The sequence below is a fragment of the Ptychodera flava genome, chromosome 18, assembly GCF_041260155.1.
Source record: "Ptychodera flava strain L36383 chromosome 18, AS_Pfla_20210202, whole genome shotgun sequence".
Taxonomy (NCBI): Eukaryota; Metazoa; Hemichordata; class Enteropneusta; family Ptychoderidae; genus Ptychodera; species Ptychodera flava.
The window spans coordinates 17,931,695-18,220,052 of NC_091945.1; the positions used below are offsets into that span (position 1 = coordinate 17,931,695).

General features: G+C 37.1%; 12 protein-coding genes and 1 long non-coding RNA gene across 29 annotated transcripts; 7 read left to right on the plus strand and 6 right to left on the minus strand.

Moving 5' to 3' along the window:
• Nucleotides 1–836: 836 nt before the first annotated feature.
• LOC139117631 (protein lifeguard 1-like) lies at nucleotides 837–49,581 on the minus strand. Its single transcript, XM_070680873.1, has 9 exons — nucleotides 49,402–49,581; nucleotides 45,980–46,113; nucleotides 45,229–45,293; nucleotides 37,338–37,428; nucleotides 36,564–36,601; nucleotides 24,215–24,260; nucleotides 14,907–15,086; nucleotides 14,567–14,718; nucleotides 837–987 (listed from the first exon to the last, which is right to left on the minus strand). Exons 1-9 carry the CDS (start codon nucleotides 49,562–49,564, stop codon nucleotides 837–839), a joined length of 1,020 nt encoding a protein of 339 aa, XP_070536974.1. The 5' UTR covers nucleotides 49,565–49,581.
• Nucleotides 49,582–55,335: 5,754 nt separating this feature from the next.
• LOC139117632 (uncharacterized) lies at nucleotides 55,336–55,968 on the plus strand. The gene has a single exon (XM_070680874.1). It carries the CDS (start codon nucleotides 55,336–55,338, stop codon nucleotides 55,966–55,968), a length of 633 nt encoding a protein of 210 aa, XP_070536975.1.
• A 7,842-nt stretch (nucleotides 55,969–63,810) lies between these two features.
• Nucleotides 63,811–88,856, minus strand: LOC139117050 (protein lifeguard 1-like). The gene is made up of 10 exons (XM_070679870.1): nucleotides 88,739–88,856; nucleotides 78,776–78,934; nucleotides 77,349–77,563; nucleotides 76,611–76,675; nucleotides 75,932–75,985; nucleotides 75,244–75,334; nucleotides 74,600–74,637; nucleotides 73,040–73,085; nucleotides 71,636–71,815; nucleotides 63,811–70,086 (listed from the first exon to the last, which is right to left on the minus strand). Exons 2-10 carry the CDS (start codon nucleotides 78,906–78,908, stop codon nucleotides 69,934–69,936), a joined length of 975 nt encoding a protein of 324 aa, XP_070535971.1. The 5' UTR covers nucleotides 78,909–78,934; nucleotides 88,739–88,856; the 3' UTR covers nucleotides 63,811–69,933.
• Nucleotides 88,857–89,006: 150 nt separating this feature from the next.
• LOC139117051 (uncharacterized) lies at nucleotides 89,007–98,714 on the plus strand. Of its 2 annotated transcripts, XM_070679872.1 has the most exons (5): nucleotides 89,067–89,107; nucleotides 89,571–89,670; nucleotides 90,129–90,267; nucleotides 94,045–94,139; nucleotides 97,681–98,714. In XM_070679872.1, the coding sequence occupies exons 2-5, from the start codon at nucleotides 89,665–89,667 to the stop codon at nucleotides 97,864–97,866; spliced, it is 426 nt and encodes a 141-aa protein (XP_070535973.1). In that variant the 5' UTR covers nucleotides 89,067–89,107; nucleotides 89,571–89,664; the 3' UTR covers nucleotides 97,867–98,714. The 2 variants fall into 2 exon arrangements, with proteins under 2 accessions (XP_070535972.1, XP_070535973.1); XM_070679871.1 differs by lacking the exon at nucleotides 89,571–89,670 and having other exon boundaries at nucleotides 89,007–89,107.
• Nucleotides 98,715–103,913: 5,199 nt separating this feature from the next.
• On the plus strand, nucleotides 103,914–113,375 carry LOC139117055 (uridine phosphorylase 1-like). Of its 3 annotated transcripts, none has more exons than XM_070679883.1 (7): nucleotides 103,914–104,068; nucleotides 105,413–105,521; nucleotides 107,418–107,576; nucleotides 107,830–108,015; nucleotides 108,807–108,945; nucleotides 109,325–109,471; nucleotides 110,761–113,375. In XM_070679883.1, exons 1-7 carry the CDS (start codon nucleotides 104,007–104,009, stop codon nucleotides 110,919–110,921), a joined length of 963 nt encoding a protein of 320 aa, XP_070535984.1. In that variant the 5' UTR covers nucleotides 103,914–104,006; the 3' UTR covers nucleotides 110,922–113,375. The 3 variants fall into 3 exon arrangements, with proteins under 3 accessions (XP_070535984.1, XP_070535986.1, XP_070535985.1); XM_070679885.1 differs by lacking the exon at nucleotides 103,914–104,068 and adding an exon at nucleotides 104,810–104,830; XM_070679884.1 differs by lacking the exon at nucleotides 103,914–104,068 and adding an exon at nucleotides 104,946–105,080.
• Nucleotides 113,376–115,829: 2,454 nt separating this feature from the next.
• LOC139117053 (cyclin-T1-like) lies at nucleotides 115,830–126,769 on the minus strand. Of its 2 annotated transcripts, none has more exons than XM_070679874.1 (11): nucleotides 126,627–126,769; nucleotides 126,221–126,426; nucleotides 125,179–125,260; nucleotides 124,757–124,885; nucleotides 124,150–124,210; nucleotides 123,502–123,564; nucleotides 122,119–122,164; nucleotides 121,364–121,454; nucleotides 120,814–120,886; nucleotides 120,256–120,329; nucleotides 115,830–119,506 (listed from the first exon to the last, which is right to left on the minus strand). In XM_070679874.1, the coding sequence occupies exons 2-11, from the start codon at nucleotides 126,367–126,369 to the stop codon at nucleotides 118,109–118,111; spliced, it is 2,166 nt and encodes a 721-aa protein (XP_070535975.1). In that variant the 5' UTR covers nucleotides 126,370–126,426; nucleotides 126,627–126,769; the 3' UTR covers nucleotides 115,830–118,108. The 2 variants fall into 2 exon arrangements, with proteins under 2 accessions (XP_070535975.1, XP_070535974.1); XM_070679873.1 differs by having other exon boundaries at nucleotides 126,221–126,515; nucleotides 126,627–126,766.
• On the plus strand, nucleotides 126,722–136,323 carry LOC139117054 (KAT8 regulatory NSL complex subunit 2-like). Of its 7 annotated transcripts, none has more exons than XM_070679879.1 (9): nucleotides 126,722–126,817; nucleotides 128,238–128,468; nucleotides 129,608–129,777; nucleotides 129,940–130,054; nucleotides 130,815–130,999; nucleotides 132,575–132,829; nucleotides 133,628–133,788; nucleotides 134,206–134,349; nucleotides 135,999–136,323. In XM_070679879.1, the coding sequence occupies exons 2-9, from the start codon at nucleotides 128,245–128,247 to the stop codon at nucleotides 136,101–136,103; spliced, it is 1,359 nt and encodes a 452-aa protein (XP_070535980.1). In that variant the 5' UTR covers nucleotides 126,722–126,817; nucleotides 128,238–128,244; the 3' UTR covers nucleotides 136,104–136,323. The 7 variants fall into 7 exon arrangements, with proteins under 7 accessions (XP_070535980.1, XP_070535983.1, XP_070535978.1 ...); XM_070679882.1 differs by having other exon boundaries at nucleotides 130,836–130,999; XM_070679877.1 differs by having other exon boundaries at nucleotides 135,996–136,166.
• A 3,552-nt stretch (nucleotides 136,324–139,875) lies between these two features.
• Nucleotides 139,876–161,674, plus strand: LOC139117056 (abl interactor 2-like). Of its 6 annotated transcripts, none has more exons than XR_011548446.1 (6): nucleotides 139,889–140,048; nucleotides 143,331–143,498; nucleotides 144,249–145,089; nucleotides 150,730–150,870; nucleotides 156,880–158,106; nucleotides 158,195–158,450. XR_011548446.1 is itself a non-coding variant. In XM_070679888.1 (6 exons), the coding sequence occupies exons 1-6, from the start codon at nucleotides 139,932–139,934 to the stop codon at nucleotides 159,832–159,834; spliced, it is 1,470 nt and encodes a 489-aa protein (XP_070535989.1). In that variant the 5' UTR covers nucleotides 139,889–139,931; the 3' UTR covers nucleotides 159,835–161,674. The 6 variants fall into 6 exon arrangements, 5 of the variants coding, with proteins under 5 accessions (XP_070535990.1, XP_070535989.1, XP_070535988.1 ...); XM_070679888.1 differs by lacking the exons at nucleotides 156,880–158,106; nucleotides 158,195–158,450 and adding exons at nucleotides 145,599–145,640; nucleotides 159,674–161,674; XM_070679887.1 differs by lacking the exons at nucleotides 156,880–158,106; nucleotides 158,195–158,450 and adding exons at nucleotides 145,828–145,917; nucleotides 159,674–161,674.
• A 1,684-nt stretch (nucleotides 161,675–163,358) lies between these two features.
• LOC139117057 (armadillo repeat-containing protein 8-like) lies at nucleotides 163,359–180,195 on the minus strand. Its single transcript, XM_070679892.1, has 20 exons — nucleotides 180,067–180,195; nucleotides 178,497–178,573; nucleotides 177,971–178,042; nucleotides 177,619–177,761; nucleotides 176,430–176,527; nucleotides 175,764–175,856; nucleotides 175,128–175,208; nucleotides 174,108–174,175; nucleotides 173,417–173,527; nucleotides 172,867–172,927; nucleotides 172,230–172,439; nucleotides 171,449–171,544; nucleotides 170,543–170,707; nucleotides 169,458–169,544; nucleotides 168,866–168,958; nucleotides 168,295–168,444; nucleotides 167,561–167,656; nucleotides 166,813–166,908; nucleotides 166,020–166,186; nucleotides 163,359–165,460 (listed from the first exon to the last, which is right to left on the minus strand). Exons 1-20 carry the CDS (start codon nucleotides 180,088–180,090, stop codon nucleotides 165,430–165,432), a joined length of 2,019 nt encoding a protein of 672 aa, XP_070535993.1. The 5' UTR covers nucleotides 180,091–180,195; the 3' UTR covers nucleotides 163,359–165,429.
• A 217-nt stretch (nucleotides 180,196–180,412) lies between these two features.
• On the plus strand, nucleotides 180,413–190,456 carry LOC139117058 (uncharacterized). 2 transcript variants are annotated; one of them, XM_070679893.1, is made up of 9 exons: nucleotides 180,413–180,475; nucleotides 181,323–181,533; nucleotides 182,300–182,424; nucleotides 182,784–182,950; nucleotides 183,344–183,470; nucleotides 183,970–184,067; nucleotides 184,535–184,654; nucleotides 184,997–185,139; nucleotides 186,868–190,456. In XM_070679893.1, exons 2-9 carry the CDS (start codon nucleotides 181,337–181,339, stop codon nucleotides 187,496–187,498), a joined length of 1,608 nt encoding a protein of 535 aa, XP_070535994.1. In that variant the 5' UTR covers nucleotides 180,413–180,475; nucleotides 181,323–181,336; the 3' UTR covers nucleotides 187,499–190,456. The 2 variants fall into 2 exon arrangements, with proteins under 2 accessions (XP_070535994.1, XP_070535995.1); XM_070679894.1 differs by lacking the exon at nucleotides 180,413–180,475 and adding an exon at nucleotides 180,638–181,031.
• A 4,136-nt stretch (nucleotides 190,457–194,592) lies between these two features.
• On the plus strand, nucleotides 194,593–200,127 carry LOC139117810 (histamine N-methyltransferase-like). Its single transcript, XM_070681060.1, has 5 exons — nucleotides 194,593–194,724; nucleotides 196,997–197,221; nucleotides 198,001–198,176; nucleotides 198,509–198,650; nucleotides 199,130–200,127. Exons 2-5 carry the CDS (start codon nucleotides 197,047–197,049, stop codon nucleotides 199,486–199,488), a joined length of 852 nt encoding a protein of 283 aa, XP_070537161.1. The 5' UTR covers nucleotides 194,593–194,724; nucleotides 196,997–197,046; the 3' UTR covers nucleotides 199,489–200,127.
• Nucleotides 200,128–232,759: 32,632 nt separating this feature from the next.
• Nucleotides 232,760–279,036, minus strand: LOC139117633 (tyrosine-protein kinase receptor-like). The gene is made up of 25 exons (XM_070680875.1): nucleotides 278,928–279,036; nucleotides 271,671–271,801; nucleotides 270,089–270,299; nucleotides 267,514–267,650; nucleotides 256,744–256,866; nucleotides 254,800–254,961; nucleotides 254,346–254,473; nucleotides 253,594–253,763; nucleotides 252,436–252,623; nucleotides 251,111–251,339; nucleotides 250,340–250,487; nucleotides 248,709–248,788; nucleotides 247,272–247,327; nucleotides 246,614–246,709; nucleotides 245,949–246,044; nucleotides 244,413–244,523; nucleotides 243,278–243,453; nucleotides 242,589–242,675; nucleotides 240,695–240,889; nucleotides 239,951–240,141; nucleotides 239,179–239,280; nucleotides 238,481–238,615; nucleotides 237,969–238,059; nucleotides 234,067–237,593; nucleotides 232,760–233,874 (listed from the first exon to the last, which is right to left on the minus strand). Exons 2-24 carry the CDS (start codon nucleotides 271,738–271,740, stop codon nucleotides 237,015–237,017), a joined length of 3,561 nt encoding a protein of 1,186 aa, XP_070536976.1. The 5' UTR covers nucleotides 271,741–271,801; nucleotides 278,928–279,036; the 3' UTR covers nucleotides 232,760–233,874; nucleotides 234,067–237,014.
• LOC139117064 (uncharacterized) lies at nucleotides 247,328–248,702 on the minus strand. Its single transcript, XR_011548448.1, has 3 exons — nucleotides 248,665–248,702; nucleotides 247,882–248,041; nucleotides 247,328–247,452 (listed from the first exon to the last, which is right to left on the minus strand). It is a non-coding gene; the product is annotated as an uncharacterized lncRNA (long non-coding RNA).
• Nucleotides 279,037–288,358: the final 9,322 nt, after the last annotated feature.

Below are 288,358 nucleotides of genomic sequence, written 5' to 3' on the forward strand. Positions count from 1 at the left end.
AATAATTATGGCCATCTTCAGTTTCCTCTAAAGTTTTGAAGTGTTTTTGGCTACAGAGGAACGTGCATATGGTTGTTGGGCGTTTTTCGTCCTATTTTTCTTAGTATAATATCCCAAATTTAGTGTTATTACATATTGGGTTGAGTGTTATTACATATTGGGTTAGTATCACATAGTAGGTTAAGTGTTATTACATTTGGGTTAGTATTACATATTGGGTTAAGTGTTATTAAATATTGGGTAGCATTACATATTGGGTTAAGTGTTATTACATATTGGACATCCCGAAGACTAATTTTTCAATTATGATCCGTAACAGGTGAGTGAATTTCCATGTTTTGAAGGGCAGGAGGGAGATCAACCCTGACTTGATACCGAAAACTATTAAATATCATATTACTATTTTGTAATCATGAATATTAATATGATATTAAAAATACTATTTCTGAGACTATTCACGCTTATAGTTAGCTGGGTCACAGGGCCAGGGCCGTCCGCCGTGTACCTAACCACAGGCGACAGTGCGACCGCGTAGAAAAATCAGATTCATAAAGGAAGCCAGTTTGTTTCGTAAATATTTATGGGAACATATGCCGAACGCTGCCTGCTTGTTGTTCATTTTAAATACATGTAGGTATATTAAAATTGATCCCCGATCTCAATTTATCGATATTTTGGCCTGTACTATTCACCACCCTCAGGTATCTTGAACGAAAATATGTCGTAAAATTTTGAGGAAAGTGAAAGCAGATCGCAACCCCACCCAGTTGATTTCCCCTCAACTGTGCAGAGAAACATTAGCCTGGCTTTTTCCCATTACAAACTAAAGCTCCCCACTACCCTCTCCCCGCTGGAGGAGTTTTGTCTTCTGCTCCGACAGCCGCAATGTCGCAGTTCGGATCCAACGCACTGTGCTTTTCTCCCAAGTTGCCAAATCCAAAAGGGTGAATATTTTGACGGAGGCAAACCTGAACCATATCCCGAAATCTATTGCACAATATTACAAAGAAAAAAAATCAATTTTTCTGTTGACTGCCCAACCTAGCGTCCTTCAGTTCATGGAGGTCGAAGGAGAACCTTTTTACTATTATATATGATAAAAAAAGACTACGACACTATTATTTTATGAGTTTATATGAACCTTCATGTTCTACAGATTTTGTTTCTGGTGAGATGAAAAAATAAATAAACGTTAATAACTCTGGAGGTCGAAGTGTTGAAGATGTAAAAATGTTCAGATCGTCTTTTGTACTCAGCCATAAGACTATGGCAGTCTAGCATGTTTTCCAAAACGCAAAAGTTCTAATGTTTTCTAAAAAAAGGCTATATTTTTACTGGAAATAAGTGTACGTCAAGATGTTAGTCATGCGCAAATCACAATATGTTGTTTATATGCAAATATTAACATTTATATGGCAAATCACAGTCCCTCTACGAGGGACGGTCGACAAGTCAAGCTCAACAATTAAGGTACAACGCACCTCGGGGACAGATATTTGGACTCTAAAACTTTTTCGATTCTTTTCCTATCTATCACTTTTTGGGGTTTATTTTGAAGCCCTTAGAGTAAAAAAAAAATTAACCGTCTTACATTTTTTGAAAATCTAAAAGTTTATTTTTCTCCACAGAGTTAACAAAGGGATGACGACCATTTTGAATAGCGCTGATCGCAAATGACGTCACTGTTCTCTCTCATTAATATGCATAAATAAACATTTGTCCGCATTTTCCGCATAAACGAAGAAAATAAAACCTGCGAGTGTTAGAAAGGCTATCTAGCGTCACACTTATTCGTATGAATTGATGGCTGAGACTACAAGCTGCAACAACAGCCGCGCATACAACGACAAAATTTGTCCGAATTTCAGCATATTTGTCCGAAAGTCGCGCGCGTGCAGCTATTTTTAGTAACAAACCCGGTATCGCGATCAACGCTATTTCAAATATCTGTAAATCTTGGGTAATTTGTTTCTCTTGTGCTAAAATTTGCATGGTGACCCCCGATTTTTATTCTGATTTTGAAATTGAATAGTTCAAAGATTCCTTGAGGAAAATCTGAGCGAAAGTTTAAGTCTTTTACTTTCGAGGTGCATACTACCTTAACGCGCTTACCTTCACACTTACAATCATTGATCTGTTCTTGTTGGATAGTGAGCAAATATTCAATGCTGAACCAAAGTGACATGTGCTTCTACGCTATTCTTTGGTAAAATTGACGCTACCATACTTATGCAGTAACAAATGAAAATAATATTCTCATAAACCGTGTACACTTATTTTTGGCTGGAGAGAAAAAACCAAAAATAAGAACGGTATGATTATCCCGGTCATCTGTTCGTTTTTGTTGTTTAAATTTTGAAATAAAATAGATAAAATAAATAATGTTTCTACAATGGTTTACAGCAGCAAACAAAAAGAGAAAAATAACCCTTGCAATTTTACAAACCTGCAGTTTATTTACTATATTTATTTCAATCTTCCTGATATAGGGTACATATCCGTTAAACAGTAAATATTAATGGTTGGATAGCTAAATAACTGACCTTAAAATGCACGAAGATCGATCAACACATATGAAACGCAAATTGACTGCGAGAGGGACATCTCCCCATTGAGGCCAGTACTATAATTTAGCGAAGTGCCAGGCTTACGCAACCACAGGAAGGCCAAGAAAGACAAACAAATAAACAGATAAATAAACAAACAAACAAAAAATATACAATCATAAAAACAAGCATACAAATACATAACTATATATATATATTTATATATAAATATATTGTATATATTGTGTGTGCGTGTGTAAACATTTTTGTTTATTTGTTTGTATGTTTGTTATTAATTCATTATATTTATATTATTCATGATATTAGATGTTTGTTTGTTTATTTGTTTTTTCCTGGCTTCCCTGTGATGCAACTCATTATTAGTGGTTGACAAGCATTATTTACATGGAATTCATATTTGTGACCGACTGAATGGAATTTCAATCTCACCTATAACAGAGCAGTCCAATAAATTACGGTAATTTCAAAATAATAATAATAACTCAACAAAGAATTGTATATAGAAGCCAGTGCTTAAATATTGCCCTTAAAGGCGCCGTTTTAAGAGTATACTGTCACCTGTAATCTAAATATGCCCATATATGGTCAAAGGGGCGTTCCTTGGTATTCAAAATGTCAATGTGAGGGCGCTGTTTTTAAAAAGCGGCCACCTGCTTAAAATCTGTGATTTGTTAGATTTTCTCTTTCTATGGTAACTGTGGCGTAATCGGAACAGGTGACAGTATACCGTTAGGTACGGTCGTGGTAATTACGAAAAGGTATGAATATATATAACACAATATAACTGGCAAAATACAACATGCATTTACATATACGCGTGCCTTTTGCTGATTTGCATTGGATATTCCTGGCGTTGACAGCTCAGAACGCACCTCGGGGACAGACATTCGGACTCTCAAACTTTTACAATTCTCTTCTGATATACCACATGTGGGGGTTCATTTTAAAGCTCTTAGTGAAAGAAAATTTTTCACCGGCTTAGTTTTTCGAAATTCGAAAACTTATTTTTCTCCATAGAGTTAACACAGGGATGGCGGCCATTTTGAATTTCTAATAACTTGTTTCTCTAGTACCAAAATTTGCACGGTGACCCCTTATTTTTATTCTTGATTTGGAAAGAGAATGATGGAAAGATTCATTGAGGAAAGTTAGAGTAAAAGTTTTAGTATGGCGTGTAATCCATGCCAAAATTAACACCTTACATTTTGAGCCAACCTACATGCAACTCTCACGAAGGTACATGCAACTCTCACGAAACTGCATGCGATTCACAAAGCTACACGCAACTCTCGCGAACGTGCATGCAACTCACGAGGCTACATGCAACTCACGAAGCTACATGCAACTCACGAACTTGCATTTTGAGCCAACCTACATGCAACTCTCACGAAGCTGCATGCGACTCACCAAGCTACATGCAACTCTCACGAACGTGCATGCAACTCACCAAGCTACATGCAACTCTAACGAACGTGCATGCAACTCACCAAGCTACATGCAACTCTCACGAAGCTGCATGCGACTCACCAAGCTACATGCAACTCTCACGAACGTGCATGCAACTCACCAAGCTACATGCAACTCTAACGAACGTGCATGCAACTCACGAACTTGCATGCAACTCACGAAGCTACATGCAACTCGCGAACCTGCATGCAACTCTCACGAAACTCAATGCAACTGGTGAAATACATTCGCTTTGCGCCGCGACTCGTTTGAATCAGACTCCCTAGATTACCTTTGAAGCTCAACTCATTTGATGACTCTGCATTCGTCTTGCTTTTTGAGCTGACCGCATTCGTGTCGGGGGATAATCCATGTTTTTTTTTTTTTTTTTGGGCGGGGGGGCTTGGTTGGGGTGAACCATTTTTGAAAGGAGCCCACAGCATGGTATTTTTTTTTCAGATCCGCCTCAATAGGTTTTTTTAGGCTGCCACTACTGATAATTGCCATACGTACATGATAAAGGTATGTGCCAAAAGCCCCCATAAAAGGGAAACCTAAGTTTAGCGAATTTCATCATTTATCCCTTCTGATAGAACCCTTGAATAAAAAACAGCTCAAATTTGCCACATACTTGCACGCGCTGACAACTATGGCGCGATGAAAAGAGAAGTTGAATACATTTATGCTTGGAATCTAATTGCGAAAGGGCTCATGGTAGCAGCATGCTTGACGTCATCGGCGATACAGACGATTGGAGCTATCAGGGAGAGGAGTACTGTAATTATGCGTCAACAGTTCAGAGCGTACGTAAGACGACTATAGAGAGTTAGGACAGTTATATTTCTGACATCGATTATTACTTTCCCAGACTAAAATCAAACCATACCAATTTCAACCAAGATGTGTAATAGTGGGAAAGCATCTCCACTCATATCTTGGTTGTTTGCGTTTTGTATATGATTCCGTGGAGGGAGCCACTGTACTTGTACAGACCCCGAACTTGATTGGAGACACTAAGTTGAAGTGACCCTGCGATCCTTCAACGCTACATTTCGAAAACAGTTTTCTTCATCAGTAGCTTAATATTAATTTTGGTTCGTGAATGATACGGAATGATTGGCTGATTGTATGTGTTACCATGTAAATCGAACTTGGCCAGATCGAAATGGCTGATATATCGGGAAATATTTATTCGCGATTTAACAAATCTATAATATCGTCTGTTTTTCGAAGTTAGGGTCGAACTTAGGAAATCGGGCTTGCTCAGATCTGTAAAGTGAGGAATGCTCCAATATATATTGGATATTTACCCGCGATTTGAAAAATCTAGTATAGTCTATTGTTGTAGGCCTAGAGAATGTATTTCGCGCAAGACCAGCCAAAACTTCTCATGATGTCCAATCGGTCCTCTGTCCAAGTCCCGATCATCGAGTAAAATGTATTAAATGTAAAGAATGTATTTCGTGCTAGGCCCTCCCAAACTCTCGATGATATATGATATCCGATCGTCCCTATCGACGAAGTTCAAATAGTAATGTGTATGAAAGTTTGGTGTGGACATTTAATGAAAAATGCATTAAATGTAAAAATTGTATTTCGTGCATGAATAAATCTAATAGTGTAAAACATGCAGGATTCTTGACTACCGACCATAGACACTATCAACCGATCGCGAGTGACGTGCAAAACTTTTGACTACACTGTAAACCGGGCGATTCGGATTTGCCGTCGAAAATCTAACATAAAAATGCGCTCAAAATACATGACATTTACCACATACGTAAATTACATGTTGAACTATGACGCTCATTGATTTTATTCCAAAAAATTCCTTTGAGTTATTTTATAAATCATGTAAAACTGAGCACTCTCTGTGACACAAATTCATCAGCCGGGTTCTAGGCAATTCACTGCAAATCCGGAAAGATAGCAGAACTCAGAATGAACTGAGAGGTTGTTCCATATAAGCTTTATCGAAATGGGTACTTTCTAAATCTTTAAATGCTTGCGTTATGGTAGGTGTCAAAATTAACGATCTGATTTCCCTACAAAATGAGAGGCCGCGCTGGTCGCCATGCTAATCAGACGAGACTAGCGATCCTGGCAGGCAGGCTATGACCTCGGCCTGTTCTTAGTTTAATGTTAAAACCATAAAACCAAGAAATCTAGTTGTTGTTGTTATTGTTGTCTGTATTGTTGTTTATGTTTATTAGTCGTGATGTTGTTGTTGACAAATGGAATTCAACTAATATTAATGTTGTGTTGTGGCTGTTTCAAACGCAATGTAGATGCCATTAGAAACGCTACAAGGATACCATCATTCTTTGACACGATGGGGCGATGTATACCAACGTACACTCTCTCCATGTGCATGTGCACAACCCCACAGCCCGTCGTGAAGGAAAAACTTTGAAAAACTACTTAACTTTCTCCTGACATGCATCGCCACGACCCAACGACCTTTTCTTCAAAGAAAAACTTTGAAAAAATATTCTATTTCTCTTGGCATTTATCGCCACGACTCTACGACCGGTCGCGAAGGAAAAACTTGTAAATATATTACTCTATTTTATCCCGACTCGTATTTTATCGATGTCGATACGGTCAATGTACTGTGAAAATATTGTATGACTTGATGATTTAGGCAGGGTACTACCAGGCGCCAAATGTAAAATAATTATTTTACACATTAGAAGAACATATTCATACGAAAAGGGTGTATTTGCATGCATTTATCAATAAAAAACTACTATAGCATAAGTATAAATAAATCAATACAGACATAAGTAAATACATATATGAGTGAAAAAACATACATATATGTGAACCAATTCACACAAGACCTATGAAGACAGACATATACATACATACGTGCATACGTACGTGCATACATACATACATACGTACGTTCATACATACATACATACATACATACATACATACATACATACATACATACATACATACATACATACATACATTCATACATACATACATACATGCACTCACGCACGCACGCACATACATACATACATACATACATACATACATACATACATACATACATACATACATACACAAGCCCATATGCACTCATGCACGCACGCACCGCACATACATACATACATAGCCCATATGCACTCATGGACGCATGCACGCACATACACACAAACCCACACACTCATATACATACATACATACATACATACATACATACATACATACATACATACATACATACATACATACATACATACATACATACATATACATACATACATACATACATACATACATACATATACACACATACAGGATCGAAAAGTTTACATGAGGGGAACGAAGTACGCATGCGTATATCCACTCGCACACACACACACACTGCTACTCGGAAAAGTTTACATGAGGGGGAACGAAATACGCATGCGTATATCTACTCGCACACACACACACACACACACACACACTGCTCTGAAAAGTTTACATGAGGGGGAACGAAATACGCATGCGTATATCTACTCGCGCACACACACACACTGATCCACGCCGCCCTGGAAGATATCCTATAATGCATTGCTGTAAGCCCAACGCCTAAACCGGATATAGGCTCATTTGGCGTCAAGACACCAAGGCGAGCGGACCGGCCTCGCTCATCCAATCTTGCCGCATATGGCAAGCAATTGCGATAATGACGAATGCTTTATTTCCAAAAATCAGTAAATGACATGCTTTATCCATCCGTACTTCAGTGAGACACGTTCCCCAGTCAGTAAATGACAATGGGGCCGGGGTACCCCAGGCCTCCCACAAGTATCAGAGTGTTCACAGCCCCGTGGATAGCTGTGATATCGCAGCGGTACTCGTGGCGAACGCGATCGAGTCATTGGGGTCATCGCCACAGGGACTGTGGCGATGACCCCAAACCAATGACCCGAGCGCGTTCGACACGCCACAAGTACCGCTGCGATATCACAGCTACCCCGTGGATTGTTGTAGCGAAGCCAGCAGTTTTTCTCACAGAAACAAGTTGCATAATGTACTCAGTAAAACGTTGTCAGGTACATGTAACATGAAAACTGACTGAGGTCGAAGTGACTAAGGCACCGGGATTGATTTGACCACAAACAACGACAAGAGGGTGTGAATTACTTGGGTCGAAACGGACAGGGGTCGAGGTGACCTGCTGCCCCGGTCCTCAACTGCAGGCCTGACGGCCTGGCTATGTTTACATAAGGCGTCCACATTTTAGAAAATCACTAAAAGTAGGCAGAAAGAAAGCCCCCATTACGTGAAAACGCTAGGGGTCGATAGGGGTCGGATGACAGTTTGACACATTTCGTACCATTACTGTGAATTGCTTTGAAGCATTGGCATTAGACGAACTAGACATATTGTCTAAATCGAGGTGTTGCCAACACTGTCAGGTGCAATTAAAAGCTAAGCGGTAACATGAGTCGATCATAAAAAATCAACTCTGCAAAAGTTGAAACATTGTTTAGCAGGAGGTCAGACGTAGTCTAAACAAAACCACCACATATGTCTAAAGCACTGTCCAAGTCTTATCACTTGCTTTCAGGTGTAGTTGTTTTGACTACATCTGACCTGCTGCAAGACAATGTTTCAACTTTGGCAGAGTTGATTTCTCTGTGGTCGACTGGAATTACTGCTCAGCTGATAATTACACCTGACAGTGTTGGCAACACCTCGATTTAGACTATGTGTCTAGTTCGTCTAAGGGATGGACCATTAGACCTTGGGAGGGGGGGTGGTCACAATGAAATTGTGAAAATTTTTTTTTACTATTGTAAATTTCTGAAATTTTTTTTTTCCAATTGAGATTAGCTGTGCAAATTTTTTTTTTCAGAGTAAATTTTCAGATTTATAATTTTTTTTTCGTTCGTCGCTGTCTGAAGATAAAGAGGGCAAAAATGTGGTGCCAAGCACCACAAGCGGCCACGCAAGCGGTCACTGGGAAGAGGTCAGGAGAGGGGTGTCCTGCTGCTGCTGTTGGAGCTTTTAAAAAATAGAGATTAAAATGGTGTTATTTGGTGGCACTTGGGGAGTATTTTTGCTGGGGGAGGTCAGGAGGGGGTGTCCCCCTCCTGCCGTTGGAGCTTTTGAAAAATAGAGATTAAAATGGTGTTATTTGGTGGCACTTGGGGAATATTTTTGCGGGGGGTGGTCAGGAGGGGGTGTCCCCCTCCTGCCGTTGGAGCTTTTGAAAAATAGAGATTAAAATGGTGTTATTTGGTGGCACTTGGGGAGTATTTTTGCCGGGGGAGGTCAGGAGGGGGTGTCCCCCCGGATCCTGCTGTTGGAGCTTTTGAAAAATAGAGATAAAAATGGTGTTATTTGGTGGCACTTTGGGAACATTTTTTCGGATTACACATCTTCTTCTGAAACATGGTCTTCTTGCTCCTCAGTAGCTTCGTATAGTTTTGAAAATTGACTATTTTGGTTTCCTGGCTTCCCTTTCTACTGGGTGGTGAAATGCCTACATTCACCCCACCAAACATCATGCATATCTCATGATTTACAATTGATTTTGACAAGCTGAGAAGCTAAAATAAGCTAAATAATATAGTGAAATTTGCATATTTGTGTTTTTAGAGCAATTGTTGCCCTTTTTGATCAAAACATCTATTTCTCTGTAGCAGCATGTCCAAATTGATTGGATGTGTATAGATGTGTTGAAATTTCAATATTTGTCTTTTTGGGCAATTTATGCCATTCATGGTCAAAAAATCTGTATTCTCTGAAAGGGCTTGTCCAATTTCTTTGAAATTTGCTACACAAAAACGATTAACCATGCAGATTTATTCAGTATTTGCTATCGAGAAACTTTCAAAGTTCAACCCTTTTATGTGTTTTTGTGTTGGGATTTGCTGGATAGATGGCATTCTACGTAGTGTATTGTTGAATGTTAAAACATGTGTTGCTGTTGTTATTTGAGGCTGTTTTTTGAGAAAAAGAATTGAAAATGCCTTTTCAAAAGCACAATAATACATAATGACTTGATATGTTGTTTTATCATTATTGACGTGTTTCTACTTGTTCACCCATTCTTGCATTCATCATTGTAATAAAATGCTGTGAAAAAAATGAAACTGATGTGGCCTGCATCTGTTTACCTTGATCTTAAAAGGCAAATACAACTTTCTGTCTTGACAACCATACCATAGTTTCAATGTTTTACCTAGTGTACCTGCTTGGTTTGTACGCAGGAAACAAGTAGAAAACAGGCTCTACAATTTCATAATTTTCAAGTGATCAGAATACAAAAGTCCTGAAAAGATAAGATAATTACAACTTCCAGTATCAGGGATACAGTCACTCTAAATGTATAAATTAAAATTAAAAATGTGCCGGGAGGATGTATTAAAAATACAGAAAGTTGCTTGCTGTCGGTAAAATCTAAAAAAAATTCAAAATTTTAAAGACTTTTGCAGATTTTTTTTTTACGCCTTTGTTTTCTTATTTATTTATTTTTTATTTTGCAAACTAGTTTGAAGATTTTTTTTTCCCTAACTTTTTGCTCTGAAAATTTTTTTTTTTTGTTTTTGACCACCCCCTCCCAAGATCTAATGGTCCGTCCCTAATGCCAATGCTCCAAAGCAATTCACAGTAAGAGTCGAATGATACTACATTGACCGGGTTGACCATATGACTTTCATCAAAAAACGTCCGGGGAAAAGTGAATACATTTGATGTTTGACCAAACTTTACAAAGCATCAATTTTTCGATCAAAAAATTCACGCGTAGAACTAATGAAAATTCGTAAAAAAATACCACTGCCTTGTACATCAGGCACTAAAATGTCGTAGGCGTGAAAATGAGTTTATTAGAAAATACACAGTGGCTCTTAATATTAGTTTGAAAATTCCAGTTCTCCGTACTCCGTTGCTGTCTAGTTCCAGTGGGCATACTTGGCATTCCAGACATTCATTCCCTGCTGAGTGGAGCTACGTACGATCCTGAGTAAAGTAAGCAGAGAGTTTAGAGAGCAGAGAGTTTAGCAGTAAAGCTGTTGCTTTAGTTCCAGTAAGCTGTTGCTGTAGTTCCTGTTGAATGCTGTATTTAACCATTAAAGAATATAAGCCGAATGGCAGAGAGCTGTAATACACGACTCCCAGTGTTTTATTGGCCTGGGTTGGGCCGTTAACCCAGCAGAACTTCGCCGGCATGGCAGGTACCATTAAGTCAGAAACCCTTACGGGGCCTCTAAGCAGTGTAGTATTACTCAGGCCGGCTACCACTTTACCACTGTGTAAAGCCCTGTACGAACCCGACTCACGACACAAAGGCAAGAAAGAGAAAAAGTGTCGCACATCTTTGTCATCGTCACTAGCCTTCGACGCCGCGAGGTACGTAGAGTCCGAGTTAGGAGTGAGCTCCCCGGTGTGGCACTTCCGGGCCTGCAGATCGTCGTGTCAGTGTGTGTATCTCAGAGAGAGTAGCAATGTGTGTGTTGTGTTTGTTGTGTGTGTGTGTGTGTGAGTGTGTAAGTGTGTGTGTGCGAGTGGATATACGCATGCGTACTTCGTTCCCCCTCATGTAAACTTTTCAGAGCAGTGTGTGTGTGCGAGTAGATGTACGCATGCGTATTTCGTTCCCCCTCATGTAAACTTTTCCGAGTAGCAGTGTGTGTGTGTGTGTGTGTGAGTATGTGTGTGTGCGACTGGATATACGCATGCGTACTTCGTTCCCCTCATGTAACTTTTCGATCCTGTATGTGTGTATATGTATGTATGTATGTATGTATGTATGTATGTATGTATGTATGTATGTATGTATGTATGTGCGTGCGTGCGTGCGTGAGTGCATGCACGTATGTATGTATGTATGTATGTATGTATGTATGTATGTATGTATGTATGTATGTATTTATGTATGTATGTATGTATGTATGCACGTACGTATGCACGTATGCACGTACGTATGCACGTATGTATGTGCGTGCGTGAGTGCATGTATGTATGTATGTATGTATGTATGTATGTATGAATGTATGTATGTATGTATGTATGTATGTATGTATGTATGTATGTATGTATGTATGTATGTATGTATGCACGTACGTATGTATGTATGTATGCACGTAAGTATGCACGTATGTATGTATGTGTCTGTCTTCATGTCTTGTGTGAATTGGTTCACATATATGTATGTTTTTTCACTCATATATGTATTTACTTATGTCTGTATTGATTTATTTATACTTATGCTATAGTAGTTTATTTTTATTGATAAATGCATGCAAATACACCCTTTTCGTATGAATATGTTCTTCTAATGTGTAAAATAATTATTTTACATTTGGCGCCTGGTAGTGTACAGTACGCAATATACGCAAATTGTCCGAGTTGAAGTATGAAACTTTAAAAAATCAGGTGGTAAACAAAATTATGAAAAGCCTCCGCTGGACAAATAATTGTAAACGACCTCCCAGAAAGTAATTATAAAATCTGAAGCTGTCGGTGATGTTGGAATCTCCAGGAATCACTCATCATAGTGTACATAGGTAACCATCCTTTAAGGCAATCTGCACATTGCAAATGTTCAGTGTTTTTGTAAATTGTTCTCTTACATTAATTCGATTGTAAAGGATATATCCTTGGGCCACTTCCTGTCGACTTTTATGATTTCAATTTGTTTTGTCTACGTCTGACAAGGCGATTGTAAGGACTACGTATTTAGCAGGCTAATACTCGACCCGTAAAACATCGCCAGCTGTACGCATACGCTGTTTGAAGTTGCCCTCATTTTCCTTATTGAATAGTCACGGAAGTGAATAGCGCAGAGAACAAACAGTAGAGAGAAATTTGAAACGGTGCGGAGAATTGTCTCCCAGCAGGGAGATTTGAAACAACCTGCGGAGAAATTTTAAACAGTAGAGAGAAATTTTAAAAGGCACCAAGATTTTCAAACAGCGCGGAGATTTTTACACAGTGCGGAGTTTTCAACAGCGCCGAGATTTTTACACACTGCCGCGAATTATTTTACACAGCGCGGAGATCTTTACACAGCACGGAGAGTTTTCAACAGCGCCGAGATTTTTACACACCGCCACGATTTATTTTACACAGCGGAGATTTTTTAAGAGCACCGAGATTTTACACAGCGCGGAGAATTTCCATGAGCGCAGAGATAAATTCACACAGCACGGAGATTTTTACGCTGCGCAGACAATTGTTGTTTTCGTCCATGGTAATCGAGTCAGTGACACGATGACATCGTACAAACGAGGCAATGCGACGTGCAACTCAAGTTGCTTGTTGCACTGCATATACTATATGTCGGGTCATTTTTTTCAGATCCCCTGGCTCACTGGCAGAACACATCTGAATACGTCATATGACGTTGGTATGACGCGTTGTGACGTCTCATAAGCTTCCGCGTTGTCGGAGCAAAGTTAGTCACTTTAATGATGGGTTGGTTTATTGTAAACCACATTGTGGCACAGTCTACTTGAAGTAAAATGAGAGTTAAATAAAATACGATAGAACCTCATTCACACACGTTAACCGACATAGTGTACTCCAATTCACGTATGGTTTTCTCAACCCAGAAGTGCCTTTATTTAAATCGAAGGCAGCATGCAGCAGACCCTATTTAAAATTGGTTTACCCAACCAAGTCCCCCCTTCACACGGACTTTCCCCCGACACGAATGCGTTCAGCTCAAAAACGAGCTTCAAGCAAAATGAGTTGAGCTTCAAAGGTAATCTAGGGAGTCCGATTCAAATAAGTCGCAGCGCAAAGCGAATGCATTTCAAGAGAGTTGCATGAGGTTCGAGCGAGTTGCATGCAGGTTCGCGAGTTGCATGTAGCTTCGTGAGTGCATGCAAGTTCGTGAGTTGCATGCACGTTCGTTAGAGTTGCATGTAGCTTGGTGAGTTGCATGCACGTTCGTGAGAGTTGCATGTAGCTTGGTGAGTCGCATGCAGCTTCGTGAGAGTTGCATGTAGCTTGGTGAGTCGCATGCAGCTTCGTGAGAGTTGCATGTAGGTTGGCTCAAAATGCAAGTTCGTGAGTTGCATGTAGCTTCGTGAGTTGCATGTAGCCTCGTGAGTTGCATGCACGTTCGCGAGAGTTGCGTGTAGCTTTGTGAATCGCATGCAGTTTCGTGAGAGTTGCATGTACCTTCGTGAGAGTTGTATGTAGGTTGGCTCAAAATGTAAGGTGTTAATTTTGGCATGGATTACACGCCATAGTTTAAGTCTTTCACTTTCGAGGTGCATACTACCTTAACACGCTCCCATTGGACTTTTTAAAATCTCGAGTAGTGCATACAGCTCGGACAAGTAGTTGGCCATCTTTGGATATTGTTGAAAGACATACGTTGCAAACTAACAAGGGTCTTCAAAAATCAGCTCCGATGACGCACAAACTGTTTGCACAAACGTAAAATACAAACACAAACCAGTTGCATGCACAATTTGATGCCAAACGCTGCTTCTTGGTTGCACAACAAGATTACGATGTCAATTACGATGCAACAACAAATTTGTAGCACGGCAGCAATTTGGTGCAAAACTGTATGCTCTATTTACTTTAGGCGCAGTTTACCGCCCAGAAGTGACAGGATTAAAAGGAAGACGTTTATGATGTCAACGTAAAGACTGAGCGCGGCAAAGACGTACTCTTCGGGTGATATTTCATATCGATAGCCACCGATCACAAACTGTGTGTCAACGGCAAGAATCTGTCGAGAAGAGAAATCAGAGATAAGTTGGTGTTACTAACGAATTCTTCAAAACAGGGGTTACAAAAAAAAGGCCTGACCACAAACATTTCTTTTTTTTTTTTGCCTACAAGAGCAGTCTTCCTGCAGGGTCATTGCACTTTTAGCATGGCTGATTTTCAACACGCATGCGCACGCTTGATACTTACGACAACGAACACCAAAGAGCCGATTCCCGCGTAGAAAATGTTACCATCCTCCCAGTTTAAGAAGATGCAGGAGAAACCGAACAAGGTGAGTGACACCAACATGACATAGACCACTCCGATATAAGATGTGAAATCAAATTTGGTTTGGATGGAAAAGATCGTCACGCTCAGGCAAACACCCTGTTGTTCGGAAAAAAAAAAAAACACATTTACGGGCAGTCAAATTTTGGTTGGAAAAATGGCAACGCGCGATGATGATTTTTGTTACTTCAACTATAAAACAAGAGAGTCTGTCACTTAGAGGAGAAGGCTAACTGATTTTTTTCTTCTGATTAAACAATAATACTATGAAAAATTATGGCCGAACAGTCTCTCTCAACAACAGCCTGTCGCCGCTCTACCAACACATGGAAGTAAATCAGTTTGTTTTGTGCAGATTATATTTCCTAAGGCCAAGACAAATAAGAAGTTTGTTTCTCATCCTTGCGCACACCGTCAACCTTTTTTTCTGCTCATGGGGAAATATGAAAAAATTCCCGCAAAAATACGTGACGATAGTGCATAATACAGTGCTGTATAAAACAGACCTGTAAACAAAATAACTGCCACTATTCCATTCAGAACTGTATGTAACTGTTATATTAAGCTGTCAAAACTGTGCATTGCTGAACTAAAAGTCAAACCATAGAACTGTTGCGATGCAAAAATACTAAAGCAACACTGCTGTACATTTATCTCTGCGTTCATTCCTATTAGTCGGGTCGGAATGTAGGGTTCCCATGCACCCCTTGGATGTATTTTTTTAACCTACATTTTTGTAATCCTTAGCGTCTATATTTAATGAATTTTGATGTTCCCAAAATCAAATAGTGTCCCATGGGGTTCATTTGGCGCCATCTTTGCCGCCATCTTGGCCGCCATCTTGGATTTTAACAATGGGGTAGGGGTCACGTATTTACCGCTCGACGGAAACAGAAACAATAAAATACTATAAACGTTACATTTTTAGAAAGCCAAGATCATGGCCTTTTCATTGATATATAACTTAATAGGGATAAATTAATATTCGAACGTCGATTAGACTTTATATCGGCCATTGACCGTAAATCGTAAAATTTGCTAAATTTCACACCCAATAATTAAGTTCCCGTTCCTCCAAACAATTTTTCAAAAGGTATTTATATATTTTTTGGAAGAACTCAGTGCAATAAACAAGAAAAACAACATTAAAAGTATGTGTCTTGAGATTTAGTGGGTGCATGAGCTTGTTTTCTTATTACGCGGTATGCCATATACCCGTGTGTAACATAAGGGATAGGGGTAATGATTCCCTTTCTGTTTCGAACCATGAATGATGAAACCATAAAAATGTTACATTTTTTGAAAGTGCTGCACCAGACCTTTCTAAAAATATATAGATTTATGGGGGAAAATTGCATATTTCAAAGTTACAAAGCTTAAACCTTTCGGTTTGTGTCGATTTTAATTGATTTTTAAAAACGAAATTACAACATATGGGTTAGGGGTAATGTTTCCCTTTCTGCCTCGAACCATGAATTCTGAAACCATATAAATCGTATACTGTTTAAAAGCTCTGAAATAGGCCTTTCCAAACATGTATAGTTTTATTGGGAAAAATCCAATATTTTAAAGTTACAAAGCTTATGCCTTTCAGTTTGTGTCAATTTTAATTGATTTTTTAAGAACGAAATTACAACATATGGGGTAGGGGTAATGTTTCCTTTTCTGCCTCGAACCATGAATTATGAAACAAAATAAGTCGTATACTGTTTGAAAGCTCTGAAATAGGCCTTTCCAAACATGTATAGTTTTATTGGGAAAAGTCCATATTTTAAAGTTACAAAGCTTATGCCTTTCAGTTTGTGTCAATTTTAATTGATTTTTTAAGAACGAAATTACAACATATGGGGTAGGGGTAATGTTTCCCTTTCTGCCACGAACCATGAATTATGAAACCATATAAATGTTATACTGTTTGAAAGCTCTGAACAGGGCCTTTCCAAACATGTATAGTTTTATTGGGAAAAGTCTATATTTTAATGTTACAAAACTTAAGCCTTTCGGTTTGTGTCAATTTTACGTGATTTTTTAAACAAAATTATAATATAAGGGATAGGGGTAATGTTTCCCGTTCTGACTTGTACCATGAATTATGAAACCATATAAATCGTGTACTGTTTTAAAGCTCTGAACAGGGCCTTTCTAAACATGTATAGTTTTATTAGGAAAAGTCTATATTTTAATGTTACAAAACTTATGCCTTTCAGTTTGTGTCAATTTTACGTGATTTTTTAAACAAAATTATAATATAAGGGATAGGGGTAATGTTTCCCGTTCTGCCTTGTACCATGAATTATGAAACCATATAAATCGTATACTGTTTGAAAGCTCTGAAATAGGCCTTTTTGAACATGTATAGTTTCATTGGGAAAAGTCCATATTTCAAAGTTACAAAGCTTATGCCTTTCAGTTTGTGTCAATTTTAAGTGATTTTTAAAGAACGAAATTACAACATATGGGGTAGGGGTAATGTTTCCCTTTCTGCCTCGAACCATGAATTATGAAACCATATAAATGTTATACTGTTTGAAAGCTCTGAAAAGGGCCTTTCCAAACATGTATAGTTTTATTGGGAAAAGTCTATATTTTAATGTTACAAAGCTTAAGCCTTTCAGTTTGTGTCAATTTTACGTGATTTTTTAAACAAAATTATAATATAAGGGATAGGGGTAATGTTTCCCGTTCTGCCTTGTACCATGAATTATGAAACCATATAAATGTTATACTGTTTGAAAGCTCTGAAATAGGCCTTTCCAAACATGTATAGTTTTATTGGGAAAAGTTGCATATTTGAAAGTTACAAAGCTTAAGCCTTTCAGTTTGTGTCAATTTTAAGTGATTTTTTGAACAATATGCACAAAACAGTTAGTCCGTTGGCCAGGTATCGAAATCATCCCCTCTAAGGCATTTTACCCACTATGATTTTCTGTTAGCTAGTATTCTCAGCTGTCATAATCTGCGTATTTTCCATTAACTGATGGTGTGTGAGAGTGTAACGACTTGTTTGTGAAGGGCTGTCACGCCCTCAGTAGTAAAATAATCGCAATCATACCAATCCATAATCCAATAACACTAGGTCAAAATTTGTAAGACAATAGTTGTAAACATAGACACAAAACAGCACAGAACAGACAGTAAATAGACGGTACAAACAAAGTCAAATTCATGAAAGAAAGATATATGGACCTCTGGCCAAAAGACCAAGAAGTGATGTCAGGTGTTTCGAAAATAGTAAGCGCATCCTGCCCCACATGTGGCACCCGCCATATATCAATCTGTAAGTCAGATAGGTAGTGGTCACTAACTAAGGCCCAATGTCACTGATGCCATCAGTGATCATTTGTCGAAGAGAGATATTGTATTTATCTACCAGCTTGCGATACCTGCCAAAAAAGCGTTTGAATGTAGAGACAAGTCTTGCTCTGGTGTAACCTTGATTTAACAGTTTGAAAGAGAGATGGCTATGTCTCTCTACAAAATCACCATATGAACTGCATGCTCTTGCATATCGTATAAGTTGTGAAATGTATACCCCATAAGCAGGTGAGAGTGGAATATTACTGATGAGGTGTGGAAAATTAATTATACTAAAGTTGAAATCATCTCTCTTGTCATATAGCCTAGTAGAAAGGTGACCATTGGAGTCAAATTCAAGTAAAATGTCCAGATATGAAGCAGAAGAGGCCGTTTCTGTAGTTTCTTTAATCTCCAATTCTGGAGGATAAATCATAGCGAGATATTTACTGAATTCAGAGTTATTCAATGAAATAACATCGTCTATGTATCTAAATTCCTCTAGTCAGAAACAAAAACAAAAAAAGTACCATAAACAATACATTCTTAGAAAGCCCAGATATAAGCTTTTTCCTTTTTTGATAATTATTCGACTTTAGACGGCGCCAATATTCCGTATGTACACGGCGGTAAGGAAGGTAAAGTTTATATTCCATCATTACTATCAGGATTAGGATTTTCCCAATCTATAAATAAGCTATTACTTGATTACACCTTGATTCAGCATGACTAATATTTTGCATTTGCCACGCAACCAGCCATGCCCGTCCCTGGGATCGCAAACAATGCCTTTAACCAAGGCCAATGTATTCCTATATACCAGGCCCCTTATGTAAATATTGATAAAATCTGGGGTGTGGTCATTGCATGAACACTGCTTAGAGTAAAAATTAAGTAAGTACCAATAAACCATATATTTTCTGAATCAGCATGAAATTTCCCACTTTTTCATACATAAATTTTGTATTTCCAGGTCACGTGACTGATCACATGACACGTCATGTGACCAGAGTTGGCAAAGAATATGAATATTTGAAGCATCAGGACGTGTTTTGAATCCATAAAATGATGCAAATTTGAATACAGTTGCAATTTTCATGGCATTGTCTTTACATATATGTAATAATAACTACCCTTTACTTTATTTATAGATGTACCTATTTAAGATTTTTCTCACAAAAGGCAGAGTAAATGAACCATAAACATCACCATCTGACATGATTCTGTATTTGAAAATCAACACATTTTATATTTGTAAACACCTGCTTTAAGTCTTCCTTGCAGAAACATGCATCTAAAATTGTTATGATTTATCAAAAAATATTTCACAATATTTAAAAATACATTTTAGGGAACAACATATCACATGAAAAAACACATGACCAGTCATGTGACCAGTCATATTGATAATATGGCTGCTATAAAATTTCACTGGCTTATATTAAAACACTGTATTTCCTCAAGTTTCATTCACGAATATTGCTGTTAATAGAACATATTTACATATAAATCATTTGTTTTCAATAAATAAACATTTCATTTCATTAAAAAAAAAACCATAAACATCTTCGCGATCGTCTGTACTTCTGAAAACTGTAAACAATCAGCGCGACGCTTCAGTGATCAGCCTGACCTTTCAGGGTCGAGGTCATGGGTCACGACATTTGCTTCCGGATTTTAACCATATTCGGACATACGGGGCGCAATCACATTCAGGCCAGATCGGAATACATCAATCTTAGTTGCACTGCGTGCAGGCGCTGAAATTACGGGATTTTTAGCGACAAAAACGAAGCAAATACGCCTATTTAACTGTGCCGGATATTTCCGGCACTCAAGGTATATGGTAATTCAATATGGCGCCGGAAATAACGGCGCCATAGGTAGTCAAGGGGTTAACGAAGCTTTTGAACGCTTTTTGTGAATTGTGTAAGAATGTCCTCTCTGTGGAGTATAATGTGTGAAGCCGTTGTCTAGCTCGCTTGACTCTGATGATTATGTTGACTTATTTTTTCTCAGCTGCCGGTGGCTGATCTAGCTCGAAAGTTAGATCAATCTAGTCTCTCTGATTCGATCATGCTGGTGGGAATGGTATCTTCAAGCATTGACCCTAACACGTCCGTTTGTAGGGTCTTTGCTTCAAAGACGTCAGGGTCTAACATTGGTTAAATGTCGTCCATGATAAGAAACTAATGATAGATTCACTCACAAGGTATTTTAAACATTGAGGTGTCAATGGGAATATAAGCCTTTTAGTCATTTTCTGGGGTTTGTCTCGCCTTCTTATTGCTTAGTGTAGAGAGTGTTTGTTCGCCTTCTGTTTACTACTCAGTTGCGTAATTTGAATGCGTTCTGTGACATTTGGCTTTTCGGGTTTTAGTTCCAGAATTATTTTGCTATTGAATTATAGTACCCAGTCGAAAATGTAATCCTCATTGGGAGTATATAGTGTTCTGCGTTGTAAAATAATTTCGAAAAATTGGTTATGATCTCTTCTGGTGAGGAAGGTAAAGTGTTGTCGATCCATCTTATCTTAGTATGGAGAAGCTATATTGTGGATTAATGGTGATTTGTTTTGAGCGATAAAAGATTCTCTCGTGTTCCTGTGTGGTATTAAAAGTAAAACTATTAATAGTGAGCTCTGATTTGCCCAGACGGTCACGTGACTGTGCATATATTTATGATATACTGTAAAGTTGGCCATTCCTATTTCCAAAGTGGGTTTCTTTCAAATTGTTTTTATTTTTATCACAAGTTTCAATATACTGATATAATATAGCGGTAAACAACCCCTATAAGTTGGGTACTCTACTCGAGCTCGGTTTTGACCATTTCACTCCTTATACACACGACTGAAGTTCGTGCGTATATGTTGTTTACCGGTCGAAACCGTGTGGTATCCTTTCAAAGTGGTGCTTTATTGCTTATATATCTCTCGCGATATGTAATTAAAGAAAATGGATTGATTGTTGCTGCTGTCATATCAACTTAGCATGACGACGATGACAACCAATTTAGTGTTTGTGGGTTTGGAATATATAATTTTTGACATATTATAGCTGTTAACTTTCTTTCCCTAATTTGAGTAATTGAAATGAGTAAAACGTCTTTTATTAACTACCATTTTAAATTTTTAGTGCTATTTAATGCCTATAGAGTATTTTTCTATTTTCCTTTTAACGAATAAATGTCAGTAAAGTAACACAAACTTTTTAGTTTAGGCATTGTCACTGCATAATTTTTGAGTTTACCCCATCAAGCCATATCTTGTTGGAAAAACAACTGCGTTAGTGTTTCAGACATATGATATTTATGTGGCTTCCTTATTCGCTGCGTTTGGTAGGAGAGGAAACATTACCCATACCCCTATCCCTTAAATGTATATTATAGAGGGATGTACGGCATACCATATATTAGGAAAACAATCGACGCACCCCATAAGTCTCAAGAAGATACACTCTTTTAATGTTTTTTACTTCTCTATTGCATTAAGTTCTTTCAAATGATATATAAATACCTTGTAAAAATTGTTTGGATGAACATGGACTTAATTATTGGGTTTGAAATTACGCAAATTTTACAATTTACATTTCATGTCCGATATAAAATCTAATCGATGTTTGAATATCGATTTATCCCCACTTAGTTGTATACCAATGGTAAGGGGATTATCTTGGCTTTCTAAAGAATGAATTGTTTATGGTACTTTTTTGTTTTAATTTCTGACTAGAGGTACGTAAATATGTTACCCCTAACCCATTCCTATTTTACTACTGAGGGCGTGACAGCCCTTCACAAACAAGTCGTTACACTCTCACACACCATCAGTTAAATGGAAAATACGCAGATTATGACAGCTGAGAATACTAGCTAACAGAAAATCATAGTGGGTAAAATGCCTTAGAGGGGATGATTTCGATACCTGGCCAACGGACTAACTGTTTTGTGCATATTGTTCAAAAATCACTTAAAATTGACACAAACTGAAAGGCTTAAGCTTTGTAACTTTCAAATATGCAACTTTCCCAATAAAACTATACATGTTTGGAAAGGCCTATTTCAGAGCTTTCAAACAGTATAATATTTATATGGTTTCATAATTCATGGTACAAGGCAGAACGGGAAACATTACCCCTATCCCTTATATTATAATTTTGTTTAAAAAATCACGTAAAATTGACACAAACTGAAAGGCTTAAGTTTTGTAACATTAAAATATAGACTTTTCCCAATAAAACTATACATGTTTGGAAAGGCCCTGTTCAGAGCTTTCAAACAGTATAACATTTATATGGTTTCATAATTCATGGTTCGAGGCAGAAAGGGAAACATTACCCCTACCCCATATGTTGTAATTTCGTTCTTGAAAAATCACTTAAAATTGACACAAACTGAAAGGCATAAGCTTTGTAACTTTGAAATATGGACTTTTCCCAATGAAACTATACATGTTTGGAAAGGCCCTGTTCAGAGCTTTCAAACAGTATACGATTTATATGGTTTCATAATTCATGGTTCGAGGCAGAAAAGGAAACATTACCCCTACCCCATATGTTGTAATTTCGTTCTTAAAAAATCAATTAAAATTGACACAAACTGAAAGGCATAAGCTTTGTAACTTTAAAATATGGACTTTTCCCAATGAAACTATACATGTTCAGAAAGGCCTATTTCAGAGATCAAACAGTATGCGATTTATATGGTTTCATAATTCATGGTTCGAGGCAGAAAAGGAAACATTACCCCTACCCCATATGTTGTAAGTTCGTTCTTAAAAAATCAATTAAAATCGACACAAACCGAAAGGTTTAAGCTTTGTAACTTTGAAATATGCAATTTTTCCCCATAAATCTATATATTTTTAGAAAGGTCTGATGCAGCACTTTCAAAAAATGTAACATTTATATGGTTTCACCATTCATGGTTCGAAACAGAAAGGGAATCATTACCCCTAGCCCTTATGTTACACACGGATATATGGCATACCGCGTAATAAGAAAACAAGCTCATGCACCCACTAAATCTCAAGACACATACTTTTAATGTTGTTTTTCTTGTTTATTGCACTGAGTTCTTCCAAAAAATATATAAATACCTTATGAAAAATTGTTTGGAGGAACGGGAACTTAATTATTGGGTGTGAAATTTAGCAAATTTTACGATTTACGGTCAATGGCCGATATAAAGTCTAATCGACGTTCGAATATTAATTTATCTCTATTAAGTTATATATTAATGCAAAGGCCATGATCTTGGCTTTCTAAAAATGTAACGTTTATAGTATTTTATTGTTTCTGTTTCCGTCGAGCGGTAAATACGTGACCCCTACCCCATTGTTGAAATCCAAGATGGCGGCCAAGATGGCGGCAAAGATGGCGCCAAATGAACCCCATGGGACACTATTTGATTTTGGGAACATCAAAATTCATTAAATATAGACCCTAAGGATTACAAAAATGTAGGTTACAAAAATACATCCATGGGGTGCATGGGAACCCTACCTTCCGACTAGACTATATGTTTTCATGTTTTTATCATGTTCTCGTTGGTTGAAGAATAAAAAAATCGAGAAGAAAAAAATAACCACGTCACCGCATCGTTTATGCAACATGTCTAGGATGAGATGCAAACTTTTTATTTTTCTCGGCCTAACAAAGATTTCTTAACTAACCTTATCATTTGGGCCAGATTCCGTTAATCTCATCGTCAGATGATTATCGTGATATGTGGAACCTGATATACAGATTGACAGCTCAAAAATCATTCACTGACAAAGGTATTAGACAGGTATTCATAAGAAATGTGTCAATTCCCCTCTTTCTCTCTTGTATCTCTGATAACCCCTCTGAATATTTGTTCTGTTCCATAATTATTTCAACAACACACACCAATAATCCCGGCAGTTTTTGACAAAAAAGTACACTATAACTTACGCCAGAAATTCCAATTGCGATCAGTACGGCTTTCGTTGTGTAGAAACTAAAGAAAAAATGTAAATAATATCACATTGTTTTGGTACGTATGTATGTATTGAAGTATGGCTTGATTTGCTGAAAGCATGCCCCAGTATTATCCTTAAGCGCCGGGAGCCAGGTAAATCACCCGTCTGTCTTGCGATTTTCCCACCTACTTTTTACTATCAAAAATTCTATGACAGGCTTGTCAATTTATTAAAGATTGCCAGTGGTAACGGCGTCACGCAAACGTAAATATCAGATAAGCAATTTCGTGATCCCCTTCCAACATGAGTGTACACATAATTCTAAAACAGGTTGGCCGCGATTTGTCACGGACTTCTACATACACAATACCAGTTTCTAAATATCCATCTTACGGCGGTAATAAGAATGTGTTGCTTCAAGTGATTGGCGGATATTCGCACACTGGCCTTGCCTATCAAATGACGAACATCGTCATCGGGTAGAACTTCGCATGGAAAAGTAGATTTACCTTATGTAGATCATCTTTGCAATAATAGCTGCCAAGATGAGGATGGTGGTGATGATGATGCGGATGGAAATTTTATTTTTAAAGAAAGTTCGATCAAAAGGTGGTGTTGGCTTGAAACAGTTGATTTCTTTTCCTTTATGGGTCGGAAATTTGTTTCATCGGACTTCAGAGGTGATCGGGCAGTGGAGTAACCGATGCAGGATCTCGTATGACGGTATGTACCGCCGACAACGTGACAGACTGATATCATATAACTCGTTATCGTAATTTTGTGAACAGATTGAGCATATCCCTGTATCAATTTGGAAATTTCTCAAATTAAAACTACCAACTTATCAACTATTTGACTATCGTATTGATATTAGGCATCACTTGTGGACTGTAACCATGCTCAAATTCAGTGTTTACAATCACAGTTACGGACGATTCGGTTGGCCCATTGAGTGGCACAGGGTTGTACTCTGCTGGCATTACTGTCCTTGGTCAGTAAATAACATAAATAACAATTGTTCTGTGTGTATGGTCACTGTCTTTTACGACCTCACGACCTTGAATTCAGTTAGTCATGTTTGGAAACTTCTGGAAATGTAATTACCCGTGTAAGGGAGATAAGTTTAGAGCAGTAATTAGCATGTCAATAGCAGTTCTAGATTGTTCACTATTATTCCAGAATGCAAAAAGTCGTGGACTTACAGTTTGGTTGAACTTGTTGGGACTAATCATGATAAGATCATGTTCTCTCTCTCTCTCTCTCAATATAAATGATCATGTTCTCTCTCATATATATATATATATATATATATATATATATATATATATATATATATATATATATATATGTGTGTGTGTGTGTGTGTGTGTGTGTGTGTGTGTGTGTGTGTGTGTGTGTTGTTCTGTAGGTCATTTCCCCCTCACTCATGAGCTGAGTTTGATTAGTCTAGAACATTCTCATGGTCACTGTCTTTTACGACCTCACGACCTTGGATTCAGTTAGTCATGTTTGGAATCTTCTGGAAATGTAATTACCCGTGTAAGGGAGATAAGTTTAGAGCAGTAATTAGCATGTCAATAGCAGTTCTAGATTGTTCTTACTTTCTCTTCTATAACCACTTGAGTATAAATATGGGACCGCCACCGACTTTACATTGTTTACCCTCCTACTTTCGAAGCTAAGGACAACGCTGTGTGCCCTATACATGCATATATTTGGAGTCTGGGTGGCCGACAATGTAAGATACGTCGATTTCTTTGCTTTTATCTTGCCATGGTTTTTCTCCTTTTAGTCGTAGAAAACTGGTAATTTTTTAGTCTCATATCTTTTCAATTTACTCATTTTTATTCCAATTTTCATAATTCTCAGAAAAACACGTCACTTTGTTGGTCCTCATAATTTTGAAACAAAGTGGGCTAAATCTCTCGCGGGGCAGGCCGGCAAAATCCAGGGGGTCACCTTAAATTTGAAAACTATAAAGGGGGGGATCAGGTATTTATCAAACACCACAGAAGGGGGGGTCACTTAATTTTCATAATTGTCCGTCCCATCAAAAAGCAGTTTAAATGTTCAAAATGTTCTTGGAGATTCTGAGGCTTGTCTTGTTGTAAATCGTGCTAACTGCGGGCAATGAACAATTCATATTGCGTACATAATATAGATACAGCAAGCTTTGTCAGGGAAAAAGATTTAACAGTAGACTACTAGTACCATGAAAAGTAAAAATTATACTTTTAGGTGAAATTCCAATAACATAAGTCTTGTCCATGCACTAATTGCACTATTTGAATCAAGTGCATTTGTATCAATTGTCAAACACCTACAAAAGCACAGATTAAGTTAGTTTGGCATTCTGAAAAATTATGAATAGTTTTCTCATAGACTTGGTGAAATTCCTAAATCCAATTTCTTTCACACATATCATCTTTTAACCATCCCAACTTTAAAATGAATTATTAAACATCTATAAATACTCAGATTTACTAGTTTCGTATTAGAAAATAATTATTCACAGTTTCCCCATAGACTACCATGTATAGTGAGTGAATCTAGCTTTCGGTGAAATTCCAAAATCCAATTTCTTGCAGGCACTTTCATTTGTAACCACACTAATCTAATCAAGTACATGAAGATGAATTATCAAATGTCTATAAATACACAGATTTAGCTAGTTTTGTATTGAAAAAAAATGATTCATAGTTTGCTCATAGACTACCATGTAGGCCTGCAGTGAATGTACATTTCGGTGAAATTCCAAAAATCTAATTTCTTGCCCACACATCCATCTGTACCCACCCTTGTCTAATCAGGTACATGAAGATGAATTATCAAATGTCTAAAAATACACAGATTTAGCTAGTTTTGTATTGGAACAATATTATTTATAGTTTCCTCATAGACTACCATGTTCAGTGAATCTACATTTTGGGCAAATTCCAGAATCCGATTTCTTCCACACACATCCACTTGCAACCACCATTGTCTAATCACGTACATTAAAATGAATTATCAAACGTCTAGAAATACACAGATTTAGCTTGTTTTGTATAGGGAAAAATTATTCATAGTTTGTATGGTGGATGAACATTTTCAGTGAAATTCCAAAATCAAATTTCTTGTACACATAATATGCACCTGTAACCATAATATTCTAATCAAGTACTATTCAACGTCTGTATATGCACAACTGTAGCAAGTTTTTCATTGGAAAAAAGCATTCACAGTTTTGTCACAGACTCCCATAGTACTGGATGAACATTTTTTGTGAAACTCAAAAGTCAAATTTTTGTGCACATACCAAATGTAACAACCCTATTCCAATTAAGTACATTTACGTCAATTATCAAATGCGTCTATAAATGCATAGATATAGTTTTGTATTGAAAAAGTATTACATAGTTTTCTCATAGTCTACCATGTCTATTGAATTAACATTATCAACAGCTTATTATCAATGAAATTCAAATATCAAAGTTTTTACAAACCTGCTTGCGCAAAAAACTTGCCATTTACCTGTAATTTCTGTACAGTCCCTTGAGGGGGAATTTCAATTTCAAAATTATAGCAAGTTAGAAGGGGAAATTTTAGCGTTAACACATTGTGAGTTTGTAAGGGGAGTCATTTGAAAAAATCTGAGAATCTATTTTTGAATTCTATCGCCTCCCCCCTCCAGAGGTGTTTGTGTTTGCAGCTTTACTCAAGCAATGGGGGGGGGGGGAGAGGTCATGAAAGTTTTATCATCTTAAAAGGAGGGTCATCATTTTTTTGGTGCAATGGGTAGGGGGTTCACTTATTTTAACTGATGCACGTACACAGGAAGAATTTGCGGCCCACCCCGGCCATAATAACTGAACGCTCCCTACCTGTAGGGTTATCAACCCATATCATTAGATGGCTTTACATACGAGGTTTGGCTACACGTTTTATGCGAACGTGAGCGTGTAGAATCAACGTTGGCGTACACGTTCAGATGTAGTCTGGCAGAGACCTAGTCTGGCAGAGACCCTGCGATTCGCGTTCTTCCCAGTGTCAGTCAGTTGGAACACGCGCGCGCCCTTCAGAGACGCGACGCGAATCCCAGGGTCTGGACGTTCTTGCAAGCGACCGGTCGGATTTCTGCCTGATCCGGGTACTTTATAGAACTCCACACACCCAGGGCCCGTTAATCTTTGCTGATCACTGCGTCTCACGTGACTAGCTAGACGCAGCACGTAGTAAGACGCAGATACCGGCAAACCGCCATTTTGAAATGAGACAGTTTTTGGTCTCCCGGAAGTTGTTGATTGCGCATGCCCGCACATAGTGCATCATTTTTTATCGCGTGCTTTTTAGTCTAGTCTGGTACCTGCCAATATTTCAAAACTTGTAAGAATGTTAATTAAATCCTCGATTAAATTCTAGCCACGTTCACTGTGATAATTTTAGCTTTACTTGCAAGTAAAATTGAACAGCCAATGACAGCGCCCCATGATTCAACCAATCAGATTTCGTAATTCGATACATGGCGGTTTCCCGTTACCTGCCTCTTTGTGCTTGTCACTGAGGCGGGAACCAGCCAACCGTTAATCAAAACAAAAATGACAAGTAGCATAGCAAAGTAAAATGAAAAATGAAAAATAAAAACATACCACGTATAGGCCTGTAGGTCTACCGGCTACTAGTATATATTCTCTCCGCCCAGTTAGATAGGTGTTTGTTTTGAGGTCACTACCCTTATGAATATTCATACCATTGCAAGAACTGACAGTCGCTGTGTCTGGCAGCGCGTGCTCACAGCTGCACAGCGCAGCGTAGCCTTCGAATGCAGGCCCTACGGTGGCCCCTACATGCCATGGAACTCTATTCCCTTTTGAATATAAACTCTAATTTTTCTTGACAATATCTTTAATATTTGTAAGAGATTTTATTTCTCCACCGCAAACTTTTAATTTTGTACGGGCAACTTTATCTTAACATTATCTTAACTTTAACTTCTCGAAAGTAGTTTTAGTTTTAACCATAAACAAAATATGTTTCTCAAAAGTATTTTTTATTTTGTAAAACAAAAGTAAATTTTTTTCAAGATAACAAATTCCCCTACACGTCATGGAAATTTATTACTTTTGAACATAAACTCATATTTCTTGGCAATATATTTAATATTTGTAAGAAATTTTATTTCTCCACAGCAAACTTTTATTTCTGAACGGGGAAACTTTATTTTTGGGGTAAACTGTTTTTAAAAACTTTTAACAAAAAAAACTTTAACTTTTAAAAAATAACTTTAACTTTGAACAAAATATTTGTTTCTCAAAAGCGTTTTTTTATTCGAAAAGAAGTAACAAATTGTTCACAGCAAGAGTTGAAGATTTTTGCTAAGCGCGAACTGAGTTACTTAAGGTAGTGACTCAGGTTTGTTGGTCAATTTTAGCAATTTTGTGATTATTTCATCTTCTGAACCCTTGAAATATGATTTTTCTATTAGAGAAAACTGTGAGGTAACATTATACTAAAAAAGGTCTGAAATTTTAGTGAAAACACGGCCTTCTAACCACTGCGCGAGTTATTATTTTCTTTTTGTTTTAACGGTCCGGATTACTGTCAGCGTTATCGTTATACCTTGAAGGAGATTATGTAAATTTTACGCACTATGTTGCGCATGCGCGCACGTCTTCATAAAGACGCTATTCCAACATGGCAGCTAGCGGTGTAGAAAACGTAAACGGGGGCCAAAGAAGCAAAATGGAAAGCTGATGGACGCGAGCGTTGGGACCGATTTGAAACTTTCTGAACTTAGCTCATACCACAACTGCCATTGAAACATTTGTTGGTACTATGGTAACATGGTTGCACGCGTGATCATGTTGAGCACGCGATTATCCTCCTGCTACTACTACAACTTACAAGCTTGGCGGTACTCTGAGCTTGGGTGAAGGTTTGCCAATGCTCTTCGGCCAAGCTTGATGTCGATAAAGATTAATCCAATCTTGTTTGCAAATCTTGAGATAAGGATTTTGTCCAAAGCTTGGAACAGGGTTATTGCCAAATCTTAAATCAAGCGTACCTGGGATTAAGCTTCAGTGAAGCTTGGCATTTTAACCTTCACCTAAGGACAAACAACGGAGCTGTTACGTATGGCCGGAAAAGGCAGACACGCAGTTTGGTCGATATCGCGTTGTATTCGAGCATGGATGTAAAAATTAGACTGTTGTACCCAAAATGCAGACGCATTATATGTAATAACCCCTTTATCATACATGCATACATATTATTACCATTTCCCTGGCGAGGAAATCGACAGAAATAGGCCTTGTTTATTCATTATTCGCGCTGTACTCATATAGTAAGTTGTTTGCGAAGGAGTGATGGCAACCGTTTCACTTGTTGATATTATTCCGCTTTTGGGATATTTCACTTCACTGGGTGGTTGTGGTAAAATTTCAAATTAAACAATTTAATTATAAAGATGTCAATCCGGGTTTCCATAATTTGAAGGATGTTTATATTTATGTGAAGTACCGCATTAAATGTGAAACATAGGCTGGAGTGTGTAAAGTGAGAAATTTTTCAGCTCTGAAAAATACTCACAGCCCTTCATGAAAGTTACGAGGCCCACCAAAAATCCGGTCAAAATCGACCTCGCGCAGCTCCCGGAGGAAAACCTACAGAAATCTGTACGGCCGCATGTACGAGTGCAACGCGGATGTACATTTAATATTACTTGTGCCAGTCAGTTCATCTTCAAGAATGATCCATGCCCTTCCTTACACGCCCAATATGCTGAATTTACCATCTTAGAAAGGAATTTGTGAGCGGATTAGGAATACTTGAAGTGAGTGCAGTACTTCTTCGTAACTTGTATACTGTGTATACATTTTGTCAATATACGAATAAATCATTTCAAATATACATCGTCTGCTCGTATATTTTTGTCACTGGCTTACCTAAATATGATGACTAAACTTGTTTAAACGACCTACATTTAAGTTTTGTCTTTCTTGGGAGTATCTTTACTAGAAATATGATTTGTGTCAAAAACTTACAAGGAACAGGATCACGAACTTTCTGAGTCGCTATGAATCGTAAAGTGTGGTGTGTGCATCTCTTCGCTGTCGTGTATTTTCAGAAGTGTAGCCGGATTTTCGTGGCTCATTTATGGCTATACTCGATATAATTCAGTACATCGGTATTAAACCTTGTCAACAAGAAACTTGTCATATAGCGGTTCATTCATAAAAGTCGTGATGCAGTCGATCAAGCCGCACTCTTCAGCTGTGCAGACAAAGAGGGACCATGATGATAAGAGGTGTTCCTGTCGAGATGTCGGTCTCAACGCAAAATTTTAACGCGTTCGTGTTTATTGTATCCAAAACCCGCTTACTGGTCTATATTTTATACTTAAAAGCGGGTCATAACTTTCAAATCAATAATTTGCCAAGACTCGGCAGCAAAATCGGCTCCCTAAAGTAAGCAAAAATGCTGAGGTCAAATGCTGGATGGGTCAAGGGACCCAAATGCTATAGTGGAAACGAGGACGATAAAAAGCTTATCCGTAAAGTTCGGCCCAAGGTTTACTGCCCAAGCTCAGAACAATATTTGGAAGCTTGTATAAAGGTTAGTTTGCCCTAAGCTTCAACAAAGGTGTGCAAGGATAAGCTTCAGCTAACCTTGGGCTCACCATTTTTCTGGGCTTCGCCGCCAAGCTTCATGGCTAAGCTTGGACTAAGGTATTGCACAATCGCGAGCTATAGTTCCATACCCGGACTCCATACACACGCGAACGTACAGCACTGTAGATTACACTGCCGCCCCACGAGACTCTATTTAATCTTCACTGGAAAATATCGTTCTAAAACAGCAGCCCATCTTTTGGACTTAGTATTTAAATTGTCAATCCGACACTGTTATGTCGGTTTAGAGCACAGCAACTTACGCGAAACGTCGCTTCACGATGCCCTTCACGATCGGTGCCGGTCTGTTTCTATCTGTGGTCAAGAGAGTGTCGCTGGGTGAGGCGATACGTCGCCGTTTCAATTTTACAATCAGTGAATCTGTCGAGTATCGCCTCAGTCGTTTATTTTATGTCATGAAGAATCGCTTTTACGTGTAACTGAAGTTGATTTTGGTTTCATACCCGGGACCATAATAGTACATGTCACAGTCGAAAGCGAAATAGCCCACGAAAAACCCGGTATCATTCCTGATGGTGAGCAAAAAGACTGCAGCAGATCACATGTGAAAACTACGTAAACAAGTGCGACTTGCCCGTATTCCTTGAACTTCTCAACTACAGAATTTTTTTGAGCATCGAGAGTTGGTCGTCTCATCTCCGGAAAGCAAGCAAGTGACGCCTTGTACTATGGGCACAAAAATCGGCACTAAAATGAACTAGGCAACCATTTCACACTTGGTACGTGCATAAATTACGGGCTGTGAGACCGGAAGCTTGCGAGAAAGCGAGCGCGCGTCGTCGGCAGAACGCAGACCTGTAAACCAGTCCGGCTGTATGATTTTTTTAAACTTTTCTTGTCTTGCAACCAGACTCTAATCGTTACCAAACAGTGTACAGTTAATATAATTATAAGCTAGATACGTATTTGACAAACAGATTATGCCCTGAATTATCTTTCTAGTGTTTATCGTGTAAATAGTACCCACCGCTTACGATGACCAGCCTCACGTTTCTACACACAATTTTCATCATTTTCAGGCGAACTAATGTTTAGGACTTGTCAGAAATTCTCTAACCTGATGCCCAATATTTAACTAGACCCAGATCGAATGATTTTTTTTGAAACGCACAAAAATCCGACTTTTTTCGGCGATTTTGTGTGAAAAATGGGACGTTTACACAAATCGTCGATTTTCTCAGTTCCGATTTTGCTATGTATACGCACTTTCAAATGAGTGTAAGTCGGCGACGCGTGGGCGGATTTCCCCGATTCTTCGCATGCTAACACTTCATGAATAGACCTGAAAAACCGTGTCTTAGATTTTGATAACCCCCCTGAAGTGGCGATAACTTGACAAACGTGAACAAAAGCCGATAATTTATGCGAAAATCCGACAGTTCACACTTCCAAGGCTCACTGTGCAGAAACAAAAGCGAATTTCAAAAATCCAAAACACGGTTTTTCCCCCTGTATATCCAGCTGTCTAGTGCCGTTAACAGATCACTTAGGGGTGCTGCCAATTCTTACTTATACTCTTTTAAGTGAAAAAATTCAAAATCACATGTTTTTGACTTAAGCAAACATACCAATGCATGTTTTGACAACTAAACAAAATTTTTACCTTCTTCAAATATAGACCTATTAGAAAATGTACCACATGTTGGGTGTGAGACCCTGTTTTCTATGTGAAACTTTTGATTGAAAATATGTGTCAACGAAACTGAGTCACTACCTTAAATGACATAACCTTATGTCTTTAGAGCAGAAAACTTAAATTCTTAAAGAAAAGTTTTATTTTTCCAAGAGTAAAATTAATTTCGTTATGGAAAAAAGATTTTCTCAGCGCAGCAAATTGAAATACAGAGAATAAAACTTTTTTTCTCAATGGCGAGAAATTATTTTCTGAAGACAACTAATTCCTTCAAGATATATTTTCTACATATGAGTGTGGTTTAAGAATTTTGTAAAACTGAACTGAGAAAGAACGAAAAAGGAAGGATGAAAAAGTCAAACTTACTTTTCTTCAGAGCGAAATTTATTTCTGAGAGGAGAAATATTTCATGTGAGGGCGCAATTACCTATAATGCATAGCAAACTCTTTCTAGCGAGAGTAAACATATTTTGGGGAAGAGTAAAACATTTTTCCGACGAGCAAAACTTTATTTTAACAGCGGCGGAAGTTAAAGTATCCCACCATGCAACACCCAATTTTGATGACCAAGAGTCTCCGAGACAACCATGACTGACTTCATCGGTGATACAGGCACGCTAGCCCGGCCGTAGCTGCAGTACAGTACCTCGAGGTTTTACCTGGGTGTTTGGGTCGGACGGTTTGCCGTACTGTACTGCAGCTAGCCCGGTCCTACCCCGCCTGCGTACGATGCTGTGTGTTGGGCCGTATAACGCCGGGAACACACAGCATCGTACGCAGGGCTATGGGCACGGGCACGCAAACGAGTCAGTTCAACAGTTGCCACTTGTCTGAGTCCCCGAAGAACGGTTTTGTGTTTGAGTGATTCGTCCTGACTGCAGACGTTATGCAACAGGATGGACCGCATTGGGTTCCTTCATTAGCTCTGCATGGGCTGTGTGTTACCGGCGTTATACGGCCTCCCACCACATAACGCCGGTAACACACAGCCCTGCCATGCATAGCCCTGCGTACAGGTCTGTGTGTTCCGGGCGTATAGACCTGTACGCAGGGCTATGCCATGCAGAGCTAATGAAGAACCCCAATGCGGTCCCATCGCACACCGTCTGCCGTCAGGATGAATCACTCAAACATAAAACCGTTCTTCGGGGACTCAGACAAGTGGTAACTGACCCGCGTGCCTGTAGCCCTGTGTACGATGTACGATGTTGTGAGTTCCCGGCGTTATACGGCCCCAACACACAGCATCGTACGCAGGCAGGGTAGGGCTGGGCTGGCGTGCCCGTATCGCCGATGAAGTCAGTCATGGTTGTCTCGGAGAGCAGATCGTCCATGTAGCCGACACGAACACGAACTGTCTGATACCGGCTACCAACTCGGAGACTCTGGGTCATCAAACTTGGGTGTTGCATGGTGGGATACTTTAACTTCCACCACCGTTAAAATAGTTTTGCTCGTCGGAAAAAATGTTTTACTCTTCCCCAAAATATGTTTACTCTCGCTAGAAAGAGTTTGCTATGCATTATAGGTAATTGCGCCCTCACATGAAATATTTCTCCTCTCAGAAATAAATTTCGCTCTGAAGAAAAGTAAGTTTGACTTTTCATCCTTCCTTTTTCGTTCTTTCTCAGTTCAGTTTTACAAAATTCTTAAACCACACTCTCATGTGTAGAAAATATATCTTGAAGGAATTAGTTTTGTTGTCTTCAGAAAATAATTTCTCTCCATTGAGAAAAAAGTTTTATTCACTATATTTCAATTTGCTGCTCTGAGAAAATCGTTTTTCCATAAAGAAATTAATTTTACTCTTGAAAAATAAAACTTTTCTTTAAGAATTTAAGTTTTCTGCTCAAAAACATAAGGTTATGTCATTTAAGTAACTCAGTTCGCGCTCAGCAAAAATCTTAAACTCTTGCTGTGAACAATTTTTACTTCTTTTCGAAATAAAAAACGTTTTTGAGAAACAAATATTTTGTTCAAAGTTAAAGTTATTTTTTAAAAGTTAAAGTTTTTTTGTTAAAAGTTTTTAAAAACAGTTTACCCCAAAAATAAAGTTTTCCCATTCAGAAATAAAAGTTTGCTGTGGAGAAATAAAATTTCTTACAAATATTAAATATATTGCCAAGAAATATGAGTTTATGTTCAAAAGTAATAAATTTCCATGACGTGTAGGGGAATTTGTTATCTTGAAAAAATTTTACGTTTGTTTTACAAAATAAAAAATACTTTTGAGAAACATATTTTGTTTATGGTTAAAACTTTAATATAAAACTACTTTCGAGAAGTTAAAGTTAAGATAATGTTAAGATAAAGTTGCCCGTACAAAATTAAAAGTTTGCGGTGGAGAAATAAAATCTCTTACAAATATTAAAGATATTGTCAAGAAAAATTAGAGTTTATATTCAAAAGTAGTAGAGTTCCGTGGCGTGTAGGGGCCACCGTAAGGCCCACCGTGGGCGCGCACAAAACAAGGCACAGCGACTGTGGAGAGTCTAGTTCACACGCAAAAATCCGTTTGGCTACGCGGTTTGAGTGGCACGCGCAAGAAATGATTCGGCTCGGCTGGGGTCCCCGTAGTCTGTTTCCGCATCATAATGATAGCTCAATGGTTGCCTGGTATGCAGCGAATCGACGAAGAAATTTCACATAAAAATAACGAAAATACATGAATATCTTTGAGGATGTCACTATCATATATCTAACTAACAATGGGCATGAATGATTCACAGTTTATATCATGTTTTGACACCTAAAGATGAGAATAAATTTACCCGTTTACAGATTACGTAAAACCAGCGCTTGCTGTCTCCACGCGTACGCGACGCCGGCTCCGTGTACGTGGAGAACGTAGGCACAAGTCGAGAACATCATCGCAGAAATTACGTGTTCACCTTCACGTAAAACGTGCAGCCAAACCTGTATCTGGAAGTACTACTTCTATCGAACAACAAAAATTCTGCTTTTCAAACCGTGTGAATAGTCTAAACCTGCACTTTCAAATTGAAATATAGCGAAATTTAAGTGATTTACACACTTACCTTGATATGATACCAGCCATGTAGGACATCACTAACGTCTACAACGCAACAAAATGGTTTAGAAATCTTTGCTTTATTGAAACATGTGATCTCGAGGAGAACTTCAGCGACGCTCCTGAGATAAGTCAACCGTTTGGAGACAAGTAACATACGGTCTGAAAGATGAACGCTTTCGACTTTTCCGTATGAGCATGGGAAATGTTGAACCATGTTCAATTCCGTTTGCGACGACTGGGTTTTGAAATCGTCAATTCGAAATGTCCCAGTGACCGTCTTGGATACTATAAAGTTATAAATTTTCAATGAAAATGAGATACTTTTCCCTTTTTTCTGTCATTGTATGCAAGTGGATTTTGAAAGCGTCAATTCGAACTGTCCAAGTGACCGACTTGGGTTACTATAAAATTATAAATTTTAAATGAAAATGAGATACTTTTTCTCTGTTTTTCTGTCATTGCTTCCAAAATGAATTCATATAAACTGTAGAACTGATAAAAATTGTAAGATTTTGGGCAAGTGTAATGTCATTGTTAATAATGTCGTCGCAAAGAAAGTCAGCGAGTTCAGTGATTTTGTAGCCCATATCTCAGATGCCTGTGTTTCGCAGCAAATTTCGTCTTTTCGTCGTCGAAATTATTGAAATTGATACATGACCCGAGAGATTTTGAATATTGATTGCGTCAAGTCGGATGACGTTCCTTAATTTGGGAACTACTTTATGAAAAGAGAAAATTATACAAAGCAAAATAATTTGCTCGACAGGGATATACTTACAAATAATGCCAACATGATCATATTAGTCGGAAACTTTCGTCTCATTTCTTGACAGCGAGAAAACGCGACTGAGCAAGCAATATACAAGATACTGAAAAAAATGGAATAATTTTTTTATTTGTTATGCTTTCATTTTGTGCATATAATTTATTTCAATGACAATGAATAGCAGAAATGACAGGCCTAGACAGTCATAAAAATGCATATTTTAAACCGACACGCCGCCTGTTCGGTTTGGTTGCTGGTCTTGTTATATTGCCGATATCAGATAATTATCTGTAAAATCAAATCAAAGCTATAGAAATCGAAAACGCTAGGGACAGACAAGACTGTAGTCCGTGGGCTAGAGGGGGTTAACGTGCACCCCCCCACAGGATAACAAACCTGTATTTTTCAGAACCCTTGGGATCCCTAGAATACGAAATGGAATTTTAACAGAAAAAATATAGGGACGCAATAGCTGTTATGGTCATGTTTTGAAGGGTACCGCAAAATAACGATTTTCCAAGCCAAATGCATTTTCGTCAAATCTGTCTTCTTGTAAGTCATGTGCTGAGCTCATTTTTTAACATAACCTCACTTGTTTGGTATCATTAGAAAGGGAATTTATTCCTCTTTAAGATGACATATTGCATTATGCAATATCTGCTACAGTGTTTGTCAAATATAAACAAAACTTACCCCTTACCCCAAAATTTAACATTAGAAATTACAGAAAATCTCAAATTCTACCAATTTTTTAGCTAGGCATAATAAAAAATGCAATGCTTTGTCTGAAATCTGTTTTATTTGATACAGGGACATGTCAGAAATATAAAATAGACTTTTAACAGAAAAAATATTGGGAATCTACAGCTGTAACAGCCATATTTTGAAGGGTACCGCAAAATAATAGTGTTGCAGATTTGCATGCATTTTTGTTAAAACTCTCTTCCTATAAGTTATCTGCTGAGCTTGTTGTTGAATATAACCTGGCTTGTTAGGTATCATTAGAAAGATAATTTACTAATCTTTAGAATGACATATTGTAACATGCAATATCTTCTATAGTTTCCATGATATCTAACCCAAACTTACCCCATACCCCAAAGTTTACATTGAAAATTTCAGTCGTAGCTAAAACCAAATTCTACCATTTTTTTAGCTTGATACAAAAAAATCTGGCCGTTTTTGCTATTAAATCTATTTTATTTGGTACAGGGACATGTCAGAGTTATGAAATAGACTTTTAACAGAAAAAATATTGGGAATCAACATCTGTAACAGTCATATTTTGAAGGGTACCGCAAAATCATAGTGTAGCAGATTTGCATGCATTTTTGTTAAATTTGTCTTCTTATAAGTTATCTGCTGAGCTTGTTGTTGAATATAATCTGGCTTGTTAGGTATTATTAGAAAGATAATTTACCAATCTTTAGAATGACATATTGTAACATGCAATATCTTCTATAGTTTTCATGATATATAACCAAAAGTCACCCCATATCCCAAAGTTTACATTGAAAATTTCAGTCATAGCTAAAACTAAATTCTACCATTTTTTTATCTAGACATATAAAATCTGGCCGTTTTTGCTATTAAATCTGTTTTATTTGGTACAGAGACATGTCAGAATTATGAAATAGACTTTTAACAGAAAAAATATTAGGACTCTACAGCTGTAACAGTCATATTTTAAAGGGTCTCGCAAAATCACAGTATTGCCAACTCGCTTGCTTTTTTGTAAAATCTGTCTTCTTAAAAGTCATCTGCTGAGCTTTATTTTTGACATAACCTGGCTTGTTAGGTATCAATGGAAAGGTAATTTACTAGTCTATAAAAATGACATATTGTAATATGCAATGTCTTGTTTAGGTTTCATGAAATAGGACCAAAGCTTACCCCATATCCAAGGTTTACACAGCAAATTACTGCAAATCTGAAACTCTACCATTTTTTACAATTTATTAACTTTATATACCAAAGGCAATGCTTGTATGCAATCTATGAAATATGTATTTTTGTTAAAAAGTATGTTACAAATATGAAATTAACTTTTAACAGGAATATAATATGATTTTGTAGCCTTTTGGATCATATTTGGAAGGGTACCCAGGTATCAGGGCAAATTTGCCGAAACACATACATTTGCAAATGGCTCCAAATCCAAATGGCTACTAAATTGTATCATCTTAAAAGTTAAAAGTTAATTTTATACTTGTGACATACTTTTGTAAGAAATAAATCAGATTTTAAACAAGAATTGCCTTTTGTATTATGTGCAGCAAAAAATGGTAGAATTTAAGATACGCTGTAATTTGCGATTTGAAGTTTTTGGGTATGGGGTAAAGTTTGACCATATTCCAGGAAAACTATGTATGACATTGTATATTACATATGTCATCTTAAAGAAGAATAAATTTCCCTACTAATGATACCTCACAAGCCAGGTTGTGTCACAAAATAAGTTCAGCAGATGACTTACAAGAAGAAAAATTTAACAAAAAAGGTGCCAACTTGCGGTACTGCGATTTTGCATTTCCCTTCATAATATGGCTGTTACAACTATACAGTCCAAATATTTTTTCTGTTAAAAGTCTATTTCACATATCTGACATGACCCAGTACCATATACAACAGATTTAATACCGAAACAGAGCTACTTTTATCATGTCTAGCTAAAAATTCACGGAATTTGATCACGTTATCTATGACAGTACTTTCAATATAAACCTTGGGGTATGGGGTAAGTTTTGGTCATATTCCATGAAAACTATACAAGATATTACCTGTTACAATATGTCATTGTAAAGACTATTTAATTACTTTTTCAATGATACTAAACAAATCCGGTTATAATCAATAACAAGCTCATTAGACGACTTATAAGGTGACAGATTTTACAAAAACGCATACGAATCAGGAATACTGAGATTTTGCTGTACCCTTCAAAATACAGCTGTTACAGCTATAGAATCCCAATATTTTTTCTGTTAAAAGTTCATTTCATATTTCTGATATGATCAAGTACACAATAAAACAGATTTCATACCAAAAAATTGCCTAATTTTTTATGTCTGCGTAAACGATTGCTTGAATGTGACATTAGCTATGACAGTAGTTTTCGATGTAGATTTTGGGGTATGGGGTAAGTTTTGGTCATATTTCATAAAAAGCTGTACAAGATATTGCATGTTACAATATGTCTTTTTAAAGACTAGTAAATAATCTTACTAATGATACCTAACAACTTACATTATATTCTATAAGAAGCTCAGCAGATGACTTAAAAGACGATAGATTCAACAAAAACGCACGCAAGTCAGGAATACTGAGATTTTGCTGTACCCTTCAAAATCTGACTGTTACAACTACAGAATTCCAATCTTTTTTCTGTTAAAAGTCTATTTTATATTTTTGACATGACCCATTACCGAATGAAATAGATTTCATACAAATAAATGCCGGAATTTATATGTCTAGGTAAAGAAAATGGTAGAATTTGATTTTAGCTATGACTGCAATTTTCAATGTAAATTTTGGGGTATGGGGTAAGTTTTGGTCATATTTCATGAAAACTATAGAAGATATTGCATGTTACGATGTGTCATTCTAAAGATTGTTAAATTATCTTTCTAATTATACCTAACAAGCCAGATTATATTCAACAACAAGCTCAGCAGATAACTTATAAGAAGACAAATTTAACAAAAATGCATACAAATCTGCTACACTATGATTTTGCGGTACCCTTCAAAATATGACTGTTACAGATGTTGATTCCCAATATTTTTTTTGTTAAAAGTCTATTTCATAATTCTGACATGTCTCTGTACCAAATAAAATAGATTTAATAGCAAAAACGGCCAGATTTTTTGTGTCAAGCTAAAAAAATGGTAGAATTTAGTTTTAGCTATAACTGAAATTTTCAATGTAAACTTTGGGGTAAGGGGTAAGTTTGGGTTACATATCATGTAAAACTATAGAAGATATTGCATGTTACAATATGTCATTCTAAAGATTAGTAAATTATCTTTCTAATAATGCCTAACAAGCTAGGTTATATTCCACAACAAGCTCAGCAGATAACTTATAGGAAGAGAGTTTTAACAAAAATGCATGCAAATCTGCAACACTATGATTTTGCGGTACCCTTCAAAATATGGCTGTTACAGCTGTAGATTCCCAATATTTTTTCTGTTAAAAGTCTATTTCATATTTCTGACATGTCCCTGTATCAAATAAAATAGATTTCAGACAAAGCATTGCATTTTTTATTATGCCTAGCTAAAAAATTGGTAGAATTTGAGATTTTCTGTAATTTGTAATGTTAAATTTTGGGGTAAGGGGTAAGTTTTGTTTATATTTGACAAACACTGTAGCAGATATTGCATAATGCAATATGTCATCTTAAAGAGGAATAAATTCCCTTTCTAATGATACCAAACAAGTGAGGTTATGTTAAAAAATGAGCTCAGCACATGACTTACAAGAAGACAGATTTGACGAAAATGCATTTGGCTTGGAAAATCGTTATTTTGCGATACCCTTCAAAACATGACCATAACAGCTATTGCGTCCCTATATTTTTTCTGTTAAAATTCCATTTCGTATTCTAGGGATCCCAAGGGTTCTGAAAAATACAGGTTTGTTATCCTGTGGGAGGGGGTGCACGTAGACCCCCTCTAGCCCACGGACTACTGGTCCCCAGTCGCGTGGCTTTCCTGTTCAAATTTGCTGCTGGACGTGTTATGTTGGTATACGACCATGCGATCACCTTAAAAACAAATCAAAGCTATAGAAATCAAAAGCGCCATAACGACAAACTAAAGACAAATGATTGTTATATATAATGGTGCTAGCTGTAAAAATTGATAATATTTTCAACGTACTTGTGTCATAAATAAATTCACTTGAGCGTCTCCCAAAAGTGTGATGAAATACAAAGTACTTGTCTCCGCGCGGTCTTTATAGACGGACGAAAAAGACGGGAAAATCTATGAAGAGTTACAGTTACATTGATGCTTGCGCTGTAATTGTAATCACACTTACGTTGCCACAACTTGTATTTCCACGTGCTCCTTGACGAACGAATTCACTTGTTCGCTATATAGATAGTAAGAAGATGTTAAATACACAAATAGATGCATTAGTAAACACCTATTGCCTGGTCATGGGCTATAGCGCCCGTCTATTACCCCGAGGGGCCGTGTGTTACCAGAAACACATCGCTATTCCCCGAGGCCGTAGGCCGAGGGTTTCTGGTAACACACGGCCACGAGGGGTAATAGACGAGCGCTATAGCCCGAATAAAGACCAGGCTATAGGTGTTTTATAACACACCACATGCTCATGTTGCATTGTTATATAGTTTTTAATGTGTTTTAATATTTTGCACCGCAACAATCCATTGTGACAAGTTCACTGGGCGATGTTTCCACAGCGGTTTCAGTTGTACATGGTACCACTTTCTTTCAAAATATATTCTAAACATACCTAGCGACATCCTTGGTTGCACTTTAATCTTTTCCGTCGATGAGCTGTTCAAGTTCCTACGCTGTTGGAATGTTGGAAAATGTTGGAAAATCTGTTTTAGAGAATGTGTCGTCACCTATCCCGGACGCACATCACGTTCTAGTCACCCGCAATTGTTGCAAAGATGCAGACGACACTACGGTCACGTGACCAAACACTTTTCCAAATTTGGTCAGGACTATTTCCCTAGGGAAATAGCTTTTCAAAAAATGCCCTCTGACGTCACTGTTGTCGATTCGGTGGGGACTAGACGTATCTGTTTTCTCGTCACGTAACGTATTCTGGCGAAGCGCGACAGGGAATGAGCATGTGGCGTGTTATAAAACTAGATAGATAGATAGATAGATAGATAGATAGATAGATAGATAGATAGATAGACAGACAGACAGACAGACAGACAGACAGACAGATAGATAGATAGATAGATAGATAGACAGACAGACAGACAGATAGATAGATAGATAGATAGATAGATAGATAGATAGATAGATAGATAGATAGATACGACTACACACAATTTGATAATATTTGCTACAAATGTTGATCACACCAAGATATATCAGCAGTGGGAACCATTAAGGGGTTACATGAAAGATAGTTGCTAATTTACATATTTAACGAACTTTCCTAATTAGGGATATAAGTCTGATTTGACTCGATCAAAATTGACCAAACGTGGTATGTATGTTAAAGATACTATTATTTAACATTATTGAAAGTCATTAAGCGTTTTAACTTTAACCGATTCCTAATTTGCATATTTAATGAACTTTGCTAATTAGGGATATATATCTGAATTAACTTGATTGTAGTTGTTGAAACTTGGTAAATACATCAAAGACACTGTGATATAACATTATTGAAAGTCAAAAGACATTTTTACTTCAGCCAATTCCTAATTTGCATATTAAATGGATTTTCATAATTCGGGACATTTATCTGAATTGACTGGATCAAAATTGATGAAACGTGCTATGTACATTAAAGACACTATAATACAATATTATTGAAAGTCATTAAGCATTTTCTCTTCAGCCAATTCCTAATTTGCATATTTAATGAACTTTCCTAATTAGAGATATATATCTGAATTGACTTGACCAAAGTTGACAAAACTTGCTACATATATTGCAGATACCATGATACAACATTATTACTTTTACGCAAGTCAATTCCTAATTTACATATTTAATGAACTTTGCTTATTAGGGATATATACTGGGATTTACTTGATCAAAGTTGGCAAAACATGCTATGTACATTATAGAAATAACGGGCGACGCGCTGACCATTAACGTTTATTTGTGGGCAAGGGCGAGAGGAAAGCCAAAAATTAACGGGCGAGGCTTGCCGAGCCCGTTAATTTGGCTTTCCTCGAGCCTGCGCCCAAAATTAAACGTTAATGGTCAGAGCGGAGTCAGTTATTTCCATTTTATTATCAGTGAACCCAAGAAAATCGTCAAAATTTCCGAAAATTTCAGGAGCGAAGACAACTAGGCCCCAGAAACTGAGCAATACGCGACGCACTGTCACGCGCGCTGTAAAAAATTGGCAAATCCGGAGATGTTTTCAGAAAAAAAGTATCTCAACTTGACCTACAAGTGCTCCATTTTATTTTGTGATTGATTATGATTTATGTTTGAGCTGTAAAGTTACGATACTTTGAGTTGTTAATCTCATTATTCATATTCACGGGCATGTAAACAAACCATTACTGTGTATTTGTGGTCAGTCACGTGGTTCAGCTCGACCAATCAAAATGCGACGGACAGGGCATGGTAATGTAATGATGATTATAACTCGTTAAAACAATATCGAAAGTCATTTCACATTTTCATGTCAGCTAATTTATAATTTGCATATCTAATGAGCTTCCACAGCTCGGCATATATGGCCAACGGTAATTAAACTTGCTATATAAAATGGTGATACAATGACAGCAGTCAAAGATCTTTAATATCTTTATTTCAGTTAATTACATATTTGTATACTTCATGACCTTTTAGAATTCATCGGCGGTGATTATTGTTCATTATGTTGATCATAATACTTTCAATGAAGTTGCAAACATGTGCCAAAGGTTCAAATTTACACATAACTGCAATATATAATGAAACACGTGAGCATTTTCAGTTCATATCTGGTTGATGTAGTTAACAAAGCCAGACATTATGTAAACATGGCGGAGAAATATCAAAACGTCGAGGTAAATCATAATGCGTTCGCCGCCGGGAAGACTCCTTGCTAACAGACTGTGTAAACATCAACGTATATGTTTTCAGGTAATACTCGAGACTTCAACCAAAAAATGTATAAACAACAATTTTAACAAAGTGACTTTCAATATAACTAAGGTATCTATACACCTGATACTTACCAGAATACGAGGAGACAAACAATTCCGAATGTAAACATTAATTGGACCATGAGAATCAGGTACACCTGTTTATGAAACAAAAATCAATTCAATCAGGTGGTTTGTTAAATGAGTTGGCTCTTCTGAAGTTCCAACAACACTTGGAACTTATAAATAGGCAAAAGACACTTGCATCACTTATGACATATTGTATGGAGATTTGATTTACCGTTTTCTGTCTCGCCGATGAAACGAAGTGAAACGGTTGCCATGACAGCACAGAGCAGTCTGTTGCGGGCATAAACAGAAGATATATGACTATCAATCATTTACCAGCACAGTCCAGTACCATGGTATAATTAACTTGCTAATTTTAAATATTTCCATGAAGCTAAGTCTGAAATACGATCCTAGGTTTCTGGACTTCTCTTTATATTTTGTCCACACAGTTTCATGTCTTGTGGGGGGGGGGGTGTGATACCTAATAAATAGAATCTTAGGATAGCAAAATGAAAATGTGTACACTCAAATTATATTTTTGTAATTACGCAAGCTCTGTGAGGGGCAAATCCTGTATATATGTATTTTCTTTTTTGCTCGGGACAGAGTTACCACCTAGATTCCGTTTGTAGCAATATGATCACAGAAAGATGAACATCAACAGGAAGGTATATATATATATATATATATATATATATATATATATATATATATATAGAGAGAGAGAGAGAGAGAGAGAGAGAGAGAGAGAGAGAGAGAGAGAGAGAGATACCTTTCGTATGAATGCCCGTCTGATTCGATCATCCCGGAAGGTAGCTTTTTCAGTAATGTGGTCCTCCTCTATTTGTGGTATGGGTCCTGTTTCACTTGACATTGTTGGCATTACCTCGTCTTTAAAGATGGCGCCTTAAATCAGAAGTGAAAGGAGGGTAAACATCAAGAACATTTGTCACGTGGACGGTCATCAGTGAAAACTATTTTGTATTGTAAAAAAGCATTACAGTCACGGTTATCTAATTAAATTTGAAATTTCAGCTTAGTCATTTATATAAAAGTAATATTCGTCAGATAGGTAGATTTTTATTGTTACAATACAAATCTACCTGTCTACCTATCTGATGTGTATGCGTGACACTCGAGTAATACATACACACACACACACACACACACACATATATATATATATATATATATATATATATATATATATATATATATATATATATATATACAAATCTTCAAGTAATTATTATTATTATAGTCCTGCATCTGTAACCTATGAAGTTTCGTCTTACAGTAAGTTTCGGTATCAGAAGACGCGGAGTTCAATAACTTTGACGCGGAGTACGATAAGGGAGCCTTCAGTAATTACAGGGAGGGGTGGGCCGGGGGAATTGGGGGGAGGGTCACTTTTTAGAAAACAGTTCAAGGGGGAGGGTCACTTTTTATAAACCTATCTTGGGGGAGGGTCACTTTTGACAGAAGCTGATATTATGGCCAAAACTTTGATTGTCTGTGTGATATTTCCTGAATAGGAAATCACCAACAAAATACGCACACACTTATAGACCGCCATGCGTAGTGAATTGACATTTGGTGAGATTCCAAAATCAAATTTCTTACACAACCATAGACTTGTAACCACTCTAGTCTAATCAAGAACAATAATCTTAATAATCAAGCATACATAAATGCACAGATTTATCTAATTTTGTATTGAAAAAAAATTATTCATAGTTTTATCATAGACCCCAATGCATAGTGAATCGACATTTTGGTGAAATTCCAAAATCAAATTTCTTGCGCAACCATGGACTTGTAACCATTCTAGTCTAATCAAGAACAATAATCTTAATAATCAAGCATACATAAATGCACAGATTTATCTAATTTTGTACTGAAAAAAAATTATTCATAGTTTCATCATAGACCCCAATGCATAGTGTATTGAATGACATTTGGTGAAAATTCCAAAATCAAATTTCTTACACAACCATAGACTTGTAACCACTCTAGTCTAATCAAGAAAATTAATATCAGTAATCAAGAGTACACAAATGCAAAGATTTACCTATTTTTGTATTGGAAAAAACTATTAATAATTTCATCATAAACACCATGGATAGCAATTTCTTGTACACAAATGTTCATTTTACTTCCCTATTCAAGCAAAGTACATTTAAATACATAATCAAACATATATAAAATACAGATATAGCATGTTTTGTGGGGGTAAATTGTCAATAATTTGCCTGATAGACTCCCATGTATTATGATTTGATATTTTAGGATGAAGAACTAAATCAGCTACATCTTGCCTTCTTATAGTTGCACAAAATATGGTGACCCTCCCTAAACTGTATGAAATACCATATATCTTCAAAAATTCTTGCGTGATAAATTGTGACTGTCCCTCCAAAAAAACCAGCCCTCCCCTCTGTAATTTGTCCCTAACATAACAATTGAACCAATTGTTATGTAAATTAGCTGATACTGTTTTAGTTATTCCCAGGGAGAATACCGCAGTGGTTGGGGGGAGGGTCAAGTTTTAGAATGTCGAACAAGGGGGAGGGTCACATTTTAGACAGGAGGATTGGGGGGAGGGTCACATTTTACGGTACAGGTGTTCGCGAAATTCCCCCGGCCCACCCCCCCTGTAATTACTGAAGGCTCCCTAACTTCAATTGGACAACTAATTGTACTTAGCGAAACAGCGAAATGGCGAAATGACGAAATCAGGATTTCTTTTTAAATTGCACAATGAAGAAATAAAGATACTACATATAGAGAAATTACCTGCCACCTAGAGTATGCTGTATAATCGATGTTAAACCGAAATACCCGGGTGCACACTGCAATTTGCACGGTGGATTCCAAAACCCATGTGTATGAAGTGCAGGTTGGAAATTGATAGGAAAATCTGCTGAGTTTCATCTGAACAAAGCCAAATTTAGTGAATCTGCACATGTTTTGATTCTCAACATTGAAGTTTAGCACCGAAAGTACGATAAATTCGGCGAAATCGCGTGATCGCGAACCCGGAAGTTTACAGCGGACAAATCCACGTATAACTCGAGGCTTAGGGACAGACCATTAGATTTTGGGAGGAGGTGGTCACGATAGGATTGTGAAAAAAAAAATTGTACAACTGAAAATTTCAAATTTTCTTTTTTTCCAATGAGAATAGATGTGCAAATTATTTTTCTGAGTCTTGCAGATTTATTTTACTCAATTGTGTTCTAAATATTTTGTTTATTTTGCAATGTAGTGTGAAGATATTTCCCCCAAACTTTCTGTTCTGGATTTTTTTTCCGTTTCTGACCACCCCCTCCGAATATCTAAAGGTTTGTCCCTTAGATCTCTTGTACCAAGATAAAAATGTTTTATGTAAGAGTGCACGCTTTGGCAGGAGTATGTGATAAAACGGCGGCCAAACAAATAAACTAAACCTACAATGGCATCATCGCTAAGCAGTGTCTTTTCTTTATACTGCAAAACACATGCCAGTAGGCTAATAAACTTGTTGTGGTCGAAATACTTTTCATGTGACAAAAAATGACTTTGGTCAGTTTAGAAAAAACATATGCCAGCTGTTTGTTCAGTCACTCCAAAATGAATTTGATTCCGAGGCCAATTTCAGCGATGTTCAACATGGCGTTTTACATGATTGTAATGTTGTACTAGTTAGAGTAGGAGACGATTATAAAGCATACTCTAGGTGGCAGGTAATTTCTCTGTGTGTAGTTTCTTTCTGTATACTTCCACACACACACACACACACACACACACATATATATATATGTATATATATATTTTTTTTTTAATTTTTTTTAATTTTATTTTATTTATTCTTTAATTCGAGAGCGATATCTATATATATATATATATATATATATATATATATATATATATATATATATATATATATATATATATATATATATATATATAAGCAGCCTCCTTCCTCCTTATATTCATCGTACCTTCTGTGGACACTTTTGTATTTCGCACATTCATCCTCTTTCAGATTCGCCATGCAGTCAGATATTAAGATTAAGAAAATTGGAAATGTAGCAATGTCGATTTGTGTAACTTTCCATACGAGAATGTAATATCTAAAGCAGTCGTTGGCGACTTTGTCCGTTTCCAGGCTGGGGAGACTAACACACGGACTGGTATGGATTTCTCACTCACCGTACTCGGCTGAAGATGGCGCTGGTTTGGCTGTGCCATCGTGGGAAGTTGTAGCTTGGTGATCTCCGGCCAATGGAGTTTCATCCACTGCAGCCACTGAACATGCTGGGGGCGCTACCTCCTCCTGTTGGCTTGGCAACTTGGAGTAACCCTTGGACGACATCGCGGTGTTCGACCGGTGAGCTTCTGTGGAAACGTTGTTATCATGAGGACAAAAAGCAATGACATTTATATAAAATATGTAAATGATACGTTTACGTACCTGCGTGCGAGTGACTCCGATATGCACTCCACAGAGCATAGTGGTAGGAAGAGTCTCCCCCTACCCCCATTACCTCCATGCAAAAAGCTACTACTTTTCTTGATGGAGACTGGGTAGAGTTTGTTTGCTTGGTCGCGTTGCTTTTGTCATACACATTTAAGGCCATCGTCTGGGCTAATGTCGGTCAAAATGCTCAAAAAATCTAATTCTATTTTTTTCCTTCATTGCCACCCTCGACATGTATACTTTCAAATAAGCTATATCATTCTTCAAAAAATATTAACTAAAATCGAGAAAAATCGCGTTTTTTTCACACTGACCCCTGGTCAAATTTTATTTAGTCTAATTATATATTCAAAACAGGTAAATCGCTATTTTTGGTTGCCTAAAAACTTTGTTGAGTTATGGCATCATGTATGAAGTAGTGACCATTTGCTTGCTTATTGAAGCAGCTTTTTCAGAGGTAAAAATATGGCGTTGTGGAAATTGTGAGTTTGAGACTAATTGCAGTCTTAAAAAGCCAGATCAATGAGTAATCGGGAAGAAATTTGCAACAAATGATTCTGTTTTATATTTTGTGTGGATATTACTGTAAGGCATATGAAGATTTTCATTCAGGTATAGCCATTAAACCAGAAAACAAACCATATTAGACGTTATGGTGTCCATATACATAACAAGTAAAGAATCTCACATGAATTTCATTATCATGCTGATTATAAAATCAATGTTTTTTTGATGATTAACAGTTCATTTTTCACTTAGAAAGCAATTACAATCAGGCTTTTGTAAATAGAATTCTAACTGACAATTTAAACTTGTCCAATACCCTATTTTGAGGTCGTAAACTTTGCATGAAGTATGAGTATCACCTTTATGTTGTAAACATTTCAATCCAATACTCCTAACAATTGTGTTTTGTACTGCATTCGTTTCTTGTGGCAGTAATAACTCTTGAAAGAATGGTTGGAATGCAATGAAAATCAGCCAACATATGTAAAATTAAATACTTTACAAAACAAACTTCAAAAAACAAGGTCATCCAATCATGTCATAGTAGAAACTTGACGGAAAGTTGTGAAATTTATTAATTTTTCAATCTTACCGAGATGACTATGATTTAATTTATATTGACATCTTATACAGTCATAGATTTAGGTTCATATTGTAATACATATACATCTGAATGCTACAGAAAAAATTCGGTTGTTGTATGACTTTTCATTCAATAGATATCTTTGCCACAAATTTCCTCATATTTTTAACCCTGAAATTGTCGCCACGGCAACCGAATATCCGGTTTTCCCCTGCACTGCATTTTACCATCTACTGCAACAAAAAGATGACAAACTCTGAAAAAAAGGTACTACACGGTTAGTGTTTAAAAATAGCCCCTACAATAGCCTTAAACAGCCCCTAAGATATCGCTTCACCTCGCCTAAAAGTTCGCGTAAACATACGAAAACCACTTAAGTTTTGCCAAGGTAAGTCAACTCAATCTGATCCTATACAGGCATTCTATCATTACAATTCTTTGGAAGTAACCCCGGGGGTAAGTTTCCACTCATGTTCAGCAATGCTGATGCACAACACAATAATCCATCGGCATGTGTGTTACATTCTCGAAAAAGATGTACACAGAATTTTGGATTAATTTATAGAGATGTTTTAACCCTTTCGTAGCCATAGTATGGCCTAAAACCTCGGTGAGTGAGGACAAGCTTACAGCTAGCCTGCGAATTGAGGATAACGGACCGTTTATAGTTAACACACACGCACACATGACAAAAGAAACTCATTGCTCTTGATCTTAATCTCCCTCAAACTCAAAAATGTTTTGAAGTGCTGAAATCAGACCACGAAACTACAACACGATTGGAACTGATTTGGAATAATTGGATGGTGAAGTCATGTCGGTTTTATCTGCAAATGTAAGCTCATCGGCTTTTCTTTTTAAGTTACATACTTGTTTTTATGAGTAATTTGTAATATTGCAACATTCAGCTATACGGCACCTAACACTTTTCAGAAATTTGAAATATAAGAAGATCCAATTATCCCACGTTCCAATCATGTTCTACGATTGAAACTGCCCCAAAATCGCGATACCTTAGTGAAAACAGATCGCTGATAGTTTAAAGAGGCAGTCACCAATCCCCGCTTCTCTCATTAGCGCTTGTTGACGTAGAAACTACTACTGACACTGTTAGTGTTATGTCTTCCCTTAGAAGATGTGTTTAGTTAATCAATGTGATTAGAGATAACGATGATAAGAAACCCGTCAAGTTTTTGAAATAGAGATTTCAAAGAGATGATTGCTTTGATAATGTTGTTGATTGTATACGTCCAGAAGAAATACACAGCCCGCCAACCACGCAGAACCAATTTCAATTTGAGCATTTGCTAAAACTCGTACATCGAGGCAAAAGCTGCGTTACATCTCATGCTTATGTACTTATATGAAATACGAGCGCCTGCAAGCGTACCTGGACAAGTCGAACCGGAGCGCCCCAAGGGTCTTTACCAATTTATCATAATTTCACCAGCTTTGAAAACTTGTTCATTTCGAAAAGGATGAGAAAGCGCTTCATCAACATGAAGAAACGTTTAAAAATTTATTATGAGCCTAATTTCTATTTTCTATTTGACTGACCGCAATGTACCACGGATTGGATTGTCACGGAAGACAGTCGTTGGTGAATCCGATACACGACGGTTGTGCTTATCATCTATAAATAGACGTGGACAATCAATTCGTGACAAATCTACAGTGAGATTTCAATAAAGAAATTGAAAACACTTTTGTTGACTTTTCTGTTAAGCCGAAACATATTGCAGATTGAAATACATGTATACCCTGTTTTCTACTTTGAATATCAATGTGACATTTCGAAATATAAAGCATAAAAAGCGCAGCTGCGTGGCAGATAAATCCATGGTACGTTGCGTACTATTTCATTTCAAAACATTGTCGCGAATATTAGTGACCATAGAAACGTGCCCATTTTCATTTGTGTTAGATAACTCTGTGCAGTGTAGTGTACACCTTTCAAAACTGCAAGTGGGAATCGGCACCTGCAACATAATTTGCCGTTTTCCAATTTCCCATTTGAGCTTTGGCGTAGTCTATGCTAAGGAGAGACGGAGCACGAGATGCGTGATATCTAGATTGATATATTTGTAAGCATTTCCGGTGAATATTAAGATTAGGCGAATCATAATAACACGTTATTAGCTTGTTACATTCAATAGAGTTTAGCTTACCAGAAAAATCAACAAAAATCTATTTTCAAATTTTTTTATTGAAATCTCGTTGTTGTAAATAGTTTGGCCGCGATTGTGGGCCCACATTTTCTAGTAAGTCGCGCCACTGTCAGAAAAAGCGCCTCAGCTTTATTGAAACTCATCGTTATCATTTGATGATTTCAGAACAGTCAGTCAGGTACAATATAGCCATAGTTTCAGACTCCTTACAGTAAGTAGCTGTTTATGACAGTCTACCAATCAGATATAGCCTTCTGAGCTGCTATACATCGCCAGTACACGCTCTGGAAGCAATGCTTTGATTGATGCACCTTCCATCATGGTATACGTCACATCATTGCGGATACAGATAACTGAACACATCAACACAATTGTTTATCCCTAGAGACTGTAGAAAGGGACATTAATGACTGCCACCCTCTCCATACTGAAATAACATATACAGTCATTGTGCTAACATAAAGTGAAACAAGGTCGCCTAACATGAGGTGAAACAAGGTCGCCAACGTGAAAAACCGCATGATTGTGTGCTGTCCAGAATCGAGAAAAACAACCCGTAGCTAGCTTTTACAGGACTCTTTTACAGTATACATTGCGCACGGAACAATTTGATCTTTAAAAAGAGACATATCAGAGTCTGATTATTATTAGACATGGAAAACACACAGCACTTATTTGATATGTCACATCAACATAGCAACAGGTAAAACTTACCGTTCGATTCAATTAACGCGAAGCTGGATTCAGAGGTTCTCTGTCGGTTTAATACAATGTATATGGTACTGGACCATGTCATCACGGTCATATGACGCGATTACAAATGTTGGAAATTTTGCATTCCCGGATTAGGGAGCATTCGTTTTTTACGAGGAGGGGGTGCCGGTGGAACTTAACTACAAATGAAATGCAAAAAGCAACCCCCCCCCTCCAAATCCAATTTTTCAAATTTGACCCCCTCCTTAATTCATCAATTGTAAAATGTGACCGCCCGAAACAACATTTTTCTTTAACCCTTTGCACCCTAAGGCCCTGGGGTGAAAAATAGTGACCCTTCAAAACAACGGTGACTTTCCCCCAGATGTCACAGTCTTTATCAATAATATCTTAACTACCATATTATTTCTCATTTGACTTTGACCTGATAAAGAATCCTTTTCGAACTTTACAAATGATCACTTGGGTGAAATTCCGATATCATATTTGTTTTCATATCTGCTCTTTCAAACGTCCTATTCTCATTATGTACAGTTATATCAATTGTCAATCATTAAAAAAGCATTGGAAAGTATTTGAAAAAAATATTCTTATAGTTTCCTCGTAGACTACATTATGTACAGTGAATCGACATTTCAGTGAAATTCCAGAATCAAATTTTCTTCCTTGTTAACAAAGAAACCCTATTTCTGTTCAAGAACATGTTCAAAAATTCAATGCTAGGGTTGACCCCTGCAGAGTTTGAATTCAAAATGGCAAATCTTTAGCAAAAAAATGCCAGGATGTAAAATCTCACAGGGGTTAGGCCATAAAAGTGCATTAAATACAAACTTTTGAAGAATGTATTCACTGTAAAGAGTGACGGTCACACACAACGTACTTTCAACTGAATGTACAAGTATTCCCTTTTCCAGTTTTCGCATGAGAAATTATGAACAAGCAGCAGGTCATGCATAAAAATGATTATATCAAAATAGGGGGGTGGTCACGTGACCTGACACGAAGGCATAGCCAGAGCACTTGGTGTCCTGAAATCTTGTTATTTTTTTCGCATGAACGATTCGGGTTTTGCCTGTCAATGTTTCCGCAAGATATATAAGACCTATCTGAATCATGGGAATTGGAATTGTGGCTTGGAGAGTTGCCATTGGCGTGTTTTTTCACCCTAAAAGTTGGCAAGCCGTTTCAACTGAACGGTACACGCCGCATACCGAGTGGTCCGTGGCAAACGAATTCCTGTACAGGTGTGTATGTTGCTGCATTGTCATTACTTATGTAATGCTGGCTACAAATGGCCTAATTTTCTCCGTGGACATTTTACATGCATGGATGGAAGAAAATGGTAAATTTGACATGAACATTGCTCAAGATTCTTTGGGCACCATTTTCAAAAAATGCGCGTTGGAGGCGTGTGATTTCATCGGAGACGACAACATGCTCAACCGACAACCAACGTGCACAAATATTGTGGGCATGTTTGAAGTGACGGCGAACCCTCATGTTTCCCGTCTGCTTCAAGTGAGTGGAGATATTGAGTTAAATCCAGGCCCAAGAAGGCAGACAACTCTCACAAGTTCGGGAAATATTAGACGGCCGATAGTTGGCAGCGAACCGTCAAGCCCTACCCACGTTGCACAGGACGTAGACGTGGAAGGCAGCCATATGCTAAATATACTGGTTGACATTCAAACGAAATGAAGAACTTACGACGCGACCTCAAAGCTGAGTTAAAAGATGTACGAAAAGAAGTGGCGAATATCAACGATTCTGTGGCTTCCTTGCGGGAAAATCATCGAGACTTGCTTGAAGAAAATAAACAACTACGACAGAGAATAGAGAGACTTGAGGCTGGATGTGACAGGCTACGGGGACAAGGCGGTAGGAACAATTTGATATTTGAAGGCATTTCAGAAAAAACGAATGGAAACGAATCTTGGGAGGAATGCGAGGATAAAGTCAGGAAAATGCTAAAAGACGAGTTGAAGATAGAAGATGCTCACAATGAATCTGTAATTGGCATCGAAAGAGCACACCGCCTACCTAATTCTCAAGCCGGTAACTACCCTCGCGGAATAATTGTGAAATTTCTGTCCTATAAAACGCGGTCTTTGGTCTTACAAAAAGGTAGAACAATGTTGAAGGACTCAAACTTTAAAATAAAAGAGGACTTCTCCCCGTTGGTTCGCGAGAAGCGGCGAAAACTGATCCCTTTCCTGCGGGAAGCCATAGCAGCTGGTAAACGAGCAACTTTAGTTTACGATAAATTGCTGATAGACGGCGAAAGGTTCAAATTCAATGAAGAGACGCATAACATAGTCAAGTTATAGGGATCAGGCCAGGTCCGTACAGCCAACGTACATAAAGATGAACTTAAATCATCACGAAAACCTACACTTTCGATTGTCTCTTGGAACTCAATTCAAACTGTTATCCGAAAGCTCGGGGGAATTCCTGTTGTAGATGCTTTTAAATTGTTTGATTCAGTTATTGTACCTGCTATTTGTTATGGCAGTGAAATCTGGGGTTTTGTTTATTCTGAAAGTATAGAGCAAGTTCAAGTAAAATTTTGTAGATATTTAACAGGTGTCAGTAGCCGTGCCAATAATGAAGCGGTACTTGGTGAGTGTGGAAGATTGCCTTTATGTTGTATTTATTTTAAACGTTGTATTGCATTTTGGTTAAAATTACTTTGCATGGACAACAGTAGATACTCAAAGGCATGTTATAACATGCTAAAGAGCTTAGACGATGCAGGCCGAGAAACTTGGGCAACTCAGATCAGACATTTACTTTTTAGATATGGTTTTGGTATCGCCTGGATTGAGCAACAAATTGGCAATCCAGAATACTTTTTAAATATATTCACACTTAGAATTAAAGATTGTTACCGACAGGAATGGCATCAACAAATCACAGAGTCATCTAGATTAACATTGTATTGTGAATTTAAATCGCTACTAGAACCGGAAAGATATTTAAATATTTTAAGCCAGAAGTACAAATTTGTGTTATCAAATTTTCGTTGTTCTTGCCATAAACTTAATGTCGAGATCGGGCGTCATTTAAAGCTTCCATATCAGGAAAGAATGTGTGTTTATTGTAAAAATGCAAAAGATATAAGAGTTATTGAGACAGAGTTTCATTTTGTATTTATTTGTCCATTGTATGCAGACATCAGAGATGAATATATACCAATGTCACTGAGAATAAATCCATCACAGGACAAGCTGATTAGAATTTTATCTTCCCCAAATCCACAAGTTATTTGTCAATTTTCTAAGTATTTGTGGAATGCCTTTAAACGTCGTGATGAAATAGTTTCAGATTTGACAATTTAGCAGATATCTGTTATGACTCATTGAATATACTGAATTGTTGTTGTATCTTTATTTGTCTACTGGATTATAACCATTCTTCCTTTTCCTCTCTCTGTCTGATTTTGTATATTTATACATTTTTTTTTTGTGTCCGGCTAGAAATTCACTGACCATCGATCATATTTAATGTATTTTGTAAATATTCTGTACGATGGGCCGAGGCCCTGTATTGAAATAAACTGAACTGAACTGAAGATTATATCAAAATATATATTAAAATATATTAAAATGATAATATCGATCTTTGGATAAATAGATCGATAGCATATCAATCAACCCATAATGTAGCCAAGTGAACAATAACGTATCACATCAACAGATGACGTATCAAATCAACCGATAACGTTGCCAAATCAAATAATAACGAAATTTTATAATCGGCCATGTTGAAAACTCTTTTCCAAGTCGTGCCAACTTAGAACGTGTGTCGATAAAGACACTCATATGTGTGTTGTAATACAACGTCAGTATATCAAAATGACAATAAGTCTTTACAATGTAACTCTCATTCTAGGACTGAATTACAGGTAAATCTGGACTCATCGTTCAATTAAATTCCTTAAAATTCCTTTAAATTCCTTATAATTAAAATTCATTAATTTTGCAAGTTACTCCTGTAAGCAAGCCAAAGCAACAGATTTGGAGACAACATATTGTTTTTTCTTTCCTTTTTATCCCTTCTGTCGTGATTCACGTCAAGTCACATCTTATAGGATTACAAAGACATCGCAAAATTATTGAGTAGTCGTACATAGTATAGTGCTGATAGAAAAAAAACCGCTTAGGCCAAGAAAAATGAAAAGTTTGTTTCTCATACTCGCGCGCGTCAATTCAGACCCGCTGCGTCAACCTTTTTTTTCTGCCCATAAGGAAGTAAAATGAAAAAAAATATACGCGACGATAGTGCATAGCACAGTGCTGTATAAAACAAAACTGTATAAAAAATAACTGACCCTAACATTCTATTCAGAACTGTACAAATATGTCACTGTTATATTAAGCTGACACAACTGTGCATTGCTGCACTAAAAGTCAAACCGCAGAACTGTTGCTATACAAAAATACTAAAGCAACACTGCTGTGCATTTATCTCTGCATGCATTCCTATGTCGTTTTTTTGCGCATTCTTGTTGGTTGAACAATAAAAAAAAATTGAGAACAAAAAACTGAATGTATTGGTCACACAATTTGCTTTCAACTGAATGTACAGGTACTCCGTCTTCAAGTTTTCGCATAAGAAATTATGAACAAGCAGCAGGTTCTCTGAAAACATTTTCAATTCATTTTCGTTCATTCCGTAAAAAAATATACATACCGGTAGTTTCAAAAGTGATATATCAGAATCAGCATTGTGTGACACGGACATTCTGTCAAGTGATCATTTGAATACTCCAGTCTCAACATACGATTCTGTATTGAAAGAACTTATTGATAAACATGCCCCTGTGAGGACAAAGCGCATTGTTGCTAGACCACAACTGCCATGGATCGATGATAATATCCGATTAGCTGGACGACTCAAGCGGAGAGCAGAAAGAAAATGGAGACAAAATAAAACCGTGAGAAGTAGAAATTTATTCAAATATTTTAGGGACAGAATGATGATTAAATTAAAAAATGCATGTTTTGATTACTATTCCACCAAAGTCCATGAGAGTAAGGGCGATCAGAAAAAATTGTACAACATCGTACATTCCTTACTAGAGCCAATGTTGGTTCCAATAATCACTTCTACGACCAACTGCTCTTTAAGAAATGGCATATTCTCTGATTCTTGGAAGAGGCAACAGTCATACCATTGATCAGAAAGTCAGATGCTGGGGCAGATTTATCAAACTGTAGGTCAGTCAGTAATCTCACCTTTATTTCCAAATTAGTTGAACGTATCGTGGTCGATGAACTAATCATTCATATGCAGATTGATGCTCCTCTTTCGGATCATCAATCTGCATATAGACCGTTTCATAGCACGGAGACTGTGCTTGTAGAATTATGTCCGTTATCTTTCAATGTATAGGACGTCAACAAGTGGCACTGCTGGTACCAGTCGACCTCAGTGCTGCTTTTGACACCATTGATCATGGTATATTACTTACGATAATGGAGCATAGTTTTGGGTTACAAAAGACTGTACTTAATTGGCTAGCCTCTTATCTAGCCAATAGATCACAAAAAGTGTCAATTTCTGGTACTTTTTCTGAAACTATGAGGCTTAAGTTTTGTGTCCCACAAGGATCGTGTCTCGGGCCCTTGCTTTTCACAGCGTATGCAAGTTCACTGTTCTATACAATCGATAGACACATGGTTACAGCTTTCGGCTATGCTGATGATACTCAGTTACTGGAAATATTCACCTGGACTGATACACCATGTAGATCAAAATAATGCTATGGAATGTATTGAGAAATGTGTTTCTGACATTCATAACTGGATGTTGAACTATAGATTGAAGTTAAATAGCAGCAAAACAGAGGTTATCCTCTTTGGCACTAGGCAACACCTAGTTAAGATAAAATTTGATTATGCCAGGATTGGAAACGAAAATATCAAAATAGTTGATCATGTGAGAAATCTTGGTGGATGGTTAGATTCTCATTTGTCCATGGAATGCCATGTTAATCAAGTGTCAAGAAAAGTGAATCATAATCTACACAACATACGACGTATACGTAAATTCTTGAGTCAAAACGCAACTGAAATGTTAGTTCATTCACTAATAACCTCTCATCTGCATTACGCAAACTCAATTCTGTATGGAATACCTCAGTTTTTATTTGATAAATTACAGCGTTTACAAAACAATGTAAGGCGTGTCATCATGGGTCTAAGGAAATTTGATAATGTGTCACAAGCTATGGTTGAACTTGGCTGCCTGTACAAGCCAGAGTAGAATTTAACATCATTAGTTCACAAGGCCTCACAAGGCAAGTCACCACAGAACATCTCAGATTTGATCGATATTAAAACGTAATTCCACGTGTAATTTAAGAACAAACTGTTAGAATTTATCTGTGCCCAATCTCTCAATAAGATGAATGATAGGGCCCAAGCTTTGGAATTCTCTTCCCGAACAACTGAAAAATTTTAACAACTAAGACCAGATTAAGCGTATGCTAAAGACACATCTTTAAAAAAAACACTACAATTTGTAAGGTTTTTAAAATATTGTAACTTGCTGTGATTTTTTAATTGTCTGGAGAGTTGAATATTTTTTACTTTTTTACTTTTACTGAGTTTTTTTTACGACTTTTATAAATTGGATTTTAACTTGTTGTATTTGTGCAGCGCTTTTGAATATCACTATGATAGAAAAGGCGCTTTAGAAAATAAATAAATGTAAATATAAAACAAAAAAATCGCTCAACGCAGGGTCTTTTGGACTTTCAGTCATAATACTGTCACATAGACTTTTCAAACAGGAAAAAAGTTAAAACTTGATGTAAACGTAAACATTACTAAATCTTTGAACTTAGTATATAAATCTGAACCTTTGACTTATTTCAAGTTTGCTGAAGGCATATTTTGTAAATCAATGATACGTCTATAAGAATAACAAACTTTCAGAAAAGTAAAAAGCTTTTCTCGTCATCTATCACAATCATCGAACGGTATCCATTTTAAAGCTCCATTAACTGTATAACTTTTGGCTATTTTTTCAGTGACGTTGTTTTGTGAATCTACTGCCGTTTCTTGTTCTACTCCTGAAGTGTGATGAAAAACTGGGTCCAGTTTTTAGATAATCAACACAGCAATAAGTTACAGTCAGCATTGTTATTGTTCAAAATTGAATTCAAGTCTGGACTAGAATTCATTTCTCATCAATAGGAATGATTGCGGTCTTCACACATATACAGATTATTTTGCCAAACAGAATATTTGTCATTCTACCATGCTTTGGGAGGAGAACAAAAAAACTATAGCTGATACACAGAACAAACGTATTGAAAAACTGGTCAAAAGCTACAGCTAATGTCCTTTTTATACGATTTTGTTAATTATGTTAAGTTTTCCTGACAGGAGTGGGAAGTTATCCTGTTTCAAAACCTTTTTATGTGATCGCTGTTACTCTGTTTTACAGGATGAAGTTTTCCTATCAGAGAAAATATGTCAACCAGCACGTTGCTTCCCCGTAAAAAACACACACAGATACACACAGAAAAATTCTGTCAATTTTAAAATCAGGCCAGTTTTGGGGAGCCTTCAGTAATTACAGGGGTGGGCCAGGGGAATTTGGGGGAGGGTCGTCATTTTATAGAAAACATAGACTACCATGTTTAATGACTCAACATTTTCAATGAAATCAGAAAATCCAATTTCTTGTACACACATGCACGTTTTACTTCCCACTGTAAGCAAAGTACATATACATTATATTCTCAAACATATATAAATGTACAGACATAGCTTGTTGTGTGGAGAAAAATTGGCGATAGTTTGCCTGATAGACTTCCATGTATTATGATTTGATATTTTTTGGTGAAGCACTATATCAGCCAAATCTTACCGTCTTATAGTTGCGGAAAATATAGTGACACTCCCGCAAATGCATGGCCCTTCAAAAATGCTTGCAAATAAAGTGCAACCCTCCCACGTACGTAGCAATAGCCTCAGCCTTTAATATAATGTTTATTGATTTGTAGTTTTCAAGGTAGCCTTTCTTTCCTTTCTTAAAGATCAAAATCACATTTGCTTTCCCAGGTAAGCTGAGACCTCATCAGAGATTGTTAATTGTTTGATAGCTGGTAAGTAACAGAATTTAAAAATCCGGGAATTAGTTAATCATGTCTAGAAGCTTTAATATTTGAAAACTATTGAAATTCCTTTAACATAGCTTTACATTCCGCAGTACCACATGTAAGATGTCAAGGGGGTCATCTATTTGACCTGCCATTTCCTGGACTTACCTGTACTGGCGTATTGCAAAGTATGTCAACCAAACATCACTTTCCACTCTCCCTGCTGGTGATGTACATTAAAGGCCCAATAGCTGTAACTTTTAGCATTATTTTTGTGATTTTACTTCCAAACTAAAACAAGTTGGTGGGAATGTACTCATTGAGGGGTGTTTATACAAGTAGACTAAACTGTCCACGTGTGCAATTTTGAGCAAGATAAATAATAAACGTTTGCCTAAACAAAAAATGGCGCCCTCATGCAAATGGAGCAAAAACACTGTACGTCATGCGTATATGCATTGGAATCTTCACAGAAACAAAAGAGTAGTCAAATATAATGCATAGTGCTGAAAGTTTTCCACTGGGACATCATATGCTTTGTTTTCTTTGTAATATTTCCAGATTTTAAAAATGGCGGGAAATCAAAATAACGGTTAAAATTCAAATTTAATTGTCCAATTTTTCAGTAGTAAAGGACTATATACTTTCAATTTGTAGAATTTAAAGAAAACCAGAGAAAATAGCAAGCCTTTTTCAAGTCAACAAATTTCAAGAATAACAGGTACAGGGGCTTTAATGGCAATGATCATGGGTAACTAGGGCTCGAATTTAGCGGTAGTCCCGCGTCCACAGACCAAAATCCATGAAATGGTAGACACACGGACTACCAAAGACCGGGACATAAAATTCAGTCAGTGTACTTGGCGTGCCATGTCCGGTTGGTCACTTTGGAACGAGCTAAATTGCAGTCAAATCCAGTTGGACACAGTGACATTCAAGTAAGGCCAGACTATGACTTTGTTATGCAAATTACAAAGACAACCGTGCAGTATACTTTGCAACAAAGTTTGTACTTGAATGGCAGGCACGGGAAATGATGGCCAAAGTAGGATTTCCTTGCAGTTGTTGTGAAAATAAAAAAAATGCTTTAAAACTAGGAAAACTACTAAAACAGTGATCCTTACACACTTCGATATATCGACTTATATTAAGATACTATACATACCGGTACAGTTGTGTGAAAAATAGCTAGGAATTAATTGCAGTTTAAAACAGTGACACATTACAATTTGTCATCATGAATATGCTCAATAAGACCTTAAACTGTTGGTGGTAAACCATTGATAAATTTTGGTCGTTCAACATGACAATGATATTGATGAAATATCGATAGAACCAGAAATTATTACCTTATCCTGTTGAGCTATTAGCAGTTTTTGGCTCCATAGTGAACATTTTCACTCACTGAATACAATAAAATTATTAAGTAAAGTTTATGTCTACTATGAAAGGTAATTGTGTACAGTTACTGTCAAGTCTGCTGCTCCCTGCCATGATCATACACCAACATTACGGAAGGTGGAAAGTTGTGTTCAGTTGGAGCAGTAGACAATACATTGGGTTGGCAAGATCAGAAAAATAGTGGGTCAAATTCTTTCTGATGTGCACATTAGTCTTTGACTTTTTCACATTATCTTGTCATTTAGAACGTTACAGACACCAGTTGCCATCGGCATCCTGTATCGTTGAACAGCAGAAGGGCACAGTCAGCAGTGACCCTTGCCATTAACGTACATCACCGGCAGGGAGAGCAGAAAGTGATGTTTTAAAAATTCCTGGTAACCTATGGAGTCTGAAGTAGGGCCATTCAATAGCTGATTGGCTGTTTTGAAACAACTCAATGATAGTAATGATATTCAGCAAACCAGAAAGTCACAAGCTTCTGAGACATTCCACACTTCCAGGATTAGGGAATGGAACTTGGAAAAGTTTTGTCTCAGTATGCCTAATCCGAGATATTGACTCGGAATGGCTCTTTATCAATGGAGAATATTAATGCACCTTAGATTGTGCACTGGTATACATTATGAACATCGACCACACAAAACTAGCGAACTTGGCAATATGCTATTTTTATTGCTACAGAAGCCTTTCATGTATAATTCTGTCAAGGATTATCTATTGTTTTGCCAACTTGACCCCATCTAGTCAAAATTCCATACAGCTGTTATTTTAGAGCTTCGAAGCAAATCTACATATCAATTACATACGATAAATCAAATTAAAAAAAAATATTCATGTACATAACAAAATATATACAAATTAACAAATTGAGAATCGGTATGAATTAGATTATGTAAAAGCAACATCAGCGACATCCAGCAAACTGTTAGACTGCATTTAGCGGCAGCAGTAGTCGGGAAATGTGAAAAATATCAGTTGGCAAATGTTGTGACCTTACAAAGGATGTTCCAAGCCGAATCTGTGAAGTTTTACGTAATGTTGTTGCAACTCTGCTGCCTGTTGAGGGCGCTCATCGCTTCCCATAATCGTCTGATGCCCCAAAATGGACAGTGAAGAAGACAACACTATCAAAATACGACAGTTAAATAAGAAAATACATCTACTGTGAATTGCACCAAAATCACTTCAGACTTCAAGCAGTACATTAAAATTATGCACAAATTTCTCTGGAACCAAATTGACGATGACTAAGCCACATAAATATGTAAAAAGTAACAGTTTTTGGTAACATGAAACTGTCAAAGTGAAGACGGTAACTTGTTAAGAAAATTGCACAGTGTTAACTTGAACAATGACAGAAAGATTATATTTTCATTGGGCAAATAATACATGCCTTAAGACTTATTCTGCTCAAGGATATTACAACTATCAACTGACATGTGACATGCTGTAAGTATATTCTGCTATTGTGATTTTTCTTTGGAATATCAAAGTCATTCAAGATTTTGGAATCTAAATACCACCAAAATATATCAGCTTTGCCATTAAAATATTTGACAGAAACCACCAGGGTAGGTTGAGTATGAATGGTGTCGTAAATACAGAAAACTCAAAATACACAAAAATACTGCTTTACAAAATTTAACTTATACTATAGACGATGAAGGGTACTAAAACTAAGAAACACTGTGTAGAATAAAGTCATTTAACTTGAGAACTAACTATTGATGCGACGGTTGGAAAACCAGAAATTAGAACCAACTGTGTTGGCAGAGACATCAGAAGGGTGTAGGAAAGAAATGCAATGCTGAGGGCTGGGGCTGAGGGATGGGGATATCATAATGCTGGAATAAACCACAGTGCTAGGCAAGAGTTGCTTGGTCTGGGGGAACTGGGAAACTTGATAGGAAGGAACATCATTCTGGGGTATGGATCAGGACAAAAATTTCAACTCAGCTCTGTATAACTTTCAATGTACGTACATAAAACGTATTCTGAGTATAAATAGGCTTCTGGTTATTTTTCTTTTTGATAAATAACGTTTACAATTTCATAACACAATCACTACAAAGTTTACAGAGTCAAAAAAGATTCTAAGAATTCAAGTGCTAGTAATATATCTACGGTATATGGGTAGTAAGTATTGATGGGGCTCATTAACAAGTGGGCTACTGGTAGAAGTTGAACGTGTGCTGTGTTTGTCAAGTCATAAAAAAAACATGGAATCTGTCATACTACGAAGCAAGATGAAACACAATGCAAAATGAGAAATAACCAGAAAACTAGAGCAAATCCAAGAGTTCTAGAGGGCGCCTTTGCAGGCCCTCTGGAACTAATGACACAGCTTTGATATTTCTGTTCATACAGTTTTGTCAAGGTTCAAAGATCATATTTTGGATAAGAAAATTTTGCCTGGCTTATATCTTCTGTTCATACAGTATGGGCAAGACTCAAAGATAATATTTTGTGTATGAAAGTTTTGCCTGGTTTATGCCAAACACCTCTTGGCATTTTGTGATCTAAACAGTGCTAACAGGTGTACAGCTATGTATGCCTGCATATGTTAAGTTTGACCCTCTCACTCCACTAGTTCCACTGGTCTTCATGAAGAAACCATTTGCGTGTTCTTTTCTTTCTGCACTGAGTTTTGTGAACATTACACGTTCATGATTTCGTGGAAAAATGAAGGACTCTATGAAACCACCAAAAGTCACTACATAATATGTCATATTTCACTACCTTACTTGGATAAATGATCGAAATGCATCCTGATAAAGGACTGGTCATTTGAACAAAGCAAATAAACTACTCCCCTTAAACGTCTACATTAATGATATTGAAATACACCACTGAGCTTTTGTATGCAAAATAACATTTCTCTCAGACAAGACTATATAAAATATTGCAGTGTACACCACTTGAGATGGCAAAAAATACATTAACTGATTAAACCTAGAAAACCTGTGAAATCACCAGTTCCAGATGGCACCCTATCCCTCTGGAGTCAATAAATTTTATGGTAAATAACTTTCTTTTCACAGAAGCGTTCAAAGACAGACAATTTTGCGATAGAATAAGAGATCTGACACATTCTTCACTTCAATATTATTCTTAAAATGACAATGTAACAGGGACAAGGGAATTTGAAAATTTATTATGACAATACAGCTATTGTTCAATGTGATCCTTCGGTCGTCTATCAAAATAATTGGTATCATTTGTAAATACATCAATGACACAAGACAAATTCATTCAATAAGTATGGAGAATCCACTCATATTGTAGAAGCTTAGATGGACTACACACGGCATTTCACCGTAATACCTAATTTGGATGAAATTAGATCTGCTGAACTTATCGCTACCATAGGCACTACTGTCTATGGTCCTGCTAAGTACTGGCAGACAATAACGGCTAGGAGAATCAAATAATAATACTTTGATAATTTTCAGAATCACTGTTGTGGAACTGTGGTGATGCTGCCACCAGCACTTGGTAAGACTGCTATACTATAAACCAACATGCGGCCTTGGCTAATATCATTGGAAACCCTTCTGAAATTTACCCTCTTGTAGGCTTCACAGTGACATGATTTGGTGTAGCAAACAGTGGGACAGATACAGTTTCAATATTATCATGTAAGATGAAGTTCTGAATTCTCTATAGCTGTAACATAGATCGGCACTGCACTCTAAATAATTTATTGTGAAAAGAAATCCATTATTTTTCCCTGACTGAGCAATCTCATCAACGGGTCTTGCTCTTGGCTCACGGCAAAATTAGTTAAGCTCTCGTAAAAATGATCTTCCTTGCTAAAATCCTGAAGCACATAAATTGACACAAACCATCACTTCAATCCATTTGTAAGTACAAAGGTTAGGAAGATGGAAAGGAATTGAAAAATATTATATATATATGACAATTATGTCTCCATTTTTTTTACATGAAAAGTTCTGCGAAAAGTTTTAAATACATTTATTATATTTACAATTACCACCTGATTAAAATTGAAACCATACAAGTTTATTACAATATGGTAGATGTAAAGTATGATAGAAAAGTGACGGAAAATTTGAAAGTCTTCTATTTAATGAGCCAAATTAAATTTTAAAGTATTAATGTTATAAATTCATGTTCTCTTTAATATCATCCACTTGAGAATTACTATTACATGAAGAAATAGGAGATGAACATTTGTGCTTGTTAAGTAATGTGACATATCAATGGAATGTGTGTAATTTTTGTTTGAATAATGCTTTCGTCCCTCTGTGACAGTGCTCAGCTCCTGCAAGCCTTTTGAAAACAACAGGGTTGTACCATGGCATGGGGGTGACAGGGTTATCTCAGCCATGTGGCACGGCTTCTTGTGTTTTGGTATTGATAAGGTAAACAGATCAATGTTGGCCTTATTTTGAGTTAGCTCACACCCAGGGTGTTCAAGTCCATTGCTTTCCAACCATAGGTACATTATCATTTCTTCAAAGATTTACACAAGTCCCGTCACAGATTAATCCGTCAGCAGAAAGTAGATTTTATCCACTATCTACCCTGGGGCTATGTGGCAAGGACACATTTGCAATCAATATAAACACCCTGCCATGCCACAGTTAAGACAAATCTGATCAACCTCTCGCTCTTGTGTGCTACTACATTGAACTGTGGGAAAAAAATTTTGTGCAAACCTATGGAAGGAAAAACAGAGCTAAAATTGCAGGTATCATATCGTGCCAAGTCTTGATTCTGCTGCAAAACCATGCAATACAGAGAAGCTATGTCTAACTGCATACCCTGTGAATACATATGAGGGTTCTCCACAGGGTGATTTTCAGGAACGAGCCACCCCTCTGTTCTTCCAGCAATCTATTCATATGTTAATAAACATACAAAAGCATATATTTTCACAACAAAGGAATATGCTAATTATATTTGTTATGTCAACTGACCATCCCTCTGATTTTCCAATCTGTGGAGAGCACTGCATATAATATAAAGTGACCTTATTCAACTGCTCCTTTGGACAGAGTGTCAAATCACTAGCTGAGGGTTTATCTGAAGAATTGTGGGTCTACTGTGCCTTGTTTCAGTATGTGTTTGTACCTCTCCTTGAGTAGTCCAAAAAATATTAACCAGCATCAACCCAGAATACTTCAGTCTTACTCTAAACCAATTCTTAAACTAAGTAAATAGGAGAGTGTATGTGAAAAAGAAAAACTGAAAATATCCATACTTGCTGTCTGATTATGAGACACAGAACTATAATAAAACTTTTCTATACATACTCCATAAAATAAACAAATAGTGTTATAGTAGAATATAAAATATACACTCTGATTATCTGTTGGCATTTTTAGTAAAATTTTCTAATCTAGAAATACTATGGCATGCATTTTATATACTCTAAACAATGAAATAAACTTAAAAAAAAATAGAGAAAAACACTGGAGCTGCCTTCTGGAAATTCTATCTACAGACTTTCACACCATCTTGTCTAAATCTTTCACCTGCACTAGTGTCTATAAATCGTTAAATGTTCACCATACGCTGTATTATGCAGTAGTAAATGACTTGTGTGTACATAAGAATATGTCTATTTGAACTACTGAAAGATTACAACACAAAAATTCATTTCAAGAAATATCGATACCATAAAGGACAGAAATATTTTTTTAAAAGATATGTTGATAATGAATGGTCAGTAGAAATCTAATGACTTTCCAGAAAACAAAATTGGATATTGAGATGGATAAAAAAGACATTGTTTCTGGTCACCGCAGGCATCATTTCAGAACCTGCGTGTCATGTCTTTTTTTTGGGAATTACATACTCATCAATACAGCAATCTTTAACATCTCTGTTTGCATGTCCAAAAATGCTAATAAGAAAAAGGAAGTATTTATATGCAGCCAGTGATAAAAGACAACTGTTGTATCAATAGTGCCAAATAAAAAGAATAGAAAGAAAGAAAGAAGAAAAAAAGAAAGGAAAAACCCGTTAAGAATAAAAAGAAAGAAAGAAAGAAAGAAAGAAAGAGAGAAAGAAAGAAAGGAAAAACTCTGTGTTGCCGCATCACTTTTGCTGAATGTCAAGGACCAGAAACAACTTTTTTTTTGGCCTAGGACTGAGAAATCAACACTCGAAATGTATCATCAATGCACCACTGAATTAGGTCTGTGTACATACTACAGAAAGTTTAATCATACCCATGATTCAATAGGATTATGAAAATGACCAAAATATTGCCACCAAGGAACAGTATTGGCAAAACAATACAGAATACACTGTATGTACAAGCTGACATACAATTGATATGGGAACTTTGAAAAATATTGTGCTTGATTCATCAGTATCAAATCTGATTTCTCCATTATCAGTGCCTGTGAAACCTCCATTGTGCTGCATTGAATGCCATACTGCAACGTTTTAACATTTCTTTACAGAAATCTGTGAATGGAAATGCACAAAATTTGTGTTTGGCATACACTGCAAATGAACAACACAGGCCTTGTGGGCACATTGAAATATTTGAAGTTGAAAAAGCTGCCTTGGTGAGAAATTTCTATCATTCCCCCCCACCCAACAAAATTTGACTTTTTGAATATCTGGGAAAGTTATGTGAATATCAGCACCAGGATGTCTACGGTAACAAGTGGAAAACTGCCCTGAACATATAAACTTGGTGAATATTTATGAATTATGGGCAAAAGAAAATATTTAATACATTCCTCTGATTTCTTCAGACCACTCTCGTGGCGATTTTGGTGTCTGGCTTACTTCCCTAATTATTTGATCCTCCGCCGACAATTCGCAAGATGAAGAGGAATATGTAGACCACGTCAATGTAGAGGCTGAGAGCGGCAAAGATGTGTTCCTCTGGGCTGATTTCGTAGCGTTTTCCTCCCATGATTAGCTGTGTATCAAATGCCAGGAACTGAGGAGACACAGACACAAGAATTCCCTGGATTAGCATACGGAATGAATGGCATTCTAGGAATGTTGACAGCATGACAGATTCAAGGAATATTTTCAGAGTCGCAAGATGTATTTGTTGTGGTGAAAAAAGGCGGCATCATGTGATGTCATCATGTGATACTTATGATATGTCACATGATTGAAATGTATGCCTCAATAACACATGTAGACACTGTTATTAGATGCTAAAGCAGTTTATTTCTACATGTAAACTGTATTGAAGATCCATTTCAGCCGGTCTATGTGATGTCTAACATTCTATACATGTAGGATTGACCAAATCTCTTTGAACTAGTTCATATTTAATAACATTATGTTTGCATGTATATATGTAGGTACAAATACAAATGTGTGCATACATGTATGTAGAGTGTAGGTATATATGTATGCATGTACGTACCTTGTATGTATATATGTATATATGTATCTATGTATGTATTTATGCATGTATGAATGTATGTATTTATCTGTTTTATTAGTCTTTCATCACAAGTATGACAAACTTCGGTGTTATTATCACATTGTGGTATCTTAGGTTTGTAATGGGTGGTACAAGGGCATCATAACCTCTTATTGTTCATGATAATGTTTCAAAGGCCTGTCTCCCTTCACCTGTTCACTTCTTCCCCCCCTTCCCTGTAATATCACCATCACCATTGATAAACAATGGCTTTGGGCTGAACCATGATGGTGAAAGGGTTATACGTTCCCGTGTCAGTCGACTGGAATCATGCCATTGAAAATAATGAACTAATCTAAACAGTTCAAAGCATTTTCACTCTCCCTTGATTGGTTTGGTATGTGATTATTTGCCATGTTTGGCAGTGGATCTATCCACTATGTGATAGGGGAGTCAGGTCAAAGGAAATTTCCCCAGGGAAAATGTTCCTAGTGTATTGCAACATGCAATTTGAAGTATGAAAGAGGTTAATACTTAGAAGAGTTATCTTGACTTTACTACACTGATGAAAAGTTCTGTTCGATGATGTTCCTAAAGAGGCATGTTTAAAGGGCTAGTAGCTGTAACTTTCAATTTTTTTTCACAGTTTTTGTTTTTATTGCCAAATACAGTTTCTTGTTCTACTTCCCAAAGCATGTTGAGATACACAGTGTTCAGTTTGTCAGCTCAGCCTATACATGTGTAAACTGCATTGTTATTGCTGACAAGGGAATTCTGGTCAGGACTAGAATTCAAATGTAAACAATAACAGTGCATGTTACACATACGGGCGCTGTACTGACAAGCTGAATAGCGGATTTTACAACATGCTTTTGGGAGTAGAGCAAGAACTTGTGATTGACCCTTTTCATAAGTCTAGCGCCCTCCTGTGGCCAATGTGAATTTGAAGTCAAAGCGAGGCCACTATTGATATTATACAAAACAATATTAGTAAAAGTGTGATTATAGTTATTGTTACTGGCCTTTAAAAATTGCAGTTCTTTGAAGGACACTGATCAAAGGAGTACCAACAGGTATACATGACAGGTGATTCTTGTAGTCTACTCACCGCAGCAAACAGCAATGCACCAAGCCCAGCGTAGACTGTCTGTAAGATGTTGTTGTAGGTGAAGATGCAGACAAAACCAAAGAGAAACAAGGCAAGGGAACACATGAAGAGAAGTCCACCGCATGTCGTGAAGTCCCACTTAGTCTGCATTGAGAAAATAGTCACTCCCAGGCAGACTCCCTAAAGTTGTTGAGAATTGGAAGGAAATGTGCATTTTAGTTGCTCTGGCTTGTGAAACACTTCTCTCACTCTGACTGAGGTACAATCAAAAGTGAGTTTCTATGTCCATGGGGGTGGTTGGGGGTGGGGGAATCAAGGCAAGTGAGGAATATATTAAAATTGTCACGGGTTTATGTGCCCGAGAGCAGGTGACAATTTGCCCCACGCCAGGAGGGCAAATTGTCTCCTGCTGCAAGGGCACATAAACCCATGCATTCAGGCAATAATATTTTTATTACATGCCTCTTCACAGTTAATGCTAATGACATTTAGTTACGTACAGGGCATTTTCAAACAATTTTACCATTATTGACCAGCATCAAACAGATTTTAATGAAAATCAAAATAGCAGTGCATGTACGGATATTTTACATGTAGCGTTAAGCGTCTACTTTGACTTCGAAAATGTCAAAGGTCTTCACTGGACTAGGTAACCATGGAAACCGGTCAGAACATCGTTCACCAGCCTGCTAACTCCCCGGATGTTCCTATTCAAATCACTGCACTGATTTGCACTAACATCAAGGCATGTAATGAAAAAATATATTTTTTTATGGTAAGCCCATACACTTGAAAAATTCATCATCATATGAAGGAGACATAAACACAGAGTCTCAGGTAAAAAAACTATGCATTGAAAGCATGGACTTTCAATACAAAAAAATACATGCAAAATGACCAGTCCATCAATGCCTGAACACTAATATCATAGCAAAATGCTTTGGCGATGTGCAGCATCTTGGAAGATTGTAGCTAATTGGTTGACTTGAATATCATTGACATTAATGAATCATTTCCAAAGGACCAATCAGCTACTCAGTAGTCTTGTTTAAGACTCCCTAAGTTGCTGTAAATAATCAAAACCTTCCAATCAAATATATACCTATTGAGCTTTTGCACATCAGCAGAGGAATATTTCCGTTGAAGCATTGTCGTTACTTTTTTTCAGCCATAATAGAAACATCATCTTAAGTTGCTGTTTAGGATTGTTTGTTTTGTACGTGAACATCAAAGAAAACAAATCTGGACAACACTTTCAATGGCTGAAGTTAAAATCGATGAATTTTTAGATATCAACATTTTACAACTTAGAACTGCATGACTGTTCTGTGTCCAGGCATGTTTCATGTATTTGGAGATGATTTCAGATCTGAAGTTGAGAAATCTTTCATAAACAGTACTTACTGCAGCGATCCCCAGAGCAATTAATACGGACTGTGTGTCGTAGAAACTGGAGAAAAGTGAAAACAAAACAGAATACTATCAAAATTTTGCATCAGAGGAACAATAATGCCCATACAGCACAGAAAAAGAAACTGTGCTTTGGATTTTCTTGGCGAGAGAACAGAGCTTGCAAGTTGACATTATTTTATGAACAGATAAATTTCTCTTAATTTCAGACACTGAATGCCAATTGTTACTTGAAGTAAATATGATCACATGGAGATACAAAATATATTGTGTTTCTGATAAACCTATTCACTATGCAATTCAAAGTAACACAAACAAGATCATGGATTAAGCACTATAATTTTTTTTGGCAATTTTAGAAGTACTAACAGATGGTATTGCACGGCAGAAGGTGCCCTAGGGGGTGATACTCTATATAAGAATTCTCACACTTTAAGGTAATATGCACCTCGAAAGTGAAAGACTTAAACTTTTGCTCAAACTTTCCTCAGTGAAACTTTCAACCATTCTCTTACTAAAGCAAGAATAAAAATCAGGGGTCACTGTGCAAACTTTAGTACTAGAGAGACAAATAACTTGCAATTTCTCGATATTTGAAATTCAAAATGGCCGCCATCCCTGTGTTAAATCTATGGGAAAAAATCAAATTTTCGATTTTCGAAAAAACTAAGACGGTGTAAACTTTTCTTTTGCCAAGAGCTTCAAAATGAGCCCCCACAAGTGGTAGGTCAGAAGAAGATTGATAAAATTTGGAGGCTCGAATTTCTGTCCCCCAGGCGCGTTCTACCTTAACAATATTATTTTTGTTCTTCACTTTTGAGGGCTCACTTTGAAACTTATTGAGCAACATGAGTTTTAACTGGCTACATCTTGTGAAAATCAGAAACTTAGTTTTTTCTCATAGAGTAAACAAAAGGATGGGGGCTATTTTGAATTGAATGTCAAATGCCAATAAACATTGGGTGATTTGCTCTTGTTGTACTAAATTTTGCATGATGACCCCAGGTATTTATGATCTAAAGTTTCGTTACGGAAAGTTTGAGCAAAAGGTTGAAGACTTTCACTTTTGAAGCATGTGCTACGTAAAATTGTTTTTATTAGGGTCCGTATAGCTTAGTCTTGCAGATTTCACCTTCTTTGCAGTGTCACTTACGGACAGCAACATGGACGTGACATCAAGAATACATCTTTTTGTTCATTGCTTGTAGACTAAGTGCAGTATGATTCACCGATTGGCAAGACAGACTACAAACTCACTTCGCTCTCTCAATCCTTTCACTGAATATCATCATACAATTGCATTTGAATCTATCACACCCATTTCTTTGTAAAGGACTCCAGCGTAACAACTGAAATCAATGGAACTGGGACAAACCATTGGTGCTTGAAAGGGTAAAGTCTGCTAACACGTACTGGTACATAAGCAACTGTCTACAACATCAAAACAACTATAAAGATCTTATATTTTAAGTAATCAAATCGCACAATTTTTAAAATTGAAAATTCTGTATGGCCTACATGATACACCCTTGGGACAGGTTAAAACACACTTACCTTGATATTGTGCCTGTCATATAGGATAAACACAGTGTCTGCAAAAGAAGAGTGTATATTTTCTTAAATGCAGCACATAAATCAGTATGCAACAGTGATGTGGAGCAACTCTTCAAAGTGACAGGGGGTCCTTATAGGTATACAGTCACCTGTAATCTAAATATGCCCATATATGGTCAAAGGGGCGTTCCTTGGTATTCAAAATGGCCATATGAGGGCGCTGTTTTTAAAAAGCGGCCACCCGCTTAAAATCTGTGATTGGTTAGATTTTCTCTTTCCATAGTGACTGTGGCAAAATTGGAACAGGTGACAGTATACCTTTAAGGTTGTCATAGAAGCTGGAATATTCAAATCTCTTCATGGTCCCTTTATGGTCCATCATTTATCATGCCTCATTTTCATAAAACAATGCAGGCCTTATAATTTTCCCTTCTGTTCAAATGTCTATACATAAAGTCTACTTGTGATGGTGAGACCATAGATATGCTATTACAGTACCTCTAGACCAAGCAGTCTTACTGGTGATTTTCGATCATTTCAAAATTTTCAATTTTTTCCACCATTGCATAAGTTTTGAGACTGCATCTACAATACTTGAAGACTAGCTACTGTAAATGAATGTAAAACAGCGATGTTTTACTTACAAACAGAGAAAGCATAATGATATTGGTTGGATAGTTGCGGCGAACCTTCTCACAGCACACCAGGACAAAGTAGAACACAATAAACAAACCACTACAAAGGAAAACAAAGATACATGTAAGACAAATTTATTCACGGTGGTTCAGTGATTTTTCCCTGCTTTTGGTGAGAAAGTCTTGCTTGCTTGCTTACATCCAATGCTAAATTTGATATCAGCATTGCAAACACAACGGCCGATGCAAAATGTTTATCTGCCGGACTGAAATCCAGCCGGACTGAAATCCAACACAGCATTGCAAACACAACGGCCGATGCAAAATGTTTATCTGCCGGACTGAAATCCAGTTTTGAACAGTTATAACATTGGACAATAGGCCACAGTGACAAGTTGAACATCAGGTATTTTAACACAATTTTGGCAGCAGAAAAAGATATTGTACAGGATGCTCCACAAGGGGATTTTGAGGGACCTGACACCCACTTTTTTTTGGAAGCATTCTAACTACACAAAAGCTTATATATTTTCACAACAAAAGAATATGTAAATTATGAAGTGTTATGTAAATTTGTCACCCCGTCGCTCTTTTTACAAGCAGTCGAGAACACTGTTGATTATTACAGTCAGAATAAAACTAATGCAAAACTACATCAGGGGTTACAGTATAAAGAGCTCAACGGAAGCATACTTACTATGACATCCAATAAATCCAAGAATTGTTGTGAACAAATACCTTTACATCATAACTATGAAAGAGAAAACACAAAAATTGATAATTTCGTTTGGCTAGCAGTATAGCAATTTGCTGAAAGTAGTGATATTATGAAGTTTGCTTTTTTGAATGTTCTTTTACAACGGACTAATATGCTTTGGTTTGACTTGGTCTTTAGCATAAGGAAAGGAACAAAAACAGCATCAGCTTTCAATTGATAAGTGAAGCTTATCCTGTCTTTGGTAGTCAGTATCAAAGAAATTTGCAGTGCAGACTCAATACACATCCTAGACCAACTTTTATTGTCTCTCTTACACATTTCAAAATGCTCAAATACTTCAACTTGTAACTAAGTAACAGGTTTAGTATTAGAGACAGCCCTGGTACTTCCCAAGGGATAAGGACGAAATAAACTTAGTAGCTGGATGTGATTATTTGTTGCTGTTTCGTATTCCTAATAAAGTGCGTATTTGCTATCAATGGTCTCCTCTCTCATCTTTTATCTGTAATTGCAACACCTTGGGCAAACACTGCCGTATTAAAGATGCGTAAAAACACTACCTTGGTCACTCAATATGTGGAACTTTTCATTGGATCATATCAAGTTATCAAGTTTTACTGAAATGTGGCAAAATCGTATGAATGAAAGGTTCATTTACCTGAAGACAAACAGGGCTACAAATGCCATGGTTACAAGAAGCTGTACCATCAAAATCAGGTATACCTGGGAAAAAGATAAAAAAGATCTTGATAATGGCTCTCACATTATGATAATTACTTGAGTATTATGACAATGAATTAAAGTACCCTTTCTTTTTGTTTCATGTTTACATCTTCTAAACCTATTTATTACTGGACATGTATGTTCCTATTTCTGCATAATATGTAATAATTCTTATCAAGGATCTGATGGGTATAATATAGACTACTTTACTCTGTATCAAAAAATGTTCTAACTCTAGACTTGAGCATTGTCACTTAATAACTTGGTTTCGTTTCAACATGTTAAATATGAAACAATGGTAAACATTAATGGCAGTCTAAAATTTTTGTTTTGAAGAGTTACTATCGATGTTTATTGTTAAAATAGATAATGCAGAGGTAGGTCTATCTACCAGATATTGTGAAGAATATGTTTAAGTTTAATTCCCTATGATGTTACAGGTCTCAATGTGGCTGAGCAAAATTCAAATTTGTCTGAAATTTTTCATAAATTTTTAGCCTGAAAAATGGTACTTCTGAAATGTGAATGTCGTGATTGAAACAGAAATAATCAGTTGAGGGATTCAAACATGAAGTGCAGCAATCCACAAAGGTGCAAAATCTGAATAAAATTTGCCGGTGATTTGTAGCAGCAAGTATTATGCTTGTAGAAAACAGTGAGATAGCTTGCTTACTTTTCTGATAAAAACTCTCCTGATTGCTTTGTCTGAGAAGCCTCCGGAGGCTTCAAAGCCACCAGATTCGATGGCGGTATCACTTGCGTCTGCTTGCTCTGCTGTTATAACTACACTCGCTGGTGGAGGATCTGGGTTGGGACCATCGTAGTTTACAGATGATGGAGGCACATACGTACTGTACGATCCAACAGGCTGCGGAGGGTAGGCTGGATCTAGAAAATAAAGGATAAAAGCATAGCACAGATTTTGAAGTTATTGGACTGGAGTTTTTTGTTGGTTGCATCAGCCATGCATTGTTGTGGGTTGCTCTGTGAATCAGACAGAATAAAATGCTGCACACGTTTGAGAGTTACAAGCTACCTCTTGCCTGCGAAAACGACTTAGATTACCCCCTTTACCTGCCAAGTTCATATTTCACCATCAGGTCAAGTTGGTTAAAACTAGCAGAGCAAAATCTGTCCCATATGGTGCGTTTTAACAAAGACTTGAAGATTTGAAGGTCCCTGAAGACAGAGATACTGTAAACATTTTTTTCAGACTAAAGCTGCTATAACATAGTACACCAAGCCAAGTGGGTGAAAATACATATGGTTTAGGCTCAGTACTGCTTGTTACTGACTTGGCAGATGGGGGAAGTGATACTGTCTGACAGGTAAAAGTTTATAACTATCCTGCCAGAAATCTCCTTTCCTTCATATTTTCAGAAGTCGTCTCCTCTTTTCAATTTCATGTTTTGTTGTGGATGTCATATCACATGATGAATCAGTAGGATATGAGGAAACGTAACAAAATTGCTCAAAGGTCCTGTAACACAATTTTGTAATTGAATCAAACTATGTTGTTTAATAGGATTATGAATCCACAGAAATACACAATACACTTGAACACAAATAAACCTTTAAGGTGCATCTGTAGGGAACAATCAATTCTGGCACTGATGTAGTATTTTGAGACTGCTAATGGTATGTGATAAGGTTACTTTTATTGTTCAAAATATGGAACGTTTTGGATGCAACCAAAATTACCTACAATATACCCAATATTGGGTTTAAAGCCCCACTGGTTTTATTTTTTTTGCGTTTTTCTTTTTGTTAGAATAGTTTGAAATCAAAAGCCACTTCTGTCAAAATACCTACTGATGTGTGGCCACAGAATGTTCAAACATTGGTGAATGATGTGTAACTTCAATATCTAAATAAGTTTTGACTTGCAAGTTATATATGGCCATTGTGAGGGAGTGCACACAAACTATGAATAATTGACCAAATCAACGACCATAGATTGAAATAATGACATTTTTCAAAGGCAATATATGGCGTAATAACGGAAGTCAAAAACACTTGTCGAAAGATTAAATGGTAGTTTTTTTGGTACCCAGACTGCAAATAGACAAGCTAATGGGGCTTTAAAGCAAATGTTCTTACCGCCATAGTTAGTATTATAATCTGTTGCATATGGGTCCACTGGTGTAGGCGTGATCGTTGCCTGGGTTCCTTGGGGTGGATAGGCAGGCGACGTAGCCTGTTCATAGCTTGGTGGTGGTGGAGGATTTGCCATCGCTGTAACTTTTGATCCGTTAATTTCTGAGGAGACATAATAAGAAGTATATTATGATTGTACTTGGGCCTCAGCCCAAGTACATTTGTTTTCATTCCGTGGGAAAAAACTCTGTAAGGTATAACCATTCCTGGCTGAGACCACAGAGGGCAAAATGTCTTGGCTTCATCTTTCTTGGCATAATAAATGGCGTAATGATGTTAACTGAATGGAAGTGCGTGCTGCTCTCAGCCAGTCTTGAATAAGTGAGATGTGAATATTAATGCTTCTCTATCTGAGTTTTGCCACAAAATCTTCTGAATATAATCAAAATGTGCATCGAAATGCAACAATTAATGCACCCTCCGTTTCCTAGGCGATGGCACGACCCTTGCTACACCCACTGGACGAGCCAAAGTGGGAGGGGTAATTTCAGTTTGGTCGAACAAGAGGGCTCGAGACCAGAATTTAACATTTAAACTTGAAATATGTTTAATCGCTGACAAGATGTGGACCAGTGTTAATCGAAGTAAAATTGTGAAAAGGAAAGGTTTTATATCCCGGACACAATGAAAAACATTACGACTGGAAACTGTACCCCCAGTTGAGAATAGTAATGCCCACAGCGATGGAGAACACTTATCCTTGAGCTGAGAAAACCAGACCATCATTTCGAAATAGAGCTGCAGATTCGAGAAGCTCGTTCAAAATAGCTAGGTACACCCCATAAGGGGTGGTTTCGAGTTTGAGGGCAAATTTCGCCTCCTTCATTATAGAAATCGTACGTTTGTTTTTCCAGGAGAACACACCATTTGACACAAAATTTACATGTAAAGGGGTCGCCAGTAAGCACGTGGTCAAATCTGGCATAAGAAACAATATGAAATGTTGGGTAAAGCCAGTCCAAAATAAACTGAATTTTCTGTTTTGTAATTATACCACTGCAGTAACATTACCTTTTTTTGACAACATCACACAATGTAATACGTTTTGAAACTGAATACTCCGACGTATTCTGTGTCTCCTTTGCTAAAAAATACGGTATGCCGATTACCATGTAAGGAGATGATGACGTCAAAACAGATTTGTAGTGTGTTTGGTCCTGGATGGTGCACGAAGTTTTGTCAAGGTAGCTTGTGTATTTATTTCCTAAATGGGAGAGATTAGGGTCGATCTAAACGAAGGCCGAAGAATGTTATGATCCTCTAAGCAAGCTGAACTCTAACGCGAAGAATGGTTGGATAATTTGGAGGATGTCTAGAATGATCTCGTCTCATTAAGATTATTTGGCGGTCAGTATTGAATTTCAACTGCGTCACAAGTTTGCAAAATGAGTATTCCGTCGAACGGTCAACGAACGATATTTTAGAAATCTGGAGACATGGCACATCGCATTTTTATTTTAATATTTTATATTTTACAAAAGATGTAAGAAGCAATGATTTTGTTGAAAATTCTGAAAAAAATATAGGAAGATTTGATCGCGAACACATTTTCACTTGGGGTCAACTAGCTCTGCGTACGATGCTGTGTGTTCCGCTACAGCTAATCGCCCCGCTCACCACAGCCCTGCAAAGACCCGTACGCGTACGTAGGGTCGGTGACTTCAAATCCATTTTGGGACTGACGTAAAAAGCCAAATTACTGCCGAAATTCAGCGTTCTTGGGCCCAAGTCGTATCCCAGCCTACCACAGCTACTCGATCACTTCCAAAAATGACAGTCTTTTATTCACTTCTCGTAAATAACCGTCGATGTCGGCAACTCTCTCGCTAGCCCTGCGTACGATGCTGTGTGTTAGCTGTAGCACATAGCATCGTACGCAGGGCTAGGGGTCAACATGGGGTCGCAGCCATGTTGCCTCAAAACTTATTTCTGTCTGCACTCAAAACTCAAAAATGTCGGGTATGAACCTGAAAGATCGATGCAATTTTGTCAAACTTCGGCGAAATTTCAGCATATAGACAAAATTTCATCAAGGTAAGGTAAATTTACTGAAATTTGATCGACAAATAATCCTGAGCTTGAACGTGACAGCTCGCCTTCTCCGGGAAGTCAAGCATCCAGCTGCTCATACACAGTTGCCCATATGGCCACGTTTATGAGATTGTTTTCAAGCGACGGCGGCAGACCGTACGGGGCTCTGGATATGAACCTACCGCCGGTGTAGCTGTAATAACTGTTGCGTTGTTTTTAGTGCCCACGGACGAAGTCCTGGGGAGTTATAGGTTTGGTCATGTCAGTCCGTCCGTCCGTCCGTTCACGCAGATATGCTGGTCAATTTCTTTCAAACTTTGCACAAGAATAGTACCCAACCCCATACAGATGCACGTCGATTTGTTTCACAATGCGATCGAATTTGGCCGTGTTAGAGGACTTTTTAGTTTACACCTCCATAGACTCCCATGTATAAGGCAGTTCTCCATAAACTTTCATGTATAAGGCCAAGAAAAATAAAAATTTAGTTTCTCATCGTATTCATATTGCCTAAAGGATGCAGTGACACAGTTTTTTGTCCCCACGGATAAAGTCCAGGGGGCTTATAGATTGGGTCATATCCGTCCGTGAGTCCATCAGTGAGTCCATCGGTTCACGCAGATATCTCAGACATTTTGCAAAATATCATGTGACTTGGTGACTTTGACCTCAAATATCATGTGACCTTGGTGACCTTTGACCTCAAATATACATTATTGTCCATAACTAAGTAACCACAAGTGCTAAACCTTTCATATATGGTTTGATGGGACACCTTATGACGCCACATATTGTACCTCATTAATTATGTGCATATCTAATTTTGAGCGAGCCAATAGAGCTAGAGGTCTGATTTTTGGTATAGGGATAAGTTAACAATATAATTTGTTTGACAAAACGTCACGTGACCTCAATGACCTTTGACCTCAAATATACATATTTGTCCACAACTCAGTAACCACAAGTGCTACACCCTTCATATTTGGTATGATAGGACACCTTATGACACCATATATTGTACCTCATTAATTATGCACATATCTTATTTTGAGCGAGCCAATAGAGCTAGAGGTCTGATTTTTGGTATATAGGAATAACTTAGCAATACAATTATTATGACAAAATGTGACGTGACCTCAATGACCTTTGACCTCAAATATATATATTTGTCCACAACTCAGTAACCACAAGTGCTACATCCTTCATATTTGGTATGATAAGACACCTAACGACACCACATATTGTACCTTATTAATTATGTGCATATCTAATTTTGAGCGAGCCAATAGAGCTAGAGGTCTGATTTTTGGTATATAGGAATAACTTAGCAATACAATTATTTTGACAAAATGTCATGTGACCTCAATGACCTTTGACCTCAAATATATATATTTGTCCACAACTCAGTAACCACAAGTGCTACACCCTTCATATTTGGTATGATGGGACACCTTATGACACCACATATTGTACCTCATTAATTATTCGCATATCTAATTCTGAGCAAGCCAGTAGAGCTAGATGTCCGATTTTTGGTATATAGGATAACTATAGGGTGGAAATCTAAATATGCCCATCTAAATATTAGACATCTACCATCGAGAAACAAAAGAAATTTGCTGTAATTTGAATATTTAAGGAGTTTAAGCAATTTCACTATAAATAAAGAACCCCTGCCTCAAACTCCACAAAAGTTGCTAGACATATTTTGCCGTTGTCATGCGATTGCTTCGTTTAATAACCAGTAAATCAAATGCCTAATTGACTGGAGGAAATTCAAGACCATATTTGAATAGTAGTATATATTGTCCTCAAAATTACTCTATCTCGGCCCAAGTACTCATTGCCTTCAGCAATACTGCCTTGTTATTATTATTATTATTATAAACTTTATTTCGGACTTATGATTTCTTTCCTTTGAAGAGAGTCTTTGATCAAAGGGCCAGCAGCTGCAACTTTTGATAATTTTTTTACACTACTTTTGTTTTTAATGTCAATTACAGTTTCTTGTTCTACTTCCCACAGCATGTTGAGATACACAGTATTCAGCTGGTGAACTAGGCTTGTACATGTGAAAACTGCTTTGTCATTGATAAGTGAATTCTGGTCTGGACTGCAATTCAAATGTAAACAATAATGGTGTATTTTACCAATATAAAGGCTGTGAGGGAAACTACATAAATTTAAACATGCTTTTGCAAGCCTTACAAGAAACTGCAGTTGACATTAAAAACAAATATAGTAAAATAAAACAATTTCCTGAAGAACACACCTACAACTAACTAAAAGAATTGTCGACGTCAATAATTTATTGCCAAATCAAATCAGTAATTTATTGCATAATCAAATCAGAATGAATTGATTGCCTCATGCAACTAAAAACCCATCATGCATGTCTGTTTACTCAAATGAATAACGGTTGACTGACTCTAGGCTGCTTCAGTACCATACTTCTATGACACTGATGATTCATAAACCAGATTGGCTGCAATTCACTCTGGACGACTAGAATGCAAATCCCTCATGAGCTGGTGTCGTATATGGCAGGTTTCCAATTTACCCAGCATTACTTTTGATTGCTTGAAAACACACGTATAATTATAAAATGTGAAACGGTTGACACTCTGACAACTATTCTTGTCCAATAGTTTACATGTACTTAGCCCATCGTTGGGTGTTCCCTGAAATAGGTCTACATATTTGAAGGATGCTTCTAGCATGCTATGCTTGAGGGAGCTCTTTACATTTGAAACTCAAAAAGGAGGCATGCAACATGTACTCTAAAGGGAGGGATCTCTCAGTAATGATAGAATATTGTCTGTTCTTGGTGTCAGTTGTTTTTGCTTTTGTGGTGGAAGGTAATATCATAATGAAAGTCTTACACTTTGCCCAAGCTTTGCTGGAGGAAACTTGAAAATTCTCTTTCATGTAAACATGTAAATGTTACGATAATACCAGAGCAAATTGCCTCAAACATATGAAAGTCAAAATGACTGTCATTCTCTGCATTTAATCTGCAGATTATAAAAAGTTGACTTTTACAGAACTAAGATGACAAATTCACCTCATAAAACTACAAACCTGAGGAGAATTATTTCAATTGGAAGGGGCCATGTACCCATTTCAAAGATTTCTTCCTTTACTAGGAATAGCGCCACCCTTGTTCACGGTTACAGGTATTTTACTTAACAAGCTGCACAAATGCGACATTACTGATTAAAATGTGGACAAATTTTGTCAGTGTTGTACGGGTGGAGTTTGTTGCAGCTTCTAATCTGAGCTGTTATCATCTCTTTTAGTTTTCATTGTAACATTGGGAGTCGCATACTGAGGTGTATTTTCAATAATTCTTGCACGCGTAGTTTCCAAAGAGGGTAATCTAAAAATTGGGACAAATATCTATTTTCGCATATTATTCATAATAATGAGAGAACAATGACGGCATTGGCAAAAGTCCTATACAGAAAAGAATCTCATACAATTAATTATCTGGTTTTAACTGTCACTCATCTAGCTAGCATACAACCACGGTGTAAAATACAGCAAGATTATGCTTGACACCTGCCATGTCTTGCCAGGTTCTAGTTCACAGTTGACTGATTTTAAGAAGGAACATCCGTTTTTCTTTTACAAAAAAAGCACAAAAGGTACTTCTGCAATATGCTCCTACCAAAGGTCGCAAAATTGCACGTTTTACTGCGTATCAAGCAATTTTAGCTGAGCTCCGCACAAGTTTTACTCTTCCTTAAACCAATTAAAACACACTACAAAGGGATATTCAATCTTGTCACAAATAATGATGTTACAAAGGAAGTCCAGTCCTGAACCATCAATAGTCAGTTTACATGTATGTAGCAGAATCCTCGCAGTGTTTAATTAATTGGAGGAAAATGTGTTGCCGAAATAAATACATTTTAATTAATCAGTCACTGTCACATCAAGATATTCATTCATTTAAAGTAGGTATATTTTGGTGGACGGACAGCATGGTACAAGCCCTAATGATACTATTATTAGCACTGTTGTAAGCTTGTTAGTAAATTTACAAATTTGCACATGCACATGGGGAAATCTGTTGGGAACTCCCAATAGAAAATTACATTATATGTTTGTTTTGAGCTTATGCTCATTCAGCAAAGCGAAGCTAGCTGATCTATATTTCTCTTCAAATCTATATTTTTGTGAATTAACTCCGCAAAAATGTCGCATAAATTCAAAACATGATTTCTTTCATAATTTTGATAAAATTCAAAACATGATTTCTTTCATAATTTCGATAAATTTAGATGAGGGAGAGGGGCGACCAGTCTGCCCTCCTACTCCCATGTTTTCATCCTGTCAAATGTCACTTTAAGCAGGAAATTCCCCTATAAAAGCCGGATTATCGTAAAACTATGCAAATGTAAAAAAGCCAAGCTACTGATCGGACATGCCGTGTTTGGTCCCAGAACTCATAATTTTGCCATGTTTCAGGCGTAGACGCAGATATGTCGTTTTTTTCCGTTGTTGCTAAGCACACTCATGCCAAATTCCATTGTTGCCAGGGAGCCCTGGCATGCATTTCAGAGCAACATTAGACTTACTGGGCAACGGCTGAGGTACTGGTAGGTGGAGCTCTCCACGTTTTTCTTCGATTTTGCCAAGAAAGTTTGAGATCAAGTATTTTATGGGACGTAATTTTAAGAATAATGGGTTTTATTAACCAAAAGTGACCGTGCATGCAGTGTTTCTGCCTTAAATAATGAAAATTTGATCAAAGAAAATTGACACTGCTAACGACAGTTGATTGCATAATTGGGAGAAAGTTGCTTGTAGTATGACCTGCTTTCTGAAGTTAACATTTCCGTCTCGTGACCTTATCTTGAACAGTTTTAATAATTTTCGTACAATTTTATGCCAAGGAATAGATTTTGACAATATCGCTTCTGGAGAGGTCATTTGATTGTACGATAGCCTTTGAAATGCAGACACCTGAAAACCTGAAGTACATTAACTTTCCAGGCGATATCATCATTGACAACTTCGTTCACAATATTCTCATTTAATACCAGTTATTTGTTGGATAAGCATTCAGTTGGAAGTCTTCTGTCGCCTACTTAAGTTATAGTCGTGCAGGATAGTTATAACCGTCACAGTATTTCAAAAACAATAACATGCAAGTTATCCTCTAGCGACAGTCGCTTGTCGACACATGGCGATGGCCGCTTTAGTATACATTAGAAATATAGGAAGTTGGGAAATGGAATAGCCTCTATATGCACATATTGCTGAGTTTGGAGGCGGATTTCCCTCACAGAAAGCCACCGTTTACTTAATAAACCAGCATAGATGGCTTCCAATATGTCTTTGAATTCATGTCCTCTTTAGTCTATCATCGGTAACGATTTTCTTTGCATTTTTTGGTGCGATTTCTGACAGAACCCGCACTTTCAACATGTAAAGTGCACTTTTACAACAGCAGGGGATTTGAATGGCACACTTGAAACAGATTAATTCTTATCTGAATGTCTACAATGTGACCTAGTACCATATAAAAAAGCAAAGCCCCCTTCCTATGAGCTGTATCTTTAGCCATAGCAACGACTATTCACTTTAGCCTCACCTGTACTCATTAGAAAACATGATAGCCATAGAGAACAATGCTGTATACTAAGTGGGCTGAAGTTCATTTAAAGTATAGGGAGTCTATTGGGAGTTCTGGTGTGCATTAAGTTTGTGAGATAAAATCCTATCATTAAACGATGACAGCATGCTGATATTAAGTGGGAAGATTCCGAAAAACAGTTAATATGCAAAAATGTTTTGAGATAGAGAAAAATTCTTTGTTTTATATAACAATATCTGCTACTGATATCTGTTAAAATATCATGCATGTATATCTATTGAAGAGAAAATACACACATTAAAGTGACCTAACAATTGACTGAAAACTTTATGAATAATCATTGACAAGTACTTTTAAAACATATGTTTAATTAATATTGAATTTGCTGGTTTTTAATATGCATGTATATTGATAAATGGTTATTCTTTCAGATCAACACTAAAATGTACTGATGGCCAGTGAGCGTGACGAGTGACAAGACTGAAACATTTAATTTATTGTTGATATTTCATTACACCAATTATTTATCGCTATTAGAGACATTAATGATTATTAAATGTAGTTTTAATGCAATTTTATGAATTTTGATTGAAAATGAACTCGAAGTTCCATCATAAGGTATTTATTGCCTCAAATTGTAAAAGATTTAAAAAACACATATTTTAGTTAGGTAAATTGCATAACCTCATCATTAATTTAATCTGTACTTTTCGAACAATAATTGTTAAAAAAACTGAACAAAGGTATAGCTTTGAAGCTGTGATTCTTATAATTGTTTCCCCTTTCTGGCTCAATATGCAAGTGTGCATTTCAGAAACAATCGGTGACAATCAGTAATTGTTCATTTATGCGTGTTGTAAATTTAAATTTACCACCAGAGATACAAGCAGTGTGCCCTCTAACAAAACAGATTTCATGATACTTCTGAGTCAATTGAAAAATATGTGAAATTTTCTTGAGTCACAATGTATAATTTCCTATTCAACTGAAAATTTTCTTGCGTCACAGAGAATATTCATGAGTCATGGCGCACCAAATAGGCTTAGAGGGCACACTGGATACAAGCTAGGCTTCAGTGAATCGTCTCATTTTTCATCCTTAATTTTCTGCACTTTTATAGAGGAGATACTTTCTCCAGCTCAACGAGTTCAGTATGAGATTCTTGGAGACACGCTGTAATGAGTATCTTCGCTAGTGGGCAACCTTCACACATGCGCTTTGGCTGTTGTTTTACTCAGGGATTTGCAAGGACAACCTGCACCTCCCAGTGCTATTATAAGTTAGCATTGCCATCTCACGGGCTTATCGCCAAAACTGAGGATACTGATGTCTGAGTAAAAAGATAGTGACAAAATCAAAGTTGGAGAAGAAAAATGTAAGGAGCACAATCTGAAAATACAGGAGTGACTGATTTGTAGTTTTTGTAAAAGCACACAAGACAACATTTTGTCTTCATGATTTTTCTGCGACTTAACCAAATGAGATACCAATAGCGTAAGATTTGGTTAATCTGTTTATCTATCAATTCACCTGGTTATCAGTAACATTAGTTCAATTCGTGATGAACTATAGGCAAAGCTTTACAATGTGTACGGCTAGATTCGGTGAAGTTTTTTTAATTTCGATTTTGCACAGTCCCGGGCATGGATTTGGTTGCCATGAAACAACACTATGTTTTGAACTGACAAATGCCTACTTTGTAATTTCGTACAATTTTTAATTCTATTCTTGCCATATCTAAAATATTATTGAGAATTTTCTAAAATGCATGCTTACAGCTTGGTCTTATTTATCTTGGCAGTGTCTACAATTCTGCCAAAATTCATTTCAACAGATGGAAAATTGGCCAACTTTAAAGTTTTAACATATGCACTTAATATTTGTATAGAGGGCGTCACATTTTCTTCATCTAAAAGTAAAACTGTCGCCATGTTCGTTCCTAGACTCAAAAGTGAAAGCGTTGACTGTGGTGTACATCTTTGACCAATGACTTTGACTGCATGGCATGATCCCAGCAAACGAAGACACAAACATTCTACTAGTACAACGCCCATGTTCCTCTTGTCACAAAAAGCGTACCCCGGGAATAAATCGGAGACACTGTAAGCTGTACTAACTACTGGCTGTATTGACTGAAACGATTTGGGTGGGTACTACTGTAACAAACGCGACTGCCGTCTGCTCGTTGATCAACAAGAAATCTAATGGACATGTCATATTGAGCGATCTCAACTCAATAAAATGCAACAGATAAAATATTCAGTACTTACTTCGCTCATTAACTGTTTTCAGTTAAAAATCAGCGATATCGCTGCATCAGCTACGTTACTGCGAAAATAATATGTCGTAACGTGCAATAAAGTGACAGCGATGACGTCACGGTAAGGTCATCGATCGTGTTGCCCTGTCTTCAACCTCGTTCTACATCATAGGCTGTTCAGCAATTTTCTGTGAATGTTGTGTGAACGATAGGAATGATTCTTTCATCAACAAGAAACTGAAAATTATTAAATACCATAAGTTTGATCTTAAAGTGTATTCATATTATTTTTGAAAAAGGAGACAGACACTTTATAGTTGCACTTCTGAACGAGACTTACACATAAAAAGTCAAAGCAATGAAAATGGCCAACGCACAGGTGAGACACTAGTTCATCTCATCACGGTGTGGAGGGACCGTGATCTCATGCATCTTGACACTCTGAGCTGAGGAGTTGCTGGCTTTTGTAAGATCTTTGCAACGTGGTATCAGACAAGCACGTGAATTTCATCCCGGGCAGGTGTACACTTGGAACATCACACGGCACCACCGTAGTTGATAGCACCACAGTCGCTCGAGAGCTATTCAGCTCTGGGACTATTCGCCCCCATAGACGAGTATACATCGCTTCTGTATACTCGTCTATGGGGCGAATAGTCCCAGAGCTGAATAGTTCTCGAGCGACTGTGATAGCACTTTTAGAAATGGGCGCTAAAAGCGCTATCAACTACGGTGGTGCCTGTGGTGGAGACTACCCCTGTACTAGGGGTTCACTCTGAAAAAATATGCTTGTACTTTTACTTGACATGCATTTTCCTCAGTACATCTTTATTCTTTCACAGGCTTTGTAATTATAAGGACCACTAGTTTTGGTCGATAAGCTCTCTGCAGCTGTGAAGAGATTCTAGACAAGTGTTTTGTCTGGTTGGTTTGATCATGGAGGTAGGAAGAGAATGAAAAACTAACATTCAGTACCTAAGTACACTATCCATCCATCCATCCATTCATCCATCTATACATACACATATACATACATACAAACATACATATCTATGCGGATGCATATTTTATATATTGAAATGTCCAGCTCTGACTGTTGAATGCTTTGAAATCTGTTATAACTTTTAAGTGGCGGCATGCATTTACTAACAAGGATGATCCTGGCACCCCTCCCTCCCCTCCACAATTTTAGATTGGCCCAACCATGCCATATTGGGCAAAGCCAAAGTATAACTTAAAATGTCTGACATTTTTATATTTGATAATCTTAATTCAAATTCATGCTGCTGCATACAGTACACTGTGCATGCCTTAAGATTGTCTCAGTCTAGAACTATTAAACTGTTGTGAACTCAGTCGGAACAATGAATGTGTAAAGAGAAGTTGTTATTTAATTACAGGATAATGACCAGCAGCAGAAGCAGAATTCTGCCAAAGTGAAGAAAAAGATCAAGAAATTGAAGTTCCTGGTCTTATTTGTTGGAAATTTATCATATGAGACAACTAAAGAAGAGTTGGAAGAGCATTTCACAAAAACAGGTAGTAATATAAAGTGAATGCCATTTCAGTGCTTTGATTTGATTTGATGAACTACATATTGAGATTTGTGAATTAGGAGTAAAAATCCATTGGAAGCGTGACTGTAGCAAAATATGTGATTTTGAAGTTGAATTTTGTGATGAAAGTAGCATGGCCCTTCTGGTCTGAGTTCCTCTGAATACTGTGAGGAAGAGCAGGAAATTCGATTGGTTCACACATATTGTATTTTGTATCAACCACTGGTAACATATTGGGAGTTGTTACAGTTCAAGTTGGGTTTAGGGTAGAGTCCATTGCTAGAGGCCCCTGGAAAAAAAAAATTTTACTCCTAGTCAGCATGAGGGGAACGCTCCATTAACTTCGACGTACCCGAGTAACCCGAGTTTGTTATCAGAGGATTAATCTCTATGTCAACATATGCGAACAGATTATCTTCTAGTGTTAACAAAACATGAGCACTGCCGGAACTACTTTTTCCACGCCGTGACGGCTCTTGTCCGGCACTCAGGATTTCCAACCAGCGTTAAAAGTGCCGTCCAGCACTTGCTGTTACTTTGAGGTCATCATTTAGTTCATAAAATTGCATGAAGAGTTTACAAAAACGATGGTACTATAGAATCGCTTTCAAATAAAATGCTGTTTAAACAATACTAGCAGTTAATTAACGTACGCTGATTTTGCATACGAAAAGCTATTTTTGTATGAATGTTTATACCCCTATAAAAGAAAGTACGGTAGCGAAAATCAGCACAACAAAACAGGACTTTTACTAAAACGTACTCTTTCAATTTCAGTTCAGACTCATATTGCGGAAGGTGCATGCAATGCAATGAAAGTCACGAGCAAACTTTGGTGTCAACGGATCCAGTCTTTGAATTATCAATGAACACTCCCTTATTTTTCTGGTCAAAGCCAAAGGCTACTTGTCCATCACAACAAGCCTCTCTGTTTGAATCCGCGTGACTATTTTGAGCCGGATGCCGGCCAAATTGACCGGCTACTTCCGTATTTTGGCCGGCTACTTTTCAGCAATGTTTCGCTCTCTAGCCCCGAAATTCTGGTTTTGATAATAATATTTTGATATTTGTTGTCTTGCAAGCCGGAGATAACATTTCAGAAGTGCCTATGTGGCTATATGTAGTCTAGCAATTTACGCGGTGAACTTGTTGCTATCTAGTATCAGCCTGTAGTACCGCGATCTGCGAACGTGTACTGTACTGGGAATCGCTCTCGAGGTCATCCTTGCTTTCCCGACTACAGCCCGAATTATTCCGACGTTCACATCAGGTGCAGCTTACCATTGGACTGACGTTACGCCCACCAATAGCCGGCCATTTCCGAATAAAGCCGACGTTTGTTTCTCTCAAACGCGAAAGAGAAGAAAGTCTCAAACGCGGAAGAGAAAGTCGACGCTTCAGAGCTTTTGTTTTCTGCGTAAGAGTAGGGCCTTGTCTGATGGGTAGGTTTTTGATCAAATGTAAAGCGACCAAAAGTTAGTGAGTCTCATATTTCATACTTTTAAAAACGCCACATCAATCCATCCATAGTCGATCATAGATCGACATCACGTTTTGTGGAGGGGCCGTGGTTAAGCGGAAGGGAAAGCCTACGCGGGAGTCTACGCTTGAAAACTTTGATTTTCTGCGTAAGAGTAGGACTTTGTCTGTTGGTTGCCGGAGGTTTTAGATCAAATCTAAATAAACAAACAATTACTTGGTCTCATTTTTCGTACTTTTGAAACGCTACGTCGATCACAGTGTCAAATTTCAGGTCGACCACAGTCCCTCTATCCACCGGTCTGGAAACGCCTATTGTAAAAGGTGTCAATCACCTAGACCGCACAGCCAAACCGCGATACGAGGGGCAGTCACGTGATAATGCGTAGCTTTGGTTTGTCCTGCATGCCACAGTCTCCCCGATTGTGTGTACGCTTTTTTCGAATTTTCGCTGTTTTTGGCTCTTTTAAGCATTCTCTGCGTCTATCTACGACAAGAAGACAGAAATTATCATATCCTGAAACCGTGTTGTTTTTCATGATCCTTCCCCCATCGTAAATGATGATAGTGTGCGATAATTTCTGGTGTTGATCGCTGCAAGTGTGTTGACGTAGCACAAGCAACGGCTGGAATCACACCGGAAAATTTGTCGTCCCTTTCTCTTGAAATGCTTGTATTCAGTGCCTCCAATTATGTTTTCTGTGTAATATTCTGTGAAATCATGTCTGTTAACTGAGCAGAATAGGAAAGACAACTGCAGAAATGCATGGATAGAGGGACTGTGGGTCGACCGATATTGCATTGTGTGTAAGCTTACTGTGTCACAATCGACTAGTCGACTGCAGGTGTATTGTACACATACGGTGTCGTACAGGTTGACGTTGTGTGTTGTCAATTTGGAATTTTATCAAACATGAACACTGCAATTTAGCTCTCTTTATCAATTATATTAAACATCACCAAACATCAATAGTAAGCTCGCGAATTCGTTTTATGTGAAATTAATACCGTGAATTAAATCACTGAAAATTGTGCCGTCCGCCGACCGCCTCGTTAACTGCCTCTACTATTTCTCCTTTCTTATAATATGTACGAATGGCCATACTGTTTACAGACGGATCCGGCTAGCAATTCATTGACTTAAATTCGCTCTATAGGAGATGTAATGTCACAGGATACGCGCAGCTCTTGGAGTCCTTACTCACTCGTTACGTTGTTTGCAAGTGCAAGAAAAATCTCGCCACGTGGAAAGAACGTTCCATGCTGTTCTGATCACATTTGCAGATATGATCAATGCGCCTTACTGAAGTGAAGCGTCCGAAATAGGAAACTTGAATGAAAATGAACGAAGAACGATATTTTGTTTCACCATATTTCTAAAACTTAGTTTAGAGCCTAAATTAAAGAAGAAACTAGATTACTTGCATTGAAAAAAGGGCAGTTCACTTTTTCCTGTCAACATAGTTCCATGTGCAAGCTTATGTGTGTGCCCGTGGTATTGAGTGAGTCGTTACAGCCCTGACGTTCCTATCATAGCACCAGCTCGATAAGATAATCGCAACAATTGAAAATTAACACCTTGGGATTAAAAGTCTTCTGTTTGTCACCCGAGTTGGCAGGCAGCAACTCGGGTTTCAGGTACCATCAAAGTTAATGGAGCCTTCCCCTAATGGGGTGCATAGATTTATATCCACTAATCTTCATTTGTGCCCAAGAAATCTCTTCAAGCGCATGAAAATTTTGCATATTTTGTGTACTGGTCCAGGGTTCATGCAAAGAAATTTCCAGAAATTCTTGACTCAAAGAATTTACAAAACTTAGATGTTACACTGATGTTCTCTGGTGTAGGTATTTGTACAAAATTAAGATATAGAGTGAGCACAGAGTTGTCATCCAAACAATCACGTGAACTGCCAAAAATATGAAATACTCTTAACAAGGTTCCTGCCATCCCAGGTTAACCCTACGGGGAAATTAAGTTTTCAATTTTCACAAAAATAAGCCAGTAAAACTTTATTTAGTCCATGTGCTTCAAAATGAGCCCCAAAAAAGTGGTAGTTTGAGAGTCTATATATCTGTTTAATTTCCAAGAAAGAATCCTTGTGTTCCAGCTGTATTTACACATAAGGTGTACTTGCACGACTATACTGATGATGCACCGACACTCTATTTTCCCAGTTTTACTCAGGTTATCGTTGTAGTGGCAAATTCTGCATACAGAATCCTGGGCAGAGGTACTATTGATCCGTGGTTTTGTTGCTAATCTCAATTTTTATACCAGGTGGTGTCATCGATGTGCGAATCATAACCAAGAAAGAATCTGGAGAGTCAAGGGGATTTGCGTATGTAGAGTTCAAAGACCAACAAAGTTTAAAGGTGAGATCACGGTTACTTCTTTTTCTTTTCAGTAACCATGGTTATACATCGATATACATCTTAAAGAGCCAGAAACTTTGATCATATTTTTGTTTTTAATGTCAGCTACAGTCTCTTGTTCTACTCCCCAAAGCATGTTGAGATAGCCAGTATTCAGCTTGTCAGCTCAGCTTGTACATGTGTGTACTGCTCTGTTATTGTTGACAAGCTGAATACTGAGATAGCCAGTATTCAGCTTGTCAACTCAGCCTGTACATGTGTAGACTGCTTTGTTATTGTTGACAAGCTGAATACTGAGATACCCAGTATTCAGCTTGTCAACTCAGCCTGTACATGTGTAGACTGTATTGTTATTGTTGACAAGCTGAATACTGAGATACCCAGTATTCAGCTCGTCAGCTCAGCTTGTACATGTGTGTACTGCTCTGTTATTGTTGACAAGTGAATTCTGATCCAGACTAGAATTAAAATGTAAAGTATAACAGTGTATTTTACACAGAGAGAAAGTGTGTTGGCAAACGAGGAGTTGGGGAGTAGAACAAGAGCTTGCAATAGATATGCGAAACAAAAAAGTGGAAAAACATCAGAATTTACAGCTACTTGCCCTTTAAGCATCGCAGTATGTGCTTATAAACAAGTGTGTAGACATTTACATACTGCCATGAATAGTATAATGTTCCTTCAGAAAGACATGTTTAAAGTCTGACTAGTGTAAGTTGTTGTGATATTGAAAGTGTATTTGCTACTTGAATCAAATAAATTCTAAGGTCTGCTCTCACAAACACATTAAAATAGAAAGTATAAGCCCATATCACATAGTGTGCATTGTTATTATTTCTTAAAGATATACAGTCACCTGTAATCTAAATCTGCCCATACATGGTCAAAGGGGCGTTCCTTGTTATTCAAATGCCCATGTGAGGGCGCTCTTTTTAAAAAGTGGCCACCTGCTTAAATCTGTGATTGGTTAGATTTTCTCTTTCCATGGTAACTGAGTATTTATTCCATAAACAAATACATTTTTTCATTCTCCTCTGTACAGCATGTTGAAGTATAAAATGTTAGCCCTGCCAACACAATAAATCATGCTCTACCATATCTGTAATTTGATCCCTGACAAATAAAGCATAGCCCCCGGATTAACAGTCTGTTGGCAACAATACTATTGCACATTACACACATGTAGGCTGTGTTAGAGTTGAACACTTGAGAACCCTAATCCTGCCAGACAATAAAAAGCGACATTTAGGCCAGAGAAAAAAAAATCTTGTTCATCGGATTTTTTGGACCAAGTCCCAGGAGCGGCGAGCGAAATTTTTTTTTTTTTTTTTTTTAGGCCGAAGGTAAACGCGGTTCTCTGGCATTTTTGCACAGATGCAGACAAGGCAAGATAATTGTTTCCCTTTTTACCAGAAATATCTCAGACAAGAAACACTGATACTGGTAACTGAATTCAATACTATATTTCCCAACAATAACATAGGCCATTACATTCACAGTTAGTGTTTGCACAACATATTCTGAGCATTTCAACATTCTCTCAGAATAAACTGAAATGTACAGCAAATCACTGAAATTCAATAATTCAGTATTGTCCTTTAATATTGTCCTGGTGGGACCTAGCATCTGAGTTTTTTTCATTTTACTTTGACCCCATGTTTTGGCCTCTTTACCACTGTATATATATACACATTTTAAACACTGTACTGTGATCGGAGTGAAGTTATATAGTCATCATTCAGATCGTACTTTAACATCGACGCAACCATGTGTTTTGTCATTGCCGTACATTTTTATACTTTCGATGCAATTTTCATTCAATCGGATGCACCGTCCATCTGCTGTCACGATCTTGTTGAACAAATCGCCGAACGTAATAATATCAGGACAAACACTGAATAGCGTCTCTGGAACTAACTGTTGGCCATCATGTCGAATGTTGGCGATCAAATTAATACTCATGATGTGACATGTACTAACCTTTACAAAACGAGCAAATTTCTGGCCAAATCGACCAACTTTGCGTCGTGATTCGCCAAATTCAGACGTCACAACAACGTGTTGGCGGTCAACTTAAGTCCGAACACGTATAGTAAGTCTCATTAAAATCCCGTGCCCGCGAAAACCCTGCACAGTGTAGGGCGCCACCAGCGGCAGTACTAAAATATTTGTAATATTTAAGTAAGAATTTGCCGCGATCACAAAAAAAAAAAAAATTCCAAATATGCCAAAGTAGAAGCGGCGATTCCGATGAACAATTTATTTTTTCTTCCTGGCCTTATCCAAATCTATATACCTATTTTCACCTATCTGTATTTTGTGTATTTTTCTTCATATGATATGTTTTAGCAGGTTTGGTCACCAAAAAAAATTGTATTTACCGTATCTAGATATTCAGGGATTTCAAATATTCAAAATTTTTTTATAATGTAACTGATTGGACCTGTTGTGCCCAGCTGGTTGTAATCAACTAGATCTATTGGTGACATATGTCTTGTTCTACTCCCAAAAGTATGTTGAGATACACAGTATTCAGCTTGTCACTCGGCCTGTACATGTGTAAACTGCATTGTTATTGTTGACAAGCTGAATACTGAGATAGCCAGTATTCAGCTTGTCAACTCAGCCTGTACATGTGTAGACTGCATTGTTATTGTTGACAAGCTGAATACTGAGATACCCAGTATTCGGCTTGTACAACTCGGTTTCTACACGTGCAGACTGCATTGTTATTGTTGACAAGCTGAATACTGAGATACGCAGTATTCAGCTTGTCAACTCGGCCTGTACATGTGTAGACTGCATTGTTATTGTTGACAAGCTGAATACTGAGATACGCAGTATTCAGCTTGTCAACTCAGCCTGTACATGTGTAGACTGCATTGTTATTGTTGACAAGCTGAATACTGAGATACGCAGTATTCAGCTTGTCAACTCAGCCTGTACATGTGTAGACTGCATTGTTATTGTTGACAAGCTGAATACTGAGATACGCAGTATTCGCTTGTCAACTCAGCCTGTACATGTGTAGACTGCATTGTTATTGTTGACAAGCTGAATACTGAGATACCCAGTATTCAGCTTGCCAACTCTGCCTGTACATGTGTAGACTGCATTGTTATTGTTGACAAGCTGAATACTGAGATACCCAGTATTCAGCTTGTCAACTCAGCCTACACATGTGAAAACTGCATTGTTATTGTTTACAAGTGAATTCTGGTCTGGACTAGAATTCTAATGTATCAACAACAGTGCATTTAACATGTACGGATGCTATGTTCACAAGCTGTATAATAGCTGGTGTTTCAATATCCTTTGGGGGAGTACAGCAAGAAATTGCAATTGACATACAAAACACAAATAGTTAAAATAAACAAATCATAAGTTATAGCTGCTGGCCCTTTAACAAGAATTTTAGAGAAGCAAAAGAAACTGTGCTTTGTAAACAGAACAAATATTGTGGAAAAAATACATAAAAAGTTTCAGCTGAATGAGCTAACACTTTCTACTGTTTTGACTCATTTTCTCTTATACCTCACAGAAGGGGCTTGAGCTTCATCACTCCAAATTGTCTGGAAGAAAGATCAACGTTGAATTTACAGCTCCCGGAAGAGGAAAAAGCTCGAAACGAAAACTAGTCATTGACAGGAAAAACAAACACTGGAAAAAACAGAGCATGAAACAAACTTTCAAAAAAGACAAGAAAATGAAAAACAGCTGGAGGTGACATCTTGTTCCAGGTTCCAAGAGTATATATGGATATTTTTTCTACAGAAGTCCACTTTTTAAGCATTTATCTGTATGTGTAATATCAACACTCTTACCTTTGAGTGGTAATACTGATACATGATCAAAACATGATAGAATGGTGAAATAAGTCTACAGTGTACAAGAGCTTTGATAATTTGGAAGGAAAGACTTTTTGACTGAAGTGATTTTGCTATGTAGATCAACCCTTTTCCTGCCAAGTTCATATTTCAAATCAGGTCAAGTTGGTTATAGCTAGTAAAGCAAAACATGTTCCATATGGTGCATTTTAATAAAGACTTGAAGATTTGAAGATCCCTGAAGACAGATATTGTAAACATGATTTTTACAGACGAAAGCTGCTGTAACGTACTAAGCCACGTGGGTGAAAATACGTACGGTTTTGGCACAATAGCGCTTTTTACAGACTTGGCTAAAGGGGAAGTGATACTGTCTGGCAGGTAAAGGGTTAATGGGTACATTTGGACCTTTGCGTCTTTGGAGGGAGTGGTCAAAATGGCTTAAAATGTAGAGATTGAAAATTGTTGTAAAAGTTGATTTTGTCCTGATCTGCTTTAAGTGACTAGAAAGTTACAAATTTGGAAAATTGTAAAATGCATTGCATGATACGTATGCTGAAAAATGCATAATTTGAAAGGCAACTTCAAGAACAAAAGAAACAAAAAATCATCAAAAACAACACATAGTTGGTTTGACCACCCCTTAAGTGAAGAACATAATTTTATTTGACCTCAATGAGGCAAATATTTCAGTCTCCTCCAGATGTTTTGTTTTTAATAATACAAAGTAAAAAAAAATCAACCAGTCGATGAAGTCTGTGCCTGTCAGTTGTGCATTGTATTTATAAAGGGAAACAAAAGTTTGGATTGTTGACAGAATGTATGGAATGTAAGAATGATAACATAAAAATCAGTCGTCTCCCTTTGTACCTCTTGTTATCTCTCAATTAGACAAAAAAGGACAAAGTTTTAGTGATAAGCGTGGTCATGAAACATGAAACGATACCTATGCTAGATAACAATGATGCCTTGTGACTGATAAGAATTGTAAATTTTGGAAAATCCCAGTTATTCTAATCTAAGTTACTAACTGTATGTTAATATTCATAGTTTTGTCTGATTGTTAAATTTTCTAGACAATGGAAAAAGGAAAAATGAGAGAGAGAGATATTTAAAATACAGATCAGCTTTAATCATCTAAGAAATTCAGAAACAAGGTACAGCACTAGTGGATGAGTATTCACCCCAAGCCTTTTTGCTTTTACAAAAAAAATTAGTACCTAATTTAGAAATTGACGAGGTGATGAATTCTAGAAAAAGAGAATTGTGCATATACTTTTCCGAATTTGGCAAAGTGTCCAATCATTGACAGCAGAGAAATGCAGGGACAAAGAAAAGCCCCAAGCAATGTGCATGTCCTCAACCATCTCCCCTCCCTGAACAGATCGATCCATCCCTGCAATAGCTGCAACACTGAAGTACACCCTTGCATTCCAAAATGTTAAATCACCAATGCAAAATGTTTGCAAGTTTTGATGTTTGTTTTTTCACAGAAAGTGAAAGTACAGACTAGCTAACTATAAAAGTATATACCTTATCCTAAACTATAATAATTGTCTCCATGGTAGAGTTTTCAAAGTGTTCTTTCCTCATACTATCAAAAAACACTATAGATACATTTATCTTCACACCCTGTTACATTGTTAAACCCATCCATGAAGTGCAGCTGAACAGTTCCTTACGCATCTTCGCTTGCCAAGGTCTCTTGTCCGGGCAGCTGGATGCTTCCAGATGCTGGATGCTTACTTTATAGTGGGAAGTAACGGACCCGGATGATGTCCCGGACCCGGATGATGTCCCTTACCGATGATGTCTGTTACGTACTAAAATCAGGTCTGATTTCTAGGACATGACCTGTAATTTGATACACTGAGTTGTCATAATTTACAACCAGCTGTGCTGATTCATTAAAGAATGACTTACTAAAAATAGAGTAGTCATGATCGAAGCTCGTGGACAGATGGAAGACTGATGACTGATTCAGGGGACTGACATGTCAGAGGTCAGTCTCTTAATCACTGTGGTTTTGAGAGGTATAGTTTCATCCTGTGAATAGGGATAGTATGGAACGTGAAAGTTCCTTGGCAATAATAATACATCGCATACATGTATTTAAACACCCCCCCCCAAAAAAAAAATCATGTTCCTCTGATTTCTTTGGCAAAGCTACAGAGACAGTGAGTGAAGTTTATCTTTTTAGCTCATATTTAGTATTTATATAAATACCAAAAAGAGCTAATATGGTGAGTCGATGGCGTCTGTATGTCTGTATGTATGTGGGTATGTATGTGTGGATGTATGTCTGTTACACGCAAAGGCGCCAATACCGCCAAAGCTACCATCTCAGTATTTGGTGTACAGGTAGATGCAGGGGTTGAGATGTGACGTTGTTCAAATGAACATGTCAGTGTCAAAAGTATGCAAATGAGGAAAGAAAAGGGGGAAATCCTGCAAATGTGCAGGAGTGGTGGCAGTAACTGAAACAGCCCACACATCTGAGTGAGAGATTTTTTACCTTTAACTTATTTGTATGCAGGGTAGTGTATGTGTAGGAGTGGTGGCAGTAACTGAAACAGCTAATTAGTCATTTCCTGTCATTGTTTATGAACTGTGACATATTAACAGACCTGGTCAAACCATAGACAGTAGAGGGGGGGGGGAAGACTGTGTTATAAGTGTTATGCACACACATAAATGTAGAGATATAGCTTGTTTTTATGGGACAAATGTTAATAGTTTGCCCAATAGACTCCCATGTATTATGATTTGATATTTTTGGACGAAGCACTATATCAGCCACGTTTTGCCTTCCTTGCTGGGGAGGGGGGGGGATTTCAAAATTATAGCAAGTCAGGAGGGGGACTTGAACACATTGCGAGTTGTTAAGGGGGATATTCAAAAAAAAATCTGAAAACTTTTTTGGGAATCTCTCCCCCTGGTGTTTCTGAATGCAGCCTTGACAGAACAAATTCTGTACATTTCCGCATGCTCCAAGAACTGTAAAATGTGCACAACAAAAATGCCCTAAAAGTAAAACAATTGCAGTGTATATTTTTTTGCAATTTAAAAAAAATCCAAATTGGCAAAGATACTAAAGATAGAAGCGGTGACTCTGGCCTAATGGAGCCTTTAGTTTTTGCATGGAGATAGGTAGGTTGGTGGAATTTAAATTGAGTGGAAAGCAAAAATTGACCATTCCCAATTTTTCTCTGTATATGACAACCCCTTCTATAGAGAGATTTTTACAACAAAATACAAAGGTTGAGCCCCACTATATAGATTGTGGTATACAAACAGCAGCCACTATTGTTTTAAATGGCATGTTGGACTCCAGTCCATGCTTTAAACTGTGTCTGTCAGTATTTATGTTGATATCAAATAGCTATCCAATGCGGATAAACCATGCTACTGCATCAGTAAACGTGACACTCAACGTGATTTATCATTAGTCAACTGATTAATTGTAGGCAATGTGTCACGACCAGAAATGTTTATTTACCGTCATACTAGCTCTAACTGTTCAACTTCAAACTGATGATGTGGCTGTATATTCACAGGTCTGTAAACTGCAACAGGGGTATTGATATAGCTTGTATACTGCTGCAGTTTGTATTCCTGTGAAAATTTTAAATCATGTTGAGTTCCATCAGTAAAAAGATTGTTAAACGCAATCATGACAACATTTATAGGTTGTACTCATATCTTATCAATTCAAACTGCCATTATGTGGAGTACATGCAGTTCAACATTTGCATATCAATAGTGTCATAGTGATACCAGAAGTGAATCTTTAGTTTTATGCTAAACCTGGCAATTTTATGATTTGTTTGTTCACATTAAAACCAGTGCTGTCGTGGATAGAACCATGTTTGTATTGAGTGTAGACTGATACCCATATAGAATAAAACCATTCTATTTCTATTGTGTATCCTGTCCACTCAATTTGTTGTCATTGTAATAGCTCAATACAAACCTTGTGTAAAATATCGTCACAACCATCTGTTGTATAAATTTACATCCTCCTGCATAACTGTTTTGGAAACTCACCCCTCCCAATTTCCTGCGTCCCTCTTAAAAAATTAAGGCTCCCTAATATAATGTTATAAAGAATAACAATAATAATAGTAATACAACAACAACAACAACAACGACAACAACTTTACTATACTACTATATCATCTGTAGGTGATACAAATACAAATAATACAAACAATAAAAATAACAAAATTTTAAAAAAATTAGCAATAAAGTTCATAAAATATAAGACCAAAAGAGCAAAACAATACTTGACAAGAAAATAAATTTGACAACATTGTATTACATCACATTGCAATGACTGGACCTCAAAATGTATACTGGTGATCTTTGATTGAGGCTCATATACTAGTATTAGGGAGCGTTCAGTTTTTACGGCTGGGGGGGCCGGCAAAATCTTGTCGCCGGTGTTCAAAAAATATAGACCCCCCCTGCATTTTTCGTGAAAAAAAGATGACCCCCCCCCTTTGTCAGACGAAAAAAATTGATGACCCCCCCCCCCCCCCCCCCCCCCGCTTAAAAATAACTAAAACCCATACGTCAATTTACCCGCATGGTTTGGATTTGAACTCCGGTACGCCGCTCACTTTATTCGTGTAGCAGAGAAGCCAGTGCACAAACTTCTCAGCCACATCCATTGAAACGTCTGTTAATTAGGACGACTGTAAGGCAATTTTAACTTCATTTCAATAGACAAATCATGTCCATGGACATTGTATAAAGTGAACTTTATTGGAGTGGTTCGCCAAAGGCAGCCCTCCGGTTAAGAGGGTCATGGGCCATTACGTAAAGTCAACTTTATTCTAGTGGGCCACCGGTACCACCGGTAAAGAGGGTCGATCATGGCTATTGCATAAAGTAGACTTTACTGGACAGGGCTGCTGAAGGCGCATGGCCATTAAGATTGCCGTGGGGTATTACATAAAGTCAATTTATTAAAGTGGGCCACCGTAGGCGGCCCGCCGGTAAAGAGGGTCGATCATGGCCATTGCATGAAGTAAACCTAATTGGAGTGGGCCGCCAAAGGCGTCTGCCTGTTAAGAGGGTCATGGGTAATACATAATGTATATTTATTGTAGTGGGCCGCCGAAGGCGGCCCGCCGGTAAAGAGGGTCGATCATGGCAATGGCATAAAGTGAACTTTATTGTTGGTATTATGTTTTTGAAAATGTGGTGACCCCCCCTTTCTTACCAGTGAAAAAGCGATGACCCCCCCTTTGCAGATTCCAAAATTTTGATGACCCCCCCCCCTGGATTTTGCCAGCCCCCCCGGCCGTAAAAACTGAACGGTACCTTAGTATGTGGTATTTTAGGAACACCCCAAACGCCTGACTGCAGGTGATGATGGCTTTTCAATAAGTTTCTTTGTTGTTCACGTACTTTGTAATTCGCAGTTTTTCAAAATCTTTTTCTCGCTTGACTGTGACATTGTAGTCTAGCATCTCAGCCTCGTCGTTGACGAAGGCCGAGAATGACGAGGTCGACATTGGCGATCGAAAATAAAATGCGTCTCATTGCATCTTCAACGGACAAAGTCTGCTATTATCAGCTGGTGTCTTTACAGTCTCGTAACTATTAAATTCAATTTCAATGTTGTGATCACTCAGCTATAAAAAAATCGAAGGCCAACGGAAAGTCACAGTTCCTCCTACTCGAATTGGTGATAGCAAAAAACCAAAAACTGGATTCCGATGGCAGTTGCAATCTCACTGACCCGCTGACCCGCGTATGGTACTCCACGGTACGAATCGGCCAACTTGGCACTTCCATTGCGGCAGATCCTCCCTCCCGACGTCACATTGCACTGCTACGTCAAATAGCTAATCGTTGTGTAGCAGTTCTAATTGGTGGAACGGCAGTCAAGTTGGGGGCTGGGTGAGGGTCAATATCTTCTGATTGGCCAGCAGTCGACACGTACCCTGTGATAGATACCGAAAGCTGACAGGGATCGTATTTAGCGTACAGCTTCCAACTGGTTGACATCATCTGAGTAATATCGACAGCGATGGCCGAACTAAATGAACAGAAACGCCGAAAACTGGACAGTAGCAACGGCGACTCTCCAAGGTATCATAAATTATTCACACTAAATGATCTACAGCACGATTATTGTTGTCATTTGTAGTTGTAGCTGCTAGTAGCAGACGTCATTTTACACGTAATTTTATTCGCCGATCATTTACCTCTGAAAAGGCAATTCATTATACGTTAAAAAACTAACGTCTTTGTTACCATGGAGATGAAATTGTCCTTTTGGGCTATGCTATGGGCAAAAAGCCAGTTGCGGTCATCGGCCTCAAATATAGGGTGTTTAATGTCAGAAGTGAAATGATAATACTACTACAGCTGTATAGCTCGAGTTTTTGCCTGGGTATGTACGTAGATCGCACTGGTTCGACCCACACACAGGCTCTTGACCTGTCGCTTCGCGATCGGTACTGATTCTCTCTACTGTGAATCAGTACCGATCGCGAAGCGACGGGCCAAGTGCCTGTAAGACCACAGGCGTTCTGTTGACTGGGTACTTTTGTAAAAGTGTAGTTTGTGCCAAGAGTTTATGCTACCATGGAGGTAGAAGAGATGCTACGTTCCGACGTTCTGTCCTGTAGCCTTATACAGAACGTCGGAACGTAATATAAACTCATAGCACAAACTACACCTTTGCAAACTACCCATGCAGTCAACAGAACGCCTGTGATGTGGACCCAAATACCCAGGCAAAACCTCGAGCGACAGCACAGCAGCTATGGTGACCCTTGCCCGCGCCGCGCTCGGTGACAGCTTGAACACATCTCTTACCAGCACGTGGCTTCTTCGTATGTAAACACAGTGAGTGTTGAGGGTCGAGGAGCCGGAAGCCAAAATGACCGCGAAGCGGATATTGTTCATGCTATCGCGAACACTCATTGCAAACAATATGCAAATTTTAGTGATAGCTATTACAATATTCGAAGCATAAGCAGATGACCTCTGACGCCCTGACGGCGGTTTCCACACAAAGTCTTCGCACGGCCTTGCCACTCAGCTCAGTTCAGTCGACGCCTCACTGAAATTGAAACTTTTGAATTGTTGCCAAGGGGTTTGTTTGAAAATCAATTTTATGTTTATCAAGGTCCTTATATTCTACACCACAAGTCGCAAGAACTGCATTCTCGATCATTCATCATGGAGGCCGAGAGGGAGCTCGAGGGAGACAGTTATTTTGTACCCCATTGCTCGATAGAGGGGTTCCGTGTTCCCCTCCACATATTTGTGAACGGGTTCCATGCCCATACTATCCATAGTGTGTTATATACATGTTATATCTTCCTCGTGAATGGGTGTGTGATGAATTTCGGTACAACATTTGGTTTACTTTTTGAATTTGTAACTCGATAATATTTGATGTATGGTAACTATGATTTCCCACAGGGTGCTGATAAATAACGAAAATCTCAAAGACATGGACAACGATATCCTGTTTCACTTTGGTCTGTCGACCACTGGCAATGACCTACCGAAAATGTTCGGTGATGTGAAGGTAATGTATTGATTCAATAGCGCAGTGGTGGAACAGTACCACAGGTGCTCAGCAAGTACTTCAGGTACAGCTGCTCAGTGTTTACACAATTGCCATAGAAATCAATTCTTCTTTTCTGTTGCAAATAACGGAGCCATGAAGTTCAGCTGTGCCAAGCTCCTGCTGTGCTGGCTATCTGACTGTACAGGATTGAGACAATATTGGTGTGACTCCCCGTAAAAATAAGTACCCATGGTATGGAAGTTTGCCAGACACTTTGAACCAAAACCAAGTTACAACAAACACCTTGTTCCATACCTATTTGCACCAAAACATCTATGTACCAAAACCTCTTCATCCAAAGAGTCGCTTCTCCCCAGAACCATTGCACCCAATTCTGTTTAATTTGCTTCAAACTTGTGTGGTTGTCAACCAGTAAAGCTGAAAATAATCTACCACTGCTCACGAATCTAATTCCTGCAAACAGTCTTGAGAGTGAGCACATTTTTAGAAACAGACGTCTTGCAAGACACATTTGTAACTTCTGTCATACACGTCATGCTTCTACGCTAGCCCTATACAAGATGTGTGGTAGCTGATGGCATTCCCATAGCTGGACACTTTTCTCACACTATTACTTGTAGCACTATGATTGTACATGTACACATGCTGTGACCGGCACATTTTTGTAGTTTCTGGCAAAAGAAAAAAGTTTTCGGTAGTCAAAAGAACATCACACAGTATGAAATGCATCCAAATTACAAACATTATACTGTGACCATTTGTGGTTTTGGGATGAGCTGGTAACTTTTGGCAAAGTGGTTTTGGTACCTTGGTACCTATTATACTTTGGATCCTTTGGGGTGAAGATGTATGGGATAATTAAGTAGTACTATAAAATATGGGTTTTGGTACAAAATATCTTCCGGAAGACTTTGCATGGAGTGTCACCTAGTTTTGGTACGAAGTGTCTGGACCACTGGTATGACCTAGTAATGCATGAACCTTGACTGTGTGTGAGTTGCAGCAATTTTCTGAAGAAAAGGAAAACGTCACAAAATGTGAGCATTGATTGTCATGCAGAGTAGGTTAGACTGTGACAAACGTTTTCAATTATATTACCTTGCGTTGTTCATCGCATTTTAATTGGTCAAGCTGAACTGCGTGCTGACCACAAATACACAGCAATGGTTTGTTTACATGCCATTGAATATGAATAAGATTGTAAACATCATAACTTTACAGCTAAAATGTAAATTGTGATTTATACAAATATCATTATCATTCACAAAATAAACTAGAGCACCTGTGGGCCAAGTTAAGACACTTTTTTCTAAAAATCCCTGGATTTGCAAAATTTTTACAGTGCACAGGACAGTGTGTCGCGTATTGCACTGAGCTTGCATGCAGTGCAGTACGTCACCGTTCAGTGAGTGACATTTGTGCAATACAAGTTCATGGGCCCGTTGTCTTGCGCGTGGGAAATTTTCATAAATTTTGATTTTTTTTTTGGTCCATTGATAATATGAAGGAAATAACAAACTCTACCCTTACCATTAACATTTATTTACGGGCGCGGGCAAGAGGAAAGCCAAAATTAACAGGCTTGGCAAGCCTCGCCTGTTAATTTTTGGCTTTCCTGTCACCCTTGCTTATAAATAAACGTTAATGGTCAGCCCCTTATTTCTATATTGTTGTTGAGTAACAGAGTAAGGTGTGCACTAAATTGTATCGAAGGAAACAACCCCCAAACAAATTCCCCGGCAGCAGAAGAATTCTCTGACTCACACAAAGAAAGTGATCTATAACAAACAGGTATTCAAATATCCTCTTTAAAACCAGCAAAAATTGGAGATAAGGCAATTTATCAATATTGATAACAGCTGATTTTAAATTGTTTTATTTTTTATTGAACAGTTTGTTTGTTGTGGTGGCAGCACTCATAGAATGGAAACCTTTGCCAACTACATGCTACAGGAACTAGGAATGGAACTTCCTACCGGACAGAGCCTTTCCAACATTTGTTCCACAGATCGGTACGTGATGTACAAAGTTGGTCCAGTACTGTCAATCAATGTAAGTCCTGAGTAAATGTACAGGTAATTCGCCTAGAAAGTGAAAGACTTACTTTTGCTCAAACTTTCTTCAATGAAACTTTCAGCCATACTAGCTTTACCAAATCAAGAATAAAATTCAGAGGTTTGCAAACTTTTGTAATAGAGAAACAAATTACCTAACATTTACCGATATTTGAAATTCAATAAATACTGAAAGTGACTGAATAAATTACAGTTTTACAATACTATGTCTGTTTTGTTTTCCTCGATAGCATGGAATAGGAATGCCGTCGATGTCAATCATGTTACATGAAATCATTAAACTGATGCACTATGCTGGCTGTACTGATGTTGTCTTCTTTCGCATCGGTACGTCCGGGGGTCTTGGCATGAAACCTGGTACAGTTGTTATCTCTGAAGAAGCTGTCAACTACAAATTTCAGCCTGTCTTTCAGCTGGTAAGTTACCATCGAAGGACTGTTTTTACCTTCTGTCTTTTTTCAAAGCCACATGAACTTCTAGAACTTTTCATTCCACCTGAATAGTTGCCATGGTTACATGTTCGTTGTGATATGCTCAGTTGATATAACCTCAGCTCTTCTTTTGCTTGAGTTTCCAAACAATAATATTGTATGGAACTAAACTTTATTAATACAAATTGTTTGGTTTATACAGTCACTGCAGGCCTACACAGTAACTGTATGGAAAACATTCAGGTAGTACTTGCCTTAAAATAGCGCTTATCGCAAATGACGTCACTGTTCTCTCTCATTAATATGCATAAATAAACAGTTGTCCGCATTTTCCGCATAAATGACGAAAATAAAACCTCCTAGTGTTAGAAAGGCTATTTAGCGTCACACTTATTTGTATGAATTGATGACTGAGACTACAAGCTGCAACAACAGCCACCCATACAACAACAAAATTTGTCCGAATTTCAGCATATTTGTCCAAAAGACGCGCGCCTGCAGCTATATTTAGTAACAAACCCGAAATCGCGATCAACGCTATTGACAGACTTACAGAACTGAACACTGATAGCAACTCATAGCAAGAAAGAAGTCTTTCCATGCAGTTTTAAATTTGAGCATATAGGGCTGAAATGTTTAAAATCCCAAACAAATACTGTAAAATGTATTAGGCTGGTATGTACAAAGGACCATAGACCCTCGAGAAAAGGGTCTATGAAAGGACCAAGACAATTGAGGTATAGGAATAATCATGTATCTCATATTGTTTACTGCAGCCAATACTCGGTGAGATGAAATCCTGGCCGACAACTCTCAGCAAAGAGGTGGCGGAAGAAGTCCAATCCTGTTGTCTGCCTGGTGATGATTTTGATGCTGTCATCAAGAAAACACTGTCAACTGATGATTTCTATGAAGGTAATGAACTTTGAACTCTCAACTTTGCACCCGTTCTGGGTTTATTCCAGACTGATTCAGTGGCAAAATTATATCATACATTATTGTGTTCACATTGCAAAGGAAGCAAATAAAATGATGGCGTGTCAGATTTTGCCTGTACATGTACATACATACTGGTAAAATGGCTGGATGTCAAAGGTCAAATAGAATCCAGACGACACGCCAACTTTATTGAAGTGTTGGTCATTACTATTGGACTTTTCATCTACTGGTCCAGCAATTCACAACATAATGATATTCCTCAGGTTTTAGAACCAAGTGTGCAGAAACAGTAATAATTATTTTTTGTTGGTTATGAAATTCAAATATTGTCTACCTTTCTATCTTTTGAACATAGGTCAGGGTCGACTTGATGGTGCATTCTGTGAGTTCACTGTGAAAGATAAAATGGATTACCTACAGAGCGCACACGATAATGGAGTTGGAAATGTAGAAATGGAGTCGTCTTGCTTCGCTGCTATGACCAACAGAGCAAATATAAAAGGTAGAGTGAGGGTTGAAAGGAATGGGAAACAAGAAAACACATGAGCAGACAATATTTCAGTGTTTTAAGGAAGATCGCGCCTCGGGGACGGATATTCGGACGCTCAAACTTTTACAATTCTTTTCTGATATACCACTTTTGGGGGTTCATTTTAAAGCTTTTGGTGTAAGTAAATGATTTACTGGCTTAGTTTTCGAAATACGAAACTTTTATTTTTCTCCATAGAGTCACCATGGGATGGCAGCCAATTTGAATTTTAAATATCAGTAAATCTTAGGTTATTTGTTTCTCTAGTACCAAAATTTGCACGGTCACCCCTGATTTTTATTCTTGATATCGAAAAAGACTGACTGGCTAAGGATTCCTTGAGGAAAGTTTGAGCACAAGTTTAAGTCTTTCACTTTCGAGGCACATACAGCCTTAAGGAAGAATGTAGAGTGAGCCTCATTACACTAATTTACAAGCAAATGAGAGAAACTATAAGGTCTTTTAGAAATAAGAGTAGTATGATTTTTTCTCTGATTTTTTTGCAATTGTAATATTCCTAAAATTTACATTGTCACATTGTTTGCTGTGTGAAGAATCTTCAGTGTAGGGATGAACAAGTCTTAGGTCTGTCACCAACAAATTTTGTCCAGTACTAGACTGGCAACCTCTGGCAGATTTGAATGTATGAGACAGAATGTATTTAAAACTACCAAGCTAGGTGGTATGACAACTTCTTTTGTATTATGCAGTCACTGTGATATTGGTACAGAGGACCGCATCACAAAATTGGAAATGATAAGGGGTCACATATTTGGTCAGAGCATGTCTAATTATTTGAGTGTAAAATCAGTAATTACTATAAAATAATGTCAAAGCGAGATTGTAATCATTTTATCAAACGACCAATTATTTGGTAGTATACACCTCGAAAGTGAATGACTTAAACTTTTGCTCAAACTTTCCTCAATGAAACTTTCAACAAGTCTCTTACCAAACCAAGAATAATATCAGGAGTCACCATGCAAAGTTTGGAGCTAGAGAAACAAATTACCTAACATTTTAACTAATTTTTGAAATTCAAAATGGCTACATCTCTGAGACTGTGTTATCTCTTTGGGAATAAAGAAAATGGATGATTTTCACAAAAAATTAGGATGGTGAAAATTTTCTTGCTGCAAGTGCTGTAAAATGAGCACCCACAAGTGGTAGGTCAGAAAAGAATTGTAATAATTTGAAAATCTGAATATTTGTCCCCAATACGCATTTTATCTCAATTAATTTTCGTTTGTTTGCATCAACAGCTGGTGTGGTGTGTGTTACCCTGATTGACAGGCTAGAGGGCGATCAACTCAGTACTCCAGCTAATGTACTTCACCACTGGGAGGAAAGAGCTCAACAGCTTGTTGCAAGGTACATTCTGAAGAAACTTAAACAGCATCAGCAGCAGCAGCAAAGAAAATGAGACATTTCTTTCTCTGATACTGTTGAAATAATTGACAGGAGTGGTAAATGATATATATGAGAGGACTTAGATGAAGACGATTTGCCAGTGTCATGACGTAGGTGCATGAACACTGTGACTCACGACAAAAATGCAAAACTTGGAACAGATAGTGAAATTTTGCAAATCCAGGGCCCAACTTTCCCCAGGGGTGGGGATGGAGGGGATGGGGGTACTAGTATAGACGGACTTGCTATAGCTACTTTTTGTGGCAGAAATTGGTGTTGTGATTATGGAACTGAGCAGTGGGTGAATATTTACATGGAACTTGCTTAATTTTACTTCCTGTTGTGCTACTTGATGTTTGGTCAGTATTGTGATGTTGCATCAACAGATACTTGATACGAAGTGAAAATGTCACATGGTGATTGGGAAACATATTCTCTTTTATTTTGAGACTTGTTTAATAATTAGTGAGGATGGGTAGATTGCTTAATGCAAGACTCTGTTTTATAGCTACTATAGACTATAGTCTATAGAAGCTATTGGGATGGGTATCCGTCCGGCGTCCGTCGTCAGTCTGTATGTATGTATGTATGTATGTATGTATGTATGTCCGTTTGTGAGGCGTCCGTCCACTCAAATTCTTGAGAACCGCTGTACTTACTGATTTGATATTTGTTGTGTAGATGAAAAATATGATTTTGAGAAACTATTTTTTTTAATTTTTAGATATTGTTGAAAATAGGCAAATTAATGCCAAAAAAGGTGTTTTTGGTAAAAAATCTTCTTCTTCATAACCGCTGGTCAGACAGCTTTGTTATTTGGTATACAGGTCCCTAGGGATAACCCAACTTAGATTTGTTCAAATTGTGATGAAATATACAAATGTGTATTTTTAAGGAATTTTTTGTCATTTTTGGTCAAGTTTGACTTACATTGTATGTAATTCTTGTACTGTAGAAACCCTATCAATTCACCCAGAAAAAAAATAATTAATATGATTTTAAATAATTGAATTAATTAGGAAATCATCAAAGCCAAATAATTTTAGTGTGGAATTATCAGAAAGTTCAACTTTTTTTGACAGTTCATAGTGAATTGAGGATTAAAACATGTAAAGGCAACTTTCCTGAATCCCAACTTTGATGTTATCTAAAAGAAATTGTTCATAATAGTTTGTCATGATAGGGTGGTCAAATAAATAGAGATAGAGAAAGTTCTAATTTCCATTTATGGTTGACTTGGTAAGGATAAAATAAGATTACTTTTTGAGGAAAAAATAGAGTGGTCAATTAAAAGAGTGGTCAAAGTGATAGGGTTTTTATGGTAAAGCTAGGCTGTAAGATTCCTCATGTGCTATTTATAGCAATTATGCAATCTGTGTAAACAGTGCAATGAAAGTGTAACATGATTCCTTATAATGCTTTTGATGACCTTGAACTTCTTAAGTTTCAAACATTTGTCTCTTCAGTGTGCTTTCTCTGAGTACGTACAGTCTCAACTTATTCAACAGAACTTACTTACAATGTTAATTTGAAAGTTAAAATGTGCTTGGTTAATAGGATGAAAATACTGATATTACCAAAAGATAACCAGCTCAAGATTCTTTATAACCTGACAGATATGCTGTTTTTTTATGACGTAAATCTTGATTTAAGCAAGTCTTGTTTACTTTGATTAGAATGTAATTAACTCTCGTTTATTTGCTATTATACACTAATATAGTCTGATGAAATATGCAAATCTGTATTTTTACGGAATTTTTTTCCATTTTTGGTCAGGCAATCCTGAAATGAGCTATCAAAGATATCCACCTTCTTCATCAATACATGTGTCACAAAAGGTTATTCTCTACATAACACAGCAGAGCTCTGTTAACAGTTGAATCGCTTGTTTTTTTCAAAACCGCTGGTCAGACAGCTTCAATATTTGGTTTACATGTCCCTAGGATGACCTTAGTGAGATAATTTCATACAGTCAGGAAATACTTAATTTTGTATCCATGTCTATAGTAGCTTCAGGGACTTTGGCCCTATGTTTATACATTCGAAGTGGATTCTTGTAGTATCATAGTTTTATAGAATGCAATTATTTTGGTAAATACTGGACGAGACAAATACTTATTTGAAATATTGTGTTTATGCCTCAGGGGATGAAGCATAAAATATTTAGATTCTGTGTCTACATTATGTTTATCAGAAGAATTCAATTTCTTTTTTAATGAAAGCATCACATCAAGATTTATTTTGACGAAAATTGTTTTTATCGATGCTTACACTTTCTGTACATGCAAGGGTACGTATGCATGAAACAGCCTCAGATACTGCATAAATCTGACATCATCATACCAACTATCAAAATCAGAGAGTTTGATTTTAATAACTGCTGGCAAAACTGCCATTAAAGGAGCAAAGTTTGTCATATCTCAATTTTCTGAAATAAAACTTTTGAAGCTATATTTACTTACCCTTATTTGGATTTTATAGACCTTTTATGATTATGGCATAAGGAGAATTTATCTGCAGACAGTCTACTTATTTGTATTAGAAAAATCTGGTAAGATTTTGAACACTTGCCTTGTAACATTAAACCTTCAGGGAAAATGATACGTTTGAAAGATGAACAATTCCTTACAAGCTGTTTGCCTGGTTCTGTGTATCAGGTCACTCTGTTGCCTATAGATCGATCACTTCCAGTTGTCGGTACATCTATTTATGAACTTTATTGATATGCCCAATCACAATGTCTTGAAAAGTCCCAGTAACAGTGACTTTCGACAGTTTTATCAGTATGACTCTTGTAAGGGGCAGCTATTCAGTTTCTTCTTGTCAAATCATAGACTTTAAAAACGTTTTTAAAGTCTATGGTCAAATGTATTCAAGCATAGACAGAGGGGGATCCATCTACTCCCACCCCCTACAGTCTATGATCTACGATATGTGGCTTTTGAGTGCAATACTGATGACCTTGTCCCTCTTATGAAGGGAGGTCCTGATTCAAACATGTATGTACCGGTAATATTGAGTTTTTCAACTTTTGAAATAAGGCTACTTCTTAGTCCTGAACGGATATTTGTTGCCAAAGGGGTGGTTTTTGATGTGTAAGGGTATTATCAAATGTTGTATAGTCCATTAAAAACTGCAGAATGTTTGGCTAAATGTGGGTTATAGTTGACAATAGCCACAACCAAAGTTCTACCCAACATAAGACGGGTATAACATATGTACAAACTTTTGGCATTATTGCTAAGGGTGTGTAGAATGCATGAGAGTATCCATAGATTACGCCATTTTACAGCAATATATTACAGATCATTTTATAACACACCTCATCTGCGGTCTGTATTCTAATTCGCCAATTGTGCGTTCTTTTTGTGCGGATCTACGTAAACGACGTCATCAGGCATCATTTGATGGAACTGTTGCCTGCCAGGCATCAGTTCCGAAAATGATGCCCGCTGACGTCAAAAACGACATTCACCGCCTGTGTGGGATGGAATGTAAACAAAGATGTTGTCCGCGGCCGATCGAAACAACAGTCGAGAAATTTCTAGGTTTATCCTACTTTCTGAAGAAGAACTGAATGCTCTGGTTTCCAACAATGACTCGAAACGGACAAACACTATAATCAAAGGTGCATTGAACGTTTTGCTGAAATATTGCGATCCTGTTGAAAAACTTTTTCTTACCGAAGCACTCCAGCATATTACATGCGACAAGTTTTGTGTATGGTACGTTCTTATGCATGATTGCGGATGAGGTGTGTTATAAAACACATATTGACTGGCATGAGGGCAACAGCATACGTCTTTAACCCCTCGGGCCTGTCAGTCACCCCCAAAACAGACTGTTTCCCTCGGCCTTCAGCCTCAGGAAAGTCCTTTTTTTGGGGTGACTCACAGTCCCCCGGGGTACAGATGTATGCTGTTGTCCACATGGCAAGTCAATATGTGTATACTGATGAATGTAGTGAGTAATGAAGTTACTAAAATGGAGTTCACTGTACGCCCTTTGTTGTGGGACATATAAAAAAAAGATCTTGTGATAACTGGCAAATCAAAGAACGTAAAAACCTTAAAATAAAAGGGCAATGAAGTGGAATTGTTTGTAAAATATTAAATATTGGATTTTCGTGTCAAAGGTTAACCCTTTGAGCACCAATTTTTGTCACCTGTAGAAAATATACTCCATTTTGTTTTTAAATTTTTGTCAAAATTTTGATAACAAGCTGTAGCCAACAAAATGTGATGTCCATTTGGTACAAAATTATCAAAAAATTACAGAAAAATTCATAAAAATTGGTAAAAATGTTGCACTGAAATTTTGGTGAGAACAATTACAGCACATAGCAGAGAGTAGTCTGTGGTGTTACCTTCAGGAGTAGATGCTTTGTGATGGTGTTAGACTACGAGTGGATGCACTTCGAAGATTTATCCTAATGATACTACACAAAAGAATCCGTTTGAAGAAAGGTGTGTGCGCTTTGCCAAATGTTTACCAGCTCTCCCCAAAAACTGAGTGCCATTGGTGAATGTTCAGTCTTTGGGCCTGAAATTTATGGGGTTGTAAAATTGAAACTGATCCGCATGCCATTTGTTTGGATTTTCAACAATCCACACCCAAAAGAAAGATATGTAACTTGTCCATTGATATGTTACACAGGGAAAAACTGATGATTATGCAGAGAGATGTTTGGCCATTCTTTTCGTTTGTTTCAACAATCGGAAAAATGTCAGTACATGCCGAATGATCAAGCTAGCACTTTAAGAGAGGGTTATTTCAAGCACAAGAATGTCAGAGAAAATCAAATTAGGGGATTCAAAAGCATGTAGAAGATAATTATCATAGCTGCCTGTTTGCAATACAGGAAAATGCACTTGACTAAAATAGTAACATAGGACACGTAAAACGAATGTACACAAGAATGTACTGTTTTTACGGCTTTTATTTATTATCCCATAATATTCTGATCTAGCTCTATGTCTTTGTACAGAACATTGGGAAATATAACTTAATAATGTAGTAAATGCGACTTCGGAAATGCACAGGAAAAAAGTTACTAGTAATATATGCAATATTGCATATTATGTTAGCGCCCTTTTCACTTTTTTAATCTTTTTATCATTTTGATACATATTTCTCATTAAAGCACTGATACGAAAAAAATAACTTTTCTCTTACAAATGGTACTGTCTATTTTTTGTGCATGGGAATGGCTGTATTGTTCTTCCCAAACTCCCACCTGCAACAAACCCATGCATATGCCTGAGATAAGTTTTTCCCTTTTTTTTTAGTTTTTTTTTATTTACACAACACTTTCTTAAAGTTTTCAGACTCTAAAATTTGATGAATACTCCCACTGAATTAATTTACTGTTGAAAGTGTCATAAAAAATAAAAACTTATGGCAACCAAAAATGCCTCTGACTGGAAACTGCTGGTGCACAACCACATACTTGCTGAATCAAAAAAAGTCAGTGAGCATGTGTACACTCTATTCTTACAGAACTATCCACGCTTAATTCGAAAACTTGTGCCATACGAAGTAGTGATAAATGCTACGGAGGCCTCCAAGCTTTAAAACACCTTTTGGCCCACATTGTGAATATCGACCCCCGTGACTTTCCAGCCAAGGTTAAATTCAAAGGTGGATCACTATGGTGGATCATGCCCAGAGGTAACTACAAGTATTTCTGAAAAAAAAAATGAAAGTACAAATCGCCCTTTCTTGAAGTTTGTGGCTGCAAGTATTGATATCTCACTAGCCTAAATATATATTGTAACTTCTCCACTCACAGGCTGTAAATTTGATCACAGAAAGATTGCTGCAAGCATTCCATGCTTTCAGTGTTAGTATTCCTTAGTAAGTTTTGACACTTGCCCGGTGATCAAAAAACTGTTCCAGCCAGCAAAGTGTACAGGATTGCTCCTTACGAAAGTGCTTTGTGAAATGAGAAACTTTCTGCTTGTGCCAGGGATCTCTTGACTGGTCAATTTGTACACTCGGTCATAATACCATGGCTACTGTTACCATGGCTACTGTTAAATACTCGCAGATTCAAGACGGATTATGTTGGCAAAGTTCCACACCGTATTTCTCAATGATTGGAAAAAAATCATGACTGCCGTAGATTGGCAACGGATACCTCTTCTAACACATCACTAACAGATACTTTTTTAAAGTTTTTTTTTATGTTTTAAAGATAACTTGACAGCTTCACATTCCTTATTCACTTGATTTCAAAGTCTGCAAATCTTTTTTGAAAAAAGCCTGCAAACTTGGAAAGAAAAGATTCTGAGATAGAAAGTAGAAAATTTAAATCCTGGTGGCATAGAGGCCAAGCCCTAGGGCCAGTGTCTGCATTGCTGGTGTCAAACTCAAAACATTGTACTACATTGCTAAAACAAACATGAGAACCACAGAGGACAGTAACATAACCCTTTGTTTATATAATTATGATAATAGACCTGGCCACTTACACCTACAGCAGTAAATGTCAACACAATTTTCCAAACAAGTTTACAAACAATAAAAAAATGAAAATGAGAGATATATCTCATAATATCTCTTACGACAAATACTTCTTACAAGTGCAGCTGCTAGAAATTAGCAACTGAAAAAATTGGCTGACACATGAAAAAACAGACCAACCTACATTTTTTTGAGATCTTTTTCAAAACGCTCTACGAGGAAAGTGTATCATTACTTGTAAAATCAAATTATTACTCTACTCAGTTGAGTGAATCTGATGTATTTTTTTTTGTCTACACATTACTTCAGCTGTCAATTGGAATGACACTACACCATACAACAGAAGCACGTCAGCACTACAAAAACTCTGTATAACAAAAACATTTTGAGAGGAACTGGAAGCAGAGAGATAAACCCAGACCCAGGCTGCACATGCTAGTTTTGTACATGTTAGTCAAACCTTGGTGTACATGGAATGCTCTCAGTCAAGTGGCTTATTGAACTGGTTTTTCACATTTAAAGGATTTATTTATATTTAATACGCTACTTTACCCTGTTGATCCAGGGAGTAAGAGGTCTGACAAATCTATGGTATGCTCCGATCTTTCAAGTAATTAAGTAAATGTCACATTGAAATCTGCTGATCCGCAATTTCAGTTTCATATATATATATTTTTTAAAATTGTCTTTCTACACTGGGCCTTGCACTGCCCATTGTTGTTCTTGGATGCCCTCTTATGGCGGCGGAGGAAGTGGCGGCAGAGGTGGAGGGTTCTCGTGCGGTAGAGGTGGCGGTGGCGGGCCTGGAGGTAGAGGTGGTTGAGTGGCATCAACCTCCATAGGCAGTGGAGGCTGACTTGTGAAATACGGCGGCTGGTGCTGGGGGGGCATGTGATGTGAGAAAAACATGCTCAAGTCGCCAGGGTCGGCCCGTCCGCTCTCACTTCCCGAGCTTTCGTTCATGAGTGCTGCACTGAGGGCTTGCTGAAGGATGTCCGTCTCTGCCAGCTGAGTTGGTTCGGGAGGCGGCATTGGTAGACGGAGGAGCGACTGATTACTCGGTAACGTAAGGCCACTTTGTTTGGATGGAGATGACGACACATGACTGCTGCCAGCGGGCACTGCCCTCTTAGCTAGAGATAATTGATAGCCCTCAGGGTTTTTGGTGTGTGGCTGTAAACGTGCAATTCGGCCAGATGGACTGTGGGGGCGCTTTCCAGCCAAAGCACTTGAGCTGTGAGGTTTCTGTGAATGAGGGGCACTCCTTTTCTCTCCAGAGCTGCTGCTGCTGCTGTGATGCTTTTGTTGATGCCGGTGATGATGGTGATGATGATGGTGGTGGTGATGGTCAGGCTTATATTTGTCTCTTTCTTTGCTGGAGGAGTGACCAGTGATGTTTGGCACAGCTGCAGCTGGGTTTACCAGTGGCCTCTCCTTATGCTCGCTCTTACCGAGCCGCTCTTTAGTAATTTTGGTTCCGTTTGGAGTGGGTTCAGAAGGATTTCTTTGATGATGGCTCTTGTAATGCTTGCTGTCTTTGCTGCCAGGCGGCAGGTGTTCGGCGCTGTGAGGCCGGCGCTCAGCTTGACTTCTCTGCATGAGCTCGGCGTGTTGTCTGTGTTGCTGATGTTCAGAGACCCCAACCCTGAGATGTTCACTGCTGGCAGACGTGTGCGGCTCGCTGCCAAGCACTTTAGCACTGTGATGACGAGGCTCTGAGCTACTCTTTTGATGTTCGGCACCATGTTTGACATGCTGGTGTCTGTTCTCACTGTGCTTCCTATCTTTGCCGTGAGCATGGTGCTGTCTGTGTAGATGCTCCCCACTTTTCACTTTATGTTCTTTGTGTTCGAGATGGGCAGTGTTTGGTTCAGTTTTGTCTTTGCCGGCTACATTTTTTCCCCTCTCCTTGTGCTCTTTGTGGGCTAGCTGAGCTTCCAGCTTGGCCTTCAGCTCTTTCTCCAGGTCTGGCTTTCCTTGTCTGTCATGATTACTGAGTTTGGCATTCATTTTTGAAGTTGATGGCTGGGCTGGATCAGTCTTTGTTGCCAAGCTTGCCATGGGAGTTATACCTGGGGAACTCTCAGCTGAAGATGGTTCATTTTTTATTTTCTTTGATGGTTGGATATTACTCTGCAAGAAAGCAACAGGAATAATTAGTACATATTTTCAAACCGGCGTGACTTAACAATCGAGAATCATAATTACATGAAAATCTTTCATGTTGCTCAGCTATGAATACACAGCATCATAGTGACTAGCTATTGTTCGAGGTGGGGTCATCCCAGGGTTATGCCTGCCACAGTAGCAATGCGAGACAGCCCAAATGCTAAATTATCATTTCAATGCAACACCAATGTGTGTGGCTGACCAAACCTCAAAAATAAAAGACGGGTAATTTTGTAAATTGACCCATGTTTGCCTGATCCCATACTGTTAACCGTTCATAAGCTGCTTTTGCTAATGGATTTGATTAAATTTATTACACAGAATAATTTTTACCATTGTTCAAAGTACATAGAGTTTGTGTGGCAAAATGTGGCAGCTTTTGCTGGGAACTTGGGTCAAGAAACCATTGTACAAATGAATCGTCAGGGTTCTCCACAAGGGGGATTTTGAGGGATGGGCCAGTGCGCTGTCTTTGTAGCAATCTATTAATATTTTAATAACTAAATAAAGGAATACATTTGTACTGCAAAAAACGGCAAACTATGCATAAATTGACAACTCCCCTGTTTTTCCAGTCTGTGGAGAACATTTCATTGACGGAGACATGAAGATTACACCGGTATGGACCATATCAACTTCATACACACAGCTCTAAATTATGCTTCTTGGCAAGTGTTAAGGCAACCTTTCACTGCAATGAAATTGCGACCTACCTTACTAATATGTATTTTTCTTTTGAGCCTGCTTGGGCATCTGTCCATGATCTGCACAAATTCTGAGGTCAACGCTACAGGGAAAAGAATGCACATTATAAGCTTCAAGTTTGCAATGGGGTCTTTAGTGGTGTGCCCGCTAAGCCAATATGATGCGCCATGATGCAAATTGCCCATGACGAAAGTGAATTACAATGTAAAAATATAGGGCTGATGCAAAGAATTTTTCACAATTTGCTAAATTGACGCACTATTTTTAGAAAGACACCTTTGTTAGAGTGCACACTGGTCTCTATCAAACTGATGACACTATTACTTTCGTATTTCAGTACATTTATTTAAATTTTGTTAAATTGCAGCAAATAATTTTTGGGGTTGTGAAATTTCACCTCACTTTGCAAAGTAATTCTAAATTTCCAACAACAAGGGGACTTGCCATGGCCACCCTTATACATTGCTTGCCATTTACAACCTTCATTATAGCTGTATTCAGTTGGTGTAAAGGAAGTATACCTTAGTGCTGACCTAAATTTGTTTTTAGAAATCAAGATCACCTACCATCTAATTTGCTCTGGTCAACTGAGTTATCTACATATTCCCACCAGTGCTTGCCATCACTGGATAGAGGAATCTGTGTGAAAAAATAAAAGAATATTCACGTTAAAAAATTCTGCTTGGCTATTTTTCACTTATAACAGACATCAAGAACTCAGATTAATTTTGTTTTAATTATGTGATGGGTTGCTCATGGTAGTGCCAATGGAACAGTTAAATTTGCCGAGGAAGATGCCACACTTTTCAACTCTGATAAAACGTTGGTAGATCAAGGCGAGTTCTATGGGTTACCCTGTGAAAGTATTGTTATGCTGTTCACAGAACTGAACGCGAATCACCATCATGTTTATTGACAAGGAACATTACAGTGTAATTGTTCAGCATTCAGTCAGAGCAACTGTCTAAAAGATACCATGTCTTCAGATATACAAGGACATTTCCTGCAATCTAATCTATGGCAAATGCACCCTAAACCAGTGTACACACAGACATGAGTATAGACTCTGTACACTGGGGACATTCGAGACCGTGTGATGGGACAAGTTTGCCTTACCTCCCAGTTGGACCATTTGCACGCAAGGTGTATACATACACAAGCTACTTGTGTAGGTTTATATTGAAGAGAGAAAGTCGTCAGGTGCAAGCTGAAACACAAATAACAAACAATGTCAATCGCTGTACTGGAAGTGGTACTCTTCAATCACGAAAAAAAATCCATGACTTAATATTGTAATCAGGGTCGGTATCTGGGTCATTCATTTCACTTGAAAAATATATGATCTTCATCCACGTTCTATAAATGAAAATTCAAGAAAACATGGTATCTCCTCCATACATTTCAAAATGTCATCTTTTGTTCAGCAAATGTAAAATTAAAAACAAAAATTGAGTTTTCTTCTCATAAAGTGAAAAAAAGGGGAAAAAAAGGAAATATGATAAAATTTGACACTAAAAGTTTTAAATATTGTTTGTGGCCCCGATGATGGGGAATGTATTGCTGTCGTCTCTTCATTGACCAGACCTGGTCATAATATCGGGACAAGTTTTTTAGTCCCTACTTTGAGACAGAAAGAGTGCTACGTGTACGGTGGTCACAACACTACTTTCACACAAGCGTCTCAGAATACCCTCGGGATGTACTGTTGGCGGGCTGCCAGTGGGGGGCAAAACCAAACATGAAAACCTGTAAGAGGAAAGTGTTTGAAGGTGGTTTGGGGACACTGGTCCGTACCAACAGTATATCCAAGAGGGTTTTCATCAAAAAGAGACTTTTTTTACATAAAAGAGAGGCAAGCAAGGCTGCACCACCTGTTGGTCGCCATGAAATATGCTGTCTGTGCCAGGTCCTTATTGGCTGCACCATGGGACAGACACACAGCAGGCACGATGACACATAGTCCGGGGGAAGAAAAAGGAAAATGATTAGCTAAATTGTACAAAAAAGCTGAAATAGATGAAAATTCAACAATAGCGATAGTGACTCGTTGGCAAATCTGTTACCTATGTAATGAGTGACAAGCAGTCTTCAGAACTTTATGATTATTATTTCTAAGATGAAACAAAAATAGAGAAACTTCAGTTTTTTTGGTTATATACTTGGAAAAGTATGGGCCAAAACAAACAGGTGTGCCAACGAGTTTCAAGCATTTGGTCACATAAACATTTACAACAATTTGAGAGACCACCATTCTCACACATTATAATGAGATCTAGCTTGCTGAACTCGACTGTAATGATTTTTTTGTCTATACTACAACCATCCAATATTTGTATAGTACAACTGTGGACATGTACAAATATGAAATGAAATAAAACTATTGCATGGACTCTCGTAATCTGTTGTAAGTTCATAATATTTCACTACATTTCATTGAAAGGGAATCGTGAGTTACAAGAATCCAGAGTGGTGAACTGAACAAGATCAATCAAATTCCATGACAGCAAATTTCACACAATGTCGTAAGATGACAATGACTGTGACCTTTGATAGGCTTTGAGCAGCTTTGTTGTGTGAACAGAGTTTTCTTGAAGCGAGATGAAATAAACCTCAAATTGCTCGTATTGATGTGTATCAAAGACTTGGTCACTGTTAAGTAACATAACACTTTTAAGATGCACTTCCACAAGCTCTTGGAGACTGGCTATTTCACAGTGGTATTTGGGGTAACTTGACAGTTGACACTGTTTCCATATTTGAGGACAAATGTCCATCAACAGCACCAGTTGTTATTGTATGGCACACAACAAACCAACTAAACAGCACACAAAAGTTACAGCCTAGCCCCTGTAACAAACTCCTGAAAATACTTGCAATTGTCATTTTTGACCCAAGTATAATTTTGTGATTGAAATCGCTTCTGAATTTATAATGCCCTTGACATTGAAATGAAGTATCCGTCATGGAATTTTTTTGAGCTGCTTTCAATTGCATAGTGTATGATGCTTGCAAAACTGGGATTTGGACTGTTCTGTGAGCAAATTGAAAAGTTCATCAAATTTCTGACAGTTTTTGCAAGGCATTCTGTATTTTGATTTGAAGCATATGGGAGCCCAATGAATGGCAGAGTTTGACTTTGTGACAAACAGCATGGTTGGTAAACAATCTGGAGCATGTCAGTGCCTGTCGACAAGAAACAAAAGTGTATTAGAGGGAGGCTGAAAAATGAGACCAGACAGGAAGAATGCACTTACCTCGTATGAGCTGGGTACACTTCACAACATATGTATGGGGGTGGTCTATTGCAACATTGAAACCTAGTGACAGATAAAAAGAAATGACATCAGATAAAGACTTCTACCAAAGTGTCTCAATACAGAAATGAACAAATTGGAGTAACTGATTGCACAGAATGTGTAGCATACTGGCAAATCTTCACTCACTACTCTTCACTAACTACACCATATTGTCTTTTAAAGAATAAATCCGAAAAGCTCCGACTTCTTCCACACAGAACGAAACGCGTACTTCAAAATGAAATTTGAGGATCCAAAATTTCATGCAGTCTTTTGATGCATTATAATGTGCACATGACTGCATGCATAACAGACCAAGAAAGGAAGTATAATCAATATGTACAATATAACACAGATGGGCACTGCCCATTTGTGTACGACTTGGCACTACATATACAAATTTGCTCAACAGTTTGTTTGTAAAATGGATGATTCAGACAGACAACAGGAAACCGAAACTCAACAAATGTCAACTGAAAGGAAACAACATATTTCATGCATACTGGCGGACTCTGAACACCAATCATATTGAAGCTATATTGATTAGAAAGAAATATTGCAGATACGACTTGGCACAGCAAAATAGCATTTGATGGTGTGACTTACCAAGGGTTTGTAAAAGTATACTTTCAAGGATAACAATTTCTTGGGCTTTTTCTAAATATGCCTGTGGAGCATAAAACCCAAATGTTAGTAACTGTTTGTAAATGAACAAAGAAATACATTGTAAAGCCTGTGTATATTTCCCCATGTCTTTTTCTTGGTTGTAGGAACTAAAATGACTTTGTCAAGCTATCATATGGACACCTAGCTGGAAAGTACAAATTTCAAGGTAGCATTTAAATTTGTACAGTTATTATTCATGGTTTTCCTTTTGCACGATTAGTAACTCTGTCCTCATGCTCCCTTGGAAATTCATATTGTTGACTGCATACAGACTTGAATTGTTTCCACGTCTCCTAGAAATGCCCAGGAAAAGAATAGCTCACTTTGAAAATAACATGAAGTATCTTGCACATGTAGTTTGAAAAATACTTTTGCAACTTTCTTATGATTAGATTAAAACACTGCGTCAACACCATGAAAATGGTGAAATAACCGTTGTGGGTTGAATATCTCTATCAAGAGCAAGAGCCAAACATGTTAATACAACAGAGATAATAGCAGAAAGGAAAACACAATGCATTAGATGATGGTAAAAGGTCACACTTACCTCACTTTGAGGATCTAATTGTGGGGCTTCCCTGTTTAGGCATAAATGTGCTACTCTAACTACATGTTCTAATTTTCTGGGCTGTTCCTCTACCTTGGCCGCTAGAAAGAGGGCAGTTGGTGCTATACTCTGCAAACATACAAAGATAATGAACAAGCATTAACAACTCCCGACTGGCTTTCTTACAGAAATAAGAGACAAAATGAGACAAAAGATGCGTCTTGAATATAATGTGTCCAGAATGTATATTGACAAAGACTGCTGTATTTTCACGTCATCATTATCATAAAGATCATCTTCTTTCATTCCTTCATTCAAAAGTGCTAAAAAAAGACAGATTCTGACACCCCCTCCCTGTGGATTTCAGAGAACAGTAGAGACAAAGACTAACGGAAAGATAACCAGGAAACTTTTCTACTTACATTGCGGTGGAACTTTGAAAATGAATGGTGCATGTAGAAGCGATGCATGTACATGATAGCAGTGTTGATGCATAGTTGTGTGCTGAAAAACTCAAAGTCAAGGATAATATCGTGAGGAAACACCAAATAGGTTGTTCAGGAAGTAATCTCTGAAGATATGACCATGAATAAAATTAAGTACAGGACACTTACAAATCCTGACTGAAAGTTGTAACACTGTAATGAATGAGTGAAAAATAGAGGGCTCAAAAAACTTATTTCAATGGTGGGAAAAACAAAACCACTTTAAAATTCCACTACATGAACCATTTTTGAAGGGTTGCCATTTTCTCCAAACATACATAAACAAAAAGAGCTCTCTCGGGGCCTCAGGACATGTGTCATGAGTGGAAACCATACAAAAAGAATGTAACAGTTTTAAAATTTCGATTTCATAAGCGCTAAAAAAGGGTAAAAAACGAGTTTCTGTATGAAATTGACATCAAGTTTGCCTGGATACAAGTACGAAGAAAATTACTGGGGCAGCAAAACAATATTTCTACCAGAAGTGTAACTTTCGATTTTATAGTCCTCCAATTCCGAATCATTGGAAATTTGTGTCTTTGTTCAAACTTGGAATAAACCTATGCACTAAATTTCGTGAATATTCGAAATATATTTAACCATACTTCGGCACTCCCTTTTCGCTGAATGCTGACGAGAGCGTTAATATCTCAGGCCGGCTTAGCAACCATTTCTAGGAATAGAAACGCATAGAGGAAGCGACACATTATCTATGGAGGTCACAGTGCCGCTTTTCAAGGTCACATCTTAGAATACCGCACTTTACGTCTTTAATGGCGTTAGTTAGACTTCCAATCAATCGAAATTGTGTAATAAGTGCCTTAAAGAACACAAAATGATCAACCTTTGGGACTGAGCCAGTGTTACTGTCGAATGTCAAGACATTTCAATGATCTACACCATGCGAGCACACGCGGTTGCATATGCGCCATTTTACCTCCTCCACTTTGGAGGGTTATTTCTCGACATTGAAGGATACACACTCAGACGCTGACCCATGTCTTGGATCAGGTTGGCGGCCTGTTGCCTGTAGGACAGTTCTTTCTCCGGGTCGACTCCATGTCTCCGCGATGGACTGTTCATAAGTTGGTCTTTCGTAAAGTACCATCGTTCAGGGTCGACCGCCATTAGACCCGGTGTGGAGACACACAGACGTAATCGGGGTTCTCGCTAACAACACACATTCTGATTGGCCAAGAACAGAGAATAGTTCAGCAGGGATTTCTGTCGGCGTCGCGTCCAGGGATTGATATACATCAAATTGGCAAAATCATCTGAGGAGAAAGGGTGAAAATTGACAAATTTATGTTGAAAATGACCGAAAATGACCATTAAAGACAAGTATAAATTTTTGAAGAAAATCACTTTAACCAATCAACACTCACGTTACAAAAACACTGCTCTATGCCTGCGAGAATCTTCGAATTCACGTTAACGCTCGTATAATATCGCGTTATTTTGCACAGTCAGCAAAAGTAGTACGTGATATTCCGAGATTTCGTACTGGGCTGGTCTCCCTACGTGAAAGGCAAACCAGAAATTTGCCCAAATTTTAGCGTGACTTGTGTCCATCTTCGTAAGTAACGCTTGTAAATCGATCCAGACAGCAAAAGCCTCTCGTCTACATATAATCTGTCCGTATTCATGCCTTGATCGTGACAGGGCGAACAAATTTTGTGGAGCTGACTCAGCGTGGTAATGGCGACGTTGGCATAATCAGTATTTGCCATCATGTGATCAAACGAGACGTCATCAGCATATTATAGGTCTTGTGGATAAAAGACACACACTCACACACACACTCTACAACGGTGTTGTATACTCGCCACTGATACGGCGTGGTCGTGTCAACTTGTCCTAAGGTCGGTCACTCGTCTTAAAGGTAAATTTATCACCAGGGATCTTTCTTTTGTATATAAATTTGACCACAAGTTCTTTTTCAGTTGTATGAGAGTTGTCGTATCGCGAAATACAACAGTGGTTTTTGTGAGATGGTGGATATTACACAACTCGTCGAGAAATGTTGCTGGCAGGATCATGGAGTCTGGAGATCCAATATTGCATCTATTTGTTTGTTAATGCTGGCTTTTAATGTCCTTCTTCCTTCTGGGTCCATTTGCCTGCAATCTATGAGCATTTTTTGTCATAAACCCCAAAGATAAAACACTTTACAATAATAATTAGAAATTTGCTTGTTATTATTTTGTTTTGATAACATATTATCACATGGTAATGTATGATGTCATGACATTTTGTTGGGTCAGCCACACAAAATAAGTAGTTCATAGTGATAAAATTTTCTGAGAGTTTCCATATTCTCAGAATTTCCGCATTGTGGAAAGAAAGAGACAAAGTGATGTTTCTGTGTTATTTGATCACAACAGAAAATGAAGAAGCATTTATGAAAACTATTTCATACTCCAATAGTCAGTTGAAGGGACAAAGTCAGCCATTTTTTCATGAATTTTGTTTTAAGAGATACTTACATCAACACCGAGAAATCAAGACAAAATTTCAGAATTTTTGTTAACAAAATGTACATCTAATGATTGTAAGTCATGCAGTCATTACGGTCCAAAACCAGTGAATTTATGTGTAATTATGTGCATGAAATGCAACTTCTTGTTCACTGCATTTCGTGGGTTTACTTTTCATTCCGAATGCTTCACAGATGTGCTGAACTTGTTTCCAGTGTGATTGCTATTTTACAATGCAGTGTACAACTCGGCATTCTCAAACTGTAATAATTTTGATTTTTTCCAGTAAAATTGGACTAAAATTGTGTGCAATAATAAGGTTAGTTACAAAATACCACAATGTCTGCCCTAATCATAAACTGTACACTTTGGTTATATCTGTCACAGGCAATACTCCACTGTATGATGTATTTGGACATATTAAAATGCTAGTATTTTGTGAATAACCTTACATTAACTGATGCCTGCTGTGTTAATGTGAAATCGTCATGCCTAAAATGTTTACACATTCATCAACAGAATCACCATGATCCGCACCAAGCAAGGGAGCATCAGTAAAAAGAAGACGGAAAGTCTTTTCTGCAACTACCCCCATCACATTTGCATGCAAAATCGCCTTGAAGGGCTGGATTACTGCATAAGACATATCCTGGAAGACAAAACTGCTCCGTATAAACAATGCAACTTTGTCTCAAGTGCAAATGGCAGAAGATGTCCCAAAGCCGCACCCAAGACTGACAAGAAGGATGGGTGAGTTTCTCCTCCAAACTCAAAATTATTAAATTTTCTCTTTTAAATTTTTAAATCATTTTAAATCGAGGCCAAAGTCAACCTTTAGTGTTCATAAAAAATGTCTGGGAAATGATCATTGTTGTCAAACTCTTAAGGGGAAGTTCACCAAGGATGATTTTTACATATGTTGTGGTCATTTACCCAGGAAAAACTATTTTCACCATTCATAACTCACAAGACTTTTTACAAAAAATGATAAAAATAGTACAGGAAGTTGCCCATGTAATTTGAATCATGGGAAAAAAGCTCCAAGCTTGGAGCTTGCATAATGTGATATGGAAGGGACCATCTCCGGACGGGTATGGCCCCCATATTGTCTACTCACAGTAACACAGTAGTAAACAGCAACACAAAATCTGATAGTGGACAGTTTTTTACAAGTGAATCATCGTTTATGCAAGGATACTCAGTATAAACAAAAGCTATGTAAATACGCACAGCCTGGTTTAAGCATGGGTGAGTGGACAATGCCATACCCATGGGAAAATGGTCCCTTCCATATCGCATGATGCAAGCTCCAAGCTTGGCGCTTTTTTCCCATGATTCAAATTACATGGGCAACTTCCTGTACTATTTTTATCATTTTTTGTAAAAACTCTTGTGAGTTATGAATGGCGAAAATAGCTTTTCCTGGGTAAGTGACCATAAAGCTAGCACATATGTAAAAATCATCCTTGGTGAACTTCCCCTTTAATGGTAAAGGACCTCTTCAAGAGTTTCCATGTAAATGCGTTTTTTTATCATGAGAATATTTTACCCGTTAGCAATACGCAAATACCATAAATGTGAGCTATTAAAATAATGTGCAACTCATTGCAGTAAAACAACATCTTTGCCAACTTGTGCTTATTTTAGCATGGACACTTAATTAATGGTTTGATGACTGCTCATTGTGCATATTAACACTCAACAAAATGTATATCAGAACAGATGTGTCTGCTAGATTCTGTGAAACCCCAGATGAGAAAAAAAACTGTTATGAAATGTGATATTACCATTGAATGCACTATGATAATAACACAAATAATCAGCTTTTAGGTAAAGTTGTCCTTTCACATAATGAAATTCAACCTTATCGAATTTTGAATTTGTTGTAGTTATTGTGCAGATCATACTCGTAAAGCAATCATATGGCGGCAGAAAGCTAGCAGGAAGAAGAAACAGGCAGATAGTCAGGAAAAGATACTTGAACAGTTGGACTACTACAGACCAGGTTCATCCAAACAGCCACCGGAAGTCATTCCCTCACAGGCAGGCCAACTTATTGGTAAGGCCAATGGGTATAGATGGTTTCAGCTTAAAACTTTATAGTATATGCAACACATATGATTTGGATGTGTTACCTAAATTTCATCCATCACTCATAAACCCAAAGAGTTAGAACTCCTACGTATAATTCGCTAGTTACCAATTTTCATTTGCATCGCAGAGTGTGAGAGTGATAGTGACAGTGACAAAGAACCAACCTTGGTTGACCAAGCGTGGAGGGGGGACGGCGACAGTGATGCAGATAGCGTTGACAGTGAATATGAAGATCCACTCAAGTAAGTATATTATTTTGGAGACATGCTTGCTTTAACCCTTTCACCACCATGGTTTGGCCCAAACCCATTGTTATCAATGGCGATTGTGGACCTGTTTACAGGGAATTGGGGGTGAACAGGTTAAAACTTGTGTCTGTACATTGTCATGAATTATATAGATTCCCCAGTCCTTAATAAGGACAGCAATCTGGTAAATGGTACCAGGGTTCCCCCAGTGTATTAAAGCTCACGTTGTAACAGGCAGCAGAAATGGTTCTTTGGTTTCCAAACCACTAAATCTTTGTAACCATTTAAAGTAGGATGTGCCTCAAGGACAGATAGGCAGGCACTCAACTTTTGTAACACTTTGTTTGTCTGCTGCAAGTGGGCTCATTCTGAAGCCTGTGTGCAACTGAAGTTTCTGCCATCTCGTTTTTTGTAAAAATCAGGAAATTCAACTTTCCTCGTATAGCAGTTAACCTACAGATAGCAGCCATTCAGAAGTCTAAAAGTTTATAAATTTTGAATGTTAGTTTCTCTAGTACAAAAATTTGTATGATGACCCCTAATTCATGTTTCAGATCATGAAGGTTAATGGATTAAAGTTTTCTTTGAGGAAAGGTTCGAGCAAAATGTGGCACTTAAGGCCCCACGCCTAAGTTGTCAAATTTGTTTGAATTATCAAAGTGCCCTACTGTGATTATTTAGAGGTACTGCATGGTATAGATTTTGTTGCATTTGTTTTCCACCCTGGACAGTGTCTTACACTCATCTGTGATAGCTATTCTCATTGTATCGACAGACATGCTGGTGTGTACACTGCAGAAGAGGTAGCCCTCATCACCAGGGACAAGCTGATCAGACTACAGTCCCTCTACATAGACCAGTTTAAAAGACTACAACACATCCTCAAGGAGAAGAGAAGGAAGTTTCTGAGTTCTCAAAAGATGGAACAAGAAACTATAGGTATGGTTGTGTTTCATTATAGCCTTGAACATCAGCAAGCTAGGTAGACACTTAACCCTTTGAGTGCCACAGTCGATTTTTGTTCCCTTTATACAATACAATGCCAACAATTTATTTCAGATCTAGACAATTTTTTTTTTCTGATTTTTCACAAATTTTGGTCAAAAAGTGTAGCCCATGAAACTTTGTGTCTATTTGGTCCAAAATCATGGACAAAATTGCAGAAAAATTCATAAAAATTGGTAAAATGTTGCCCTTATATTTTTTTGGGAAAAAATAGTGCTCAAAGGTTTAAAAGACTGCTTGTACATAGTTCCTGTTGAGAGGAGTAAACTGGTCATTGTTTAAAACCCCATGTTTTATTAAAGTGATCTTGTAGGAGGGACACAAGAAATGTGACTATAGCAAACATCTTAATTATTTGGCTTTTTCCACACCTTAGCAAAAACACAGGCTAGTCATAGGTTGTGACATTTGTACTCTTGAGTAACACAGAGCTAAGGCATGGGAATCAATGATCAGATCTGAAATAAAGACTTGTATTGAATGTTTTGAAACCAACTTCCCTCGTGAACGTTAATTGTTAATTGTGAAGCATGTGGCAAGTGTCTCGCAGTATAAGCTGGTAAAATTACATTGGTTAGGAAATTGACCATTGCTGAGTAGCATCTTGACTTATGGCACTGAGACTGAGGTGCTGTTGTTGTGTAAATGCACTACTCTTCCATAAACATTCCAGCAATCATGAGTTCAGCAGTTTGCCATGTAAAATATTACTGATGCTTACGTTTTGTGACTTTTCATTTAAAGGGACAAAGTCGGCCATTTTTCATGAAATATCTTTGATATGAGATACTATATAGTATGACATGTTGGTAGATAATTAATGAATGGGTGACCATGCATATATTTGACCCCCGCTTTAAACATGATACATGAAACCATCGCAAAAATGAATTAATGGTTATAACCATAAATTCATTTTTGCGATGGTTTCAGTTAATTTGTATAAAACCGGGGTCGAATATTTGCATGGTCACCCATTCATTGAGTATCTTTCAACACGTCAAACAATATAAGTAGTATCTCGTATCAAACAAATTCATGAAAAATGGCCGACTTGGTCCCTTTAAGAGGCAACCCAACACATATTTCATATCAATCAGAGACCGTTTCATTTGGAGTCCTGAATTTCTACAAACATTTGGTGAATTAGCATGCCAAGCATGGCATGTAAATTTTGCTCTCCTAACGGGTTGCTCAATTAGTTTGTATACTTCACTTTTTCCCATTTATAAGTACCGTTATATTTGAAAGTAGTTGAATAATTCCGTTCAGTCCTTGAAGTGACACTTACAAGGTTATGGACACATCACTCACAGTTTAAGGTCAAAGCACTAGGAGTACACAGAAAAACATCAAAATTCAAGTGTTTAATATTTTCCATATATCATAATATTGGAAGATCTGATAACATGTTATGCCTGCAAGTTTAAAATATCAACATTAAAGGTACCGGTGGTAAGAGCATATGATAATATTGACTGTTCTGTGGCATTTCAATTGCTTTGGCAGGAAAGGGCTTTGGAAAAGTCACAGATCCCAAAGAAAGGCAGAAACTGAAGAAACTCCAGGCTCTGAAGAGTTACCGAAAACGGCGCGGCAAAGAGGCACTCCTCTATCAGCAGTCCAAAGAGAGACGGATCAGTGCTACACCTGATTACTATTCAGCCCCTCCAAAACTCCCCAAACCTCCCAAATGTATTTATGTGGAAAAGGGAGTACACTGTAACAACAAAGTTATGCCATACACCAAGCACTGCTTCCAACGTATCCTTTCTACTCAACTTAATATGAACAGAATTTTTTTGCATTGCCTTGTAAAATGTCGTAGCTACGTAGTTTCTTTCTCCAAACATCAGAATAATCATAGCTTTCCATACAGATTCTTAACTAGATAAAGAAACACAAGCTTGAAACAATATTTCTGAAAATTTGAAAGAGATTTCTTTTTCTTTGCCAAATGACCAAGCATGTGCAAAGGGTCTACTGGACTGACAAAAATATAAATCCTGTCGTTGTACAAGCTCTAGACTTAATAGTCCCACCAAGCCTGTAGAACTCTTGATGACATCCTTCGTACTGTACAAATCAGTATTTAGTTTGCCTTTCATAGTTTAGTAAATAAAGACAAACATAACCTGGAAAATATTGCACCTTAGTGCATCAGTCTGACTGATGGCCATTAGTTCATTTCCTACAACAGGCTGTGCTGCTTAATGTCTCATGGTCTTCAGGAGCCTTAAACACTGATGGAATCATATTGGAAATACCAGTTATCTACAAGAATCCCTTTCGTGAATGACAAGTGTGGTGTGTAACCCACTGTCTTCAATGGGCAATTAGAAGGTTGAATAAAATGTACAGATCTAGGGTTGAGCAGATTTATACATATGGCAATATTTTGCACGAATTGTTCCTGATTAGCAAGTAGAAACCCAAACTAATAAAAAATGTAGAAGTTTTTAACCATTTTACCACAATGATTTGGCCTAAATTCACATTGAACTTTTGGTGAACAAGTTAAATCAAAGAAGCTGTGAGAATTCCTTGACATATTTTTATCAGATATTTTACATGACCCATATCAGGTGCTGTACCACTGTTGCACTGACGAAGGCGGATGTAGTCAGCCTGTGTTGGCCATAGACACAACTACATGTGCGGCTCACAGAACACTGCCAGAATTCAATAGCAGGTGGCCTCTGCAAATACAAGATTCAACGGAGGTGAAAACTTACAAAGATACCTTGTAGTGTTTTATCTTGTTGGTTTATATGTGGTCTCTTTTCACCCCATCTCACTCAGTACAGTTTCAGTTTATGGATGTTTCCAGGGCACACTTTGTTTCCAAGATGTGTGAAAAGAACAAACAACAGTTGTCTTCAGCATAGTGTCTCATCAGAGCCAATGAGAAAGCATGTCTTATAGCTCAGTCTCATCAGAGCCAATGAGAAAGCATGTCTTATAACTCGGTCTCAGCAAAGCCAATGAGAAAGCATGTCTGACAAGTTGATGTCTGATAAGCTTGTTCCCTTTAGTTAGGTTTCAAGTGCAATGAAAAAGTGTTGAGAGGAGAAAGTTCATAATGTCAATTTATTTTTGCCATATGAGATCCCAGAAGTCTTATGTATTTTCCATTTCAGGAAATTCAGCCAATTGATGTGGAAAGTCCGGATCAAGTAACTCTGGAAGGCCACACAGGAGGGGAAACCGCAGGCACTGCTGTGGTGGATGAAAATGAACCGTCAAAACCTGCAGAGAGTTCAGAAAGTCAAGGCCAAGAAGAGGTAAACTAAAGTAGTGTCTATGCCACATGCTGCGCAGAGGTCGCCGTGTTAAGGAATGGAAAGTTTTTAAATTGAGAAATTACCAATATTAACACTTCATAGTGCTAATGCTGTGTCATTCAACGCAGTAACAATATTATATAGGGCTCAGCCCTTGGTGTCGCGCCAGGGGTTAAGATTGGCAATGTTATTTGTATTGATTCATGATAAAATGTAATTAATTGTTACTTCATAAACGTTTATATGACAACTATGCCCAGTTTCCCTCTGATGAAAGCAGTTCACGTACGTACACGACGTCAAACCCTGCAGCAGAGCAGGTATAGATTTTCTGTAACGTGTAAAAATTTTGGACAAAAATTGGCAATTTTTACAATAATAACAGCCTATTGCGTTAGACAAGGGACGTATTATGCAATCATTATCATTGCTTAGACAAGGGACGTATTATGCAATCATTATCATTGCAATGGTAACCGCACTGCCCACCTTCCACTTGCAAGCTGAAAACACGGTCCCTCGTGCTGAAAACTACAGCGTTCCGTCTAAAAACTGGCAATTTTTGAATCTAATTATTGACACAGGGGGCGCTTTTCTGAAATTAAATCCCAGCATTCTTTGCGTATGCCCCCGTTCATATGCACGACAGTTTTCTCCCTTTATCTACATAAACGATATTTTGTATCGGCGACAAGGTGCATAATAACATTTACTGGCTAATAAAAGAGGTATATTTTATAAATGGCATGTTATATAATGGTAATTTGTTTCGTATTTGTTTATTTACGAGTACTCAAAAAAAAAAACATGGCGGCCCCCATGAAAGAAGGGTACACTTCCGGTTACTCGCATAGTATATTATAAATATGCGCATGCGTAGTCAGTAAGCCGCTGGCGCGACTATTAATATTGTCCACTCCGGATGCCAGTTTATTTCACAGACTCACAACTCCAGTTTGTAATAGAGATGTGATTATTTTTATAAGTTCAAGGCTACCAAATTTCTATGGTTTTAGGTCAGAAGTTTTTTCTCACTATCGTATTGAACCATACAAATTTGGTTTGAATTGTTGACCTTTATTTTTTGAAAACAATTATATGTCAAAATGATAATTTCTGTTGCCTAAAACCAATACTGTATTGGTAACTTTTATTTTTATAAAAGGTTCGATAATTGACAGCTGTACTGGGATCAAACTAATTCTGTGGGTATCAAATGTTTGACAAATGATAAAATTGTATTTATAGAAAGTGTGAATTATTGACTGTTGTTTATGTATGCAAATTTTCATGATAATAACTCATTATTTGTTAAGAGTATTCATGCACCTAAAATCTTGCACTATACAGTTTTGGCAAATACAAATTCTTGAGATAATGTAGAAATGGTAGCTGCACAATCTCAGTTGAAGGAGTCTGAGTCAGTTGTAAAGAACGCCAGTTTGAAGAAAAACCAGTAACATAGTTCCCAAAAAATCTACACGCCAGCTGCATGTAGATATGTTGAAATAGAAAATTGAACATGAATTGCAAAGAAAAATGTGTTATTTATACAAAATCACTTATAGTTTAATCCTGAGTGCTTCCTCCGCCCCCAAACCCCCCTCCCCATTTTTTTAAGAGTTCAATATGTCTTGTATATTCAGCAGGTCAGTACACAAAACGAAGAGACGGCAAACCAACAGCAAAGTGACGACACTCCTCAGAATCTTACCTCAGCAACAAAAATAGAAGAAGAATCAATGCAAACATAGAATTGTTTTTGGAAAGGCTGTCATCTTGGAACCTAAAAGGACTTATGTACGGTGTCAATGGAAAACAATATCAAGAGTTTTATTGTTGATTGTATCAAAAGTGACATGTTGGATGTGACCATGAATTTGAAATGTTATTTTCAAACACTCTTATGTCCTGAAGTGGCATCAACAGTAATGCATTTATAAATTCAGTTTTATGAATAAAATTTTTGAATTTTACCGTGTTTGATTTCCTAGTGCCATGATTTCTTTAGTGTATTTGCAAGTGTGGTGAGAAAGTTAAAGGTATACAGTCACCTGTCATCTAAATATGCCCATATATGGTCAAAGGGGCGTTCCTTGGCATTCAAAATGCCTATGTGAGGGCACTGTTTTTAAAAAGTGGCCACTTTCTTAAAATCTGTGATTGGTTAGATTTTCTCTTTCCATGGTAACCGTGGCAAAATTGGAACAGGTGACAGTATGCCTTTAACCTATTGTTAGAACATTAGTTGCTTATCACCGTTTATGGAATAGATTAATCTCTGTAGCTGTAAGGAGTACAACGCAGACTCGGTATGATTCCATCATTGGCATTTTACCTCAGCAGTCTCCATTTTCATTAATCTGAGCAAAATCTTACTATATACAATCCATGTTGGCATGACCAATGTTGAAAATGGTAAGAAGGTATGGTTGGTAAATCTGCTTGTTGCCACTGTGTGTGTGTGTGTGTGTGTGTGTGCATCCGTGTCTGTCATTCCATGGATTTTGTTCCAGTCATAACTTTAAAATCATCAGTCAGAATGTCATCCAATTCCGTATATTGCATTATCACCTGAAGACAAAGTTGTGATTGGATTCTGATGGATGTGGTTTGCATAATTAACAATTGTTTGCATCATTTACATGTGTGCAATGCACTGTATCTGAAGAGGTGCTGAACTAAATTTGATGTAACTGTGCTGGTACTCAAACTGTTTTATTATAATGATCTTTAAGCTAAAAGTGGTTTGTATGGTGCATAGTCTGCGAGTCATTTGCATATTTAACAAATGATTGTATATAAGGCGATTTATCAAAATTCAAGGCACCGCTGAAATTTCATTTAGTATCACATGCTCTTTATCAGTCTACTTGCATATTTAATGACTTCAATAATCTTGCCGTATATCCAAAGTGAATGCACTGAGTTTGATTGAATTCTCATTTGGTTATTCTCAAGATTTAGATTGGTGTGACTTATCATAATTATTTCTAATTTAAGAAAGTGCTATCATTAGGGTACATGACAGACTGACGGACAGTCCCTTGTGCCTTTCCTTTTCCAGTATGGGTATAGTCTCTTTCACATACAGGGGTGGGCACTCGCGGTCATGCCTGTGGCAGTCCCAGTTCGTGCCTTTGTACTACCATGGAGGTAGTAGAGAAGGAGTCACAACTGAGATAATTACGTTTATTACTATTGTGCACCATTGGTTTAATCCATTTATGTCCATTGTTTAACACCCCTTTCCCGCCATCTGCGTTGCCGACAGTGACTTCGCTGCCGAACCGAGTGAAATGAGCCTGGGTTTGCCAATGCGACTCAGTTTCTCCACAGTGTCATAACACATGCGCAAAGACTGTATTTGCGTAGCTTGGGTCAAGTGCGTCATGATAGTGTAAGAACCGACACGTTTCGTCCACGAAAAGTGAAGTTACAAGGAATTCAAGTTTTTCATTTTCAAAATCTTGGTAATTTTAACGTCGTTTTTTATATACTTACATTCGATCGCAGGAACCTTTCCTTGTTAGAATAAAAGTTCTGATCACGAACTTTTCAATCATGTACTGAGTATGGTGCAGCGGACTGCAGCACTCTACTACCTCCATGGTACTACTATGCTTGCTACCCCCCTGTATGTGTGAGAGACTATACCAATGATAGAAAAGAAAAAGCACAAGGGATGTACTGTCTACAGTCTAGTCACATGGCAAAAATAAATACACTGATCGGACTTCCTCGACAGTACATTGGTTATATTTAGATTTAAGTCATGCTTGCCGGGAAATTTGATGGCCCAGTGTAATATATGACAATGCTCTCTTTTGCATATCTATAAATGCCTTCCTGTAATCAAGTCAAATATTGAAGCTGATTAAAGCACTTTAATTTGAAGACGTACAACATGAATGAATGATGTAGTGTGTTTAACCATAGACCCTCGAGTTTCTCGAGGGTCTATAACTTACATAAGATAATCAAGCTTGTGTGCTATAGTGTATGGCATATTGACAAACTTGTGTGGAAACCTGTTTCAGTGTTCGCGGTGACTTTTTTCTCCTCGCGTACGGCATACGCATTAGTCTGCTAAAATTGCGTAATGGCTGGATTTGAGTGCGTAATTTCACTTCCGCACTCGATTGATGAAAAACTGACTGCAAAATACAATGTTCTGTTGAATGAACCTACACTACATATTCGGATTGTACGATGTAATGTTGAAACGTTACAGCGAAGGGTATACATGCGACCGTCAAAACACATCGGGCAACCCAAAAGTTAGAGTTATGGCAGCTTATCCAGACGGTTTCTGGACGTTTCGGCAGCAAGTCGTTTCGGCAACCGCGACCCAAGACGTTTCGGCACCGCTGAAGGCTACTTGTGGGAACTAGTGCTGGAGCGTAATGTTACAAATCAAAGCATTAAAAAGTATAGTGTCAACTAACATTCACGTACATGCTTTAATCTTTATGAGAACATGGGAAGAGACCGTAAGAAAAAACTTTATATCGTTTTCAAATCTGTGACACAAGTTTATCGATATCAATAGCCGCCGACACGGCAAAATTAAAGTTTGAAAGCGGTGACGAAACAGCACGGCAAAATTCACACAAAATGCACATAAAGTACTGGTCAGAACGCGAAGGTCCCGCTTACGAATATGACGGATCAGTAAATTACTAAATAGTTTGAAAAAAAAATCGATGCCGAAATGTCTTGGGTTGCGGTGCCGAAGTGACTTGGGGTCGGAAATTGAGAGGCCGAAATGACTTGGGCCGAAACGACTTGGTGCCTGAACGACCAGTTACCATCCAGACACTTCTGCAATGTTCAAAATTTATCGGGATTCCGACGAGCTCTACCGATGAATCATTTTTTTCACGGACTCGTAGAGCAAAGTTGAAAGAAAACAGATTTGTCTGCTTCGACGCCATGCTGCATGTGTGCTTGATCAAAATTTGGGAACAGCGAGACGCGATGATCGTGCACGGTTGGCATTTATATAATTTGTCGCAGCATTTCTGTCAATCACTCACTTTCAGAAACTATCGCTCGCCTGAAAATTAGCAACGTAATTCATAGGCTCAGCTGACATGATAACGTGCCTAACGTGTGGACTACGATGCCGATTTTTCAGACAACGCCCAGAGAATCCGAAACTTTCAACACAAAATGAGTGATTGACAGAAATGTGTTGCAACAAATTTCGTCTGGTTGTCGCCTAAGCTCAGTCGTGGGGAGTGCTTTCGGTGTTATTCTTTGCGTATAGAAAACGCATAACGATGAAAAAAATGCGTAGAGAGTCAATTTCAATGCGTAAATACGCACGATTTTTGCGTAAACGCGAACTCTGTGTTTTTTGTCATATTTGCTGATACATGTTTTTAATGAATTCCTTTTTGCACTTTGCTTCTCATTTAATTTTTTCCTCGATTACTAAACTAATCCAAGGCATTAAACGCGACGACCCCCCCCCCCCCCCTCGATATGCCCCCCCCCACCAGTGGAAACAGTGTTGCAAACACTTCCTCCCACAATGCAATTCGTGCACCACTTCCGCAAAGGGATGAAATACAACAATGTCGGCGCTGGATACACTTTTTGACAACGAAATTCCCGGAGGTCGCCAAGCCCTCTTGGACAGCCATGGAAACTTGGAAAAAGTTGCAGAGTACTGCGAACAAAATTATCTCCAGGTAGGTTGGATGGGAATCGTTATCGGAAGGATTCGATCAATCGAAATTTACGGAGCAGGCTGTGACGGTGTAGAATTGTTTACGGGCGGTATGCCAGGCGTACGTACGTACTTCCGTCAATGACCTCAACGAGTTTCCTTGTTGTGTCAAATATAGAATTTTATACTGTTTTAATGGGAGTGTTGTTTGGAACCAATCTTCTAAAATAACCTGTAATATTTCACCAAAGCATAACTTTCCTCAATGACAATGAAATGAACTGGGTTTACTGTTGTGAAGCCCCACCCCATGGCCCCAGTTCCTGTGGTGTGGTAAACGTACAGTGCATATGTCATACGGAGATACGTACCGTAACGCTTTGACGAGGCAACCGTGTTGCGACATATATACCGCACTGCAACATGGAGGTAGACATACACACTATGTGTTACGTCCTCCTCCATTAAATAATATGTAAACTTCGTCCTGCAGTACGTGTAGTACTGCACAGTCTTCAGTACACTCAATGTGACAGTTTTCGGACAGGGTAGTGAATTTCGCCCAAAGTCGTTTCGTAAATGACCAGCAATACGAAATCTTATTACCATACCTTTCGAAACTTTATTGTTGTTATCCTCAAACTCAGTTGACACGACGGGAGTGGTATTGCGGGGTCAAAGTTGCCAAAGTTTTGACCCCATGTTGAAGGCGTAATAATCGGACTGCAATGCCAGAAATCGGACGTCGTGTTTGGAATGTGATTAGGAGCTAAGTATTGACAATTTGAAACTTCAAACCACCGATTTTTAATTTCGATGTGTTTAGAAAACTGTATATAAGAATATTTCATGATAGTTAGTTATGTTTAATCCATGGACGACTCAACTATATTTCGACATGTATAGCGCTTAGATATCGGACACGGGCTATCTCTGTATGTGTTGCTTTCGGCACCTTGTATCGTACGGTGTGGCTAACTTCGCTAAGTTTGTTCAGTGAGTATTACTTATAATTGTTTCCATTGCATATTTTGTTTGTATTAGAATCACACAGGCATTATTTAATAAAAATAGCGAGTATATTTCATCGTATGGCATTATTTACCTGTCAAGTTTGAAGTTTTTACGCGGTAAGTCACTTACTACGTTTACATAATTATGCTTAATATTGTCTGTCCGAAAATTTGTACACTTCTTACGTTCATTAAATGTACTTTTTTCTCTCGAAACAACTGCGCAGTTTTCGTTAAAACTACATGCAATCGTAGCGAACAATGGAAAGAATATTTTCAAAATCATTATTCTCCCCCACATTCAAAATTTAATGCTAAATCAGGACTTTAGTCAAAATTTCACTGTCTTTGACCTGACGGCAGTATGTTGACAGTATCACTGACGCTGTGTCAGACGACAATTTGTGACCGCCACTCGTAGCGAACTCAATAGCTTCTACCAAAAAAACTATCGAAAACGGGACAACAGTGTCACCAGACTTAATATGAGGTCACATGACCTGTAAACGCTATCGATACGGAGCGAAGTGAGTGTAACTAACAGCATGTCACTAAATGTCCGAAAACTGAGGTCGTCCGGAAACTGTCACACTGAGTGTAGTCGAGTATTTTTGCCTTCGGAGGTTTGTTGGCCTTCCCCCATACTCCATATTTGTATGGGCAAAGGCCCAAAACCTCTGAAGGCAAAAATACTCAGGCTAGGGGATAGACTAAACTGTACTACGTGTAGTATCCCAAACTTAAACGCTTTGTGAAACATTATTTTTATTGATTAAAAATTATATTTACTTGTCGTGAAGCAACTAGCCTCTGTACAACAACATCAGCAGCGTAGACTGGTCACCAGTGACCTCTGCGTGACGGCAAAATTTTCAATATTTTAACAGAAAAGTGGTTTAAATCTCTCTAATACTATTACATTCTGGAGGGGGCGGTATGATTGAAGACATGCTAATTATTGTTGTCTTGTAACTTCAAACTTGTAAGATTTGGTGTTTTCAGATTAGGGTAGATCAATTGCACACCATTTTTTTCAAGAATAATGCAGCTTGCAAATGACATATTTGTTCTCTCATTAAAATACAAAATTTCAATATTTGTCTACAACTTAAAGATTACAGTGTTGGAAATTACGCGTTCAAAAATGACAAAAGAAACGTCATCGGCAACAGCCAATGTTATGATGAATACAAAAAAAGTCGCATTAACGGCTCTGACTACAAGCTGCAACAACAACAACAAACACAGCAACACACCGACAAAATTTATCAAAAATCCTAGCAGCAGCATCTGATGTCAGGAGTTTGCAGCTGAATTCAGTAACAACCTGCAAGTGGGAACTTTTCCCTTTTTCAATTTTCAATTCATTTTGTCATGCAGTCACTACTCGATAATACATACTGCAGCAAAATTTGCTGATAGAAAATTACTCTGACATTATTATTCTCTTGTCTGTTCTTTGGAAGTGAATGTGTTGTGTGAGTTATATGTGTTTCCTTCTTTTTGCTATAACTTTCAAGTTTTTGAACACGTCTAAAATAGATGCAACAAATATTTAAAACTGCATATTTAGACCATAGATAGTTGCCACTATTGTCGATGTTCGGTAAATGTGATTAAAATCAAGAGTGGAGATGTACCTGTTTCTCTGTTGTCCATGCCCAGGAGACACGAAACCAGCCAGAACAAATACCGAGATACAGAGCCAATTCTTGCGTCTGATCTTAATCGGATTTGATTGTCACTGTGCTGTTTAGGCTAAATAAGGAAGAATGCACAGTGGGGACAGATATTGGGACTCTTATTCTCTTATAATACTTTTTTGGTCTACCACTTTATGCCGCTTATTTCAAAGCTCTTTGAGTGTGTCAAGTTTTCACCGGCTTATTTTGGATTTCAAGTGTTGGTAAATTTGTTTCTCTATTATCATATTTTGCACGGTGACCCTGATTTTTATTTGTCATTTTGAAAGGAGGTGGTTAAAAGTTTTCCTTAATACAGAAAGTTTTAGCAAAAATGTAAGTCTGTCAATATCGAGGGGCATGCATCATTGACTTAAGAAAGTTCTTTTTTGCCGCGAGAAAATTTTATATATTTCATGTGGTTATATGTTCCGGTTGAGGGATTGTTCACTGATAGGCCTGATGCAAAGAAGTTTCTAGAAAGTTCTCATTCGACCCTAGCAATGTCGGTTTAGTTTAATACCAGTGCAGTGATGAGTGTGATTACACATGTACTTATGATAAACAGTCATGATACAGTGAATAAAGTTTTAATGTCTTTTGTTACAGGCCGGAGATAAGAGAGCAGCCCTTGAGGAGACCAAGAACTACACAACACAATCACTTGCCAGTGTGGCATATCAAATCAATACTCTAGCAACTAACATGCTACAGATGCTAGATCTGCAGGCAACTCAGCTGGCACAGATGGAATCTAGCATCAACCACATATCACAGGTAGGTGTTCAATTTTATTTCAAGTGTACTATTTTTACTTTTGGTACTGAAATTACTATGTGACCTTGAGATTGAATTAAGATGATGGAAAATTGATACAAAAATTGTGTTTTCAGAGATTTTTGCAATGCTGTGGTGCAGTGAATTTGAAGTTCAGAAGGTCAAACATAGGTCACTTGCCGTGTCGTGAGTGTAGCCTGATTTTAAAGTGTATTGCAATGCCTTCTTGTGGACTCTCCATAGAATAGGGCTGATTCGTGCTGACATCAGGGTTGCATCATTCCAAACAATCTCTTTCTGAAAACTTTGATGAGACTTTCAGAAGTAATCATATAGGAATGGCGAAAATGGTACTTTGCTGCCACTGATGTTCTGAATGAATCTGTAAAATTATATGCCAAAGAATACAACAACAAGCAGTAGTTACGAAGGCAGGAGTACCGGTAGTACTAAGACAATTTGTCAGAATTTCTGTCGACAGCAGCAAAATATCGCATGCTTATTGCTTTACATGTATTAAGTAATAAACCTATGATTGCATTAAGCAGTAAGTACAAGTACCAATATATCAGTCAGAGCAAGAACCAAGTAAAACAGGAAGTGCAGTCATGAAATGTCTGCTGCTATAGGTCACACCCAGAAACCATTGTCATTGAATGCAAAGTCGTTGCTGTTTCAAGACCTTTACGAGGAAACATGTCATGTCAATGTCAAAGAAGTCATGTTTGTGGTGTCATTTTTTATCAACAGACTGTCAGCATTCACAAAGAAAGGGTTGCTAGGAGGGAAATAGGTGTTTTGACAACCACTAAGAATGTCACACGAACCCACAAGATCATTGCGCCTGCTCAACCCGAAAGACCGATCAAGTATGTACGCAAACCAATCGACTTCACATCCTTGGACGAGATTGGTCACGGTGTCAAAGTGTCGTCGTCAGGCAGGTCAACAGTCGGCAGGCCGCCTTCAACCGTCAGTTCAGATACTGGTAGTACTGCCAGCACTGCCAGTGCCACCATTTCTAACAGCGGTACTCTGCCCAGAAAGTACGGCACACTGAATAACAGAACTGCCAAGCCGCCTGCACCAGTGCAGGTTCCAAGTGATTATGCGGCATTGAGTGTTGCAATGCAGAATTCACAGCCTGCACAGCAAATTCCACCACCACCCCCGGCACCACAAATGCAGCAACAGCCCGCGAAAGTGGTAAGTATAGGCAGGCCGCAGCAACCACCGCCCAAGCCGCCCTCCCAAGCAGACGCTAACATCCCACCGCCGCCACCACCGCCACCCATGCCACAGGGCACAGATCCCATGGATGCACAGAGTGAAGGCGGCTACAGTACAGCTTCCAGTAAAGACGACGACAGCAGTGGCCACTACATGCCCAGCATTGCAGCCATGATGAGCAAAAACCAACCAGCGGCCGTGCCAACCCAGCATAAAGCTCCACCGCAGTTCAGAGGTGCTGAATACATGGCACTGCCGGGATTAGCTGCGGCAAAGCCGTCTTTTGCCATGAGCGACCAGGTGGCATCACCTCCAACACCCCCTCCCCCACCGCCGGATGGAATGGTTGGAGCAGGAGATGGTATGTAAAACATACACTTCATCCAAAATCATAGACTTTACTGAAATAAATTATCCATAATAAAAGAGTGTGTTCTAAAATTGCCGGTGAACTATCAGAACACAAAAAAAATCATAGTGATTATATTACAGATGAAAGTGTACTGTATTATTACGCCCATGCCAACAAGTACTTTCTGTCCTGCACTAGATTTAACCCATTCTTCGGTGATAATGGTATTGACAACATTTAGTTTGTATATAGGCATTGCATCTGATTAATCTTTCTTCTTTCTTCCCAGCGCTTCTTAGACAAACTGCAGATTATAACCATAAATTCTCTTGTGTGAGTGAAAAATTTGCAACATGCCTCAATAACCTACATTCCTATAAAACAAATGTCAATGGGTGTGTCTTTCAACAGAAAAAAAAATCGCCCTACAGTGTCTTGAGCAGTGTATTCTACTAAATACTACAAAACAACCTCAACTTATGCCAATGTTATCATTTTTTTCATTTCTCTTTCCAAAGGTATCAAGTACTACATAGTTCACTCATACAAATTGCCTACAGGTTTTGTTCTTAATCTACTTGCAACTTATCTGTTTATGTGAAGTTTGCTGCAAAATTAACCATGTGTGAGGGTGGTAGTGCCGTGTTTGTCGTGTGAATTTTTTAATCTTATTCAAGTTTCCCCTATCCCAATTAACTTACTAACTGACTGAGTCCTGTGTATTTGTTCTACTTTCTATCTTTCCAGCATCTTTTCCTCCACCTCCTCTAACCCAGGAAGAGCTAGAACCTCCGCCTCCTCCAGAATTTTATGACGATGCTGTTGTCTATGATCTAAGTACTTACACTATATTAAATTTTTTGCGACAGACACTTTTATTACAGACGGGACATTCTCATTGCACCCACATCTTTCCACATCTACATTTCAAAGTACATACTTTCTTCTTAGTTCCATTCTTTCCATTACTAATGTCACCCTGTTTCCCTTACCACCCCCAATTCGTCTCTTCTACAGGAGTGGTTTCTTCTTGTCCCATTGTTTTCAGTGGTTAAGTTGGATTCATCCATCAGAAAAAAGGGGAAGGTGTTAATGGAGCTTACTCTCACTTGTACCATTAGTTGCATGTAGTTCACCCCAGAACATACTCTGCGAATGTACTGGATATACGTCTGTATGAAGTGCACAACAGTGCAATCTTTATGATTTCAATACCTGAACAGGGACAAATTCCTTTGTCATCGACTTTAAATCTTGTCAATAAAGTGATTCCAAGTATGAGACTTTTACGTATTGCTTTACCCTATTTCAAGAAAATGAAATGTTTCAAAGCATATGCATGTTATAAGTAGATAATGGGATACGGCTTGAATCAGCTTTTGACCTGACCTTTGGCTTTGTAATCTGCATTAAAATGAAACTGCTCTGTAAACCCTGCGTTGTTATTCTTGAAGGAAGACATGCAAGGTGTGGATTGTATGTTTAAACAAACTATTGAATTCTATGCTGTCCTAGGATGCTAAAATAATTCGCTCTGTTAAAAATCATTGCTATTGCGTACTATAATTGTTGTCTTCCTATACCAGGTAGGATGCAGTGTCGTTTTGTCAAGTACTCCAAATTTCTGTTTCTGTTGATGAGTAAACTGTAAAAGCAGAAGAAACACATTGTCTTTGATGGTAAATTGTGAAAACTAGTCATGAGAATTGTGTCGAATTTCCCCCTTTTGTCCATTCTTTTTTCCGATCAGTCCCGAAATTTTACATGATATTGAGTTATTAGCAGTGTGAACATTCCAAGAATTGGCCTTCAGAGATAACTTTTTTGACATCATTTAATAAATTTGAGATAGTCCCAGTAGTTGGTCATATTTCTTCCTACAATGAAAAAAGTGAAAATTCGTGGGTCTGATCTGTATCTCACAGTGAACCGCATGTTTTTGTAGAAAGCTAGATGTAAAATATTATATATCTTTCAAAGATTAAAAAAAAAATACTTCTTTGAGTATTGTGACCACACATGGAATTTCTATCGTTCGATTTAACCATTTTGCTTACATTATGATGTAAAGTGTTAGTTGGGAAGTTTTCTATTCGTAGAAAGTTCTTGCTGTCGGTTAGCAAGCAAATAGAATATCGTCATGTAGTGTAAAGCGGTCCTCCTTGATACAAAGGGATACAAATTTCTTTCTCATCCACCAGTTCACCTCTATTATTCCTCTACTTTTCAAGGTGACCTTTCCTAACATTCCAACACAATGCACAACATTATGCGGCAATTGACTACAAGGTCCAACATTCAATACATGCATGCAGAGGTCAGGGGTTAAATGTGACATAACTCTGTAACGTCCCTGTGTTGGCATTACTCAGACTTCATGTCTAATGGAGTCATATTCAATAAGATCCTTCCAATACTAACACTAATGCTAGTTCTTTAATGAATCTTGCTTACAGACTTGCACAGTGTTGTAGTACTTTCTAGTGGATGCAGCTTTTTCTGAAATTACAGCATGCTGTGTTTAGTAACTAATGCTTAATCAACTCCATTCTACTTAAAAAAAATGCATGATTCACTCTGGATTGTAACTCTTTCATGAAATATTAATTTCCTCATCGTTTCAAGGTCAATGGTGTGTCATTCATAAACCAAGGTGAAGATAAAATACATGCATGGTGTTCATTGCGTTATAGTACGTTCAGTTTACCATGGCAAAAGTCCTGGCAAGTAAACTTGTTGTAAAGCCAGGGATTTCATGTTGTATTATGGCTGTATTTGACTGTCGTATTAAAGCCAAGTGCTGAAACCTGGCCATATCAATCTTGTGTCAGCCATGTGCCACAGAGAGAGAGCTACGTGTACATTTTAATATTACAAATGCATGCTCTATTTGATAAGGAGAAATAGTTTAGTTATTGTGGGAGTAGTCATAGAACCTCTGGTAGTTACGCCTGTACCGTATTTGTTTGTCTAACTATCCATGATTTAATTTTCAAAAGAGCTATATTTGGTATCCAAGACCACCCATCATTTTGAAAATTTCAAAATGACATTGGTGATGTAAATTTTGCGGCAAAACTGTAGAGCGCAGGGCCCAATCTGAACAATTTAATAAAACAACATTATCCTAGGGGGTCCAGTTGTTTCACAGAGCTATTAGATGACCCCCCAAAAAGCTGATTGGTTTCATATTGAAGGTCAGGCCCAGTGTTTCTAAGTGTGCTGCATTGTCCAGAGACATTGTGTGTTGCTGCTAAGGTTACAGTGGAGTAAGTGATTTGACAACCAGATCATAGTACGCATATTTCCAGGACATTTTGTGATTGCTTATATCGGTAATAGAATACTAATCAATATGTGCGTCAATCATAAAAAAGTCAACATGACGCTGAGCTGGCACTTTGTTGCCATATCACTGCCCTCTAAAACATAATGTTTTGGTAAGCAGTCAGAATATTTTATTTCATCAATAAAATTACCCCTGAAAATTGGCAAATACTGAAATTCATAAAATGATAAAAAATTTATAAATAAAACAGGACATCGAAAATGGACAACAATGACAGGAATTTGTTCTCAAGGGAGGGTGTAGTTTGCTGAGTATGGGTTTTTAGACAGACAAATATGGTAGTTGAATGAGTGTTAGTTTGTTCTTGTGAAGTCTTTTCCAATGTTCAAGAGCTCGGTTGAGATCATTTTTGGAGGTCAGCTATTAAACCTTCCGATTGTCCTTTACTTTATGTGAAGGAGGATGCAAGGGAACTGGTAACATTTACTGGAGTGTTGGCCTCAATATATACCGGTACTCTGTGTGCTAGTGGTCTTGGGTAGTTGTAGCTGTGATAGTGTTAAGATAAATCAGAGTTCATATACTGGTATAGTGTTATGATAATGCCACACTTCTTTTTCATTGACCCTTTGAACCCTGACCCCTGGTGACCTATGACATCTTGCTGTAATGTATATTCAAACAGGTTGCAAAGTGTTTAAGGTAGCTAAATACCTTTTAGCCACTTTCAGATTTTTATTTTTTTCTCAATTGAACATGTCCCAAACCCCAATAAAGTATACATTTTCTGAAAGCCCTGATATAGAGCTATCCGGCCAAGCACAGTACACGGTCATTATTTGCATAAGAGTCACGTGACAAGCGTTTTGCTGAACCTTCCAAAAACCGATTTTTCCCGCCTTATGCAAACACGCTGCAAGATTTCCGGTTGGAATTTCTTCATTGACAAGCCTTGACAATATTCTTCAAAACCGTGTCTGCGATTTTTTCCCGGAGGCTCCATTCAAATTATATATGGCGTGATAATTAAAATTCCTTGAAAATCACCTTCATCTAACACCTTTAAGAGCACATTAAAAAAAACCCAAAGGCATATAAAGAAAATCCCAGACACGGTTTTGAAGGATATTGTCAAGGCTTGTCAATGAAGAAATTCCAACCGGAAATCTTGCAGCGTGTTTGCATAAGGCGGGAAAAACCGGTTTTTGGAAGGTTCAGCAAAACGCTTGTCACGTGACTCTTATGCAAATAATGACCGTGTACTGTGCACGGTCGGATAGCTCTATATCAGGGCTTTCAGAAAATGTATACTTTATTGGGATTTGGGACGTGTTCAATTGAGAAAAAAATAAAAATTTGAAAGTGTCTAAAAGGTATGTAGCTACCTTAATAGTCGTAGCTCTCATATCTTTGGCATACTAACCACAGTTAATGAAAACAAAATGTAGACATTAATCCACAACCATTGTTTTCCTACACAATGATAAAAAAAATGTCAGAATTTAGCCAATATAATTATATGTTATCTGTTCTTGTTAATATGTATCCCTTTAAATGTTATTATATATCAAAGTGTTTTTTATCTTACAGTTTTTCCTTGCATGGTTATCGCATTGAGAATAATCTGTTTTACTCTATAGTCAATAGCATGATTGATTGTAGTAATGTAGGTATTTCATTGGCCCACGGTCCCGCCACACATGTGTGTGGAGGGGCTGATTAGCCAGTGACTGTTATTAGCCAGGCCGATACCAAAACTTTGGTAATCTACTGAATAGATGTAGAATGGTAATACCTGTGTAGAAGTATCACAACTTTCGAAAGTACATGTACAGGCGGCACTTGGCTGACCAAGAATTTGAAGCAAAGTCTTGGCCAAGTTGATTTCTGCTGATGGCTCCATGTGGTGATGCTGTTGGTGGTTGGTATAGTGTAGAGTCAGATACATTTATATCACATTTTGATATCACACATGCATCTCCACATCATTGATCATTTTATCCATGTTTCGCTCTTGGCTGTGAAATCAGGGTCAAAGGTCACATGAGTTCACTGAATTAAAGTTACTGTTGTAACATCTGTATTACCCACAATGCAGTGGTCCAACCAATGTTGTCTTCCACGGCAAAGGCGGACCAATATATGTAGAAATGGGAAAAAAAGGATTTAATTAAAGATGAATCCTTGATTAGAGAGAATCAAATTAGCTCGTGATAGCAATTACATCATTTAACCCATCGTTACGTCTGATTTCACATCCAGCTGTGTCACTAGATAATATTTCAGTTGAAATTCTCATGGTAAAACCAAACCTCTTTTGTCTGTAACATGGCTGACTTACTAATTTATCCTCTTTGTAGTGTCACCCCCACTGCCACCACCTCCAGAGGAGCAAGGTGGGGGCATGTTTGCGTATGATGATGTTCCTCCACCCCCTCCTGACTTTGACACGACAGACACTGGGGATCCTGACTGGGCTCCGCCACACTTCATTGAAAAAGGTAAGTCTCTTTCTGCATTCATAAGGCTGAGGGTCAGAAATTCTTCATGATAATCACAGACTTATACCCTTTCACCCCCATTTTCCCCTCTGGGTGGCCAACTTTACCCTGGAAAACAATGGGATTGGTTCGAACCATGGTGGTAAAAGGGTGAAAGGAAAATATACCCATGAAAGAAACCCCACTGCATGTGTAGAGAGAGTGAAATGTGTATTTATAGCGATGATCATTCAAAGTGTATCAACCACTTGCAAAGTTTTGTGATACCATGTGATTAAAAAAAAAGTTGTCAAACTTTGACGTAGTAGATGTTCCTGAAAGCTTGTTCCATCCTCCCTGGCCAAGCACTTGTTCCTTGAAACCCTCTCCCGAAGTCAATCTTGGCAGAACAGGCTTATAAATTGTGTGATTGATAAGTGTCATCACATGGTTGTAAATGGCATGCCAGTGGCCAATAAATTACAATGTAACTCCTCAGTGCTGCACTGTACACTTCAGTATGGCCATGTCCATAAGGCTTCCAAGCCCAGGTTTACGGGCAACCTTTAGGAATGTATGGCTAACTTTTTATCACCAAGAGTTCAATCAACAGCGATGTCTCGGTTACGAGCAGAATAGGAAGTGGCAAACACTTTTGGTTGCTGAACGCACCAAGACATTGCTGGCTGAATTGTCACTCTTTGATTGGTCTGCACAATGTTGATACAGTCATCGAAATGCTACACATGATATCCAGGGTGCGTTGGTTAATCAGGGCAAGTGTGCCATGTCGACTTGCCGATTGGATGATGTGTGTGTTCATGCTACTATTGCATCACCTTCTGCCCTGTGTTAAAAATACCAGATTTTAGCAAATTATTGCAGCGTTGCATTTATGAAAATCGTGCTATCCATATTGTATATCAGTTTTAACATGTGAGGCTTTGATTTTCACCACCCATGTGTTTCAGCTGGACCAGCAATAGTATTGGTTGGTTTCAGCGCATGAGATGTGACAGCAATTTACCCCAGCTGTGTGCACCAAATTTTTACCCTGTGTATTAAGTAGTTATACTATTTGATGAAATCATATTCTGGTCAGAAGGACCACTTTAATTTGAAGTATTAAAAATTACTGGTCATGTTTGATATTTGTTGTCCTGCTTCTGGACATGTCTTCCTTCACATGTGACCACTCAGTATGGACAGAAAATTATTTTCTTTGAATTGATAAGCAAAAGGGATTATTGAAAACAATGTTAGGTTGTGGCTTTCCATGGCACACTGGATGCGATACCAAAAGTAGGTGTCAAGGGCTTTGTCATCAGAGGTTTGCATGCGCCTTTCATCAATGACAGCCCAACATGAAATATGTCAAATCTTATTTCACAATCAAGATGGCTAGTCCTGGAAGACAACAGAAATGGTACATGGGGTTCCTGTACATCTTTTATCTATGTCCCAAACCCTTGCAAAAACACTGAGTTTATTTCTGTAAAGCAAACACAGAACACAGAAATCAGTGCAGTCAAGCATTTTTACGGAATACCAGGTAAGGCAATGTCTAATTAAAATTCTAAAAGTAACCATAATTTCTAGTGAACTGTATGTCAGCTACATTTCATGTATCATGAGAAATTCTTAGGTGGCAGAAAAAAGCTCATGTACAAAACGTTTTCTCTTTTCGAAATAACATTTTACATTTCTGTCAGTGTCTTGTCTTCTTCAAAACTTAACTCAAATCATGGCAGTAACGTTTATATGAGGCTTGAATATTTACTGTAGCCTCAGATCAGATCTCTCCCACAGTGGAAGGAACGACCCTGTCTACGTCTTGAGCAACCGATCTTTCAGTCTCTGAGTTTGAATAAACAGACGACAGAAAGTCCAATCAAACCTGAACTTGAATTTAAAACTTTTTGTCCCTCGTTTGTGCTGTTGCAAGTGCTTTACACGAGAACGTCGTGACTTTCGCTGACAACTTGTTAACCCATATGCCTCATTGAAAGATTTTGACTGTCTTAAGGTGGTTGGAAAGGCTAGAGCATCAGTTATAAATTTCAACAAAACTAATAAAATATAAAAGTAGTCAACATTCTCTGTGGAATAAAAAAACTAGACATTTGGGCACAAAGGCATTGCAGAGTTATAGCCTGTTAAAACTTCTGAAAAAACTGACCAAATAAGAAGAAGTTGGGGAGTCCGTAGTGTATTAACTATGGTAGAGGTCCCCTAGCTTTTAATAAAATGTTTGAAAAGGGAAAGTCATTATTTGCTGTTTTTCAGGAAAGTTTGACAAGGTGGTGCTGGCATTCAGAGTGAGTGACTGCTATTGTAAATGCATTTTTAGATTCTTTGAGTGTCAAAGAGGTGTCAAAAGTGAGATTAACCAAAAAACACTGCTCTATGACTTCAAAAGAGGGGTGTAAATATGGCTTGTTTTCAACATTTTTGACAGAATAACAGTTTTCCTACATAATTGTATACCAATTTAATCCAACTTTGAAATGAGATATGGACATGGAATTTTTACAGCCTATTAACAAGGTTACAGATAAGATTTGTACAGCACAATTTTTCTGTATTTGAAGTACTTTTTGAAAAATCACATTTTGAAATTTGAAAGAATTTTTAATAATTTTTTGATATATAAACCCATGTAAAATCATAAAATTATTTACAAATCCTGCCATACAAATCTTACAATAAATAGTGTCAACATATTTATAGCTAATTTGGTAATATTAATACTATCCAATTATTATGAAATTCAAATATGTAAAAAAATATGAAAAATAAATTTTAATATTTACTGGTGTCATATTTCAAAATCATGGCTGCAAATATACAATTTTTATATTCTTTGGAGAAAATATTAACTAAGGGAGTTATCCTGAAAATTTGAACTAAATATCTTGATTCTAACACTTGAAACTTGACATTAACTCTGAGAAAAGAATTGGTGCAAAAATAGCCTTTCCAACCACCTTAATTAATGGTGACAAAACCGAGAAACCGTCAATTTATATATTCCCTACTTAGACAAAATTTTCTAAATTTCCTGAAATTTGACCAATTCCGTGACCTTTAACACTGAGCATTCTTTAACAAGGCTGATTCAATTCCCTGGTACTATATCCTTAATATCCAGTTCCAATTTCAAAACTGTTTTTATCCTTTACCAAGACTCTAGCTTTCCAAAATGACCAAGATTTCTTGTCAGCTACGCCTTTGAAAGTTTGTAGTTTAGCTACGATTCATGCACTAATAAAATGCCATAAAGCTATGCTTCTTCATTATTTTAGTGAGACATGTGCAAACAGAAATATTTCATCACACAGACTGTCAAGCGCTTCCATACTTATCATAAAAACGCTATCAATTTGACCACTCTATAAATTTGACCACCCTATTTTTTTGTCTAAATGTAATTAATATTTTACCCTTATCAGTTTGATCACTGATGGAAATTGGGACTTACTCAATCTCTAATAATTCGACCAACCAATCTGACAAACTGTTTTGAACATTTTTTTCGATAAAACACACAGAACAATACAATGTACAGCACAGAATGTCTAAGTCAGGACTTCAGGAAAGTCACCTTTATATGTTTCAATCATCCAAGATGGTAAGCATATCACTTATGAACTGTCAAAAAAAGTTGAAATCCCTAATAATTCGACCACTAAAATTATTTTGGCTTTGTTAATTTTCTAATAATTCGACAATTTAAATTTGTTTTTTTCTGGTCAAATTGATAGAGGTTTTACAGAAGGAAAGAGTTTTCCTGATAGAATTCATGTTTTCAGACAGATATAGAATGAATTTCAGCTACACAATCTCAAACGTTAACATCCAGTCAGCTTAAATACTGCACTGATTGGCTAAAGCAAAATATTTATGTTATTAGATGGTAGTGCCCTGATAAAATGGAGACAAACAAGATTTCAATTTTTGTATACAAAATTACTAGGAGAGCAAATATTTTGCAAGAAAGCGTATTTATTTCACTTTTTCAGGAGATACTGTGTGTATTTCACACCTGACAATTGTACGGCATGCCAGATATGAGTTTGTCGTTCCAAATCAACTTTTCAAGCATTTATGTATATTTTGGTGACCATCTATCAAAGTCGGTATTTCTAACATAATGCAACAGTCAATATTAACACTATGGACCATACATAATATATATTTACATTCATACTAACTAGTAGCTGACATACAGTGCACTGTAAAGTATGGTTACAGTTGTTTTGTCAGAAAAAGAGACAATGTTGGAACTGGTTACGTTTGTCAAGCTACGTAAATCACAAGTAGCAATATGTTATCTTGGTAAATGTTTCTTGTATTATCTTGTGAAATAAGCATGATTACACAGATTATCATGTGTGTTCCTTGTGCTGGTACAGTACTATGTTTCTTGTGCAATCTGTGATTTGTTAAGGTTTTTTCCTCTCTTTTTGTATCACATTTGCCTGTCTCAAATCTTGCATAATCTTGCAAAATGGTGTACGGAAGGCAGAATTCAGCAATGTTCATGTATAAAGACTCTTGACACTGCATTCTAAAACCTTCACCTTCTCGTAAATGCAATTGGGTCAAAACTCTGACATATCATGTGTAAAGGAAACAAAAGTGTTCTGTGTGTACAGTGTCAGAGGGCGCTCCAAAATGTGCTTGTGTGTATTTTCTGCATGCCGTCATGTGTCATGTATTTTCTGCATGTGGTCATGGTTTTGCCTATACTGAAAGATCTGTTGTTTTTGAGGGCACTCTTTAATCGATCGTCAGCCTGCATATCCACTTTGTACAGGAGGGACACCTTCCTAAGAAAATCATCAGCTGTACTTTTGCTGATGCGTCGTCTTCTCTTAGTCTGCAAAGCATCGCTACAAACTACGCAATCACTTGCAGAAAAGACATTTGAAGTAAATGTTGGTGTCTTTTTTGCCGGTGTCGCACTTGCAGGCTGGAGGTCACGAAGGGCCATGACCTCTGCTCTGCAGCACTGAGCTAAAATTCACTTGTAAATGTAGCAATGCACGCTTTGTTACTGATCAGAATTCTGCCTGTTTACCTGATTCGTACCAAGTGTGAATGTTTATATTTGCAATGTTATGCATAACTTATATTGACAGAATGGGACCATGATCCTAATTGATTGACAGTGTTGCCATGACCACCATACTTATTATGCAGAGAACGGACTTATAATAAATATTCAACAGCAGACTGCATAAACTTCACACATTTCAGCAACCAGAAGCAGCTAGCTGAAGGCATGACTAAATTACTCTCATCTCTCGGGAGCATGTTACAGACCGCGTCCAGTTGTAAGGGGGAGCGTAGAATGCGCCTGTGAGCGATGATCTTTCAATCTAGGTTTTGCCAAAACGTTCATTCAGCTCACTCTGCATGGGTAATGCATTAACAGCTGGTGCAGTCTTTACAGTGGATTTGTGTTACTTTCTTTAAAAGTATTTGAGTTTCATGCTCTTTGTTTCATGTTAATGGGAAAGTATTGGTTATGGTTTTACATATCTGTATGCTTGACCATAGCTTTTGAAATGACAAAACACAGACAATTTCATATGTAATGTATTTCTGACATAATGATGTCCACACATGCTTTTAATGCCAAATTATATCAGTATTGAATACCACAACATCAGCTTTAGTACCAATAGATATTTTTTAACAACAGTTCGTATATTTTTACTTATGAGCAAAACAGTAGTATATCACCACCCCAACCAAATGCTGTGATGTTAGTAGAACAGTCCTGTTTTACCTGGAAATCCATTTTCACCAGAAAAGCTTTGGCAAACCCAGTAGTTTTTGATGACACAGTTTGAGCTGTACACTAAATGCAGTGGGACTGCAAATAGCTAATGCATGCATACAAACTGAAACATGAAACAGTGCTCTTCTTCTCCAAGAAAACAGGAGTGGAATTTCTGTGAAAAAAATTCCCTTTGATTCTGAATGTCAGGGCCATAAATTTTGCATTTATTTTCTTTTCAGATGAGAGCATCCAGTAGAAACACAGTGAAATGAAGTGGTCATGGTGGACATGATATCAGCATTACCAGAAGACTTTGTATTTTTTTCCTTTCTGTCGGTGATGCATGGCTTGTGTCAATTTTGTTTTATGTTTTGATATAACCAGCCCATAATCAAGTTTAAACAGCGTGCCTCAACTATCATGGCCTTACATATAACTTCATGCTTAGACAAACAATAACAACAACTGATACTGTATTTAACATGTCAAGTGAGCCAACAATGTATTATCTTTGCTCCTTTAAAAAAATCTGTACATTAGAAATTATGTATTTATTCACATATTTACATCTAAACATGTCGCTTTTGCAGAGCAGAGCTGACAACATGTTCTATTTTCATATTCTAGAATGTTAAGAGTAAATAATTGTAGACACTCAGGGACGGACCATTAGATCTTGGGAGGTGGGGGTGGTCACAATCTGATTGTGAATATTTTTTTTACGATTGTAAATTTTTGAATAATTTTTTTTTCCAAGTGAGTCATGATGTGCTAATGTTTTTCGAAGTAAACTGTCAGATTTATCATTTTGCATTCTGATTTTTTTTTTATTTTGCAAACTAGTCTGAAGATTTTTTTTTCCTAATTATTTGCTTTGAATTTTTTTCTGTGTTTGTCCACCCCCCTCCCAAGGTCCATCCCATGGTCCATCCCTTATAATAATTCGGAACATTCAATGCGAAATGTTGTAATAAATAAATATCAAAGTTGCAGCCAATGCAGATTATATGGCTGACTGTACAATTGATCTATTCTAACAAATCTAACTAGTTTGTGTAATTTGTTTATATTTGACATGACTTTGATATTTACACCAGAATTCTAAAGAGATGACATACAAAGTAACTGAATTAAAGCCTGAATTGCTGGTAGTCTGTTTTTCAAACTTAAATCAATTATCATCCAATTTGACTGACTGCCTTCAAATTGGAACGTTTTAGCAGCATAAGGCGTGTCTTGTGTAAGTGGACTACCAGCTTTCTGATTTTTGGGCGAAAATAAATGCAGCTGATAGGATAGGCTTTTAACCCTCTCACCACCATGGAATGACCCATTGTTGTTGTTTCCAAAGGCAGAGTTGGAAATTTGCAGAGGGAAATGGGGGTGAATGGTAAAAGGATAAACTGATTCACATACCTTTCTGGTAGATACCAGAGATTGTATCACTGTTTGCTTTGTCTGTTCAGGCTTTAAAGGGGAAGTTTACCGAGGCTGATTGACATACCTTTCTGGTAGATACCAGAGATTGTATCACTGTTTGCTTTGTCTGTTCAGGCTTTAAAGGGGAAGTTTACCGAGGCTGATTTTTACATATGTGCTAGCTTTGGGGTGGCTTATTCCGGAAAAGCCATTTTTGCCATTTACAAATCGCTCGAATATCTGATGTTTAATATTTATCAGGGCAGGCTTTCTACTTACAAGATCATCATAGAAATGCCAAAATGTGAATATTCAAGAATTGTTTGTGACTCTGTTGTGTATGTTATTTATACTGTTATAAAAAAATAAAAAACCTAGGATCAATATCCACAAAAAAATTGGTATCTTTGTGTCTGTCTTCATTTAAAAGAAGGAACCTGGTCCCAAACTTTATTCCAGGAGCAGTTATTTTAGTGTGCATGCTTGGTAGTCCCCATGGACACCGTCAGTGCATAAATGCATAAATCAGCTTTTAACCCTGACACTACCATGGTCTAGCCCAAATCTTGTATTCATTGTTCATCAATGGTGAGTATGGACATGTATACAGGGACAGGACGGGGTGAACAGGTTACGGTTTGATGTGAATTATGACTTCTCCAGTAGATGAAAGTTAAACTTGATTAATTCTTAATTTTGTGAGCTTTACTCTCCATACCAACAATGCCACGACGTTGGGAAAAAATTCAAAGATTTGCCATGATTATGGTTAAAATATTGCCCTTTTCCCATTCATCCAGATTTGGTGTTGCTTTTGGTCCTTTTGCCCAATTGCAATTTTCAATGGTGTGTCATGCTTCTCGGTGTCAGCTCAGTATTTGTCAAATTTTCATGACATAGCTACACAGTCAGGCAGTATCTCACAAGTATATTTGAATAATTCACAACAATTTGTAATGACATTATTTTCATTGTTTCTGTGTCAAATATCATTGTCCAGTGGGTGCCAGCTGCTAAACTGCTTCATTCAAAAGAAATGATGAATCTTTCTCCCCATTGGTCGGTATATGTGTCCAACTATTCAGTGCAAAGCTAGACTGAAAGATTCAGTCGCGTGCGGGCGCTCCGGCACACTGCGACCTACGACCCTTTACTATGACTGAAAGCACACTGTACTTGGCCACGGCAAACTCAAAAGAAAAAAAGTACCGCCCACAACTGACATTACAGACTTCTCAAATATGTAAATCATGGTAGTGTAATTTGAATATTCATCACGTGGGCTATTTACGTACATAATGACCATAATGACATAATGAGTGAGCGATGTGGGCGGTCTTGTTACCCTACATACTGTCAATTAACTCGTTCCTGTAATATGATTGGTTCCAACAAAATTTTGTTGGAGAACAGGATTTCAACAGTGTGCCTTCAGTCGTAGTAAAGGGTCGTAGGTCGCAGTGTGCCGGAGCGCCTGCACACAACTGAATCTTTCAGTCTAGTGGAAAACTTGAACAATACAACCAAATTGTAGCAGGTAAAAAGGTAAACAAGAGTAACTGTTCAACAAGTTAAGCGTTTTGTTACAGTAAATCTCTATCTTATTTCTTGCAGTGAGAGTTATCTTTGAATACACAAAGGACAAAGACGATGAACTCACTCTTGAGGAAGGCGATATTGTCTACGTCATCAAACACAATGAAGATGGCTGGTATGAAGGCGTTTCTCGTGGAATGACGGGACTTTTTCCGGGAAATTATGTGGAGCCAATTTAGCTTCGTTTCTCGTTCGATCTTATGTATCAGCTTCGATCCATCATTTCCAAAACACTGCTGGACTAGACCATTTCGTAATGGGTGAAGAGGACTGACTGCAACTAAAGGCCATTGCAGAATTATGTATTTCTGTTTTCTTTTGATGTAGAAAGAAATTAAACATATACATGGAAAACATCCATAGAATTTCATCTCAGATAAAATTTGTTTTTTTGTTCGTCTGAGATTTTATTCATTGTGTTAAAAAAGCATATTTTCTATCTTGTTTCACCAAAAGTGAATTAGAAATTCCGACTTTTTCAGAATTAATGACAATGTTTCAAAAACAGTTTGTACTGATATGTATAGGTTGAAAGATGTCATGTGAGGGCGCTCCTGTGCACGCCTCTCTGACAGAGCACCCCCAAGTGGTGGCTCTCCCAGCTTATCAGCTGTAGTTCGGCGTATAGGCCTTTCCTATTGTACTTTGATCACAAAAGTATTGTCAACACTCCTGTTATCTTTGTATTCAAAATGGTTCTGCATCAAATCACAGTGCTAATCTGGAAACAAGAGACCAATACATGAAGCTGATGTTAGCTTTGCAGATGTCTGCAAGTCAAAATGGCTGCCAATCAAAGTTATCAAATCTATATACCTGTATAATTTAATTATCAAAATATGCTTTGAGGGGAAGAAGGGACAATGAATCTACGTATGTCGTAATCATGTTATAAAAGATTAACAAAGTCACAAAAATTGTACAGTGGCAGAAGATTTGAAAGATTTTTAAAGCAGATAATGTCTAATGCTGGGGTATCTACCTTACTATGTCACATTTTAATTTGTGTACATGATGTAAATAATTTTAACAGACTAGAATGCTTTTCCGGCAACTACAGAGTGGTACAATTTTTCATCGTTTTTTTTTTCTTGAAGAGTCAAAGAAATGGGGTACACTTATGATATTCAGTAAATTTATGAGGAGAACTGCAGGTGAGTGCAAGTCAGTGTGCTCTTAACCGTACGACACTCCTTTGTGCTTTGAGTCCATTCAGAAATTTCTTGAGAATTTTCATAGCAGCCCTGTGCTAGTACATAAAATATGTCAAATTTCCTGGCGTCACAGAAAACTCTCTTTGAGTCACTTGCATGTCAGTATAGTGAAGAGGGCACACTGGTTTAAGCTATTCTTTTCTCTTAAAGGTATACAGTCACCTGTAATCTAAATATGCCCATATATGGTCAAAGGGGCGCTCCTTGGTATTCAAAATGCCCATGTGAGGGCGCTGTTTTAAAAAGTGGCCACCCGCTTAAAATCTGTGATTGGTTAGATTTTCTCTTTCCATGGTAACTGTGGCAAAATTGGAACAGGTGACAGTATACCCTTAACCAGCTGTTTTAAAAAATTGTCAACATCAGTCGATGACAAATGTAAAGAACACACACACTTGCTGATTGGAGACATTCCAACCAATAGTTTTTACAAATTCATATTAAAGTTTCGGGCTAAAAAAACCCATTGTTATAATATTGCATGTTTTGTATTTAAACAATGTAATAGTTTATGTACATAAGCATCATATTGTTGAATCGTCAGAACATTGCATGCGTACCGATTTCGCATCCATTGCAGATTATAGCTTTGTGTTTTCAAAAATCATCAGGCCCCAGCTGACTTAATGAATAATTGTGCAGAAAGTTAACTTACATATTAACAGGAGAACATGAAGATTGCTTGGAGAAGTTGGCATTGCTCAGATTAATGGCAGTATTTACGATATTTTGTAGATGAATATACTGTGTACTGTTGATTTTTTAATCTTTGAAAATAAACTATATTCGGAAACAATGTAACAAACTTCCAGTGTCCATCAAAAGACTGAAAATAAAACCAGTATGTGAAGGCTTCTCATTTGTTGCTTGTGTATGATACCAATAGTCTTTCTGTCCAAAACTAGCTCTCAATGTATTGACCAGACTTGAAATAACGAAAGAGGGTGTGGAGGGGTGATTTGGCTGAAAATATCAACACTTCAGTCTGTCCAGTTGCTGCACAGGCTGGTTTCTGTTGTTTGACAGTATGTAGAACCTCATTCATTCTGTGTTTGAAATAACTTTCAAAGCTGTCATTGTCAATAGGTGTTTGTTGACTTAAGCATAGACCCTCGAGAAAGCCAAGGGTCTATGACTTGAGCTATCATATGCAATTGATTGCAATGATCGTATGTTTGTTTCAGTGCACAAGTTATCATAGTTCCTGATCAATAGAGGGCAGTATATCATGCTGATACATATACCAACAATCCAATTAAGGACGGTCATTGCAGACTGATCACCTAATCAGAAAGGGGGAGTATTCAGAGAGAGTGGTGGACACACATGGGTGTTTACTCCTCATGGCATAGGCGGGGTATGCTTTATTTCATATGTGGGATTGTATTAGAAACTTTTTAAAAGTATCATTTATTGACTATATTTGTAAACCAACAAAACATTGTTTATTGACAAATATGAACACAAATACAACTCTATTGGTTCTTTATTGTATTTGGAAATAATCATACGTAATAAATAAACACACACCCACAAACAAACAAACTAAACAAGGAGCCAGAGTTCGCCATGGTCATTCATTACATGCCTTGGTGTGAGTGCAAATCAGTGCATTGATTTGAATAGGAACATAGGGAGTTAGTGGGCCATGTGAACAATGTACTGACCGGTTTCCATAGTTATCTGGTCTGGTGAAGCCCTTCGACGTTCAACATCATGTAAAATATCCATGCGCACACTGGTATTTTGAATTTCGTTAAAATCTGTTTGATGCTGGTCGATAATGGTAAAATTGTTTGAGAATGCCCTGCATGTAACTAAATTTCATACAGCGTTAACTGTGAAGAGGCATGTAATAAAAATATTATTGCCTGAATACATGGGTTTGTGTGCCCTCGCAGCAGGAGACAATCTGCCCTCCCGGCATCGGGCAAATTGTCGCCCGCTCTCGGGCACATACACCCATGTATTCAGGCAATAATACATAATATTTACAAGCACATTATTGGAAAAGTAGAATAACAAAAATTTGAACCTAAATTTGCTGTGCGCGGAATAACAACAGTCATTGACAGGCTTGGCAAAGAGTGAAAGAGACAGCATGATTTTTACGATGTAACCCCTTGAACAAATGGAAATACACCTACCGGTATATGAGATTCAGTATGGAGTGACATGAGAACTCAGTAGGTCTACTCTGGATCAAGCTTGAACAACACTCAAGCTCTGAAGTCTTACACCCATTGCTCTCAGGGTTCAATGACCTAAAATTTACAAATATTTGAAATTCGTATGACTTCAATGCTGTGGAATCTCAATGAAGGCCAAACATCATTCATTGACATTGTAACACAGAACAGCAGACATCAGTTCCGGTGGTCACATTTGAATAGTTTCAGAATCTTTCACTGAAATCTTCTTTTTCACATCCTAAAGTACACCTTAGCATTTGAGGGTAGAGGACAAAGATTTATTCACACTACTCATACCATTTGGAACAAACGTTTTATTTACAGTTCAGGGTATAAAAAAAGCATAATAGTTATTCATTCCCAGCACTACATATTGACTGTCACTTTCAGTGCAGACTTAGCATACAGAACTTTTCCTGAACAACTGTCTTCTTTGAACCATACTGTGACCCATGTTGCAACTCAAATGGCACAGCTACCAACTAGCATTGCGTACTAGTCTTTCCATAACTGTACATGGCTACAGACTACAGAAACTCTACCAGTTCCTTTTCCATCCAAGGTTGGTTACCTGGTATATTCGAAGGATATCGATACATGAGTTCTGCGTTCTTTTCATGCATGACCACACAAGTTCATGGCAAGAATTATACCATGGTAGAATACATTGAACTAGTCACTGTACATGACAGCTGTTGAAAAGTCATTAAACTTGGAAATTCTATGAAATCAACATCATTTGAGCTTCAGCAAGACATTGTGTACCTCATACAATCTTGACTTTTTGACAATGTATACCTCTAAAGCTAGTGTACTTCTGTACTCAACAGATTCTCAAATCTAGCCATGAAGAGTATTGACTGCAGGTGCACAGCTGCCTTCAAAAATAGACAAAATTTTCATATTTTACCAAAAAAAAACTGTATCAAGAAATCTAAAACTGCATGTTTGAATACTATATGGAAGGGTATTGCAGCTAATCAATATATATAATATATCTGATGAGTCAGTCATGTATTCTTTGCCAAGTGTAACCCTTCCACCCCCACTGCCAAGTACACAGGTCTGCTCACCCTATTGAAAACAATTGAGGGCGAACCATAATCTGGCAGAGAGAGGGTTGAAACAGTTTAGAGCAGATTTTGAGGAGAAATATAAAACTGAAAAAGGCAAAAAAAACCCTGGACACACAACTTTGGACGGAGTCCAATATCAAATCCCTGTATTTGTCTAGTGGAAAATTTCCAGTTTGAAATGGAAAACCAAACATTACTTTTGCAGAAGACACAAAAAGACACTGAAGAAAAGGTCTATATACAGGTCTATAATTAAGCTATTTACATGATTGCTAAGTATTGTGGTATTTCTATGCACAGATCTTCCCATGGTGTATCAAATACGATATTCCTTTTTTCTGTTATATTCCGCATGCAAGTCCAAATTAACCAAGGGAAAACCCACAAACCAGCATCAATATGTTTGCGGTCAGTGTAACATTGATTCTGAGACAGGTAAATTGTACCATCAAATGATGGCGAATTAAACTAACAAAGGAAGTGCTGACAGGTTTCCAATGCGCAGTAAGCACTACGGTGGGTATTTCAGAAAGTATGTACATGCAACCCTGGTGCTAATAACAAAAGCATTGTCGATTTGACTCGTCAAACATTACACCAGCATTTCCTATCATCTAGCCCTATCAAAGACTGCATGTACAAAGAAGACTGGATATTTGTGCTTTAACTGCGATTGTACAAAGCTTGAAACACTCTTGACAGGTATCGCTTCAATGTCTCGCCCATTTCGACAGACTGACTGTGAGGGCGCTGTCTACCAGTTTCAGGCAAAAATGTTCCTCAGATAGCTGTCATGAAAAATGTATTCCGTGAATAACTTTTAACTTTTCAAAAGAAATTATATAACATAGAAAGTATGTAAACACAGATTGCCTGTGAATTACTTTCAAATAGTGCCATCCTGTATAAGTGGTAATTCACAACTTCCTCTGCACAAATTTCTTCAAAAAATTTTCCATCATTGCACCTCTGTTATAGAGGGCACTCTCTTTTGTGGCTTTTTTGACACAGTGATGTGAGGGCGCTGTCATCTGATACTGCTTCAACTGTTAGTTGGTTGTTTCTCTATTTGGGTTTAGAGAGATTTTCTTCAGCCGTGAACCAAACAACTACTGATCACATCTTCAGTGGGTATCTTCAGATGGAATTCAATGTACTTGTGCACACATGACTTTACATACAAAGGATAGGGAAAGGTTTATCAAGAACTCCGCCGTCATTGACCGCAAACGTCGCATTCCCTGGACACACAGTGTCCACTAAGTCCAATAAAGGTACATATCCCGTTCTAGTCAGGTGAACTGTTGCAGCGCTGTCTTCACCCTGCACAGAGAGTAAAAGTAGGAAGCCCACCATTCAACATCAAGTTTTGAATCCACTTTTTTGGACTTGAACAAAATGTGTCCACTGTACCGTGCTGATATGGAGCTGAGCTTTCATTTGACTAGTTGATACGTAGCTGAAGGTGCATCTGCACTCCAAATATCATTATTGAAGATTGCTTTTGCCTTCTGTTAAAGTTAAGGTGGAATGCACCTTGGAGACAGATCTTCAGACTCAAACTTTTACAAAACCCTTTTTTGGTTTACCACTTGTGGGGATTCATTATGCAGCTCATGGCATAAATGAAGTTTTAGCCCGTTTATTTTTGTGAATATCGAAAATGTAAAAATACTTCAGGGATGGCAGCCATTTTGAATTTCAAGTTATGATAAATATCGTACAATTTGTTTCTTTAGTACCAAATTTTGCAAGGTGACCCCTGATTTTTATCCTTGACTTTGTAAGAGAATGTTTAAAGTTTCATTAAGGAAAATTTGAGCAATAGTTTAAGTCTTTCAATTTCGAGGTGTGAACTACCTTAATGCAACATTTCACTTACTTGTCGAAAAGAACTGTATCACTTGAACTCAAAAGCTGCTGCAGGAGTTTTTGTACGCCCATTTCCCGGAGTTTGGCTTGTCTTTCAAGAGCGCCCTCTTCCTCATTCCAGACCAGATTAGAAATGCAGTAGGTAGCCGCTATCTGAAGCTTCACATTCGCATGGATCTAGAAAGGAAATTTTGAAATACTAATTACAAATACCGTGTCTGTCTTTGGTGTCAATCTTCAGATCTGATTCAAAAACAGAAAACTTGTCTTTGCCACAACAAACATTCTAACACTGGAAACAAAATTTTAGAGTACTTATAAATGCTTCTCAGAGGCCTGGCTTTTAAGCAATCTGGCTCAAGTTTCCTGGAGATACATACAGGTAATGCTTTGACTCACAAAGGTCAGGGACAATTTTACACAAGCGATATTTACAGCCATGTAATGTCTATGGAAAGTTCGTATTGAAGTACTCTACACTCAGTGATACAGACAGGGGACAAATTACATACAACTATTCTACATGAGTTCACTGTCGATCAATTCCCCACCTCCTGCATTAAACTCATCAAAAGTGTGCTCCACAACAGTGTTGTGCAAAGAGTGATGGAAAAAGATTGTGAAGGATATGTATATGTCATACAGGCCTGCATGAAATTGTAAGTTTTTTCAAAGATGTAGCTTTCTTATTGGTATGGCAGACAGTCCTGCACAAAGGACAGATAGTTTAGCATGACATGAAAGAAATTGATTTTACAAAAGGTATAATGACAGAGGTCAGAAACCAAATGTAAACCACTCACCATGTAATTGGTGATTTTCTTCAGGACGTCATCATTATTCATAATGTACTCCTTGGCAGTGGATCCGTCAGCAATATTTGCCAAGATACACAGCGTCTGCAACAAGAGCAAGCAACAAGAAATTAGGCAGGAAAAATCAGAAACTATCAAAAGCAGAATATTGAATGCCCCAGCAAGGTCTGAGAGTTCAATGTACCTTTTCATATTAAATTATTTGTTTTGTGGCGATTCAAAATTCCACAAGGTAGATAAGGTATTGATTAAAAACATACACACAAGAATTTAACACACAATCAACCAGCCTTTATTTGACAGTATTCTTGTACAACATGAATATTCCTGTAAATATGCTTCTAGTGGGTACTGATTTATGTCACGGCATGGTTCAATGGTTCATGGTCCCTCTATGTGATAGAGGGACCGTGAATGGTTGTAATATGATGGCTGTAAAGAAGCATTTTGTCGCATTGTAAAAAGTAATGGCTTGGGTTTGTGACAGAACATGGCCTATGATGGAAAGTTGTGTGAGAAAAGTTCGTATTTTTTCCCCCCGAAAAACAACAAAAGAAAAAACGAAAAAAACATCCGCACCTACAGATGCAAAACTAAGAATTTTCCAATTTTGACGCAATCTGTGTTCATCACCAGGTTAGGATTATTGAAAGCAGTAGGCTCAGTAATATGTACAGCCCTGGAGCTATTGCCAATCATTTTTAATGATATGCACAATGAGTACCCCCTAACTTACCTGTTCTTTGACCTCTGTGGCATGCTCCCCCTCCAGTATGAGAACCACTGCTTGCATGATGTCACTGCCATGGAGGGTCATCACATGATCAATATGCTGAGGAGAGAAACAATTGGCGCAACAAACAATTACACACTTTAGCAAACACCATTACCCCTGAATCAGATAGTGTGTTCCTACTTGGTTTGACTCAAAGAGACAAAATTTATGAAAGGAAGATAAAAATGTCAACATAAACTTGATAAATGAAGCTCAGAGAGGTCACTTCATACACGATGCTCAAATGAATCTAAAATTTTTCAATGTTACACTGAATTAAAAAGTGCAAGGTTGGCAGATCTCCCCGTGAATATCATTACAATGCACTGCTTAAATTTTTTTTTGGAAAAAGGTTGTAAATGACACTCTTTTCTTCTTTGACACTCTTTTCAGACTCATGGTAACCAATCCAAATAGTACGAACATGCAGCTGTGCTTCTGAAATGTGAGTTTATTTGAACTTCTACTGTCAGATAGTGGAGGACAACTATGTTCATGGGTATGCACAATCCCTAGAGTTGAGAATACCCTCTTTCACCTGTTCACCCTAATTTCCCATAAACAGATCAACACTCACCATTGATAATGGACCAAACCATGGTGGTAGTGAAAGGGTTAATAATACTATGTTTTATACACACTAATCAACCACTTCAGAGAGTTACATTAAAATATTACCGTACCATGTTACATACTGGTTTTGTGGAAAGCAGGTTTCTGAGCAAGCCCAATGTCTTCATCAGGACATCCACACTTGGATCTGAGAGCAGTCTGAACATCTGCTGTGTTCCCAGATTTGACAAAATGCTACTTTTGATCTTCTCGTCTGCTTGAAACGCCATGTTCTGAACAAAAATATAACCCACTAGAATTAACAATGACAACTGGGCTCTGCTTGAGATTGTTTTTAAAAGGGCACTTCGTCATCTTATCATAAATAGCCACTGAAAAGTAGACACTTCATTTCAAATGATTTCTATAAATCTTATATGTAGAAATCAGTGAATCAGTATTTGAGCAACATTCGACGTATTTGTAGCTAACAAGGAATTTATACATCATGAGATATCTTAACCCTTTGAATCTGGCTCAGAAAAAAATGTCTGTATGATGTCATAGGTCACCAGGAGGTCAGGGTGCAAAGGGTTAAGAAAAGCAATGTGAAGGCTTTTCTTGCAGCTTTGAATTAGTTTGGGGAGCGTGAAGTGTTTGTGAGTCAGTATCAAACAACTGATTTTGAAGAAACGGAGCTATCTTTACACATACCATGAGAGCCCATATTCCATTCAGTCTGAGGGCAGCATTCTCTCGCCTCGTCAAGTCACAGAGTAACTCAATGGCTCCAGATTCCAGGATTGGCTGAAGGGAGAGGATAACACAGAACCGATGAACTGGATGTCTGTATAGACATTTATGTAGATAGCACAACTTGGACCTTGTTTTCAAAACACCATCATGGCTGGGTAACTCCAAGTATTTAGTTCTTATAGGTTGCTTGTAAGGCAATCAGACTGAACACTGTACAACAATGCATTCAAATACAGGACTTGATCATTTGACAGTATGCAGCTCATTGCTTGACATTCTGCCGATTCAAATGGTTTCTGGAAAATGTCGTCTGGACAATACCAGCTTCTGAATGACACTGGCTGACGAAATTACACACAACGCGTACAAACAAATTCTCAAGGTACATCACTTCACTGATATCTTTTTTACAGTTTGACTTGAGGAGAAAATCATAGACAAAGTGGTTTTATTAGAAGCAAATGGTGCCAAATCTAGTAACAGCTGAGCATGTTGTGATCAAAATCCCAACATTACAGTATTGGAACAGACTAAGGAAATGTGTGCCTACCTCTTTACTGGGAGAAAACTCAAGCAGCAGATTACAAAGTGTGGACGATGCAACTGTCAGTAGGTCATCTGATGCATTGTGTAAAAGCTGACAAAAAAAGACGTTCACATCCTGTGTTATTATCAAGATACCAAGGTAGAGATAAAAGCTGATAGTACTATAATTCACACATTTCTCAAAACATGGATGATGGACAGAGACATGTAATTTCCACAAAATGAAAACTGTACACAGTTTGTTTTATTGGTATTGAGATTTCTACTGCGCAGTGCCTGTCAATTCATGTTATGTAAAAAGAGAATACGTCTACATGTATAAGAGGTAAGGCATAATACTGTACTCTGACTTAACAATCTTACAAATCTACATAATCCTAGGGGGTCCAGCTTCGAAACACTATGGGAGGGGCCCCCTGAGGAACTTCATTTGTTATCATATCAAAGATTGAGTTCAGTGACTCTTCAGGTGTGCCTTTATGCAAATACAAACTTTCATTTCAAGACACATTATTACAAGAATACTGCCCCCTCCGCTTTGCATTGGGCTATGCGTTGTGCCAATGCACAGTCCCTTTGGTGGAGGGACTGTGGCCAATGTCTTCATGCATAATTTGCTGTATCTTCATGATAACCTTGTTATTATGCATCTTACATTCGTAACTGGGCATCAAATTGTCTGAGTAGTGACCGTTTACGTGCAATGTCAACAATTTTTATTCCGATTTACAGCACAAGTGTGGAACGCTGTCTTTGACATGCTTCCGGATAGCCTGTGTACTACAAGTACAAAGCACGAGACATATTCTGGCACTTGTCCGATGGGTCTCTTGAAATTGTTCAAAAGTGAACACGCAAATGCAGCTGAAGTGGGTGGGGTGCCTGTAAACAGTAAATGTTACAGAACAGGCATTCTATATGACTTTTTTAGTGCCAGCAAAATTCTATTGTTCTCAATGGTACATGTATAATAATGTTATACCACTCTACTGTCAGATTAAGATAATGTTATGTACTTGGTATAATACCCTACTGTCGGTACATGAGTGTGTTGGAAATACAGAAACTTTGACAGCCAGCGAAACCTACCTTCATCAAAGGTTTCCAGACAGCATGATCTTGGAAACTAGTTCGGAGTTGCTGAACGGATCTGGACAGACTGTGGAGACACTTGACAGCTGCCATCCGTACATGCATACTGGAATCTGACAGGCCTGTTACAACATGATCCATTAAATTCTCAGTCTCAATTATCTGTTGAGAGATGGAAGTAGGGATTGTGTTGGAAAAGATGAAGCCCTCTGTATTATTATTATTTCTACAATTCTTTTCTGATTGACCACTTGTGGGGGCTCATTTTAAAGCTCTCAGAGAAGAAAAACGTTCACCATCTTAGTTTTTTCAAAAATCGAAAATTTATTTTTTCCCCATAGAGTTAACACACAGATGGTGGCCATTTTGAATTTCAAACCTCGCAAGATGTTGGATAATTTGTTTTGCTAGTTCCAAACTTTGCACGGTGACCCCCAATTTTTATTGTTGATTTGGGTACGAGAATGATTGAAACTTTCATTCAGGAGAGTTTGAGCAAAAGTTTGTCTTTTACTTCAGAGGCACATACTACCTTAATGTACATGGCTGTCTGAATGTAAGAAATGCAATAAATGCGTGTTGAGTGAAGAATGCTTGAGAAATGAGAATTTCGTATATAACAAACCACAAGTTTTGCCTTCTTCTGCAACACTCATACTCTATTAAATAAATTCATGCATGGTAAAAATGATGAGAATATTTATTTGTTGTTGGCTTGGTGGGTGGGGGTAAAGTTTCCACCTTAGTTCATCATTTAAAAATTTATATTTGAATAGACGATAGTGGATGTGAAACCTATTATGCACTCATACATGGATTTTACATGAATTGAAAATTATACAATTGATATCATCAAGGTTACACATTCTCAGTGTGAAAGAAATATAAGTTACAGATTCATACCCTTTTCCTGATGTCTTCGTCATTTGCTCCTAATGATGCATATGCTTTGAATGCTGCTTGTTTTAACTGGCTGCTGTATTTCAGATCTTCACCAATCTGTCAAAGTTATATACACTGATTATTTAAGGAATAGTCTTTTACAATGATCAGCTACATAAAAGCACCAGTAGTTGTAACTTTGATGATTTTTTACAGTATTTTTGTTTTTGATGTCAACTACAGTTTCTTGTTCTACTCCCCAAAGTATGATGATATACCCAGTATTCAGCTTGTCAACTCAGCCTGTACATGTGTAAACTGCATTATCACTGCCGACAGGTGAATTGTGGTACAGACTAGAATTCAAATGTGAATATGACAGTGCATTTTACAAGTAGAGATGCTGTTTTAACAAGCTAAATAGTGGGTGTTCCTACATTTGTGGAGTAGAACAAGAACTTGCAGTTGACATAAAAAAGTGGAAAATTAATCAAAGGTTACTGCAACTGGCCCTTTCATAAATGTTTGATAATTAAACATTATTATTTGGTAGTTCTGATCGACATCTGTCTTTTCATCAGTCTTTATGAAACAATGAATAATTTGTGTGGTCACTTTACATACCAGCAGGAATCAAAAACAACTGAATTTCCCAAAATAATCTATTTACCCCTTATTCTTGTCAACAGGTCCACAATTACCATCGGTAACAATGTGTTTGGGCCAAACCATTGGAGTGAAGGGGTGAGAAAAAGTGGTGGGATGACATTATTCCATAATAAATAAAATCAGTGTAACAAACCTTTCTCATATCCGCCACTGAGTTGGAATTGTTGGTTGTAGAATGCCAGCGGAGATAATGGGCAAGTGTTTTGACAAGATGATCAGATATACTGGCCATTCTTTGTAACTCTGTGTCAACTTCAATGAGGTACGCCAGTGTCTCAGCGCCCTCTATCCTCTCAGAGACCTTCTTTGTTTTCTTGCACATTCTCACCAGCGTTGGCAGTGCCTGGAGAAACAAAGAAATTTCATCAACATTGTTTTCTAATGATATTCTCATTTTAGGAAGGTACTGTGACACAGTCCCTTGTGGGTGGAGGGACTGTGATTGGAATAATACTGTTAGCTGAAATATTCATTACCGTAGTGTTCAGTGAGTTCCTTTGAATATGAAAGTGACGGAATATCAATCTTGAAAAGTTGGGTTATGAAATAATGACAGGTTTTTCCTGAGGTAAAATTTTGCAAGGTTGAATACATACTGTAACAGATCAGATACAAAAGAAACGAGGCAAGTATGAACCTCTAGGTATCATGAAATTCTTTAACTCTAATAATTTGAAGACATTTCATCTGATACACTGGAATTGTTAAAATTCTGAGATTAAAGACAGAAGTGAGATTATACTAGATAGACCACTTCAAAAATGACATACCTTCATAACAATGCTAGTCTCTTTAGGCTGGATGGCTCCAGCACGACAGAGAAACGTCAAACTGTGTGAGATGAGATCAAAATAACAATATTTATGAACAAAGAAATGTGACATTATCACTTGTTTGTTTACAAAACTTGCAGCATAAGCTACATTTGCAGAGAAAAGCGCTCAAAGAAAGGAGTTTGTGAGATCAGCTGGTTTTGCATGTCATATGAAATTAATGCGATAATATTCCGTAATCAAATTTGGTACAAGGTTACACAGGCTGAAAGGCTTCAATTGTTCACATAAAGTGTTCTTGATGTCATTCAGAGAGCCTTTGTCCACAAATTGCCAATATTTACTGAATCACAAATGTTTAAACCTTTGACATTGATTCCAAACAATAAAAGGCACACCTGTCAAACTACAAAATCAGCAAAATTCTTTTTTGCAAACCTTTGACACCAAGAAACATATCTTTGAAATTTTTTCATGCACCAATATGACTAGTCTAAGACAACATAGTTATGGTTATGTGACCATCGATTCACCAATTATTACTCACCATTTGGCAGCAGTCAGTTGCATGGTGTCACTTTGCTCACGCCCACAGAGTCTTATCAATGTATCTAGAATGTTACCTCCATCAAAACTGGCTGAAAACACATGAAGGGAACTCAGTGCAATCACTGAACAAGACTTTATTCTATTTTGAATAAGGCTAGAATGAGCCTGGAGGACAGATACTTGGACTCTAAAATTTTTCTGTTCTGCAGTTTGTGGTGACTTTAGTACGAGAATGGTTGAAAGTTCATTGAGGAAAGTGCGAACAAAAGTTTAAGTCTTTCGGTTTGGAGGTGCAAAAAGATTACTATTTCAGTTTTGAGGTGCATACTACCTTAACTATGTACCATATATTGCCTTTGCTGGGACTAACATGTTCATTTTGCAGTTGGGTTTAATTTATGGTTCCTGGAACTTAGTGACTCTGAAATAACTTTGGACTTACCAGTATAAGCTGCCTCTACATTCACTACGAGACTATGGCAGTGGTTTTCATTGGTTAAATAAAGCTTGACAGATACAATTGGAAATAGATACTGCAATTCATAGATTAACCAGTGGTGAAAAAAATGTAGAAAAAGTAAGCTACTGCTACAACACTTCCAACCACAAGATTGAGACGAAATTCACAATTGAATTCTAGGAAGAAAATGAGGTTTTATTTGACTGATGCACGGGTACTTACCATTGACACGGCGTAGGCAACTTTTTCATTCTGATAACAGATAACTGCAAAACACTGCAAGGTTGGTAACTGGACCTTCAAAATGTAAATAAATAGAGCAAGAAGAAAATCATGCAAATATCAACAATAACGAACGATTAACATCTATGATGTAATATAAGACAATCAACCAAGACTCATATAACTAAAAAATATTGCATATTTAGGCAACAGGAATTTGAATCGACATATAACATGGGGCTTTACAAATATATGACGTTTCAAAGAAATTAGGTTCAAACACAATAAAAATGTCTTGCTTTAAAGACTGTGATTTAATGCGTGTGCTTTTACACACTCTTGAAGCACATAGTGGACACCATGCTAGTCTAGTTCATTCTGTAAACAGTAATTTTAGAAACTTTTTGAAGGTCAAATATGGTGGGTGCACATCATAGTTATAAATATTCATATCAATTAGAGACTTTATGGAAAAGTAAAGTCACTTTTCTTGGCAAAGCAGTGCTGGAATTCTGTGAACAGTAGCTTAAAGGGACAAAGTCGGCCATTTTTCATGAATTTTGTTTGATACAAGATACTACTCATATTGTTTGACATGTTGAAAGATACTGAATGAATGGGTGACCATGCATATATTCGACCCTAGTTTTAGACACGATCAATGAAACCATCGCGAAAATGAATTAATGGTCATGACCATTAATTCATTTTCGCGATGGTTTCATTTATCGTGTCTAAAACCGGGGTCGAATATATGCATGGTCACCCATTCATTCAGTATCTTTCAACATGTCAAACAATATAAGTAGTATCTCGCATCAAACAAAATTCATGAAAAATGGCCGACTTTGTCCCTTTAAGGTGCTGCTGTAGAAACCAGCGGCAGCGACATGTCAGAGTCTATGAATGAAGAAGACTTGTGTACTCTATAATTCAATGTAATATGCAAAGTGTAGGGAAAGAGTCAGAAGATCTGTACAGGAATGTCTCTGACATCTCATCCAAATCTTATCCACAGTTGAATTACCTGGGCACAGTTTGACGTGAGCAGCGGTGCAAGAGCTTGTATGATTCCATGGTTGCAGAGAATGTCCTGTTGTTCAGTGTTCTGGCAAAGAGAAGAAAAAAAAAACAGGAATGACGTTAGCTTCAAATAACCATTCTCATTGACAGAGCATATCTGACTCAGCTGAGCTTTTGGGTCAGCCATTGATTTCTTTATCAAAATCATGAATGTGTTTTGGATCACGCCATGATCTTGCAGTGTAACTTTTATCAAGACTTAGTCAAATCCTGTACTTGTCAGACAAGCAATGAAAGCTCATTATTTGTCGTAGAGCAATCTGGCATAAAATTTGTTGGAAAGCCTTCCATCAAATCATATATTGATGAAATACAGATGAACTAATCAACACAATAAGTCTATGAAAAAGCCTTCATATTTAAAGGAGATTGTACATTTGCTAGTTTTCTTTTAACAAAATCCAAATTTTTCAATCTGGATAATTTTAATGATGTGCTTTTTGCCCAAAACATATTTTTGGCATATCAGCTTTACTTATCAGTTTGCCTCTCAAGTTGAGCTTCAAATCATGACATTGAACCTGAGGTGAGTGATACATTTCATGAAACATATCACACAGCACAGTGTAGCATAACCTACCTTGCAGCATTTGGCGATGATATTAGTAATGCATTCCTGTGTACACAGAGATACTGGCAAAATCTGAATCAACAGAGGAACCACACTTCCATCCTGAAAATAAAAAACATCATGAGATAATTTTTTCATTGAGTACAAATGCCTACCTATCTACCACCTTCTGTTTTTCCCTGTTACTGTGTTTGAAAATGTGCCCTTGTAATAGCACCAATTGCTCCCATCTGTCTCAACACACTCAATGTTTTCTACATCTACAAATTCCCTGGCATTGCCAAAACCATTAAATAATAGTAACAATGTACTACCACCCTGCCCAGAATGGACACAAGCAAAATTTGCACAACATAATGTACTCAGCTTTGCCTTGTACATTATGTTGCGCTAACTTTCCTTTCATCCATTATGGTTTGGGATGGAGAACACAATTGTGTAGCAATGTGTTTGATTTCATTTCATACTTGGACAGGCATGACAATGACATTTTCACACAGCAGTATTACATTCCAAAGCATTTGTTCATTGCTTCTAAAAGATTCCGGACAAGCAAAGTTCACTGCAGGATACCCCAAACCATCCTACTGCACACGCTACCATCACAAAATGCTGGTTGAGCTTCTACAAAGAGATGCAAAGTGACAGCGATTCACACACTTCAGTAGTACTCACGTTGTACAGATAGTCTGCTGGGGTAATGTCACTGCTGAACAGGGTTCTAAGACATCGTAGAGACGCCTCAACGTACTTGATATCTGAATGGCCAAGTCCTGCATGAAAGAATTTACATTTATGAAATTGAAAGAATGTCATCCATCTACACTTTCCACAAGGAGAGCTGAAAGACTATTGCATCATCTGCTTTGTGCAGTTTGTGGTTATCATTGAACAATGCTGAGAAATGACAACTACATTACATTAGCAGTTTTTTTCTGAAGGAAACTTTGAACAAGGTAAAACTTTATCATGTCATTGTAAGTGACATAGTCCCTACTTAGTTAATGAATTTAGAAACCATTGACTGAAATGATGGTCATATTTGATTGTATCACAAACAAATTGATCTGCATATGCATGACATATTGAAAGAAATCGATCCAGGCATCTCTGAGAAATTTGCGTGAATGGACGCACAGATGGATGCAGAGACACACACATGGACACAACCACATCTGTAAGTCTCCCCCCCCCCCCGGGGACTTTACGAACAACTGTTAATAAGATCTAAGTGACAGTTGAAATTTGACTGCCTCTGCCTCAGTTTCTTTCAACTGGGTAAAATTTACTTATTTCGAAATTCTGAACTTTATATTTCTTTTTTCTTGTCTTCAAAAGAATGAAATGCTTGTGAAAAAATGACAAGTTTTGAAGATTTTACTTGAGCACAAAATTTCTTCGCCAAGGATATATTTACCCGCAGTAATGCTTTCTTTACATGTAAAGGGCAAGTAGTTGTAACTTTGATGATTTGCTCTGCTATGTCAACTACAGTTCTTGTTCTACTCCTCAAACCATGTTGAAACACTTACTATTTAGCTTGTCTACAAGCTGCTTCAATGTAACTAATAGTAACCACACTTTTGATGATAGGTAAATTATCTTTGATATGTATTGGATCGCTTCAGAACACATTGTTGGGTACCTCAAGGGGTAGGGAGAGAGAGATTGAATGTTTATTGGTCACTATGATATGAGCAGTCCTACTTATTGCTATTATCAAATGAGAATGAATTCTATTCATGTTTGTATACAGATAATTTACGATAGACTACACAGTGGCTTCTAAACCCTTAACTTTTCACGGTGTCAATCACGTCAGTTGTATAATTTGTTGAATTTACAGAAACACAAGTCAATGTACCTTTGAGTAGTATAGGGACTGCATTGGCATTGAGAAGGCTTCTGATATTGTCATCTGTGCCTTTGGCAAGACTTCCAAGAACAACAGCCGATTCAAGGAGCAGTTCTGGACTGCTGGAGAAATCCGCTTGAATCTGTAATAACCTGACGAACAGAAAAAAAGTGACAATGTTTGTTATAACATGAGTGAGATGTCATCTTTTGAAAGGATAACAAAAACATGGCTCCTGAATTGTGTACGTACATGCCCAGTACTGTTATTGTGTTCTCTCGGCTTTGAAAGCTTGGTGAAAACATAAATAAAATCCAACTCAAAGTAATGGTAACCAACACATGCTCTTTACTGCACTTACTTTGGTATCGCTCCACATATGACCATATTGGTTTTCTGTCGATTGCTCCCAATAACGACATTCTTCATTTGTCTGAAAAGAAAGGTAAGAAAAATAAAAGGGTTTGCTATGTAGCTGTTTCAATACAATGTTTGATCTCAACCTAATCACTTTTATTGATGAAGGGAGACCTCTAGACAGGGAAATGGAAGTACAATGGCTAAAGGCTGTCTGTTCATATCATCAGACACAACTTATATGTCAGAGACAGTCAATCTCTATAATATCTGGTGATCCCCACACAGTAAAACATTGTGCATCATACATGCACACCAGGGTAAAACCCTGTAATCTGGGGCGAAGTTAGGAGGTCCTGATTTCAATGTTTTTAGCTGCTGTAGGATCACTATTTTACGACAACTGAACGTGAAGCTGTAGAGTACTGTAAATTATCTGAACGGTGAGAATGGATGTGTAAGTGAATGAGAGAAGGAATGAATGAATGCATTGTACCGGTATAAATGAATGAATGAATCAATTTGGTTACCTTAATGCTAGAAGTAGCTGCTGTGGGTCTCCACTACTCAAGCTATCAACACACATCTGATTAGGGCTGCTTTCCTCCTGCAATAGTAGAACATTATCATTTTAATTCTGGGAATTACTCACTGCTCTACCAATGAGATTTTCATTCTTCGCACTACCATGTTCATCCCCATAAGAGCCCAGGGTCCGGAGTATCATATTCTTAGATTGTGCGGTGGGCATTTACCCGTCACCCCACCCCTAACATGTTAAAATTTTGATCATTTTTTAAATGACTCACTGGTTTCATTATCAGCGAAAAGAAGGTAGAAAAAGTGCCAAATACGCAAGGGCAACCAAATATGAAAACAGAACAGCTGATGCAACCAAAGTACAATATGGAATATACGTTAGTTAGTTATTCAATATTTTATTATAGTGACACAGTTTCACATACCTAAATACATACATAGAATTAAATCCTTTAGAATACGAGACTCACACACACACACACACACATGTAGAAATCACACTCCATTCCCAAAACACTGGAAAACTGCAGTGGGTGCTTGCCTGAACGTTACCTCAATTTGAAACATGTTCATGAATTTTCTGAAGATGCACCACAATTTATAGACGTATTACAGTAAATGATGAAATTAATGTTCAAGTTTATCTTTTTTTAAGGGGGGTCCTAGCTTTCTTATAGTAATGGTCATATATTTAATTACATCTGAAAATTAATAAAATACCATCAATATTTAGCGTTATTTGTGAGAGAGAGTGCAAAACCTCTGTAGGAAGTTTACATTGATGGAAGTTCTAGCTGAGTTGTGGTGCGTTTTATTGATCCACTAAATTATTTGTCAGTAATTTGCATGAAGGTAGCAAAAAGTGTGCTACCGCCAAATAAAATGATTTGTTGGGTACCCTTTGGCCTAAATTTGAAGTTGTTGAAAATAAAATATAATTTCGACATCAGCAACTAATAAAACTGTAACGACGTAGCTCGCAGTTCTCCTAAACTTCCATGCGAACAGACCTGTCTCTAATCGCAAAGGTGTCAGTTGAAGTTATGATTCATTATGAATCAGCCATGTTTTGTGCATCGTGTATTCTGTATGTCACTGATTCCTTCACAATTCCATGGTCAATATTTTGGAACACAAAATCAAAAATTGTATGAAAACAGTCATTTCTCGGGAACAATAGGAGGCCGCCCAAATACAATGGACATGCATATTACGTCTGCGGTATGTGACCCTGGGCGGAGGTCAGAAACGTCCTGAGCTGAATTATGATAGAGGTTTACCTCCATGGGTGAATCGGCCACGGCAGCACCTAGCTTTGCATGGCAGGGCTGTGTGTTACCGGCGTTATACGGCCTCCCACCACATGGGAGGCCTATAACGCCGGTAACACACAGCCCTGCCATGCAGAGCTAGGCAGCACCTACCGTGCCGGGCACACCGTACGCACACGCGTTTCGGAAGGTAACCTGTGTATTAAGTTCCTTCTACGTAGAAAATTACGTTAATAGCATTGCATTTGCGTCTCCTTAAAGCTATTAGCAGTATCATAAGGTAACCTACCCCTAGTATCATCGATTCAAACATCTTGGGTGAACCCTCCAGAAACGTACTCTCGTAAAATCGACAATGAAGCAGAGTACTCCGTAGGAATATACACACAGCGTCAATCAATGACTTTGGAGCGCTCAGCTGACGATAAGGATGGCGACACCATTCGTGAAACATGAATTCGCTGATGAATTATCGTGCTTAAAACTAGATAAAAGTTAAATTGATATAAAAGCTGATAAATTTAATGTAATAAAATAGAAGAAAAAATAATCTTAGTTGTTTTATTTCTCTAGAGGGAAGGTGTCATTAAAAGTAATTATACGAATGTACGAGTTGCAGATACAGTTATGTGTCTGTTGAATGTTGAAATCGAGGCTGGGAATCACCCTGCAACGAATGCGTCTTCCCCACAAAGCGTGTGAGTATACCATTACTTACTATGTCTTTTGCTTAAAGCATAATTCGCGATCACCATTTTGCAGGAAGACGTCATATACGGTCACATGCTTTATTGCAAAAGATTACATTTTGCTTGCATCACCTTTGGTTCCTTGACGCTGTGACCAGATTCTGCACCCACGGTTTTTAGCTGAGGCCATGGAGGTAGTAGGAGCTACCTCCATGCTGAGGCCAAGACCTCAGCCCTGCGTACGTAACTTCGTAAGATGCTGTGTGTTCCCGGCATCACACACGTCCTCTTACCACATATATAGGCCTCCCAATGGTGGGAGGCCTATAGCCGATAACACACAGCCCTGCCACGCAGAGCATTACATCCATGCGCAGAGCTAGCCGAAGCCTTATGTGTCACTGTTTGCACTGTGGATTGACGCACTGCAACCTAAACATTTAGGTTGCAGTGGCGGGCATATCGACCACGGGATCGATAGATCGAGCCGAAAATCAATCTATTTAGCAGACTACCCAGCTAAGGAGGGCCTGTTCAGCCAATGTCACTGTCTATGGCTGATGACGTTAGTCTTATCATGGAGCTACCAATCTTATCTAGTACTTTAGCGCTGTAGCTGTAGGAGGCAGCATACCTCAATTGCATCAAGATCACTGAGAAGTTAGTCTGTCACACGTGTGGTAGGTTCATACTCAGGTCATTTAGGTAAAAAAACAAAATTCACCCATGCTCGGACCATAGACTAGAAGTGGTAGAGATTTTATTATTATCTACCTCCATGCACACATATTAGACCTAAATAAAGTTCCACAGTGATGACATACTAACCAGTGCATTGCTCTCTTCTCCATATCAGATTGATTCATAAGTATGAAGGTGGCAATAGAAGGATGTGCTCATGGTGAACTGGAAAAGATTTATGAAACCATAGAATATCTTGAGAAGAAAGAAAACATCAAAGTTGACCTACTACTGTGTTGTGGCGATTTCCAGGCAGTCAGAAATGAGTCAGATTTGCTGTGCATGGCTGTTCCACCGAAGTACAGACAGATGTGTTCTTTCTACAAGTGAGTCATTGAGTCTAAGAGAAAATGCAATATTTCCTTCATTTAAATAGGTGCACGGTTCTTTCTAGCTGTAAGTGCTTTCACACTTTGCTAAATTCGGCCATAGACAGTGGAGTGAAGTCTTCTGCTGTACTGTTTATGGTTAAGCATAAACCTTGACATAAAAGAAAACATCCATCTATTGCAGTTTCCAAACTTGGATATTCTAACAGTTGTCAGGACTGTGCCTGTGCGAGTTTCTTGTTTACGAACAATGCATGCCATTACGTGCACGATATCTAGATGCATCTCATCATCATAGCTGCAACATTTAAATTATACGATGTAGATTGTGACAGACATGTTTTAACTTTCATCAATCACCATCATTCATCGGATACAGTGTTTACATCGGTTGTATGGGTCCCACACAGACTTTGAGCGCAGTTCCGATGACTGTATCCGGTTAAGAGGCTCTGAAATATCCTAAAGAGGTGATACTTCATACTTTTCAAAATTATTTCAGTTGATGATAAAATGTCCTGTATCATCCTATAGCATTTTCATTTACTCTCTTCACATACTCTGTACATTGTACATTCCCATTCGCTATATACATGTATATACCCATGTAGCAGTGAGAGCCTGTGGAATGAGTCACCGTCCGTTATCCATATTTTATTGCAACCTGCAAGCTTATGAAGGGACTGTGAAATTGCCTACGGTCTTGCAAGAAGGAGATTCAATATTCAACATCTCTGACCGATAGAACTTGTCATGATTTCAGATACTATTCCGGAGAAAAGACAGCGCCTATCTTGACAATATTTATCGGTGGAAATCATGAAGCATCAAACTATTTAGCAGAGCTTCCCTACGGGGGATGGGTCTGCCCAAACATTTACTATCTAGGTAAGAACATGTGTCAAATTCAGTCAGGTATTTTGAATGTTTTGTCAGTGTGTGTAGATATTCAGGCAAAATTTAGAAGTTTTTTGGACAAAGGTGAACAAATTTGTTATTTTGGTGGTGGTGTAATATTGCAGTGGAATTATAACAGTATACTGTAAGTTTTCATACAAGTTCTTTAATTGGACGGTTGAATGCACACTTTGTTGGATAGTTGTATTGTAGTGATTGTGGTGAAAAGACATAAACTGTCTTTTCAACAAAGTACATGGTTGTTAAAATACTCATGATCACTAACATTTGACACCTTGTTGTTGAGAAAATGTCAAAATTAATTTTATGTTCTATTTTGACATCTGCAGGCTATGCAGGCGTGGTCAACTTTGGCGGTTTACGTATTGCAGGCATATCGGGGATTTATAAACATCACGACTACAAAAAGGGACATTTTGAGAAACCGCCCTTCAGTCAAGACACCGTCCGAAGTATATACCATGTCAGAAACTTAGAAGTTTTTAGGTTAAAACAGGTAACATTTATGTTTTACACCCATCTTTTTTTATTCAAAAATGATACTACCATGCTTCACTAGCAAATTTGTCAATCTAATGGGCCATTATTGAGACATGTCCATCGACCATCATATTGCAGAGAATGAATAGCAAAATGCGTGATTCTTTAAAGTCGTACATTTGATTATTTTGTGCAGGGCCTTTGTGTGATGAGACTATCACATTTGTTCCAGCGTCACTTCCACTGCAAATACCCATTGCGTGGCATTCAATCATACACATGACATACGTAGAATGCGGCGTGCCAACACGGTGAAACATTTTACCGGTACATTGAAGAAATTAATCATGGTTGTGAATCAGTGTCAGGTTGAGTTTACAGCATTTTAATATTTGAATGTTTTTTACAGATCAAGCAGCCGCTGGACATTGTGATGTCACATGACTGGCCGAGGGGAATATACACATTTGGAAACTCAGATGAACTTCTCAAAAAGAAGAGATTTTTAAAGCAGGAAGTCGAGTCTAAACAATTAGGTTGGTACAATTATGGAAGCCTATTATCAGTTCTGATATATCACCCTCATTGCAGTGTTAGACATACTGCTCTTGTAGAGGTCTACACAGCTTTTAACTCCTTGAGCACCAGAGTCAATTTTTGTCCCTTTTATAAAATATAATCAAGTAATTTTTTTCCAGATTTTTGCCAAAATTTTGATGAAAAAACTGTAGCAAATAAAATATGTCTATTTGGTCCAAAATTATCAAGAAAATTACAGAAAAATTTGCAAAAAATGGTAAAATGTTGTACTAAAATTTTGGTGGGAAAAAAATTATGGCACCGAAAGGGTTAACAGGTGATGACAAATGTCTGGTGATGGTTCTCTCTGTGCAATCTATCAAGGCAGCCTAGAGATTTGACCAATTTTCTTACAACTTGTAGTTGTGCTGCACTGTAAACAACTTTTTTGTCGTTTTACTGTGTCGTGTCTCGATAGTTGTTGTCACCGTGAAAACTTTGTGGATTATTTCACAGGAAGTCCTGCTGCAGAAGAACTGCTTCATTCTTTGAAGCCATCCTACTGGTTCTCTGCCCATCTACATGTCAAATTTCCTGCTTTAGTTCAACATAAGGTAAGTGCTTTGTTCTTTCCATCACCTAGGCCAATTATTTTGGACAAAGACTGTTCACTTAGGCAGTATACAACTAGATTTTAAAAATTGAAATTTCTGAAAATTTTCCATTTTCTATCGTTAGTTTTAACATGGCCGTAAATTGTTTTTTCATCAATACACATTAAGTCTTGTGTAGGCTATTGTACAAGTAATATCTGCTGCAAAGAAAATTTCCAAATAAGATAAATTGAAATTCATTACTTTATTGTTGATATAGAAAAACAGAGGAAAAGCAGAACGTGTATTTAAAAAGAATTAAAAATATCTGGAAAGCAGATAATTGAGTTATGTCTTGACAACCAAAATTTTATAAATCATACTGCTCATACAGCCTCGGTTGATTGGCTGACAGTCCCTCTATCATAAAGGGTCCATGATTGGCTACAAGACAAAACAAAGCCATAATAACATTTGTCTTTACACAGACAGATGATGAAGATGACGCTGATGATGAAAGCTGCGTTGACAACGGGAAAATTAACAAGAAAAAAGTGACAAAGTTTTTAGCACTGGATAAATGTTTGCCTCACAGAGACTTTCTTCAGGTGAGAAGCCAAGCAATTATTTGCGTTAAAACCTGTTCACCCCCCCAATTTCCTGACAGTAAGTCAACAATCACCATCAATAACAAAAGGTTTGGAGCAAACCATGGTGTTGACAGGGTTGAAAAAGCAGGAAAATTACAAAAAATAGATGCTTTCAAGCATCATTTTTCAAAAAGTCCTTTTGTATATATAGGTGTTTAAATATATCCATGTTAGCAAGCAGAAAAACATAGGATTGACAGTTCAGTCGTGTAGAAATATGTTTCAAATGTTATTGTATTTTTATGATCACCCTCCAACCTCCCTCCCTTTGTTGTCTTCCTTCCTCCATCTACCCTCCAGGTCGTTGACATACCTCAAAAGACCGATGGACCAAATGAATTGATGTATGATGAGGAATGGATAGCTATACTCAAATCAACCAATCACCTCCTGCGTACTACTCCTCAAGCCATGAACATGCCATTTCCTGGGTTACAAGAAAGGTATGTAACTGGTTAACAGCTCCCGAAAAACTTGAGAAGATCATATGCACAGCCCTTAAGTGTATTTCTTAAACAGGAAACTGACCTATAAAAGAGGAATGATAATAATAATGAATATGAAAATGTTAGACCTACGTTTTTGCCTTGACTCGCTTAAATGCTGTACATTTCCATTGCCATAATATGCCTTCAGTGCCGGAAAATTCCTGCCAGATCCCAGATCCAATACACATTCATAACTTATGTTTGGTACAGCAATTTTACTACATTGTGGTAGCCAAGTGGTTCAGAAAAAAAAATATTTTCTCAAATTTGTGTGTAACCTTTGTTTTAAAATGGCACCCTGAACAAACTAATGATGCATTTTACACAAAGCGGCCATTGCATTCCCAAGAATACCTGTGCATTATTCACTATAATCAGTCAACTCATATGTTCATCAGTTAACCACATCTAGAAACAGCTACCGGGTAGAATAAAGATGGGTTTTTGAGTTCAAGAGTCTCACAAACATATGAACTGTTACTCTTGTGTTTCGTCCATGACCATGAAAGTGTTTGACATATGCCTGATACACATCATGAAGGTGACTGAAAGCTTTAAAGTTTTGCAGACACTTCATCCGAAAAAGGCACAAACTCTTCTCTTTCACAATTAAGAATAAAATTTAGGGTCACTCTGCAGGTGTTTGGAGTACAACAGGAAAGTTGGAATATAGTGGTTAACTTTCAGCAGCTTTGAAACTCACAATACAGTCACTGAGCTCCCCAAAGAATATTTTATAGTATTTTATAGTAAACACCTATTGCCTGGTCATGAGGGCTATAGCGACCGTCTATTACCCCGAGGGGCTGTGTATTACCAGAAACACATCGCTATTCCCCGAGGCCGTAGGCCGAGGGGTATAGCGATGCGTTTCTGGTAACACACGGCCACGAGGGGTAATAGACGAGCGCTATAGCCCGAATAAAGACCAGGCTATAGGTGTTTTATAACACACCACATGCTCATGTTGTATTGTTATATAGTTTTTTTAATGTGTTTTGATATTTTGCACCGCGACAATCCATTGTGACAAATTTACTGGGCGATGTACAGCGCTTTCAGTTGTACGTGGTACCACTTTCTTTCAAAAAATATTCTAAGCATACCTAGCTAAATCCTAAGTTGCACTTTAATCTTTTCCGTCGATGAGCTGTTCAAGTTCCTACGCCGTTGAAATGTTGGAAAATGTTGTAAAATCTGTTTTCGAGAATGTGTCATCACCTATCCCGGATGCACATCACATTCCAGTCACCCGTCATTGTTGCAAATCTGCAGACGACACTATGGTCACGTGACCGGGCAATTTTCCAAATTTGGTCAGAACTTTTTTCCCTAGGGAAATAGCTGTTCAAAAAATACCCTCTGACGTCACTTTTTCGATCCGATGGGGACTAGACGTATCTATTTTCTCGTCACGTGACGTATTCTGGCGAATCGCGACACGGAATGAGCATGTGGCGTGTTATAATATGTTTTATTCCTATTGGCAGCCAAAAACTGTACGTATCACCATATCTTGTCAAAAGATTCAGTACCAATGTCAGATTTGTTTGATACCAGACACTTTACTACTGTTTGTCCAACATAGTTTCCTTAAATAAGGACAAGAAATCATTCCTTATTCTGTAGAACTCTTTATACATTACGTGAAACATTAAACGAAGAAATCATTTTTTCCTACAGATGGGATTTCACAGTCACCAAGGAGGAACTGCAAGCTGTCAGAGAAGACTGCAAGGGAAATTTCTTAATACCAGAGAATTTTGAGAAAACTGCCCCTGCCTATGACCCACAGGAAATGCCTGAGAATAAATGCATAATGATGCCCTATGGATGCATCAGTCCTCAGACGACGCGATTTTGCGAGACTTTCAAAGTTACAGACCCAAATGCTGTGAATTGCAGCAAAGATGCGGAGAAGACGCTGCCACAGAAGGCTGACAATCCTGATGAAATTAATGTGGACGATGATGATGATGACGACGACGACGACGACGACGACGACGACGATGAGAGCAGTTCAAGTGAGGTCGAGAGTTCAGATGTCACCGACGACCTCATGACCCCTGACATGTCTTCGGATGAGGTCAAAAAATCTGATGAGTACACAACCACAGAAGTCTCTTCATCGTCGTCACCCTCGTATCTGACAGATGAGACATCAACAGGGACACTGACTGAGTCATCGCAGCCGGATGAGCCTTTACCTGACATAAAAAGAACGCCCGAGGACGAACTCTGCCATAAAGGGCCCAAAAGATTCAAGAGGAGAAATCAGGCAATCTATGAAAAGAGGGAGGAAGACTCAGATTAGTCGCATGATAGCTATGGAAAACCTGAGGAATTTAGATACTTTCCAACCAATCCACCCCTCTGATCCTTTCCATCGATTGAACTAAGTCTGTGGAAACTATGAGATGTGCCAAAGTGTGAGCACGAAAGGTCTAACATTAGATCACAGTCCCTTCACACAGGAGGGTCTGTGATGAGATATATGTACTTTGCTTGTCCATTGCAAGTTCTTGTTCTACTGCCCAAGGTATGTTAAAACACCTACAGATACTATCTAACTTGTCAACACATTGTGTATATGTGTAAAATGCACTGTTATTGTTTACATTCGAATTTTAGTCCAGACCACTTGTTAACAATCACAATGCAGTCTACACATATACAGGCCGAGTTGACAAGCTAAAAATTGTGTGTATCTCAACATGCTTCTGGAAGTAGTATAATAACCTGTAAATGACATTAACAACAAAGAAAGTGAAAAAATTATCAAAATATACAGCTAACTCTACTGTTACAATGGTTTGTTCCTGACAGTCAGTCCAGTAAAAAGCTGTTGCTGATCGGCATTTGTTCTTTGTTCACCAGTTAGGAAGCAGAGATGTCAAGCTCACATCAGACTTGCCCCAAGTCTGTACGCGGGCTTATCAAAACAGAGTGAATCGAAGTAATAAACTTCAGCAGAATGTCATGTTCATGGTGTGTTGATTGTGAAATTGAGGTGATATACTTTGGCAGACTGTCAAGTACATGTAGATAGTAGAATGAACTGTTTACTGGCCAGGCAGTAACTAGTTGGCCAGTTTAAGCCAACATGTAACATAAAAAGAAATGCTATGGGCAGAAATAAACATCTTTGTTCTGATTTTTTCCAACAGCCTGTATATGACCAAGTTTCACAAATAATTTTTAAATCTTTTAAATTTCACGTTCAGTGTTTTGAAAATGATTCAGTTGCTCTGAATATAACAGGAAATTAATGAAATATGCAAACAGACATGAATAATTGCCAGCGGCAAAATTTATTTCTTGTTAATGTAATATTTTCAACCTTACTGTCAAATGGTGAAACACATTGTACAAAATATCAGAAACGTTTAAGTCACTGTGTGACAAGTTCGTAGTATCATTTGACCTTTTTCGTCAAACTGCCATGTACATTTATGTCAACTTTTTAGCAAAATTATTTCTTGACTGTCGATATCAATAAAAGTCTGCAAGAAATTAATCGACATTTTTAGATAAATTTGTGTGAAAATTATCTTCAATTTAACATATCAGTGACAGTCACATTGACTTTCAATGGAACATGTGCATTTTTCCAGCCAGGTTGGATATTGTATGTGTTTGTTTGTGTTACTAATTGTTTAATTCCACCATTACAGAAGAAGCAAAATGACAATGTTCTCAACAGTGTAAAAAACCAGGAGGGCAACCAATTTAAATAACAATTCATTATTTGCATATTCCTTTGTTCTTATGACTTCTTTTGTATGGTTATTAACATATGAATGGATTCCTTGAAAGACAGAGGGGAGGCCAACCCTTCAAATACACCATTAGACAAGAAGCAAAATGCAGTGTTCTCCATAGTGCAGAAACCCTAAAGGATGATAAATTTACATGACAATGTACAATTTGCCTCTTCTTTTGTTGTGGAAAATGACTTCTTTTTTATGGTTATTAACATATGAATAGATTGGTTGAAAGACAGAGGGGAGGCCCAACCTTCAAAATCCCCTTGTGAACTGTGAACTGCATTAGTATCTTAAAGTTCATTGTGAGGTTGTATCAATAATATGATGGCCTGTCTATCAAATGATGGGTCCAGTCATTTCCATGATTGTAATCTGCATGTCCCAGGTGTGCCTTTCATAACCCTCTAAGTTTCTAGAAAATTGTTATATGGCAGGGCATAATCCCACAGTGCTCGTCTGGTTGTTGTGATAACAGCCCAGAAAAGGAAATCAAGTAAAAAATTAAACCTTCTTAGTTTAAACGCCAAGGTTTCGCACTTATGGCACTTCAGTTTGACATATCAAATTTGAAAACTACAAGACAAGTATTTCCAGAATGGATGTTATGACCAAAAATGAGAAAACTGGCCACAAAAATTAACATATGCAAAGTTCTTTATTATTTGGACCAAGGTCAATGAGGTCATGCCAAAGAATCTAATACAATACTAAAAAGCCGATAGACAAGTTGTTTCAGAAGGAAAGATGTTAAGTCTTAGAAATTTACATTTGCATATTTCAAATTATTTGAACAAATATGAACATGGTAATCTCTCAAACACTACAAACTAAATTTGAAAGCTATCAGACAAGCCAATTCAGGTAAGATGGTATTCTGATAAAATTAATTCTTGCCCTAAAGTCTACCGTGCAACTTTCATCATTATTTGAACAAGTTTGAAAGAAATGGCCTCAGAAAAGTTTTTTAAGTTTTAACCAAATGATAAAAATAAATTTTGACAAATCTAATTGCAAAGTTTTTATTAATTGCATCAAGTCTGAATATTCACATTCGGATCTGTAGTGCTTGAGATTTTGACTTTTGATGATTTTTGCACTTTTAAAGTTCATTTTCATATAATTGGGATGAGCATATTCATGTCAACAAAATCACGTCCTCTACCCATAATGCATCTTCAAGCAAAATACTGAGATTGTACATGTAGCGTTTTACATACTACATACATACATGCACACACATACATACATACATACATACTCATCCATACAGACAGACATACATACATGCATACATACATATGTACACACACATAGGCACACAAACACATACATAGATCTGTACAGACAAAGACACTCATCTATTGACTGCTATTGCTAAATGTAAGGGACTCGGCAAATGGGAGGTATAAAGTGTACACATTGACAATGGAGTACTTTTATCAATGCAAGAAACCTTTTCCGTGAGCTTGTTTTTAAATGAATAAAGCAGTGACTTATTCAACTGATCGGTATTTCTTGATCTTATGTCAGGGGTGTACGTGTACATGTCTTGAATGCAGAGAGCATGGCACAAGAGCAAGGAGGCAATGTACATACATTCTTATATTTATCTACAAGACATACAGCAAAATTTAAACATACAGTCAAGGCCAAGGTGCATACACTCAACACAACTTGCACAGAAAATTCACACAGATCAAATATGCATCCAAAATACATTAGCTGATGCTAATGTATATGTTCATCGGAAATCATGTAGTGCATGGCTTTAACCTATTTGTGATAGAAAGAAGACGGTCGCTTGTATTTAAAGTCAAATAATTTATTTCCACTGTCCATTATTGATTTCACTCAGGGCAGGGACAGAAACAGTGTGCTGCTATTAAAAGCTGTATAGTTCTGCAAATGTTCAAGTCACCAGATATGAACCGAAAATGTTTACGTGTCTTAGTATATATCGCATCAAAACTTTTGCCACAAGTTTGCAATTTCACATCATAAACAATATTCACCATAGACTAATACCAAAAATCATTAAGTATGCAAATATATAATTAGCTGAAATGAAAAAAAACTAAAATTTCCTTGACTTCTGTCATTGTATCACCACTTTATAAAGCAAGTGTAATTGCCTTTGCTCGTCCTTCAAACTTTATATGCCAAACTGAAAGCTCATTAAATATGCAAATTATAAATTAATTGAAGCAAAAATGCAAATTATCTTTTACTTCTATTATATAAAATTATCATCAATATACATAACACTTTTATCAACTTTGATCAAGTCCTTTCAGTTTCGAATGTTCATTCAAATGCATAGTAAATTTCATGAACTTTTCTCAAGTCCCTCCAATCTTGTGTCGCTAATGAGGAAAGTTTTGTAAATATGCAAATTAGTAATTAGCTGACATAGAAATGCTAAAATACTTTCAATAATGTTATTTCATAGTATCTTCAATGTACATGGTAAATGTGGTCAACTTTGATCATGTCAGTCCATTAATATAGCCCCGATTTGGAAAGTTCGTTAAATATGCAAATTAATAATTAGCTGATCTCAAAATGCTAAACAACTTCAGTAAGGTTATATCATTTTTTATCTTCAAATATACATAGCAACTTTCGTCTTCTTTGGTCGAGTCAATGCAGATATCTCTTATTATCAAAGTTTATGAAATGTGCAAATTGGCAATTAACTTTCATCTCATCCTTAAATATCTTTCACGGCTAGGCTGATATATCCAAGTGTGATCAACATTTGTTGCAAATCTCATCAAATTGTGTGGAGCCGTTCTCCATGTATAACAATTTTTTTTCTAAAATTATTAATTATGCAAGTAAACACACCCACACCCACTAAAAACTATCATTTCTTTCTATTTCCAAACAAAATATATGTACTAGATTTGATTCCGATCTGATCAGCCGCTCTTGAGATATCGCACCGACAGACAGACCGACAGGTAGACAGACAGACATCAGTACGACATTAGCTCACTTGTGTGATCAGATGAGCTAAATATGGCAGATGCGCCTTTTCAACGACAATTGTGTGTGGAAGAGGGTTCTTTAAAATCTGGTAGAAAGGCCTTCCGGGTATTTCACATTACAAGCAAGCTTCTCAGTATCGTCCTATGTGCACGTAAAAGATTAAGGTTTTAAAATGTACATTTGCATGAGATTAATTATTTTTAGCTGTATTCGTCAATTTGGTCAAAAACTCATCAAATTGCTCCAGTTTTGCAGGTAGTATTTTTCTAGATAATTTTATCATCCACTTGTCCGGTAGTGTCCATCTGTTTGGCTCGCTATTCGGTTTGTGTTCCTCAGCCGATGTTCTTATGCACGCAGCATTGTCTGTGAAGCTACCTTTGTACATTGGATAATTGCATCAACTTATGAAAACTTGAGATGGACGAAGTCAAAGATGGAAAGAGGATCCTGTTTTTAGGCACAAAGAAAGGGGAGAGTCCTCAACTTTTGCTCAAGCAATTACGGGGAATCAATCTGTTTCACGCACCAAGTTATTTAAACCCACCAGTTCTCTCCTGGTTAATTCTGTCCTTGACCCCAAAATCTTGATTATTTTGCCAAAGTGAGGCATTCATGGTCGTAGGCTACACTAGTTGTAACATAATATTTGTTGATGTCAAACGATTATCTGATGAAAAAATTGTAATCATTTATCGACCATTCAATAATAACTGAGTCCTTGAAATAAATTCATAGGTGCCCGCGTATCGAAATACATTTTATATCGAGGCTACGGTCAAATTACCGGTCGCAATAAATCGGTAATTTACACCAGGTAAGTCTGCTCTAATCATATTCACTGGATTTTAAACATTATACATCAACTCCAAATGATCCAAGTTAATGAGGCATGAAAGCCAACTGTTGCTAAGGAAAATTCGTCAAATCCACGAAAATAAGATTATTTGTGCATTTATTGACCCGAAGATGCAAAACAATGGCACCAAAACCGAGCAGACGCTTGGTTGCCGGTCATGGAACGCGTGACGTCATAGATATGCAGATTAGCACAACATGTTTTTGAAAAGATTAGGCCACTCCAAATTTGCTCAAAATTCCGTGACATTTTACTTAGTGATACTGGACATACTCATTCACCCCCGGGCATGGATTTGGTCAGCCGTGAAGCAAACACTAAGTTTTGAAATGACAAAGATCTTCTTCGTAATTTTGTACAATTTTTAATCCTATTCCTGCCATATTTCAAAAATTATTTATAATTTTCTAAAACGCTTGCTTAGTCTTATGTACCATGGTGGTGTCTACAATACTACCGAAATTCATTTCAACAGATGGAAGAATGACCGACTTGAAAGCTTTTAAAACATTTCCACAACAACAGAAGGCGTTAGTTTGAATGTGCGCGCGCAAGTTTTAACGTTTCAAAGGTTAGGTCCTACATGTTTTTAAATGTCACCATGTTTCTAAACCTTTCAGTAACACAAAGTAACAGGTCGCAACTATGAAAATGTAATAGTGTTGATTTGTCACTTCAATTTGGCGCCCATGTACATTTGCACTGTTATTCCATGTGTACGGTACTTTTCAGAAATTGTGTTTTGGGACAATTGTGTCTGGTTTGCCGTGCATTAACTCTCGTACACAAATGTATATATTCTTATTATTTTTCAAAGTTTTAACGAATAATGATAACTTCGCCTATTTTGTTTTCAGAGAGAATGCAACGCCCGAAGTGTCAAAAACCTCATAAAATTTACCGACTGAGATTAATTTTAATAACGAGTACTTATATGCAAATCGGATATTTCACAACGACATGCTCAAATGTCAAACCTATCGCTCCAAAAGGCCACTTTCAATTCTATTAATGAGAAAAGGCAAACTCCAATTTATTTTACATACAACATTTCTTTGCAATCTGTTATTGTAGCATATTTAAGCTTTAGAATACCGTCTGTCCAGCTCAAAATCATGGTCATGCTGCTGGTTGAATGACCGAATAAAGGTTAGGTTCGTGCCATTAGATATCTCAAGGGGGCAGTCGAACTTGAAATACATGCGCAGTGGCAATCGTCGCTTTGGCAGATTGCTGCTTTCGCAAAAAAATTACACATTGGCGGAATTGTAAAATTTTGAAACTACAAGCCAAATTCTTAATATGCATATATATACATGAAAGATAGTTTAAACACTAAAACTGTTTGTTTAATTTTGATCACCTGCTCTCGTTATCGAATGACGCCTAGTTTATAAGATGATTAGCATATGCGAACCTGCACGCGAAACAAAGCATCGAAATATCACAGATATGGTCGCCAAGGGAGATACACGTGATTTGTAAACTTACCAAGCTTTAATGGACATATATCGATCAGTAGAGCTTACAGAAATGTGATATTCATTTCGAAGAAAATAGACTTTGAATATTCATACATTTTAAGGAATATTCTGACGTATTTCATTGAATTCGATATTCGCATGAGTTAAAATTTGTGCACCCTGTGATCCCGGGAAGGTACAACCCTATTGGTCATATACATCAGATTTTGACCTTGCTGTCTAAATTAACCATACGTTTAATAGTTGAAAGAATTCCTGTTGATCATATTTAACTTAATTGTTTTCACATTGCGTTACAACTATGCTTTATATAAACCCATGGCAGTTAGGGGAATCGCTCAAAATCATATCATACGGCGTTGCAGCAGTACTGGTATCAATACTGTAGAGTTCTACAACGTTAACTCTATACTCCACAAGTAGCCTTTCTGAAGATCAGGTAAGAAATTGAAGAAAGGTTGTACGCGCATCGAAAGTGAAAGACCTAAGCTATTGCTCAAATTTTCCTCAATGAAATTTTTGATCATCCTCTTTCAAAATCACAAATTAATATTAGGATTCAGCCTGCAAGGTTCGGTACCAGAAATACAGATTACCTTAAATTTACCGATAAGAAAGCAGATACCATCCCTGTGTCATCTCAACGTTACAAAAATAACCATAGACAGTAGAGAAACTCAATTCTCATAAAAAAACTAAGACAGTGAAACTTAATTTACTCCGAGAGATTCAAAATGAACCCTCACCAGTGGTCGCTCATAAAGGTATTGTGAAACTTTGTGAGTCAGAATATTTGTCCCGAGGAGCATTTTACCTTAATGTACAGGTTTGCAAAATCGTAGCAAACTCTAAATGATCTATTAGCAACTTGTGTACACCCGAAACTGCTGTGTTAAATGTATAACAAAACATTTTATTATCCAAACAACGTTCTACGAGGTATTCGCTTGACTTTAACGCAGATTTATTTTGGGGAAAATATTGAACGATGCGCATTCCTACTAAATAGGTTTCAAATGTACTTGTAAGATGATTTTCTTGTAATTCCATGCGGGCTCTGTCGTTTTTCCAAACATAATGCTTTACCTCTTTCTTTCTGTCAATGACTCCACGCGAATCCCCATCCTCGACGCTGTAAAAACTTATACCGAACGGTGACTCGACTCAAAGCTGCATTTGGCCATTTTCACTTTTTGTTGTCTTTATCGACTACAGCGTAAAATTCTTGTTTCACCCCTTGAATGATAATCAATGCTCAATATTTAGCCGTATAAAGCAACCAGCATGTGTACAGTAGGCATTTTTTTGTGAAATTTGAAGTGAAGTTATGATGTAGACGGTAGAGGGGGAAGATGGTTGTGACCATTCACCTGTGAACAACAGCGGCTATTCTACATACAGTCTACCGGTATGTTGATTAGCAGAGCGTTTGGCATTCCAACATGATGTAGGGAGTAGAAAAAAGAAACACAGCCCAAAAATACCGCAAAAATGGCCAAAAGTTTATCCTTGATATTTTACGTGACTGATGTGTTGTAGTCTCTTCAAATGAAAGCTAGCATGAGCGGTAACAGTCTGTTTCAATGATTTTCAGTTTTTTAGGAAACGCCATCTTAGCTACGGACGGCACAATACATTAAGGTAGTGCAGGGTCTTTGGGTAGTGTAGTCACTGTGCCAACCACAAAATGCAAGATAATAATATAATGCCACCGTTTTCATTTTTCATCCCCTTGAAACTTTCACAAAGACCTCGTGACAGATTACATCGAAAAGTGCATCGAGAGATCTAGAATGCGGCTCGGGGCAGATATTTGGAATCTACCACTTCTGCGATACTCTTTGGTGTACCACGTACTGGGGTTAACTTGAAGCTCATAAATTTTGGACCTCATAAGTTTTCAGCGGCTTTGTTTTGGGAAAATCGAAGTTTAATCCCCTCATACAGTTAACAGAAGGATGGGGCTCCATTTTCATTTTGAATTAGAAATGTCGCGAAATATTTGGTAATTTATTTCTCTGGAACCAAATTTTGTACGGTGACTCCTGATTTTTATTTTTATAATATTATTTTCGAAAGGGATGATGAAAATTGAATTCTAGATTAAAACAACATTGGACATTAAACGTCAGTAGCATGCGCTGACAAGCTGATCAACAGTAATTTCGGCATGACATTTTTTGAGATTGACAGAACAGAAATGATGGCAAGACATACGAACACGATTGGAGCTAATTTGGGATAATTGTATTGTGAAGTAATGTCGATTTAATCTATAAATATTATCTCATCTGCTTTTATTTTTATATTACACTTGTTTTACAAGTAATTTGTAATATTGCAACATTCAGCTATATGGCACCTAACACTTTTGAGAAATTTGCACAATATGAAAATCCAATTATCCAAAATTAGTTCCAATCGTGCACGATACTAATAGCAATCGGATCTGTAACGAAGTGCTAAGTTTGATTGGTGTAATCACATTAGTGGACAAATTCAATCTTCACATAAAAAACGTCATCATCTGTGTTACGTATCAAATAATTTAACTTTTTAATCCTACTTTCTCTCCTCTTTGTCGTTCGTTTGACATTCACGATAGGGAATCCTAGTTTGAATTGATTCTTGTAAATTATCAAAACGTCATGCTAAAAATGACAGATCATTGATCCACAGACGAAATCAGTTTTATAAACGTTATGTTTTAGAACACAACCTGGTGGTCTGAGTATAATTTGACGTCCTAATTGACAAGAAAATGCCGAAAAAGCGAGTAGCTATCAATCTCGCTAGGGATTCCGCTTGCTATTACGAATACATAGGAAAGTCAAAAGAAGACAAGGCAGTCGCTGATTGGATAGACGCCCGGGTCAAAGGTCTCGTAAAACCAAACGGTCAGCCAATCAGAATTCTCGGCATTGGTAGCGGCAATGGTAAGCTGTTTTTTATTGTACTATATTAATATTTGAAACGCAAGGTTTTCACTGCAAATGAAAACCGCTATACTCAGTTTATGCAAAAATAACCCTGTACAATGTTTGACTTGTTGAGTGGATGGGGCCATTATTTTGATTTTAACTTGGGAAATAAGTTCTTATTCACATAATCATATAACTTTGTCGGATTTGGTACCGTACCAAAATTTAGACCCCTTTTACAGTAGGATGTTGTTAAAAGGGCGAGTAGCTGTCATGTCTTAATGATTATTTTTCACTATTTTTATTTTGTATGTGGATTTGAAGTTCTTGTTCTACTCCCCAAAGAATGCTTACATGCCCATTATTTAGTTCGTCAGCATTCTAGACATATAAAATGTGCTGCTATTGTTGACATATGAATTCAAGTCCGGACCAATATTCACTTGTCGACAATGACAATGCCGTTTACAAATATACAGGCTGATGTAACTAGCTGAATACTGTTTGCCTAAAAATATTATGCCTTTGGGAGCAGAACAAGAAACTGTAGTTGATATTGTGAAAAAAATCTTCAAATGTTACAACTGCTAAGGCTTGACAATATGGCATTAGACGTCCTGATAACGCGAAGTATGCGAGTAACGATCGAGCTCATGTCCTTGCCATATGTAGAGAGTGTGATGTCTCGGGGAATACTCCAGGTACTCGAATTCTTTTACGAGCTAAATGTTATGCGTACCTGCCTATCACGACAAGGGGGCCCATGTTCTAAATCCAATTGTGTCTCGTCTCAGGTGTAAAAGACGCTAGAATTGCGGAGAAGGTCAGCCAGAAATGCGGCCAAGTTTACAACTGCTCGGTTGAACCGGACAAAAACAGCGTCGAGGAGTTTCAAAAGCTGGTCGTCAACAAGATAGAACTAGCGCAAGTTCAGTTCGATTTTAAGACCCAAACAGAAGAAGACTACCGGGTAATGTATAGTCGCAGTTATTTTTCGATTGTGTATTCATGGAGGTTCTAGCTTCTACCCCCATGATGTGTTTAATTTCGAGAAAACCTATATCGAGAAGGATTTTAATACCAATGGCTTTATGTAAATTTAACTTTCATCGTTATGTTGATGTCTGATAACTCAGACACACATACGTGACATACACTTGCTTCCTCTGCTAAATTTCCCGTCAACTTGTCTATGTATCATCATATCGATAAACTCGTGTTTGGCTGTCCATCCATATCTGTTTCTCGTGAATGTGACGTATTATGAGGAAAGCATCTGTGTCGATTTTTCATGCTTTTCAGAAATCGGGCGAAGCCGCCAAGTTCGATTTGATTCATATGTTGATGGTATTGTATGCAGTGGACGACATCGAATCAACCATTATTGATTATTACAACAACTATTTGAAGCCTGGTGGAGCTATGGTGATCATGATGGAACATGGTAAGCGGAGGCCGCCTGTGTTTTCAGAGAGAGAGAGAGAGAGAGAGAGAGAGAGAGAGAGAGAGAGAGAGAGAGAGATTGCGTTTTCAAACGTACCAATTATCAAGACATGTATTTCTACAGGGACGTTCTGTGTAAGAAAATCAATGAAAGTTGATCAAAGTTTATCATTCAGGCTGATTCTCCTATACGGGCCTACCATTTACATGTATTGCAAAACATGGCAATGGAAGTCGATCTATAAACTTTGCCACTTGTTTGCTAGGCCAGGACGAGACTTTGATTTGTTTCAGTCTTTTTATATATCGATTTTGTCGTAATTACCATCTTATTGCCAATACTTGCAATGTTTATCTACTTTCGCATTCGCATAAATTTTCGAAAGAGCCCAAACGCTACAATCCGTGTGCCTTCCATGCGTTAAATTCAAACAAAAGTGTGACAGCTTACAAGAGACAGTATGGACATCATTTTTACAGAACAAAACATAAGATCAAAGGTGGTCGAGAGGTACGCTCCACTCCTGCCCAAGTATGAGAATGCGTACATGAACGGAAACGCCAACGGCAAAACCATCGAAGACATCCTGAAGAAGAGAGGCTTCAATTATCGCAGAACCACACTGCCCTCAACGGTGTCTCTCCATGTCGGGTGTGATCACGAGTGCGGCAAGAGCTGTGGCCTCTTGCTCGACTTCATCACCGGGGTCGACAGCACCTCAGAGAAAACCCCGGATGTTGTCACCGAGTTTGTGGCCAAAGGGAAAGCCTCTATCCAGAAGGGCGATAAAGTAACCGTCAATTACGACCTTGCAGCCTTTGTTATTGAAAGTCAGTAAACTCTCCAACCCTTTCACTACAATGGTTCGACCCAAACCAACTGTTATCAATCGTATTAGTGGACTGTTTTACTTGGCATCAGGGTGAACAGGACAATTTCCTGAAGAAATAGCCAAATATTTCGGGGATAAGGTATAGTTTGTGATTTACCAACGGTTATCACTATTTCAGCAATGTTTTAGTCAATCGTTCAAAATCATTTATTAAGAAGATTTTTCCTGCTCGAATACTAAGTCACGACAAATACCATGTATAAAGCTAATTTACATACTATTAGCAAAAAACCCACGTGCATTCAACATTATTATTACGTACACTTTGTTAATAAAAATAACATTATAGTTATTGAATATCATACAAGACAGGTCGAATTCTGATTATTTTAGCATAATGCGGAAGACAAATAGGAAAATGTGTTGATACACAGAATAAAACTACAAAAGACCGATTCAAAATTAAAACTTCTTTAAACTAACACAGTTCAGTATTACGATGCTTACGATACAATCAAAGAATTTCGATATTCACTGATGTTCCATTAGTTGTTATTTATACTTCATTTGCACGGCTGTTGAAAGATTCTCACAGTGAAAATACTATCACCGTTTTAATGTCGGTTTATTGTTTTCACTTCATGCAAAAGTAAATAAAGAAAAAAACCCATTTTGTGTTGATTCTTTACAATATGATTGCCCCTTTCCTATCTTTGTCTTTATGCAAATTGTGATAATTTACCCCCCCCCAAAAAAAAAAAAAAAAAAAAAAAAAAAAAAAAAAAAAATTGAAACGTTACAAACAATCTGTTGATGCATCATTCCTGAACTACAACTAGAAACCTGCATTTTAACATATAGACACTGTGATGGCTAACTACATGTAAATGGTGGGTGCTTCAATATGCTTTTGGGAGAATAACAAGAAACTGTCGTTGACATACAAAACAAAAACAGTGAAAAAATCGTCAAAGTGACGGCTACTCGCCCACGAAGTCCATTTTGCATGATAAGATTAATTTGCAGGTGAATAGGCAACGCCGCCTATTTGGCTTCGCATCAAAGTTAAAACACAAAATGCAGATATTTTGCCAACCACGTTCTACTTATGTTTGCTATCTCTGATAAATTGTTCCGACTGATCATTTAACTAACCTTGTATCATTCAGAACTCGATAAAAAAGGTCATTTTATCCGCTAACAAAGATCAGCTTGAACGTGCATTATTGGTAAGGCAAGAAAATATGTGCGCTCTCTCTCTCTCTCTCTCTCTCTCTCTCTCTCTCTCTCTCTCTCTCTCTCTCACACACACACACACTCACATACACCTAAGCACAGACATATCTCATCTACGCAAGTTAGCCTACTCGAATTATACAACACAACAATGAACAGAAAGACAAAACGCTCTCAGCTTTTCTTTATTTTTATTGGCACAGAGACAAAAAACGGGACCTCATTATTCATGCACATAATCTGGTCTTCCAAATAATAGTAATGATATCCTCATAATAAAAACAATATTCGTCAAAGAACAAGTGACATAATAACCAGAATATGTTTACGAAAAACTTAAAAAAAATATTAGCATGCGTCTCACACCTATTTTGGAATGATAACATGCTCTCTCGATAAGTCCGACGAACGTATAGAAGAACGATGATTTTGATTGGCTGTGGCTGTCAGAGGATGGCTGCTCATTCGGCAATAATCAACTCGTCATGTCACACAGCCAATCAACGTCCTCGTTTTTCGGTACGGCAAAATCTTGCTGTATACAAAAACGTAGGGGCAGTAGGCCCCGAAAGCAAAAATATAAAAATAAAAAAATAAAAATAAAAAAATAAACCAGAAATCGGTGACATGGCTTAATACGCCCATTATTTCAAGATTGAGATACACGTCAAATTAAAAAAACAGGAAATGCAAGGAAATATTTTTATGAAATGCTGTACAATAAACCACATAACGTACAGTGATCGTGTGGTAGAGCATTCATAGAAAGAAAATAATATTTCGAGCCTTTTCCCCTTTTTGCTTTTTTGTATCGGTTTATCGGTTTTTGTGGTATTGAAATTGTAAATTTTTTTATTGTCAGTTTTTTTATATTTCAATTACGAACTCTGGGTCAAAGGTCAGTACCATATCAATGTATTTGATTTCCAAACTTTAGCCACTCGTCTATTAATTTCCCCAATGCCCAGGAACCATGCGCAATGGATTTCCCCAAAGGTTACTGTGGCGGTGGTTTGTATCGTATGACCCTTGACCCGCGACAGGACACTGTCCCGGAGCTGCAATTAAAGTCATAATCTTTATTCAATGATTTGATATCGTTCTGCATTTAAGTTTGCTCATGCATTCGAGTCGTAATTAATTATTCATATATCTCGATGACTGCCAAAGGCAACAATGATTGAATTGCTTTCATGCTTTGGTTACCTCGAGCAAATAAAATTGTGAAAGTGTTACATACCAAAAATGACAAACAAGACAAATTCAGTACTTATTTTTCACCATATGTAACAATTACACGATAAGTGACCCAAAACGCTATTTTTTCAGTATATTATCGGTATTAGGAATGATAAATCAGAGCAGGCTTGGGTTCGAAAAAATCCATTCCAGTTTTCTACTTCGACGAAGCTTCAATAAGACATTGATGATGTTGTGCCCGTGCACCGATCCTCAAGGCAAAACTGCTGCTGGACAGGAGACGCTGGAAGAGAATAAAAACAAAAGTTGTACATAAATATAAGTGGCGACGACCGATGGCGTCATTCATTCACGAGAGAATCCCATCTCATGTCCAGGGTTTTTCACAGGAGGATATGAGAAAGTGGCTGTATACTCTATAACTGAGTACAAACCAAGATTGCCCTGAAATATGGCTGTCACCAATAATATAGTGCAAAACAGAGGAGCTCTGGTGAGAGTGAAAATGAAAATAAGAGAAATGTAATCACCTTTTTGTGATAATTTCAGTGGTTGTTATATTATATTGGACACATGATTGTCCAGTATCTGTGGTGTGCATAGGGAGTATCGTTTGTGTAACAAACTATGTGCCCGTGAATATAGAGAAGTGCCGAAGTCACAGGGGAGTTATTTGGACAAAATAGTATCAGCTAGTGTATATCCTGATTGTCAGTCTGTCTCTCTTTGTTTTTCACAAGTATCAGTTGATGTATTGGATATATCATAGGGCCAATCTGGGAAGGCATTGGCAGTGAGCCGATGCCCAAAGTATTACATGTATGAGTCAAGCTCCTCAGCGTGTCGCGTGCAACGACGTCACGTGGGTGAAGAAATAAAAACATGCTGATCACTAGTACAATAGACAATTTAATCACAATGCGAATAATAAAATAAACAATAATAAAAAATAAACAGTCATGTTATCCAGATATTTAGTATATATTTGTTACTTTCAATAAAAGCCTCCGCGCCATTTTAAGTTTGTGTCCACAACACGATGCTGTGAATGAATATTCAAGAGGGACTGAAAACTAAAGCACGACGCGTTAAAAGGCTTGTTTGTACATAATATCTGACCGAGAAAAATGAGAAAAACAACTTAAAGAACTGGCCCGCTATTTGTTTTGTCATATTTTGATATAAGAACAAAAATCAACAACTCAGCTTTAGTAGGTACCGGAATTGCAGTGCCCGGATGATTAAAACATTCTCGAAGCGTTTGTCGAAGCCTCTTGGCAACAGGGATTTGAACGACCGACTGTACTAAATGATGCATATTGTTTCACTGTTTTAGTGTGTGAGTAAGGAGGGTCCTTGACGGTCGTCAAAGATGAAGATGAAGAAGATGGTGATAATGAAAGAGTAAGAGAAAGAGGATAGCTTGATTGCGAGTGCATAGTCAAGAAATTAAGATTTTCAGAATGACGGTTTGGCATACCTTGTGTATTAACAATGTCAAACTGCAATGCTGATACAATCGAACCACTCAACTGAAAAATTAAAATAATGCAATATAACTTAAGTTAAAAAACAATCGTCAGCGCTGAGTCCATAGAGAGATTATCTCCGAGTAATTAGTGTGAATGCAACCGACACGGGTAAGGTTCGAATCGCTGTCAACCTTTGACCTATAAGGTCAGTCCTGTCGATATCACACTCATATTGCTGCTATCATATACACGACCAATCAAATCATGAGGCGTTTAATCATATTTTATTATTATATAAAAAATAGGCATTTTGCAGATTTTTTGCGAAACATCCTTAAAGGTATACTGTCACCTGTTCCAATTTTGCCACAGTTACCATGGAAAGAGAAAATCTAACCAATCACAGATTTTAAGCGGATGGCCGCTTTTTAAAAACAGCGCCCTCACATGGGCATTTTGAATACCAAGGAACGCCCCTTTGACCATATATGGGCATATATAGATTACAGTTGACTGTATACCTTTAAGTCTCCTTGCGATTTTGGTAAACTGGAAAAAAATGGTCGGAAAATAAAACTCGAAGCCAGACTCCAGGGTAAATTCGAGAAACGTAACAGCTTTTCTGTTTTCACAAAAGGCCTTAACATTTTCCGCATTGCAGCAACACTGTTGAAACACTGTACGAGAAAGGTCATCAACCTAGCCAGTTTGTTTACACACAGCAGTGTTACCGCTGATTTTAATCAATTTTGACAATATCTTTGTAAATATCACATGTTTGCCATGACATTAATGAGCATTGCATATTTCAGCCTTATTAAACCACAGCAAACTAAACACTCTTGTGCCAACAACTTGTAACAATATACAATATACATGTGACAAAAGCAACGACAGCATAATTAAAAGTTACTGTTACTGCTCTGCCTAACATTTGATATCTCGTAAGCCGCCGACATGTCAAAAGGATGACAACAATAATTATACTGATAAAAGCAAGGTTACAATAAACTAAACGCCAACTATTAAAAAGCGAACTTCATAAATCTGTTAACTCACAATAACACATATCACGCACGCATTTCTTGTTCACTGAAATTATGACAATTCAGGACTTTTCGACCTTGGTCAAACAATTTATCATTCATAAATCAACTTACAATGTGTCAACACGCGCATCAGCTATGTAGGAGTTGTCAAGGCCGGCCATTGCCAATGGACATAATTCACGATCAGGATGGAATGTTGGGACGTGTATTGTAGATTGAACTTAATTATGTATATTATGTTTAACACTGGATAAATAAATGATTACCAATGGCAAGGGGTAAAACAAAGACTTGTTTCCACCACACACATTTACATTCAATAATTTCTATCCTGTTTACGTTCGCAAATTAATTTATTTTTCTTTATATTAGACGGTTCGAGATTCCGACGATAACTAGCTCTGCAGTATATCATCCACGCATTGTATTAAATAACATAAAGGACTCCACAATTGAAAGGGTTTGAAGACTAAACATGCAAGGCACGTTCTGCCTATCGTCACGATCCGCACGGCTTGGCTTGTTTGCCTGGTACGGTCTCTCTAACCAGGGAGGACCCGTTCCCTGCCTGAATAAACTCCGATCAGACAAGATGAGATGTGTCATTCTTTGTAGGATATGTTTAACACGATTGGAACTAATTTGGGATGATTGGATCTTCATATTTTTCAAATTTATCAAAAAATGTTAGTTGCCCTATAGCTGAATGTTGCAACATTACAAATTACTCATAAAAACAAGTGTATAACTTAAAACGGAAAGCAGATGAGCTTACATTTGCAAATGAAACAGACATTACTTCACCGTCCAATTATCCCAAATTAGTTCTAATCGTGTTGTATTTACATTCACCCATAAGAACCGTCTATGAGAATGTGTTTACAGTTTTCTACAACACGCAGTGGTTGCTACTACTTAATAATCCTGTGATGAAGAAAAGTAAGCTTTCAAACACATGCATACAATGCATGCCTTTCAAGTCAATGACTGTGATGTAGGGCACTTTAAAGTTTACACAGGAACTATAGTGTGACCTATGCTAATCATTTTGTTAAACAATCGGACGATTTTTACCCCAATGAACCAGAGAATTCCGATGAAGTAACATCGTTTTCATTTCATAAATATTTTTAACTTTTTGGGTATTAGACTTAGAGATAAACCTGTTCTCAATACAAGTTTTCAACATCTTTTCTCTTCGCTATTTCTCGCGGGTGAAAGTGAAGAAATTAAATACTAGGTTTCATAATGCAGGTCAACACTCGAGAGCCACGTCTGTCATAAGTTAAAGGGAAACCGTCGCTGGAACTGCGCCTGTGCGAGTTTCTTGCTTACAAACAATGTATTTCGTGCATGATATCAAGAGTAGATGCATCTCATCATCATAGCTGCAACATTTAAATTATACAATCTAGATTATGGCAGATATGTTTTAACTTTCACCAATCACCATCGTATATTGTATTCAGTGTTAACATTGATCGTATGGGTCCGATACGACCTTTGAGCGCAGTTCCGACGACTGTATCCCTTTAATTAAATTACAGTCCTAGTAACTATCTCAAGCTACTTTCCATGATTGTTTGGCGCATAAGGTACACCCTAAATAATGACAAAATGCTGGCTTCAGCTTGTCAATACAGCCTGTAAATGAAGAAAGCAATGTCAAAGATGAAAAATTAAATTCATCGGACCGCGTGTTCCGACACAATTCACACATGAAAATTGTGTTGAGCCTCCGAATACTGGTTATTCCAACACGTGTTACGTTGAGGAGTAGATCAAAACACAGTAGTTGATTAAAAAGAAGCAAAAACTGAAATTTTGTCAAATGACACAGGTCCTTCGACTACATAACATTGAGATATATTTCGTGGGTAAATGCTTCGCTGAACATGGCACTTGGTGGCCACCCATGTCAGACCTATGAAGTACTTTTCAAGAAAGGTTGTTTAATATCGTCATATACAGTCAATTAGTAAATAGACTTTGCAGACATCGAATAGTGACTACAATTATCGACTGCCGTTACGTCATACAGGAAGTGCACGCTCATGGATTTTGTCGTAGTATTGTTATCGCAGTTAATATTTCCGAGTTTGAACATATATTTGGTTCGCTTTTCTGTCAGCAGGAAAGAATTCTGAAAATGTTCACGCTCCGGTTATTTTCATTTTTATATTAACGATGTTCAATTATGAAATTTGACACGTCACACATTTCAGTCTCCCGAGATTGACTGATTGAAGACAGAGGCGCTGAACGATTCAATACTGTAGCATAACGTACAAATCATTTGCTGTATTTTTCCCAGAGATAATTGGATAGAGATTGGTCGAGGGACAGTGGTTGACTGATGGTGTGACGCCATTGAAAAGGGCAATATGTTGTGTGTAGGCCTACTTTGCCGCGAACAGCGACTGAACGACGGAGAAACGGGCGCAACAACTTGTATTTCAAAACGTGAACAAGCGTACAGTGATATCATAAGTATGACGTCACCTCAACGCAGGTTGAGTGTACAAAATCCTCCGCACTGCTCGCAAAGCCCATGTTAGGTGTGAGAAGAATGCACCAGCTTTCCATCTCATAAAAACGTGTCTAGACTGAAAAACGGTGCCAATTCATTTATTTCCAAAAGTACATTTTCCACGGCCATGTTTAGGGAAGTTCAGTATACACATGTATAATTTGCAGTGATTTTTGACATTAATATTACCGGGAAAACAGCCGTAACATTCAATATTTCCTATTGTTCCATAAAACAAGTATATCTTCGTATTCTCTTCCGTAAGGTTTGTTGAAACATAAAATATTATTTAATCATGCCAATACAATGTACCGTGTACTACATACGATGTTATTGTTCACGAGTGAATCTAAATTCTGACAAAAAGGTTTTCTCGCCAAGGTCACATTCTTGAGAGAACCTTGGGAAGTTCTCACTCTGTTTGTGTAGGAGTTTACACAATTACTGGGACAAAACTTTCCTTCTTAATGCCCGCAAAATGCATTCAAGCAAGTGCGCAAATGTATAATGCAGGCGACAGGAATCACGACCGCAAGTTCTTAATTTTTGTCAGATCAAAAAAGAGACAAGTGCATAATATTATCAACATACTAAAACTTGATAGTCAACCTTTCCCGTGACCGTGCTAGCGTTCGTAGATTTCCCGAATCATAAACAACGCTCGTGGAGATTTTTTTTTTACTGGTGTACGGGTGATGGCTGCCAGACTGTAAAAAGACTGAGATAAAACACCGTGTTTTACCCGAAATATAACAAACAATCACAGACAAATATAAAGACAGACTAGCAACGCGGCATGCCTTTTGCTACATGGTCGTCTCGGTAGACTTTGGCCTTTTCATATTAAAATGAGCTTCACAGGTGTTAGATTTTTTGGAGACTTTGTTCGTGGTTGATAATTGCACGAGATTATGAGAAAGTACGCCGAGATGGCATCGTGCTGCCAGTCGCGTAGCAACCATGCTTACTTTGTGAGCTCTCAGGGCAGAAACACTGCTTCACGCAAATCAAACATAACACGTCAGCAGTTACATAAACACGTCCTTCCATGACCAACTTGTAGGAGACAATATCAGTCTGAAAGGAGCCTATGAAATTTGCATAAAAGTTCGTGTTAGAGAGCCTCGTTTTCGTTACGCTGACCGCCACTGCAGTGAGGGATAAAATACGGCGAAAGGGTGGTCTTTAAATATCGACGTGCAGCAAAACGTACAATAGCTAGAACTATAATTTTTGCTTTCAGTTGTAGCATACATACTAATGATCTGTTTTCCTTGGGTAAACTCACAAAAGTTGAGAAGATTTTATTTAAATCGCTACAAAGTGGGTGGCGAGGTCGACCCGCCAAATGCGGAAGTAAACTTCACCTTTTTCGTAAAACAACTCGATAATGACCTTAGAGGTCTTAAGCCAAGCCGAAAATTTCAGAAAATATTCATTTAACTATTATCAACATTTGGTGAAATTTTCATGACCGTGCGACCATGGACATGTATTTGCGGCAGTGTTGAATGTTGGCATGCAGTTACCATATCGCTGTATACGTAGATCTCGAGGGTCTATGAGTATACGAACACCCGTTACGCTACGTACACTCCACGCTATTTACCGCGACCAAACCACTTGTAGTTCACACGGCGCGGGTGTTACACGATTAATCTTTCATTTTTTTCAAAGTTTACTCCTATAATCTCGGGTCACTGATGTTATATATAAATAAAGTATTTAATTAATGTCACATTATGACCATCAATACTGAAATTTTTTTTGCTAGTTACATGAGTTATAAAATGTGCCAGTCTAGTTCGAGCACGCACGGTAATGCTAGCAGGGATGGCCGCAACGCGCAGCTGTTTACCGGCTATCATTCTAGCCACATCTATATTCAAGTACTCGTGTGCGGGACACAGAGTAGCCGTATTTATCCACGGAGATTTTTTGCAGTCGATGTTATTTCCTACAGTTTTTGTATGCTTGCTAGCTACTAGAATGCGAAAACGGAAAAAATCACTCCTAAACGAAACAGCACTGCTAGTCAGTACGAAGGGTGTCTACCACTATATACTACGTGTACGGCCGCAGACAGTGATAAACGTAGCCCTTCTGTCACCGTAGTGTTTTTTTTTTTCCATTTGCACTGTCCACGACTTTACCGAGAAGCCAGCCAGGCAGATTGTGTTGGCCAGTGAGGTAACACAAGCTTGCAGTCTTGCTTCCTCGTCACAATCATTGAAAACATAAACAGAACCGAAAAAATCTGCCAAGTTAGCCGGTGAGGACCGAGAAAGAGCTGAAAGAGTTTACGTGTACACTCACGCTGCGCTGTAGGTCGCCATGTTAGATTTAACACATGAACGTCGCTGCATAGTCAACTTCAACGAGACTTATTTTCAAAAACGGAGGCTTAAGCCACTGAGATTTTTTCAGATCGTATGGACCTACTCAAGATACGTCCCTCCCTACTTCACATGGAAATTTGACTTTGGATATGCTTTTGCGGCAGTGTTTAGTGAACGGCATTTTCGGTCGCTCGAAAACCATGAAAATAAGGCTAACGCAAAAACGAATCGATAAAACCCCATAAAAAATCATCGGCGAACACTAACTAAGAGTACAATTCAGCCGCTAACTGGAAACAGGACGGATGCTAAACGAAGGCTGAGATATCTGCGGATAAAATTCTGGCGAAAAATGCCATAACCGTCACTCACTGGCTAGAGGGCGCTGTTCGAATTTGAACTAAATCCCTAATTATGCATGCAAATGAAGTACCTCCTTTCAGACTGATATGACTGATCGTAAACCATTGAGTAAAACCAGACAGTACTGATAAAAGACTTTCAATTTGGTTCAAAACACTCATTATATATTCATAAAATGTGAGAGGAATTTTAAAATGGTAAAACTCACTTTTCCGAGGCTCAAAACTTTCCTGTTTTCGCCAGCACGCCACACGACAAACAACACCACAAATTTTGCCGAACATACTTTAGCTTAAAAATTGGCGAAAATCCGGAAACTACGAAGGGTGCATGGTCGGCACTCTTCGGAAAAGAGAGACGAGAGCTACCTGAGGCGAGGCATACATGGAGGGCTTACGTAACCACTTCACGCCTTGAACAATACCCGTTGCCAGTCTGTCTTTCTATTTGTCTGTGAAATATAGAATATAGGCCTATAGAAGGATATAGAAATATAGAAATAACGGGCGACGCGCTGACCATTAACATTTATTAATGGGCAAGGGCGAGAGGAAACCCAAAAATTAACCGGCAAGGCTAACCGAGCCCGTTAATTTTGACGTTCCTCGAGCCCGCACACACAAATAAACGTTAATGGTCAGCGCGGAGTCTGGTATTTCCTTTATGTTATCAACGAACCCCAAAAACCGTCAAAATTTACGAAAATTTCCCACGCAAACGACAACGGGCCCCAGAACTTGTCAGTGAGTAGTGTGGGCGCTGTAAATTTTGCAAATCCGGATTTTTTCAAAAAAGTTTCTAAACTTGGCCCATAGGTGTTCCATTTTATTTTGTGATTGATTATGATCTTGGTACAAATTACAATTTACGTTTTAGCTGAAAAATTACGATGTTTACGATATGATTCATATTCACGGGCACATAAACAAACCATTATTGTGTATTTGTGGTCGGTCACATGGTTCAGCTCGACCAATTAAAATGCGACGGACAGGGCATGGTAATATAATTATCAGATAACAATACAAATAAAACTTGTCGTCAGAATGTTTGCAAGAAGCGCTTCGGCGATTATGAAACATACTTTTTTAGTTGCTGAATATGACAAGAGGTTGTAAAATACACGTATCTCTCAAACTGGATTGTACCCAGTAGAATAACACAGCACATAGTGCATAGGATTGACTGTCATTCATTGCATAACTTCAGACCGAGACGTCTGCGCAACATATTTTGGCAAAAAGCCAGATTTTTTCATCGTCTGTTGAGAATCTGTCGCCAAAGAATGTTGATTTACATAATCCAATTCGTCACGCTTGATGTGAACGCATTGAATGAAACGTCGCCAGCAGGATTCGAATCAGAAGTATCTCACTGATATATTTGATGATTAAAGATCCTTGTCACAGCGTTTCCCACCGATACAAAATCTACTTCCCGTCGAAATTTATTTTGAAAATTGTCATCATTCCTCCGTCCTTTGGACTCCTACCGTACAGGTAACCTTTTCGTGTGTATTACAGCGAACGTGCACAAACAAAGCTGTGTCATCGACGGCAGCTACGCGTCCGAACATAGTCCGCTCTCACACACGGACTGTGTTCAAAAGAAGGGTGATCCTATGTATATCTTTTTAAAATTCGTTTCTTTTGTATCTACAGCAATTAAATAAAATACCTAAAAGGCACAGAGGTATTAATGTAAACCATTTTTCAGGGTTTTTTTGAGTAACAACTGCTGTTCTTGTAGTATATTGCATTGAGCGTGTTGAAATAATCTGTTCGGCTATCGATATACACCACTTAACAAATATCTTTTTACCGCAAAGCTCACAGTTTTTTAAAGAAGGCAATTTTAAAGAAAGGAAAGAAAATCAGCGAACATCTTTTACCGACTCGACACAAACATTTATAGGTTTTCTTCATAAATTCCACTTGTCTGACTTAGATCGGCTGAAAATAGCGTTGAAATATTTTCGTCGGAACAAATTATTCTACCACGAGGCTGTAAAAACACGTCAATGATGTAGTGCGACTGCTGCATAACACGTGACACTGAGAATATCTTACTGGCACAACAGTCTGATTAACCCATGTCACGGATTAAGTTACTGACACGTGACCAAGTGATAATTCCAGCGCAATCCTTCTACCATGGAGTGACTGTGATTTAGCTGGTTTAAACCTGGTTTAATATGATGTGCATCCATGCATAACTGATTCGTCATGAACTCTCTCTCTCTCTCTCTCTCTCTCTCTCTCTCTCTCTCTCTCTCTCTCTCTCTCTCTCTCTCTCTCTCTCTCTCTCTCTGCGTCACGGTGTCAAAGAAATAGATTTGGATGAAATAAAAAATGTAGTTACAAAACGAAGGAAACAATCCTGAATAAAAGCGTTAGAAAGGTCCAAAATTTCAGCAACAAAAGTAACCAGCTAGTGTTTTGTCAATGGATCAACGTTTACATACAAATGAAGAAACTGTTGTAAATGTTGCAGAGGTGAAATACGTTGTCATTTGTTGTAGATTTTTAATACTAGGTGCATAAATTAAGTTATTACGTCACGAGCAGTAAAATGCACGTCCATTTTCATTTCATTTCATTCATGGGATTTGACTTTCGTTTTCTGAAGAATATCTACAAGTGCCGTAGCCTGGACAGACGTGGATGAGTTGTACTCTCCGATCGTGGATCTTGAAGCGCATTGCAAGGATGTTACCGTGATACGTGATCTGAAGTCTGGCTGCTGCCACACAAGGACAAATATTTCAACGTCATATCCAATACGACCTATATTCCATCGACCAGGCTGTAGACACATAAGACTGAATCTCATGCGAGTACTTGTTCTGTCACTCAACGTGCTAAAGCTGCATTGTTGTGGATTAAAAAGAAAAATCTAGCTGAATAAAAAACGCCAAGCTTTGCCTGTCCCGATGATCAATGGTGTACAACGTGTAATGTTGGAGGCCGGGGCCATCACGCAATATATTTTTCTTCGCTGCAGCGTTGAAATAACAACAATATTATTGTTGCTCGATTCCTACAAACACGTTTTCCGCGTGGTACCAGCCGTCAACCTATGCAGGCTGCCAGTATATTATGTTTCCACGTCAATCGTCGAGAATGAAAATGAACTCACAACTCGTTTTGAGCGCACGACTCACATATGATTGAGATTTCATAGTTTTACTAGCAATATTGTATGACGTTAACCAAGTTGGGAGTTTTCACACGACCCGTATATGCAAAATTTTCATAATTATTGGCGATGAAATTTCGATTCTGATGTTTTAATACACATTGTTGTAAACAGTTTGTGTCCATTTTTGTCAACGGTAGAATTAAGACCAAATAGGATTAGAAAAGTTGCTTTGTGAACTAAGAAAAGACAAGTTTCTAGGTATGTAAGCTTACGCGTAACAGAAATATAGCACATGTCAAAATAGCACAGACAACATAGTTGTCCCGTGAACTTCATCAGATCAGAATGCCAGCTGTGCACGGATCTAACGATTTGACTCATGTGTTGATATTTCGGTTAGTGTTACAGCACTAATACCCCATGAATGTGTTACTAGATGCGAATGCTATTTGTCCACGTGATTCGAAATTCCCCATATATGCAAATTTGGCCAATTTAAAATGATCTCTTTTTTTAGAAAGGACAACAAACGTTTACACATAAATAGAACTCGTCCAGTTTCAATGCTGCGCGACCGATTTGTTCACATCCTTAAACGGGTCTAAAGAAGACGCTAGGTACCTTATACACATACATCATGACGTGACGAACTGCAATGAAACCTAAAACCAAAATTGCGACGATGATGTCAATCTTTGGCACTTTCCGAGGTCAACCGCTCAATTCTAGAACCGTCGCCATTGCTTTACTTCTGTATAGAAAGTGTGAAGTAGTGGAATTTCTGACTGACAGAGTTCTAAATGGCAGATGTCATTGAGTGCGTCATCAGATCACCTACCTCTTAGCCCTATAGTCTTAAAACAGAAAAAAATAGGGACAGTCAATGATCGAGTTATACGTTTATAATATCAAAATGTTATGAACCCCCGCCGGAAAACATTCCGCAGCTGATGACAGTGTCACCTGTTGTATGTGCGGCTACTGCATGCCATAACCACTTGCATCGCAATGAAACCAAATTTCATTCACATGCGTAAAACGATTAACAAAGATGTTAACTTTATGTTGGCAGTCGATTGATCATCGTTTGCCAATTGCTATTATCTTACTAACGCTGAAACTCTGACAGGAATGCTGGAATTCCACGCATTCCAAATTAAAACACGACATGATGGAATGTAGCTCTCATTTTCCTCTCTTTATTTATTGTTTATACATGTATAAATGAAGAAAGGGCAGATTATGCAGGGTATATAATAATCGCAATCATACCCATCCATAATCCGACAAGACTAGGTCAAAATTCGTAATACACGAGTAATAAACATAGACACAAAACAACATAGAACAGACAGTAAAGCACCGGTATACACAACGAAGTCAAATTCATGAAAGAAAGATATATGGACCTCTGGCCAAAAGGCCAAGAAGTGATGTCAGGCGTTTCGAAAATAGTAAGCGCATCCTGCCCCCCCATATATATATATATATATATATATATATATATATATATATATATATATATATATATATATATATATATATATATATATATATATATATATATATATATATATATATATATATATTTCTTTTTGTGTGCGTGTATGTGTGCATGTATGAATGTATAAATATATGTACACACACACGCACATACACACATATAGATAGATAGATAGATAGATAGATAGATAGAAAAGAATCGATACACAATATACGCGTACATGTATATATACTCAATCGTCACACTTATAGAAAATGTTACACAAAGACATTTACAGAAATACAAGACATCATCCAAGGTCGTTTGAGTGAAGTTCAATATGCCTATTGGTATTTATGACTGTTATAATAAAGATAAAATTTGAAATACATGTGTTCACAAAGCTAATGTGCATTTCGCAGCTGACATGAGTTAAAATATATCAAGTCATTTACACGTGGCTGTCATATTTGTCACAGTATTCTGACTAGCATAGTTTGATATGCAAATATCTCATTAATATGCAAGAGTCGCAAAACATTTCTGATCTGGCGGACTGTGATTTCTGGCATGCCAAATCACATTGAAACTATTAGGACAAATTAGCCATCGACATGCCGAAATGCCTTCCACACATACAGTTTATACTTTTTGATCGTTTCGTAATAGGACGGCGTCGAATACTGTACTGCTAAAGTTGAAATGAAACGGCTGTGATTACTGTACCATTGTCAAAGCATACCTGAGTCGCGTATACTGGATAAACGTTTGAACTATTTCATCAACATTACAGCCTGAAATCACTTAGGTATTTATCTTTTCAGCTCACTGACCTTCTGTGATTATGTTTAAGAGACAATTGTTGTAACTCTCGATAATGTTTCCATCATTTTTGTCCTGCAAAATGAATATACTTTGAAAAATTCATAGTCTTCATCCTATCGTATATGTAAATATTCAAAACATTAGAAATGGTCAGCGAGACGCGTTGTGTACAATATACATTGTAAGTTAGTGTTCACAAATGACTCTGGGCATTTTGATATGATTTTTGGGAGTAAAACGTTAACAGGAGAATCAATTTTAAAACCAGAGTAAAGAGTTTTGGAAAACACATTAAAAGTTAAAGTTGATTAAGCATTAATACATTTCAGACTGCAAGATTTCATCGCATATATAGGTAGACACAGCAGACATAGACATTATCGATTAAAATCTGGATTGAACGAATCACATTTAAAGTATACCCGTCGGCATACTTCTGAAGACGCTTCTGCCGTGCGAAATGCAAGGTTCTCTGAAATTTCGCGTGCAAATAAACCCAAGGTCACTCAGAGATTTACGCGACAAAAACGACAGGATACGCCACAGGGAGTACTCAACCTGCAGAATGCTTTATCTTGTGTGAAATATTTCTTTGAGCTGGGTCTTTTGCCGAGGCTGGGTAAGCTCATATTATTCAAACATTCAAGGGATTGTTAGAGGTTTGGCCAGTAAATATAAAAACAATTGCTGCCAAATAACAGTAAAATGATCGAGATAATCCCCGATTTTCATAAGAAGGCTAGGCCTATATGTAATTTTATGTGATAATTTCCGTGTCTTTGACCTCCTTTAGCAGATTGGATATCTGATTATAATTTGCAACATGCAAAATAAGCTATCCACTTTGTAAAATATCATCACTTGACAGTTCCCTTCGATGTAACAGATGGCCAATGCAACTTGATAGTGACAGAGAAGCTTTAACTGTGTGACGCCGACGCAAAATCTCATATATCTGCCGAAACTAATGACGTGTACGAACTTGGCCAACATACGCACACGTGTTCGTCGGATTTCGTGTCAGGCGTGTCCCTCAAAGTGCAGTCACACCGTTTTGTTCAATTGTAGCTCCATTGCATTGTTTGTAAGTCGGAATCTCTCTGTCTGTCCGTCCTTTGTACTTGTCACTGACGTCTTGATAAAAAATGTATTGATTTTAAAGGAAAACAAGGTAACATATGTCAGCATTGACTTTCTATTTCAGTAGGAGTGGCTTGGAATTTTTTATGTTAGGTATGTGTGATATTTTAAGTATGCAGAGAACGTTTTGCATCAATTTTAAAATGTATTGAATCTTAAGACTCCTCGCATAGTTGGTTTACTGTGTCGCTAAGCTTAATACACCAATATAAAGATTAAAAGGAAAAGGATGATCTGGATGTAAAGAAAAGCGATTATCGTATCGGCGTGGTTTGCAGAATCCAATAGGAATGAATAATGCAAGGTTTGAAAAGCTCATCAAAATAATCACTTCTGGACGGTTACTTATTAATAATTTCGCTTTGCTTTTTTTATTTTTGAGTTAAATTACGATCACAGTCTTATTGTTTTATATAGAATCCAGTGATACGTATTTGAAGCGACCTGGCATTCCATTTCAAGTCATAAACTTATTACGGACCGGTTGCCGAGAAAAAAAAATACAACGCGCTGATAAAGTTTGAAGGACAATTTCTTTTCATTGTTTGTGATTTTGGTCGCGCTTTTAAGGGCTGGCAGCCGTAACTTTTAATGATATAATGACCTTTTTTGTTTTTAATGTCAACTACAGTTTTTAGTTCTACTCCCCAAATCATGTTGACATACACAATATTCAGCTTGTCAACTCAGCCTGTTCATGGGTAAACTGCATTGTTATTGTTGACAACTGAATTCTGATCCGGACTAGGATTCAAATGTAAACAAAAACAGTGTATTTTACACGGGTAAACAAAGTGTTGGCAAGATAAACAGTGCATGAGTAACTTAAACATGCTTTGGAGAATAGACCAAGAACTTGTTATTGACACGTAAAACAAAAATTATGAAGAAAATTATCAAAAGTTGAGCTACCGGCCCTTTAATGCGGTACGAACGCCTCACCAATCTACACGCATATTTATAAAATAATTCCTCTCTCGCAATGTAGTGATACAGTGTGCAGTCATCTTCGTTTGCCAAGGTCTCTTGTTCGGGCAGCTGGATGCTTCCAGTGGGCAGTAACGGGCCCGTGCGAGCAGACGATTGTTTTGCAGTATGTTCCATTCGAAGACGATGCCAACCCTGAAAGCTTATAATATACCACAAACTACTGACAGGATCATTATACCACTCAACAGAATATAAACGTTTATGTTTGCTTGGTATAAACATTTAACTTACGTCGTCTACAGTCAAAACGCAAGGCCTCGAATTCCGAAATGATCTTTTTTAATATCATACTTTAATTATTTGTGATACTTTCTTCTGCATTTCAAGTTTTAAAGTAGATTTTACCATTATTTTGGTGAGAAAATTTTACATGACGTAGTGCTGTCTTCCTACATTACATTTTGTCCTTCAAACATAAGTTTTTTGTCTGTTTATAGTTTATCCAATGCCTGCAAGATTTGTTTCTAAATCGGCTTCAGCGCAGGTGATAAACAAATTTCGACAAATCTTGTGAAAAAACAAAATGAAACAGTCGCAAACACTGCAAGGAAAAGCCTTATCTGCCTATAATCTTATGAAGTATCCGGATAAATGTTATCAGTACATTCACAGCCGACCATTCATCTGCCTTGTGTTCAAAGTTAATATGCGATTGCAGGAAACATTCAGAATCAGAATTATGACACAGTACGTCAAATGAACAAAGTTTCTCACCATATCCGATGCTGTTTATTTTTTGTCAAATTGCCAGTTTTATTAATGACCCCAGAAATTCTTTAATCAAGAATGTAGATTCACAAAACACGATACGTCATGCTGTGTGAGAAAGTATTGAATAAAGTGCAACCAAGACGGTTCGAAGCAGGGTGCTTGAAATGGTAATATTGTAATCGAACCATGTATCTGTGAATTACAAAAGTATTTTTGTAGCTCGAATTGTGCTTCTCGTTGTAAAGAAACTTTAATGAATGTGTGTAGAAACACAGAAAAATGCGATTCCGCCTTATTATGGCAAAGTGTAACTACAGCAATGGTGGTAATGATGATGATTATGATGATGATGATGATGATGATGATGATGATGATGATGATGATGATGATGATGATGATGATGATGATGATGATGATGATGATGATGATGATGATGATGATGATGATGATGATGATGATGATGATGATGATGATGATGATGATGATGCCAATATATTGTAATGGTGGCGGCGATGATGATTAAAATAACAATGGTAGTGGTGATATTGGCGAGTACGATTGTTGTTGTGAAACTGAACAGCCTTGGATGTGGCGATAATTGCACAAGACATCTTGAATGCCTGCATCTAAAAATCCCAAATACTGTCACTCTTTCATCTCCGACTCCTTTATTCCGTAAAACTCCTAAACACATAATTTGTTGCGCTATTGCAAGGATGCAAGCCATACGTACCCCAAGACCATCGCAGTCGCTGTCTAATTTATACCGGCAACATCTGTATCCTATCCTATCAAATTGGAGTGTTTGTTATTTTCTCTAATCAAGTCTACATTACAGTTGCTGATAGCTTAAATAGTTTTGTTAATCCAACGTTTTATCTTCATGTTACAGTCACTACAGACACGCGTCGGTACAAATGACCTTGATGTTTTCAACAGTTAAACCGCCCCTATAAAGTGGTATTTTTGGATTAAACTATGTGGAATTTTCGACGAAATTTTTGATTTCGAGTTCATCTTTATTTCTCCACCTTTTTTCATATTTTTTTTTTGCATTTTGCAGGTCTTATTTTCCTTTGAATTGCTAAATTATGAGCGCGCCGAGCTCAGCGCTTTAAACACATGACGTCATCGCGAACAACATCAAAGAACTGCAACAGTAGACGGAAACGGCGGTCAGGGTTCTCACGACACCGTGGCCTCTGCGATATGAGATGATCGGTTTATATCGCCTCCGCGTCGAACTCGAGCTTTCAAAACTAACACTCGAGTGGAAATGTTCACTTGGCTTACTGTCCGTGAAATACAAAACCAAAGTTTCAGGCGTTCTCCTGAGAATTCGATCGAAGTGCGGTGATTGGCCTTTCGCATTTGTGTAATCTCTCCGTCAGAGTCTGCATAGTCGGTGAAAATGCTATATCATCAGAATACGTGAAGGCTTTACTGCTACTCACGACTATATTTTATTCAGAAAAAAACATATCTGAACAAAACCAGATCATTTCTTTACCATCTCCGCCCGTTTGTGCCTCTGATTCATTCGTAATTTCTATGTAAAGAAAGATCAGTTTGCCAAATACAGTGAAATACATGACGAGAAACATGCCATATCGGTACATAATAAATCCTTACTCTAACATTTGTAAGGCTACAGCTTGCCAAATACCTATATAATATATGACAGGAAATTTGTGTCAAAGAATAATAAATCGCTCAATCTGAACGTTTCAGAAGGTTATGTTACTCATTTTTCATTCGAACAAGAACCCAACTGGACGATCTAAATGCCTCGTTGCTGACGCAGAATGTGGAGTTCCATAGGTTGGGCTCAAGGGTCTGTGGGTCTCGATAAACCGGTTAACACTCTCGGGTGCGAACAGATGTGAAATTCGAGCTCGAATTGGAAGGCCATCACACACATCATACAACAATGCTCGGTATGACGCTGACACTTCATAATTATGTACACTAACGCCAGCACAAGACAAGATCGCTGGGCATCTCTCTCTGGGTGTTAAAGTTGCGATGTAAAGTCATCATTTCTGTGCCGACCTACTTCTGCGACACTTCAATGGACTAAGAACGCACAGCGTCAGGGGTCATCTTGTGACCGCGTTTAAAGAAGCTTCTTTCTTACTAAAGATAGTTCATGTTGTTGCGAGGTCGGTCAACAAACGAGATATTAAACACAGGCACATCAGTAGATGAAATGTTTCGAAATCATTCAACATTATATAAAGTACCCAATGTATGGAAATTTGACAATCTTAATTATTCAGTCCTTCCTGTTTGTCGGCAGAAACCTTCGACAGACGTAAAAGGTTTAATAGGTTACCAGTGGAAGAATTTTGCAACAATGGAATATTGGAAATATTGAAATAACTATAACGGCACGCAGTTAAATTTGTTATTTCATGGAATCTTTTATGAGCACTCTTCACAAAATCAAATATTTTCGACTCGTCTAATTATCTCAAAATACTTCAAACAATTATTCAAGTGAACTTCATGTATGCACCATCTGCACACGAGCAGTGAGCATGACACTCAATGCAGTCTGACGAGATTTCGTAGAGATTTTATCTACCCCTTGCTACTAGTTGCTTGACAACCTAATTTGTGATAGCCACACTGCATTAAAACATTACACTCTACAGACAAACTGTCAACAATTTAAAGTTTTCCACAAGTGATTTAACTCACGCGTGAAAAACGTGATATGTTACGAGGCCGGTTTGTGTATATATCTTATTTCATGTTCGTAATACCAATAGTCGGTCGTAGAACTTTAGTATCCCAAAAAACGAGCAATTATTTCCGATGCATTCGTCTAATGTTGTCAGACCGATATCATATCGGCTCTACTTATGCCATGTGCTGATGTTGAGAACTTTTCATTCTAAATAAAGCACGATATGTAAAGGATATACTCTGATGATTAAAATTCGTTTAGCTGGCCGTATTCGTTTGATGTTGTTAGACCGACGATATCGCATCGGCTCTAACTATGCTATACTGATGTTCGCAAAGTCTTCATTCTCAATAAATCACGGTAAGTATATGGGTTAATATGCTGATCAAACTTCCTAAGGAAAGTCGTTTTGACAATATTAGCATGAAATATTATTGTTAAATATAAAGGTCGAGCTAAAAGATATTTCATAGGCATAGCTGAACTATTAATCAATAAATTGTATATACGGTTTGCTATGGCATTTGGCAATGTTTTTTGAGGAACACAAAAATATGCACGTACCGTATAAATTCGCCTGCGGCCCCTTGACATACTGACAACGGGGTTAGATAGCCTTCTTGCCGTCGCCGATAATTTCCGGCTGTTGCGTCGCTTTGCTCCGGCTGCTTTTGTGACTTCCAGAGTAGATCTGTGATGCCAGGATGACGAGACTACCATCGTTCCCGATGTCTATGACGATCAATTCGTGCAGCATTTTCTCTAATTGGCGGGCTGGAACCTTTTCACAATTTGTCTTCTTGGCGACTGTACGGAGGTTTACCGACGAAAGTTCAGTCGGTAGTACACGAAACGAAAGAATGCGTTCTTGTGAATCTCCGGTACCCTCTGACGGAAGAACCGGTGTCTCCCGTTGAACAAGACGTTTGGTTGTTTGGCCGTATGCTTGCTAGTGACCTCAAATGCAAACACGACCCCGTTCAAGTCCTGCGACGCAACACGTTGTCAAGCTGCTCCGGATGTGTCAGCAACGGGCACTTCGTCTCTTCTCTTCGATATTATCGTTGTACAACGTGACACGACGTGAAAAGGTCTGAGGCAACTTGATTGTTTACGAGGAATTTCTTCGCCCCGGGATCCTACCATAAACTCCTGGAGAGAGAACTCTGGGATCTTGGACTCGTGCCAACGTCTATATTAAGCGTGTCATACCGCAGTTCCAATCGAAAGGCTAAACTTGATTAAATTACTGACATTCCGCTGAGAAGGTCTGACTACGGGAAGTGTCTCGCGATTTCACGAGATCAGTTACTCGCGATCCGAGCCAATGCGCGGTTTGGCGAGTGTTCAGAAATGACAAAACCTTACAAAGTTGTGCAACCGTAGACGTGTTCAGCCTCCAGGGCAGATTGCCTTTGCTGTGGATGGGGAAGAGGAAAGGGTATATATTCAGTAAAACGATTACTGCCTCGTCAGAAATGCTTTCTGTATAATAAATCGAGTCTTGTATTGAATATCTAGTAGTTTTAGGACTTGTTGAAAGCCCAATCGCTCGACTGGAGCCAGATCTTACATTTGTTATGAAAGACTACTTGCAAGATTTTAATCGGACACTTTCGACAGCTGTACATCAACTCTGATATTTCAACCTCCCCTACTTCTTAAATACTACTCGTATACTACGTATAGGAATTGACTTGTTTAAAATATGTTACTCAAAATTCAATGTTTCTGTTATGGTCAGATTGACTGTTTTGTCTGAAAAAAAAACATTTATTGAAGTAATTTAAGCCTACTGTTCTAAGATCACAGCTTTGGCAAGTCAACAATAACGAAGAAAGCGGACCAAGCATTCATACTAACGTTACTTCTACCATTGACACGACGACTAATCCTGTTCAAGCACAAAGTCTATACTTTAATCATACTATTTTAAGATTTATAATTTACTTTCTAAAATAGCACATATCTCGGTGTCACATTGCAAATTAAGTAAAGCTGACAACGTAAATTCAAGATGTATAACGATTACATACAAATGTAAGGGTGTTATTGCATTTGTCCGATTTACCTACTTACAAGCAGGTGCTATCATTTGCTGTGGTGAACCCTATCACTTGGTGACACTGAACGTAGTTGAGCGTACTTTCAACTAGCCTGTGAGTTACAGACTTGCAGTTTGATACAGCGTTTAATAGTGCGACAAGGGAGGTAACACTGTGTGGCCTGGATTGGCAAATAGAAAAAAGAAAACAGTGCAATGGTGGAGTTTTTTGATGAACTCAAAACTTTCACCATAAATCGAAGAATTTGGCAAGTTTAGAGCACATAAAAACATGATTTGATGTTTTTGGAATAGTGAAGTCGGCAGTGAATGTACAGTTTTTAACGTCGCTTCTGACAAGTTATCCTGTTGCTTCCATCATATATTGGTTTACACGTGCACAAGGGGCCATAACTATGGTCAACACATATTTTCTTGCGTCCGCGAACAGTTCTGTGACCCTCTCGTTTTCCTTGAGTAAAACGTTACAATTGAAAGTGAAATATTTGTTTTTAGAAATGGAATGTCGTAAGTTCCCGTGGATGTTTACTTAATTGCGTGCGATGTTCTACACATTCCTTGTCGACATGTACTTCGTCAGGTCTTCGTGGGCAAAGTTCCAACTTTACGTTTCTGAAAGTGACCAGACGGTAATCTGTAAGGGAGCCTTCAGTAATTACAGGTGGGGGGAATTGCGGGGAGGATCACGTGTTAGAAAACTGTCCAAGGGGAGGGTCGTTTTTTTATAAAACTATCTTGGGGAGGGTAACTTTTAACAGAAGCTGATTTTACGGCTAAGCCTTCGATTGTCCATGTGATATTTCCTCAATAGGAAATCACCGACGAAATACAATGATTCTTTTAAATACATACACATTATCGACAAGCTTCACCAGCAAAGAAGAAGCAGTGGTATCCTATATTAAATACCTTGAACAGTTAAAACAGTTGAAAGACAAGAGATAGAAACAAATGGAACAGGTGATAAAGTGTATGTCAATTATCAAACGTCTATAAATGCAGATATTGTTAGTTTTATGTTTTATATTGGAAACAGTTGTTCATGGTTCTCTCATAGACTACCATGTATAGTGAATCAACATTTCGGTGAAATTCCAAAATCCGATTTCTTGTATTGTACACACAGCACTTTTTACTTCCCACTTCAAGCAAAGTACATTTACACATATTATCAAACATATAGAAATGTACAGATATATCTTTGCCTGATAGACTCACATGTATTATGATTTGATATTTTTTGGTGAAGCACTATTTCAGCTACATCTTGCCTTCTTTTAGTTGCACATAATATCGTGACCGTCCGGCAAATGTATGATCCTTCAAAAATGCTTGCAAATAAACTGCTACCCTCCCTCCAAAAACGCCAACCCTCCCTCCCTGTAATTTGTCCCTAACTTACATAACGATTAAACCAATTGTTATGTAAATTAGCTGATACTGGTTCAGATATTCCTGGGAAGAATACTGCAGTGATTGGGGGGGGGGTCAAGTTTTAGAATGTAGGGCAAGGGGGAGGGTCAAATTTTAGACACGAGGTTAGGGGAGGGTCACATTTTATAGTACAGGTGCGCACGGAATTCCCCCGGCCCACCTTTGTATTTAATGAAAGCTCCCTAAGGGACTGAGGAGTGGAAAGCCTTATGCCTTGCCACATTGCCAGACTTTTTAAGTTACTGGAGTATAAAACTGTGTTGTTGTGCTGGGCTAGTTGAAATGCTACTTTTATCGGGCCATTTTGTCATTAGGACGATCGCATACAGTACCACATTTAGATTGAGGAATTTACAATAATCTAGCTCTACATTTTTCAAAATGCGCTGCTTGCCACTTTCCAGATTACACGACGAACGGGAGTAATATGACATTAAACTGGTCCAATAATCATTTCCATTCAAGGTAATACATTACCAGGTCCATGGGACATTTGGGATTTACAAATTTAAGTAGGACCATCCTGAACCACTGATAGTTAGTGGTGGTACCAGGTGTCCGGAATGGGTAAGCGTACCCAGCAAACGTAGCAAAGTTGATCTTTAGATTGCAGACAACGAGAAAAGCGGAATCCTTGGACGCATGCCTTATTAAGCATACGTTCAAATTTGATTTTGATCACATCACTTCCTATCTAGGCGAGCGGCGAATCCACAAAAAGGGCCTTATTTTAGGAGTTTAATGTACCCACCTTACATACGGCCACATCATACGTCATTTGAAAGCTTATTATCTCTACTTTAAGAAAATTGACGATGTGGAGCTGCCAAGTAGGGCCATAATCTCCTAATTTGCATAATTAACAAGGGTACCCAATTTGCATAAATGCGATATAATATTTGAAATTTATTGTTAACTTCTCTAACGATACGTTTAAACTATCGAGTGATATATCAAATGAAAGGTCTTTCCATGTAGAATACAAAATGGATATTCAAAGAGATATTGAAATTGATTATACTGAAATATTTTCATGTTTATATGGAAAACAATATTTTCCCGTATTGAATAACAATATTTTAAAAATTTGAACACATACAGCAACAACACACAGCCACACCATACGTCATTTGAAAGCTTATTATCTCTACTTCACGAAAATTAAATTTGGAGCTACCAAATCGGGCCATAACCCCCTAATTTGCATAATAAACACGCATACCCAATTTGCATAAATGCGATATAGTATTATAAATTTATAGTTAACTTTTCTAAACAAACGTTTAAACTATCGAGTGACATATCAAATGAAAGGTAGTTACATGTAGAATACAAAATGAATATTCAAAGAGATATTGAAATGGATTTCACTGAAATATTTTCATATTTATATGGAAAAAATATTTTCCCCTTAAGAATAACAATATTTTAAAAATGTTAACATATAGAGTCCTATCATACAGCCACATCATACGTCATTTGAAAGCTTATTATCTCTACTTGAAGAAAATTGACAATGTGGAGCTATCAAGGAAGGCCGTACCCCTTTATGTCTATAAATTACACTGGTAAGCAATTTGCAGAAATGAGATATGAAATTAGAAAATTCATTGTTAACTATTCTAAACACACTTTTACACTATCGAGTGATATATGGTCTGTGGTGATGGTATTTGCATGTAAAACACAAATTGATATCAAAAGTGATATTTAAATTAATTTACGGAAATATTTTCATATTTCTGTCGAAATAAATATTTCCTCTTTTTAATAATGGTATTTAAAAAAAATAATTTAAGTATCAATGCAACAAAAAGATCCACACGAAAGACACTATTGTAGTTGTTGAAATGTAGCTTTGTAGCGGAAACAATGTGTCAGAGTAAGCTACAGTCAAAGTAATGGCATGATTTATGATCCAAATCATTCATGTCATTTCCAGTAAATCTAGTAATTGTAGGAATTCATCATCCTCTTCTTCACCAGCATTGTCATGAGTAAAAGGGTTGCCACAGTTATCGCTGCCTTGGCAGGAACAAAGGTCTGTGCAGGGAAGATTAATTCAACAGCAGACACAATTGGTGACATGTAATAAGAGAAAGCAGCTCCGCAAATCGTTCATATCTTAGTTGTTTGAATTTTGTGTACGGTACATGTGTATATTGTAAGTGTATATTATCTTATGTTTGGCCGTTTTATGTATAGTGTTGATTTGCCATGGCGAGACGTAACCCTAATCTACGTGTTCTGCCCTATGGGGTAGCAAGACTAATGTGACACTGCGATATACTTTGATGCTACCTTTCGAGAGTACTGAGTTGTCTTATCAGTCCTTCATTTTCTTTTGGTGAAACATGTGCACTGATTGAATGATTGTAGGTGTTACTAATCGAGTTGTTCCACTGAAAGTTCAGTTTGTTCAAGTACGGAAGCTAGGATGTCTACTGTTCGTTCAGGCTGTATTTGTGTAAGCTCATTTGAATCGGAGATCGGACTGTTGTAGGTTTTGTGAAGTTTGGCATCATCGTAACGCTTATATTACCGTTTCTTAAATATGTGATTAGGCTACGCTCACAAATAACGGTGAGAGGCAGAGGAATTTGGGTTGGAATCGAAAATTTTGGGAGATTGTAGAGGGGTACTTGGAGATTTCGATCAGCATTTAGGGGACCTGAAAATGTTTTGGTTCCCTTTTACTATTTACGATTCCAAGGAAATTTGAAATTTATTTAATGAAAATTTAATAACATTTAAATGTCATCCGATTGTCCAAAGTTAGTAATAATTTAACAAGATTTAGAATCGTTTGGTCGCATTTCATTACTTTTATCTCGAAAATATCTTGTATTCTCTATTGCCTTGTTGTTGCATGATTGTTCTAATGTATCGTAATGTTTCGCGTTTAACAAGGCCCTTCAATGTTGCCGTTTGGTTTCGTGAACCGCAATACCGGTATATCTGTTGGTTTTGTCTGTGTTTTGCAGTCGAGAATGTCCTCTTTGTTCCACCGATGACCTTTATAGATAATGAGGTCTAACGATATGATTTCTTGAGAAGAGCTTTCGAAAATTTGAAAGTATGATGCATTTTTTCATGTTTGATATGAATTCATTAAGCTCGTGTTGAGTTCCAATGAGAATCATACATCGTTTCTGAATCTCAGTCAGAGCGATATTTGTTCAGTGTGTTGCTGAATTATTCTCATTTTGTCTTGTGAAATGTAATGTCGGGAATTTCTGGTAAAACTTGAGATCTCGTACCGCACCCAAATACATGACGGTAAAATTCACTGTTGACTTGAAAGCGTTGTTTTTCAAGATTATTTTCAGCATAGCTATCATGTATTTGTTGTTGGTTGTTTGATTATGCAATCATTTGATGATCTTTCCTGATTTAATGCTCTGTCGACTGATTCCATTGGTTCATTGTGCGTTGTATTAGTGTACATTGAAACAATGTCTAGTGTTACCAATGTCGCATTGGCTGGAACTTTTATTGTCTCAATTTTCCGTGTAAAATCAGTCGTATCTTTGATGTATGTTGTTTATTTCTTCACGATTTATTTGAGAAAATAGTCAATGAATTTTGATCTGTGAAAGATTGGACTGCATCATCCACTTATAATTGGGCGGCCGACGAACTTTCCTCGTGGGCGTCATTTTATTCACTTGTATTTTTAGCATAAGGTACCAACTTGTAAGTGGTGCTAGTGTTTTACTCTTAACTAGAATAATCGCCATGGCTAATTAACACTTTATATAAAAACAGCCAAACATAATATACACTGACAATATACACAATATCATACACAAAATGCAAAGAACGAAGATATGAACGGTGTGTTGAGTTGCTTTTCTTTTTTATATGACAATAAATACAATAAATGAAATATGGTGCCTTCCGTCTACATATTCCACATAACTGAACTGAAAATACAGATGTAACACAGATGTAGTAACCAATGATATCTCCATCAAACAAGATTTCTAGAGAAATTGAAACAAAAATGACATCAATAATACAAAGGGTCATTCAACACACAGCTATTTATAACAAGATTGGAACTAATTTGGGATAATTGGATGGTCAAGTAATGTCGGTTTAATTTGCAAATTTAAGCTCATCTGCTTTTCTTTTTACTTGTAATGTTTTTAAGAGTAACTTGTTATATTTCAACACTCAACTATAGAGCACAAAACACGCTTTAGAAAATTTGCAAAATATGAAGACCCAATTATCCCAAACAGTTCCAATTGGTTTTATGTATTCTTGTTGTTCAGCTATATGGAAATTAGACAGATAAATGTTCCAGTTTTCGTATCCTTAATAAACAAAAAATCAATTGCAAAACAAATTCAGATATTTATCCCCAAAACTTTAGCATTATTCGTTATTAGTACACAATATTTTGAATATTATAAACTAGTCAAAACGTTTACGATTTAATTGAAAATATTCAATAAGAATATTTTGAATACACGTTTGGAGTTCATGATTCTATTCTACATGCAAATACCTATCATTTGATATATCATTTGATAGCTGAAAAGTAAGTTTAGAGTACTTTACAATTGATTTTGTAATTTTATATTGTGTTCATGAAAATTAGGTACCCGTTTGTATTATGCAAATTAAATCATTACAGCCCTATTTGTCAGCTGCATATCGTCTTTTTTCGTGAGGCAAAGATAATAGGCTTTCAAATAACGTTTGATGTGGTTGTGTGATGCGGTCTATGTGTTAAAATTATTATAATATCGTTATTAAAACGGGGAAAGTATATTGTTCTACATTAGTACGAAAACATTTTAGTAAAATCATTTTAATATCTCTTTGGATATCCATTTTGTATTCTCCGTGCAAATACCTTTCATTTGATATATCACTCGATAATTTAAAGTATGTTTATAGTAGTTAATAAATTTCTAATTTTATATCGCATTTATGCAAATAGGGTACCCATGAAAATTATGCAAATTAAGGGCACGTCCGTACCTGACAGCTCCACATTGTCAATTTTCTTGAAGTACAGATAGTAAGCTTTTAAATAACGTATGATGATGCTGTAAGATTTGGCTTTTTGTATGAAATTCTTTTAAATATTGTTATTGAAAAGGGGAAAATATCTTTTCAATATAAATAGACAATATTTCAGTAAATGAATTTAAATATATTTTTAGATGTCTTTTTAGTATTCTACATGCAAATACCTTTCATTTGATATATAACTCGATAGTTTAAAGGTATTTTTCGAGTAGTGAATAATAAATATCTAATATTAATCGCATTTATGCAAATTGGGTACCCATGGGACTTATGCAAATTAGGGTTACGGCCGTACTTGACAACTAAAGTTGTCTATTTTCTTCAAGTAGAGATAGTAAGCTTTCAAATGATGTATAATGTGGCTGTATGATGTGGCTGTATGTGTTCAAATTTTTAAGATATTGTTATTCAAAAGGGTTAAATATTTTTTTCAGTATTAATATGAAAATATTTCAGTAAAACCATTTTAAATATCTTTTTGGATATCAATTTTGTATTCTACATGCAAATACCTTTCATTTGATATATCACTCAATAGTTTAAAAGTATGTTTAGAGTAGTTAACAATGAATTTCCTAATTTTATATCACATTTATGCAAATTGGGTACCCATGTGAATTATGCAAATTAGGGGGTTATGGCCCTACTTGGCAGCTCCACATCGTCAATTTTCTTGAAGTAGAGATAATAAGCTTTCAAATGATGTATGATGTGGCCGTATGTAAGGTGGGTACATTAAGTGTGAAAAATGGGTGTGTCTGCCGCTCGCCTATTCCTATCTATGCATCGGGTAAAAACGTCGGAACAGTCCAAGACACTTCATCTCCTTTAGAAATGCATGTTTCTGGCCTAATGCTGTGTTGGCACGCACCTCCTTCCTTGCTATGTAGTGTTTGATTCTAAAAATTAGAGGACATGATACAGGCATACTGACAAAGGTAAAGTCCGAAGGAAGATAAACGGGTATAGGCGATTTGCTTCTTCAATTTTCACAAAAGAGGTTATCTTTTGAATTTCTTGTGAGTCGAAAACAAACTTAAAGTAGATTTCTATTCTTCAGACCAAGATAGACCAGATGATCTTTGCTGAACATAACTTGCCAGAAAGCATATCCACAAGGTTTTAACTAAATGAGATGTGTCGTCGCTCATGTACTTTTATTGCATTGTTCAAATATTTACAGAGTCAAAGCGGATGTGTTTTACGCCTCCCTATTAAAAGGTTAAAGGTCTATAATATGTATTGAAACGGCAACGGTGGCAGTAATTATTCCTACTCGTAATCAATCACGTTTCCCAAACGCTATTTTGATTACATTCCTTAACGTAGACGCCCATTTCTCGTCATCCCTGTATTCATTACTGAACCCAGTTGCCCATTTTGATGACGAAGCCGTCGCCATGACAACGGATTTTAGTCGTCCGTTGTATTCTGTTCGCAAGTTGACCAATCAGGACGTCACTATCATTTGAGATATCATCGCATACGGCAGAACTTGAGCGTCCGGGTAATTGCAGTAGTATAGCTGGACAGTTGAGGGAGAGCCCCGTCCGAAGGAATGGCTGCTGGGTCGCCTTTCGTGAAAATACAGTGCTAAATTTTCATTGACTGTCAAAGAAGTCTAAAGATAAGTTTTGAATTTCTTCGATAGTTAATCCATATGTGAAGGAATTCGAAAACACAGCCTCTCGCGAATAAACCAAACAGAAGCACGTTTGTAGCAGATGCGTGTGACATGCCCATACTATAACCAGTGAGCGGGATCCTGACATTTGCCATACTAAACTTGTATAAGAAACAGTTGTTGACCCTCCGACCTGTCTGTTTAATGATTCGTATCACATTCCCGAATGGCGTAATATGAAAAAACCAAGGGTAATGAAGAGAGGTTTCTTCTGAGTCTTGTGGAACAGCTAACATTTTAATGGACGTGAGATGTTAGGTTAGAATCAGTGAATACTTGCGAGAAAGACAGCGTTAACTTACCGGTTCCAGTGGACGAAAATCCACTCAGACAGCGACAAACCAATTTAAAAACAGAACACCTGTATAATCTGCACAAATACTTGACATTACGTCATTGAAACATGTGCAACATCTGCATATAGTACGAAGTGATTGACTTGTGACCGAAAAGCTACCATTTTTCAGTCTGCTCTGAGTCGTGTCTTTTTTTAGTAAATCTGACAGAATAAAGTAAATCACCTTTCCGAAGAAACAACATATACGCCGCCTTTTAAAGACTGAGTATTTCACTATTTGTCTTTTTAACAGAGGTAGAAAGAGTTATTTGTCTCGAGAGTCGGCGATCCATCAACATAGCTAATCTAAGCGCTAAGTACTTCAAAGTCTCGTTGTGGTACCCGGCTACGGTCTGTTTCAAGCAAAATCTGGAATGTCAGGAAAGAGGATCTCAGGCTGCATCGTAGTAATGGGAACCGACTTCGTCCCCCAGGGACAGGATAGCAAAATCTAACTTTCTATACGTCAGGTATTGCTTTACTTAGCATGTGAAAAAATTATAAACGATGCAATCCTTTTTGAAGATTGTAAATAATAGAAAGATGTCTCGAACATTACTTTACGTGATTTCATTGTTGTATACTTTGATGTATACTCAGTCTGGTGTGTCTGATGGCAGCGCAACGTCTTGCTGGATGAAGAGAAAGAAAAAACCCAAAAGAGTAAAAAAACCCACAAAAAAAACAATTGCAGTATATTTTCCATACGATTTATGTACATCCTAGAGGCTAGGGGTGTGCGATTTTACTTTAAATTGGTGGGGGGGGGGGCGTCAAAGTCTTCATTTTTTGGCATGTTAAAACAACATTTTCTACAAAAAAGTCGGTCAAAAGTATTTATTTGGGGGTCAAACGTTGTGCTAGAGTAAAAGACTGGTCAAAATTTACATTTTATCAACATTTCGTCGGTCAACAGTCTACACGATGCGAAAATGGAGAGGTATTATTCAAAACCGTGGTATATATCACGAGCAAACCATTGACATGATGGTACCGCTGGGTGAGTACATTTCAATAAAATTTACATTCAATATGAGTTCAGTTGACGGAAAACCGGACTTCATCATGCCCTTCGGTCGCAGTACAATATTTTCCATACAATCTGAGAATATCATTTCCCATACAACAGAAGTCTATACTTAACATACAATCGGGGTACATTTACATACCAGTAGAGTTCATGTAGTTGTATGCAAAAAGTATAATTCACACAGTTTGGATTTATTTTATGTACACGTGATCCAAAAATAGCAATGACAACGTAGGGAGCCAGTTGGTTCAAACGAATTCCGACTTGCATAAACCGGTCTTGATTAACACTCTACTGATTCATGTAGTAATATTTTTGCAAGGGTAACGTTAATCAATGATGGCGCTCAAATCCATTCCTGTTCCCAAAGCTGACCTCAGATATATATTACGAATTTAAAGTAAAATAAATTAAGTATCTCGCATGTAAACACGGCTTTTAAACTCATTTGTGATCTACATAAAATCACCATTCACTGATATGTAAAAAAATAGTCGGTAAATAATCAAATATTTTTCTGAAATGGAATTTATTTTTCATCAAGATCTGATTGATATAAAAAAGCTGAATACACACCCCTTTGTACTGCACACCGATAATGTCTTTTTTCAAGTATGTAAATACGCTGTTTTGATATATTTGATCATGTAAAAATTAGAAAAATGAAATTATATGCCTCAAAATGCTGCTTTTAATGAAAATGAAACATTTACAACTCTTTATTTTCAAAATAATGGCAACGCCAAAAATTAATCAATACATCAACTGCAGCTGCATAAACTTCGTGAAAAGTATAAAACAATGGAAGATTAAACATTTGGATAATACTGTGTATGGGTGTATAGATATATTTGTATAGTTGTAATTTTGTTGCGGTAGCTATAGCGTAGTATGAACTGGCCACAAGTTTTCCAGTTGTTGCTATCTTTTATCTCTGCAAGATGAAACTTACACCTCATTGTGACAAATTTTGTACAACAATGTTGCAAACTTCAGGCTGGCATATAGTGGGGTTCACACTTCACAATTTATCAAGCACCACAGTAGGTATAGGTTTGAAGCCTGCTTAAATCAAAGTGATCTATGTGGACACCCTTTGTCAGATTTGTTTGGTCAATTTAGGTCCTGTACATTACTTGAGTGGGCCTAAAACTGTAGGTTTGAGCCCTTTGTTCCAGTTGGGAGGCCTCAATGCTGTTATGTCATTTATATGTCATATATAGGTATTATACCCATGGTAACTGTCTCATCAAAGTGCAAGGCTATAATGTAAGATAATTAAGTGTGTCTATTCTCCATACTGGACTACTATAGCCCTGGGAAGGTCCTAGACAGATTTTGAGAGTGTAGTGTGAACAAGAGTTATGCGACAAAATCTTTCACATAGTTACTATAGTTAAAAGTCCATGACATCTGTACAAAACTTGTACAAATCCAATTCATCTATGGAAACTGATAAAATATAAAATTTGGCATTGGGTTTGAAAGGCTGACAATAAAACTAAATTTCAAAGAGAGTTGGAATGAACAGAAGCAAACCAGGCAGTTTTTCGATTGTTTTGATTATGAAACAGACATTTGTATGCCATCTCTGTCAACTTAGGGGTTTTGACACAGGTCGCTTACTATTTTCGAAACACCTGACATCACTTCTTGGTCTTTTGGCCAGAGGTCCATATATCTTTCTTTCATGAATTTGACTTTGTTTGTGTACCGTCTATTTACTGTCTGTTCTGTGCTGTTTTGTGTCTATGTTTACAACTATTGTCTTACAAATTTTGACCTAGTGTTATTGGATTGTGGATTGGTATGATTGCGATTAAGTTCGTAAATATGGATCCAATGTTTTGATTTGAACTTGAAAGAGAAAAAATAATTACACCTCACATTAAAACCATGACATATTGACATCATGATTTATAGAATAAAAAGGTAAAATATCCCACTTCCCTGTTTCAATTTGCAAATATATCATTAACACTGAACAAGATATGCCCTATACGTTGTTAATTTTTGTCAAAGGTCACAGAGATTTCAAAACCATTTACTGGTCGACACTTGCAGCCATTATGCCATGAAAGACCAATAATTTGCATATATGCAAATTACACATTGATATGCAAGGATGTTAAGCTAATTTTAAAACATTAACACGTAATAATTTATTGTGGATAACGTTTGATGTCCAATTTAAATGAGCATTATGAAATGATAATCCTAGTAGCATTGTTGAAATATCAATTTTTACAAGTGCAAATAGATTGTACATGTTCAATGTTTTTTTCAATTGGTCTCTTGCTTCAAGTATAAAATATGTAAATAAGTATATTGATATAGCTTCAGAGTGTAATTTACATATTGATGGTATTAATTTGCATAGAAAAGATACTTCATACTTAAGACTAGTAAATTTTCAGTGGTTCTCCCTGTGTAAATGCATTATGATTTCTACTGTTAATGATTTAAAATTTACTAAAATAAAAAAATTATAAATCTAGCACTATTGAAAGCCTGATTGTAAGAAACTAGTTGGATCTCTTGATATGACGTGTAGGCTTGTAGAGTCATGACAAAGTACTTCTATTTTCACATTATATTATATTTATCTGGTGGTGATGAAAGTGAAAATTCTCTCGTCAGCTATCTGAGTTACTGTCATTGCCTGAGAGAGGTAATCTACCAAGAAATCCTTTTGTTTGTGACCAGAAATCTGTTGGTCTTTCTTTTTGTCTTTTGACGGTGTGCTAGTGTTCTGTACATTGTTTGTCAGTTGTTTGTATTTGTTAAATCTGAATATATTTATATATAGCTGTGAGACTTTAAGATATACTGGATTGGTATGATGGCATTTCCTAGCTTTGAAAATCAGAATCAATTGCTCTACTCTTGCAGTGTTAAACTCATAAAATCCTAAATTCACAGTGACAGAGCTGGATGGCGACTGTTTATAACCAGTGAGGCTCAAATATATGTCCAAGGCAACTTTAGACAAGACTTGCTTGTACACTTGATACTGTCCACTAGAATATACTGCCCTCTAGAGGGATACACTGAAGTGTATACTCCCTCACATCGTATGATTACCTGAGATGGCAATATTTGCTCTGCTTACACAAAATGGACTGATTGTTAAGTATTCAGCAAAACTGGAAAAAAGGAATTCAATTATATTTTGGAAATCTGCGACACGAGTTTACGTCTGTAACATCTGATTCCTATGAGTTTCTAATAGTTGCCTGTATACCAGACTGTATTCACCAAACTGCCAAAATTGGCTGATGGCCATTACAAACTAGACACCACATTTCAACTGTTATCACTGCCTTTTTTGAACTGGCAATATGCAAAGTATTCTGTAGGACTTAATCGTTTGAAATCAAGCTCCGGACTTATGTGTTCACATTATCAGATTTTTCACTTTCACAAGAACACGGAAAGAGAGATACAAAGACGGGACAAATTGCAAAATACTGTGAACTTAATTCTCCTTCGGGCAAACTGATGTGTTTAAAAATTGTATGTACCAAAGGCAATTTCAAAATTATAATTCAATTTAATGTAAAATAAATCTGCTGTGTAATTTTGATATTTTGTAAATAAAAAGAAATGTTAAGTGTTATATTGATGTTTTAAACAAGAAACACCTATCACGGTCCTGTGCACTTATAAACATGATGTCAAATGGTGATCGGCTTCATATTTAATTAAATAAAATGGACTTTGTAGTTATAAGTATATAGTTTGAATTATAATGTCATTGGGCTAATCTTCAGATATGTCAACCTGGTGGCTTGGAACTGTTGCAACTTGGGACAAAGTGGATTCAAAAAATCTGTAAAACATGAGAGGTATAGCTATGGGATGTAAGTATACAAATACACTTTTACATTTAACGAGTATGCAAAGAACGGCTTGATTTCACGGTGTCATTGTTGTATGCATAATTATTCATTTAACGAATTGCATAAAGTTCTCTCCGTTGTGCCCATGAAAATGTGTAAAGTTCTCTTTCATTAACATGATGAATAAATAGAATAATAACTCCTGACTAACATACAAAATATTTCATAACTAGTTTACAAATGCATAGAAAAGTGACATCATCTTAGGTTTTACATAGGTATTCATGGATGATGAAGGAAGTAGAATACCTGATGATACCAAGAAGTCGACTGAAATGATTTTGTAAGAATAATAAGACCAATATCTTTTAACTTGTTAAGGCAGGCTGGATTCAGCCTGTCGGTGTATAAGAGGAAAGACTGGGTGTACACGGCACTCTGATCAGTTCTGTTATGGCCATCCCTGGATTTGATAAACATAAACATCTTAGATGAACCTGACGAAAGAAGACTTACAGTAAGGTTTAACCGGTGTACTCCATTTGGTATTACTCTTCATGTAATTTAAAAAAAAAAAGACTTTTCATATACTTCTATTGAAAAAAACCTGCTTATTGCATTTTGAAGCTTGATTTATGCAAAGCTGATATTAGTAATCATTTGAATATTACCATGGCTTCTAAGCTGGCAATCCACATGATTCTTTTGCCTATGAAGACATTTCTAAAAAGTTCAAAAGGTCCCGGCCCAAGTTCCTATTATGCACTTTAAACTGGGCACCCTGACTCAGCTTCATCATCAAACACCATCTCCACTCCATTGTCTCGCTGCACATAGTATAGCTTCCGTGATGGCGAAGACGATGATGAATTCAAGGATGACTCTGACTGTGACGTTGACATTGTTGTCTCCTTCCTGCCGCTTTAATTGTCATTGGATTTGGGGTCAATGTCACAGTCATGCTGGGTGAACAATGGAGTCCTGTTCGGTTCTGACTGACCTGTGCTTTCCCTGTTGGAATCTGCAGTAGCCTGCTTTGTTTTAATTAAGTCTGTGAGCTCATTAGCAGATAATTCTGAATCAGCAGAGCTAGGTGCACGTCTCTCGCTTGTTACTGTACCACAACTGCCATTCTGTACAACATCACTACCCCTATCTTTCAGTACTGTTTCATCTGCACCAGAGTCTGGGAATTTACTCAGGCTGCCAGCAGAGTTTGCAAGTCTAATATAGCCCGGGTCAGACTGCGGTTGGGTGTGATAGGCTGAAAGCTGATCATGTGATGCACTTCCTGGGTGAACATTGGCTGGACCTAGGACTGAATCCTGGCTACAGTTCAGGCTGGTTGGGGCAGTGTTGATGTCGGACGGGCGCCTGAACTGCTGCGTGTCAATTGCGGCCCTTGCTTTCAGATTGGAAGGTCTGATTATGGTTGATTGTCGTTTCACGTCTGATTCACTGACAGCTGACAAAGGAAGGGGAGTTTCTAAAACATCAGGATCCTTTAATGAAAATAAACATAGAAAAAGAATTACCGCGACTACTCATGAGAAATGGAACAACAAACCCTGAAAAGTCAGAATCTCACAACGTTAATCAAGGACAAATATTTTGTACTCTTTCACTGATGCCAAACAAGATAAAGTTAACATTTCTTCTGTGAGATTCAACCAAACTGAAATCCTGCCCAGACGCTTCAATTAATCTGATGTTCTTCAACTATGGCCATGAAAACAGTTCACTGGCTGCTATCAAATGATCTTGCATGTCATGCAGAAGATAAAAATCATGTGTATTTTGGTCTATGTGAAATTTTTATTATTTGATTGACATTTGTTAACATCATTCATTCTCCACGGTCTTTGTATACAGCTTACCTGTAGGCAGTACCCCACACGTTCTTTGATTGTTTTGAACGGAGGTCGGTTCTCTGGTAAATCTTGCCAACACTGTGTCATAATGCGGTAACTGGAAATATCAAACAGAACAATGCTGTAAATTGAAAGTGTTATGAGGTGGATTATCAAGTGCCAACATCAATTTTTTTTCTCACCAAACACTAATACTTTCTTCTTCTCTTACTACATGCCTTAATTGTCGACTGCAGCACCTTCCAACCCTTCAAATCATTTGAAAAAATCTTTTGATGTGCTGGTAGGAAAGTGGTCTTTAATGTGTACATCGATGAAAATTTATTATTGGTTTGAAACATGCAATATATTAAAGATTATTATTGAATTAATCAATGATGAAGCATACATTGAACATACTTGTATGAGTGGGAAACTAGCATATGTTTAGTTTGCTTCACAGAAATATTCTATAGTTTCTTATTAGTTCCAAGAGATACTTGCCTTTAACAAACAATAAACAATAAACAGGTACTTACACTGGCATTGGGCAATTTCTCGGTGGGTGCATTCGTTCACCTTGTGCCACATACTGCATCACCTCTTGGTTTGTCATGCCTGGATACGGCATGTAACCTAGTGACATGAGCTCCCATAGCAACACACCAAATGACCTGTTACCAACAACAACAACAAACATGTCAAGCATTCAGAAGTCATGACAGTAATATAATAACAAAAATAACTTCATTGACGTTATTCCCTCAAGGATGGACATTATAATCAAGAACTATAGGAGTACAAAAAAAGAAACATAATGATTATGTTGACGATGATTGGCTTAGAAATAATTTCAATATTCATCTACCAACTATCTGTTGTCATATATTACCAAACTTCATAACAGTATAACTGACATCATGCACCATATGTAGAACAAACTCATTATTGTAATAATTTTCAAAGCTGGTTGAAATGTAATCATATTTGTTCTGAATCACAAAACATAATTTCAATTTACACTGAACCAAAGCCAGGATATACTTGGGAAATATGCAATACTTCCATATTTGAAGAGAGAAGTACTGCGCCCATGAAATCTGGTCTGTTCATTCACATTTCAATATGCCATTTAGGCATTCTAACTATGTAGCTTACACATTAGAGCAAAATTTCATCTTCACCACACACTGAGATCTACAACTGACACGTGAATGAAAAAGTATGGAAAACCTACCAGACATCTGTCTTTGAAGTAAATATACCATCTAAGTACGCCTCAGGAGGCATCCATTTGACAGGAAGCATTGCTTTACCTCCTTTGCGGTAATAATCATTCCTGTACGGTCAAAGATACAGACATTGATTATTACCAGTTATAAAGTGTACACTAGAATTAACCGATGGTGCATGGCACATTGCACTGGGCAGGATAGTAAACATTCAACGAAAAGCATCTACTTGAAAATTTGATGGAAGCATTTTGAAATACACTACAGTGAGCTATTAATCTTGTGATACAATTTTCTGATACACGAAAAGAAATTGGTTTAACTGGGATAAACTATATGAGTGTATACGTTTCACTGGCTGTGTGGCAACAACTGTCGTTCACAGTAAACTTCCAATGTTTTTAATCCAAATCATGTTTTGAAATTGATCACAAATCCTGCATGTGATATCAAATTCATAACAACAGTCATGAGACTGAAAGAAACTTCACTTTTAGAGTGACTGTACATTAAATTATTACAGGTTCAAATGTCTATTGTTTTATACAACTTATCCAAAACTAATCCAAATCACAAACAAAGTGTTCTGTGAGCTGAATTGTGCACTGCTGACTGGACTGAAGAAAATTCTTTCTGATGTATGAAAATTTTTCACATTACATACATTGTATAGGGCTGCAATTTTTTTACAAAATCCTATATTATCTCTCAGAGTTCAGAATATTGTCTGTTAAAGGGAAAAGTGATCAATGCCTACTACTATTTGCATAACCATACCTGTATATATTTCTTGCCATCCCAAAGTCACCAATCTTAGCAATTCTGTCTGGTCCTTTACTGGAAAGCAGAATATTTCTGGCTGCAATGTCTCTGTGTATGAATCGTTCAGTTTCTAAGTATTCACAGCCTTTGGTAATATCCATGGCGATGTTTAAAAGATCAACCATTTTCAGAATGGTCTCCTTGTCCTATTAGAAAAAAAAATGATGGTATAAATTAAATTCACAACAGACAGTATCCATTGAAAAGGGGCAAGATCCATCAATTAGAAAGAAGAATGAACTTTATGATATTGATATATGCAGTTTTGAACTTAATCTTAATATATGCAGTTTTGAACTTAATCTTTTTCAATTCAATCAGTTTATCTAGCAAATCCATGGTAATATGGTGCCATTGCATGTTACTTAACAATTACTCATGTAAACCACTGTGTTCAGTAATTTGAGCCATATGTATGTATCCATTTGTCAATATCTTTCATATCTGCCCACACAACATATTTCCACAGCCAAATCATCTACTGTCAGCTGAAATTCACACCAGCTCTATTTGATTAGATTTTTCATGTAAAACAGATTTGTCTGCATATTTGATTGAATCTACCAGTGTGTCTTTTTCTAAAACTATCTAAAATTTGATTTCTTGAATAAATTATGCAAAGTGTATAAATATGCATTATTTGAATATGCAAATGAACTGACAATATCTTATTATCATTGTAGAATATTCTAATCTTACCCTTGTTGGCCTGTTCTCTCTGAGGAAGTCTCTCAGCTCACCACCTTGCATCAACTCCAGGACTATAAAACGTGGTGTCTGGGTGAAACAGACTCCCACGCACTCTACAATATTTGGATGGTTGAACTTAGTGAGAATCAATGCTTCCATGATGAAGTCCAGCTCATCCTGTTGTGTGCTCAACTCTGGTAGTGTCTAAAAAATTTAAAAAATTGTCTGTAAGTTTAAACTTTTTTCTCACAAGATTGCATATCTCTAACAAGGAGCTCTGAAGTGTAATTTTGTCTTTCTGATAGTACACTGACAGTCGTAACTCTCCACATTCTTGTATTTGTACATTATCACTCATCCAATAGTATTTTATGTCAAACAGTAAACAGCGCAATTTCTTTCCTGAGTTTGGAAGTTAGAGATGTATGGAAAATTACTTGTATGTTTGCGAAATTTTTATAATTTTGTAATAGTATGCTACTTTCAAACTTGAGATATTTTAAATATTATATGTTACTTTCTAGATTGAGATATTTCTTCCAAGAGTTGATGAACAAAATAGAATCAAATTTACTTTTTCCTTGAGGTCTAATTTTGTCATCAGTGACAATAGGGTTCTTCCAAACTTTGGCAGTGCTAACAGGGACAAAATTCATCTTTGACAAATCTTTTAATCCATATGTATGTGACTATCCACAGCAGCTCACCATCATTTTGTATTATCAGCAATTATGAATATTTGCAAGTGTCTTTAACCATGGAATTACCTTGACTACCAAGGCCATTGTATTCCTATATACCAGGTCCCTTATGTAAATATTGATAAAATCTTGGGTGTGGTCATTGCATGAACACTGCTTAGAGTAAAAATGAAGTAAGTACCAATAAACCATATATTTTCTGAATCAGCATGAAATTTCCCATTTTTTCATACATAAGTTTTGTATTTCAAGGTCACGTGACTGATCACATGACACATCATGTGACAAGAATTGACAAAGAATATGAATATTTGAAGCATCAGGACGTGCTTTGAGTCCATAAAATGACACAAAGTTGAATACAGTTGCAATTTTCATGGCATTGTCTTTACATATATGTAATAATAACTACCCTTTACTTTATTTATTGATGTACCTACTAGTATTTAAGATTTTTCTCACAAAAGGCAGAGTAAATGAACCACAAACATCAGCATCTGACATACCAATTTGACAATCAACACATTTTATATTTGTAAACACCTGCTTTATGGCTTCCTTGCAGAAACATGCATCTAAAATGGTTATGATTTATCAAAAAATAATTTCACAATATTTAAAAATACATTTTAGGGAACAACATATCACATGAAGAAACACATGTCATTGACCAGTCATGTGACCAGTCATATTGATAATATGGCTGCTATAAAATTTCACTGGCTTATAGTAAAAAATTGTATTTTTTCCTGTTTCATTCTCGAATATTGCTGTTAATAGAACATATTTACATATAAATCATTTGTTTTCAATAAAAAAACATTTCACTTCATTAAAAAAAACAAACCATAAACATCTTCACGATCGTCCGTACTTCTGAAAACTGTAAACAATCAACGCGAAGCTTCTGTGATCAACCTGACCTTTCAGGGTCGAGGTCATGGGTCACCACATTTGCTTCCGGATTTTGGCCATACTCGGACGTACTGGGGCGCAATCACATTCAGGCCAGATCTGAATACATCAATCTTAGTCGCGCTACGTGCCGACGCCAAAATTATGGGATTTTAGCGACAAAAACGAAGCAAATACGTCTATTTAACTGTGCCGGATATTTCCGGCACTCAAGGTATATGGTAATTCAATATGGCGCCGGATATATCCGGCGCCATAGGTAGTCAAGGGGTTAATCATGGAATTACCTTGACTGCCACGGATATTTCCTGGATCTTTCCTGGAATTTGGAAAGTACCCTTGTACACTTCACCAAAGGCACCATGTCCAAGTGCACTATAGGACAAGAACAAGAGTAAAATTCAAGGATGAACATGTAAGATTATGCTTGGGTGCAAATGAACAAAGATTTCATTTTTTATTTGTATGCTGGGAAATTTTCAATTCTGTCTCAACTTGGCCTACCTTGTACACATTATGCATGGGATCAAAAAGTGGCCATCTTCTTTCTTACTGATTAAACTAAGTAATTGTGTACATATTCCTGTGCAAAATATACATGAACATGTTTGTTGCTTGCTTTTTCATGGATATGAACTTTGCAAATGAATCATATTGTGCTACAAGGGTCAAATTCATTATGTCATACTTGCAATAGATGTGAAAACAATCATTTTGTATTTCATGAAAGGGTTCTGATTTCTTTGATGCATTTTCATGCTTTTTATGTTTCCTTCAGAAATGTGTAACTGTGGTAATTTTCATAGGATGACAATAGATGCATATAAATTCCTAATGTATGAAAAATTCTGATAAGAAAATAAAAAACAGTCATATATATTGATTTACATCAACAGATTTACGAGACTAAACATAAAGAATCCTTTGAAATTCATACAAAACTAGAGGCGATCTGGTATGATCATTAACACAACAAACTGATTAGTTGAAGATTTTCTCTGGGCACTTCATTCAAGTCTTGTAACTTGGAAACACCATCCACCAGTACGTAGTTTGGATTGAAATCCATCACAGCTGTCTGTCGCAGCTGTTCCAACTGATAATCTGTCAGGTCGTAGGTCACATCAAATTTCTTGTGTTTTCTTCTCTTAACTGTGGGAGTGAATGTTGAAACCATGTAACATTTATGTTAATATTTCCTGACAGGAAACAGAAGAAACATTTTCTGCACATTTGCACTGCATAGTGAGAGGCCACTGATGTGGGCAGGACTGCCTTAAGAAAAGTACAATGAGAACTAGACTTGTTCTGATTAACTTCGCATTTGATTCATTGGAGAAGAAGTACATACTACACCAAATCATGATGATCTTATTGTTTGTTATATTTCTGTCTCTCTTTATAATACTGTGTGATGTAAATACTGGAATAGTCTCACTGTTAACTTCCACAGTATTTGGAACGCGTTTGTTCAGGTTTTGCTTGTTATTATATTGGCAGATTTGAAATGTTTGACTGTTTTATGAAATATTTAGATTTTAACATTGTCTAGATATCATGTGGATGGTTGATTATTGTCACATGTCTCTTGTATACTTTTTAATCTTGTGATGTTTATGCCTGGTTTTTATTTTGCTTCTAAGTTCTGTTGTTTCCTTGTTAAATACCTTTTGGAATTCTAAACAGATTGCAGGGTCAATACACTACATGTCATTTGTAATTCAAGTACTTTCAAGGACTCTTTCAGCAATTTTTAAGAATTTTGAGAGGTCGAAAATACCATATCATTTTTAAGATCATTTACATATCAATTTTACGATATCAATACTGATCATCTTTTCATGTTTGAAAATTGTGAGAGGATAATCAATTTTCTAGGCCTTCTGGAACTTAATTTCATTTCAAGAGCCTTTTCAAAAGGGCTTCAGTCTGGTATGTCCTGTGATAGGTAATTCCATTTATACTGATTAAATACAAAGTTCTTGAAATTCTTGAGAAGCATACTGATCAAAAGTAGAGTTCGGATAAAAAAACATGTTCAAATGCAGACAAACATTTTGGTTACAACATAAATGTAAATTCCTTGTCTTAAACAATGACGCTATACTTACCAAGGAAAATAGCTATCCCTAGTACGACAACCACAAACACGAAGACAATTAACACGATTGCTGTAAGTACATTTACTGATATCAGTGCTCCAGGTGATTTCGTCTTGTCCACTGCAGATATCAAAACAGATGACAATTATGTTGAGTTGGAATGGCTTCCATTATTGTTAGTTAGCACAGGAAAATAATTTGAGTAGAGCTCTGGTCCTTGTCTACTTTTATCATCGTATTGATGATAGCTTGTGTGATTACAAGCTTTCAGTTATCCTGTCATATGAATATCACCATCACTTGTGTCATGATGTCGCAATTTTGATATTACATTCATTACCATGTCAATCTCAATATAGTATTCAATATCCACTATAAATATTCATTGCCACCAAGGTCATAAAATATTCCATAGCACTCTATGAATATTCATTACCACTTATGTAATAACATAAAAAATTCAGTATCATATCATAATTATCCATAACCTTGTGTTATGATATAAAACAGTAACTATTCATCAACTCATAAATCACGGCATGAATATGTATAATCACAATCTATGCACATTCATCACAATTTGTGTCACAGATTAGCATTCAGTATCTGACCAACTATTGATAAGTTGAAAAACAGCCAGTGTTATAGTTCCAAGAAGTAAAATGCATGCACACTGTCTTAATAACTCTACCTGAATTAAAAATACATTGCAATGCATAATTTTGAAGCAGATACACAAAAGTTGGCATTTTCAATAGCAATGTTCAAAACGAAAAAGGAAATAAGTATAGCAAGATGTTACAAAAGATTACATCTGGAGAAATTTGATCAGTTTAAAGTATGTGAGTTTGAAGTGGAAAAATGAGAAGAATATTTCACGTTTTAGACACATTTGAGTCACATTTTCAGGGCACACAGTCCATGTAGCCGACAATGAGATGCAAATGATATGCGGTTAAGGTCTCCTCAACTAACTTTCAGCTGGTTCTTCACTTTCTACTATTTTTATAGTATTTTTTACAAAGGCACAGACTTATTCTACCTGCAACTTAAAACTGATAGTGATTTTGTAGCTCATTCTTTACTATTTTTCATAGTTTTTGGTAGCCGGTAACAGACACTTCGTGTTCGTGTCGGCTACATGGACGATCTGCCATTTTTATTCTCGTATTAATCCGTCAACTCAGAATGTTTGCAGCTCAGAAATGATGGTCCCTTTTACATCAAGTTTTGAAAAGTTCATGGAAATATGAGATGGGTGTGATGTCTGTTTCGGAAATTTTACACAAGTCTCTTGATTTTTATCTTTTCAGGAAAAAGGAACAGACAGTCTACTGATTTTCTTCTTCACTGAGCAACACTGCAAGCATAGCAGAAGGATTCAACGGTACTACTATTGTGACATACATAACATTTTCATTCACTTATAGAAAGATGAGACTATCTGACTAATAAATTTGAAAGGAAGTATTGCAACCAGCTAAATGCAGTGCATAGCAATGGAGATTTAATATAGTCATATTGCAAATATCATTGACATCTGACCTTTGACACAGCTAGTCCTATCAAGTGACAGCTGTTCATCTTGCAAACATTCCGGTACAATTGTCATCATCACTTGACCATCCCCAGCATTTTCACCTGGAATTTTTGAAAATATGGGAAAAGAAGTTAGGTTTCAAAGTATATCATAATTTTTCACAGATACACTGTATAGTTTTTCCTTGATGACTGAACTGTCCATTAAAATGAAGTGGATGAATTTTTCTTCATGCTGTAGCTTTTTAAATGACTTACCATGGTAAAAATATTAATCTGGTAAAGCTGAAGGTGCAGTGTAATTGTAATCAAGTGAAAAAAAATCAGTATTCTAAGATCCAGAACTGTTAATCTTTTCATAACTTGGGCAATCAGATTATCTGTACATTTGCATTTGATTTTTGATATTCTACAGGGCTTAAGAGGAATGAGGTCACCTGTACTTATGGTAGCAAATAACAAATTTTCACTCAGGGCACTGCTGAAACAAAATTTGATTTCCCATTACTGTCCAGTACTACTGATATTCCATCAGTAAACATGGCTTGCACACCTCTTTTACCAATATTTGGATATATGCAAATTTATAGTGTAAAATATCTTTCAAGTAAAAAGATGGTCAAGCTTTATGATAAACCTTATAAGCTTTACACATTGACCTTTGACCTTACCAGAAACAAGATTGACATGCTGGGCTGACTCATGAACATATGACGTCCCTCCCTTGCCATTGATGTCTGATGATTTCACAGGGGCAGCATCACCTCCTGCAGAGAGAAGATGTGCAAAGAAAATGGAATATCGTACATGTATCTCTTCCCCATGTTTGTTGTTGATGTATATGCACCTTGATGAAGTGGTTCCAATATATGGGAAAACACACCATAATTTCCTATTTCTTGCCATGACATGACTTTATATTTTAGGCTAATAGGATAATATATAGCTGACTCTGCAGCATTTAAATTTGCATCAGCTGTAATTACTTTTGATGTAGATTTTTATTGCTATGTGATGTTTGTTTTGTTTATAACACAGTTTTGTTTTAAACTCCAAAAGTCATGTCAATATGCCAAGTGTTAAAATATGCTTGCTTTGGAGAACAGTAATAACAAAATGTCATCAAATTCACAGTTATTCAGCCATGCACAGGGTGTAAACCAAAGGCCCATACTACTTTTAGGCCATCTGTTTGCAGAGGTACTTACTTAAAACCATTCCGTTCCTTACGTGACGAGCACTCAGATTTTGCCATAGAATTTTAATCTGTTGAAGACACATTCCAACACACACATTCACATATGGATACACATCCTGATGTATGCTCACCTGTGTAGCCCCCTCCACCCCCTCCTGAGGAACATGCACCTCCCCCTCCTCCAAGCCTCCATATGTTTCCCATCGGAATTCCCTAGAGCTAACTGACAGGCCAGCCCTCCCTGTCCTCCTTCAGATAGAGACTTGCCGGCGTGTGTGTAGGTGGTGTTGTCATGCCAACCGCCTCCACCACCTTACAAAAGAAAACGATGACAAATTATGACATATGAAACTTTCTTGATTTTATCTCAGAAATCAACGGACTTGATTTAATCTCAGAAATCTATACAGATTTATCTTGACTGGAATAAAATGAGCTAAGAATGATTTGCTGAAAGAGATATCACATCAATCGTGCAGACTGGTACGGCACGATCAATTGATCGATTAATCAATCAATCAATCTATTTATTAATTAATAAAACAAAGGTGGAAAGGTCACGATCTATCCATAGTTAATAATCAAATGAGTAAAAAAGTTAAAATATAATAAGTATATACATTAATAAATAAAATATTAAATACATGAATAATTAAATAAAATTATTAAACATTCATCAATGTATAAATTAATCAATAAACAGTAAATGTTATTCTTGAAAGAGAGGAAAATTTTTCCAACCTGAGACATCACTTTCTGGATTGCTGAATCCATCAGTACCATTGCCAGGTTGATCTATACGTCCATTAACACCTGCTAGGGAAGGCGTCCCGATGAAAGCCAAGCCACCACCCCCGGCAGCCACCAGTAATGGTATCTTCTCATCAGTGGTTTCGTTTCTCTGAAGGTTTGTGACCAAAACAAGGATTATTTGTGAAGTATGTGAGCAAGTTAGTATTTAGTGACCAAAGACAACGTGACAAGTTTTTGTCCAATTATTTGTTCAATCTTTGATAACAGTGAGGACCTAACATAAATATAGCAATGCTACTACTACTATATACACTGTAAATTCTTACAATAGATCATCTTGAGAGTATTAAAGCCCCAGTAATGCTAACTTTTGATGATTTTTTTCATTACTTTTAATTTCATAAATCAATTACAACTTCTTATTCTACTTCCCAAAGAATGTTGAAACAACCACTATTTAGCTTGTCAACTTAGCGTCTATATGTGTAAAATGCATGGTTATTGTTTACATTTGAATTCTAGTCCGGACCAGAAGTCAGTTTTCAACAATAACAATGCAGTTTACAACCATAGGGGCTGAGTTGACAAGCTGGATACTGTGTATATCAACATTCTTTGGGGAGAAGAACAAGGAATTATGGTTCACATTCAAAATAAAAATGGTAAAATTATCATCAAAAGTAAGCATTACTTGGGTTTAAAGCACTATATGTTAAGTTACAAAGTCAAACAAAATCTGTGAGATACAGTCATTACTTTCCAAGTTCTTACCTTAAACACAAAAGTGCCTCCTCCTCCACCTCCTCCCCTCCAGCCGAGGACCGTTTGGACCAATCTTGCTCCTTTCTGAATCGCTAACTGAACCATCACAGTAGGATTTACTGATTGCACTTGTCTGGAAATACGAACCAATGAGATACAGGCTTTTAATGTATGCACTGAGGCAAGAACCTATAGTATTAAAATGGCACTCCCACTAAGTAACATTTAAAACACATTTTTTTAATGCCAATGGTCGATATTTGACGTGGCGACTGCGCGCAGATCGCGAGCTATCGATATGTCATTTCCCGACATGTCATTTCCCGAGCGTATTTTTTACATCCCAAAGTTTTACGATCGTTTCTGAGTATGACCCTAAATCCCCCGAAGGTTTGTTGTTGTGCCGTTTGACGATATTCTAGGGAGTCCATAATAAGTTAGAACGATGCAATTAATTTACCTCCTACTGCAAATGCTTTATATACAGCATTATTATGCCTTTACCTCAGGTAAGTTTTTTTAAACTTCTCCTTAGTTTTTGTCGTTTTCATTATTCTCAATCAGTTGTATTATATTTTAACCAATACAACATAGATATCAGGTTTTTTATGTGTAAAATATTACCACCTCTGATGACTACATTTTGTCGTCTGCCAGTGCTGAGACAGCCTGTCGGCCGAAACTAAGTTCCGTTTCGTAAAAATGTTTCCAATTTGAATATGCAAGAAAATGTACAGTTCAGATTTATATCACTGATATCATCTCCTACCGCGTCAAGGTAGTTTTTGCCATATTCAGTTTCAAAATGTTGAAATCCTGTCAATGTCCATTGCCACTGTATTGTATTGCATTGTCGACTCGAGTCGGCTATCTGTGCAGTGCGCTCTTAGCAAGGCAAAGATGTGTTATACTTAGGTGTGCCGACCGCGATTATCCAGGGTGTTTCCGTGATGAAATGTTTTTTTTTCAAGTCAAATGTACTCTAAATATTTAGACAGTTTTCCTGTAGAAAGGGTTAATCTGTGTGCGACCAGAATTGAGTCACAGACCATCGATGCATCGATTATCAATGGGTAAGAGTGCTGAGGCGCTCCTGATAGTTTCCCAGTGGCCTATGCGAATACTGGTGGAATCAGCAAACATTTCTTTTCGTTTTTTTGCCGAGTCAGTAAGACTCGGCTTTCTCCCACGGGGCATGACCGATCACAAATGCGAGAGGTACTATGGTGTACAGCAGCGTCAGCGTAGACTCATACTCCCTAGCTTAGTTGACAGTGGCCCCAGTGCTGTGTGTTCGATGTTCGGAAGCTGAATGTAGGTGGGCCACCAGAATTCAAACTTTTACTTTTTTGAGGCCATGTTTTTTATCGATATCTCGGGATCCACGCGCAGTCGCCACGTCAAATATCGACCGTTGGCATTAAAAAATGTGTTTTAAAATGTTACCAAGTGGGAGTGCCACTTTAAAACGAATTTCAAAAATTCAAATTTTATGCTAATTCGAACAAATCTGAGATAAGTCATTCCTTGAAATTATTTATACAAGCTGTCCATGTCTTTGTATCCATTAGACTGACTCAGGGAAATGTCAAGAAATGCCTGAGTTGACTCAAAGCTTTCAAAAATACATGATGACGGTTCCATTGATTGTAAGATAATCTTTGACACGAATTACGCATCATACCGTTTCACAAGCACCAGCTCCTCTATGGCCCACCAGTAGATATATCTTCTCTCCTGATTCAAGGTAGAAAACACCTTCCACCTTGGCTCCTTTTGATGGACCATTGTTCTGGACACCAGTGCCTCCACCACCCCCTTTGGCTGAGATGCTGCACAAAATATAAACATGGCCGCTATGAAAAATGACAACTTTGAAATTCACATAAAAACTGCAAATTAGTCAAATTTCTAAATTGAAAGGTGAGTTAAAAGTCATATGATTGGATGATCCTCTACTCTGTTCTTGGAAGTGTACTATCTTCAGGACATGTCTTTAACCATACACAATAGAGGGGACCTAATTTTTTGATATCGTTTAAGGTGCAAATCCTGTCATGATGTCATACATGTAGGTAATAGGAGTTCAGGGTTCAAAAGGTTAAAGTTCACTGTAACTTTTTATTGCCCTACTGAGGATATAAAATTTAATATAAAAATTAGATATTCTGAAAATGTATTTTTGAATTTGTTGTTTAGACCTTATCAAAATATGGAAGCCAGGGAAAATAAAAAAATTAAGCATCATTTTACATCTCATAGCTGAGGAAAAGTGATAGCTCTTTGGTTATCTTTGTAACACAAACTTTATACATAGTGGCTTGGCTTGACTTAGGAGTGGAATAACGTGTAGTTTTAGAAATTTGCAATGACTTTAATTTTCCACCATCAGTGGGATCATACCAATGAAACTGCAGGGGTGTAAAAAATATAAAAGTGGAAAAATTGCTAGTACCTGTAAAAGGCTGATGTTGGTACGGTCCAAACTTGGATTCCTTTGTAAGGCAGAGTTTGGAGTACTCTGACAGTAACACTGGAGTACATGTATGCTGAGTTACACTGGGCTTGACTTGGTCCGTTCATTCCCATAGCACTGCATGGTGTGAAGATGAATTGCGTAGCATTGGTAGTCGGTGGTGTGGGTGGCTCACTCGTAATAAATGTATATGTACTCCCACTAAAAGCTGCAAAGGGGAACGAAATTGACAAAGTCAATGTCAATTTACTTTAAATCACTGTCAGGGGAGCTCAATATCAATTTTCATGGCTTTTGTTGAGGCCAGGAAGCCCGAAAATTGACTCTAAGGTCATATAAGACACAGGTCATATATATTACACTAAAGCAAGACCACAACTTTGTGGAGCTTAAACCTTAACATACAATGGTTGGCCTAATTATTGTTTTCTACAGTGAAATATGACCTTTACTGAGGGCAATGGGTAAATATGCTGTAGAGAATCGTAGCAGGACTTTCCAACTTTGTTCTATTCGTCATTTCAGCAAGTTCTCTGATACATATGTAAAAATATTGAATCTCACAATAAACATGATTTACAAAGCAAACACATGCATCTTATTTTTTTGCAATATTATATTGCATGATCTGTCACCTTTGCAACGACTGCACATATGAATTGCATATTACAAATATATAATTGGATAAACATTGGCTTCTTTGCAAAATTCCAATGCCAGAAGACGGTTTTAAGTCCTTTTAATAGTTTTCGCTGTGACTATACATGTAAGTTAGACTGTTCACAAACCACATTTAAAAGCTACATTTGTGAAACGGCAATTTGCCACAGTACCAAGTAACCATACTTCTGTTAACAGGCGCCCTCATGTGGCAAAATAGTAATTACTTTTGTTGACATAAACCAGGGGGTTCAACTGCTTGAAACACAAGTAGGTCTAAAACTAATGTAAATGAGTATAAAATTGGCATCTTGAAAATACAGTAACAAGTGATCATACTACAAAATTGTCGAATAATGACATTTTGATGTTCTAAAAGTGACTTATTTTCTTATATCATGTTGTTTAGCTACAATAAAATACATTGTAACTTTTAAAATTTACAGGAAAAGCATTATTCTTTCAGACCACAAGATAATTAATCTGCTATTACTGTGTTTCATTTTTGTATAGAATGTGTTGCACGATTTATGGGGCTCAGTATCGTTATGGCATTTTTGAGGGTAGACGTAGCAGACACTGATAATATCACACTATTTCTCAAAGTCATTACTGGTCAGTACCACATGGGTAAAAACATTTACCAGGTGATAATCTGGTTATTTGCGAGGTAGCTTTAACTGTCACAGATGAAGTAGCTCTGCTTGTTGGAGACGGTGAAGTTACTCGAGACGGCCAAATACCAAAACATTCAGGACTCAAGGAAACATCGTCGATGGCAATATCACCTTCATGATGCAGTCCCCGAGAAGCTTCAAACTGGATGTAATACCTGGATGAAATGATAAAGTTTTAGTTTTGATTTCACAGAAAAAAGCATGAAATCACTGTAAAGATGGTACACTATCATTACGGGGGATTTTCAGTCTTTCACAATCAAACCTTGTATATTAACCCTTTCACCACCATGGTTTGGCCCAAATATATTGTTATCAATGGTCAGTGTGGACCTGTTTACAGGGAATTGGGGTGAACAGGTTATTGAGTAAGACTCGTGAATATTCATTACATGCAAATTCCCATTTCTACTCAACGAAATTCTGAAGGGTCAACCATTGTTCTTTTTAACCCTTTAACCCTTGCTTTGGTAAATCTCTGCTTGATGTCACAGGTCACAATAGGGTCAGAGTTCTAAAGGTTAAGGATGTACAACTGGTAAACTTGAAAGTTCTGTCATGTCATCTTTCAACATTGGCCATTTTAGGATTGTTGTACGACAACTTTTAAAAATATATTATAATATAGCATTCACAGTCCTAGTGAAAGTAATACAGCGCTGTGAATTATGCAGATATTAAAATTGATATTAAAAGATGCCCAGTCAGACTTTTTACCCATTGACTTTTATTCACGCTAGCCTCTATTAAGGTAATATGCAACTCGAAAGTGAAAGACTTAAACTTTGCTCTAACTTTCCTCAAGGGATCTTTCAATCATTCACTTTCAAAATCAAGAATAAAAATAGGGGGTCACCATGCAAATTTTGGTACTAGAGAAACAAATTACCCAAGATTTACCAATATTAGAAATTCAAAATGGTTGCCATCCCAGAGTTAACTCTATGGAGAAAAATAAAAATTTTCGAATTTCAAAAAACTAAGCCAGTAAAAAGTTTTCTTTCACCAAGAGCTTTAAAATGAACCCCCACATGTGGTATATCAGAAGAGAATTGTAAAAGTTTGGAGTCCGAATGTCTGTCCCCGAGGTGCGTTCTACCTTAAGTTCTCTAAAGTTTGACTCACCAGTCTTGGACATTTTCTGTGATAGGAATGGTCGCCTTCACCCAGATATCATCGTCAGCTGAATATGGAGACTGCCACAACCGACTTGTGGTCTCTGCGGTGTCGTTCTGCACTGCGAAGACTCTCAGAAGGCCAAGCAATGTTCCATATATGTGATAGTGAAAACGCAACTGTGGGGAAAACAAAAATTCAGTGTTGTTTGGTTGGTTTGTTTTGATTTGTTGGGAAATTTCTTTGTTATCAAATTCTTTTTATCTTTGCGACAATTATTGGCTCAAAATGAAAGATGACGTATTTGAGCAGTGGTTCCACAGGAGCGGAGTTCATGTGAATAAAAAGTGTGCAGCTGTACAGTTTTAAACAATATTCCACATAATGCATTGTCTCATGGTATTTTACATGCCAAAGTTGGCCTAAGTATGTCAGTAATCAGACAAATTTGATTTTAATGTGTATATCAAACTGTAACATGTTTACATATCTAAATAAAATATTTTTCTGAAAACTGGACAAAACACATGATAACATGTCTGTGAAATTAAAAAAAAAATTGGTCATTGAACATGTGCATTTCCAGGATACAGGGTATACATACCGTACAATATGATACAATATGGTCAATTTCAAAATTCTATCATTGTCTAATATGAGAAATTGAAGCCATTACAGTCATTCATATTCTTCTTGTCAAACTCAAGAAAGTTCTTGTCACAAAATTTAAGGAAGAAGACACCACAGACTGGCACAGCTACCTTACAACTTTCATACCGGTCACCGGACATCCAGTTATCAGCTGGTGGGGATGGAAAGACTGGACTTCTAAAGTTTGCTTTGTCTCCATTTTGAACTGGATTAGAAACTTCAATGTACATGTAGTGACCTGAAATTAAATCATACAATAATATTTAAGCTTTGTTAGATTGCTAAAATCAACGAATTTTGTTAAAAATGAGTGCAGTCCTTCAGAAAAATATTCTTCTGAAATATCATAGCCATTGGACTTTTATCTTGGCATTTTCAGGATTTCATAAGTAGCCTTGAACATAGTCCCACTGTCTTGAGTAATATTATCATGAAAAAGCCAAAAGCAATCCAATAGGAAAGTTTTCAGTCTCATGGTTATCCCTAAACTCAGAATATTTTTGTAAACATGTGTTACATTTGAAAGTAATGTTGTACGTGTCACCAGATCTCAAATTTACTGACCTTGGTCAGTACCAAGAGTGTGGTCTCTGCTTGGCCCTGTGTTCTTGGTGGGCGTTCTACCAAAGTGTCTTTTCCAATCAAAGTCATCATCTGTCGCCTCATTGAACCATCCACACATGTTCTCATCTTCGAAATCACATCTTGCGCTTTCTGGCATACCAGCTGTTCAAAGGCAAAATGTGGTCAATTCGTAAAACTTTAATGCTAGGGCTATACCTTATAGGGAGATAAGTATAGGGGAAAGATATGTCCACATCTAAAAGACAAGGGGGTCATTTTAACAAACACAGTTATGTGAGAGTTTACTGCAGAGTTCAACATGTTTACCTCTTATTCCTGTAAACTGGTCCACAATCACCTTTGATAACAATGGTTTGCCCAAAACCATGGCGGTGAATTGGTTAATGTAAATCCAAAAACATGGAGTACAATTTACAGAACATTTTTACCTTCAATTAGACTAGTAAGAATTACAATTTTACATGACATGCTGCATGTGACTTAAGCTCATTTTTTAAAAAATATATAAAGTTGTATCAAAATTGAATAGCACATTGTTTGATGAACATTACTTGTACTCAGGCATGACAAAAGTCCCTTCAAACACTATTATATCAAATGTACACAGGTACAGTTTAGAAAGATAAGTCCTTACAACTTTACAATCATGAGCTTTTCAATATTTGTTACTTTATTTTTTAGAAAATACGATTAACCCTTTTCAGGCCTGACTTTCCGGTAACTTACCAGGGCCAACCCTATATATAGGGGTTCAGGCCTGAAAGGGTTTAGGTAGTACCGGTATGCGCCTTGAAAGTGAAAGACTTAAACTTTTGCTCAAATTTCGTAAATGGAGCTTTCAACCATTAATTCACTTACCAAATCAACAATAAAAATCAGGGGTCACCGTGCAAATTTTGGAACTAGCGGAACAAATTACCAAAGATTTACAGATATTTGAAATTCAAAACGGCTGCCATCCGTGTGTTAACAGCTATGGAGAAAAATACAATTTTCGAATTTTGAAAAACTAAGTTGGTATAAAGTTTTCTTATACCAAGAGCTTTAAAATGAACCCCCACAAGTGGTATATCAGAAAAGAATTGTAAAAGTTTTAGAGTCCGAACATCTGTTCCCTAGGCATAATCTACCTTAAATAATCAAAGTCCAAAAAATTTGTGAGTTAATATTCATGCCAATTCCCAAATACAATCACTGCAAATAATGTTGGAGAGTCTACAGGTTAGATGTCACTCTTGTACTGTTTGGAGACTAAATCTGTGAACAGTTTCACCATGTTTTGTCTCTTTTGTAATGACAGTCACAATGAAAGCAAGTCCTGAGCAGGCCATGCTTAATAACGTGATAGAAACAGCAAAGATTTTGAAGTACTGTACAACACTTTGAAAAAGCTGCATGCTTTTTTAGCGCTTTTGGATTTTCAATCAGGAGGTTTTTGATTTGGCTAAAAAGACATCCTCACTTGTAGTAAATATAGGGAAAAGTTTAAATTGACACTGGCATCTCAAGAATTGACAGAGTTTAATAGCTACATTGACTAAAACAGAATGCTAGCTAAAAAGACATGTTTTACAGTATTATCGAGTCAGTGTATGTTTACACATGAAGAATGCATTGTTAGCTGCTGCTACAGTGATCAATAGCCCTCAGGGTGTACCATATGTTGAAAAGATACTTCATACACACAGGCGAATGGATGGAATTTGTCCAAGAACACCTGGTTGAGCAACATTCTGCACGATGAATACAATTAGATTCTAACAAAGCATGAGAAAGTACAAACATACAAGACTGAACTGACGGGCAATAGGGTTAAAATTATGCTGATATATGCTATTGCTACGTGAAAGGGTACCAGGTCAATTGCTGATTCTAGACATTGAGGGCGCCACCCCAGGGGGGGGGGGTCGAATGCAAACTCACCACAAGCATCATGGTCCTCATCATCGCCAAACAGACAATCCTTGTTGATGTCACAGAGTTCATCTGGGCCGATACAAACCTCATTCCTGCATACAATTTGGCTGGAGCATAATGGCGGCAGCTCTGAAAAGAAAAGAATGAGAGAAACAGAATGAAAAATGGGACCTGCAGTTGAAATTATGGGCTTGAGGTTACTGTGTAATAGGGCCGTTCACAGTTTACGTCACTGTTCTCAAATTAATATGCAAAAATAAATATTTGTCCACATTTCAGATAACGCTTTTGAAAATTACGCATGCAAGAACGACGAAAATACATCTCAGTGGGTGACTGCTAGTGTAACAATGAATACTAAAAAACATATTCACGACTCTGAGTATTAGCTGCAAAACGGCCATGTATGCAACATTGATAAAATTTGTCCGCATTTCAAGCTGCATGTGCGATGTCGCGCGCGTACAGCTATATTTAGAAACAAACCTGTAACCGTGAACAGCGCTATTGCCAAACTCTTGTATTGTCACCTTACAGGAAAGAATGGAATAAATGCCAAAAAGGTTAAAGGTCAAAGTAGCATATAATTTGGTCAGAGATATATTTATAAAGCCAAAAGGCTATTGAAGATGAACAATTCCTTTCCTGGTCCTTTGTGGCCTCATTTTGAAAACTGAAAGGAAAATCAACTGTTCACTGTATGTCCTGTCTTTTGTAAAAATTGAAAATTTCGTTTTTTCTAATGCGATTATTTACAACAACAGTGTTCATCATGTGGTCATGTGTAGATGTGTGGGACTTGCGCAACAATCTTGAAAAAATATACAAAATGCCACAAGTGAGAAAAGATTATGTTCCACTTCTGGTAAGAGCCACATAGTGCAGACTCCAGCAACTGCGTGATGATAGAAAATTTAACAAACTTTACATAATAAACAATGCAGTTGTAATAAAGCTACCTTAATTGCCATTTTATGCAGTATTTTGGTGATGAACACTTTGGCAAATTGGATGATTGTCAGGTCTAGAAGTGAAGACTTAATTTTGTATAAAATGAATTTTGGGCTTTCAAACTTACATCAGATCCCTGATCGGACAAAGATATTATCATATGGTTTATTGTGCATATCACATTTTTTGGCAATTTCGGAAAATTATCGATAACAAAGGTATTGAATGCAATTACCAGTGGTACTGTAATTTCAATATCACTGACAGCTTTCATACTTCACATATTCTTTGGAATGACAGACTTCAATCAAATCAATTACAATTACTCAGTGATATCTCGATGACAATGTAGAAAATTTATAAAGTAGCAATCAGAATAAATTCTGATGATTCAGCATTATTCCTGTTGCAAATTAAAGATGTTAGCAATTGATGGTTGACCGAGCGAGGGCTGACATACTTCTGACGGCAATCTCAAAAGTAACTTTTGATATCTTTCAACCATTGTCCATCGTATTAAAAGCTAATTTCATTCTAAATTTGAGAACAAGGACATATAATACCTTCAGTTTTACCTTCATCAGTAATTTTGGTGTTTTTCAATATCCACTGATTAAATACTGTAGGTGGTTGCTTTTGTGAACTTCCAGCAAGTTGTCAAAAGCATTGGAATATCATTTTGAACAGTTTTTAATCTTGGAATGAAAATTTTATATTTAAACATGGCTGACTCCCTTAACCTTCATTAACCATGACCATGGACCATGCAGACAAACACATAGTTTACTCTATGAATTTTGCAAAATTTTAGTCATCTTTTGAAGAGATGGAACTCTTAGAACAGCAATATGGTAATTCTATTTTCAAAGACAAAAAAATGTGTGTTTTCTTCGCGTCATCAAACTACTGGAAATGCTGAATTACTGGTATTGGCCTCCTCCAAAAACAGCTAATCCACAAGTGGATATATGCGCAACTTACAACCAATTTAATTGACAGCTTTCACTATACATTCTGCACTGTCCTGTGTTAATCACTAGGAGGTGATATTTTCTCTGTCAAATCTGTTTCCAACATTTGAAGAACATCTTTGAACTTTCAATTATTATAAAGAGTCCAAGAAAACATTTCAAAAGTGACAAGAACAACAACCGCATGTATCACCGAACCAGATATCCAGGCATTTCAATGTTGATCAGATGCTATAACAGCTACCATGAATTACTGATGCATGTATCGTTTCTCCCTACAAGGCAGAATATATTCCATGCAGGCACTTTCAATAAGTTTAAAATGTCACTCAGGGGATTTAATTGCACAAGTACATCACATCCACTGTCTTTTCGAAAAGTCATCAATTCATTGAGCAATTTGATTTTGACAATGAAAACAGACTTTGATAGGCAATCAAATATCCTTTACACAAAATACCTATTCAACAATAATTACTCAATTATACGACAAAATACGCTTCCAGATGTAATTATTACGATGATTACGCCCCAAGGAATCAAATTATCAATAAACTAACCAATCAGTTGTATTGACAGTCTTACCTAAATGAGAAATAGCCATCCACTATCTTAAATTTACTTTTCAATAAAAAGTTGAATAACACTTAATTGATGATCATTGTGATTAATGTTGTAGCAATGGCATATGGCGGTCATTATTTTAGATTAAGTCATTTCCAAAGGAAATTAATTTCATTAAGTCAATGTATCAATTTGCTGGATTAGTGACATATATATCATGATGTTAACTGATTTCCCAAGAATGCTAAGAAATATTGGCCATTTTGACTTGCACTGGTTTGAGGAATCTGTTATATATTGCATGCCGGAGCATGTGGTACGATGTTACTGGATCAAAAATCAAAATATCTGTGTTTTCACATTTTGACTTAAATGAATTTTTATCATTACAGCGAACGTCAAAATGAACCGGAGATCAACTTTGATAAGCCCCTATCAATTTCCCTCGTAATCTTCCAATATCCCTTGGAAAACACCAAGGTACTTTGGTTAGTGTTGCCGATAAACAGGCCAATAAACATACAAGGCGCCTGCTGTGTTACTGCCATTCGATCTCCCTTCTATTTCTGGCTCCCTTTCCGGAAGAAACCATTTTGAAGCCCAAAGTGGTTGACAAGAAATGAAATAAAGCGTGCGATTTTAAGACCTTTAATTGTAATAATAATTTCAAACTCGATTTTTCACAGAACTTGTTTTGCATTGTTACGTGCGTCGATCCTGTTATCGTGAAGTATTTCCCGTATGCAGTCATGTCACATGACATACTTTACCCAAATTGAATAGTAAATTCCATGAGCTTGTAAACAACTGTCAGTGTGAGAGCCCGATAAAATTAGAAACATTCACATGGATAAAATTAGAAACATTCACATGGAACGACTGAAATACAGCCAGTTAGTATATCTAGTGAAAGACAATGTTGTTGTACTGAGTGAGGCCCTGATTTGACTCTCGGCGGCTGGTGAACTTCTACTCGTGGAAATGCCCAGTTCTACGGTATTTCATTATGACATCGTTCACAGTGCTGAGCGATGCATTTCTGTGTCAATACTGGTTTGGGAAACGCCTGTCAACCATTTTTCTATGATGCTCTTTCTTGCCTAAAATTCCATTGCAAGGCAAATCGATGTCGACAGAAAAAAAAAATATGCTCACGATTTTATGAACTGGCATACCTTGATTACATCAGGGTCTCTCTATAGGCCCTAATGCAGCAGTGCACATACTAATTGACAACCACAGATAAGACAGCAAAACTCAGCCGAAATTTCCAAGATTAACTGACACAGTGTTTTATATCGCTGTTTTAAATCAAACTGATTACACAATCTCTGGATACAGAAATGGTATTTTGGTGAAATTTCAGCATCAAAAAATCCTAAAACTTGACATGAGGACGTCATGTGCCGATCAACAGCATAGTGCACGTGTGAACTGGCATTTATTGACTCATGGACTGTAGAGTGTAGAGAAACTGTCTATGATTGACTGCACGGAAAAGCAGTCTGCATCTTGTGAAAACAACAACATAGCAGTGAAAATTGTAATAGTCACCAGTAAAACTCTTCACAGATGAAAGGATAATTGCTTCAAACTAATAAACTTCATGTTCAGAGGATGAAAACTTACATCCGCTGTGGTCAGTGAGTGAAAATAAACAATGGCGGACGTAACTGTGTAATGAACTATACTATTAAGGTGACGGGGGTGGGCAGGGTCAAAAGATCAAGAAAGTACTGGGAAAACGTGTCATTTTCCTAACAATACTGTCTCGGGATCTCCAGCGTCCCATTGTTTTGTAATATATAACAAGTATGCCATTAGCTTTGTTGAATACACTGATATCAAACAGCCATAGCTGTAAACTGGCGCAAAATGGTTTGATCCATGCAGAAGCTTGCATAGGGAGATCGAATGGAGATAGCACAGCAGGCGCAGTGTATGTTTACTGACCAAAGTACCTCGGTGTTTTCAAAGGGGTATTGGAAGATTGCCAGGGAAATTGATAGGGGCTTATCAAAGTTGATCTCCGGTTCATTTTGACGTTCGCTGTAATACCAAATTAAGGTTTTTTACCAAAAATATACACCCACTTCATCCTTCGAGTAAACTTCTGCCACCATACTAAACTAAAGAGTCTCTGCTTTTTGAAAATATATAGTATAAGGTTTTCTTGTCATCTTTGATGAGAAATATTGCTTTGAAAAAAACTGTGTTGGCAACTTGCAGCTTAGACTGAAAGATTCCGTCACGTGCGGGCGCTCCGGCGCACTGCGACTACGAAGGGTCGTAGGTCGCAGTGCGCCGGAGCGCCCGCACGCGACGGAATCTTTCAGTCTACATGCAGCTCCACCTTAAATAATAAATGAATGAATGAATGAATGAATAAATAAATAAAATTGCCAAAATAAACAAGATTTGAAAAGCTCTCTGTCCAAAATAATTTTCTCATTGTCAACAATTACACAAGCTGATGTGTGTTCATAATACCACGAGAAAGGCAATAACACTGTGAATTAATAGCAGTGGTCTGCGAAATATCATCTCATCTTCTTCTGGGAATTAGCTTCATGTTACAAAGGAGAGTAATCTCATCGAATGGTTTCTGTGTTGAAATGTGTGCAGACCTTGGAATTGTATCTTTCAATATACTACGATGCCAATTGCCAGTTATCAGAAAGCTACAACCAATTCCAGGAGACGTTGATCTTTGCTGTAATAAGATTAGCGACAATTATGACCAACAATCTATTCTCGATTGGTATTCATTGATGGCTTTAGCTTGAATGCGTGCATGAAAATAATGTTATCTAGTTAGCATTGCGAGACTGAAATGGTGTTAGAAAAGCTACTGTCATTAGAAAAGGCCACCAACAGAAATTAACATATGTCTGTAAAACTCTTGGATTTCAAATCATTCTATTGCTAATTGACGCCAAACTGACATAAAGCATCAAAGTATAATTTTAACCCGTGTAAATAAAGCTCTACGATTAAAAGTCTCCTTAACATTTCTGAGTATTATTCATCTAAACTGATTTAAAAGGTCCAATTAATTATTCATGACTCAATTTACAATTTACAATTCACAGTTGCTCTTCAACTTTTTTACCAGAATGACAATCAGACCACTGTGGTTGTTCTCGGTTCTACCAGAAAAGATTAGTTGGACAGCTGAAGGATATGAATACTAGGTACCATATTTGATGGCCATTAATCAAAGCTGTGCTGGGTCTAATTGATTGAATGGCATATGGGCCAGCATCCATACTGTGAAATTTACCCTCAATATCCTTGAAGCAAGAAACATGATCAGTAGAATATAAATCATGATTTTAAAATGATGGCTCACTATGTGACATAATCATCATTATTGGATATTGGGTTGCACGTACAAATTAACCTCTTTAAAATGGAATATTCTATTTTTGGTTTGCGAAGTTCAACAAAGAGACTTAAATTCAAAATTGTTGTTCAGAAAAAAATGCATCGTTTACTTTATCACCCTCACTAAAACCATTTGAAATTTGTACCAAGATATCCTAATTGTTTCGATCCTTGTGAACATCCAAATCAAGTTATCATAAAGCTGCCATTTACATTTGCAGATGCTTGGATGGCACTTAGGTTTGCCTCTGATTATCATGTGACTTTAACCTGTGATGTAACGATCTAAACTGTCACAAAAAAATAAAGCATTCATGGACAGCAGGATCATATTTGCTGCACTTTTATCCCACAATGTAAATATGCACCTAGTTATACAAAGTTCACATTCAAAATGCGATGTTGGCACCACCCTTTAACATTCTGTCTTAATTTCCTGAGCATGATTTAAGTTGCATGTGTTTTGATTGAGTGTTTATCTAAATCTTTGTGCTTGAATTTGGGATAAAATACACATTTCAAATGAACACTGGCAGATATGTACAGTGAATCTGTAAGAGTCTTATGCCATTATCTGATTTCCTGCACAGTCATCCCCTAACTTGCAAATTTCAGGCAGACTTTAAAATTAAGCTCCAGTTGGTAGGAACTTAATTCCCAATTTTTTTATTCTGTTTGTAAATACAGCTCCTAGTTCTACTTTCCAAATCAGATTGAGGGACTGCCATGCAACACAACACAACCTGCATGTGTGTGTGTAAATGTACAGAGTTACTATTTACAAATGAATTTCATTCTAGACCATTATTCATTCTGATACAATGCACCCTACAGAATTGCTCCTTTATTTTATAAAATATCCTGAATAATAATTATCATACGTTGGATATTGATAATAGTTGAGTTACTATAAACACCCAGGTGCCAATCCAATACAGCTAAATGGTGATATGTGTGATTTTTTTTGCCAGTAGAAACAAACAAAACTTGTGGTTTTCAAAATTTGTAGTGGCTGGGTTGAACAAGAGGGGTGACTCTGCTAAGTTAACTGCATGCTTGTGAAATGGATTTAGCTTCCAAAAGACATCCTTGAAAATGTCAAGAGGAAAGTAAGAGGCACATGTAATTACATTTCATGGAGTAAACAAAGTTATAGAAGAGAGAGTTACAGGATAGATAAAATGGTTCTCAGTATAAAACTCCATAAAAGTTTGAGTAGAAAAGGTAGCGAAAGTGTACAGCCTATAAATATGTGTACCGTCTGGTGAGATATTTTTGTAGACCACTTGTAAGTATATCACAAAAGCTCATAAACGTGTGATCTTATTATCACTCCTTTCATCAAAATTTCGCCAAAGCACTAATTAAACCTGCAATCAAACTGACTTTTGTCATGGTGTGTCTAATTTTACGTTCTCATAAATGTGTGCAAATTAATAATTACATTTTGCGTAATCACCAGCCACGGACAAATGACACATTGTCTATATGACAATACCACAAAACGACAAACATTACAGTAACTGAGATTGTGCTTTCGGTGAATTCATGCAATTTGAAAAGAAAGAGTAGAAGAGAAAGGGTTGTATGGTACTTCCAGATACAATCGATCAGCAAGCGCTCTCCGACTGTCAAAAATCAAATCCACTCGACTTATCAACCCGCAGGATATTCATTGATGTATCACCTTTTTAAGAGGGCCTTTAAACATGAGATGTTGCATCCACTCCTTAGGAACCACAACTACGGCTAATGTATTAGAAACAAACATATTGATTCCTGGGGATTCTGTCAGGAAGTGGGATGTTTGACAAGGAGTGGTCGCCTGAATACATGCAATAAATTTAAGCGGATGGGTGTCTTCAAGATGTTCCGGTACTATTCGTGCACTGAGAAAAGAAAGTTTGATGGATGACAGGAATTAAATTCAACTGTCAATTCAGTGCCCCATAGGAGCAATAACCGCAATCTCCTCCAAATTACACTTGAGGTTTAATGTTCAATTACCTACCAGTCATGCATGTCAGGTTTTCATAAATTTAGAACAAGATTGAAATATTATGTTCTTAATGAGATCATATTCTAGGCCTCTATAGGAAGCTCTAAAAAAAAATACACGTGATATGTCAGCAAATACTCTGTATGCCTATACTTAGTGTACTGCGTGCATAAAGAGTAACTCTGTGTTTATACTTAGCATGCTGTACTGTGTCTAAGAGTGTAACAGCTTTATACAGTATGGTTTGATAAAAAAAACTTTGACTCGCTCAATTAATTCTGTAAAATTATTATTAAGGAACCATCATGAGTGAATTAGAAACACATGAAGTACCAATTTTGCCATTCAGCTAATGCTGACAGGTTCCAGTGCACAGCTAGCAGCTTTATGAAAGCATCTAATGTTGTATAATTAAACAATAAAGCATATCCAGTTTACGACATATATGCACTTGCTATTGCTTGTGCATATAATAATCATTTTACATTTTCTGCATGTTGATCCCAATCGATGTTTCTGTCTAACAAATTTTTTCTGCGTATCTGTAATAATAAATTTCATGGCCACATTCTGAGAATTTGATCCTACTTTTAAAAAGTTTTTTTTGCAAGCAAACAGAGCAGAAGAGACTGACGTTTTTGTTTACAGTTTCATGTTTCAAATATTAAAATTCAGTTTACATATTTCATATATGAGATGTGCCCTCCAAGGCAAATCCCATCTCCGAGGGCAAAATACATAATTATAATGGTACCATCCCGTATATGTTGACATATAAATATCTTTGGAAATGTGAGGGTAAAAAATCATAAAGGGTTGTTCTTTAACATGCTGGTGGTACAATACTGTTTGCATAATACCGCAGTTGGGTAAATGAATAGTACTTGTACTGAGTGATGTATGATGAAGGCAATATTGAATAAGGGAGCGGCCAGTGCATTATATGGGTATATCACATCAATGTGTCCCCCCTTCCCGGTACAAAATATTGTTCATTTACTAATGGTAGTGTACAGACAGAGTGAATATGTTATGGAACAAAAGTGAAATACAATGCACTTTTTCTGAAGCACAGAGACTAATATCAATTCCTTGTGAAGCTGTTACATTTAATTTTGGGATAAATATTGTGAGTTTGAATTATTGATACACCTAGAGCATTTAAAATTAGCAAACATATTTTTTCTGTTTACCCTTTGACCTTCAAAACCATAGCGAAATAATTGCCACTAGTTTGCATGAAATATTCAGCTGTCAATACTGATAAAACAACAGCAACTGTTAAAAGTGTGGCAGCTTTTCACACTGGTTGTCCCAACTGAAAAATTTTCGAAGGTTTCTGATCTAATGACGGTAATTCTGTCCAGGGCTTAATTTTACGGCAAAATAAAAATTCCCCATTATTGCCTTCAGACAATTGGCTACTGCGATTAATATCCGTTTGGGTAATTTCTGTCATGAAATCTATCATAAATATGTTACACCGTTTCTGACCTGGCATTGAAACACTTGCATATGTCACCGAAGTTTTAATGCGAGCACATTAGGTGTTCATTACAGAGAATGGTGTATGATATATTGCGATGGAACAAAAGATATATCCATGACAGATACATGTATGAATGATAGAAGTGAACTGAACTGTAATGAAAATATCATTATCTATCTGATAAATCTGAAAATGTCATTATTTATCTCGTGTGACAATACTGTGATAATATTGTATGTATAATGTTCCTTCACAAAAATCTCCATTAGCGGTATCTTTTGTGGGGTTTTTAGCATCTTTGTTCTCTTTGCAAAAATAGTTTCTGCTCAATTCCTCAAATTATATAGCATAAGAAACTGAAATCAGTGCACACTGGAATTCATTTGTCTGATTAACATTGAACATGGACAAATTACTACGTTTTTTTTATCCTGTTGAATACTTTATATTTCAAGTGTGTACTCCCAAGGGAGACGGAGAAAAGAAAACTTTTGTTTTTCAGAGCAAATATGATAAGAAAATTTCAAAAATATCAAAATTTACAGCTGGCTATAGTCTCTTTAATTAAATAGTCGTATCAACCAATTTCTAAATCAGACAACTTAGGGGCAACATCAAAAGTTCAATATAATAAATCTAACTTAATTGCTTAAGTTTGGCCTCAGACCCCCCATCCCCCCTTCTAACTTAACTGACCTAAAATTGAAAAACATTGAGGACTCATACCCTGTACTAATTCTTTCAAACGACGTACCAATGTACCATTGAATTAAATAAAAATTGAAAATCATTATAAAGTAACAAAAATACAGGTGACTGGATCAGTTTTAGCCTACAAAAACAGCCTTGAAATCGTAAAATTTGCCAAAAGACGTTAAATCGTTTTTGACTGCACAGAAATTAATTTCGCCAAAAACCCCCCACCCCCAAACTTAAGCAATTAAGTTTTTTTTCTAACATCGATCTTTTGACGTCGCCCCTTAATGATCTGAGAATGACATGTTTATTTTTATACTTGAGTTGTGTTGACTAGTACTGACAGTCAACAGGGCCGATTTCACAATATATTTCGTAACAGCATAATGTATGACATAAACTAAAGTTTAATTCCTGTTGCTGTGATAACATATCTGCATTCGCTGAAAATGACATAAGTTGTAAACAAAATTTTGGACATCTATACTTCAGTGCAGCTACGTAGTGACAACTGTGAGTATATTAAGTATACTCGCATTTCATGTACGCTGCAAGATTGCTTTTCAGTGATTCATTCATTTTGTTTACAAAAAAAACTGTACAGTGCTGAAAACATGTCTAGCACTGCCTTAAATATGCTGTTAAGTTTTTATGAGTCAGAAAAAAAATGAACGTTAGCACCTGATGACTATCCAAATTTTACTTGGGCCATATCTTACCTGGAGAGCAGTACAGGAAACTGACCGAGTCTACAGATATATAGCTTGCATCCTCTGTATTTGAATCCAGAATTCCTTTAATCACAACCTGAAATGGTTCATTCAGCATTCCAATCTGGATAGACGCCTCCAACCACCTGTAGGCATATAAAATTGAAGAGGGATGCTTATTCATCGTTTAACATTGCTATACATTCCTAAATTACAAGTTAAGTGCTTTAAATAACATTCTTTGTTTGCTGTCCGCGTGCTGGTAGGTTTTCAGTGTAAATTAAGAAAACAAATACAATGTAAACACTATTACAAATAAAAATATTATCTTTTCAAATGAAACCAAATAAAAATTTTGGCCTATGTTAATACACTTGCATTTTTTTTGTCTGTGTTTGTTTTTTTGCCCTGGCTAGCTGGTAGATTTTACAAAAATTCAAGGACGGCAAAACAAAGAATTTTCTTTAAATGGCCGTATTAGCTTTCTCACCATATCCCTGCCACTAAGCAGGACATTGCATACAAAGTAAAAATATTGATCAGCAATCTTCAAACAAACAGAACATGCCGATCTTACAAAATGCCAGTTGAGGTCATGAGTTTTATAATCTTTAACCTGAGGACATTTAGAGCCTTGGAATCCACGTCCTTTGTGATGAATTAATTTTCACAGACTGAGTCTTTTGGATTTGATTTGAGTTTTACTTAATTTAATACGGAAACACTGAAAGAAAATGTCAGATCTCGATTAAACTTCAGTCAATTTATGCCTGTAAGACATATTACATTGTCCTGGGAATAACTTAATGTTTATAACCCCAAAAGAAGTTATCATAAGCTTTATATACATATTTATTTTTTTTCTTTTCCAAACTTAATTCATTATCACTATATTGCTTTTTCATCCACAAGAAGTGTTACTTGATATTGTCAAATCAAGTTTTATGATAAAATTTGTCGTAGATTAAGCATTTTGCATTTTTGATCTGAGGAGCAACTTTTAGGGCTAGTATACCATATATGCAGCAAGTATTAGTGCCAATGGAAACATTAACTCTTTGGAAAAATTCAGAAAAAACAGAAAATCTAGGAAAACGGACCAAAACTGATGGTAAGCCTGAACAAATGAAAATTTTTTTGACATTTTATTTCTAATGGTATCTGAACTCCATTTAGTTCTCAATATCCATTCCTTATTTGTCAAACCTGACACTGACATGTTTCCTGATAGTGCTAAAGTTGAGGTGATTGTAATTTACTGTGGCTTTACTCTTAAAAACTTTTCTGAAAAGCTCTCTGAATCATTCAGTGATAAAAACAGAACCAACTTTGCAAATGGCTAAGAAACTAGAAAAAAAATTATTCACACTTTCCTGATTTGCAGACAGACCGACAAAAAAGTAAGTCAAGGGTTTAAGAATTCATGCATCAAAGGGTTTCTGTCTGTATCTGCCGTGATGGTCAAATATTAGAATTTGTGAGCGCCGAGAAGCTATTTGCTTGATATGCCTCAGTGATCACAATTAACTTAGATGTCTTGGAATAAAAAAATCATGTCATGTGATTGTGTCAGTTGACATGATATGACAACTAACATGACCTGTGCATATTGCCAGATCATTAAATATTTGTCAACCAGCTGCAGTGAACTGAAAAGCAATCTATCGCACAGATAACAGTCATATTATGGTCAATGTTCATTGAAAGATATTTTTCATGGTTTAAAAAATATTGCTTTCACACTGATTTAAGACGTGAGTGTGGTAACCCCTTCTCAAAGATTAGTATATTTTTTAATAAGATGGGATTAATGAAAACGACATAGTTCCATAGATCTGGGTCAAAGGTCATTGAAAAACAAATTATAAATATAGCTGTTATGATTGAGAGTACTGTTAATGCTATTCTGCTTCTAAACAGTAAACAACAACAACAAGAAAAATTCTCAGGTATGATTGCAAAATTTGTTTGTGGTGTGTCAAGGAGATAACCATGATGACATCATCACTGTCATGGATACCAGTATATGAACAATTTCCCGAACCAGTATTAAACTTTTAATATTTTTCTGTGATAAATCTAATACTGTGTATGTGGTATTGTCCCCTTCATTATAATGTGCACTTTGAAAACAAATGTTTTAAACTTCTACTGATCCTTTTGATCAAGTCAACTTTTAAGTAATATTTTCTTTCACAAACATACAAAAACTTACAAGAAATTAGGGGTTAAAGGAGGCAAATTAAATTAGATAATGTTTATAATTCAAAATTAGGAGTTGATATGCATATAAACTTTTGAATTTGAGAAGAAAACATTTCAAATTTAACAATACATGAAATTAAAAATGAGCACCATTATTATAGAAAAATTAAAAGAAGTAAAAAAAGGCATGTTACAAGAAAAATTGAAATCAAAATTAAATTTTTAATTTTTTAAAAGATGGGAGACAAGTGTCTACTCTACAGGTTTCAGAGTAAGTCCAGAAAAGCTGTGGGCCAGTGTAAAACTAACATTTTGAGAATTTGAAAAATTTGTTTCTGTAGCACCTGAGAGATTCAGCCTACTGTATTATTTTCCATACCTGTTTTGTTGGTCACCTTTCACACTCCATGCAACAGCTTCCTGTTTGCCAGTTCTGACGTAAACTGAGAGGCTTTCAGCGGCATCGCCGGATAGCTGATATCGAAAGTTCAAAAGGCACTGCGGTCCAGACATGGTGTAATTTGGACTGATGAACAAAGCAGGGAGGGTGGAATTCTGCATATCGTATGAGCTGAACAGGATGTAATGACCTGTCAGAAATGACATATTGCGTAGAAATTATGACATTGTTGTAGTTCAAGCATAAAAAGAGATCTGACAACTCCATGAAGCATGCAAAGTGTACGTGGGAAGTACATGATTTACCCTGATGAGCTAACATTCAATTTTGCCCACTGGCTACTCTGAGAAGCCTGCACTAGTGAACCATGGTTCATATGCCAAGGAAAAATATTTGTTTCAAATCATTTAAACAGTCAAGTCTATTGACATTCTCATGTATAAAAAAGGTAAAGTCACAGCTGAAACTATAAAAATGTTTTTCAATACAGTAGAATCTTGATATATATAAAAATCTAAAATACAACAGTATATATATATATATATATATATATATATATATATATATATATATATATATATATATATATATATATATATATATATATATATATATATATATATATAGATATATATATGTACACATATACTATAAAATGTTATTCAATATAGAATCTTGATATATAAAATTTAATATATATATATATATATATATATATATATATATATATATATATATATATATATATATATATATATATATATATATATATATATATATACCGGTATATAACATAGACACTTTGAATCTAGGTTTTGTGTAGAAATTCAGAGACAGTATAGAAAGTAAATGATGTAGGGTGTGACATTGAAACAAGAAATGAAAGTTGGCAACTTCACTCACATTGCTAACATTTGCATTTTAACTACTGGGTAGTTAAATGTATTATTTTTTCTTTATGAAACTTGCATAGCAGGCTGATGATGTAATAAATGAGAGTGTAAAATGACATACTGGGCTTCATTTCAGCTACAGCCGTTCAATTTTGTGGCAGCTGGAATTATTGAAGTGAATGTATGTGACATATGACTCCCTTTCACCTATTTCAAAATTTCTCCCCCTGGGTAAAACATTCAAATACTCATGAGTTCCAGTAAATCAAATTTTTGAGAATCAGCCAGTGATACTTCAATTCCCTAAATCATATTTTAATCCCAGCCCGTGTGGGTCAATCAATGCATGATACATTTGTTGTCTAGATTGAAACACAGATCCAGATGAATGGCTTGGTTGCCACGGCAGCAGGTGTTCGGACACATTAACCCTCCGACCGCACAATTACCAATATGACTCTCCTTTGAAGACACTGATTGTTTCCAATGGTCGGAGATTCATAAAAAAAAATTAGCGCAATTACAGAATAGGGTATACTACATTTATCAAGTGATCATCATCTAACAGCTGTCAATTCAGTTTGTTCTGGAAATATTAGTGGATTTTTCTATCTTCCTATTGGTTTGAATTATACGGTAATGATGCACTGAAGCTCATTTGCATATACCTTGTTCACTCTCCTCTGAATGGTCACGTAAGGGTCCAACAGCAGCATCATTGCACGGACATGGCGCCATTCATTTTCTCCGGAGATGATTTCCCAGTTGCATGTAGACTCTTCAAAGTCACACTCTACACCTGAAAACATGCAAGCAAGACAGTTTATTGCCAAATTCCAGTTAAAAGTTCTAATCAAAGTGAGACTTGAGTGGACACCGTGGGTCATCAGTATGTATTAGGGAGATGGTGCAGTGGCAAAGAATGTGAAATTTTCAGAAGAGTTACTTTCAGAATGTGCTTAGGAATACAATTCAGAATAACATTCAGACACTCACTATGTGAGATAATATTCTGTATATTCCAGAAGAGTCCTTTCAGAATGTGCTTTGGAATACAATTCAGAATAATATTCAGACACTCACTATGTGAGATAATATTCTGTATATTCTAGAACTAACAAGCTCTGCTTGTTGCTTGTTAGTATGTATTGTCAATGTCACTGTTGGATGTTGTTGTCAAATGTCTGTGTACTAAGTGTGTGTATTCTGATTTATTTTGGCTCTTTTTTAATAAGCAGCTGCAGTAAAGACACAGTGAATACCAGTACTGCAAAAGAAAGAAAAATATGTCAGAGATCGGTTGTCTACCTATGATTCACTAAAATGATTTAAATTTCATATTAAATATTTTGATTTTACATTCAATGCACATTATGCGTTTCCTCTGCGAACAACATTCTCCCAATAGCCACTGTAAAACTGAAATCAGATGGGATTCTTGATCAGTGTCATTATTCTAATTCAGCACAGATTTGTGCAATTCTGACATATAAATCCAATAGGAAACTAATACACCATTATCAGTTGATGTTTCAATTGCAGCTGGACTGAATAAATTTACAATCTTTGTACAAAGTACCAACTATGTTATCATCACCACAAATATATGCATCTGAAATATCATCAGAATAATTTGCAAATTGTTCTGAAATTTTAGAACACTGCTAAACAAATATGGATTTAAGAAATAAAAAAAATTACACACTAAAGATGGGCTAAATTATTGAAATGAAATAACATACCAGTAATAAATATGCATATGTTGAAACAAACTGTGGACTACACTTTATTTTTCAACATTTTAAACTAAAATGTTTAGCCGTAATTTGAACGCCGCACTATGACACAGAGGGGTAATTTTAAAATTCGTTTTACAACCGAATGAAATTCATCGACCGTCATATCTTGAACACAGAAATGCCTTGCTATATTGTGAATATTTCCGGTGGCGATAGCCCACTGTCCGTGCACCGCCGTACAATGGTCGGAAAGAAAAATGCGCCAGTTACATTTTGCAACACATGGGTTATAAACGTTTGATAATTGTTGTTTATTTAGAAGTGTTAAATGTCTTTACAAATTCTTTGCCCCACTTCCGCACGCTCGTATTTCTCTTGATATTGCGTTTACTGAGAAAATTTACCTAATGGCCCCTATCGACATGCCGAAGGGCATGAAAACGCTTCCGCCAATCATAGCAACGATTACGTCTTACGATATCTTGTACTATGTAATGTCGAATGTATTGGAAAGCGTGCGGAAGAACGCTCAATCTGATTGGGCATAAAAAATGACGCCATTCGGGGAATTGTGTTTAACGGGGGGAAAACGGCGTGGTCTACAATTCTATCGGGACATTTTGGCAAGTTTCACAATATCAGTGAAAATACAAGATATAGTAATTTACTAAAGTGAAACCAGGAGGGTCATTTGTTTTCAGACTCGGTATGCTAAAATGAAAATATATATCCTAGTTTGAACCATGTAAACACCACATTTCGTTTACTCCGCTATGTCCGTGATGGCACAACTTTACAGGGGCCCGTGACACGTGACCACAAAAGTTACGATGCCCAAAAACAACCAAAAATTCTCGCAAATCGGGGTTGAACTTTCAGTTTCCAATATAAGAATCCCAAGTGTGGTAGAAATCAGGGGAACGGTTGTTTTTAATGCACGCCCAAGCCCTAATTGTAAAACAATGGCGTCGTCATCACGCGACTAACATTTTTCGAATGAACTCTGTGAATATTGAAAATACAATTACAGTCGATCACTCGTAAATTTAGATACTCTTTTTAAACTAGACCATAATTAGGGCCCATATTGTATACTCGATGTGTGGTGAGATGTTGCCACACGTTTTGACACGACTTATCAGTGACGTGCTTTGGATAACTTTCGAGGCCATTTCTTTCTGCACACAGCTTCTCAACTCTCATTCACTCACAGATATTATTGGTACACGCAAAGTTAACACATGCTCTAAATACAGATACAAAAATAAACCTCTTACCGAATGTCGTACTGGCTCCACTGGTGTGACTGTAGATAGACGTAGCAGGAACTGAATCTCGTAGCGACACACAGAAACCAAAAATCAGACCTCTAGCTCTATTGGCTCGCTCAAAATTAGATATGTGCATAATTAATGAGGTACAATATGTGGCATCATAAGGTGTCCCATCATACCAAATATGAAAGGTGTAGCACTTGTGGTTACTGAGTTTTGGACAAATATGTATATTTGAGGTCAAAGGTCACCGAGGTCACGTGACATTTTGTCAAAATAATTGCTAAGTTATCCCTATATACCAAAAATCAGACCTCTAGCTCTATTGGCTCGCTCAAAATTAGATATGTGCATAATTAATGAGGTACAATGTGGCATCATAAGGTGTCCCATCATACCAAATATGAAGGGTGTAGCACTTGTGGTTACTGAGTTTTGGACAAATATGTATATTTGAGGTCAAAGGTCACCGTGGTCACGTGACATTTTGTCAAAATAATTGTATTGCTAAGTTATCCCTATATACCAAAAATCAGACCTCTAGCTCTATTGGCTCGCTCAAATTAGATATGTGCATAATTAATGAGGTACAATATGTGGCGTCATAAGGTGTCCCATCATACCAAATATGAAGGGTGTAGCACTTGTGGTTACTGAGTTTTGGACAAATATGTATATTTGAGGTCAAAGGTCACCGAGGTCACATGACATTTTGTCAAAATAATTGTATTGCTAAGTTATCCCTATATACCAAAAATCAGACCTCTAGCTCTATTGGCTCGCTCAAAATTAGATATGTGCATAATTAATGAGGTACAATATGTGGCATCATAAGGTGTCCCATCATACCAAATATGAAGGGTGTAGCACTTGTGGTTACTGAGTTTTGGACAAATATGTATATTTGAGGTCAAAGGTCACCGAGGTCACATGACATTTTGTCAAAATAATTGTATTGCTAAGTTATCCCTATATACCAAAAATCAGACCTCTAGCTCTATTGGCTCGCTCAAAATTAGATATGTGCATAATTAATGAGGTACAATATGTGGCGTCATAAGGTGTCCCATCATACCAAATATGAAGGGTGTAGCACTTGTGGTTACTGAGTTTTGGACAAATATGTATATTTGAGGTCAAAGGTCACCGAGGTCACGTGACATTTTGTCAAAATAATTGTATTGCTAAGTTATCCCTATATACCAAAAATCAGACCTCTAGCTCTATTGGCTCGCTCAAAATTAGATATGTGCATAATTAATGAGGTACAATATGTGGCGTCATAAGGTGTCCCATCATACCAATATGAAGGGTGTAGCACTTGTGGTTACTGAGTTATGCACAAATATGTATATTTGATGTCAAAGGTAATGAGGTCACGTGACATTTTGTCAAAAAAATTGCATTGCTAAGTTATCTGTACATACCAAAAATCAGACCTCTGGCTCTATTGGCTCGCTCAAAATTAGATATGCACATAATTAATGAGGAACAATATGTTGCGTCATAAGTGTCCCATCATACAAATATGTAGGGTGTAGCATTAGTGATTACTGAGTTATGGACAAATATGTATATTTGAGGTCAAAGGTCACGTGACATTTTGTCAAAGCGTCTGAGATATCTGCGTGAACGGATGGACTCACATGGATGGACTAACGGACTGACATGACCCAATCTATGAGCCCCTGGACTTTATCTGTGGGGACTAAAAACTGTGTCACTGAATCCTTTTTGCAATATGAATACGATGAGAAACTAAATTTTTATTTTTCTTGGCCTTATACATGGGAGTCTATGGACTGCCTTATACATGGGAGTCTATGGACTGCCTTATACATGGGAGTCTATGGACTGCCTTATACATGGGAGTCTATGGACTTCCTTATACATGGGAGTCTATGGACTGCCTTATACATGGGAGTCTATGGACTGCCTTAAACATGGGAGTCTATGGACTGCCTTATACATGGGAGTCTATGGAGGTGAAAACTAAAAAGTCCTCTAACACGGCCAAATTTGATCGCATTGTGAAACAAATCAACGTTCATCTGTATGAGGTAGAGTACTATCCTTGTACCAAGTTTGAACGAAATCGCTCCAGGCGTCTCTGAGATATCTGCGTGAACGATAAAAGTCATAAAATATGCAAATGAGCAATTAATTAATAAGCCACACCCACCAAAATCTAATCAGATCTAAGTCTCATCATGATAATACCAAATACCAAATTGCATGACATTGGACCTAAGGGTTCTTAGTTATGAGTGGAACAAAATCTGTCTACGGACGGACGGACAGACGGACGGACAGACGGACGGACGGACGGACGGACGGACAGACGGACACACACACAGACATTGTGGCGATATAGGACACCTTTGGTGCTTCGCAACATGGTGTCCAAAAATGTCTCTTCTGAAACTTCTAATAACAAAATTTATGACTTAAAACAGGGGAGGACTTTGTCACTGTTTTAAGGTAGAATGTGCCTCTGGGACACAAATTTGGACTCTCAGACATTTACAATTCTTTTCAGATACACCATTTGTGGGCTTCATTTTAAAGCACTTGGTGAAATAAAACTTTTCACTGGCTCAGTCTTTCGAAATTCGTAAATTTTATTTTCTCCATAGAGTTAACACATGGAAGGAGGCCATTTTGAATTTTAATATCGGTAAATCTTGAGCTATTTGTTTCCCCAGTACAAAAATTTGCAAGGTGAGCCCAATTTTTATTCTTGATTTTGAAAGAGAATGGCTGAAAGATTCCTCAAGGAAAGTTTGGGCAAAAGTTGAAGTCTTCACCTCTCGAGGTGCAAACTACTTTAACAAAAGGTAGGGGGAAATGACAACGTAGAGATATCCAGGTCTATTCTGGCAGTAGGTGATAAAATTGCAAGTCTCCCTGTCAACTTTCCAATTTGTGGGCTAAATCAGATACGGAAAAGCAATTATTTACATCTGGAGGGCAATTGCACTGAACAAGACTATTACCGTAATGTCAATTTAAATGAAACATACAGTGTGAAATTTTAAGAATAAGACTGTGTTTCACAGGAAAAAATACCAAACTGTATTCAAATTTGAGTTTGAGAAAGAGAGTTATCGTAAACAGAAATTTAATAAATAATAATATTGATACTTTGAACAGTAACGCTTTTTTAAATACAAAGAAAAATTCAATTCATTGTTTATTCCTGTGTGCAGATGGATATCTCTGTTTTTTAAACTTGTTTATTCGAAACTTAAAACGAGATCTGATTATTTCAGTGGGTCTCATAGTCAAATGCCTCAGCCAAGCAAAATAAAAAGTTTGTTTCTCATTCTTGTACGTGTCAATTCAGACCTGTTGAATCAACCTTTTTTCTGCTCATGAGGAAATAAAATGAAAAAAAACCCGCAAAAATAAGCAACAATAGTGCATAACACAGTGCTGTATGAAATAGCACTGTAAACAAAATAACTGACACTAACATTCCATTCAGAACTGTAGTACACATATGTCACTGTTATATTAATTACGCTGTCAAAACTGTGCATTGCTGCACTAAAAGTCAAACCACAGAACTGTTACTATACAAAAATACTACAGCAACACTGCTGTGCATTTATCTTTGTCTGCATTCCTATGTTGTTTTCATGTTTTTTTCTCATTGGTTGAAGAATAAAAAAATTGAGAAGAAAAAAATCTGCGTCACCGCATCATTTTTGCAATATGTCTAGGATGAGAAACAAACTTTTTATTTTTCTTGGCCTTATTTGAAGTTCTGTTTTTCACTTTTTTAATGAATTCTTCCAACATGCTGAGGTCCAGTTCTATCTAGGTAACTGGGTCATTCAACATGAAACCGATGCAAACCTATGAAAAGGACAATTAAACAAACAAGAAGGTATCGGATAGGACACATCTGCCCATGAATTTTTTTGAGAGCTTTTAATATTGTAAAGCCTGTGTTTTTATGAGATACATTATACATATCCTTCAACAAAAATTCCACAAAGAAAACCTTTGTATTATCAGAAACAGCTGCAGTTTAAGTCAGAATAATACTGATTTATTAATACTATGATTGTAAGTATAAACTGTTAACCTATGACGACATCAGTCCTAAAAAAAACACAGCTTTTCAAAATTTTGATAGATGATAGTAATTTGAATATGTAAATATATGTCGACGCTGCACCAGGTGTTCACAAGAGTTCAATTAATGCTGTGTGCAAATTTGCTCTTTGCATGATTGTTTACAGAAAATATTGTCAGTTTTTATGATCACGGACTTATAGACACTTGCAACCAGAGTGCTTCAACCGCGCATATAAACACACTGCTGAAGACACATGCTGGCACAGTGTAAATACCAGAATTGAGACAACATTTAAACACTGGCATGATTTACACAGAACTGGTTAAAGATCAGTTTATTGCAATGCATTCGTCACCTTCATGTACTTGGCTGTAACACAGGGTTTCACAGACAGACAGGATTCAAACCACACGATGAAAGCAACTATGTCAACTGTAATTTACAACCAAGTATAAATTAAGATAGGGTACTTGCCTCCAGTGATGCAGGAGACGTTAACACGAAGTTAATGGAGCGTTTCAGGAAAGTGTAAAAATTGATAAGCTTTTGAATATTTGCCATTCTGCTGGACATAATAATCTGAGAACCCATCACTTTATGTACATGTATCTGGGCAGCTTTCAGGTAAAAATAATTGTACAAACACTTAGGAATATTTTCTGTTTTTGAATTTTATGTCACAAATGCAGTTAAGTGCCATGATATGTAAATTTTACAACACAGAGTTAGAGATTACAGGTCGAAAAAACAAAGTACTGAAATTGGATGCTTGCAAGTTTGTAAGAATGGTGATGGGAGGTGTAGGCTTGTGTGCCCTATACTCACCACAAAGTTCTTCATCTGTTGGATGAATACAGTCTGGGATGAAGTTGCACACTTTGTCATTGCTGATACACGTGCCTTCTATGCAGTAAAACTGACCAGGTGGACAGGTTCCTACAATTGATCAAAAAAAATCATCAAATATGATCATTGTTATATTCATCAATCAACCACAATCATCATCTTCATCATCTATATCACTGGGGTAACAATGATATGACATGATATGTATGATGATTATGATGATCACCATCACCATTTTTCAACACATCAACCATCATTCACATCCACCACAATCACCACTAATTATCATTATCATTATCATTATCATCATCATCATCATCATCATCCCCTCCAACACCAGCACAACAACCACCATCACCACCACCACCACCACCACCACCACCGCCACCACATCATCATCATCATCATCATCATCATCATCACCATCATCACCCTACCACCAACACAAACACTCACTACCATCACCATCATCATCATCATCATCATCATCATCATCACCACCACCACCACCACCACCATCATCATCATCATCATCACCACCAACACCACCACCACCACCACCACCACCACCATCATCACCATCATCATCATCATCATCATCATCATCATCACCACCATCATCATCATCATCATCATCATCATCATCACTAAAACAAAAAAAAATGACCAAAGACATGAACATTAAACACATACCCTGGGTATATTTACCACACCTCATGTTCAATGACTGTGTATTCATATACAGTGTGTGCACTTTTCTGCTTTCTGTTCCAAATCTCACTGTGTCTTAATGCTAAATGTTATTATTATGTGTCCCTTGCTACTTCTTGTAGGGTTTCAAACAAGTTTCCAATCCATTTCTTCACACGGACTTGAGACAACTCAAGATCATTTTCTTTCAATTATTTTTGGCTCAAAGAATTGAACTTCATAAGTGAAAAAAAAAGTTCAAAATTGATTATGTTTGGAATGATCAAAGTCAACGCAATAATCATATTAAATTAATATAACATCATTATACTGCAGCAATGGGCATCTACATACGTCAGAGAATGACTGCAGATTCAATTACCTAATTGACTGATGAAATAATAATTGGGCGATGTAACACACAATCCTTTCGCCAAAATTTCAAAAGCTTACAAATTACAGAAGCTAGTGTAATATGATGGACTGTTAAAGATCACCATCAACTTTCCATGTGGGGTGTACTCTTAATGCTTCAATACTTTTGAACAATGCCGGTAGCTTATCCCTAAATCTAAACAGGAAATTGTGTGATTGGGGGTGGTGAATACAGTACATGCTTGGGTATATGTACAGCATTGACTAAAGTGTTCCCTCTGGGCTTTGTAGTGAAAAGTACCTGTGAGTGAATGGAGAGTTTAAAACCCTTTGTTTATAGATATAAATGACATCCTGGATCCTTGTTCTGGAGTGATCTGTAAATGTAGACTGTCCGGTTCATGCACTATTAAACATCCTTTATTCACAAATCTAAACTTTTGTCAATCTGAATATGCAAAATGGTTTCCAATATGTCAAAAAATTAAAATATATTAAATTTTTGTTCACAGGTCAGCCAAGTTCATCTAGCTGCATTTCCTAACAGCTGCTATTACAAAAGAGACAGAGTCAACATTGTAACTTATTGCCATCTTTGTAAAGTTTTAGAGGCACCTATCATACAGTAGCTTAAAACATGTTGAAGGATGGCTTGGCTTGGGATGACTTTGTCTTCTAAACAATTGCAAATGTTAAGGTTTAAACTGTTCAGAGTATCACCATGATAATGATAGTACGGTAGAGACCCAGCATTTTATTTTCGATATTTCACTCCTTCTATTTTGATGACAATTATATCATCCCATACACTGTATTTTATAAACTCTGATTTTATATCAGAAATACTACTGTGTCTGTCATTAGATTTTTTATTGCCTCGATTGTGAAACTTTCCAATAAACCTGATTGTTTCCATTTGAGTGCTTTCTTACAGCTTGATCTAATTTCAGTTGTTAGATACTGAGTGAATCCTTGAGCGCTGATGACGGACAAACTGTGCTCACTGTCGGAGCTAACGAGCTGAGGAGCTTGTGTGACCTACAAAGCAATCAAGCAAAATGCATGTACACTGATCATGCTATTGAAAAGCAGTATGACAAGACACTCTTGTAGAGATGGTTTATACACTTCAGTACATAGGGCATGTCAACAAGAACTTGTGAGATACTTTTGTGTTGTATACTTGATATTGAGATTCAGTGTGTAACATAGACTTATTGTTAAATCTTGCAAAGATGTGGTGACAGCATTACAGAAAGTACATGGAACTTTGTTTCAATTCCACGACCCCCCCCCCCCCCCCCCCCCCCCGCCCCCGAATTCTACTCTTTGCTTTCAGCTTCCAGTAATGTAAGTGGCTTTTTGCTTAATATCATGGAAGCAAAATAATGTTGAGTAATTTTTTTGTAGTAATATTTTTTCTGGTAATATTTCCCAAGTTTGGACTGAAAATCATCTGATCCAAGAGACAAACAGGTTAGTTTGAGGACTACATCAATATTTCTACAGCTTTCACTTATGATTGTTTCAGTAAATATCACTGAGATTAATCACAGAATACTGACTTCAGGGAACCTGGTAACATTTAACCAGTCTGTACCCTTTAACATTTCAGAAATCTGAACTTTTAAAGTCAATCTAAGAATTTCTTGAAATTTCGTTGAGTCAACCCTACATTAAAATGGCTTAGAGTTCCTGGCACACACTGTTATAAGCAAAGATGTTTAGAATTAGATCATGTGATTTGAAAGAAATGTGGCATTTCGTGAAACATTTGAATTTGATTGTAAAGATTGAATACAGAGTTAACAAATAAGTTTTTTGGTCACTTGTGAGAAAAGGCTTAATTTTTGACCTTATCATTACATTATAACATGCATTGTGAAAAGATCTCGACAAATTGAATCAGTGTCCATGCACATACAGCTTTAACGGTCATTGACCGTGGAAAACTGATATCTTAGGAAACCTGAACTCCATGGAAACTCAACAGACAGCTGCATGCGTACTTTGGATGAAATATAATTTTCAAGGCAGCTCAAGATCTTTATTGAAACATTGTAACCAAATATGGTTTTGATTCAAAGTTTGACAGAAATAAAATTTCACATTTTTTTTTCACTGCGCTGTCTGACAAATTTCTCCTATTTCCCTCATTTGCAAATGACTGCTGTATGAATGCCAAAGCAAACACTTGAAGGACAAGATTTGAAGCAAAAATACACGGTAGTTTCTTGACATTTCCAACAAGCAACAATAAATTTGTACTGAATATTTAAATGAGAACTGTCATTTCTAACTTTTACATTAATTAAAAGTCAGACTCGGATATTATACAGGTTGCATCAATTAATCAGTAATATTATGACTTTATACAGGTGTGGTATGACATATAATACAAAAATAGGTAATAACTTTCCAACCAAGTTGCAATAGTGAAACTAATTTTTTGTGATAAAAAAGCCAGGGAAATAACAACAGCAACAAGAAAATACTCTGAACAAACACACTTAGTACTTCTCATAATTAGAGAATTCTGCAGTCAACATATAATAAAAGTTTACAATTATGAATTTAAAAATATGGCATGCTGTAAAATGATTAGAATAGGTTCATTTTAATCAGTACAAGATTAGAATTGTCACAGATTTTAACTGACACAGTGTTTGGAAATTTTAAGGTAGTGTCACGCCTCAAAAGTGAAAGAATTAAAATTTTCACTCAAATTTTCCTCAATGAAACTAAATTCAACCTTTCTCTCACCAAATCAGGGGTCACCATGCAAAGTTTGGCACTAGAGAAGTAAGTTACAGTACCTGACAGTTACCATTTTATCAATCTACGGGGAAAAATAAAATTTTCCATTTGAAAAACAAAGTGAAAGTGAAAATATTTCTAAGTTACACAAAAGTTTCAAAATGAACTCCCACAAGTGGTAGATAAGGAAAGAATTGTAAAAGTTTGAGAGTCTAAATATCTGTCCTAAAGGCACATATTCTACCTTTAGTTTAATAATATTCATTGGGGTGTATGTTGTCATGCCTTATTTATCTTGTTGGAACATAGTACTGCTCTGTCTGACGGATGGCAAGACCCAAAACTGGGCCCTGTACGTTCCAGGCCATGCACTGTATGATGCCACGCAGAGCAGCTGCAACAGGCATAATTGTCCTCAGGTACCATACACAGTGTACCCTCCCTTAAGGTGTATCCTTCAAATTTGTGACTGGCTCTACTGGAATGGTCGCAGCCTACATAACACTACCATATCACTCTTGCATTGCAGCCAATTTGTTGTCTTTGTGACATTAACTGAAGGTTATTTTTAAAAACAGTTGAGTTAAAAAAGGCATTAGCACAGACGGGCTGCTCGTAATCTCCTCAAAAGGTGATATGCATTGCATATTTTTGATATCCCTGCATTGCATTATCAACCCAGAGCACTTGCTCAAATTTGACGTTCCACATGCAGAATTCACAGTACCGTAAGTCATCCACTGTACTGGTATGACATATACATCATGTGAGAATTCAGCTTCTAAGCCCATGAAGATTCATCTCTGACACAATTCTTTAATTCTCTCTCCTGTTTGAGAGCAGCTGTTCAAGGCTAAATGTCAAACCATTCTGTTTCATGATACTTGTGTAAATCCATGACAGCCAGAAGATAAATTTTATTCATCCAACAGTTCCTTTATTATCATGAAGACACAGTGTATTTTTACGATAAAAATTGATAAGAATGTTAATCTAATCTTGAATTTGTTCTACCCAGGTATGTTTATTATTTTTATAAAAAAACTTCTGAAATTTCATCTCTCATATCTGTGATTTCACCTTATCACTGTATCAAACACAATCAATGCACACCAATGTTATTTCAAGTAATCATTTACAAAAAAAACCTGAAAAATTCCCCATGAGCACATATGTTACTGCACTATCCTGTGGAAAACCTTGCAAATCTCTGTATCTGGTGCACACAGATTTTTCTTCTACATGATAATTAACTATTATTATGTTCAATGTCGGACTGTAATGTCAACTAGTACACGGTATCTTTATTCTGTTATCACCAAAGGAATAAAATATAAAATTTATGATGGAGTGTTATAGATTCAAATGCATTGGATTAATCATTGATATGAATTTAGTAAAATTGTGAATAATCAATTAATCTCTCAGCAAGTGATTTGTCTATTCTGTTATTATCAAATGAATCACAACTGAAATATACAAAAGAACGGATTTACTAATTCAATGATAATTACTCTCATTATTAATGTATCACTATGCATTTATATTAATTACAGTGTTTCAGCCAGCTTTTGCTTGCATGGGGACACAGTGACCCATACTACAGGGTCTGAATGGGGGACAAATGAAATTTTTGGGGGACATGTAATGTATTTCAATAAAACAACGGTACAGTGTCATTATGTGTCATTATGACCTGGTACTATATTTGGTGTTCAATAGGCAAGTCAGGTGAGTGCATTAACGGTAAGTATATATAGTAGGCCAATGGTGTTGTGCAAAATTGTGCCAACATGAAACGTGCAGTATCATTAAGTTTACTGCTACCACGTGGTATGCACATAAACTGTAGGGCTCCCCCTAAGTCACCAAGATGATTAGCCAACTCATTAGCCAAATCAAAAATCTTGTAGCCACGTTGAACAAATTTTAGGCAGTTTATGATCTCAAGTGTGGCAACAACTTTCTTGGTATTCAGGAGTTCTTCATTTTTCAAATGAAGATGTTTTGTATTTTACATTAAAGAAATATTTGTTCAGTTTTTATTGCATTAATTATCTGTGTTTTTATGACATTAAAGTGATAGGTATATTTTTTCATTTCTGGTGGTAAACTTTTACCACCAGAAATAAAATTAGGTGGCAATGTGAAGTGTATATTACCAAAGATACAGAATATTTCTGCAGCATTCTGTCAGTGTTCACAGAATAACAACTTAATACAAGCTCCTAATGTGGCAAATTTATGCAGTTTTTAAGTCATGACGAAAATTTTGTGAGCCACACAGATAAAAATTTTCCATGCAGAAGAAAGCATTGGGTAGCATAGTGGCAATGTAGATACAATTATTGTGGTGTTTAAGGCCCTGGTGTTGTGTCATAGTTGTGATCAAGCAGGCTCAATAGCATCTTAAGCATAAGTATTTTTCTTAAGACAAAAAAGGTTTGGCCAAACCCAAATCCTGTAAAACAATACACAATGATATTGTTGATTTAATTTCCAATGTTTTAGAGTAATCGTTGTTTCAAAGATTATGATAACATTTTAGCCCAGAAATATTTTCATTTATATTTTGATATCATCAAGAAATGTCTAGTGATGTTCACTATTATATCATTAAACTGGTAGAATCTGCAGAAATATTAAAATCATTCAGAATCACACCATTTCTTGTATAAGTTATAGCAGTTTGAAATATGCCAAATGGACAATTTTAATAGCTCGAAGACTACTTTTGAATTGTTGCCTTGATGTTAAGTTACCATGCAAAATTGCAGCTCTCAAATGTGAAGATTTGAAAATGAATATGCTTACTGCAAGTACTGTTGACAATCTCCCTTTGCCATGACTCTTAATAAAGTAGAATTTAAAACTGACAGTCAAGCTAAATGCCATTTAAATTGATAGGCACAAAGAAAGTTCTCTTTTACATAAGATTGTACCTATTGCCCTCCCTAGGTGGTTTCTTTTGAACCATAATTGTGTACTTAAGGGGTCGTCTTTCATGACATCGCGTGAAATGACCCAGATTTGACCTTTCAGAAAACCTCAGTTTTGTCTCCTTTTTACTTGTACAATGACTCTGTTTGTGAAAGTTTCCTTAGAAATTATGGTTTTTACTGTCAAACTGAGTAGCTGCAGGCCAAATTTTGATGCAAGCAATGTAGGTAAAACTTGAACTCAAGGACGACCGGTACGCGGCACTCATCTATGCAAAACCAAGCCTCAGTGTATTCATGGACGCGACATGTATTGTAGTATCGAACAGCAACAATGTTTGTTTTACTACCAGGGAATTTGTAACTTTGTAGAAAGGAGAGTAAACTGTTTCAATACATTGCAACTTTGTAGGAAGGAGGGTAAACTGTTTCAACATCTTACAACATTTTAGCTGTAGTTTTCTGTCCAGGAGGCAACTGTCTAAAAATTCAATAGCCACTAAAATATGGCCTACTCAGATTGCGTCATGGTGACCCACAACGGTTATTTTATCGGGACAAAACAAAAAAAATTGCGTCAAATGTCGCAATGCCGCACGCTGGCTGAAACACTGAATTATCAAAAGGGTTTTCAGGAAAGTCCCAATAACAATGACAATTTGTTTTCAAATACACTTCATCTTCTTTTAAGCCAAAGATGATTTACTTTCACTAAAATATTATGCATTTTTGCCTTCTTGAAAAGCAATAGTCCCCTATATACTGTTCTTTTACCTTAAAGTTATTTTTGACAGGGACTATTAAGGTGGAACGTGCCTTGGGGAGAGATATTAGTACTCTCAAACTTTTACAATTCTTTTCTGATGAGTGATATACCACTTGTGGGAGTTCATTTTAAAGTTCTTGGTGTAAGAACATTTTTCACTGGCTTAGTTTTTCAAAATTCGAAAATTTTATTTTTTCTCCATAAAGTTAACACACTAATGGTGGCCATTTTGAATTTTAAATATCGGTAAATCTTGGGTTATTTGTTTCTCTAGCACTGAAATTTGCACAGTGACCCGGCCCTGATTTTTATTCTTGATTTAGCAAGAGAATGGTTGACAGTTTCATTAGGGAAAGTTTGAGCAAAAGTTTAAGTCTTTCACTTTCCATGTGCATACTACCTTAATATAAAGTTTTACGTCCTTTTCTTTCCTTCAGAATTTCATCCAGTTAATCATTTTGTTCTGAGATAAAGCTGACAAACAAGCTGTACCTTTCAGAACCTTTAGAATTGAAATGAAGATTTGATTTCCAAATTATCCTGATGATTTCCATATCTACTCGGCAGTGACTATTTTGTCACAAAAATAAAATTCCTTCCTCTACTGTGCAGAATGTTAAATTGCATTTCTCAACATTCACAGTATATTGTGTGTTCCACATTTGTACCATTCAACACCTGTCTGCAGCTGTCCGCTAAAAATCAGCATTTCCACTCACAACACAAAACAGTGTGAGGTGTAGGGCACTTGAAGTACTGTACACATACCTTAGCTTTTCAGCAGCTTTGACTTAATGTTTGCCCACAGGGAGTGGTTCGAGTACATATAGAGGTACTTGTTACGATGAAAGAAAACTCGTCTTAGCTTACATTCACAACCAACTACAAATTGTGATGTTGCCATTGCTATTCTGGACAAACAAGACCCAAGTTCCAATAAAATGTGGCGCATTTTACTGTTACGTTTTCATGCATCATTACCTTGTGGATGTAAAAATAACACTAGGTGCAACCTGGAATAATGATGAGCTTTAATAACACTATTAACAGCCTCAAATGTGAGGATCGACCATAAATTTGAAACAAATTAAATGCAGCTGCCAGTTAACAATCAGGTTCTGGTATTTGATGAGAAAATTACAATGTTGCTAAGTCTTCACGACTTTTCGGTAGTAATAAATGAGCATCAGCCATACCTGTAGCTGTTTGGACAAACCTGTACCACTGATAACATTAATTTAGAAAGTTAAAGAGGGACAACAGGATTTTGCAACCGCTGTAACACAGTATGTAGCCAGAAGGCATGTTGTATATGGAATTATTTCATCAGTGTAGATCAGACTGCAAGCACCTGCATTATTATTTTTGCCAATTTGTTCATTTTACTCATAATATGACTCTAGATGTATCATTAACGGTTTGAGTGCTGTAATTTTTTCCCTCTATAATTTTAGTGCAACATTTTACCAATTTTTATAATTTTTTTCTGTAACTTTTTGATTATTTTGGCTCAAATGGACATCACTTTACATTTTCTACAGTGTTTGATCAAAATTTTTGGGAAAAATCTGAAAAAAAAACTGGCTGGGTTATAATGTTATATTGTACAGAGGTGACAAAAATTGGCTTTGGCACTCAAAGGGTTTATATGTCTTTTTTTTTTATGAAGATGATCTGTTTCCTATTATGATGAAAATACTGACTGATTTAAAGTAAGAGTCTCCTGTTTGGCAGAATGGTCTAACTCCTTTCAAAAAAACATGCCAACAATTTATGATTTAAATCACTAAAAGGAGAATTTTTTTTTTCATTTCCAATGGCTCATGTATTTCTTTGCTGATTGCTCTATAATACTGTGTATAAGTCTCTGTAAAGTCAAGCAA

What these genes read in the sequence shown, in the direction of transcription:
- LOC139117631 (XM_070680873.1), bottom strand. Translation starts at nt 49,564, where the DNA reads ATGTCGTCCAAGGGTTACTCCAAGTTGCCAAGCCAACAGGAGGAGGTA. An exon ending in GTTTGTCTCCTCGTATTCTG is followed by an intron (nt 37,429 to 45,228) that starts GTAAGTATCAGG and finishes CATTTTTTTCAG; the next exon opens with TATCTTGTATATTGCTTGCT. An exon ending in GGCGGTAAACTGCGCCTAAA is followed by an intron (nt 988 to 14,566) that starts GTAAATAGAGCA and finishes ATTGTGCAATAG; the next exon opens with ATTTCGGGATATGGTTCAGG.
- LOC139117051 (XM_070679871.1), top strand. Translation starts at nt 89,087, where the DNA reads ATGAAAATGGCCAACGCACAG. An exon ending in TGAAAATGGCCAACGCACAG is followed by an intron (nt 89,108 to 90,128) that starts GTGAGACACTAG and finishes ATTTAATTACAG; the next exon opens with GATAATGACCAGCAGCAGAA. An exon ending in AGAGCATTTCACAAAAACAG is followed by an intron (nt 90,268 to 94,044) that starts GTAGTAATATAA and finishes TTTTTATACCAG; the next exon opens with GTGGTGTCATCGATGTGCGA.
- LOC139117057 (XM_070679892.1), bottom strand. Translation starts at nt 180,090, where the DNA reads ATGTTTGAATCGATGATACTAGGG. An exon ending in AGTCCCTATACTACTCAAAG is followed by an intron (nt 176,528 to 177,618) that starts GTACATTGACTT and finishes TCTTTCATGCAG; the next exon opens with GACTTGGCCATTCAGATATC. An exon ending in GAAAAAGTTGCCTACGCCGT is followed by an intron (nt 173,528 to 174,107) that starts GTCAATGGTAAG and finishes GATTGCACTGAG; the next exon opens with TTCCCTTCATGTGTTTTCAG.
- LOC139117053 (XM_070679874.1), bottom strand. Translation starts at nt 126,369, where the DNA reads ATGGCGGTCGACCCTGAACGATGGTACTTTACGAAAGACCAACTTATG. An exon ending in TTTCAAAGTTCCACCGCAAT is followed by an intron (nt 124,886 to 125,178) that starts GTAAGTAGAAAA and finishes GTATGTTTGCAG; the next exon opens with AGTATAGCACCAACTGCCCT. An exon ending in GCAAATGGTCCAACTGGGAG is followed by an intron (nt 120,887 to 121,363) that starts GTAAGGCAAACT and finishes TTTTTCACACAG; the next exon opens with ATTCCTCTATCCAGTGATGG.
- LOC139117054 (XM_070679877.1), top strand. Translation starts at nt 128,245, where the DNA reads ATGATCCGCACCAAGCAAGGGAGCATCAGTAAAAAGAAGACGGAAAGT. An exon ending in GATGGAACAAGAAACTATAG is followed by an intron (nt 131,000 to 132,574) that starts GTATGGTTGTGT and finishes TTGCTTTGGCAG; the next exon opens with GAAAGGGCTTTGGAAAAGTC. An exon ending in CACCAAGCACTGCTTCCAAC is followed by an intron (nt 132,830 to 133,627) that starts GTATCCTTTCTA and finishes TATTTTTATCAG; the next exon opens with ATATTTTACATGACCCATAT.
- LOC139117058 (XM_070679893.1), top strand. Translation starts at nt 181,337, where the DNA reads ATGAAGGTGGCAATAGAAGGATGTGCTCATGGTGAACTGGAAAAGATT. An exon ending in CAGATGTGTTCTTTCTACAA is followed by an intron (nt 181,534 to 182,299) that starts GTGAGTCATTGA and finishes TCATGATTTCAG; the next exon opens with ATACTATTCCGGAGAAAAGA. An exon ending in AGTCGAGTCTAAACAATTAG is followed by an intron (nt 183,471 to 183,969) that starts GTTGGTACAATT and finishes ATTATTTCACAG; the next exon opens with GAAGTCCTGCTGCAGAAGAA.
- LOC139117050 (XM_070679870.1), bottom strand. Translation starts at nt 78,908, where the DNA reads ATGGCAAATCCTCCACCACCACCAAGCTATGAACAGGCTACGTCGCCT. An exon ending in ATGACAGGCACAATATCAAG is followed by an intron (nt 73,086 to 74,599) that starts GTAAGTGTGTTT and finishes ACTTTTCTCCAG; the next exon opens with TTTCTACGACACACAGTCCG. An exon ending in GTGCATTGCTGTTTGCTGCG is followed by an intron (nt 70,087 to 71,635) that starts GTGAGTAGACTA and finishes GTGTCTCCTCAG; the next exon opens with TTCCTGGCATTTGATACACA.
- LOC139117056 (XM_070679887.1), top strand. Translation starts at nt 139,932, where the DNA reads ATGTCGGCGCTGGATACACTTTTTGACAACGAAATTCCCGGAGGTCGC. An exon ending in GCGAACAAAATTATCTCCAG is followed by an intron (nt 140,049 to 143,330) that starts GTAGGTTGGATG and finishes CTTTTGTTACAG; the next exon opens with GCCGGAGATAAGAGAGCAGC. An exon ending in TGCTGTTGTCTATGATCTAA is followed by an intron (nt 145,918 to 150,729) that starts GTACTTACACTA and finishes TCCTCTTTGTAG; the next exon opens with TGTCACCCCCACTGCCACCA.
- LOC139117055 (XM_070679883.1), top strand. Translation starts at nt 104,007, where the DNA reads ATGGCCGAACTAAATGAACAGAAACGCCGAAAACTGGACAGTAGCAAC. An exon ending in AACTGATGATTTCTATGAAG is followed by an intron (nt 108,946 to 109,324) that starts GTAATGAACTTT and finishes TTTTGAACATAG; the next exon opens with GTCAGGGTCGACTTGATGGT. An exon ending in CAACAGAGCAAATATAAAAG is followed by an intron (nt 109,472 to 110,760) that starts GTAGAGTGAGGG and finishes TTGCATCAACAG; the next exon opens with CTGGTGTGGTGTGTGTTACC.
- LOC139117632 (XM_070680874.1), top strand. Translation starts at nt 55,336, where the DNA reads ATGAAGAACTTACGACGCGACCTCAAAGCTGAGTTAAAAGATGTACGA.
- LOC139117633 (XM_070680875.1), bottom strand. Translation starts at nt 271,740, where the DNA reads ATGGCGCCATGTCCGTGCAATGATGCTGCTGTTGGACCCTTACGTGAC. An exon ending in TAGGACTAGCTGTGTCAAAG is followed by an intron (nt 244,524 to 245,948) that starts GTCAGATGTCAA and finishes TGATATCTGCAG; the next exon opens with TGGACAAGACGAAATCACCT. An exon ending in GTGTGGGGTACTGCCTACAG is followed by an intron (nt 237,594 to 237,968) that starts GTAAGCTGTATA and finishes TTTTCATTAAAG; the next exon opens with GATCCTGATGTTTTAGAAAC.
- LOC139117810 (XM_070681060.1), top strand. Translation starts at nt 197,047, where the DNA reads ATGCCGAAAAAGCGAGTAGCTATCAATCTCGCTAGGGATTCCGCTTGC. An exon ending in CGGCATTGGTAGCGGCAATG is followed by an intron (nt 197,222 to 198,000) that starts GTAAGCTGTTTT and finishes GTCTCGTCTCAG; the next exon opens with GTGTAAAAGACGCTAGAATT. An exon ending in GGTGATCATGATGGAACATG is followed by an intron (nt 198,651 to 199,129) that starts GTAAGCGGAGGC and finishes TCATTTTTACAG; the next exon opens with AACAAAACATAAGATCAAAG.